The 216400-nt window shown below is 40.4% G+C and overlaps 30 protein-coding genes, 3 long non-coding RNA genes and 2 pseudogenes across 59 annotated transcripts; 15 read left to right on the forward strand and 20 right to left on the reverse strand.

Annotated features, from left to right (window-relative positions):
- The first annotated feature begins 4350 nt into the window (after nucleotides 1-4350).
- Nucleotides 4351-6806, forward strand: LOC135613108 (laccase-4-like). The gene is made up of 6 exons (XM_065110114.1): nucleotides 4351-4563; nucleotides 4657-4808; nucleotides 4905-5149; nucleotides 5228-5356; nucleotides 5445-6413; nucleotides 6485-6806. Exons 1-6 carry the CDS (start codon nucleotides 4432-4434, stop codon nucleotides 6613-6615), a joined length of 1758 nt encoding a protein of 585 aa, XP_064966186.1. The 5' UTR covers nucleotides 4351-4431; the 3' UTR covers nucleotides 6616-6806.
- Nucleotides 6807-7217: 411 nt separating this feature from the next.
- Nucleotides 7218-8962, reverse strand: LOC135613113 (probable WRKY transcription factor 49). Its single transcript, XM_065110121.1, has 3 exons — nucleotides 8522-8962; nucleotides 8285-8428; nucleotides 7218-7937 (listed from the first exon to the last, which is right to left on the reverse strand). Exons 1-3 carry the CDS (start codon nucleotides 8770-8772, stop codon nucleotides 7343-7345), a joined length of 990 nt encoding a protein of 329 aa, XP_064966193.1. The 5' UTR covers nucleotides 8773-8962; the 3' UTR covers nucleotides 7218-7342.
- A 6016-nt stretch (nucleotides 8963-14978) lies between these two features.
- Nucleotides 14979-16686, reverse strand: LOC135607701 (aspartic proteinase PCS1-like). The gene has a single exon (XM_065099710.1). It carries the CDS (start codon nucleotides 16547-16549, stop codon nucleotides 15215-15217), a length of 1335 nt encoding a protein of 444 aa, XP_064955782.1. The 5' UTR covers nucleotides 16550-16686; the 3' UTR covers nucleotides 14979-15214.
- A 2749-nt stretch (nucleotides 16687-19435) lies between these two features.
- Nucleotides 19436-21519, reverse strand: LOC135607707 (glycerol-3-phosphate acyltransferase 5-like). Its single transcript, XM_065099720.1, has 2 exons — nucleotides 20798-21519; nucleotides 19436-20468 (listed from the first exon to the last, which is right to left on the reverse strand). The coding sequence occupies exons 1-2, from the start codon at nucleotides 21374-21376 to the stop codon at nucleotides 19545-19547; spliced, it is 1503 nt and encodes a 500-aa protein (XP_064955792.1). The 5' UTR covers nucleotides 21377-21519; the 3' UTR covers nucleotides 19436-19544.
- Nucleotides 21520-22515: 996 nt separating this feature from the next.
- On the forward strand, nucleotides 22516-27096 carry LOC135607724 (uncharacterized). The gene is made up of 3 exons (XR_010485236.1): nucleotides 22516-22634; nucleotides 22729-23097; nucleotides 26446-27096. It is a non-coding gene; the product is annotated as an uncharacterized LOC135607724 (long non-coding RNA).
- Nucleotides 24944-27974, reverse strand: LOC103975379 (ribulose bisphosphate carboxylase/oxygenase activase, chloroplastic). Its single transcript, XM_009390334.3, has 7 exons — nucleotides 27815-27974; nucleotides 27387-27706; nucleotides 27183-27288; nucleotides 27024-27109; nucleotides 25675-26147; nucleotides 25297-25578; nucleotides 24944-25202 (listed from the first exon to the last, which is right to left on the reverse strand). Exons 1-7 carry the CDS (start codon nucleotides 27857-27859, stop codon nucleotides 25087-25089), a joined length of 1428 nt encoding a protein of 475 aa, XP_009388609.2. The 5' UTR covers nucleotides 27860-27974; the 3' UTR covers nucleotides 24944-25086.
- A 503-nt stretch (nucleotides 27975-28477) lies between these two features.
- Nucleotides 28478-30375, reverse strand: LOC103975378 (AT-hook motif nuclear-localized protein 23-like). The gene has a single exon (XM_009390333.3). It carries the CDS (start codon nucleotides 29556-29558, stop codon nucleotides 28605-28607), a length of 954 nt encoding a protein of 317 aa, XP_009388608.2. The 5' UTR covers nucleotides 29559-30375; the 3' UTR covers nucleotides 28478-28604.
- A 6011-nt stretch (nucleotides 30376-36386) lies between these two features.
- Nucleotides 36387-37429, reverse strand: LOC135613120 (transcriptional regulator SUPERMAN-like). Its single transcript, XM_065110132.1, has one exon. The coding sequence runs from the start codon at nucleotides 37219-37221 to the stop codon at nucleotides 36523-36525; it is 699 nt and encodes a 232-aa protein (XP_064966204.1). The 5' UTR covers nucleotides 37222-37429; the 3' UTR covers nucleotides 36387-36522.
- Nucleotides 37430-42412: 4983 nt separating this feature from the next.
- LOC135607726 (transcription factor bHLH155-like) lies at nucleotides 42413-49613 on the reverse strand. 2 transcript variants are annotated; one of them, XM_065099744.1, is made up of 10 exons: nucleotides 48641-49612; nucleotides 47616-47822; nucleotides 46195-46273; nucleotides 46056-46097; nucleotides 45889-45948; nucleotides 43976-45181; nucleotides 43772-43873; nucleotides 42987-43127; nucleotides 42789-42914; nucleotides 42413-42699 (listed from the first exon to the last, which is right to left on the reverse strand). In XM_065099744.1, the coding sequence occupies exons 1-10, from the start codon at nucleotides 48739-48741 to the stop codon at nucleotides 42610-42612; spliced, it is 2154 nt and encodes a 717-aa protein (XP_064955816.1). In that variant the 5' UTR covers nucleotides 48742-49612; the 3' UTR covers nucleotides 42413-42609. The 2 variants fall into 2 exon arrangements, with proteins under 2 accessions (XP_064955816.1, XP_064955821.1); XM_065099749.1 differs by lacking the exon at nucleotides 42413-42699 and having other exon boundaries at nucleotides 42789-42903; nucleotides 48641-49613.
- A 6530-nt stretch (nucleotides 49614-56143) lies between these two features.
- LOC103976230 (probable LRR receptor-like serine/threonine-protein kinase At1g51860) lies at nucleotides 56144-57885 on the reverse strand. Its single transcript, XM_009391442.3, has 3 exons — nucleotides 57785-57885; nucleotides 57139-57685; nucleotides 56144-56830 (listed from the first exon to the last, which is right to left on the reverse strand). Exons 1-3 carry the CDS (start codon nucleotides 57876-57878, stop codon nucleotides 56371-56373), a joined length of 1101 nt encoding a protein of 366 aa, XP_009389717.2. The 5' UTR covers nucleotides 57879-57885; the 3' UTR covers nucleotides 56144-56370.
- Nucleotides 57886-62283: 4398 nt separating this feature from the next.
- Nucleotides 62284-62393, forward strand: LOC135613806 (U6 spliceosomal RNA; annotated as a pseudogene).
- A 1359-nt stretch (nucleotides 62394-63752) lies between these two features.
- On the reverse strand, nucleotides 63753-66470 carry LOC135607731 (putative leucine-rich repeat receptor-like protein kinase At2g19210). The gene is made up of 3 exons (XM_065099758.1): nucleotides 66379-66470; nucleotides 65733-66279; nucleotides 63753-64367 (listed from the first exon to the last, which is right to left on the reverse strand). Exons 1-3 carry the CDS (start codon nucleotides 66437-66439, stop codon nucleotides 63908-63910), a joined length of 1068 nt encoding a protein of 355 aa, XP_064955830.1. The 5' UTR covers nucleotides 66440-66470; the 3' UTR covers nucleotides 63753-63907.
- A 1090-nt stretch (nucleotides 66471-67560) lies between these two features.
- Nucleotides 67561-72980, reverse strand: LOC135607734 (senescence-induced receptor-like serine/threonine-protein kinase). The gene is made up of 13 exons (XM_065099766.1): nucleotides 72850-72980; nucleotides 71703-72249; nucleotides 70805-71289; nucleotides 70325-70463; nucleotides 70146-70217; nucleotides 69856-69927; nucleotides 69701-69781; nucleotides 69418-69608; nucleotides 68965-69260; nucleotides 68759-68885; nucleotides 68541-68603; nucleotides 68255-68447; nucleotides 67561-68168 (listed from the first exon to the last, which is right to left on the reverse strand). The coding sequence occupies exons 1-13, from the start codon at nucleotides 72950-72952 to the stop codon at nucleotides 67727-67729; spliced, it is 2811 nt and encodes a 936-aa protein (XP_064955838.1). The 5' UTR covers nucleotides 72953-72980; the 3' UTR covers nucleotides 67561-67726.
- A 4217-nt stretch (nucleotides 72981-77197) lies between these two features.
- On the reverse strand, nucleotides 77198-82684 carry LOC135607737 (probable LRR receptor-like serine/threonine-protein kinase At1g51860). Of its 2 annotated transcripts, XM_065099776.1 has the most exons (14): nucleotides 82548-82684; nucleotides 82294-82445; nucleotides 81349-81907; nucleotides 80640-81124; nucleotides 80266-80401; nucleotides 80082-80153; nucleotides 79717-79788; nucleotides 79553-79633; nucleotides 79287-79471; nucleotides 78747-79048; nucleotides 78537-78663; nucleotides 78205-78270; nucleotides 77943-78135; nucleotides 77198-77857 (listed from the first exon to the last, which is right to left on the reverse strand). In XM_065099776.1, exons 2-14 carry the CDS (start codon nucleotides 82391-82393, stop codon nucleotides 77470-77472), a joined length of 2766 nt encoding a protein of 921 aa, XP_064955848.1. In that variant the 5' UTR covers nucleotides 82394-82445; nucleotides 82548-82684; the 3' UTR covers nucleotides 77198-77469. The 2 variants fall into 2 exon arrangements, with proteins under 2 accessions (XP_064955848.1, XP_064955853.1); XM_065099781.1 differs by lacking the exon at nucleotides 82548-82684 and having other exon boundaries at nucleotides 81349-81948; nucleotides 82294-82388.
- A 2090-nt stretch (nucleotides 82685-84774) lies between these two features.
- On the forward strand, nucleotides 84775-87759 carry LOC135607746 (probable mannose-1-phosphate guanylyltransferase 1). Its single transcript, XM_065099792.1, has 5 exons — nucleotides 84775-84929; nucleotides 85883-86015; nucleotides 86393-86455; nucleotides 86541-86780; nucleotides 86850-87759. The coding sequence occupies exons 2-5, from the start codon at nucleotides 85905-85907 to the stop codon at nucleotides 87519-87521; spliced, it is 1086 nt and encodes a 361-aa protein (XP_064955864.1). The 5' UTR covers nucleotides 84775-84929; nucleotides 85883-85904; the 3' UTR covers nucleotides 87522-87759.
- Nucleotides 87760-90281: 2522 nt separating this feature from the next.
- Nucleotides 90282-93985, reverse strand: LOC135607755 (CASP-like protein 5B3). Its single transcript, XM_065099799.1, has 3 exons — nucleotides 93515-93985; nucleotides 91400-91532; nucleotides 90282-90631 (listed from the first exon to the last, which is right to left on the reverse strand). The coding sequence occupies exons 1-3, from the start codon at nucleotides 93643-93645 to the stop codon at nucleotides 90431-90433; spliced, it is 465 nt and encodes a 154-aa protein (XP_064955871.1). The 5' UTR covers nucleotides 93646-93985; the 3' UTR covers nucleotides 90282-90430.
- Nucleotides 93986-95491: 1506 nt separating this feature from the next.
- Nucleotides 95492-98305, reverse strand: LOC135607762 (transcription factor bHLH115-like). Its single transcript, XM_065099809.1, has 5 exons — nucleotides 97977-98305; nucleotides 97367-97435; nucleotides 96718-96795; nucleotides 96446-96608; nucleotides 95492-95951 (listed from the first exon to the last, which is right to left on the reverse strand). Exons 1-5 carry the CDS (start codon nucleotides 98096-98098, stop codon nucleotides 95691-95693), a joined length of 693 nt encoding a protein of 230 aa, XP_064955881.1. The 5' UTR covers nucleotides 98099-98305; the 3' UTR covers nucleotides 95492-95690.
- A 2543-nt stretch (nucleotides 98306-100848) lies between these two features.
- Nucleotides 100849-108507, forward strand: LOC135607768 (spindle pole body component 110-like). 3 transcript variants are annotated; one of them, XM_065099833.1, is made up of 16 exons: nucleotides 100849-101007; nucleotides 101097-101181; nucleotides 101276-101316; nucleotides 103149-103238; nucleotides 103311-103364; nucleotides 103468-103545; nucleotides 103636-103704; nucleotides 103773-103925; nucleotides 104019-104145; nucleotides 104330-104370; nucleotides 105297-105383; nucleotides 105499-105603; nucleotides 106627-106800; nucleotides 107467-107570; nucleotides 107653-107741; nucleotides 108280-108507. In XM_065099833.1, exons 1-15 carry the CDS (start codon nucleotides 100978-100980, stop codon nucleotides 107726-107728), a joined length of 1314 nt encoding a protein of 437 aa, XP_064955905.1. In that variant the 5' UTR covers nucleotides 100849-100977; the 3' UTR covers nucleotides 107729-107741; nucleotides 108280-108507. The 3 variants fall into 3 exon arrangements, with proteins under 3 accessions (XP_064955905.1, XP_064955897.1, XP_064955891.1); XM_065099825.1 differs by having other exon boundaries at nucleotides 100850-101007; nucleotides 107461-107570; XM_065099819.1 differs by having other exon boundaries at nucleotides 100850-101007; nucleotides 101097-101316; nucleotides 107461-107570.
- A 259-nt stretch (nucleotides 108508-108766) lies between these two features.
- Nucleotides 108767-112232, reverse strand: LOC103975365 (acid phosphatase 1). Of its 2 annotated transcripts, XM_009390315.3 has the most exons (3): nucleotides 111733-112232; nucleotides 110077-110286; nucleotides 108767-109108 (listed from the first exon to the last, which is right to left on the reverse strand). In XM_009390315.3, the coding sequence occupies exons 1-3, from the start codon at nucleotides 112113-112115 to the stop codon at nucleotides 108931-108933; spliced, it is 771 nt and encodes a 256-aa protein (XP_009388590.2). In that variant the 5' UTR covers nucleotides 112116-112232; the 3' UTR covers nucleotides 108767-108930. The 2 variants fall into 2 exon arrangements, with proteins under 2 accessions (XP_009388590.2, XP_064955916.1); XM_065099844.1 differs by lacking the exon at nucleotides 110077-110286.
- A 4332-nt stretch (nucleotides 112233-116564) lies between these two features.
- Nucleotides 116565-122226, reverse strand: LOC135607783 (NAC domain-containing protein 75-like). 5 transcript variants are annotated; one of them, XM_065099866.1, is made up of 7 exons: nucleotides 122142-122226; nucleotides 121015-121288; nucleotides 120575-120752; nucleotides 119714-120276; nucleotides 118805-119032; nucleotides 118338-118427; nucleotides 116565-117399 (listed from the first exon to the last, which is right to left on the reverse strand). In XM_065099866.1, the coding sequence occupies exons 2-7, from the start codon at nucleotides 121126-121128 to the stop codon at nucleotides 117319-117321; spliced, it is 1254 nt and encodes a 417-aa protein (XP_064955938.1). In that variant the 5' UTR covers nucleotides 121129-121288; nucleotides 122142-122226; the 3' UTR covers nucleotides 116565-117318. The 5 variants fall into 5 exon arrangements, with proteins under 5 accessions (XP_064955938.1, XP_064955948.1, XP_064955959.1 ...); XM_065099876.1 differs by lacking the exon at nucleotides 122142-122226 and adding an exon at nucleotides 121828-121949; XM_065099887.1 differs by lacking the exon at nucleotides 122142-122226 and adding an exon at nucleotides 121403-121638 and having other exon boundaries at nucleotides 118805-119029.
- A 3464-nt stretch (nucleotides 122227-125690) lies between these two features.
- Nucleotides 125691-130965, forward strand: LOC135607799 (ATP-dependent 6-phosphofructokinase 6-like). 2 transcript variants are annotated; one of them, XM_065099902.1, is made up of 15 exons: nucleotides 125691-125811; nucleotides 126030-126241; nucleotides 126681-126727; nucleotides 126817-126856; nucleotides 127012-127074; nucleotides 127150-127287; nucleotides 127676-127834; nucleotides 127969-128022; nucleotides 128151-128219; nucleotides 128324-128453; nucleotides 129365-129405; nucleotides 129531-129755; nucleotides 130035-130083; nucleotides 130165-130319; nucleotides 130478-130965. In XM_065099902.1, the coding sequence occupies exons 2-15, from the start codon at nucleotides 126137-126139 to the stop codon at nucleotides 130673-130675; spliced, it is 1473 nt and encodes a 490-aa protein (XP_064955974.1). In that variant the 5' UTR covers nucleotides 125691-125811; nucleotides 126030-126136; the 3' UTR covers nucleotides 130676-130965. The 2 variants fall into 2 exon arrangements, with proteins under 2 accessions (XP_064955974.1, XP_064955968.1); XM_065099896.1 differs by lacking the exon at nucleotides 125691-125811 and having other exon boundaries at nucleotides 125840-126241.
- Nucleotides 130966-132778: 1813 nt separating this feature from the next.
- LOC135607808 (zinc finger CCCH domain-containing protein 2-like) lies at nucleotides 132779-134414 on the reverse strand. Its single transcript, XM_065099906.1, has one exon. The coding sequence runs from the start codon at nucleotides 134340-134342 to the stop codon at nucleotides 133134-133136; it is 1209 nt and encodes a 402-aa protein (XP_064955978.1). The 5' UTR covers nucleotides 134343-134414; the 3' UTR covers nucleotides 132779-133133.
- Nucleotides 134415-138068: 3654 nt separating this feature from the next.
- Nucleotides 138069-144019, forward strand: LOC135607824 (U1 small nuclear ribonucleoprotein A-like). Of its 2 annotated transcripts, none has more exons than XM_065099954.1 (10): nucleotides 138069-138459; nucleotides 138733-138795; nucleotides 140960-141038; nucleotides 141186-141260; nucleotides 141516-141591; nucleotides 141770-141815; nucleotides 142757-142848; nucleotides 142957-143026; nucleotides 143393-143475; nucleotides 143760-144019. In XM_065099954.1, the coding sequence occupies exons 1-10, from the start codon at nucleotides 138118-138120 to the stop codon at nucleotides 143788-143790; spliced, it is 957 nt and encodes a 318-aa protein (XP_064956026.1). In that variant the 5' UTR covers nucleotides 138069-138117; the 3' UTR covers nucleotides 143791-144019. The 2 variants fall into 2 exon arrangements, with proteins under 2 accessions (XP_064956026.1, XP_064956019.1); XM_065099947.1 differs by having other exon boundaries at nucleotides 138071-138459; nucleotides 141513-141591.
- Nucleotides 144020-144602: 583 nt separating this feature from the next.
- On the forward strand, nucleotides 144603-151072 carry LOC135607814 (RGG repeats nuclear RNA binding protein A-like). Of its 3 annotated transcripts, none has more exons than XM_065099926.1 (8): nucleotides 144603-145025; nucleotides 145170-145563; nucleotides 145645-145768; nucleotides 147287-147445; nucleotides 147539-147598; nucleotides 147681-147867; nucleotides 149921-150171; nucleotides 150237-151072. In XM_065099926.1, exons 1-7 carry the CDS (start codon nucleotides 144866-144868, stop codon nucleotides 150124-150126), a joined length of 1290 nt encoding a protein of 429 aa, XP_064955998.1. In that variant the 5' UTR covers nucleotides 144603-144865; the 3' UTR covers nucleotides 150127-150171; nucleotides 150237-151072. The 3 variants fall into 3 exon arrangements, with proteins under 3 accessions (XP_064955998.1, XP_064956008.1, XP_064955989.1); XM_065099936.1 differs by having other exon boundaries at nucleotides 150253-151072; XM_065099917.1 differs by having other exon boundaries at nucleotides 149921-151072.
- On the forward strand, nucleotides 150228-151072 carry LOC135607834 (dof zinc finger protein DOF1.7-like). The gene has a single exon (XM_065099967.1). The coding sequence runs from the start codon at nucleotides 150228-150230 to the stop codon at nucleotides 150912-150914; it is 687 nt and encodes a 228-aa protein (XP_064956039.1). The 3' UTR covers nucleotides 150915-151072.
- Nucleotides 151073-155625: 4553 nt separating this feature from the next.
- On the forward strand, nucleotides 155626-156672 carry LOC135613122 (uncharacterized). Its single transcript, XM_065110152.1, has one exon. It carries the CDS (start codon nucleotides 155922-155924, stop codon nucleotides 156528-156530), a length of 609 nt encoding a protein of 202 aa, XP_064966224.1. The 5' UTR covers nucleotides 155626-155921; the 3' UTR covers nucleotides 156531-156672.
- A 2775-nt stretch (nucleotides 156673-159447) lies between these two features.
- On the reverse strand, nucleotides 159448-168790 carry LOC135607841 (cysteine synthase-like). Of its 2 annotated transcripts, none has more exons than XM_065099980.1 (7): nucleotides 168655-168790; nucleotides 166392-166519; nucleotides 164475-164677; nucleotides 163015-163140; nucleotides 161257-161415; nucleotides 159944-160137; nucleotides 159448-159861 (listed from the first exon to the last, which is right to left on the reverse strand). In XM_065099980.1, exons 1-7 carry the CDS (start codon nucleotides 168739-168741, stop codon nucleotides 159736-159738), a joined length of 1023 nt encoding a protein of 340 aa, XP_064956052.1. In that variant the 5' UTR covers nucleotides 168742-168790; the 3' UTR covers nucleotides 159448-159735. The 2 variants fall into 2 exon arrangements, with proteins under 2 accessions (XP_064956052.1, XP_064956058.1); XM_065099986.1 differs by lacking the exon at nucleotides 168655-168790 and adding an exon at nucleotides 168008-168630.
- A 2719-nt stretch (nucleotides 168791-171509) lies between these two features.
- Nucleotides 171510-173884, reverse strand: LOC135613127 (protein IQ-DOMAIN 6-like). 2 transcript variants are annotated; one of them, XM_065110164.1, is made up of 5 exons: nucleotides 173473-173884; nucleotides 173099-173359; nucleotides 172776-173003; nucleotides 172522-172644; nucleotides 171510-172392 (listed from the first exon to the last, which is right to left on the reverse strand). In XM_065110164.1, the coding sequence occupies exons 1-5, from the start codon at nucleotides 173536-173538 to the stop codon at nucleotides 171736-171738; spliced, it is 1335 nt and encodes a 444-aa protein (XP_064966236.1). In that variant the 5' UTR covers nucleotides 173539-173884; the 3' UTR covers nucleotides 171510-171735. The 2 variants fall into 2 exon arrangements, with proteins under 2 accessions (XP_064966236.1, XP_064966230.1); XM_065110158.1 differs by having other exon boundaries at nucleotides 171513-172392; nucleotides 173099-173365; nucleotides 173473-173882.
- Nucleotides 173885-176662: 2778 nt separating this feature from the next.
- Nucleotides 176663-178121, forward strand: LOC103975356 (heat shock factor protein HSF30). The gene is made up of 2 exons (XM_009390296.3): nucleotides 176663-177054; nucleotides 177252-178121. The coding sequence occupies exons 1-2, from the start codon at nucleotides 176767-176769 to the stop codon at nucleotides 177984-177986; spliced, it is 1023 nt and encodes a 340-aa protein (XP_009388571.2). The 5' UTR covers nucleotides 176663-176766; the 3' UTR covers nucleotides 177987-178121.
- A 342-nt stretch (nucleotides 178122-178463) lies between these two features.
- LOC135607850 (BTB/POZ domain and ankyrin repeat-containing protein NPR1-like) lies at nucleotides 178464-183028 on the reverse strand. Of its 2 annotated transcripts, none has more exons than XM_065100002.1 (5): nucleotides 182925-183028; nucleotides 182214-182836; nucleotides 180102-180849; nucleotides 179509-179709; nucleotides 178464-178913 (listed from the first exon to the last, which is right to left on the reverse strand). In XM_065100002.1, exons 2-5 carry the CDS (start codon nucleotides 182775-182777, stop codon nucleotides 178672-178674), a joined length of 1755 nt encoding a protein of 584 aa, XP_064956074.1. In that variant the 5' UTR covers nucleotides 182778-182836; nucleotides 182925-183028; the 3' UTR covers nucleotides 178464-178671. The 2 variants fall into 2 exon arrangements, with proteins under 2 accessions (XP_064956074.1, XP_064956064.1); XM_065099992.1 differs by having other exon boundaries at nucleotides 182913-183025.
- Nucleotides 183029-185061: 2033 nt separating this feature from the next.
- Nucleotides 185062-189782, forward strand: LOC135607856 (uncharacterized). 7 transcript variants are annotated; one of them, XR_010485288.1, is made up of 6 exons: nucleotides 185066-185866; nucleotides 186054-186664; nucleotides 186762-186835; nucleotides 187612-187747; nucleotides 187959-188871; nucleotides 189473-189782. It is a non-coding gene; the product is annotated as an uncharacterized LOC135607856 (long non-coding RNA). The 7 variants fall into 7 exon arrangements; XR_010485282.1 differs by having other exon boundaries at nucleotides 185063-185866; nucleotides 186054-187747; nucleotides 187959-188681; nucleotides 188743-188871; XR_010485281.1 differs by having other exon boundaries at nucleotides 185064-185866; nucleotides 186762-187747.
- A 1276-nt stretch (nucleotides 189783-191058) lies between these two features.
- Nucleotides 191059-193827, forward strand: LOC103975353 (protein indeterminate-domain 7-like; annotated as a pseudogene). Its single transcript, XR_670957.3, has 3 exons — nucleotides 191059-191938; nucleotides 192040-192433; nucleotides 192768-193827. The product of XR_670957.3 is annotated as a protein indeterminate-domain 7-like (transcript).
- A 2610-nt stretch (nucleotides 193828-196437) lies between these two features.
- On the forward strand, nucleotides 196438-198228 carry LOC135607886 (uncharacterized). The gene is made up of 2 exons (XR_010485293.1): nucleotides 196438-196585; nucleotides 196703-198228. It is a non-coding gene; the product is annotated as an uncharacterized LOC135607886 (long non-coding RNA).
- A 2661-nt stretch (nucleotides 198229-200889) lies between these two features.
- On the reverse strand, nucleotides 200890-206181 carry LOC135607877 (uncharacterized). Of its 2 annotated transcripts, XM_065100056.1 has the most exons (6): nucleotides 205769-206181; nucleotides 205425-205623; nucleotides 204564-204765; nucleotides 204006-204209; nucleotides 202361-202681; nucleotides 200890-202263 (listed from the first exon to the last, which is right to left on the reverse strand). In XM_065100056.1, the coding sequence occupies exons 1-6, from the start codon at nucleotides 205985-205987 to the stop codon at nucleotides 201237-201239; spliced, it is 2172 nt and encodes a 723-aa protein (XP_064956128.1). In that variant the 5' UTR covers nucleotides 205988-206181; the 3' UTR covers nucleotides 200890-201236. The 2 variants fall into 2 exon arrangements, with proteins under 2 accessions (XP_064956128.1, XP_064956135.1); XM_065100063.1 differs by lacking the exon at nucleotides 204006-204209.
- A 318-nt stretch (nucleotides 206182-206499) lies between these two features.
- On the forward strand, nucleotides 206500-214909 carry LOC135607895 (V-type proton ATPase subunit B 2-like). Of its 3 annotated transcripts, none has more exons than XM_065100093.1 (15): nucleotides 206500-206588; nucleotides 207274-207340; nucleotides 208775-208830; nucleotides 208964-209062; nucleotides 209805-209864; nucleotides 211175-211286; nucleotides 211395-211603; nucleotides 211978-212106; nucleotides 212233-212370; nucleotides 213040-213190; nucleotides 213462-213544; nucleotides 213710-213757; nucleotides 213886-213939; nucleotides 214029-214112; nucleotides 214421-214909. In XM_065100093.1, exons 2-15 carry the CDS (start codon nucleotides 207283-207285, stop codon nucleotides 214604-214606), a joined length of 1467 nt encoding a protein of 488 aa, XP_064956165.1. In that variant the 5' UTR covers nucleotides 206500-206588; nucleotides 207274-207282; the 3' UTR covers nucleotides 214607-214909. The 3 variants fall into 3 exon arrangements, with proteins under 3 accessions (XP_064956165.1, XP_064956172.1, XP_064956178.1); XM_065100100.1 differs by having other exon boundaries at nucleotides 211981-212106; XM_065100106.1 differs by having other exon boundaries at nucleotides 206553-206800.
- The last annotated feature ends 1491 nt before the right edge of the window (nucleotides 214910-216400 follow it).

Consider the following 216400-nt stretch of genomic DNA (forward strand, 5'->3'; position numbering starts at 1 on the left):
TTTGCGTCAGGAATTTGTTTCACGTAGTGAGGGTTTTATCTTTGTCCCTATTCCCCCACCTTCTCTCTCTCTCTCTCTCTCTCTCTCATCTTTACCACCTCCCTCCAACGGTACCCAACGAGCTACCTAACTGCGTTGCGATGGGACCGCAGTCCGTTCCGTGGTAATCGGCCAGACGAATAGCTCTTCCACAGCACCACTGAGGGACAGAGGTGGCGTAAATAACAGACGTGCAGCATCCTTCTGTCCCAATACAAATGTTGTGTACCTGCAGTATGATTGGCCGGGACGTTTTGAGCCCGCCGGCCGAGAGAGAGAGACAGGGTAGTCGAGAGAGTAGGAAAACGTTTCCCGACAAAAGAAAGGGAGGGGGCTTGAAGAGGGGAGGGGCGAGGTAGGTACTGGGGGTGGGTAGGCGTGACTCACCGCTGAGGCGTCGCCATCAGGTGGGACAAGTCAACGTGGCCTGAGCGGATTGGGAGGGTTGGGGGGTGGGGTCAACAAGGACGGGAGGTTGCGGAGGGAGTAGGGTAGGCGAGGTAGCACCGGTTTCGACCGCCGCACACGCCGTCGCCAACCCCGCCGCGAACGCTGCAAACGTTCGACGTGCTTCGTAGCATGGCTAATCAAACCATGCATGCATGCGCGTGGCTACGCCATCGTTGTTTGGGAACCGAATCCATCATACGTAATGAGACTGCTTGACTTCCATAGTTTACGATCATCTGCTACTTTAATGGTCTGCGAGCAAAAGCGTTATAGAGAGAGCACGATTGTGAAAGCAGGTTTGCTGCATCCAGGATCTCAGAAAGATAGTGAAGCTCATTGCTCATGGCTTGTGGATTAAGCAAGCATACATGATTGTGTAATCTGGCCATGTCTTTATGTCTACTTGTAATGCAATGTGCTCTTCGGTATCAGCTGCTCAACAAATCCATAGAGTTCACTTGGAAGAGAGAGAGAGAGAGAGAGAGAGAGAGAGTAGAGGAATGTTTGGTGGTTTAGCTAGCATGCTTATCTTGCTGGTTAGATTTATTTTCAGTTTGCATCATGTGCTCAGATTCAATGGCAACTTTTCTTAAAGTTGTTGTCTCCACATTTTAATCTTATCCCCCAACATTTGACATTGAAGACTAAGATTCTAAGATCTCACTCAACAAACCAACTCAATCAAGGATTTGACTGTGAGATCTGTTCTTCTTCCTAGAGTTCAGAGCAGGCCTAGTGTTGACCATGGGTTAAATCATATTATTCCCTGATTGCAAGTTAGACATTGGGCTTGCAGATGATTTTGCACAGCATGCATGATGATTTTGTTTGTACTTGAAACAGTTGAGAATTAATCAAAGGGAGTGTTGATCATGGAAATGAACTGAAACGCCCCACTGGAATTAATGGACATCGACAGGAAGAAGAAGAAGAAGAAGAAGAAGAAGAAGAAGAAGAAGAAGAAGCTTTACCATCTTTTAAAACGATTATAATAGATTGGTATTACACCTCCGTCACTAACCATATTTACATGAACAAAATATTTGGCATTGTCGAGATTATAATTGGCATTCAAACCCTTGGAAAATCGCAACAAAACTGATCAATAACTATAATGGCTATTTCTTATTTGTCATTATGTATGTATATTTCTACATGTATGAGCCACAAAGATTACTCATTTCTCATGCAGCTTACCATATCCTCTATGATACTTGAAGTTTGTAACCAATAATACAACTCATGAACATCCAATTGTCACGTATCCCGATTTCATTCAACGAGAGAACAGGTTGACCACCTTAACAGGTGAGCCCGATACGTATTCAATACTGAGCCATGTCGTACGGCATGTGTACATGGGGGGGCACTCATCCAATACTTGCGCGTCAGGCTTTCTCCCCTACACACAAACCTTCGCCATTTACTTTTCTCTCCATGTGGAAAGGACACCCAACTTGGATGGATGCCATGATCACTCGGCTATCTCCACACTCCACCAATCTTTCGTGTTCTTCCACTGCAATAAATACTTCTCAATCGGCCATTAATAAACTACACAAGATTGTAAGTATACGAGGCACAAAATGATTGCTACTGCCATTAGGATTGCATGTGACCGGGGGACAATGTCATGACGATTTTGATTGCTTTGCTTGGGGCTACACCTAAAAGCACTCCTCCTCGTGTGTACCGGCGACCTGATGCTCACAGTAGAGAGATCAGAAGAGAGAGGTTACTTTGGTTGACGTGTTGCACCTGTTTGCTATATTGCATGTAGTAGCTTCGGACCACAGGAAACACTCGATCGATCATGGACACTGCTGTCATCTCCCAAGCATCAGCACGCTTCGTCGTCCAAGAAAAGGGAAGCTTGAGCACGCTCTTGGTTGGCTTTATTTACTTGGAATCATCGAATGATCGTGGCCTATGGCCTTCTTTGGTGCAAGTGTTTAACGTGTTTGATGCGGCAAAGCTTGGGCTTCCAAAACTTGGGTCTAAGCCTGACATTGTTGACGAGTTGCCTCCCTATGGCGATTGGGTTGCAGAGCCTACGGCAGCGTAGCCTGTCCTGAAGTCAACAGAGCAAGCATCAGAGTCCAGGGAGATGGTGGACAGAGACTTCGAGGGAGGAAGGGATGGCTGTGTCTTGACCGAACTCCACAGCCTCCCAGGCCGATCCCTCGCAGCAGCGATCCATGCATGTTGGCCTGTAGCGTTTGGCAGTAGCAGAGGACAGCAGGTGTGATGATCCTCGGATTCCTTCTCTGTTCCTCCTCGTGTACCTTTTTCATTTTCTACTGTTTGATGCTGGTGATGAAATCATTTTTCTAGCACCTCAAATTAATTACCACCTCTATTTTCTGTCGAAGGATATCTAACCAAGTGGAGGGCAGAAACATTACAAGCTTTCATTTGGAGTATAGAGGAGAGGAATTGACTCTCACAAATGATCCTAAATATTCTACAGAATGTGGCCAAAACAGGACTCCACATTTGTTTCTATCTCACCTTGGGCAGAATATAATGTTGTGGTGTTCCTAATTAGATTTGAGTACGAAAAGGTGCTGTCATGTGGTGAATGTGTTTTGCTGATCTTGTCTTGCCAACATGAGACATCAATCCGTGGTGTTCTTGTTGGTACTGGCTTTAGGGAACCTATGATCCACAAAAGCTGATTTCAATGGCCAAGCAAAACCCACCCAGAACAGATGCCTTTTGCTTGTTTTCTGAAGGAACAAGCTGTCATACGAATCCATAGCTCCATGCCCAGTAAAAGAACAAGTCAGATTCAGATTTTGGTTCTTTAAGTCCTCTAGCTCCACTGACACAACCCTAAATACCTAAGCATACGGATATGAGACTATAAACATACGTACTAGGCAATCATGCACAAATATTCTGCACTCAGCAAGAAATTGCTTTCGGCTGCAGGTAAAGAGAGACTATTCAAAGCCCAGAAGAACCCTATTGGGAATGTTCTGCTTTGGGATCCCATATGAAGCTCTCATATTCTCCACAAGCTCAAATTTATCTTCTCATGCAGATTACGCCCCACCATCTTCCGCACCATTCTCCCTATCCCATGCTCCGTGGAATGCAAGTGTATGATTTGTGTTGGTTGTAGTATCTGGTAAGAAGCTCTGGAAAGTTGATCCCTTCTTAATACCTCAAATGAGGTTCATTGAGTGCGTACAAAGCACTCATATCTGTTCTACACTCCAAATAGAAGAGGCAACAAATGAAGGATATGTATGTAGTGCATGGACCTGAATTCGATGTAAAGTTTCTTCCGACGTTTGATTCAATGAGTAGAGTTCAAGGTTCCGATCTCCCATCATTTTCTTATTTATCCTCGTATGGATGGATGACTTGGAGAAGTGAGTTGGATTCAACTTCCCTCTCTTGCTTGGAAACACGAGAATGAATCAACAAAGAAGAAAGGAGCTTCACTACCAACACCCGCTCACCGGTAATTTTCTGATATCCCAAACTAGTGGTGAAATGAAACGACAACAAGGGATATCCTCACTGTGTTAACTGTTACGGGCGATCGATCGCTTGATGTCTAAGAATAACTTCAAGAGGCTGAAGGCATCACGAAGTAGAAAAAGCAGAATTGGACTATGCTTCTCTGACACAGAGTACCACACCAGACTCTGTTTTTGGATAATCTTCATGGAGGTAGTTTGAAGGTGGAGTTGGCAAAACAGAGTCTTTGATGGTAGCATATGTCATATACGTCTGCTTTGCCCATACTCTAAAGCTAACATGGACCAACATTCCTGTTATGGTCATCTCTTTTTCATCTCTCTTGTATATATGGCCATCTATCTCTCTCTCATGGCACACCACCATACGTTCTCCAACTATTCCAGCCATCGAGCGTAATACCTGCCTCTCTCTCTCTCTCTCTCTCTCTCTGTGAATTATCTCATCGGGATGGGTTCCTTCCCATGTCCGTCGTCTGTTCTCATCGAGGCCTTGGTTGTCTCATCCATCGTGTTGCTTGCGCTTCCAGCTGATGTTGTACAAGCCCAGCAAAATGGCATAGTTAGACACTACAAGTTTGACGTATGCTCTTTAGCAACTGCAGTCTTCTGCTTGCAAAAATTGGACTGGCTATGAGGTTCAGTGTTGCTGAAACATTGAGAATTCGATCTGCAGATACAAATGGCAGATGTGACTCGCCTGTGCTATACAAAGAGCATCATCACCGTCAACGGGCAGTACCCGGGGCCTACGATCTTCGCCAGAGATGGCGACCGGGTCATCGTCAATGTGGAGAACCATGTGCGAGACAATGTCACCATTCATTGGTATGGGAGTCTTACTCTTGTTAATGCAGACGTATAGAGAACAGCCTATCACCTGATAGATACTACACAAAACTGAGGACAACCTTTTGAGCACAGGCATGGAGTCCGGCAACTGCGCAGCGGCTGGGCGGACGGGCCGGCGTACGTGACCCAGTGCCCGATCCAGAGCGGACAAAGCTACGTTTACAACTTCACCATCGTGGGACAGAGAGGCACTCTGTTCTGGCACGCCCACATCTCATGGCTTAGAACGACCCTCCATGGCGCCATCATCATCCTCCCCGAGCTCGGTGTTCCCTATCCATTCATCGAACCCTATAAAGAAGTCCCTGTCATCTTTGGTACTCACATCAGCCTCCTGTTGTTGCTGTGTTCATTTGTCTTGGCTTCACTATGCTATCTATACGCTTGCTTTGCAGGGGAGTGGTGGAAGGCTGATACAGAGGTTGTCATTAGTCAGGCACTTGAGAATGGTGGAGAGCCAAATATTTCGGATGCCTTCACCATCAACGGACGCCCTGGTCCTCTCTACAACTGTTCGGTTAAAGGTACAAAGAAAACCCCAGCAAATGGAAGAATATATGTAGTTCGTTTGTGTGATAATATCTAAATGTTTTGATCATGGTGCAACTGCAGATACATTCAAACTCATGGTGAGGCCAGGAAAGTCGTACCTCCTTCGCTTGATCAACGCTGCACTCAACGATGAGCTTTTCTTCAGCATCGCCAACCACACCGTCACCGTTGTCGAGGTCGATGCCGGCTACGTCAAGCCCTTCGAAGCCGACACCATCCTCATATCGCCGGGCCAGACGATGAACGTTCTGCTCGACGCCAAACCTAATTACCCCAATGCCATTTTCTCCATGAGTGCCAGGCCCTACTCTACTGGATCCGGCACCTTCGACAACACCACCGTCGCAGCCATCCTCAAGTACCGCAACCCCAGCAATTCGTCTTCTGCTGGTTTTAGCAAGGAGCTCGCCCTCTATATACCAGCCCTTCCGGCGTTTAACGACACATCCTTCGCCGCAAACTTCACCGGCAAGTTACGTAGTCTGGCGACGGCTCAATATCCGGCCAACGTACCGCAGACCGTCGACCGACGCTTCTTCTTCACCGTCGGGCTCGGCACGGACCCGTGCCCGACAAACCAGACGTGCCAGGGACCAAACGGCACCAAGTTCTCTTCCACCGTCAACAACATCTCCTTCACAGAACCAACGACGGCTCTCCTCCAGGCGCACTTCTTCGGGCAGTCGGAGGGCGTGTACACGCCGGACTTCCCCGCCTTCCCACTCATGCCGTTCGACTACACCGGAACTCCGCCGAACAACACGAACGTGAGCCATGGGACCAAGCTGTTGGTGCTTCCCTTCAACACCAGCGTCGAGTTGGTGATGCAGGACACTAGCATTCTGGGGACGGAGAGCCACCCGCTGCACCTCCATGGCTACAACTTCTTCGTGGTAGGGGAAGGGTTCGGCAACTTCGATCCGGCGAGCGACCCGGCCGAGTTCAACCTGGTGGATCCGGTGGAGAGGAACACCGTCGGGGTGCCGGACGGCGGCTGGGTGGCCATTAGATTCTTGGCGGACAACCCAGGTTAGTATGCAGATATACCGCGTGCATTGCGTGCATTAGATTCAAACTGTTGAAATCTGCATCATTTGCAGGCGTGTGGTTCATGCACTGTCACATCGAGATCCACTTGAGTTGGGGTTTGACGATGGCGTGGCTGGTCTTGGACGGAGCACTTCCCAACCAGAAGTTGCCACCTCCGCCTTCGGATCTCCCGAAATGCTAGACTTTGATGGGCAGATTCAAGTCTCGACCAACTTGGATATTGATGATGCGGGTTCTAATTATCCGATTGTTGCTTGGGTTCTTTTTGTTGTCTTATTAATTTGCTTCACACAGCCATCGAGAGAGACTATATTAAGGTTTTTGTTGGCAGAAAAAGACCCGAATTGACCATGTCCAATTATTATTATATTATATCTCACGATGATCTCATCTGTCACGCAGCGTTAGATCGCTGATCACAGCGATAATTATTTTTCTTTTAGAAGCTTTTTTGTTCCTATCGATTTAACATTTCTTTAATTTATAAATAAAAAATCTAAAGTAAAATTGGTTTAATTGTCTTTTTATAATCATAAAATCTGAGATAATTCTTTAGTCAAATTCCAACATCCAAACAAGCGATCTCCACCGCCCAACTTAAAGAATAAACGTATGACAAGTCTTTTTCTTACTTCTTTCTTTCTTTCTCGAATCCATGCGAAGTGCATCTGTCGATCTGTGGTCTCAAAACAAAATCTGCGTTTGATTCTGCTGAACCCTACATTATCTCAAAATGTTGGTGATCGGATGATGAATTTTCTCGAAATAATTAATAAATATAAAAAGGAGCAAACATTTTTCTTTATAGAAATTATAGGCAAAGATGAACATTCTGTATACATATTATGGACAAGAAGCGATCGATCCGTACGTGTCATACGGTGTTGCTTTGGGAAATTTGACATCGTTCACCGATCCTTTGATTGTTTAAGATTCAGACTGTGGCGGAAATGGAGCCCTAAATCAATGTCAGATGGATTGGTAGGTGGGGAAATTGATGCAGAATAGTAGGAGGGACAAGGCGTTGGGAAGAAGTGGTAATGATGATATGATGAGACAGCAGAACCAGTACTGCATGGCTCCCTGATGAGCAAGGGCACAACATCTTGCAGCAGTCCTTGCGGATGCTGCACAGCATCACTCGGACGCATGTTTTGTTTCCCTGCGCCAGGGTTCAGTGTAGCTTCTTCCTCGAGTCCTCGATCGGGAGATCCTGGACTGCTCTCGCCACTGGTCACGGCCACCACCTCCTCCCTCAGTTCGCCTTGAATACTTTGGCTCTTGTAATCTTTGTGCAGCTGCTCCTCGCCCTGCAGCTTGGGTTTCTTGGGCACCTGAAGCTTCGTAGCAGTATGATCCTGGGGACGACGCCGGAGGACGTGAAAGTGGGGATAGTGAAGATGGAGGCCTTCGTAGGTTATGGTGAGCATGTTTGGATCTTCTTTCGACCTCTCTACTTGCCTTTTCGCACTGCACCGAGGGTTGGTGCACCTATAGTAACTCCTGCTCGACAAACCAAAGAAGAAGCTTCACACAAACTAAGACAGAACGATGACACGAGTGCCAGAAAATAGATTGACTGTATTTGATTCTGATTGTTCATTTGTTGGTGCTTGTCTCATGCTAGTGAGACAAACATGTTCTAACTCTATACCTGAGGACCGGTAACAGCGATTGGAACCGAGTCGCGGGTGATACTCGTATCATAATTTGGTAAGCGTACAGTATTCACCGAGGGAAGAAAGTACTTGTGTTCATGCCGTATGTATACGTAGTACAAATATGTTTGTGGGAACATGTTGTTAATCTTTGATCTGAATGAAATAGGCATTGGTGGCAAGAGAAAGAACCTTGGGTTTGGGTTGTTCTTTATAGTTTTCTGGCCATATTTCCTCCACTTATAGCCATCCTCTGCTACTCCACCTCCACAGCTCTTGATCATCACCGCGTACTTGGAGTCCGATTTGCCAATGCCTTTCTCTGGTACTGGAGCTCTGCAAGCACGCACGAGGACTTCCGGAATGAAGAGCGAGCGTCAAAGATACAATAGAATCACGTTGTAGAAGAAATGACATTAGCTCACTTACCTATAACGATGCGAAGTAGCGCGGACGTCAGGAACCTTGGTAGATAGAGCTCTCTCGATGTCTTCAATGGTCGGACCGGAATAAGCCGACGAGATGAGCGTGTTTGGTACGTGCCGCAGACTACCAGCTGTTCCACCATCTGCAGCCTTGGATGAGACGAAGGGAGGTGATGCAACAGCCGAAAGCTCTCCGAGAAGCTCCTTCTCTGATTCATCATGCCAATAGATCTCTGGTTCTTTTACTTGTGCCATCGGAACCAGTTCACCTTGATTTGTGGGTTCTGCAATCGCCAAGGAGAACGGAGGGAGGAGAGAGAGAGAGAGAGAGAGAGAGAGAGCCGCTGTCGGTAAGCAGCTTAAACTTGGCTTTTAATGACCCAATTTTAAGTGTCGTGAATCTCTTTGGTGAAAAGTATTCCAGACGCTGGACTGTGGCATTAACTGAAGTAATGATCAACAACGGAGTAGAAAAATGAATAGCCCAGCGATCATCTCATGCATGCATCTTCTCTTTAATTAAAACCTCAAGCAAGTAACGTATGACCTACATCCGAAGACTCCTCCCTCGAAGACCACCGAGTACACGTGATCTTATCCCTCCCCCCTCTCCTCCCGCTGTGGCATGCTGTGGATGCCTCCCAGCTATCCATTCTTCTCCTCTAAATCAGAGTCCAAGAAACGCAGCTCACGTTTCAACAAACTCACTGTGGCTGCATCAGCATCGACCCACGCTTGCTGGACTAGCATTTACTCTTGTACTTACTGTACTGTAGATACACGGTCCCGTGGTTCGTTGTCTCTTGACAAGTCCCATCCTCATCGCTCCATATGATAGTTCAAAGCGACCAGTGGCACCTGGTTCTGCCAGTTTGTACACGACACGAAGATGATAAGTCCGAATCCTCGACTGTCATTGCCATCACAAGAAGATATGATGCTGCATCCCAATGCCCGGCTGCATGCATCCTGGAGTTGAAATGATGCACACAGTCCGTGACGAGAGACGTCAGACAAGACTCTTGTACATGATAATGGATTGGATCGCAACTTCGTGCCCAAGGATACCCCTACCATCTGACGGTGTCAGTGTCACACCGCTATTCGTGAGCAGCTTATTTGAGAGCTGATGGAAGAAATAAATACTCCTGTTGCACCCAACGCAAACAGAACACAGGGTGCTATTAGCGGCCGCCCTTTGGACTTAGCTGGAGAATACATAAATGCATGCATCTTATTGATTGAATATTTGCGAATTGAAAGCCTGGGGACACCAAGCAATAATGCTGTGCGCGAGTTGGCGCAACAGTTCCTATCAAACAAGATACATGGCAGGAAGATATAACAACATCATTGCTTTGCATGATTTTTAGAATATCATATTTATGCCACGATATCACTGATGTAATGCACGCAAACTATTCGATAAGCTCGATTATTCCCAGAGATACCCACATAAATGGGCCTACGTAATTGATTTGTTTTCTGTAATGGGCTTTTTGGTCTTCTTCTTAGTTTTATTGTCCTTTTTCATTGGGATTTTTAAGGCCGTTGGATCGCAGACGGCCGGAACAAAGCTTTCCTTTCCCATCCATGGCGACGTTCGTCCTCCCCACTCGCTCGGTCCGCTCGGGTTTATGTCAGCGTCGACATCGTACCGGTACGTCTATATAACGGGCGTTACAGAACTCGTGCGACACACTTTATAACCCGGGAGAAGAGTCCGACGGCGTCCCCACACGACACCACCGACGGAGCGTGACTGCAGGTTTGCGGTGGGCCCAACACCGAAACTACAGCGACGCCCTTATCTCCTGGGCCCGCTACACGTGTCTTTGTTCACCACCACAAACGACGCCTCGAAACGCGGACACTGTGGGATTTCGTCGTATTTTTATTTCTCATTAAGAGACTACTCTTTCACGGTCGTAATAGTCTGACGTATCTTCCTCGAATCAAATGGAGGGTATGTCGTGTGGTATGAAACAAATGAAGCATGGATATTCGGTTTAGTTCTCGCTTTTGGTGCAGACCCAATTCCCGCCCAATTTGAAACGCGTTTGCCAACTCCACCGCGTTACCTTGGCTTCCACCGCACACCACTCTTCTTCTCCTCCCTATATACTCTCGGTCTTATTGGATTTGGATCCCAACACAACAATGGGAGCGGGAAGGATGGAGATGCAGAAGATAAAGATGGGGCGGCCTGTTGAGGAGGAGGAGGTGGCGGTGGGCGGATGGGAGACGCCGAAGAGGGCGGAGTTCCGGATCCCGGCTGCGGTCCGCTGCCCCTCGCCGCCTAAGAAGAAGTCCCCCTCCGTGGCGTTTGGCAAAAGGGGGGATCCGCCCAAGAACGGCTACTTCCACCCGCCCGACCTCGAGGCCCTCTTCGCCCTGTTTTCGAGGAGGGAGGCTTGTGCGTGAATTCGGCGTATATGGCGGGTTATTGTAGATAACAGATGCTATAAGGTATGGTTAGGATTCTTGATATATGTAGTGCTTGGAACCTTTTGCTGCAACGATGGTAGTGATTTTTTGTAGCCTTATTCATTGTCTGCGGCCCCTTTAATGTAGTTGGTATCATAATGATAAATGAATTGGTGTTTACTTGTTTTTCTGGAATGGGGGAAGAAAATATTGGGGTTTTGATGTTCTTGGAATTATGCAGTCTTAGCTTTGTGCTGGTTCAAGTTGTGTTGTAGTTGTAGTGCATCGACATCGAGATGACAAGCACAAGGAACTTTTACTTGATTTTGCTTGAGACTGTTGCAGATCGGACGAGAAGGATGTTTATTCGATGATACTTGTTAATTAGTTGTCGTGAAAGCAAGAATAAGAATAAGAATGAATTCAGTGTTCTAATGTCTGCAGACAAAAAAGGCATGCAGTGGTCCTCTGAAGATTCTTCATTTGGTGGAACATTCATCTAATTATCATTGTAGTGTTTTCGTAGAAGGATTTTTCTCTTGGCGAATGGAGAAAGCTCGAGATAAAGAATCCTAAACGACATTGGTTGCAGATATCTATGGGAGGCATAAAATTCAGCATATGTGGCATAGTATTGTATTAATATGAGGGCCACATGCGTTTGGCCTTCTTCCGGTCTGAAGACCTCATTGGTGATGATGAACTGAAAGAAACAAGGATTAAATAGTTCATCTTTCTTGTTTCATTCTTCCAAGGCCTTTGGTCCACTGCTTTCGGCGTATAAAGATCACATGGAGTCATGTGGAGTTCATTTCTCCGGGCATCCCTAGCGGCGCTATGTCTCGGCACCTCACATGCCTTGCAGAAGCTTTCTGCTGCCCTAACGAGGCTAAAGGATGAAGAAACAAGTGCATCCTGTGATGAGTCTTCTTCCTCCGCCTTTCATTTCTGCTGGAAAGCCAAGGACAAATGAGCTTCGATGAATAGGTCTTTCCATTTAAAATTGGAGAGTCAGAACTGAGGCCTAAACGGACGCATCTGAATCAAATCACGGATGCTCCTGCACGAGGTTGGCCGATTAGGGTTGGTATGGGTCTGCTGACACCCCAAATCTTTGACAGGTTCGTCCTGCATATGCCCTGTGGGTGTCATTTTGCTGCAATAACTAAGAAACTGAGGCTATCCCATGAACATGGCAGACAAATGGGCCCATAGATTGATTACCACCATGCATGCAGGCAAATCATAGTGTTAGCACTCTGTTTCCCTTAAATACATGCATGCTAGTACTGCTTTTAAGCAGAACCATTGGGTTCAACAACAAGACCAAGTTTTCAAGTAATAAAATAGTTGGATTTAGTGAGATAAAGTTGGTCTTCAAATCTCATATTTTATTTTCCATGGCTCGGCATTATGATTATGATGGTCTGGTCTGGTCTGAGACAAAGGAGGACATGCATGCACAACTTTGGTTCATGAATCTTCACCTATCCCGGCATTAATGACTTGCACAGAATAACCCCTTCATTTTTTTTTACCGTGAGAAATTAAGATGAAAAGCCATCGACATGAGAACGTCTGCTGGACGTTTCAATTCAGTGATGTGTGATGAATGTGCTGAGTCCGGAAGAAGAAGGGAAGGATCGACGAGGCGTCGGAACTCGAGAGGGGAGCCGACCAAGATTCGCTGGTGGAGTAGATATAGCATTTGACGAGGCAAAGGCGACCCCGTAGGTGGCCTCCGGAACAGATTCTCGTGCAACAAGATTAGATCTCACGTCTGAGAACCTCCACTCACATGAACGAGAAAAGTGGGCGGAGAGACGTGAAGAACCCAACTTCTTCCTCTTATCTTCTTCTTCCTGTATAAATCTGCGTCGGAGGTTTCCTCATGGATTCATTCTGTCAATTGCATAAACCCACTCTCTTGTTTTGTTCTTTCTTCTCGCTTCGATCGTCGCTCTAAAGCTAGTACTTCTTCCATCTGTACGAGTACCGAGTCTGAGAGGGAGAGGTCGCGGAGTAGAGGAACCAGAAAACAAAGGTTTGCATCGGCCGTGGAGCCGAGCATGGACGAGAAGTGGAAGCTGTCCAAGAAGGGGAGCAGGCGAGAAGGTGGCCCCTCGTGGAAGGGTTCCGGGAGCGTGCAGCAGGGGAGGAGGAGGAGGAGGACCAGCAGCAGCATGGCGACGGCGACGCGGTCACCGTTCGCGAGCCGGTGCGCGAGGCTGGTGAAGGAGCAGAGGGCGAGGTTCTACATCATAAGCCGCTGCGTCACCATGCTCGTCTGCTGGAGAGACTACCCTTGAATTAAGAGGACCTACAGCATGTACCGCCGCCTCCTCTTGTGGTTGCATTTGGGTTTCCTTCCTCGGTTGGAGACGGCCTTCTCTGCCGCCCGGTGAGGAAGGGAAGGGTTGGGCATAGGATGATACAGACATAGAAGCAAAGAAATTAATATGAAGAATACGATGGATTATCATTTTTTTTCTATGGCTATTGAGTATCGAGTGATCTGATCTATCAAGACTCATTCGAGGGAGAAAAATTGACCGAAAAAGAAGTCTTTGATCTGGATAAGGCCTTTCTCTTGGAGGTATTTAATATTTGTAGCAATCAAAAGAATGATGATAGATGGAAGCATTGTCTTTTCATTGTATATGCTCATATCCGTGTATATGAGACAGCCTTAACAATGAATCCAGAAGATAATTCTAAATTTAGTGAGGAGAATAATAACCCATTATACATTGTGCTTATTAGCAAAATATAAAATTGTATCAGTCAGTTAATAATTATTTATGCACTGATAATATTATTTTCACAATGCTTATTTTCAATTGTATGAAGATATTCTAAAGCATAATCTTATGAACGCCAGAGCTATCGAGTATGGAATAAGCAGAGGATTCTTGTTGACGCAAATCTGTAGAGAAAGAGGTTCTGCTGCGAGCAGTAGAAATTTGGATTTGATAAATCTCAAGTATTTAGCATTCTATTCCGATTTATAAAATGTTAATTTGTTAGATTCTTTGTTTGGCCCAATTTTATGTGTTCAAATTTATGATACTAAATCGAAGCAAGAGTTGCAACCACAATTAATTCTTTCTTTCTTTCTTTCTTTCTTTCTTTCTTTCTGGTCTTATGTAATCCCTGTAACTGAGAAACCACTGCTTGTTAAGATTATTAACAAGCATTAGTGCATTATATTTGATAGCGGCATTGGCACCAGTTTTTTCTTCTGGAAATTGCAACTCCACCCGTGCTCTGCAAAGTAGTGAGAAGCACGAAGAAGACAAGTGACTCGGTGAATCTTTGGACTGGAGCCAACATCTGTGTCGGCATCATACTCTCGTGTCTCCATACCGAGGAAGGCGACGGCATCGTCTCTCTGCTACTTCACTTTCGGTCACAGATGTGACAAATCGCTCCTCCACTCCGAGCGCGTTGATTGATGTCCGATAGCTAAAACCGCGTCGAGAACTCAGGCCGAGTACATGAATCCATGTGAAGGGAGATGGAGCACATCCCCATCCGCTCCCCTGCCAATCTCCACTTCTTTCTTTGGTAATTTCTGATGCCATACATGTTTATAAGATGGAGACGATCTTGAAATCGAAGCTTATGGAAGACGAGTTCGGATCCAAACCAATACGAGAAGCATAATAATACTCGGTCGCTTCGAGTCTTCATCAGCTCTATTCCCCACCTAATGGCGCGTGTATCTCAGAGGAGAGCGTGAAAGGCCGATGGTGACGGCGAAGTGGACGGGAACGGAATTGGTGGGAATCGCATAGGACGGTAACTCTTTTTCCAAAGTTTTCCATGCTGTTTGGGCAAAGAATAAACCTTTTGCAAAAGAGTAGGGAATATATAATTGGTTGCTAAGAGAGAGAGAGAGAGAGAGAGAGAGAGAGAGAGAGTTTTTCTTCCTTGGACGAAGTGTTAAAGATCTTTGTTCATATCATTAGGTGTGAAATGATACATGAAAAAGATTCAGAATGAAGAACACTAGTAAAAAGAAAGAGAGAAAATGGAGGAAAGAGAGCCACAGAATCCTGAGTTTAGATTCACAGTATATATACATATATATCAACAGGTGGAGTAAAACGATGTGCTCCAAACATCAGAAGCGACAGCTTATCCAACGATTAAGTTTTTTAAAGGGGAAAAAAAGGGGGAGAGACAAAAAAGGAAAGGAACACTAAGACTACAGGTCAAAAGGTTGGCGGAAGGTCCCCAAAAAGGCCGTCGATGCGGCGCTTATCTTTCACAGCACCAGACCGAGTCTTTGGCTAGCCAGGTCGCAGCGCACGGGAGCGAACCCGACGCGGCCCTTCTCCAGGTCGTACTCCACCCACAGGTTCTGCTGGTGGTGGTGCCCGATCACGTACGCCGCCATGGGCACCAAGTCCGAGTTCCCGAAGGTGAAGCACCACACCTCGTCCCGCCCCCGCCGCTCCCCAGCTACCCGGTACAGCAGCCGCTCCTCCGTCACCGCCTCCTCCGCTCCACTGAACATCAGTACCACCGCCGGCAACCCCTTCGGCGGCGCGCCGGAACCGGTTGGTAACCGGAAGCACAGGTCGAACGCCCCCTGGAAGACGAAGTCCGGTTCGTTCAGCACCGGCAGGACCCCCTTTGTCTGCCTTTGGAACTCTTGCTTCAGCGCGCTGTAGGCGTCGCCGAGGAGGAAGGTGAACTGCGTCCCCGAGTCGACCATGGTCTGCCCCGCGCCGGTGTGGTCCGGGACGAGCGCCGACTTGGGGATGGGGAGGAGCGTGCGGCCCACGCGGATGCCCTCCAGTTGGACGGAGTATGCAACCCGGTCGAAGTAAGGAAGGGGGAGAGCGATTTGGACGAAGGGGGTATATTTGAGGGGGAGGAAGGACAGGGTGTCGTGGCCGAGGAGGAGGACGCCGGCGGCGTCGCGGTCGGAGATGCAGTAGGAGAAGCGGCGGGTGGCGGTCTGGGAGACGAAGGAGAGGGCGCCCCTGTTCATGCCGAGCATGCCGGCGGCGTAGAGGTCACCGGTGGCGGAGGAGTAGGCTGAGGTCATGCAGCCAAAGACGGTGCGCAGGGGAGATGACTCGCCGACGCGGAGGAGGTCGGAGGCGAGGGTGCCCTCCGAGGAGGAAGCGTCGGCGTAGGTGAGGGCGACGTGGCAGAGGCGGGTGGAGTCCTCGCAGGTGGCCGGGATGGGAAGGTCGCGCGTCCTGTCACGACACGTCGGGGAGGAGCAGGGAACGGGGGAGTAGGTGGAGGAGGCGCGAGGACGGAAGGACGGAAATGCGGTGGTGGAGCCGCCGCAGAGGAGCCACGACAGCTCGCTGCCGGTGTCGAGCACCAGGGAGAGGTTCTGCGGCGGGCTCCCCACGGAGAGGGAGACGGTAAGGCTGACGTTGTGGTGGAACCGGAGCTTGTTGGGTGACATCGGAAGGCTGGAAGTCGACATCTTCTGGGTTCGCAGCGGAAGAAGAAGCGGCTTTGCCTTGGAATCAGGAGCCATAGTCCGTGCCGCCATCACAAAACAGAGCAAGTTCAGGTTTTGAAACATGAGAAGGCACAAAAACAGGAGAATAGAACCAGAAACAGGGGATGCCATAGTGTAGCTTCTTTCTTCTGTGCGAAACAGGCAGTCTGGGATCGTGGTAGAGACGGGGCTCTTTAAATAGCAAAAGAAGGCAAGAGGAGGAGGAGCGAGCTCGCTCGGGGAAGGTGAGTTTTGGGAGGGTGGGGTTTGGAGACGCTCGCTAAGAGCGGAGTGGTTTCGTATCCCTTTCTGCGATAACACTGACAAGGCATTCGTCGTTGTCGTTTCTCGTTTGCCTTGTATAAAGAAATAGAAGCCTCACCTCGTCATCATCCATTCGAGGAGTCCACCTGCGATTCCCGAAGAGGAAATCGGAGTCACGAAGTAACAATCTCGACGCATCGTTACGGCACATTTCGCTCGAACGCATCAATGGTGTGTCATTGTAGCTCCAGCTACGTCTACCATTGGCTTTGTTGGCTCAGAGAAAACTGGCGCTTGTTCCAATTAACTCATCCGCCATCGGCCAAAGGTGGACGACGATGTCAAAAGACGTGTGACATTTGCCTTCCCACCGCGTGGTCCACCGCCCGTGCGGGGACTCCCCCCGTGATGCTCCACTCACTGACCTCCTCTTAGATACAATAATACAGCGCTCGCTGCATGGCAATCACCAGTTAATACGTTAACGCAGCTGTTCCATGCACGGCCTCTCTCCATCTCTCGCTGTGTCCAGTATAGATGAGACTGGGTCTTACGAAGCTAGCTGTCTCTCATTATTTCTGGGAATTGAACTCAAATCACCACTGACACATTTCCCAACCCCACCAAACCCCATCGCCGAGTACAAAATAAAGAATCAAACCAAGTGCTCATACAAAAAGGAAGGATCACATATACTATTATTGGCTTTACGATGGTGTTGATGAAACCCTTCATTTTGTCGGCTATGGTTCTAGAATTTATGCAGACGAGCTACAGCACCGCAGCTTCAAGTACGTCCTACCTTGGAACATGATGACGATGTCACCATATTGGACAGCAGTAAGAACCTTTTCAGAGCACCACGAAACGACGACAGTAATGCTTGGCCCCTTCGGGGGAACAAGCGTTTGGGTTTTCCATGGAGCAGGTCTTGGGATCATTGAATGGGGACTGTCGAGGTGATCTATCGTCGATCCTGGAGAATCCCACGACCTTCATCAGCGATGAGGATAGATTAGAGACCAGCCTCCGATGGAGTGGGCACCGCAAGAGCTCATCTTTCAATGAGAGAGAGGCGAAGACGACAACATAGGAGACCTCACCGTGGACCTATGTTGAAATTTCAATGGCTTGTGTGCTCCTGCAAGGATAAGCTTTGGCCCGTCAACTCTTGCACTGCTGCTGTGTTGGCCTTGTCCGGCTAAATAATTTAGTGTTCAGTGTGCACTACAAGTCAAACTGACTCCGGAAAAGATGGTACTTTTAGTTTTTTTCTCTTTTTTTTTACGATTGTTCAGAGTGTTCCTTTTTCTTTTCTTTGAATGTTTATGATTTTGGATTACGAAGAAAGTTTTCCTATATACTTCTCTCAAATTAACATGATTTATACCATCATCATGTCAGCAATTATTTCCATTTGACATGGTATTCACATCATTGATAATATTCCGTTTGGATGATAACAATGTTGGCAACCGTACACCAATGAGTGCCATCCACAACGTTGTCTTGCGTGATTTTTATGCCGTCATCATGTCAGCATCGAGTACCATTCTGATGGTGATGCGATAGCATATACCAATGGTGTGGGATGCCATTGCCGACTGCCTCCTTACATATTGCCACCACATCAAGATCAGGTGACTGATACGCTGGTAGCCATTAAACCACAGTCTCATGCCACGTTTTTATTCGATACAAATGCGACCAAGAAATTAGAAGTCTCCCATCATGTACTGTGAACACAGTGCATCAATCATTGTACTGCAATGACTTGAGAAATATCAAGAGTTAGTCCGAATGATTCAAAATCCAAATGCCTCGGTGAATATGTTGGAGCGACTAGTGCATGATTGGAAGATGAGATCGTGGAGATAGTCCAAGAAACACGTACATTCAATGAACAGGTAATTGGATAGGGATTATTATGATGCTGTGGTTGAACATCAACTTCGTGGAGTATGGGCTGGCAGTGAGCCGTCCACTTCGACATTGATGGGGCTGATTAATCACGTCATCTTTCACTAACGATGGCAATGCATCCGGTGATCACAACCTATCGAGTCTAATCTGGTGATTCATATTGCAGGGCCGTATGATTTGCTTAGGTGAGAAGGCGACCATTAGTTGCCATGATTGAAGAGAGAGGAAGGCGTGGAGGCTCAAACGCCCGCGGCTTCCCAAACTCTCTTGCTCCAATCATTCATTCATTACCTGTTGCTGTTACTATGAGGATATGTTTGGAGATTTCTGCGGTAATGTTGTAGTAGAATACGTACATAGTTTCTTTGTTTTGTTGATTCAAAGGGACGAAATTATATGCACTTTCTTATTCGAGTGTCACTCCACCGGAAGGCAGTGGTCCGGTGACTACTGATTCGGATTCTTATGTCTGGTCTCTCGGATATCTTCGGATAGGATTCAGCTGGCTACGCATACCGAGAGTGTGGATCCTATAAATGCCGATGACCTCACTTGTGGTATCCATAGGTAATGTTAGTCTCCATATGGTTGGTTGCCTCACCTAAGATGTCTCTGTTACGGACGTGGGTGAAGTGGTGGAACGAACGATAACTTTAGAGAGAGCAAGCATATCCAACGCAGGCAATGGTACGTACAGTCATACAAAGACCTGATGGTATAATGATTCATATAATGACATACATAATACAAATATTCTTTTTCGTCAAAATTAGATGGACATTTTCAGGTTTTTATTTTGTTCCAAGGAATATGTTATTTTTATCATTCAAATTTGATTCAAAGACAATTGAAATGTATATATCGGTATGTATAAGAGTCCATCATAACATCTACCCCAAAGATACACGACATGGCAAGCAGCAGAAACGTCGGGAAACCCTCACGTAGTCCAGCGCAGAAACCGCAGCACCTCCTTCGCTCGCTCCACCAATGGCGAGGCCAAATTGAAGTTGACAGTCCCGTCGTTGCCGGCGAGCATCCGGTACTTGTCCTTCCTCGTGTAGTTGGTGCATTCGAAGCCAAGCGAGGCCGCCAGGATCCTCTGCACGTAGTTGGCAACGTCATGCGGGCTCTTCCCGGCAGAGCACGTCGCCTCCCACGGCAGCTGGTTGAGGAACGTGACCTCGTAGATTGGCCGGGGGTTCATGAAGAAGAAGATGGGGTCCATCGCCTTCCACCCCCTCGCCGTGGTCGCATGGAAGAAGCCGACGCGATAGTTCATGGCCACCGGCACGATCCGGTCCGTCAGCTCGGCGAAGAGGGCGCTGAACCGCAGCAGAAAGGGCTCCCTGCATGTGGTGCCCTCGGGGCACACCACCAGGTCGCCTTTGGCAAGCTCGCTCCTGATGCGCTCCGCGTCCACCTGCCGGTCCCTGCTCAACCGGACGGTGCGGATCGGTGACAGGATCTCCGACAGCCAGGATATGGAGTACGTGACGGCCGGGACCTTGCGACCGAGGACCGTCGACAGGACCACCGGATCCATGAGGGTGCGGTGGGTGCACACGAAGAGGACGCCGGTGGTAGAGCCGGAGACGGGTGGCGGCGGCCGGCCTCTCACGATGAGCGCTCCGCCGAACGGGCGTGCGATGTAAGGGATGACCCATATGGGGATGGTCAGACCCACCGCGATGCGGACGAAGGCGAGCACTATACCAAATGGTATCCACAAAATGGTGAGGAGTGCTGTGAATGGCGTGGGACGGCGCACGAGGCGGCCGTCATGGAAGATCACCGGCGGCGGTCGTCTTTGTTCTTCCTCGTTGTGCACCGGGTCAGCGGAGACTGGCATGCGATGTAGTTCCTGCTCACGTACCAAATGTTGTTATTTGCTCTGTTTAAGGATAGTTATCTACTCTGTTTATACTTGAAGAAGTGTAGTTAACATCTGTTTACCTCCCTACTTACGTCGTCAACAAGTTACATCGGTTTTGTACTCAAATATAATTCTCATGGTCTCTACAGAGGGTTTGATCTCGAAAATAAAAATTTTCTATCAAACTATTGCGAAGCAACAATTTTTTTGGACTTATATGATCTTAGGAGAATCCTGCTCTTAGAAAGATAAGAATTTTAGATCAGAATCATGTGAATCGTTCCGATACATCCGCAAAATGAACTGTTCCAACTTACCTTGCACAGAAATGAGAATGACTGTGCCGAGGCCGATGTGCACAAACCTACATCAGCCTTCTCCTTCCCACAGACGGCCATCACCTGCTCGGCCAAGGACTTCTCTACTTTCTTGAGGAACCCGGTGGCGTACCCGGATCGACTGACCTCGAGCTCACATCCCACTACCTCGACGGCACCGAGGTGGTCCTTCGCGAACCTCTCCACCATCACCGTCGGGCACCGCGTCACCACCGCCCGCCGCTCGAACGCGCTGAAGGCGTTCCACGCCGCCACGTCCACGTCCTCCACGTAGAACTTGGGCAGCACGGCCCTCGCCACCGCCTCGATCTCCGACTCCCGCACTCCCGCGACGGCCACGAAGACCATGAGCCTGAGCCCGAGCTGGCCGAGGCGGAACAGGTCGAGCAGGCGGAGCAGGGGCCACAGGAGCAGCAGCACCACGAATCGGACCAAGCCCGACGTCTCGAACGCGACGAGCATGAAGTAAGGGAAGGGGTCGACGTCTTTAAGAAGCGTACCCTCGAGCTCCGACACGATGGAGCCGGATGCCGGCCGGCCCGAGCGGCGATCCTCCATGCTCGTTCGACTCCTCTACGACGTGAATGTATTGTTGGAGTTCGCCAATAGGATTAAAGGAATGAGGTGTTGAGGGAAGCTTTTGGCAACAGTAGATGGAGGCGTGAGAAAGATAATAAGGCATGAAAAGGTGGCGTGGGTTAGACCGGCAGCGGAACTTAGGGAAGGAATCGGGCAGTTAAACTGTCCTCAACTACCAATGGAAGTCTTGAGTGGGATGGTGGATTTACAGACCTAATTCGCAACAAACGACATCTACCTGTATCTTCTACTCTACCATTTGGCCATTTCTTTATCTTCGTCTGCTTTCTTCCCTAAGCTGATGCCTAACGTTGACCCAATCATTTCTAATCTCGCCCATGACTTCACAAAAACTTGCACTTGAGAGGACATGCAATGCATGGGTGGAGTTGTGGTAATTTAGAGAGAGAAGGATAATTTTATCGTCGTAGATGGTTTGGATAAAGTTTTTAGCTTGTGAGATTGTCTTTGTTTTAGTTTCATTTTATTTTATTTTTGGTTGAATGAATGTGATTGTCGTAGTTTTTAGGTGAGAAGAGATCTGCTACAATGAAGATGAAGTTAAGATACTTATCTTGAGCAAAAGCAAGAAAGTAGAACCCATGTTGAAGTAGAAAGTAGACATATGGATCTTCTTTTGAACTAAAGATATCAACATGAGATACATCTAAAGATGACATGTACATCGACGATGGAATTTGACCATTTCTATCATGCTTCCTGAAGCTACATCTACAAGGGGGCAATAGTATAACATCTTAACAAGTGTTCGACGAAGTGAATGTACGAGACATATTTAGACTGCTCGTTTCTGTTGTATCCAACTCTTACTTCGTTCAACTTCATTTCACAATTTAATTTGGAGTCAATCGATGGGTGAATGTTAATGCATCAGATAAAGCCGAAATCTTGATGAACTCGACGTAGTAATCGAGTCAATTTGTTCATCCGATTCACAATCAGATCGGACAAGATTCCAGGTGGATCTAATTTGACGACTATCTGGTCAATTCCTTCTCTATTATTATATTCGATATTGGGGTTTTAGCTCGTCGAAACAGACGGTTAAAGAGGATCTTTATTTCCGAATTGGTTCACCTAATAATTTGGGTCAGCACGAATCTAAACGAACATAGGCAAATCTTGGATGTCGGCATGCCGCCTTTGTAGATTTGTCCAAAGCCTCCGATGCCGAGTAGATTCTGTAGGTACAGATGGTTGTAGGAGAACCTATGAGGTCCGTATTCCACCTCCCAATCTTAGTTTCTTCCTTCTTCTCAGGATGAAAAGAACAATGGTTATGTTGATTAACAAGAGGATGATTGCTGCAGCTCCGTCCTAGAAATCAAAGCAAGATTTGGTAGCTTAGAGAGATGGATCGACGACACCTTTTCTTCTGTTCCATTTTACCCCATACCTTTCAAAAATTAAAGCGATATTTGGGAATTGTCTGCATGCCAATCACAACAAATCAAATACAGGTAGCCTTAAACTAGACCTTCTCTCCCTCTTCCCTCCTCTCTCGGATGATGAGGGAAACCCCATCGTCCCCTGCTCTCTTCCTTCCTCTTCGGGTTGCTTCCCCTATGCATCCTTCGGTTCCGGCTGTGGTTTCATCGTTGGTCGCTCCTACCGCTCGAGGAAAGGCTCCAGAGAAGCGTGTCCCGGCTCCGGCCGCTGGCGCCCTTTCATGGTCGCAGGTACTCTCTTCCTCCCTCCCTAGCCCTTTTGGGGAAAGTAACTTTGGCATTTGATTTTTATTCCCAAGTATTAAAGATTTTCATCAAATTTTTTTATGCAATGTTAATAATCATATTTTAGTTAAGATCGTTAAAAGTTATCTTTTATTTTTTATTTTTTATTTTTGGAGTAATTTAAGTTCTTGTTACTTAAGAGCTTGTGCATTCTTATATGATTTTAAAAGAGAAAACCTTGTATTATGGTAAAAATTAATCTTGAGAAGGCTTATGATGAGTTTCTTGGGAGGCTATTCTAAAAACCCTTGATTTCATGCATTTTGCTCCTCTTTTTAATAAATGGATTCTTAGTTGTGTTACTTCATTGTCATTCATTTGTGTTATTAATGATATTATCTCTAATTCTTTTAAAAAGAGTAGGAGAACTTTTTATCTTTTCATTCACATAACTATTTATTTAAATTGATTAAAAAAGTTTGTGACAAGAAGTTGATCTCACCAATGTTTACTAGGGCTCTTATAAGATTTATCATCTCCTTTTTGTGATGATCTTCTCTTGTTCTTTAGGACCTTTGAGTAGCTCACCAATCTCAAGAGCTTTCATTGTGATTGCTTTATGGCTCATTTGGAGGGCTATGAATGCTGCTATATTTTCGAATAAAAATATCGCACTTAATAATATTGTAGACACTGCTATAGCTTTCTTGTGGGATTATGTTGATAACAAAGATTTTGAGATGTAGTAGAGAATGCCCTTATGAGTTCAATAGAATCCACCAAAGCAAACATGGCATAAGTTCAATACCGATGACTCGGGTATAGGTTTTCTCATTAGGGATAGTAATGCAATTCTTTTATTTATAGGTTACAAATATACTACTTGGAGGTTGATAATTTTCAATAAAGCAATTGCTTTCAAAGAGGTTAACATTGGGTGCGAAAGATTTTGATAGAGTTAGATTCATTAGCTATTTATTGTGCAACATATCAACCATCCTTTGGAGCTACCATAGCATTTAAGGAATGTTATTGAGAATATTTTAGATTTTCCAAGTATATATGAGGAGGAGTTTAAGATACATATATTTAGGGAGAGAAATCACTTAGTAAATTGGCTAGCCAATTTATTTTTGGAGGGAGGATTTCCCTCCTGATCTCATATGATTGCTGCTTTGATTACCTCATATGGTTTTTTATGAGGGCAATAAATGGCAACAAGACTCGGACTGACGTCAGCTGACCCACACGAAGCTCACGCCTTGATCAACCCGACAGAGTCGGGTCAAACGAACCAGAACACAGGCCGAGGCCCATTAACGATCGCTCAAGCTCGATCCCTCACGCCACGCCAACAACGATGTCAGACGCCATCAGAGGTACGATCTTGCTCCCTACGGGCAGGCACATCAGGTAATACTAAACTTCCCTATAAATACCCTCGTGTTCTAAACGCCCGGGGGGAGGAAAAAAGGGGAAAAGAGACAGAGGAAAATACCGCACCAATCCACATCATTGATTTGATCGTCGGAGGGGTCGGGCCGAGCTTCCGACCCGACCTGTGTGCAGGTACGAAGACGAAGCTGTTTCTTCCCAATGCCGCAGAATGGAACCCTTCCCCGCAGGACGCCCCCACGAGCTTCCACATAACTTGATCTCTGCAACCGACCGTATCGGTAACCCCCGAGGGACTCCGAGCAAGACCCCCGCCATTCGGACCTGAACCGAGCCGCGTCGGCCCTGAGGCCACGGCTCAAAAGTTGTTCACACCAATAGTTTTCACTTTCTTTAAAAAAAGAAAAAAAAAGAAAAATAAAAGTGGAGTCTTTATTTCTTGAGGCTTACCAAATCATAAGAATAAAAGCCGTTAATGGATTTAAAAGAGTCACATAGGTATGTTTACAACACAGCGACTGCTGCTACTGCTATTCCACCCCATGCATAGACAAAGGCCTCGTCTCCGATATGTTTCCATCAATCACAAAAACCACACACTCAGACGGGGTACAAGCAGCTCCCATCGTCGCTCCTGGCCGTCGGATCAAAGTTTGTGGCAATCGGATCAGTGCACCCTTCTGGAACTGGGACGCCCACCTGTTGAGCTGCTTTCCCTGCATACGGGTAGTAAGCTTAACGCATCAGCTATGGCCACAACGCACCATATCTTTTGTTCGTAAGAGACAGGATGACATAGAGAGTGCGAACCGTAGAACTGTCCCGTGTTAATGGCGTCCTCATTGGCGTCTCCCAGCGCGGCCTCGCTCAGGTACTTGTCGGCCAGCTGCACCCTCTTCACGTTCTCTTGCTCCTTCACCAGCATGTTACCGTACTCCATTAGCTTCTCGAGGCTCATCTTGGGCTGGTCGAACGTCGGCGGCCCTTCCAGTGAGTTGACTAACTTCTTGTTCACGCTTTCAACCCCGATCTCTGCAACCCATTTCCTCACCTCATCATCATACACCCTGGCTCGGACGGCGCCAAAGAAGTCTGCATTACACAAGCAACATCAGCTAAGTTCGATGCTAAAGATCGAGTCTGATGAACACCCAGCTTCATGTTCGTTTTGGGTTTCGGGAAGCTTACCGATGGACTGGCCGGGGAACGAATCGACGAGCTTGACAATGTCCTCCTTGGCGACATTGTCGGTCCTAAATATTCCGGCGCAGACGCCGATGCGGTCCTCTCTGGTTGGCGCCCAGTAGAACTTCTCCATACGACCATCACGAATGAGCGGAGCATAGAGGGTGGAGAAGTCGTTTCCGGTGACGATGATGGGAACGCGGGGGTTCTCCTGCTTGTTGTACATTCCCGGGAGCTGCACGTTGGTTGGGTTATCGGCGATGTTCATGAGGGTGGCGTTCACCATCTGGTTGTTGACGGTGTACTGGGTGGTGCCGCCGAGCCGCCCAGCTCCGGCGTCGAGATCGTTGATGAAGAGGCAGCACATCTTCCCCTTCTTGATGATTTCGGCTGCCTCCCGGTACCTTTGCCTGATCAATTTTGCAGGCTCTCCTGCATTCCCACTTTCCAGTTCTCCGGCACTCATCATTATAGGGCTGCAAACAGGACAGTTAAATCGATCATGAGCCTCCGACGAATTCACAATGCCTTCAAAGTAGCTACCAAGAGTCTAATCATACGACACAAGTATTTGATCCTTCTACAAGGTGGGGAAACACAGAAATTGACTCAGATATCAGATCAGGGTGTTCATAGAATCAGAGTGCCTCACATGAATATGTTCAAAATGTGCAATGATTCATTACAGGTGCAACAATTGAGATTGTAAAAATGAATGATCGATTGCTTAGAATCCAATCTTTCTCATGCTGACAGATTTATAATTAATCGCAGGCATTGTCTTCACATCTTTAAGGGCAAATGCCAAAAGGGAGAAAAGATGATGGACAACGATGATTTTACAAAGTCAGGTCTGATGTCATAGAACTCAGATTAAAATACAACAGGACATATTGATGGTGAAACTTCCATGCAGAGAAACAGCATACAAGTATGAATCTTGTCAATGGCACCATATCAAGCATAGGTTAGCAGTTGCAGAACAGAGACGCAGCGGCAGCTAAGTTGTTAATTTACTTAAATATGTAAATTAAGGGTCTTTTAACACTACAGTGATGAAATTTACTTGTTAGCAAACTCTCTGTTCTATGGGTTTGTATGAACAATTTGTTCTGGTTCAAAGGAACAAAAACTGAGTCGTAAAGATTATAGTGTCAAAGATTCATTGGTAGTAGCATGTGTGGATCGTATATTGATGGATCAGAGGTATGTGGAAAAAGTTGTGATATCTCAATTCTCTAAGATTTGCAGTATGTTCGATGCTTACAGGATTGAAGAACAAAGAAATATCAGCTTCTTTAAGCAGTTCATCATGCTCAAATCAATGATTCAACCACATGATACGAGCTTACTTGATTCCCATCTTGGCGAACACGAGCTCACACTGGAAGGATTTCCCCTGCCCTTTGCCTCCCCAGATACCCAAAATCAATGGAACCTGTCAACAAATCTTCGCAGTGAGATTCACATCGAACATGTATCAGTGCACCACCAACGAGAACAATGATCACCTTGATGTTGGGCAAGTTCATGAAGTTCTTGGAGATGTGAACAACAAGTTTGTCCATGAAAGCGGGAGCGATGTAGAATCCATCCATGGTGTTGTCGAGGTTGTACCTAAAATCACAACAGTAGTCAAGGCCCTGTCTCTACGAAGCAGACACAGAGAAATGCCATGGAGCTGCATAGAGAAGAGGTTGTTGCAGTTGTCTTACTGACGGAGGCCCTGGCTGATGTATTCGTAGGAGCTCAAGACGGCCTCATGAGTCCCATCGCCCGTGGGTGCTTGGAAGAGGGAATCGGCCAGCCCCTTCCCTCTGGTGATGTCCTGCTGATCATCCGATACATCGTAAGCGAGCCCCGCCCACCGGTCTTTCTCGGTCTGCTTCGACTCATCGAGGTCTGCAGCCAAGACCTTGAAGGTGCGAGTGGGGACCCTCCCGTGGCTGGGAACCGAGTTCGCCTTCTTCAAGCTGCTCCCCAAGAACACTGAGCTAGGGATCGAAGCTCCCGAGCTGGAGCCATGCAGGCTCAGCTACACACCAACACAAACGCAACTCAACTCAGAGCCAGAGCAGAAAAGACGCTATATACAGTACAATCAAACAGTAGAAGAACGTGATGTGCGAACGCAGCACGGTACCGGGACTCGGTTGACAGCTCCGATGGTGGAGACGGCGGCGGCCATGCCGGAGGAAGCCTGCAACCAATGGATCGCGGATGGGGATTGGAAGACGGCGAAGAAATATTAATAGCAATGGGCATGGCAGGGGTGTGGTGGTGGTGAAGCCGATGGGGTTTGCCTGAGCTCGGGATCGCTGTGTGGCTGTGGCTGGCGACTTCCTGATGGCCACACGCTTGTGATCCGGTTGGCGACGCGTGGCACAACCGTAGGCGACGGCTGAGTTTAGATAAAGTTGTACAGAAAAGAAGAGCATTTTTGCAGTGAGAGTTTAAACTTTGGGGATAACCAAAAGTCTGTAGGAAGAAGAGTTGAGAACTCACTCCAGACAACGCATGGGTGGGGCTCGGGTTGGCCTCTCCATTGATATTTCTGGCATGTCATGGACTCGTAGTTTACACGCTATTTTTATACGAAATGTGGTGTCAAAGAGAAACCCAAAGCACCTCCGAGAACAAACTTATGGTTGAGCAACCGATCTAATTCCAGTATCAGAACCGTAGAACTGCAGCAAGACGAGGTATATATGAGCTAAGGATCCTTGAACTTTCGGATGCTAAGGCAACTGGGATTCTACGAGGCATATATGTAGCTGTATTTTCGACATTTTCTTGAGATTGGAAGTATGCGAATAGAATTAAATAAAATCACAAGAAAAATATAGCAACTAGTAAATGTGTTTACAGAGGAAAGAGAGCATGCAACGACATTAACATGAAGATGATGGAGGAGCAGGACACTGCGATGAGACTCAGTAGGATGGAGGCGGCCGAGGAGCTGCAGCGGAAGCCCAAGCGCCCAAAACCTCGTGGGGAATCTGACCATCAGGTAATAGATTTGGTGGCAGATTCAACAGCGACATCGACGCCGGATCCAATCGCCCATGCGCCAGCTGCGATGACCATCTGCCGCCGCCTTCATTGCTTCTCGGTCTCTGCGGCAATCCTTCTGTGACCAATCGAGCCACCACAGCCGCTGGCTCTTCATCCTCATGCAGTAACCGTTCGTATGTGGTGTTCAAGAATGTGGCTGCGATCATCATCACCGGGCCCGAGGCGACCAATTTTCCCACAACATTCCCTCCCACCACCTGCCCCTCGCCGCCAGCTAGGTAGACTGCAAGCCCGGTGGCGCCGGGCGGCGATGGCGTCGGCAGGAAAGACCCGGAAAGAAAAAGGATCTCGAAGCAGCCTGGAAGCGTGATTACCCCGGCCGGCGCTCCAGGCTGGCGAAGCGTGACACCGGTGACGACCCCGCTTCCGCTCAAAATACAGACCCCTCGCTGCCTCCGGCGGGCGAAGGTGGCAACGGCGTCCATGATGTTGGTTCCGCTGGCGACTTCGAGGACATGGGCGTGGAGCGCGTTGGGGTTCTCCCGCGTGATGATGACGGGCGGCCTCGGCTTGTTCTTGGAACCTGGCGGTCGGCCTCGAGGGCGGCGGCCCGCGGCGCCGCCAGCTCGGCTGCCAGGGCCACCGTCGACCACCTCGAGGCCACCGGTAGACTGGTCGTCGGCATTTCCTTCGTCTTCGTTGGGGTGGTTGTTGCTGCCGTTGCTGTTGGTGGTCATGGTGGTTTTGGTGTTCGGCTTTCGGTCTCTTCGATTAAAGTGGTGGTTGCGGTGGTCGATGGTGCTGATGGGGTTTCGGAGATGAAGGAGAAAGGCGGAGATTGCTGAGGTGACCCTGGGATCGACCGCTCCCATCGCCTCATCTCCGTTCCTCCACCGGTACGCCAGCTCTTCAGACAAGTAGGAGCACGATTGCGAGAAGACGAACAAGAAAGACTGAGATCAGAGACGGGTCTCTTATAGGTTCTGTATGTCGTTCTGATAGCCATCACTTCTCTCTGCAACTTTTTACCCTTTGAAGTTTTACTCCCTTTCATGCGGATCAATGAGCACTTTGTCATCTTTACTTCCATCCTTCCTTTTTTGGTTGCTTCTCTCAGACGTGATGATGACATTAGGTCATACGAGACACTTGGAAGAAAAGAACGAGAAGGAAGAAGACCGAAACGCATGAATCTCCTAACAAACAACTACGCTAAAGGCTTCATCAGTTGCATTGCTAAAGGGTCCGACGAGGAGTGATGATGAACAAAATGATCAAGAAGAGGTGCTCCCCTTCTTGTTAAAGGGCCCTTGCAGAGTGTACAGGATTCAACCCACATCAGAAAGCGACTCCTCGTGGTGGTGGTGATGATGACGGTGGCGCTGCTGCTGCCGCTTATCAAAAGCTATCCTCTTCTCTATCCGCATCCCCTTTCATCATTGCAGCATAAGGGAGAGGACCATCTCAGTTGTTAGAGCTGTTCCATACATTTCTTCGTCGGTCTCCGTTGATATTTTGACTGCACGACGTCTTCGATGCACTGCGGTCTTCCTTAGAATTCAATGGTTGGGTGCTGGTTTCGGTCGCCCACTGTCTCTGCATTCCCAACTCTTCCTATCGTAACGAGTCACTTTTAGGAAAAATCATGTCGACGATTCGAGACTACTTCTTTGGAGACTACAGCTGAAGCCTTTGACCATAATTTATGTAATATGGAGAATTTTGATTCTTCAATTTTGCAATAATTCTTAATTTGGCAAGAATGTTTTCTGAGAAACATCTCGATCGATGATTGATCTATTGATTGTTGAATTTAAAACTATTGAATCAAAAGGTTTAAGTCTAAATTAACAGAAATATAATTGAGTTATATATATATATATATATATATATATATATATATATATATATATATATATATATATATATATATATATATAAATGTTTGAAGCGAATGAGTTAAATACAGTGACTGTGCGTTGGTTTCATGTTTACCCACCCAATCCTCACCCAACTTGCCAACTCTTGCTACATGGACGGTGGGCCCGTTCTAACCTCCACGATTGGCTGGTCGAGTTGACAGCTCGAACTGACACCTCATCCACTACTTTGATTCGCCAACTTGGGGTGGCGTCATGCTGCACTTGGTATTGCAGACGTACGATTAGCTTCCTTCACAATGATAGGACTTCCTTTGTGTGCGTTACTCTCTTTCCTACCTGCCCTGTTACTGGACGTCTTCGTGGCCCTACATGTGCTTCGGCGCTTTCTCCAATCACAAGATCAACAGGTGAGACGTTTGGGCCGTGAACGGAGAGACAACCATTGGTGTTGCAGAGGCTGGAGAGATGAGCCGCTTAACATGGGACACACAGACTTATTGTGGTTAGTGGACGTCTCGTCCAATTGATTTGATAGTGCACTTTGTCTCAATTCTCCGAAGAGGATCCATTATTGTAGAGAGAGAGAGAGAGAGAGAGAGAGAGAGAGAGAGAGAGAGAGAGAGACCAACAAGGAGTGGTCACTACTGAAAACTTTACTGAGTGATATCACCTGCCACAAAATCTAGTGGCAATCATTTAATTTTAATTACATTAATTCACATAATAGAGGAAAAAGCCCTTAAGGGAGAGTTTGAAGCTCAATCATTAGACAGCCATGTCTGTGAAAACCATTTTATGATGGTAAGAAGAATTTATAAAATTCTATTTTTTAAACTCAAATTAATTAATGCTAATCACATTAATCCACTGTTAATTTAAAATCTTTGAGTGAAGATAGAAGCGAAGGATGTTGAATGAGCATATATCTTATGCTTAAATCGGAAGAACAAAAACTTATAATTGATTGCAATGCAACTTGATGAATTCGGCAAATGAATGCGAGAGCTTTCAGCTTTACAGTTCCTTTTCTTCTCGCTCCGGCTGAAGAGTAGAAGTAAAGGCAAAGGTCGTGTGCATGGCAGTGTTCGCCAGCCGACAGAGACGAGAGTTCTGAGGCTTTCACTTCATCTCGCTTCACCCTTCTCCACTCAACTCAGCACAGCAACGGCGGTGTCTGACACCCCGATGCTACGTGCATGAGTTTGATCTTCCCATCCGCCACGCGACTCCCAGTGCACGAGCACGAATTCCGACGCCAACCTTCTCTCTCCTCCCCCCTCTCTCTCTCTCTTTCTCTTCTTTCAATGTGATGGTCATCGCAATCATAAAATATGTTACTGCATTAAGTTTCTTATTAGACAATCAAATAACAAATATATCTGATTGAATCAAAGTACATCTGATGCATCCGTCGAAGAAATTTTATTAAAATTTTAAAAAAATAAAAGAAAAAAAGAAATTAAATAAATAAAATAAAAATATTTAAAAATACACACAAATAGTATTTACCAGTATCTCACCCTCTCTGTCTTTAAAAATACACACAATAGATAAACATCATCTTGTTTATTAGGCCTTGTAAAATATTTATCAATAACATCTTAAACATATTGATATTTAAAAAAATACATTCATCCGGATGCTCCGATTATTATAATTCTTGTCAGTGAATCGACGAATTTGAGACTGAATTTTATTATTGAAAGAATCCATGTGGATGAGCATTGTTTTAAGAATTTTTCTCTCCATTATATCTCTCTCCTTAGATTTTTTTTCTTGTAGTTTCTCTCTCTTTTAATTTTTTCTCTCTAGACTCTTTTTTTTTACTTTTAAATAAATTTTGTAGAAGACAAAGTTTGAGGAGATAGAAGAGAGAAAGATTAAAATAAATTTTAGAAAAATTCTATTTATTGAAGATTTACGGAATAGCACTTAACAGCACCTCACGCTCGCCTTTTGCACCAACGCTTTACCTCTCTCTTGACTTTTGGGTGTGGTGAATGAGACAATTTATTTACAGACCCTAAACCACAAAGTCAATGAAATAAGAACTCGTACTTAAACTAAACTCTTAATTTAATTTTAATCAAATTTAACTACTACCTTTAACGTTAACGAAGTTCACCTGTAAGTGCTGCTTCTATTCATCAAATCTGGATTCAGATCTATACACGAAAGCATGCATACAGAACTGAGATGAGCCCTTTCAGACTTAAATCTGTTTTAAGTGTCCCAGCAGATGAGCCAAATCAATTATATGAGAAGTTTCAACGCGGCATTACAGCCATCTCTTTTCGGTTTGTCATTTCAAGTGTGTAAGACACAGCATTAGCAGGTTGGTGATGACAAGTGAGGACTAATTAATGAGACAGACAAGACATGTTAGGATTGGGACGTGCGGTTCGCCAAACGAAGTAGAGAGGATTCGTACGCAACAAAATGAGTGAATTAGATATCACGTCCCTTCTTGATTGGCTCATTTATGGCATGTGAGTAGGGAGGAGAGATTTGAATTCTTTGTTCCTGCCAAAACTGATGTTAAACGATGAGGCTGATGTTATAGTAGGAGATGATGCTCTACTATATGGATTTGTCTTCCAAATCATATGGTTTGGACTGATTAAGACTAATAGACATGGTGGTTGGGCACCAAAGTAACCTGACTATTTAACTCGATTCTTTTTCATCTCTTAAACAGCAAATTTCAATTCATCTTAACGCATCAATTCTTTGATGTAGCCTACAAGTGCACATATCGTAAGAGGTAGCAGAAGAAACTTTGTTTGACAGGAAGAGGAGTTGATCCCACGTTCTATAGTATGGAGTCGAGGAGCACTCATGCACGCACGCATGCATGCATGCGAATGCACCAATATATACTCCGAAGTGTTTTTTTTATGCTTCACATGATTTCATATACTGTAATAAATTTGCTCGTTATGTGTCCATGTGACATGCAATATGATGATCCACATATGTACTTTTGTAGATTTGCTCTACCAAGTCGTATACGAGCTAATGGTTTTGCACATATCTGATATAGAATCAATTCTTTTAAACTATCATAAATTTATCTCTTTTCAGATCTAAGTAGTCTTTGTCGTACGAAACAGATGATATATTTTGACTCAATGCATTTGTAATTTTCTTTTATCTTCGTAATTTTTTTCTCATATTTGAAAAAAGTAAAAAAGATTGGAACAGTATAATGGATCAATAAATTAAATTCTTTTGCCGGAATGATATGAGACGATAATTATTTTTTAAAATAATTTAACTCTTATTTATTTATTTATTTATTATGAAAATATATTATTCATCCTACGTGAACATTGATAGAAAATCATGGTACAAGCTTCAATAAATGGTCGAATAAGATCATATGTTTTTTTTTTTTTTGGATTTTTGATTGAATATAGCTAGTTCCGTCTTTTTTTATTTTAAATATATTTCTTAATTAATTAATTTATCATATAATTTTTCAAATAACATTGATGAATCACGTGCTCAAATTATCATTGTCGTCAGTTTCTTGTATTAGTCTCTTATGGTAATGGTCACCTATAGTGGGAGTAAGGGCAATTGCTTATGATGAGATGATGAGTCATTCAAAGGAAAGAGGTTGGCCGATGTGAGATTGTGATAGAACCAACTTTATAGTGTACATGCTACATGTATGTTACGTGAGTGGAATTCGCCGACGTCGAGGAAAAGATGTATCTGCTAGTGCCTTGACCGATAGTGAGGAGCAAAGTATCGATCATGAAGAACTATCAGGATGGCTTCTTCACGAGTTGGGATACGTAGCAGACCAAGAGACAGACATATGTGGAGATACAAAGAACAAGATAATCTAAAGGAAGCAATGTCGATGAGATGAACAGCGACAATTGGTGTTCGCATTTGGCTGTTTGACATGTGAGGAAGATCGCCAAGTAGAATGCATCTAGGAGAGACGATGGAATACCACAAGTGGGATAATCGCTATGGTATATCAACAGAGAGGGATTACTATCGTTAAATAACGAAGAAGGATAAATTTTACTTGAGATAAAAGAACCTCTGATACCATAAAAATATTGATATGCAAGGGGAGGATTTTGTTCATTGGGGTAATGCATATTTAAAGTAAAAATTTCTCTCAATCATACACATATAGATTATTATAATTGATTCTCAAATCATAAATTAATTAAAATTATAAATCTATATATTTTTATCTAAGAAAAACTGATGTGGCATCCTCTTATTGGCTTGCTGCAACCCTCCCAGGACGAGGCCCAGAGAATTGCATCGTCTTCTTCATACAAGTCCCCAGGCAGTCTCCTGTTGCTGTTGCTGGATTCTGTTTCTCTTGCACCCATGTGATCGTCATCGGCCTGCACCTGTATCGCTCTCTTCCCAAACTCATTAAGATTTGTCTACGCCCCCACAAACTTGTCCTTAACTCAACTCCAGACCATGCCATTCCAAATCTTTGACGCCCATCTTTTACGCTAAAATCTAGTTGTTCTTTGGCCTAATTAACGCACTTGTTTTCAGCTCCAGTGCTTCACCACATAGAGCTGCCTTACAAAAGACTCGAGGAAGGCTCACTAATAAAACAAATCCATTTTTTGTTCTTTAATTCGAGTAGACCATGCAACTCCAACTTGGCATGTCAAGCTCGTTAAAACCTAGATTTCTTCTGATGCTTGTTAAGTTTCAAGCACTTTCTTGAGCTATGGCTAAGAATTATTAGGGTTTTTTGTCATCATATTGAAGTTAGAGTGTTCTCAAAATGTGATACAGACATAGAGATCTTTATTGGAAAAGAAGGCAATAATACATGCAAGAGAAGAGACAGAAGCAGCTGGGTTTATTCCTTTAGGATTCGCAATTGGGATGTCGTGATGCCCAGGAAAATGAATAAGTTAAAGAATGCCAACAGATGCAATTTGTTCAGAGAGATCTGCAGGTTTAATTATGCTGGAGATATCAGAGAAAGGGGAATCTAATCCCTGTTTCACCAGACTCTATATAGTTTAAAGTAGACTTATAAGCATGTGATCTTGTTCTTACTACTGATATGTCAGTTTGTGAACTCTGTGGTGACCAGTGAAAAGGACAACCACACCACCTCCCATGCAATTCTGTGTGTGAATAATATGACTGTCACACACACACACACACACACACTCTCTCTCTCTCTCTCTGAAAAACACATATTTATAGCTTTTGTAGATTAAATTGTAATCAGATGAACTTCCTAGTTTCTTCTCTAATCCATCAAGTAGAGGGTATAGTGAGACATTGTTGCTTGCTAGTGACCATGTTCCTTGCTGGGTTAAAAACATAGTTGTATACATTGTTTGTTTTTTGTCTAAGAAGGAAAGCTTCTCTGTTTGTCATGCTTTGTGCATGCAGATGATTGGTAATGAAGAGTTTTTTGTTCTTGTTTCCTTTTCGTTGATAATAGTTGGCCAGTTAAGTTGCTTCCTTATGCTTGTTTCCGTATAACATGAGTATTGCCCTAACATCGAAGAAAAATGAGGAATCATGTTCCGGTAAGCTAGCTTAAGAAGACAGGAGGACATGCACTATTTTTGATGTAAAGATGGAAGAAAATATTGTGGTTATGCACTACTTTTGACTTCCTATGTTACTGAATCAAGCTTTTGAAGTATCCAAAGAAAATGAAGGAAGAAAGAAGAATAAATCAAATCATCATTAGAAATCACAGCTCTCCTTAGCTTCAATTGTTTCAAGATGATCAAAATGATTATTAGGCTATCATCTTTTACGGGTGCTCATGAAACCGAAATTTCACTCGTACAGTGTCGGATCAAAATTGCAAAAGCTTTCGACCAAAGTATGAAACGAAAGACATCAACAAACGAGAAAGGTCACGATGAGACAAAGAATAAAAGAGTAGATGCAGAGTTGCAACAACAAGGATCAAAATACAATTACATCATTCGACCATAACCGGTTTGCGTTTCTGTCCCAGCCTAAGCTCAAGATCTAATTCTTCGACAGGGCAAGGCAGTTTTTGCTGGACGGCCATAGAGCTTCTCATGGAGATAGAGGAGCACTTCAGGTCGGTTCGTCTTTTCTTGACGGTCAGGTGTTCCTCGTCATCTTTACTTGGATCTCTTAGGTTCAAAGTCTCACTGCCGAGCTTCAAATCCGGATCCAAGCAGGAGTCCTGTTCGTTCTCCTGAACGATCGAGGAAGAATAGGAAGGAGAAAGCAAGGCATATGTACTCACTTCTGGGGTGGATGCCGCTGAAACCCTAGGACTGAGAGGAGATGCTGAGGGCATATATGGTCTTTGGGAGGAATGATGGGGGCGGTCATGATCGCTATCATCGCCGGTCGGGCTCAAAGATTGTTTAAGCCTTGCTCGGTCTCGCCGGTGCACGTTCATGTGGCCGCCCAGCGCTTGCGCGGATCGGAATTCTCGTCTGCAAAAGCTGCAAGAATAAGACCTCGGCGGCCATATGTAACCCCCTATGTGGCCTGCGGAGTCCTCGGCGAAGGCTCTTTCTTCCCACGTCGCATGATGGACATACGAGGAGGTGGCCGCAGGGACCGCTTCACGGATCTGAGAACCAATCGAGGGTTTCTCGCTCAAATCTCTACTCCACATCCAATATTTGCTCCGCTCCATAGCACTGCGTATTACCGAAGAACAACAGGATCAAAGAGCTTAAAATAGGAGATCCCTACACGGTTGCCTCCTCCGCGCCGGCGATCAACGGGGGAAACATGGAGGAAGGATTGCTACCCTATGAAAGATGTAGGCAGAGAAAGCCTGAGGTAGTTGTACGCGGTAGGTGGTGGTGATTTCTGATTCCTTGGCTTAGAGTGGCTACTATTAGCTTTTCTTTAATACACCACCAGCAGTAGAGTTTGGCCCCTCTCACACTGCACCATTTGTCATAGAAACCTACTTTGTCAACTACGTAATTCTAATGCAGCAATTTGATGTGCTAAACGAGGATAAAACCTTATCATTAGGAATTATCTGATCGATGGATCTCAAGTAGCACTTAATTTATTGGGCCATCGCCGAATACAAGGACCTCTCATGGACACAGCTCTATGCTTTCGACATGGCTTACATCTTCCACGACTACCATTCCTTCAATCACCTGAGAAGGCTATACGTTAATTCTTCATCCTGAAAGAAGAAAGAATATGTATGGTAAACAAAAGAGTTGCTTGTTTGACTCAACCATCATTTCTGGGGATTGTCTTGTCTTGCACAGGGAATGCTGTTCGGAATCTTGATGTCACGTATTCAAGATTGGGTCATGGATTAGGTCTGCCGCAGTTACCGTGTCCTGTCCGACCAGTGTCTTCCTCTCTGTCCTTGTTAATCTGCTAGAATTCTCGTCTTTCTTCCATCTGTTATCGGGAAGCAAATGTTCTTGGTCCGCAGGGTTGACATTGTTGATGCCACACAATGATGAAGAGAGATCTTTTGCCACAAACGAAAGCAACCCCATAACCGAGGCCTTGGGTAATTAATCAACCACTTGTTAGATGAATTTTCCTCGAAGAAAAGTGTCACTGACGCATACAGATTTATGATCACTGACTGCACTTCTTGTTCTTCTTCGGGAATGAATCCAGCGTGACATATCAAGTTGCACCATTTCGATCACTGGCATAGAACCCCTCTCGATCGGAACTCAAATAATAGACTCTCTGATCCTAATTAATGTCCATCACAAATGATTCTATGCCATTCGGTCACAGCGTCGACTCTTCATTTAGTCTGGTCGAAACATGACGATGAACGGTAGTAAGTAGCGTGTTTGGTTTTGTTCGCTGGTACAAACATTGCACGGGAAACTTTGACAGTGCATTTGACTCTTCCTTTCTACGTATGCCTTTGCACCCAACGACGTGACTCATGCTCGAGTAAATTTTCTCTTTTATCTCGTTCTGTACTGCAATTATGATCAGGATGAGATGCTAATGAAAGTTGCCAACTTTGTAGTCTGGCTTCTGGATAAGTTTGCAAAGCTACAGTTGGAATAAAGAAACAGAGGGAGGAGCAATAAACTAAGATTTCCAGCAGGCTCACAAGTGTCGGTTGGAATTTTGTGTTCATTCTTCCTGAGCAAGTTGGATCGAAGCCGAGTACAGTTCACCCATGACTGTGTGTCTTCGCGAATGGTACCTCAACTCCATGAGCTGAATTATAAGTCATTTATTCCCGTTCTCCTAATGTCTTCCTTCGAGCCTTTTCGAAGCAGCCAAGTCCGTAACCTGTTGCCAGCGGAATATTTTAGCCCCAATAAAGTGACATGATAGTTTTCTATTGTATAGGACTAAGAGCGCGACAGGGTATCTGCCCCGAGCAGTCTAATAAAATGCGTGCCGAAGACTAGAGGCTACGAATGTGAGTACTTTCTTTTGATCGGCCAGTGGTTTTGGCATCGTCTGAACTTTTTGTTTGTCGTGTTAACTGTTGCCGAGTGATCCTATCAACTAAAGCAAGGAATGATTAGGTGCGATAAGCCATTCATTTTGTACAGAAATTAGTATGTGGATTCCCTGCTTGCTTGCCGGAAAAGGATCGCCCAAAGGTTGTCGTCTGTAGTGTCTCAAGTAAAAGAGTCATATGAGCACTGATAAATTTCACTGTGTTATTAGTATGTCTTTAGTTATTATATTACCACTCATGCAATGGATTCAGCATGAAGTATGCAACTACTACTATCAATAATTATTCTCTTTGATCAGATTTCCATCCAAAAATACAAGAGCATAAAATTTTCTCTCCTTTTTCCGAAGCTTTGGGAAGCAACTACGAGTGAAGCTTAGACACAGTTTCTGCTCGAAACTGGAGACTGGTTTGCAGCAACAAGCACAGTGAGGTTTTGATCTCGAGGATTACATATTTATTTCATGGCTGTACTTTTTGCACGAGCTCTGCCTCTAGGGAAGAACTGTATGTATAGGAACGAGACTGCCAAAGAGACGAGATTTGGTCTATGGAGAAACTAGATATGTGTGATTGATGGACATAGCCAGGAAGGTGCAGCGAACAGGTAGGTGTAAGAACAAACTAGTTTTCTCAAGGACAAGACAGGGTGGGACATGAACAATGCCTGCCGTATCTCCATTTCCAACGATGACTTCTAGTTCTGCGGCACCGAATTAGGGAGCTCAAGTATTCGATCACTTTAACTTTTACGTGATAGAGAATCAAGCTTCAACATTGATCGATTTATGTCACGATGCTTAATCATTTCATGTTTCAAGGACAATCATCTTGATTCACGAGTATGGTTAAAGGACAATCAACATGAATAACACTATTCATCAAGCAATACACAGTCCTTTACACCATAATTCTTCGTTATGAAGCTTATCTACTCCTCTCTTATGTGTGATATTTACTGATGAATTCCTATTGTAATTTATATTCTGATATCAACCACGAAATCCTAAACAAGTCCATAACCTGCCTGGAAGAGAAAGACTCTGAGGACTAGAATTAATTGCAAACCCATCATCTGATGGAAAAGCAAAAATTAAATCGATCGTGATTCTGACTGCTATTCTACCCAAGAAAAATTACATTCTGGGGTTAATTGTTCATGAATATTTTTTACTATACATTTCTCTTCCAGCTTAATCATCATGATGGGGAGACTTGATCACCCAGAGCACATGTGTGTGGTCTGTGCATCATTTGGTTGACAAACACCCATATAATTCAATGACAATATTCTTGCAGTATGATCCTCATCAAGATTCTGAAGTAAAATAATTCGATCTTTCCAACATGTTGTCCATGCAAGTTGCCGAAGAAATCAAGTGAGATTTTGGTGCAATGTTGAATTGAAATGTTTCTACTATATAAACTTATCTGAAATCCTACATATATATATATATCTTAATGTCAGTCACCCTCAAAATCTAGAAACTTTCAAATCAATCTAGGCAAGTTCTCTTTTTTCTTCCTTTTTTTTTGAACTTGGAGAGATATTTTCAATGACAGCATCATGCAAACCTTGGACAGGTCTAAGTTTTGACAAAAGTCATGCAACAACAGATGAGGAGTCTCATTTAAACCATAAACTGATGTCTCTGCTTACTCAGGTTCAATGGAAGAACAGGACCATTAACTTGACCTTGCAATGGTTGCGGAAGACTTCAAATCACATCAGCTTGTGTTGGAACACCTCATTATTAATATATGTTTTTATTCATCAATATAAAGTTTTCAATACTCATTATGAATTTTGATATTTCTTTCTGATACTCTGCATGTATAAGTAATGAGTTATCCATCCAAAGCATTCCAAGGACTATACATGGCATTTTAATTTTGCATTAAGGCGAAAAAAGGGCATAAGTTTGATCTCCTTAAAAAGAAAAGATATGAATAGGTTTGATTTTTAATTATATATTCTAATATTATTTCCAGGAATCTCACATTTAGATTTGATTCAAGATATTAAACGTGGATATACTCTGATCTCAGTTTGGAAATCCTTAGTGCATAATTTCCTCAGTTTTGTCAACTCTCTGGCCCCCACCCAAAGAAGTTTAAGTTGGTTTTCTTGAGAGTAGGTCAACTCCTTGCCCCAGTTAGCTAGATCACTCAGAGTCAAGATTCTGATGAGATCTTTCTATTGCTAAACTAGATTATGGCAATATATTATGGTAAACATGTAGGTTAGAACCTAGTATAGATTAGAACCTATGTCATTAATGCTGTCATCAATACAGAACCTTGATATATGCTGCCTTTGACATATACACCATGCAAGGATTCATAGAAGACAGCTGATAGTTTTCGACAACTGCAGGGTCAAGAAGGACTGAGATGAACACCGCATGGAGATAGAGTGGTTTTACTGGTACAACTCTGGGTTTATCAAACTTGGAGCTGTCAAAGGTTGACTCAAGGTTAGAGAAGGTGGCCATTTGGTTTAGGTCAAATTTGGCATCCCACTTCTAGTTGTAATATTAATCGTTTGCATTGTCTATCTATATCCCTTAGCTACTCATACCTTGGGGAAGAAAAAAACACAAGGAAAACAGATAAAAGAATACATTGGCAAGAAATTATAGTGTTGAAGAGTGATACAGCCATGAGATGCCAGATCTTATGCAAATCATTCTCAGTGGTATCAGAGAATGAATGTGTTTATCTATTACAGGACCATGAAATGGGTCAACCTACAGTTGTGTTCATGAAATTTTTTTTAGATATGTGGATCCCAAAAATCTCTCAATCAGACTGTCCTATTCAACTCTTACTAAATGCATTTCTCCAGACAACCTACAGTTAAGTCAATCTGACAGGGACTAGGTGTTGGGAGGAAGTTTCTACCATGTTGCCATGTCTCTTCATTTCCACATTGGGTGTATAAATATATTGTGTAGGTGATGTTGAGATCAATCCCACAAGTTTCAAAGTCAATATAATCTACCTATTGGTTGACTTATGCCCAGGGTCACTGCCACACATGGGTAGGAAAGGATCAATCTTTTCTAGAATTTATTGGCTATCTTTATGTTTCCTCGGATGCCCAACATCATAAGACAAATGCAAGGAGAGAATTCGTGTATAGGGTTGTATTATGCCCATTGTACCTTCTAAGACGACAAGCTTCTTCAAATACATGTGTTGATTTGGAATTCGATCACAGGACTTTACGATCAGTAGGTAATAATTAACTGATATCTTCATTGCTTAATAAACATAACTAGTGTATTATGATTATAAATATCTAGCATCATAGTAGGTTTTGAAGGAGAGATAAAAGCCAATAACACAGAAGAACCTACACACATGACTTGCTTTGAGTTGGTTCAATCAACAAAACACATTCACAAAACAAGTCATAAATGATCTGCGTTTACTGTCAACGATTCAGAGTGATGATTTAGATGGCTGAGTAATCACTTTTGTACATAAATTGTTTAAGCACACATCCACCGTTTTGATTTTAAAGCAGTCTTTACAAATATAAGCACAGGTTTCTGTAATCCAAACAACCATAATTAGTATGCACGACACAAGTGATCAGAACTTGGTGGGCTTGGATGCACGATTTCGCTGCAAAAGTTGCATCAATGGCCATAGAATATGCATCCTGTGGAAGCCTCTGGAAACCTGTTGAAAAGAAAAGCCATGTCATCGTTTTTAATCTCATTCATCAATGTTGAATGATTACCAAGTTGAAAACCTTAATATCTGCTAACCTCGATTATGAAATGAGCCCAAAGCTTGTCAGATCGACTTTCCAGAATTCCCTTCAGGATCGTCAGCTGTAGGCGCCTAATGACATGCGCAATTTCCAGAAAGAGCCCGTAGTCACTGCACAGAACCTGATCAGATACATCTCTTAGTAAGGAGGTCGAAAATAATTATTTATTTGATATTTCGTTATAATGTATTACCTCTACAAGAATTTGCCCAGGTTGGTCAAGGTATTCGACTACTATGGGCCAAACTTCTGGTTGGCTGCCCTGTTCACAGGTTGAGTTGGCTCCATTAGCTTGAGTATGAGGTTTCACAGAATTGTCAACCTCAGTTTTAACCTGCAATAATTTCCACATATCAGAAAGAATATGATCTACATGTGGTATTCATAAGATTTTCGGCAGGAATTGTCATCCAATTTTTACTAGGGTATTTCTTAAACAAAATAATTTCCTTGCAAGGTAGTCATGATTGCAGCAAAATCGAGGTAGTTCTCTAATAGAACAAACAATGTTTAGGGCTCATATTCTATATATCAAGTTGAGCCCAGGAACCTATGATCAACATTATGTTGCCTTCCTTTGTTACAAGGCTACTAGACATACTCTATATCATCACATGGGTGCCATCTCGAAGCTCAGATAAGTGCATGAGCATTAATCATGTGCTTTGAGTGAGCCACATTTTCAGTCATCCATACCATGATATGGATCACCACATTCAGAGTCATGTACACACACAAAACAATCCTATAACTGACGAATTTAGGTTGAGAAATGAGATAACCAATGACAATTTGGAAACACCAAGAATCCGCAAGCAAAATAATAGCAAAAAAATTTAGGTAGATAAGGGACAAATGTTAAATTATAGATAACCAGGTAGAGCGATTAAATGGTGCACAGAAAGTATTACTAATGATTTTAAACAGTGTTACTAGAAGTGCTTATGATAATCAGGAACTCCATGATGGTTCATATACCTTTGTATGCGCAGTTTGTTTCAGTTTTTCAGCCTGAGAGGAGATGCTTTGGAGGAATAACATATGGCTTACAGTTCTATCCAACAACGTGTCAATGCTGCACTGTATAGCACAAGAAAATGACATTAGAACAGATGATTCCAAGTTCAGAAGATATGATATAGTAATAGCACTTCTTAATCAATGAGCTCTGGAATGGTTTACCTTTGATCCATTAGGAATAAGCTCCCGCAACTCCTTAACTCGGTCTTGAATCAACTGTCTGTCTCTTGGCCTTGGTTTGTGGCTGTTGCCTTTTCTACCTCCTCTTTTGTTTATCATGGACAACTTTCTACTGTTGTGTCCTTTAGCCATGCGATTGTTGTTATCTCCACTAGTTGACCCACAGACACTTATGCAAGAAGAAATTGTTGGAGAGTTCATGTATTCTTCATCTTTTGATATGGATGTAGACCTTGGATGAGTAGTTGTCAACAAACTTCCCATGTGCAAAACACTAGATTCACTCTCTCTGACGGAAGATTCAATGAGCTTCTCTGAAGAATTATTTCTGAATGATCTCAAAGATTTCCCCTCAAATGCATCATCATTTGAGTCACAAAGTAAACTGCTTACCATTGTGTCCAACAGATATTCTGTGTCATTTTCTTCAATTAACCATGAACCTAACTCATTAAATGTGCGATCATAATACTCAGATCCCACAGTTTGGAAGTTGGTAATTGAACTAATGGGTCCATGTCCATCATCCACTGGTAAAGTGGTGTTCAAGAAACAGCCATCATATTCTTCTACAGAAGCCATTCCAAGTACCTTGTGTAGCTCTGATTCAATTGGAAAGCTAGGAAATCTGCTAATATAATTCTTATCTGATTCCTTATATGTAATATCTTCAACACTTGTAGTGTAGCCATGGTGCTTTTGACCGGAAATTGATTTACAATCTAAAGGATCTGGTTGAAAAGTTATTTTTGTCTCACTCTCATTGAAGGAAAAATCGGACATATTGCCTTCAGACAAGTTATTTGGGTGGCCAAAGCATTGCGGTTCTTCAGTGGATGCAAACCACAAATAATTGGACCTTTCCTTGGTCAAATTTTTATCTGCATCTATTGCATGTATGTCAAGTTTTTTTTCCATAACATTTTGTGGTGTTGGAGAATTATGGTTGACCATGAAAAAGGACAATGCATTAGGATCAATAGTCAAAAGCTGTTGTGATTGAGCTGAACTAAATGAACTGAGAATTGATGTTGAACTGTTGGCCAACAGTGGCTTATTAATTGGTGATGATATGCTTGGACAATGAACGCTTAAATCTGAAGTACCACTATCACGAGCCGCCAAGTGATGGTAAAGAGTAGAGAATGAGTCTTTAATGTGAAAAACCAATGCTAAATCTTCCACAACCTGAATTTTACAGGGAAAAGAAAATTTCTCAAGATGGAACATGGCAAATGATATAAATGGACACACCATGGCAAATGATAAACAACGGAAAATCTCAAAATGATTAACATAAGTTGCACAGCTTGAAGACTTAATGCACTCGACTGGAACCAAGAATGTTATATCAAAGATAAAATGAGGAATAATCATAACTTTTAAGCAGGTTCCCTAGGCTGCAGTATAGGCTGCAATAAGGTGAAATTACTTGCCCTAATCTGAAAACTACCTGGGTTCTCATAACAGGAAAACCTGAAAACAATAAGATGAAAATGAAGAATACAAGATAATGGGAGCTATCTATTAGTTGTTCAAGAGAAAGTTCTCTGTTGATAATCATTTATAAGAAATGGCCTCAGTAAAAGTGCTATAATATTTGTCTAATTGCATTTACTTCAATACAAGTGTTTCTCTCTCCAAGAGGGATACATACTGAAAACAGATCGGGATCATGATCCTTCATTCATATTAGATTGTGCTACAGACTGTCTAATGGATGAAGTACTCTGTTGTTTGTAATTGAAATTTGAAAGATAGAGCAAGGGGATCATTCAACCAAAAGTATTTTTCCTCTTTCTATAGAGACGTATATTAATAAAAAAAAACTGGTCAGAGGAACCAAATATTTAATGGCACACATAAACTAATATTACTAGATCAGTGGAACAAACCATTTCTAATGAACCGAGCTGCACAACTCCATAATGGGCAACAGGTACAAGCAGAATAGTCTGCAAAACCACTAAATTGCTTAAGTGCATTTATTAGCAAAATCCATAGACAAAAGGCAAGAGAGCAAAATCTTTGTAAAACTCTTGATGAAATGGATGCCCACTACCTTAATGTCTGCTGCCAACAGCAGTTGCCAATCCTTGCATGACTGCAAAGAAAAAAATTCCCTCAATTTTCATTTTCATTGGATGCACAAAATAATAGTAGCCAATTTTGAGATAGCAGTGACCCAACTAACAACTCACATCTGATTGGACTTTAGATTTCAATTCACAAGCAAAGATCCAGTAATGCCCCTGAGTAAGTGCCACTTTGCCGACAAACCTGTAAGACGAGCATGCAAGCTTCTAAATCAAGATATCCTTGTTGAGAAAAAAAACTGATGCTACAAGATTCCAGATGCAGGATTCTGAAGATCAACTTGCACAACAGGTATTTTGCTCAACAGAACTTGTAATTTAAGATAGACAATCAGCTTGATAAGACAATGAATTTCAGGCAGCAAAAATAATGTTGATTATGGATGGTTTAATTTTCCATTAGCATCAGTGTGTTTCCTGTTCAAACTTTCTGACAAGACGAGTATTTTGCTCAGTGTGTTCCAGTTAATTCTGAAGATCGACTTGCATGCCAAGTATTTTGCTCAACACAACATGTAATTTAAGTCGGACAATCAACTTGGTCAGACAATGAATTCAGGCAGCAAAATTTAATTTGGTTATGGATGGTTAGTTTGCCATCAACATCACAGTGTTCCAGTTCAAAGTTTTCTGTTTCTTTCTGACCACTACTAGGCACCACATTTTTTGTTTAGATTCAGATATTTTCTTACTTTAGAACCTAGTGCTTGGTCAGGCCTTGGTTGCTTATTCCGTTTAACCTCATCTTTCCTTGAAAGAATTACTCAGACATCAGGAGCATGTCTCCCTGTTTTAACTGAAGACATAAGAGGGAAAGTCCTATCATTGTTATGATCAACTATTCCCATTACTGTAACTTTTGGACAGAGTGGAACATGATCAAGAATCTATCTGATAAATAGTAAGATATTCATAAAGGAGCCTTTTTTCATACGGGTGTGTATCACACTACATAATAACACAACAGTAAGCCTTTTCCATCTATTTGAGAAGGTCCAAATATATACATCCAATTCTAGAATTCTTGGCTTTATTAGCATTAAATCGGCATAAGAAAGAAGATTTTCAAAGACAGATTTTTTTACATTTGACACCATTTTAGTTAGATATTCTTCTTAGAAGTACTTAAAGGTCACAGATTGCTAGGGAACACCAAATTATTTGAACCTAAGATTTATAACAAGGCTTCATGAGCTGACATATCCATACAAGGAATGAAAAAATACAGAAGGATGTCGATGATACACAAATACCAAAAAAATTTAGTTTAATTAACTTGTTAATTGATTTAAAGCAGCCTTTCTGTCATGTCTACGTAAGTTATTATGAACGAAACAGAAAAAAGTGACAAAGTATAAAGAGTGACTGACTGTTCAAAAAGTTTAAGATGATAAAACTCTTGAGATAAGAAACTGAGACAGTAGCATAACCTGTCTAGAGTCATGGATGGTAATGTGATAGTCAAAAAATATAAAGAGGACAGAAGGAAAACGGGAAAAGCATAACAAATGGATCAGTCTGCATACCCTTCTCCAAGTGAGTAATGATGATATTTCAAATTTGCCAGTGCCACCTTGATTGGATGAGTGGCACAACTTTGATGTTGAGCATCCTTAGAATCAGCAAAAGATATCATCCCAGGGTTGATATGAAGAGGTCCATCATATAGAGTATCTTCCAATATAACTCTTGCTTTTGTATCATCAAAATAAGAATCCTCCCATGACAATATGCTGAAACAACAATACATGACAGAGCAGTAAACAAAAATAATGGTGCAGAAATAGCATTAACGATGCTGTAACCTAGCTGAATCTCACATTTAAAGCAAAGATCTTTGCTGATGTTTGTGACTAAGAAAAAAGTAATTGTTCAAACTGTCTATAAATCAGATATCTCTAGAGAAAAAGCACCATAAACAGAAGCATCAGCCAGCGTAGTCTAATAGTTGCATAAGTAGAGCATAATCAAGTCAAAAGATGCCACTAATCCAGGTAATATAGAAGTTATATAATAGAAGAAAAAAGAAATATGCAAAAGTTTTCATAGCCAGTGATTCTTCATGACAGTTTTATCCTTAGTAATGTCTTCTTATTAGTGTTGCTCTGCTGCTCCTTGACATTAATAAACATAAAAAATAAAAATGGAATCTAGAATGGCACTCTCGAAGTTTGTCTCAGCTTGGCTTGAATTAGAAGTTAATAACAACTATTCATGGATTGAAGGTAAAAGATAACAATCAAAGTTCCCCAACATTTACATAACTATATATGATTACTTGAATGAAACAGGTTGACCCAGTAAACCAGCTGTTTCAGAGTCAACTTCTGCCTACAGCAGCATCAAAAATTCAACATAATAACTCTAAGTGAACATTTAAGTTAAACATACCCTGATGCAGTTTAAGAACTAAGACTTGGTGTGCGTTTGATTAAGCCAAGGCATAAGTTATATAGGCATTCAGAAGTCAAGTGAAAACAGCATTAATCAAGAACAACTAAATGGATATCCTTCTATCACCAAGTAATGGCTATAAAGGAAGAAATCTTACATCTCCGACCCTTGATTAAGCTTCCAAAAAACAGCATAATCCCATTGTGTATTGTGGCACAGACTCCTAAGTAACTGCCTCAACGCAATGGTGTCTTTCATTTAGAAACTTGATATACGAACTCTGAAATCGTAAAAATCCCAAGAAATCATACACCCTTCTCAGCTGCCTCGGTAGGAGCCCCGTCCTGCCTGCTTCCTCCGCAAACCAGCTCGTCGTTTGATCGGTGGCTCAGCAGAACTAAGTAGCAATAAGCGCATCGTTTGTCTCCGCCTACTGGTTTCTAGGTAGGCTATAGCCGTGTTGGCAGTCGGGTACCCGCTGTCCGACACAAAAAGAACCGGTGACGAAGCACTCAAGAAGTTATTCGGCCCCGTTGTTTTCCTCGAGTAAGATGAAACCTAAAAAGTTCAATCTCCTAACTGATACAGAGACGAACGATTAAAGCTTAAGATCTATCTACTCAAGACCGCTCTCGCTCATGATCGATCCCAGCGACATCAATAAATTTCTTGCTTGTTAACAGCTAACATAGATTTCTATCGTACTTTCATGTGGCACCATCTTATCAACCGCAGCGTCACACGACGATTCCAGGGAACACAAACGTAGATAGAGAAGCACCACAAAAAGCACCTTTGTGCGCACTTGTTCTTGCAGAGAGACAAGCAATCTCCTGATGTCTTTGGAAAAATCAAGATCTTTCCCCAAGATCCAAACTTTTTAGTATCTATTCAGGAAGTATGTTGAGAACTTCAGAAAAAAGAGCAAATTAGCAAACAAAAACCAGAAGCATCACCAATTTCGGAATGCGAAGCTATTTCCGACGGGTGCGAGGGTCACGGTATGGATGTGAACCCCGTTCCTAAGAGACTTTTTACCTAAGGAAACAGCGAAAGAGACAATTCTAGCGAAACAGGAAGCGGGAGGACAGAGACAGGGGTGGGATTCCAATTTGTTGCGTTGCTCCCGCAGCTCTTCGAGGTTTGCCTTTTAACGAGCCTTATGCCGGACGTGAAAAGAGCCACTAAACTGCATTAAAGACTTTGACCAAAACTTTACGTGTCCTACCCGTTTTCGATACCCTCTTTCTCTGCGTTGTCCCACACGTGGAGCGGAGGCTACCGCAGCCGAGGGACAGGTACAGAATGGGTAGATTTCAACTTAGCCCGACCTATGTCCGCGATCGGCGTCGGCATGAGAAAGCAGTGATTCCTACCCAGATGCGTACCAGTGTCAACGTCCTATCCCGTGATTCGTAGCTCGAGAGGTCCCACAAAGTAGGTGAGTGCCGGAGGATTACGTCGGCATGATGTGTAACGACGTTGGGATAAGAATGATTGGTCCCTAAAATATGTTATCGCTATGAAAAATCGAATTTTTAATGTGCGTTTCAATTTCTAAACATACAAATAACAGCAATCCGACTTGCAGCTGGCAAGCATCAACTAGCAAAAATAATAGGTATCTTGAGATAGTGGTGAAAGAGAAAGTGGCCTCTAATTGTTGTCGTCTAGTTTGTTATTCCATCTTAATCATCTATTTATTAATCATCTCAATTGACAGTTGTCAATTGTGTTTTTCCAAAATATAATAATAAGATAACTTTATTTTTATTTTTAAATAATCACTAATTTATTTTTGCAAGATGATTCACCTCTTTTGATAATTTTATCATTCTTCTATAATCTTTTTTTTTAAGTGGTTCATATGAATAAATTTATTTTAATTAATTTGGTTCAAGTCAACCACTCAAGGGATATCATCCTCCTCCGCCTTTACTCGGTCTCATAAGGGAAAAAGAATAAGGGGTACAGGGAAGATCATAAAATTATATAATAAATTTAAAATATTAAAAATATATATTTTAAAAAGATATGTTTAGGTAAAATTTTCAATAGATGAGTGTCATCCTAAAACTATCTAATATAATATTTAATACATTATCCAATATATCAATTTTTATTATCAAAGGTTAAAGATTCAAAATATCATTTGATATATTTTTAAAAATATTAACTAGTTTAGGTGAAAAAGAATTTGACAATATATCACAAAGGACCTGAATTCGAATCTAGCTTTTGTCACTTATATTTTTAAATATAATATGTATATATATATATATATATTCTTTCTATATTCATTAGGTTTTTTATCAATAAATCATTTATTGGTTTACACCATATTTGAATTATATAGCGATTGTATTGGATTTATATAATATTTTATCAATATCCAAACTTGAGTGGATTTATTTTTCATTCATGATGTGATTGATTCATTTTTCGTATTTGGTAAAGTAAAAACATAACGATAAAAACCTTTTTTTTTTACACACCTTATTGGTTTTATTTTAATATCGTATCTCTATCAGCTTCACGACAGCATTTTATAAGAAATATAATTCCTTTTAAAATCGGGTCACTGGTGATGTCTGTTCCCATCTTAAAAATAAATAAATAATTTAATTTTTTTTATTTTAGTAGCTACAGTTGCACAAAATCCTTTTTTAATGTGATGTATTATTCGTGTTATTTTAAGGGCGATTGACTCTCACCAACACGATTAATATACTAATGGGCGGCATAAGGCACGTCAGTCTCACACTCCAATTGGAAACCCATCACCATCAATCCATTTCCCCGTGGTGGTTGATCAACACCTCCACTCCCATATCGACGGCCATGATTGGGTCGTGCCACAGAGAAAGAGACGCCCTTCCAAAGAGGAGCACTCGCTTGCGTCAGCTTGTGCGCGTCTCGATGTGAACTCGGCTCATCCGTCTCGCACGGGCCGCCAACCAGGAAAGAGCTGATTGCCATTGGTTGTACACCACGTGTCCCACTTGTCGACCAATAGAAAGACCAAATTTGCTGTTCGCTACGGAAGCGAACACAGGAACCGTAGCATCTCGGAGGGAATGTTGTGGAGGTCAGTTTCACGTTGTCACCTTCTAAGAATAGAAAATTCGGGATGAGATCACGATACCAACAGGCACTGGACCACGGCACCCCACCCCGCCGAACAGAGTTCAGAGTCAGATCTCAGTAGATAAGGGGAAGACGACAAGGTCATTTGGTAGTGTTGAAGTGGAATAGCACTATGACGGAAGTTGCATCTCGTCCTCAGCAACATCTCTACTCATTAAGAGAAGAACAAGGGCTTTAATCTAAACAGTGATGCTCTAGTTCTGTAATAAACTTGATGAAGGATGTCACAGCAGCCACACCCTGTTCAAAGAGATTGGCTTGTTGAGCGTGTAGAAATAACTCCAGGAAACCCATATTAGTTGCTAGCAGTAGGATATTTAGCAACATCCTTAAACAAGGCCTAAGATCATCACATATGCTCCAGAATTCACCTTACATGACAAAACATCTCCCCCATCTTTTTCAGGGGCCAAACTAATACTTTGAGACCAATGATCACAACACAATAATCTATCTACCAGGTTATTAACCTGCAATGGCTTTTTATACCCTACAGGGGCCAACCTCACTGCAGGCCCATTATGACCTGCTGACATATTACCAATGCAGCCCATCATCAACCTCACATCAATTCCAGTGGTTGGTTTAGATATCAAGGCTTTGGATCTGAATTCCATTAGGTGGTGTTTAAATATTTATATTTAAATAACACATTACAAGCTTGCAGTCACAGAATAATAGATATTTTGGGTGACTAAAGACTTGGCAGCAAAAGAAATTTACAGCATGGCCTTTAGTCACCACTAATTTGATGCAAGTTACACATCAAGTTTTTACCCCTCATTCAGTTCTTATTTTATATAGTTGATGGGCATTGATTTGTCAGTAAATATTAACAAGTAGGAATGCTGATCAATGTTCCCTTTGTAAATAATTCACTGATGTAGATTGTATCATGAATATATGTTGAATTAGATTGAAACACCTTGTTATCCAACCAACAGGCAAGGGAAAAATAAAAGAAAGAGCTCAAGTACATGATTGCTGGGCCTAACACTTGTCTCCATATAATTATTATAAGCAACATTATGACATCACAATCCTGCATTGTTGATACTTTATTAAAAGAAGGTATGGACTAAGATATCCATGTACATGTTTAAAGTGGCATGTCTTTTTTGACTCTTCTCTGGATGAGCTCTGATGTAGATGGAATCCTTTAGATATGACAAAACATGGAGGAGAAATTGATTAAAGATTGTGGCATTGCAAGTCAACCTTCTATAGCCATTGTCTTGTAGGGAATAAAAAGCTGTCTTCTCCGATGCAATGATATGTAAAATTACTCATATAAAGCTTAACTAATATAAACTTAACATTGGGTAGGTGTATTTATATCTTTTGAACACAGAAGCACACTATATATGTATGTAAAGTTAAAATATCCGCAATGCTCTTCTTGATGCTTCTACTGTGTGTTATATATAGTCCAGCCCTGTTGCAGATTTACAAGGATATTCCATTGGTTTTCTTCCCCTCCTTCTACATAAACACTTCAGTTACTCCACTTGTAGGAATCCAGCTCCTTTTAGCTTGAAGTTGGTGCTTCACAATCTACCTTATTTTTAGATCCTGGCATTCAATCTCCACTGTTTGATCAAATTTCTATACCAAATGATGCACAGAAAGAGGTGAACTTGTAGTCTTCCAAGATTCATAGCCTTTCTCAATCAGAAAGGTGGCATGTCTTTATCCTAAACTACTCTATTCCATAAGATGACTCGTAATTGTCAATGTGTTCCACTGAAATTATAGTAACGAAAAAAAGTCCTGCTTGTTGTTATTATTTCTTAGTGGTCGTAACATCATACTCAATATATGTGAACTTTTGATATCAGTCTTCAGAGACCAATTGCTTGCTTGGTTCTAGATGTAGCTACTGTCATTGACCATGCCATCCCAGGGTTCATCTGAAAAGTATATTCTGAAAAGAAAAAAGCTTTCATGCTCCAATGATCGTCCCAAGGAGTTTTCAGATATTGGCACTGAAAAGAACACCTCACCAAACTGTGGAACTTTGAGAATTTGATATCAAGCTACTGATGGGAGGTAGTGAGCTATGAACAAGAACGAGTTTGAAGCTGGATGGGTGCCCCAACTAATCTGCCATCGCAAGGGTTGAATACTTAGCAAACTCATGCAGTAGTCATCATTGGATTTGGTAGGATGTTGACAGACAAAATGCTACTATTGGCCAGCACAAGGTTTTACTGATCAGCCTTCTTTTACCACCTTAGGAGTCTCCTTTCCTGACCTCACCAGTTGCTTAGCTGCTTCTGAGCAGCTGCAGGCAACGCACCACCTCATCTAGCCTGAGTCCCTCCTCTCTTTATAAGCCAACCCTCCCAAACTCCCAAGGCTAGTAGTAGACAAGGAAGCATCAATGGAGGGTCTCATCCCAATCATCTACAAAGCTATAAGCCAGTATGCAAATGGAGGACAAGATCATCTACAGGCCTCATGGTTCCATGAATCACCTTCTGCTTACTACATCCAACTGCCCGGCGACCCCAGCAGATTCAGGTCATCAGATGCCCAATCCTTCTCTTCCTCGGCCTTACCTCTGCCTGCTTCGACTTCAACGAAGTCTCCCCTCCGGCGAACCACCTCGCGTCGGCTGGCCTGATGATCACAAAGGTGATCGACGCCAACCTGGCTTTCTTGGTGCAAACAAGAGTCCGCGTCGGTGATCACGGGCCTCTGTTTTCTTCCTGCAATAAGGCACAAACATGCTAAGTCAGCATACGTGTGGATGTTCCGGCGATAGAAATATAAGTGTGATATATGGCAGTCTGTAATTACTGAATTTTACAGAGTAAGTATGATCTGCTGCTACTATTTTTCATGTGTTAGAATTAAGACTTGCAGTTTCAATCCGTAGGATTAGGAATAATCAGCTTTTCAGGTAAGACAGATTTTGGCAAGGAGGAGAATTCTGTCTACCATCCTTCTCTCAATCGTCGGATTCGATCATTAACGATAAATAAGCAAGCATATTGTAGGATTAGAGACGAATTCATATGATCAAGATTCAGAACTCTGCCCAGGTTCCAAATTGCCAAGTGTTTTATGGCTAATACAAGGTCGAGAACTCCATATTGCATTCGTTACTCTCCTCTTGCGAGATCAGACTGTAGAGCAACCAATATGGTGGTCTGGTCCTCGTTCAGAATAAAGACCTCCATTAATTAGCAGAACCTGTAGATTTAGCTACTCTGTTTCACCATTGAAGATCCAAGAAATGATCATCATGCATCCTCGGTGCAAGAAAGTCACGATATGCAGGGTATACCAACTTCTCCAAGAATTCCGTGCTCGTTTCAGATGCATTAGGCCATCTAGTTTGCTAGGAACGAAATCCCTCCGTGTTCGAAGCTCTAACTCTTGTCATCAGTGTGTCGATCTCCGCTCCGATAGACCATACGGTGGTATGCCGAAACTGTCTGTGAACAGAACACATAGATGCCGCAAGAATCCTTCTTTTGTAGGCAGGAGATACAGAATGCAGTGGATTCAAATGCCAGGTAAATTGGAAGACTATCTATCTGCCGACCAAAGCGCCCATAGACCATGAAAGGCCTCCTTCTAATGGTCAGATCAACACTACCAAGAAAGAAGGCTACATTTTGTGAACGGGAAACTAATGAAAAGCACATAGGGGCAGTGATGACTGCTAGTTAGCTTCATTTCAGAAAAGAAAGAAAAAATACGCTGATCGATTACCTGTGCAATTTGTGGTAAGTTCATAGCTTAAATGATTGACACGCAACGGGGACAAGAGCTCATAGCTTAATCACGCAGCGAGCCCAGACAGATCCTGCAACATCATGCACCACCGCACGGAATGCACAACCAGAGTGCAGGAATTACAACGCCATTACCTTGCCATTGGGACCATAGTCTTAGTGGTGGTCTTGGGTTTGTTGCAAGGGATGGTAATGCCATTATAATTTTTCTTGATAGTAGTAGGTATGTGGCCAAAAGGAATAACTTTATTGTAAGTTTGCTACGATTTTTGGTGCAATACAAAATGTAATGCAACGTGGGGTCCTTTATTCATAAATGTTAGAGTTAAATTAAGTATTAATTTATGAGATGATTGTGTAGAATTAAGGATCATTTTTCAATCATAAGGATGTACATTAAACATTCGAACATCATGATTATAGAACGAATTTGTTGTTACGATGGTTGCTCGATTGATACATCAGATTGATTGGGTGTCCAGGGTGATATTGAGTGACACTAATATATAAAAGTGATTCGATGAATATATCGAGCTGATAAAATGCTCGGCATGAGATGACATCTCATTGGGTCATTCCCATATCAGATTTTTTTTAAACTATATTATAATATAAGTTTTGGGATTCATACTTTTCTGATATATTATTTTCTTGAAAAAAAAAAAAACTTTCTCATTCGCTATGGTATAACGACAAAAAAAGAAGAATCATATAAAATAAGATTTATGTTTTTTGCCCCATTGTTGCAGATAAGGAAGCTTGGGAAGTCCTGAGAAGAGCCAATCAGAGCTGATATGCTAGTAAAGAATGACAACTTTTGGGAAAGTACATGGAAAGTTGACTTGGTTCAAGCCTTATTTAACGAAAGAGGATTACTTATTCTTTCATCAAACGTACAGAACTATTAACCACCACACAACATTAAACGTAACGCGTAAGCGCCAAGATGAACTACCATCATGTCTGTACGTAGGTTGTTGTGCCCTGTAGATCCCTATTGCAGTGGAAGGACACTGTAGACCTCTATCGCATTGAGGATGGGAGGAAAGCTCGAGCCACTAGTGCTGTTTAAGGTAAAATTGTAGGTGACCTCCGTCCCGAGGGCAGACGTGACGCTCAGGCTTATATGAGTTGACAGGAGATACTCCGGTTTGAAGCTGCTCACTTTGAGTTCGTCGTTCACGAGCACATCAAACGTTCTATTCTCGGTCTGGCTGAGGGCGTCAAACTCCGCGAAGTGCATGTAGACGTAGTAGACGACTCCGGTGTCCGCTCGGACGTAGAACTTCAAATAAGTGTCATCTGCCGGCGTCACGGCGGTGGCCATTACAACAGCAGGCACTTGGAAGGCATCGCCTGGGCTCGTCTGAATCGGCAGCGAGGAATTTATGTCGGCCCATACAGTTGGTGTAATGTAGAGCTGCCAGATGCGATCATAGGCATCATCGGGATACCTATATGTTTGCAAACACAAACAGTTCACTAAGAACATAAATAATATATATACATCTGACTCGAGCAATCCAACGATACACGCCTTGAGAGAGATAGAGAGGGATAAGTCAGCTAACAGAGAGAGCTACGGCTAATTCTGAAGAACGAGGAGGACCAAAGGAGAGACGAGGCAAAATAACCTTAGAGACTCTTTATTAGAAAGGACTTGAAGATCAAGCGCCCAAATAACTAAGGTCATAGTTTCTTATAAGATTTCATTGCCTTAATTTAATTATATATGTTCCTCATAGAACAATCAGGAGCTTACCTTATGTCTTGAGCAGCATCTCCCGTATTAACCCTAGCGTATAGCACCAGGGAGTTGGTCTGATTTACATCTTTGTAAACATCTGTGCTACCAATATGTCTCAACTCAAGCGCAGAAATAAAAGGAGTACCAGAATTAATGTTGACCAAACACACCGAGAAAGAAATGTCCTGAGCAACAGTGATAATCTCCCTCCATATTGGATCCGATGGCTCAGTAATATTCACTAGTTGCCAAAAGTTCATTCCAAGATGGAGTTCGAATGCAACCGAGGTCAGTCCATCATAATTGCCATGAAAGAACAAACCTCGGATCAGGTATTTATCTCCTTGGATTATTCCGTCGATGGTGTAGCAATTGCGATCTCCATCTGGGAAGGCTCGAAGCGTCTCGGCCTGCACTGGAATAGCTGTTTCTAAGGACGTCTTGTTGATTTTGTAGTTTACCCCCGAGTCGATATATTCCGCGTCTGGTTCGTATGTGATTCCCGTGACGGTATCATTGTAACTCGTAGATCCATCCATGCCACAGTCTATGCTCACAAAACCTGTAGAAAGAATAATACAGAAATATTAAGATGATTTACCTATAAAAGTCTACTGTGCTTTGATGTAAAGTTGGGAGGATGGGAACACTTGCTGCTCACCTTGTTGGGCATTAACCTGCAGAGCTACCGCCAAGAAACCTAGAAAAATAAGAGACCTCATCTTGTGTACTGGCTTGCAGGAGTAACCAGCCATGGTTCGAGCTGTGTCTACTTATAGATAGGGTGACTCACTTGCTGCGAAACTTCTGATGTATAAACATCAGAATGCGACTGCCACAAAAACATGAGAGTGCAAGCACAGGCTACCGTTCAAAGAAAGAGAACCCGTCAACAGTCTCTCCAACCACCCCCACCCATGATTAAGAAACGTCCTTCTTTCCACCTGAAGAGCTTGATGATATCTTGCTTTTGTAGCGCCCTGTAACAGTGCGTTAAATGGCACCAAATGAGTGCTTTCGAGTGGCGTACTTCTCTATACTTCTCATTGTTTGTTCCGACTTAAAACTTCGATCATACTGATATAAGCATCCTTGTTTCTCTTCCAAGTTGGAAGATCCATCGACCGGAGACACCATGTGATTGATAGAATGTAGGAATTAGGACATCTTTCCTTTTTTTCAAGAACCAAGAGGATATCTCAGCATAGAGAATTTACTGTATTCATGAGCTATACATTATATCAGTGCAAGAGTAACCAAAATCCAGAACCATGGAATTGATCAACAACTTTGATTCAGTATGCTATATTTCTTTTATTGGAATTTAATTCCAAAGCTTGAATATACTGCCGTTTCAAGCTTTCAACTACACATGACTATTGGCTTTATAATTTACTTTTAACTTTTTTAATCTGACTTTTGTCAGAAAATATTTTCTCTGGTAGAGACTAATAATACTTATTTGATTCAGTAAATGAATTGAGGATGGCTTATAGAAATCAATATTTTTGTTAGTCGTTGTAGTTATTAGACGATCTTGTATACCATTCGCCTCTCACTAGGGATTCGCGTATATAATTTCCTCTTAATTTGGGTGTATGATGACAAGATCATTAAGATGAGAAGGATGGAGGAAGAAGACATTTCATGTGATCATACAGAAAAGATGTTTGATAATTATGTGCAAAAAAAAAAAATTATTTAATAATATCTTCAAAAGAGTCATATATATATATATATATATATATATATATATATATATATATATATATATATATATATATATATATATATATATATATATATATATATATATATATATATATACCATTACTGGTGGACGATAGATACCATTACTGGGCTGCTAGTTTAGTCCACGGTGAAAACTATTCAACACTAATTTGGAAATTGGGTGTCGTAGAGAGATCGGGGCTTTTCCACCACATTTACACGATCAAAATCTAAATTTGGAGTCTCCTAGTTGACTCATATGATATTCCAAGATTTATGAATAGATCGTGTTAGGACATTATAAAATATCATCCTCAGAAGAGATATGATTTCAAAAAAGATGAGAAAGACACTCCGTCATTTTATTTAGAAGATATGTATTCACTGAAAAACCAACAAAGAAAAATACTACTCTAAATCATTATCATTTACCTGATCTTTGAAACAGTGGCTTTTTCCACAGCTTTATATCCATGTCAATCTTTATGGGAGGATATAGAGATTTAATCGGGGCTTTCAAATATTTGTAATAATACTTTTAGAAAAAAAATAAATCTAAAAATTTAATGATCTAATGCGGAGCAAGCCCAATAAATTTATGCAGTTATAACAATTCCTATTATTATTTTTAGTATAATTATCAGACATTAAATGCATCATCAATCAATGACTCATCGTTCCAAGGGACTAATTTCATCACTGTAAAACGAAAAAACTTGTGGGGGTTTATTGACTATAAAAGAATATAAATAGAAATATACTCAAAATCACTATCATTGACTTGACCCACTTACTTTGACTATTCTATGAAAAAATAATCAAAGAAAAAAAAACCACTTAAATCACTATCATGTACTTAATGTTTGAAAGAAGTCAAGAAATTTATCAACAAAAGACATCACTTTAATGAATTTTGATAAATATTTAAAATATCACACATATTGCTAGAAATGATATATGGAGTGGTTGTTTCCATAGCTTACATCCACATCAATCATTAACCAAAGGATGTAAAGATTTAGATAGAATTTGAAATAGTCATAGCGTGTTCGTGTAAAAGGGGAAAATTTATGAAGGTTCATTGACTATAGAAAAATATAAAGAGAAATATACTCAAAATCACTATCATTAACTTGACCCACTTACTTTGTCTATTCTACGAAAGAATATACTTAATGTTCGAAAGAAGTCAAGAAATTTACCAACAAAAACATCACTTTAATGATTTTTGATAAATATTTAAAATATCACACGTTGTTTTCATAGCTTACATCCACATCAATCATTAACCAAAGGATGTAGAGATTTAGATAGAGTTTGAAATATTCATAGCATATGTTGTATCACAAACCAAACCGTGTCATGAATCATTAACAGAAGGATTAATTTCGCCGTGTAAAATGGGAAAACTTGTGGACGTGTAGAAAAATTTAAAAAGAAATATCATTGACTCGACCCACTTTCTTTGTCTATTCTATAAAAGAATAACCAAAGAAAAAAATCCACTTAAATCACTTTCATTTCACTTTCGTTTACTTGATCAAACGAATGTACACAATGTTCCAAAGAAATTTATCAGATGTCACTTTTATGATTTTTGATAAATATTTGAAATGTCACACACGTTGTTGGAAGATGTACATGCAGTGGTTGTTTTCATAGCTTACATCCACATCAATTATTAACCAAAAGATGTAAAGATTTAAAGAGAGTTTGAAATAGTCGTAACCATGCCAAAAGTTCATCCTTAGGTATGAAGTTTGCATATGCTCACCATCACATGGATTGAATTATTGGACTCAATATTCCAACCTACTAATTAACTTTATTTTTTGAGATTGTAAGACCAACGACCTACGTATGCTAAAAGAAATAACGCAAATGTAATTGTAATGATTATATTATGTATATATTATTATTATTAATTTAGATTTAAGTATATTGGATCAATCAAGGAGATATATTGACCCATCAACTTGGATCGATCTAGAAGGGATCATGTATTTCTTAGAACTTTTAACTAATATTTACGTGATTGAATTACGCTATAATTTGGGTTGTGAAAATGTGACAATATTTGTATTATGATATTGTTATTTAGGACGTTCGCGGAGGGCAGAATAGAGTGAAATCTTTTACATAAAAAAGAAGAGTTTATTATAGAAAAGCAATGACGAGTGCCTCGACAACCGAAAGCTTGGCAAAGCAATTCTGCATGGAAGATTGGCAGCAAAAGAACACCATACATGTTTGTCGAAAAATACTCGTCCCTTATGTACTACTTTATAAGCAGAGAACACATATCTCGATGAACTAAGCTTTTGAGGTAAGAGAAGGAAGGTAGCATCGAAGAGGAATCCATATAAGTCCTACAAAAACTAGAATCATGTGACCTGCGTCTCATGAAAAGAAAATATACGCAATCATGTGTTTCTATTGAAAGTTGCATGATGTTGTTGTATTTGAGTTCACTTCCTTTTATGAAGAGCCACAAGTGATCTTCGAGGAGTAATGCATCAAAATAAATACCTGGTTCCTGAAAGATGATTATTCGAGAGATCCACTGTCCGAAGAGATCTAAGATGAGATAATTGAGGAATGCTACCAGTAAAGACAGTCGAGTGTAGGTTGAGAGTTCTCGAGTATGGCAGGCTTTCTCCGATCCAATGTGGTATACTGTCGACAAAGGCGAAATCAAGAGTAACCAATTCGATAAAATTTCTAGAGGGATTTGCCCCATAAAATTATTATAGTTCAGATGTAGTGGCTTTAGACTTTGTAAATTGTTGAGGGAGTCGAGAATTCCTCCTTGTAATTTGTTGCTTGATAAAACTAACATAACAAAAAGAGAAGGGGATGCCACCACTCGTATTATTCATAGACATATCAAACCATTGGAAGCTTGATGTGATTAGGACTTCAAAATCAAGAATTTTGCATGATCACTGAACCAGTGAGGAACCAGGGAGTTGGTCTGATTCACATCCCTGAAAACATCTGTGCTACTAATTTGTCTCACCTCAAATGCAGAAACGAAAGGTGTACCAGAATTAGTGTTAACCAGACAAACCGAGAAATAATCCACCTGAGCGACAGTGATGATCTCGGCCTCAAGTAGATCTGAAGCACCAGTAATATTCACTGATTGCCAAAAGTTCACCCCAAGACGAAGGTCAAATACAACCGGAGGCAGTCCATCGTAACTGCCATGTAACAACAAAGCTCGTATGAGGTTCTTTTCTCCCTGCTTTATTCCGCAGATGGTGTAACAATTGCGAGATCGATTCGGGAAGCTTCGTAGTGTCTCGGCCTGCGCTGAAGCAGTAGTAGCTTCCATGCAAGTCTTTGAAATTTTGTGATTCGCTCCCGAGTCAGATGTATTTGGCGTCCGGTACGTATATGATGGCGGTGGCGGTGTCGTTGTAACTCGTATCTCCCTCCATGCCACAGTCTATGAAGTTTGTGGAATGATACATAGAAGATTAGGATGACCCTTCTGCAAGATGACACGCACAAATCGAGAAATGATCCTAATTTTTTTTAAAGCAAAAGCTAGAAAACAATTACAAAATTTGATCTTCTATTCATATAGAGAAGTTAAAAGGTTTTGACTTTTTCAATCACACAAATATCTCATTTTGTTTTGAGTTGTTATCAGTGCATATTCTTTTTTAATGTCCAAAATACTCTCAAAAGTTGCCAAATAGAGAGAGAGAGAGAGAGAGAGAGAGAGAGAGAGAGGTTAAATACATATATGCTTGCCTGCAACGTGATTGTATAAACTTGTGCCTGAGATCATAATTACGTGGTCTTCCTCAGTTAAGCAAAAGCAAACTGTTTTGTTAATTGGATTTCTCAGCAAAACAAAATGGAGGTAGACTAAGTCTACCTCTATTGACTTCGATAATAAACTTCATAGAAGAATTGGTTTGTGTTCTCCTCTCATATGTATTTCCAACAATAAAATTTTCTTCGAGAGTATCAATGTTTTCGGAGAAACATTTCTGAAGTCCTTTTATACCCATACAAATCTATCACTTTCCTCTTCATTTGGGTGTAAGGTAGGGGGGATACTATAGTACTTCCTCTTAATTTATGGACCTAATTGTAAATGTAAAACTTAAAGAGGACTAATATGCAAAAGAGATAAAAAGGTTATTTTTGAATTGCCCTTCAAATTGATAAAGAAATTGTGCATCCGTTGATTTGGTAGTGATAACCATTTGTATTAGCACCATTTAAATTTAATTTATTTTGAATATATGTTAATTGGATTGGAATGTATATCATTAAATTTATTAAACATATTATATATACTTCATGAGCCAATTGATTGTAAGTTTTGATAAAGGGTCTCACACGTAGACAATCCAATTACATGTCATATCTAATCGGATGCCTAGTCAGTCCACCATACTTGACCAACCAATTAGTCATCTCGTTACTCTCCCTATATAAATGAGAAAGACTACATACATCAAAATAATCTTACAAGGCTCAAATATATAAAATAATATTTTTAATGAATCATGGAGCAAGCAAAATATGTTTTAAAATATTGATAATGATCAACCAATCAGATTTCACATCCACTCAATCAGATTCCACAATCGTTTGCAATCCAGCTAAGACTATCATAGCCTTACAGTATAATACATCTCCTTTATCGAAAAACCTATATCCAGCAAAAATAAATTTAATACTCAATTTAATTTATTCCAACAAGGGGACCTTCTCCTACGAAATATCATTGTAGATAAGGAAGAATCATATCAAATAAGATTTATGTTTTTTGCCCCCACTGTTGCAGATAAAGAAGCTTGGGAAGTCCTGAGAAGAGCCAGTCGAAGCTGATATGATAGTAGAGACCGACAACTTTTGGGAAAATACAAGGAAAGTTGACTTGGTTCAAGCCTTATTTTAATGAAATACGATTACTTATTCTGTCATCAAAAGTACACACGGATTAACCACACAGCATTAACCTTAATGCTTTAGCCACAAGATCAACTTCCATCATCTCTGTACGTAGGTTGCTGTGCCCTGTAAATCTCTATTGCAGTGGGATGACGCCGTAGACCTCTATCGCATTGAGGATGGGAGGAAAGCTCGAGCCACTTGTGCTGGTCAAGGTAAACTTGTCGGCGACCTCCGTCCCGGGGGCGGACGTGACGCTTAGGCTTATATGAGTTGACTGGAGATACTCCGGTTTGAAGCTGCTCACTTTGAGTTCGTCGTTCACGAACACATCAAACATTCTATTCTCGGTCTGGCTGAGGGCGTTAAAATCCGCGAAGTGCATGTAGACGTAGTAGACGACCCCGGTGCCCACTCCGACGTAGAAGGTCAAAGAAGTGTCATTTGCCGGCGTCACGGCGGTGGCCATGACAGCAGCAGGCACTTGGAAGGCATCTCCTGGGCTCGTCTGAATCGGCTGCGAGGAATTTATGTCAGCCCATACAGTTGGTGTCACGAGCGGCTGCCAGATCCGATCATAGGCATCATCTGGATACCTTATATGTTTGCAAACATAAACAGTTTACTCATAACATGAATAATATTGGGTTAAGATTTATTTTAGTTCCTTGACTATAGACTTCTTAAGTTTTTATGATTTATTTATATTTAAAATAATTTATATATTTTTAAAAACATAACATATAAATCCCTCCGGTGGTGGCATACACCTTAGAGCTGATGAGTGACATCCGGTAGATCCAGCTCGCCAGCTCTAGGGCGTATGCCACCATGTCGCCTACCACAGCGTTGCCCACTACTGTAAACAATACCCGCTTCGATCCTACTGGATATCACCATACCTTACAAGGCACCTTTCCCACGAAGCACAACATTACGAAGATGGAGAGCAAGTGGAATGAGCTATTGAGCTGCTCCATATAGTTCTCCCCGACTAGCTTATTGAGGAAGAGAAAGCGACGGAGATTATAACGATCGACGAAGGCAGAGAGATAGAGGTAGGATAGATCAAAGGCGGAGGTGAGGGAGAGTTGGACCACCATAGGCCTGGTAGGTAAGGGTGCAAGAAAGAATAAAGTGGGAGGCGATGAGGAGGAAGACGTCTAGGAGAAGAAAGAGGGATCAGGAGACCATTGTGTGCCTAGCGTTAGTCTTGTTAACGCACATCCACTTGAGGTAGGATCGAAAACTCTTAAGCTCGTCATCAATATGAGAGAAGCTATGTGCATATGATGCTCTACTAGGTAACAATAGCTCAGTGCTACTGTTGCTGGTCACTTCCACGACGATGCCTCCTTCCATCATTATTGGATGTATCAATTTTTTTAAAAACTTCAATTATATATGTTATTATATTAATAGTTTATTATGGATCAGCACATAAGTAAACTCTAACGTCTATTAACTCAAACTTAAAGGAAAAGGCTTATATATATATATATATATTTTTTTTTTAATATTTAAATTATTTTATCGATGAGTGAACCATAAAGATTTAAAAAGATCCATGGGTAAAATCACAAGGGCTAAAATAAATCTTAATTATAAATTACATATGTCATTATATTAATAATTTATTATGAATCAATATATCATATAAGCAGACTTTAATTGTCTGTTAACTCTAACTTTGATAAGAGATGCTTATATATTATTTTTTTTATAAATATAAAAAATCCAACACTACATGTCTTGAGAAAGATAGATAGGGATAAGTCAGCTAAAGCTACGGCTAATTCTAAAAAACTACGAGGAAGAGAGGAGTCAAAACAATCTTAGAGACCCTTCTTAGAAAGGACTTAAGATCTCGGTGCCCAAATAACTAAGGTCATAGTTTCTTATAAGATTTCATTCCCTTAATTTAATTATATATGTTCCTCATAGAACAATCAGGAGCTTACCTTATGTCTTGAGCAGCATCTCCCGTATTAGCCCTAGCATATAGCAGCAGTGAGTTGGTCTGAGTCACATCTTTGTAAACGTCTTTGCTACCAATATGTCGCAACTCAAGCGCAGAAATAAAAGGAGTACCAGAATTAATATTGACCAAACACACCGAGAAAGAATTGTCCCGAGCAACAGTGATAATCTCCCCCCATATTAGATCCGACGGATCAGTAATATTCACTAGTCGCGAAAAGTTCATCCCAAGATGGATTTCGAATGCAACCGGGGTCCGTCCATCATAATTTCCATGAAAGAACAAACCTCGGATTAGGTATTTATCTCCTTGGATTATTCCGTTGATCGTGTAGCAATTGCGAGATCCATTAGGGAAGCTTCGCAGCGTCTCGGCCTGCACTGGAATGCCTGTTTCTAAGAACGTCTTGTTGATTTTGTAGTTTACCCCCGAGTTGATATATTTCGCGTCTGGATCGTATGTGATTCCCGTGACGGTATCATTGTAACTCGTAGATCCATCCATGCCACAGTCTATGCTCACAAAACCTGTAGAAAGGATAATACAGAAATATTAAGATGATTTACCTATAAAAGTCTACTGTGCTTTGATGTAAAGTTGGGAGGATGGGAACACTTGCTACGCACCTTGTTGGGCATTAACCTGCAGAGCTACCGCCAAGAAACCTAGAAAAATAAGAGACCTCATCTTGTGTACTGGCTTGCAGGAGTAACCAGCCATGGTTCAAGCTGTGTCTATTTATAGATAGGGTGACTCACTTGCTACGAAATTTCTGATGGATAAACATCAGAATGCAAGCAACATGCTTGTGTAAACTTATCCATGAGATCATATCTCAGTTAAACAAATGCAATCTGCACCAGAGTCAACTTAAGCAACAGGCTGCTGCTCAAAGAAAGAGAACCCGTCAAGAGTCTCTCCAACCACCCCCTCCCCACCATGATTAAGAAACGTCCTTCTTTCCACATAAACAGCTTGATGTTATCTTGATTTTGTAGTCCCCTGTAACAGTGCGTTAAATGGCACCAAATGAGTGCTTTCGAGTGGCGAACTTTTCTGATACAAGCATCCTTGTTTCTCTTTCAAATTACAAGATCCATCGACCGGAGACACCTTGTGATTGATAGAATGTAGGAACAAAAAACAACTAGAATTTAGGACATCTTTCCTTTTTTTTTAGAACCAAGAGGATATCTCAGCATAGAGAATTTAATGTATTCATGAGCTATACATTATATTAGTGCAAGCGTCACCAAAATCCAGAACTTGATTCAGCATGCTATATTTTTTATTGGGACTTAATTCCGAAGCTTGAATATACTGCTGTTTCAAGTTCTCAACCACACGTAACAATTGACTTTATAATTTAAACGTGGCGACCGAGTCCAAGTAAACCGTTTAGACTCAAATTTTAACTTGACTTTTGTCAAAATATATTTTCTCCAGTAGAGACTAACGCTCATTTGATTTGGTAAATGAATCGAGGATGGCCTACAGAAATTAATTTTTTTGTTAGTCGTTGTAGTTATCAGACGATCTTGAACACTATTCGTCCTTGATTGGGGATCCGCGTTTATAATTTCCTCTTCATTTGAGTGTATGATAATAGGATCATTGAGATGAGAAGAATGGAGGAAGAAAACATTTCATGTGATCACACAGAAACATGGACGATGTTAAAAAAAATGATGATAACATATTATTTAACAGCATATGGATTGCATCCGAACATTGATACATCTATGTGCAGATGAACCACGACATGGCTGAGTGTGATATGAGCATGAACTCAACTTCAGTGGATCTGATAAACTGTGTAACGCATATATATCCAAAAATATTGTGTTGTCAAGAATTCCTATCTTATTACACAGCAAAGCAAGCCAACAGAACACTTGAGTTGCAACATCTTGCACCACCACACCACTTGTTCACAGAATGCACATCTACAACGCAATCACTAAGATCATTTCACTATCTTGCCATTGGACCAATCATGATATTTGTCACGTCTAAACGTGCCATCTCAACTGAGTCGTTCGAACTCTTGCAAACTCCTCCCTCCACCAAATCGCTATCGCTATTACCTCTCACCTGACTCGCCTCTGCTTGCAGACTCTCCTTCAACTGCATCACCACTTCAGACATTGTCGGCCTCTTACTTCCGTCTGTGTTGATACAACTCATAGCTATATCTATGACCTTTACGATAGAGTTGATATCATATTGTCCTTCCAGTCTTGAATCCACAACTTCACTGATGTCTGCATTGGTTAGCCTCTGCCGCACCCATTGCACTATGTGACCGCTTTCTGGGGACCTCAACACAGGGGGTTGCCCTGTCACGAGTTCCAAAAGAACAATTCCGAAGCTATATACATCACTTTTCTCGTTCAGCTGGAACGTGTTATGGTACCTGAAACGAAGCATACATTAGAATTTAATATGATCGATCGACACTAGTCAAACTGACAAAGCTCAATATTGGAAAGGAGAACTTACTCTGGATCTACGTATCCTGGTGTGCCTACAACCACATCGGTAGAGACATGAGTGCTGGCATCAGTTTGGAAAGCTTTGGATAGCCCGAAGTCTGCTATTTTGGCTTCCAGGTTGTGGTCTAAGAGAATGTTGTTGGTCTTCACATCTCGATGAATGATAGGCGGTCTGCATCCCTTGTGCAGATACTCCAACCCTGTTTGTAACTTGATCATTAGCTATATAGTTCAAGAGTTGTGGCAATAGTACTGTGAGAAGTCAAAGAGGAAGGTTGCGAATGTGGATAAACCTAGCGCGGTTTCAATCGCAATATGAAGACGTTGTCTCCAATTTAAACCTCCGCCAGCTTTATCTGAAACAAAAGTAACATTTGCACCATAATTCATCCCCTTCGTGTGCAGTGTTACGCAAGTAAGGATTTTGCGAAACCAGAATGAACAATATCACTGAAAAAAGTGAAGGTGAAAAGATTTTCTTGAAGCAACTCAGGTTTGAAAGTCTTGCTACCTGAAAGATGATCCTTGAGAGTTCCTTCGGCTACATATTCATAAACAAGACCAAGAACACTGTTGTCCATGCAGCATCCGATCAAACTGACCAAGTTTCTGTGATGAATTCTTGATAAAAGCGATACCTGCAACCTCAAAAATATAAATATCATTAAGTTGAAAATCGTCATCGCATTCTACTCTAGTATTTATCGAATGACATGCCTCGGCCAGAAACTCCTTGGTGCCGGCCATTGCAGAATCAGATGTTTGGGACATAGGCGACCAAGCCATCGCCTCTGCGGTGGTGTATCGAGAACTAATTTTGACTGCCACTTCCGTGCCATTCAGTAATCGGCCGTAATAAACAGTCCCAAATCCCCCTTTTCCCAAAACCCTCCCGAAGTTATTAGTGATGTTCTTCAATTCCTCGTACGTGAACCGGCGACCGTCAACTCCAACTGGTTTTTCTTCCATGGCCTTTAGTTCTTCCAACTTTAGTGGGCTAGCGGGCGTTTGCGCTGCAGGATACAAAGAACGAAACGTAAGTAACCGATGACAATGCACAATGCACTTTGGTCTGTCACTCGTTGAGCAGGTAGCACCCAAGAATATAGTGCAGTCGAGTTTGGTGAAGCTACTACCGTTCTTGTAGAAGATTATTAGGTTGTAACTTACATCGTGGAGCGTTAGGTCGTCTTCTCTTTGCCAAGTACACCAAAAATAGGATCAGTAATGCTACAAGAACTGCTCCGATCACCGCAATAGCCACAATAACAGGCGTGGCAATCTTCTTGCTCTTTTTCTCATCGTCCACACGAACATTACATGTAGCCCCATGCTGGCACAGTTGAGGGTTGTTGTCCGTTCTTGCATAAGAATAGAATCCATTGGGAATAAGCATCATCGTTACTCACAATGCACTTGAAAATGAGTTTGGGTCTGAATTGATGAGACTTACTTTAAAAGAAATAAGCCATTCTTTTGTCTGTCATAGAGATCATCAGGTATAGATCCATTGAGTTGGTTGTGTGACAAATTTCTGCATGAAAAAAAGATGATTCTGAACTATACAAATAGAATGTTCAAGTTTCCAAGAGACTTCTAAATGCTTACAGCATGCTAAGTGACTCCAAATTGGCTAGAAAACTTGGTATTGGACCTGTGAAGTTATTATACGATAAGTCCCTGAAACAAAAACAGAGAAAATAAGCCCGATAGTACACTTGTGACTGTTTCTCATCTGCAAGATGTTACTCGGTGTAGCAGAAAGAAGGTAGCAAATAGAAATTCTAATTAACTAGCTGACTCTAAGTCCTGTTCATGCTCGATCAACCACCGGCAGTATTTCCCTAGTTCAGCGATAGCTGACAAAACTCAAAATCGTCAATGATGGCCAAACTCACAAGGATTTGATGGCAGTGAGCTTTGCTAGATCACTTGGTATCGTGCCATTCAGCCCAAGAGAGGATAGGTTTCTGCAAAAGAAGATGAATTAGTGCAAGCAACAAAATCTAACCTTTTCTCTGGTTATCAAAAATTGGATAAGAAGAGGATTGGGTCTTCCACAAACAGGGGAACTTACAAGGATGTGATCCTTTGGCGTTGTTCGGAGCTAGAGAGGGAACAGGTTATCCCACTCCATGTAAACTTCTCCGGCGAGCATGGATCCCCTTGCCATTTGGTCATTTTATACATGTTCTTCAGATTCATCATAGCATCCACTGACACATTCACAAGAGAAGCATGATGCTGGGCAAGTCCGAATTCATAAAAATAATGGAAAACTTGTATCTCATTAATTGACGAGATATTAAATTCGGACAGCGCTCACCAACAGTTTATCATGGATATCATATACTCTAAACCTCATTCTATAAATGTATCATTTAAGATCAAAGAGTCCGAAATCACGTCTTACGAGTTTTGAAGGTTGTGCATCAAGTCTCACCGTCAGAAAAAAAACAGAGAGAAAGAGCAACTCGGCGAAGAAAAAGACTGGAAGCCTTAGCTGAAACAGGAACTACACGACATTAAACTAAATGCGTAAGCCAAGATAAACTACCATCATTTTCGTAGGTTGCTGTGTCCGGAAGTGAAAGGAGGGTGTAGACCTCTATCGCGTTGAGGATGGGGGGAAGGGTCGAGCTACCCGAATGGTTCAAGTCAATGTCGTACTCGACCGCCGTCCCGAGGTCATACGTGAGACTTATATGAGTTGACAGGAGATATTTCGGTTGGAAATTGCTCGCTTTGAGTTCGTTGTTCACGTACACGTCCAACATTCTAGTCTGGTTGGGGCTGGGGGCGTCGAAGTCCGCGAAGTGCATGTAGACGTAGTACTCTGGACGGACGGGTCCCGGTTTGGCGGACATCAAAAGCAGCAACGAAGTGTTATCACTTGGCGTGACGGCGGTGGCCATGACGGCACCAGGCACTTGGAATTCATCTCCTGGGTTTCTCTGAATCGTCTCCGAGGAACTTATGTTGAACCAGTACGGAAAATTGGAGAAGGGCGTCCAGAAGCGATCATAAGCATCATCCGGGTACCTATATATATATGTACGACCACAAACAAACAGTTCATCAGGTGATCCTACAACCAAGGAAAAAAGAAATGAAAACTCCTTTGTGCACAGCGTGAGTCTTCTCAAGAACACTCTGATTGCGGATCATTCATTCTATATATGGCGTGCTCATGAGAGACGGTGGTCAACTGAAAGAAGTGTGGCTAATTGAGAAGAACGTTCGAGCAAGAGGAGAAAGAAAAATAAATAACAAAACAAAGAACTCCTATCTCGATCCGGTAGTCTTAGAGTACACTGTATCAAAAAATTGATCGAAGTGTAGGTTGATATTTTACGAGAACAAGAAAAAGGTCTTGATTTTTTTGCTTCATATGATTAGGACTTCAAAATCAAGAATCTTGCATGATCACTGAACCAGTGAGGAACAACACTCACCTTATGATGTTCGGAGCGTCCCCCATGTTCAGTCTAGTGCCAAGCACCAGGGAGTTGGTCTGATTCACATCCCTGTAAACATCTGTGCTACTAATTTGTCTCACCTCAAGCGCAGAAACGAAAGGGGTACCAGAATTAGTGTTAACCAGACAAACCGAGAAATAATCCTCCTGAGCGACAGTGATGATCTCGGCCTCAAGTAGAACTGAAGCATCAGTAATATTCACTGATCGCCAAAAGTTCACCCCAAGATGAAGGTCAAATACAACCGAAGCCAGTCCATCGTAACTGCCATGTAACAACAAAGCTCGTACGAGGTACTTTTCTCCCTGCTTTATTCCGCCGATGGTGTAACAATTGCGAGATCCATTCGGGAAGCTTCGTAGTGTCTCGGCCTGTGCTGGAGTAGTAGCATCCATGTAAGTCTTGGAAATTTTGTGGTTCACTCCCGAGTCGATGTATTTGGCGTCCGGTACGTATACGATGCCGGTGGCGGTGTCGTTGTAGCTGGAATCTCCTTCCATGCCACAGTCTATGCTCAAGAAGCCTACGAAATCATACAGACAAATACAAATTGAGATATGGTTCAAATTTTCTTAAAGCAAATTATTAGGAGGATTTACGTGGAGAAGTCAGTACGATTTGATCTTCTATGCATATAGAGAAGCTAAAGGTTTTGACTTTTTCAATCACACAAATATCTCCTTTTGTTTTGAGTTTTTATTCAGAGTGTGTTCTTTTTTAATGTCCAAAATATTCCCAAAAGTTGCCAAATAGAAAGAGAACATAATAGAAGTAAAATATGGAGCATATAATAGGTCATAAACAAGATCTAAGATCATCAAGTTCACAGCCAACAAAGGGATCTAACGTGCACAAAACCGAGACAGCCCATTGCATTATTTAAGCATCTTAAAATCTTGGCCATCAACATAGTAAAAGATACAAAATTATTATCGATCAATCATACACGAAATAATTGTCAAAGCTAATTAGTACGTAAAAAGAGATGCAAAACTCCAAACCCTCCTCCGACTGGGGCAGAGAGATGATCTACCATATTGCAAGACATGAAGAGACGGCAATAACAGCACTATAATTGCTCTAAAAAAAAAAAGAAAACCACCGAGTTTGATTATATGTTTACCTTGCTGGGCATCAACCTGAATCGCTGCTGCCAAGAACCCTAGAAAGATAAGAGATCTCATTTTTGTGTCTGGGTGAGCAGAATCAAAGAGACACGGCATCATGGTTGAAGACCCGCCCTTTTTATATGTAGCGTCACCCAATTGCTACCAAACTTCATTAGAGAGAGAGAGAGAGAGAGAGGGGGGGCGGGGGTTAAATACATACATACATGCCTGCAACATGATTGTATAAACTTATGCATGAGATCATGAATACGTGGTCTTTCTCAGATAAACAAATGCAAACTGCACCAAATTCAACTTATGCAAGCAGTCTGCTGACCCAAGAAAGAGAAACAGCAACAACCTCCGGCTTTTTTATAGTTCTCATCGTTTGATCTTACTTCCAATTTTTTATCTCGTATATGTCACCATCCTTCGTTGTTTTTTTAACTGCGAAGATCCATTTACTTGAGACGACTTTGCGGTTTACAAAATGGACCTTTTGGCCATCTTCCCTGTTTTACGAATTAACAAAATGAGTTTGGCCATCTTTACCAAGTCAAAGTGGAGCCCCATATTAAAATATTAGTCCACTATGATTATGACCTATTTTGACAAAGGCATACGGACATAGTTAAGAGACTTCACGGATGGAGCACTCACCATAATGTGTTTTACTTGGTTATATATAGAGAGAGAGACTGATCAAGTGGCATATTTAATAACATAGAGGATTAGTCAATCTTGAACTAAGTCTACCTCCATTGACTTGGATAATAAACTTGGTAGAAGAATTGGTTTGTGTTCTCCTCTCATATGTATTTTCAACAATAAAAATCTATGCTCTTGGAGAAAAGTTTCTCGAGTCCTTTTATACTAATACAAATCTATCACTTTCCTTTTCATTTGGGTGTAAGATAGTGGGGATACTAATTAACTTTCTCTTAATTTATGGTTCTAATTGTAATTGTAAAACTTAAAGAGGACTAATGTGAAAAAGAGACAATAAAGGTTATTTTTGAATTGCCCATCAAATTGATAAAGAAATTGTACATCCTTACTTTGACTTCTTCTATTTTGTGTCTCTAGTGCTTTTTAAATTTAATTCGTTTTGTATATAGGTTAATTGGATTGGGATGTATGTCACAATCTAATTTTTTATAACTTCTAATTTAATGCATTACTCAACTCTTTCGTCTAATTCACATGAGTGATAATCAATTAAGTAATATCTAACGATTTCATATAACTATTTTGTTTAGATTAATTCATCCCTTAATTTCAATGCACCTGTAAAAAGGTCTTAGATGTATTTCTAAAAATTTTCTCAAATAATTTAAGAACACATAATTTTACCTAGATTCCTCTTGGATTACTAATTTAAGCACCTAAGGAGCAATTGTTAAGCATACCCTTCACATAGTTCTACAAGATGTTAGCTTCCAACCGATTACGTATTAGATAATTATATAATAATTTTAAATTTATGATTAATATATCTTATGATACACATATATTCAAATTTTAAACTTAGATTCATATAAAGATAACTTGAAAATTACAAAGGTATCAATTAGATTATCTAATAAAGATTAATGATTTATCATTACTATGTGTCTTCCATTAACAAAGCAATAATACAACTTAAATATATCAATGTCGTCGAGATCCAATTTGTTGAGATAATTAACTTATTAATTTTGTGAAATTTAAAATATTAATCTAAAATATTTAAGTCTTGTTTGTCATTAGAATTTTTTAAGTCAATAGGATGATCCATCATATTGTCTAGGAGAAATCCATTCACCGAAAAGACAAGAAAAAAATTACTTAAAAATGCAATTATTTACTTGACCCAATTATTATTATTATTATTATTATTATTATTATTATTATTATTATTATTATTATTATTATTATTTCAGAAGATAAATACAATTATAAGCTCCAATTAATTTGTCTAATCTTTTAAAGGAGTTGCAAGCTTCCCATTAGTATATTAGAAATCGCAAGCTTCTTCTTATTGGTATTAACTCCAAATCGTTTATCAAATGGATTATTAAATCGCTTATCCTTTTTATCAACTATCACATCTTTTTATGTGACATGAAATTTATAGTAAAAATTGTGTGTCGTGTCAAATAATTCATTCATAAAAGGGAATCAAGGAAAGCTATTATGAATCACAATCGTTTACTTGACCAATGAATTATCTAATTCTTGAATGAAGAAAATAAAAAAAAATCACTTATATCATTGTTATATACTTAACTGTGTTGAATGATTCAATCGATTGTGATCTTGATTTGGAAGCTCCTAATAGACTCATATGATCATATTATAAGATTAGTTATGTGGCATGACATTATAAAATTTCTGGATGTGATTCGAAAAAAATGAGAGAGACACTCCGTCGTGTTGCGTAGAATATATGTATTCACTGAATAGACATCAAAGAAAAATGCTACTTTAAATCACTGTCATTTGCTCTTTGAAACAGTAGCTATTTCCACACCTTATATCGACATCAATCTTTATATGAGGATGTAGAGATTTAATCGGGAGTTTCAAATATTTGTAACAAGACTTCTAGGAAAAGCAAATATAAAAATTTAATGATCTAATGCAGAGCAAGCCCAATAAATTTGTACAGTTATAATAATTCCTATTATTATTTTTAGTAAAATTATCAAACATTAAATACATCATCAATCATCTACTCGTCTTTCCAAGAGGCTAATTTCGTCATTATAAAGCGGGAAAACTTATTGAGGTTCATTGACTTTTTAAAAATATAAAGAGAAATATACTCAATCACTATCATTGAATTGACCCGACTACTTTGTCTATTCTATAAAAGAATAATAAAAAAAAAAAAAATATCAACAAAGGACATCACTTTAATGATTTTTTTTATAAATATTTAAAATATTCACTGTTTACATTCACATCAATCATTAACCAAAGGATGTAGAGTTTTAAATAGAGTTTGAAATAGTGCATATCATAAATTGTGTCATAATCATTAAAAAAAGGATTAATTGACTTGACCCACTTTCATTGTCTATTCTTTGAAAGAATAATCAAAGAAAAAAAAATCCACTTAAATCACTCACATTTACTTACTTAATGTTCCAAAAAAAAATTATCAATCAAGGATGTCACTTTTATGAGTTTTTATAAATATTTGAAATGTCACACGTATTGTTGAAAATTATACGTGCAGTGGTTGTTTCCACAGTTTACCTTCACATCAATCATAAATCAAAATATTTAAAGATTTAAAGAGAGTTTAAAATAGTCATAGCACATGTTCTATCATAAACTATGCCATGAATCAAAAGTTCACCGTCAAGTCAATATGCGACGAAGTTTGCGGATGCTCACCATCTTGTGGATTGAATTATTGGGCTCGATTTTTCAACCCAGTAATTAACTTGATTGTTTGGGATTCTAAGACCAATGGCCTACATATGCTAAAAGAAATAGCACAAATATAATTGTAATGATTATATTTAATTTAGACTTAAGTATGTTGGATCAATTTCTTAGAAGTTGCAACTATAATTCACGTGATTGAGATATCAAAACGAGATGTTTTTGTTAGTGATCAAATTACGCTATAATTTGGGTTGTGAAAATGTGACAATATTTGTATTATGATATTGTTATTTAGGACGTTCGCGGAGGGCAGAATAGAGTGAAATCTTTTACACAAAAAGAAGAGTTTATTATAGAAAAGCAATGACGAGTGCCTCGACAACCGAAAGCTTGGCAAAGCATTTCTGCATCGTAGTTCGGCAGCGAAAGAACACCATACATGTTTGTCGAAAAATACTCGTACCTTGTGTACTATTTTATAAGCAGAGAACACGTATAAATATAAATCTATAAAAGTCAAGATTGAACCTACAAAACAGACTCATCAAATATAAATCTTTAATATCTAAGCCACCTTTATGCTTGAAAAGGATAATCTTATCCCAAGCAACCAAACGAAGACCCCTAAGAGCTGCAATCCGTGATCCTCTTAAGACTATCACTAGCCAACCAAGTAAACCGACTCAAGGAATGTAAAGGGATGAGATTGAACATACGATTAATCAAATATACGGTGACGGTGACAACCTCCCCTTCCTCCTCCGACCGGGCATGCTCGATAGTGGCAGGTTGCACAGCGGACATCAGAGGGGTGACCTCGCTGCTGAGGGCAACTGACCTCTCGACGCCCAACCTCCGCCTCTTAGCCACTTGAACAAGGCACTCCAAGAGCTTGTGGCTGAAGGCAGATTGAAGGGTGGTTTTCGTACGAGCAATTCTAAAACTACCAATTGATGGGAGTGGAGAAAGATAAATCAATCTCAACACAAATCCGGACAAAACGATCGCATTCCAATTTCAAAGAAGGATCATTAATCTTGATCCATCGACCCAAAGCCTTCACAACACCAAATAAACAATCTCGTTTTCCCATGTCCACATTCAGGGCACTGAGACTAGCAAAATGAATTATAAATAATGCAGACATCATGAACCACCATATAGTCTTCTTCCACAAAATGGCCATCCATGCATTTCGATGCCACTATCTTGCCATTGGACCGCTTATGGTATTTTCCATGTCTAAACGTCCCATCTCAACTTGAGACACTCGGACTCTTGTAAACTCCCTCCACGAAATTGCCATTGCTATTACCTCTCTCCTGACTCGCCTCCACTTGCAGACTCTCCTTCAACTGCATCACCACTTCAGACATAGTCGGCCTCTTACTTCCATCCGTGTTGATACAACTCATAGCTATATCTATCACCTTTACGATAGAGTTGATATCATATTGCCCTTCCAGTCTTGAATCCACAACTTCACTGATGTCCGCTTTGGTTAGCCTCTGCCGCACCCATTGCACTATGTGACCGCTTTCTGGGTACCTCAACACGGGGGGCAGCCCTGTCACGAGTTCCAGAAGAACAACTCCAAAGCTGTATACATCACTTTTCTCGTTCAGTTGGTATGTGTTATGGTACCTGAAACGAAGCATACATTAGAATTTAATATGATCGATCGACATTAGTCGAGCTGATAAAGCTCAATATCGAAAGCAGAACTTACTCTGGATCTACGTATCCTGGTGTGCCTACGACCACGTCAGTAGAGACATGAGTGTTGGCATCAGTTTGGAAAGTTTTGGATAGCCCAAAGTCTGCGATTTTGGCTTCCAGGTTGTGGTCTAAGAGAATGTTGCTGGTCTTCACATCTCGATGAATGATAGGTGGTCTGCATCCCTTGTGCAAATACTCCAACCCTGTTTGTAGCTTGATCATTAGCTACATAGTTCAAGAGTTGTGGCGATAGTACTTACTGTGAGATTAACCTGACGCAGTTTCAATTGCAATCCGTAGACGTTGTCTCCAATTTAAGCCTCCTCCGCCAGCTTTCTCTGAAACAAAAATAAATGAACTCTGTAATGTATAAGATTACATAAGACTTTCATATATACAAGAAAATACTAATCTATGTTGCGACCTGAAAAATAGTTCATCTGCTTCATGTTCCAACAAGAAATCTATTACACCGATGCAAAATTAGTGAACAACATGATCAAGCTTGGCAATTCCATTATTTGACAATATATTCCCTGGAAAGATCTGCCTTAAACAACTCCAACTTGAAATGATTCTTTTTTCATTTTCAGTATCTTGGTACCTGAAAGATTGTCCCTGAGGCTTCCTTGGGCTACGTACTCATAAACAACTCCAAGAACTTTGTTGTCCTTGCAGAATCCAACCAAACCCACCAAGTTTCTGTGATGAATTCTTGATAGAACCGATGCCTGCAAAAAACCTCAACCAAAACCAGAATAAAAGAATCACTACGTTAAAAATCGCCATCGCATACTAGTATTGAATGACATGCCTCGGCCAAAAATTCCTTGGTGCCGTCCATCATAGAATCAGATGTCTGGGACGTAGACGACCAAGTCATCGCTTCTGTGGCGGCGGCGTATCGGGAACTAATTTTGACTGCCACTTCCGTTCCATCGTCCGGTAATCGACCGTAGTAAACGGTCCCGAATCCCCCTTTGCCCAAAACCCTCACAAAGTTATTGGTGATGTTCTTCAACTCCTCGTACGTGAACTGATGACTGTCAACTCCGACTGGTTTATCTTCCATGGCCTTTAATTCATCCAACTTTAGCGGGCTCTTGGGCGCTTGCGCTGCATGATACATACAACGAAATGTAAGCAACCGACGGCAATGCACAACGTACCAATGTAAGGTGCACCGAGCACGAACGCATCGATATATTAAAACCTGAAAAGGTAAGATAAACAATATAGAACTTATATAGAAGAAATGTACTTGTGGGGGAGCAGGTAGCACCAAGAATCTAATGCAGTTAGGTATGGTGATGCTACTACCTTATTTGTAGAAGATTATTAGATTATAACTTACATCGTCGAGTGCTCTGTTGTCTTCTCTTTGCCAAGTACACCGATAATACTATCAGTAACACTACGAGGACTGCTCCAATAATTGCAATCACCACAATTACAGGCGTTGCAAACTTCTTGCTCTTCTTCTCCTCCACAAAATTGCACGTAGCCCCATATGGGCACAGACGAGGATTACCGTCCGTTCTTGCAGAAGAATAAAACTCATATTAGATGCAAAGGTACCATCACTGCTCAAGAACTGGTGCTTAAATTGTTGAAGCATACTCTAAATCAAGTGAGCCATTTTGTTTTCTATCATGGAGAGCAGCAGATATGGACCCACTGAGCTGGTTGTGTGACAAATTTCTGCATGAAAAAGAAAACTCTGAACCATCAAAGAAATCCCAGCAAAATGCTCGAGTTTGTCCAAGAGACTACCAAACGCTTACAGCATGCTAAGCGACAGCATAGAAGCCAGGAAATTTGGTATCGACCCTGTGAACTCATTGTAAGATAAGTCCCTGGAACAAAAAGGAAGTGACAAGCCATATAGTATATGAAATACGATGCATTTCGTTGCTCAAGAGAACATTTCCAGCAACACACTATTCTTGCTGTTGGTGTCATGTTCTATTACGACTCTGGTGAATTGTTTCTGACCTGCAAGATGTTCATAAGACTAACAGATGGAAACTAAACAAAGATGGCTTAAAGTCCTGTTCTTTCTGGATCAACCACATGACAGCATTTCCCTACCACAGTATAAGCTCATAAAATTCAAATTGGCCACTGATGAAAGGAAATTTGAACTCACAAGGACTTCATGGCGGTGAGTTTTCCTAGAACAGTCGGTATCGAACCACTCAGCCGATGAGAAGAAAGATTTCTGCATAGAGAGAGAGATGAACTATTTGGTACAAGTAACAAAAATCTATCTTTTCTTTTAGATTATCAACAAGAAGAGGCTTTCTGGGTGTCACGTAAATCAGGGAACTTACAAGGATGAGATCCTCGGGGGTTCAGAGGCTGAGATGGTACAACTTACTTCACTCCATCTATACTTTTCCGGAGAGCATGGATCTCCTTGCCATGTGGTCATTTTATACATATCCTTCAGCTTCATCATAGCATCCACTGTCATTTTCACAAGGGAAACATGCAAAAAAATAATTGGCTCATTTATTTCATGCTTTAAAATATAGGATCACTCTAACTATTTATGGACCAAATAGTTTCACAGACAATATGACGAGCATAGATGCCTGTGATCCAAGTTTCGGAGTCCATAGTTTTCTCACATATTATTTCGATAAGAACGACAAAGATTAATAGGTACAACATTAAATCTAAAATGGAAGCCAAGATTAAGTACCGTCATCTTTGTCGGTTGCTGTGTCGGGAAGTGTTAGAGTGGTGTGGACCTCTACCGCATTGAGGATGGGGGGAAGGGTCGAGCCGCTCGTACTGTTCAAGCTAAAATCGTACCGGATCGCCGTTCCGAGCTCAGACGTGATGTTTAAATGAGTCGACAGGAGGTACTCTGGTTTGACGCTGCTCCCTTTTAGCTGGCCGTTCACATACACATCAAACCTTCTCGTCTCCGTCTGGCTGAGGGGGTCGAAGTCCGCGAAGTGCATGTATATGTAGTACACTGGACGGATGGCTCCGGCTTCCGAGGGTAGGTAGAACTGCAAAGAAGTGTTATCTTTTGGCGTCACGGCGGTGGCCATCACAGCAGCAGGCACTTGGAAGGCATCTCCTGGGCTCCTCTGAATCGGCTGCGAGGAATTTATCTCTGACCATTGAGGTGGAGAGGAAAAGCTCTCCCACTTGCGATCGTAGGCGTCATCTGGATACCTGTACACATGTGTACGCAACCACAAACATTCACGAGATCGGACAAGAGCATTCAGATTGCAGGAAGGAATTCTTAGTGCGAATTCGGGGAGCTAACAGAGTTGTGCTTAATTGATTCACGAGAGCATAGGACAGAGGAGGAAGAAATAGCTCGTCCTGCTTTTACTTTTCTTTTGCTGTTTCATATACTTGATAAGGACTTGGAGATCGAGTCTAACACTAACCTTATGATTTTTTTAGCAGCAGCAGCAGCCCCCATATTCAGCCTACCAACGAGAACAAGAGAGTCGGACTGATTCACATCGTCCTTGTAAACATCTGCGACATCGATACGCCTCACCTCAAGCGCAGAAATGAATGGAGTACCAGAACCAATGTTCACCAGACAAACTGAGAAATAATCCTGCTGAGCGACAGTCAAGATCTCGACCCGAGGTGACACCGTTGGTTCAGTAATATTCACTCGTTGCCAAGTGTTCACCCCGAGATGAAGGTCAAATGCAACCGGAGTCACTCCATCGTAATTGCCATGGAAGAAGAGAGCTCGTATGAGGTACTTCTCTCCTTGGTTTATTCCGTCGATGGTGTAGCAATTGCGATCTCCATCTGGGAAGCTTCGCAGCGTCTCGGCCTGTGCTGGAGTAGTGGCGTCCATGTAAGTCTTGGAAATTTTGTGGTTCGATCCCGAGTCAATGTATTTGGCGTCCGGTACGTATACGATGCCGGTGGCGGTGTCGTTGTAACTGGAATCTCCCTCTATGCCACAGTCTATGCTCAAGAAGCCTGCGGAATTATACAGAGAAAATTACCATAAAGCAAAAAGCCTGTAGAAAAAAATCACAAAATTATTAGGAGGATTTATCTAGAGAAGTCGTAGGATTTGATCTTCTATTCATATAGAGAAGTTAAAGGTTTTGACATTTTCAATCAATCATACACGAAATAATTATCAAAGCTAATTAGTATGGAAAAAGAGACGGAAAACTCCAACCCTCTGGCTGGGGCAGAGAGATGATCTACCATATTGCAAGACATGATGAGACGGCAATAACAACACTGTAATTGCTCTAAAAGGAAAAAAAAAAACACTATGATATAGCATAATTATTTTTTGGATACGAAAAAGAAAACCAAGTTTAAGAAAAACACAATTTTGATTATATACTTACCTTGCTGGGCGTTGACCTGAATAGCTGCTGCCAAGAAGCCTAGAAAGATAAGAGATCTCATTTTTGTGTGTCGACGAGCAGAAGCAGAGAGGCATGGCATCCTGGCTGAAGACTTGCCTTTTTATCTGTAGCGTGATCCAATTGCTACCAAACTAATCATCAAGAGTTATAAAAAGGTGACTGCCAAAGAAGATAGAAAGAGAGAGAGAGAGAGAGGGATGAGCATATAAACTTAAGCATGAGATCATGAATACCTGCTCTTTCCCGGGTAAACAAACGCAGCTTGTACCAGCTGATTCTTCGACTCATGCGACGGTCCACCGACCGAAGAAAGAGAAGCAGCAGCAACCTCCAACGACTGCTTCTCACAATCCCAACAAGACCATCATTCCTCCCATATTTTTATTACCCTCGTTTGTTCTAACTCCAAGCTTTTTATGTCCTTTCACTTCCAACTTGATAGATATGCTGACCAAAAAGAAATTAAACTGACGAATCATTATTAAGAACACGTCAATGGTGGGCTTGTTATGTATTCTAACCCACCCTTATTCCGTGTGATCGGACGACCTTTACGTAGTCAAAGTGGAGCCCCATTTTGATGAAGCCATGCGCACATATATAATTACGATTAAGGACCGCTGTGGATTAGTCAATCTTGGAATAAGTCTACCTCGGTTGACTCCAACATTAAGCTTTGCAGAAGAACTGTGGTTTGGAATAAGTTGGCATGAATGTGGAGATAAATCTATAAGAACAGTGTGCGTAGCTTACTGGGCGGCCCAATTCGACCGGGTCTGATTCAGGCCTAATCATGGTCACTTTCGATGGCTTCGATTGAGTATCATAATGTGCAGGACGATGGTTCGTGTGAATTGAGCTCAAATGTTGTCGGTTCAGACTTATTAATCCAGAATCCAGGCCTAATTGGGTTTATTTATGGTCGATTCAGGCCAATTGAGCCCCAACTCAAATTGGTTCAGAGCAATTGAGCTTTGGTTTAGATTGGTTATTGAGATTTTGTGACCGGTCGAGTTTGCTAACAGATCAGTTCAAGCCGGTTCAGTGTGATTTTGACCTACTCAGCATCAAGTGGGTCCAAATCGTGGATGGTTTAATTGAAATTGAGGTCAAGCATGAATAGTGAATCATTCTTAGCGAATGGATATAAGACTCGATTCACTGATTAACTCGTAGATTCTACTATGTGGAGATTTTGGAACTAAAAACCAGTTTATCTTATTATCACTCGTATCATGACATGTATGAAATGACATCAACAGTATCATACCTAACTCATCATGTTATATCATAAATTTCATATAAAATATCTCATTAAAATAAAATTAATCCAACTGATTGCATATCTTAGCTTTATTTCATGATCGAGTAGTAGCTACTCAAGGTCGTACATATCTTAGCTTTTAATTTAGCATGACAATCTGATCGAGACACATGATCCCGTGAAGTGATATGATAATCTAACTTCTCAGATCTATTAGGTTATATGAATCCGCACGTATACACATTGCTATTGCCTCGAGATTACATACACTATCAAGACCACATGATAATTGTGTTGGATCGAACCCGTAGCCCAATCTGCATCTAATCTAATTTAAAGGGCACGAATCCAATAAATGAAACGCTCGAGTTACATGGAGACCCACCGCCACGTACGAATGATTTCACAATCATTATATTGGTAGGGCATAGACAAGATTGGCCTCGATGTTAGTCTTTCACAAGTCCAGCCAGATCGACCAACCCATCCATGAATCGGTCGGTGGGTGTAAGAAGAAGAAGAAGAAGAAGACCAGAGACGATTGCTTTCGCCATCGTCGACACACACGAGCAATTACATGCCGCGAGTTAATGCGTGATTTAGTGCACACAAGTAGACGATTTGGTTGACGAACGAAGTTGGGACGATGCATGTGGCACTTTATTTTATTTAATTAAAGATTAAAATTCACATTTATGTTCCTCCTAAGTAAACGTTTTTTTAATCTAAATTTGAATTATATATCCTCCGAAAATTATAAAGTAATAATTAAAACATTTTGTTTTATAGTAATCAAATCAAAATAATTTTTTGGTTCGATTTAAATAAACGAGCGGAATCCTAGGATCAATCATCGGCGGTGTCTCGTGTGTCTCGATCGAGCCACCGACCACAATAAGGACGTGATCGCTCCGCTAGGAGCCTCGAGCATGACGTTAGCAAGATGTCATTATCATGGCGGACCCCGACGCTGGCACCAATGAGAGGCACCAGAAAAGGACGCGTCTGGGTCCACTGAGATCTATCGATCGAGCTCTCCCATGGCGCCCCAATAATGGGGTCCAGATCTATCAACCAATGAGAAGCCTGAATCTGAGTTGGACGAAAAAATATTGAATATTCTCTTAAAATATAAGGAAAAATATTTTACTGCCGGGCTGAGACTATAAAATGAAGCGCGTCGGCTCCTCCTCGACGCCAGCTAAGCTGTAATATAATTGGATTAAACAATAATAATTATAAGCTCCCTTTTTCCTCTCCTCTTCTTCCTCCTCTTCCCCTCGTCAAGCAACAATAAAAGAAGTGGGCGGACAAGAGATCGGATCTCGCCTGAATTCACGTCTCTGTCGCTGTAAGAATCCCGGCATTTCCTCCGCTTTAATCGCATTTTGCTCACTTTTGCTTCAATTACGCGCTGGATTTAGCTTCTAATCTTGTTCCTCTGCGTTCCCTTTGATCTCTCGAGGAGATTTGGTTGCTGCAGCCGTTCTCCCCTGTGGATCCGTAAGGAAGCGGTTAATCGGATGAATCGCCGTGTTGATTGTATAAGTCTTGATTTAGAATTAGAGGTTCTTCAGCTTTCATTTGTTTGGTGGTTTTTCGGTTGTTTTCTGAGTTCAAGATGTCATTTTCAACGCAACAGAGTCCTTTTCTTCGACGATTTTGCTGGATCTGTCGAACCCATTCTCTGATCTCTGCCCTTTTTCTGTGGAGAAATCCTGTTTTCCTTGTAAACTTCTTCTCGGATGTGGCAAACGATTGCGAGCTTAATGAGAATCGCATGACCGCTACAAATCAATGTAAAAATCCCACTTTTAATGGATAGAAGTTACTGCATAATGCTGGGAACAACACCAGGAAACAATAAGGAAGATTACAGCTTTGGTTCTTTAGTTGTTGGATTCATATGCGTATCAGATGGAATCAGCTGTTGTTGACCTGATAGTGTGATAGCAGCAATTGTATCCTCAAAAACACTGAGGTTTACACTTCAATTGACACCTGCATTGTGCTTCCGTGCCCACTCTGCAAAAAATTGATCACAGCTCTCATTTTGTAGTGTGTGTTTTTTTGGGAGGGTGGGGGTCAAGATAGATATTTGGATCCTTTTCTCCACAGTTCATTGCTCTGAGTCTTAATGGACACGAGTCTGCAACTTTCAGTAGCCTTGTGGGTCCCCTGTGGACAAGCTACCTATCACTCTCACACGTCAGAATAGAGTTGCATAGATGTGCTCCTGCCTGCATTATTTTGCCCTTTAAGTAGTTCTCTCTGCTATTCTAATTTCTGTCATTTGATCGACAGAGGAAAGGGGAAGCTCTCCACCATGAAAGCGCTCATTCTCGTTGGAGGATTTGGCACCCGTCTCCGTCCTTTGACGCTCAGTGTTCCAAAGCCACTGGTTGACTTCGCTAATAAACCAATGATCCTGCATCAGGTATATCCTTTGTGCACACAAATTCCTCTATGCACGAGAAGAAAAGGACCCAACACTATGGTACTACAAGTCTAATTTTCTCTCTGGATCGATCGATAACATAAGCTCACCGTCCTAGTCATGGAGTGTTCTCATTCCCTGTGTGGAAACTAAGATTCAATTTTCAGCAACATGAATATAAATCTTCAAATTGGTGAATGCCATGTGAAGAATGGAATTATAGCTTATTTTCATGGCCAATTTTTTCTTTCGATTACTTTGATTCCTTTGTTGGTTTATGCCAAATTTAAGTTGCGTAGCCTTCATAAAGCAAACTGTGCAAGACAGATTCGATCGAAGCTATCTCTTCTAACCAATTCTGCCACGCCTGTGGTTAGATCGAAGCTTTGAAGGATGTAGGAGTGACCGAAGTCGTTCTGGCCATCAATTATCAACCAGAGGTACCCCCACCTTTCTTTCTCATGCTTCATCGGATCATCTTCCGTTTCTGTGCTCCCACTTGCTCCAGCCCATCTCTCCCTGCAGGTGATGCTCAACTTCTTGAAGGATTTTGAAAGCAAGCTTGGCATCAAGATCACCTGCTCCCAAGAAACCGAGCCACTGGGAACAGCTGGTCCCCTGGCTCTAGCCAGGGACAAGCTAATAGATGGTTCTGGTGAGCCCTTCTTCGTCCTCAACAGCGATGTCATCAGCGAGTACCCATTTGCTGAACTGATCCGGTTCCATAAATCCCGTGGCAGCGAGGCAACGATCATGGTGACCAAGGTACAGTTCTCCTGGCTACGGTACCTTATGTTACCGGCTTCCCTGCAAGAATCTCATCTTTTCTGACAGGTTGAGGAGCCATCCAAGTATGGTGTAGTTGTCATGGAGGAGGAATCCGGAAAGGTTGATAGATTCGTGGAAAAGCCACAAACATTCGTGGGAAACAAGATCAATGCTGGAATTTACTTGTTGAACCCATCTGTGTTGGACCGCATCGAACTCAAGCCGACCTCAATCGAGAAGGAGGTGTTCCCGAAGATCGCAGCGGATCAAAAGCTCCACGCCATGGTCCTCCCAGGTTTCTGGATGGATATCGGGCAGCCGAAGGACTACATCACAGGCTTGAGGCTCTACTTGGAGGCCATACGGAGGAGAAAACCATACAAGCTAGCCGTCGGCCCACACATCGTGGGGAATGTGTTGGTGCACGAGAGTGCTGTAATCGGAGAAGGGTGCCTCATCGGTCCGGATGTTGCCATCGGCCCGGGATGCGTGGTGGAGGACGGAGTGAGGCTGTCGAGGTGCACGGTGATGAGGGCCGCCCGCATCAAGAAGCACTCGTGCATCTCCAGCAGCATCATCGGGTGGCACTCGACGGTGGGGCAGTGGGCGAGGGTCGAGAATATGACCATTCTCGGTGAGGATGTGCATGTGTGCGATGAGGTTTACAGTAACGGAGGTGTTGTGCTCCCACACAAGGAGATAAAATCCAGCATTCTGAAGCCTGCCATTGTCATGTAGAGTCGTCATGAATGTTTCGTGTGCCTGTTTCCTTCTCCTGCCCCCACTCTTGCAAGCATACCCCACTAGTTTGCTCCGGTCATTGTATGTCTGCTTTTGTATTGGATTGCAAGTGTAAGTCCTGCTTTGTGTAAAGAATGTTTGTGTGTGATTCTGTATTTTTCTTTCTCTTGCATCTTTTTGAAGTGTAATAAGTTGCGTAAGCTTAATGAGAACATTTTTCTACTATTCAGTTCGAGTATGTTTTTGTAGGGACGAAATCTGAGAGAGTAATAAGTGGCTAACTTGACATCTAACTTCAAAGTTGAGTCGAGACATTGTCACTGGTTAAACTCCATCCTTGAATCAATTCGTCTTTACAATTCTCGAGGGTCCCCAATTTTTTGTCAGCATTTTTCTAAGAACATTTCAGTCTCAATCTTTGTGGTCTCGAGTATTACATTTGCTGGACTTGTCTCTGTCAGGACAAGCAAAAGAGAGGCATATTATGGCCCGCAGAGTGGAGAAAACGACTCTGAACTCCTCTCCTGCCACCGACAGTTATCTTTATAATTAGTTATCTTTAATATTTTGATGATCTTTGTACTTTAAAATTTTATATTGATATCCTTATAGTTATGAAAGCAAAATATCTATATCTATTTACACTAATGTTACTGATTTTACTAATAAAAATATAAAAATAAAATATAAAAAATAATTTTAACATTTCAGTTAACAGTGACGAATGACGACATTGCTAGGATCGTAGATGACTGTTATGGATAATAAGAGCGACGAGAGAGATGAGGGCCACTCTATATTTACATGGACATCGACATAATTGTCGAGCAATGTCACTTTACATCTATATCGACGTCGATACAATTGTTTGAGTGATCCTCATATTTCATTCGTATCGTTCGTCACAATATTAAAATTATCTTTTTATTTTATATTTTTATTAATAAAACTGTTAATAATGTTAGGATAAATATAAGCATATATGTTTTATTTTCATAATTATAAATATATCAATATAACTCTTTAAAATATAGGGATTGAAATGCTATGAATAGTTAAAAATAAATACTTAATTAGCTCGAACCAATGCACCGTGGAGAAGAACGACTTGAACTCCTATCCCGCCACCGACCGACATGGTTCCTCCAACTCCGGCGGCTGCCTACTAAAGCGAGAGATTTAGTGAGAGAAATACAGCTTTCTCTCCTCCAGATTAGCGATTTCTATTTCCTGTAAGTCTACTGCTGCAAATGATGGTAAGTTGTTCTTACTACCAACTTCAAAGATTTAGGTGATTCGAGCTTGATCATCGAAAGAACTTCCAGCATCTCCGTCGATGATGCAAAGGTTTTTACTCCCATCTCCGGAAAGAGCCAAATGACTCTCCGATCATGAAATGGATACGACTAGGCTCGTCGGAAGAAACCAGCCAAGTGGCAGCAGTACACACGTGAAGCATGCTGACCCATGACGTGATTGGCTTTGAACCGTGTTATAATTGCTAAAATAAAGTGAAGAATCTTTAGACGAAGGGACAAGTGGTACAGAATGGTGACTTCTTACTGGGTTCTAAGGACCCCCACAAATAGGACCTGTCGGGAACCTTTCGTCCTCCATTTGCCTTTTCTTTGTCCGAAGAGATGAAAAATGAAAGAAATAGTATTCCTGGAGAAGGAAAATAAAATGAAATCTATGATGCCTCATCTTTTTTATCATTTGATTCACGTGAATTGTATTTGATTCACGTGAATTGTATCTGTATATTCCTGTGGCGACTAAATTGGAAAAAAAAAATATGATGGATCATCATTATCTACTAGAAGGATTTATTATATTATAACAAATGATATAAGAGCATAAGCGAACAAAAAAAGTAAGAGATGATTATTGATGAATAGAATTGGAGGCATATCCCATCCTCCTTAAGCACATCTTCTCCTAAAAGATAAAAGTCAACATCATAATTTAATATCAGAGTAGAAACAAAAAAAATAAGAAATGACTTTATGGAAAAAATTGAAGGCATATCCCATCCTACTTGAAGGCATATTTTGCTCTAATAGATATAGTCAACACCATAATTTGATATTAGAGTAGAGACAAAAACTAAAAAATGACTATTTGTGAATAAAATTGAAAGCATATCTCATCCTTCTTGAAGATATATCTTGTCCTAATAGACAAAGTCATCATCATAATTTGATATCATAGTAGAAATGCAAAATAGGAAATGACTATTCATGAATAAAATTAGGCATATTTCATCCTAAAAGATAGAATAACACTATAAAAAGAAAAATAAAAAATAAAAAATAAAAAATGATTATTCAAGAATTAAATTGAAAGCATATATCATCCATACATCTTGTCTTAATAGGTGGAGAATTGAAAGCATATTATGAAATTACAATTATGGTGTAACGCGACAATGTCCATCTATTACCGCCACGATCATTAAGCTAGGCCTTAGTTATGGGTACTTAAATTATTTAGCTGTACTAGTCTTTATATCTAACATCTTTGGACTAACTACAATAATTCTCCAGTGTTCATGGATACCCTAAATCTAGTCATTGTCATGCTAATATATCCTTACAGTGATGTTTAATCACCTCTGCTTCTAAGGGCATTCATATAACCTATATTCCCTAAATCTTAAGATAATGTCCATACTGCCAATTTTATTCATTCCATGGTCAATTTTATCATTCCATTGGTAAAGAAAGAGGATAAATCAACAATGGTAAACTGCTATGGTAGAGCTCATCAAATCATTATAATTTGAGAAATGCATTACAGATTTAACACCATCTCCCCTGGGAAACAAAAATGAGAACAAACATTGTACCGAGTGCCATTTGTTTTACAGAAACTTCAGTCACCAAGGAAAGCGTAAACAGTTTATGTCAACCAGATGCCAGGATCCAAAACATTACCAGGGAAGATGTGGCAACCAACAACCATGTGATGAAAGCCATTGCAATGGAGATTTGGTACATGCCACATGAGAGTTGAGGATACTTTTTGCAGAAATGCACATCCCTCACGAACAGAACAACCACACCAGCTGAAGAGCACGCGGCTGCAAGTGTGAGTGTCGCTGTTACCTGCATCAAATTAGGATACCTGTTTAAATCTATGAGTAGTTCTAATTTGTACTCTCTGTGATAAGTAGGAGAACAAAAGACCTTATAATAATCAACAACATTTTCAAGGGACAGCACAGATTAAGGAGAGTTGAAAATGAATGCGATGAAGATGTGCTTCGACTAACAAGCGATGCACATGGAGACATTTAGCATATTTCAAAAAGGATAACTTTCAGATTAAGTCAACCAGCTTTGATACTTATAATAACTTGGAACTTTTCTGCACTTCTGATCCGAGCTTCTGAGCTTGGATGACTCAGGTACACAACCCCACCAACTAATTCTAGTCATTAAAACAATTGAAGAAAATATATTAACCCACAACAAAAGGGAAACAACATGGATGAATGAAACTGTAAAATGATCCGTTGATTTCAGGAACCATTCGGGGAAATTGATGGTTCTTAATGTTCTTCACATTGTACAGGTTCTGGTTTCCAGACTTGTCTAAACTGGATGTAACAAAAAAAAAAGAAATTGGAAAAAGGTGAGGCAATTAGAACTTTTAAATGCCATAAACCAAGCAGAACGCTCACAGTTCAGCTTCTTTAAATGGTAGTAAATAAAGAAAAGAAAAGAAAAGATTCTCTATATTCTACAGAATGTGGCACTAAAGTTCTTCTGTCATTACTGTTGATGCATTGCACTTGAGTTTCAGGCATAATGATGACAAATAGAGAAGAAAAAAAAGAAGACAAATAGAGCAAAAGGATGAAAAGAACTTACCCAGTCACCAACTACAAACAAGCTTACTAGCAAAGGATTATGCAAATCTCTTTTGAACTTCAGAGCATGTAAATCAAGACATAGGAGCCCAAAGCTCCACAAAATTTGTAGTGCCATAGAAGCAACCAAATAGCTGCATGCAAAAGCTGCTGTCAGAATTTTATTCAACATGAGGTTCAGAAACATCATAGGGTATTTTGAGCACCAATCGAACTTTTCAACAAATAAATTGCGATAATTTTAATTATCTCTAACGTATAATACACTACCTGGCACAGTTTCGATGATGAAGAAGCCTTTTATAGCTGAGCTTACAACTATTGGCAAATGTTGTCAAGATCAGGACAAATCTCAAAGGGCTGTATTCTAGATAAAGTCATAGATCAAGTCATGGATTGTGGGTTCTTTTTATTTCTATTGTTTTCTTGCCTGGATTTAGAAGAGAGCCCCCTATTCTTGACAAACTCTTAAAAGATAAACTATAGAATTCTTGAAATCACATTTTCGAGGTGAAACATTAATAGAGCACTTATAGGCATGATATCAACAAATAAACACTAACTAATGTTATGAACACAACATGATAATTGGCTATTAAACATTTTGCAGATAGGGGATACAAAGCCTAACATAAGCAGGTATTACACACATAGTAAATTGTGCTCGTATCAATAAATGGATAAAATTGTGGCCCCTACAGGCTACATAAGGTAAGAACTCCTGAGTAGTTCTTAAACCTAATATATCAAGCATAAAATTTCAGTTAACCAGAGCATGCATGTAAGTGTAATGACGTATACATGGCTCAAAATTAAGTAGATAATGGTAGCCAGTGACATCATACTTATCTTTTATCTAAAATTCTAAATATACACACTAGTCCATATCATGTCAAGATTGTTTATTCATTCATTCTAGCGACATTGTAGTTTAAGTTGCGACCAAATTGGTCCCTCTAAAATGCCTATGAGAACTATTGTTTCAATCCATAAGCATGTATTCATTTGAAATGTGAAAATCAAGATACTGGCACCAAATATGTTATCCTTCAACTAAATTAAGAAATGAGAAGGATGGAGCTTTTATGGGTACCCACTAATATTGCGTTATCAAATATCCCACTTGCAAATAAAAAAGATATCTGACATCTTATAGGAAAAGGTGGGTTTCACCAAAGCCATTGACCATGTTATCCATGTATATACTAATACTCTCTTGTGCTGTATCATCCTGCCTGATTTGACCATTAATAATAATTAAAAAATATCAGAAAACGACGGTAGGGAATAATTTTTTCAACAAAATCAGGCACAAACGTTTGGTCTCTGACACTGTATTTATGTGGTTATTTGAACAATTAATGCATTTTCATTTTGCTTATTTATCCATTCTCTGTTCCAGCCTTGATCGAAGAAGTAACATCCAAAGACAACAATATTCTCGAGTTATCCTATCTCTGCAAACCACTACAAATTCCAGATATTACTTGTTTTAACAGAAGAGGATACACACCTACTACCAGAGTGCCAGCACTTAATGGAAGCTCAATTTGTTTCCACCTGAATCATTTAGTAACAATCTTCTAGACATCTATACATACACTATCAGCTGTGACAAAATTCAATTGTCAGGTACCACAAAACATGCAGGGAACGAAACAGGCAAATCACAGTCAAAAAAATTCTCCAACAAGGTAGGCGGTACCTTCCAAGCTTGCCCCAAAAGGAGGAAAAAAGAAGAAAGAAAGAGTCTTTCGGTAATAAGAAGCATTAAGATATATTATGAAAAATATTCTGTATGCATATCTAGATTAATCCCATGAGGCCATCAAATTTTCTAGTTCGTTGTTCGACTCTAATAAAACATCTCCACTGTTGACAAGAACAACCTGCACATATAGGTTTCTTGTAGTAAATGCTATATTACAGCCTATTAACTTCTACCGCAAACCAAAATACTAGAAATATAGAACAGCAGAACAAGTAACGAATGCAGAACACAAACAAAGGTTATGTAAATTAATCATAAATGTCCCAAGAAGACATCAATTCTGAGAAACTGAACAATGCACGAACGATATCAGATCAATAAAGCATGGGATTCGAGGGTTGCTACCAGAAAGCGGTGTAGCTGGAGAATCCAAAAGCGGAGAGCATCACCCCGATGGAAGCCCCGGCAAACGCGCACTGCCCGACCCGCAGAAGGAGCCCGCTCCAAGTCCCAGGGCTGCCCACCGCGACCTTCATCTCCTCTTCCTCCTCCAAAGGGACCTTCAGAAGTACCCTAAATCTCTTCAAATCGTTTCCAGCGGTGAATCCCGGATCAAATTTCCACCTTAATCCCCGAATCCGGTAGCCGATTCCAGCCTCAAACCCTCGATCACCGATTCGAAGCCGAATTGAAAGCGATCGATCTCGAATTTTTCCAAGACGGGAAACGATGAAGGCGAAATCTAGGACGGCAAAATTAACGAGACCACCGCACGGTTGGCGGCATTTGGTCGGAAGCCCATCACCAGGTGTTTGCGAGTTTGCATGGATCTCTGCATAGAAGATTTCGAGTCTTCTCCGTCACCAGTGGGATTCTTATCGTTTTTTTTTTTCCTATAATTAATCACATTTAATTTTACATTAAAAACAAATTAAAAAAGGGCATTTGAGTGGACCCCAAAGGCAATGTTGCGTCCGAGACTCGCTTTGTCGGAATTATAAGGAAAACTCATAATATTAAAAGGTTCTCATGGTTATTATATAAGATATTTAATCAAATACTAATTTTTTTTAATCATTTTCAACGCTTCATTTGTTATAATATTTTATTTAATTTTTATGAACTAATTATCATCATCATCATCATCATCATCATCATCATCATCATCATCATTATGATTTTTTTATTATTTTCATAATAAATAAATATATGATTAATCTCATTAAGGGTTTCATAGTAAATATTTCTAATCTTAAAATGACATAGGATAGGAACGTTGGCACTATCGAGAATGCTGAACCTTTGTAACCACATTTAATGGTGCGGGTGCTCATTCTCAAATTCGGTGCTAGTGAAATTTGAGCCTCCTTAAACATAATAGTATGTATCGGCCTTGGCCTTTATTTTCTTTTCAAATGGTGAATTTTTTTAAAAAATACTTCTTTATTTTTTATTTTTCAGAATGCTCTTATTTTAAAAAAAATAAAATAATATATTTTTCAAATAATCATTTTATCCCTTTTTGATCATCGCCCTTCATCTATTGTTTAGTTGGGCCTTCGCCCCATTGGTCGTCACTTGTGACCCTTGCACAAGGGTTCGTCGCCCACAACCCTTGTCATTGATGCTTGTAAACTTGTCTCTTTCCCTTCTTGTTTGTTATTCTCACTGCTAGTTGCAGTCCCGATTCCTTCCCTCCTCCGTAGCTTTCATCGTCGGCTGTAGGAAAGGAAGGGGGCGTGCCATTAATTATGAGCGAAAAAGGAGAAGGGAGTGATCGTATGCCCTCATCGTCAATCGCAAGAGAGTAGGGGAGGAATACGCGAGGAAGGAGAGGAGGCAGCCTACACGTTCTCATTATCGAATGCAGGGGAGGAAGGAGGAGGGGGGTGCACGTCTTAATTGTTGCCACCTAGTGTGAGGGTCATGAGCGAGACAGTGTAGTGATTGAGCCAATAGGGTCAACAAAAACGGCCTCTGTACGTTATGAGCAATGACAGATCCAACGAAAGAAGAGATAAATTAATTTTTTCATAAGGGCCGAAGGCACTATGTCGGAAATTCCAAAAAATAAAAAAGTTTTGTTAGAAAATTCGCCTAACAATAAAATAAAAGGAAATGACCCGTTCTCTACTAATAAAGGCAGATGTACTCATCATTCTGCGTCCAGATTTGCGGTCTCTTCGGCTATAGTTGCAGGGTGGACAATCAGATTCGTCGATTGTTACAGTATGCATCACCCTAATCGAGCAAAATAAACTTTCTGGGGATAATACTCGCAGAAGAAAGTTCAACGCATGAATCTTACAAGTAAAGAGAAGAGGCAAAAGCTGGAACTACATTAGCCAAAATTCCAAAGTCATGACTATGACACGTTCCAAATTCATGAACTTAATCTTTGTTACAATTTCGCAAGATCCCAATGTTTGACTGGGACTCTGAAATTTTCAAAGTTTTGACTGGGACTCGAAATTTTCAAACAACCAATAAATTTTCAGAAGCTTTCTACGTTGATGCTAACAACAACCTACACAAACTTGATTGATGTTGATTTTTGACGCAAAATCATCGAAGATAATGACTATGCAACAGGTGGCCTTAGCACATGATCCTGAGAAGTATCAATAGCTGCTGGAGCTGTCCATTGCCACATGCCCATCGGTAGGTAGTTTGGATACGGAATGGTTTTGCTGTGAGCTGCAGCTGATGTCTCATGGAATGTTGCAGCAGCAGGTTGAGTGATGAACTGGGGTGTGGTGCTAATGACTTTGAGCATCTCTTCGATCCGTGCTTTCTCAGCCTTTAGCCTCGTCCTCTCATCCCTTAGCTCCACTTTCTCTGCCTACAAGTCATGCCAACCAATCAAAGAGTAAGAACGTTTTTATGATGTCACTGACACAACATTTATATAAGTGTGTGCATTGATACTCGATAGGATTTTTATTTTTATTTTTTGTTGATCACTGAATCCTAGTTGTTAAGGAGTTCCTTGGAAGTTGACTGTATTGACAGAATAAGACGAATGAGAATTGTCCATATGTTGTTCATGACTTGTTTGATCATTCCGATTGAAGCCTGAAGAATAGTTTGCAATTTGTAGGAGGTGACAGAGGATCCAAGACACATGTCCTTGTTGATCTTGACCCAAATGCTGAACTAGCGTAATTTAAAGTGCTATTGAAAATTTTAGATGCCCTGTTTTGAGATGACCATTATGAGTATAACTTTATCCCAGGAACAAATGCAATCTTAAATTTGCATATCAAAACTCAGTTTAACTGGCTAGAACTGAAAAATTATTTGTAGAGCTGGAAATGATAATAGATCATCCCTCACCTTCATATTCTTTATAGCATCATGAAGTGCTTCATTTGACTCTTCAATCTTCTTTGCTTCATTACGTAAGTGGTTCAACAGACGAGTGGCATCACCCAGAATGGCAAATTTATCTGTCTTAGGAGGCTTCCCAGGATCCAAGATAGAACAAAGCTCTGTAAATCTGAGCATGTAACAAACACCCTTAATCAGTACAAACATATGCATAACAAGATACCCATAAACAGGCTATTTTTCCTGTGTGTCACCAAATGCACATGAGCTACACATACCGACAGTTAAGTCTATCCCTTCGTATTTTCTCCCGGCAAGCTTTTGTCCCTGGTACAGCACAGGACTCGGCACGAGGTCTGCAGAACAGTAACACAGGAAGAATTCACATCAAAGTGTAAAAAAAAGATAGAAAGAAAATGAGAAAAATATTGGCAAAGTATGCAATCATCTGGGCTACATAATAAACTGAGTTAAATCATCGAGGTACTTAGCTTTTGCTTCAAAGTAGCACAAAATAAAATGGCTAAACTAATTCATTTATGTCATATTTAATACTATGCATATTTCCTCACATATTTTACAACTCATTCAAAATCAAGTCATGTGGGGAACATACTCTATTAACATTGGAAAAATCATGAAAATAGCATAATCAGAAAATAGATGCAAAACTGGTGAAGTACTTCTGCTTTACCAAGATTTGAGTGTCTTCTATATGTGGTTATAAAGAACATGATTATGAAGGCAAGTCTTTTAAAAGAAAACAGAAATGCAAGTCAAGCTGAAACAACAAACATATAGAGTTTTTGCTATATAGTAGTTGTTTATCATGAAACAATCACAAAAAAGACTTAACCTATCCTTACAATTTTATGATCTTCTCACCTTTAATGGAACACTCAATTAGAAAACAAAGTTGCTTCATACCGTTTTCTCAGGTTACCATTATTTGGACGGTTGTCCTCCTTGCGCAAGGCATCAAACCCAAGCATTGCGCTGCACATGACACGCTAGAGTAAGGAACATCATACTGATGAACTATAGATTTATTTGATTAAGGAAACACTATCAAGAATCATGGAAATGTAAACTATAAAATCTCGAGCATCCTGATACATCAACTGAGTCACTAATTTGTGGAGGCATGGATTAAGGAGCATAACTACAGAGGTTAAGGGGGATCATACAAAGTAGCCCTTTTGTCAAATCTTTTCTCTTTCTGTTCAATGGAATGCTATTAATTAAGCCAACACAAAGAACCTAATACATCAAGTTGATCATAGAACATGATATCCATTCTGCTCGAGAGATACTAGCAATATATATGCTTGATCCAAACACCGATGCCTTTGTTTCCACTTGCAAAGCAACCAGAGCTGGAAACTAGCTAAAATGGTGCTTCGTTTTCAGTATAGAACGAATCCAAGAATATTGTTCAACGCATTAGAACAAAATATGTGAACTCTCAACAACGACCGGTTTCAGAAGCTATTACATAAATCAAGAAAACACCGGGTGGAACACACGAAAAAATCACCTTGAAGCCGAAGGATCGTCGACGACCTGGGGCGCCCAGATGAAATCCGAGGCGTGCACATCCTCCATGAACCCTCCGTAGTTTATAATCCACCCCCCGCCGGCGTTCGGATTGGAGCCCATATCTTCCAATAAATCACCGTCAAAAAAATTCCCCCAAAACACAACAAAAACAGCTAAAATATTGAATCCTGAACTCCAAGTTCAAAGATGAAGCTGAAGCATCCGGGAGCGCTGGGGATCGGCTACAAATCCAAAGAATAATCCGGTGCCTAGTAGAGGAAGGAGGAGTTCGGTGTGCTTGCTTCTTTGGTTTGTTTTCTCCATCTTTTCAAATGAGGATTTATTGGCTTCAATTATCATTACGGAGGAGGGTAAATTGTCCCTGGGGCTCATGATAGTTAGCCTTCTCCAAAACCACGCTGTGCGATGGTAGGGCGTATCAACCATCGCCACCCGTCGCCATGAGTGCGGCACACTTCATGCGTAATGCTAGTAAAGTGTACCATTTGTTATTGCACACTTAAACGGGCATACGTTCTGCCACGCCACCGCGGCTAAAAGAGATCGAAGATAGGGTGACACATTCGACATCGAGAAACGTTGTTCCGCCGGTACACATGAATGACTGGTTTACTGTTAGTTGATTCGAGTCTCCAACCAAGCAACCCTTCTTCCCCAACGAGGCTGCGGGTCTCATTTGGGGTTACGAAGGGGCACCGTTACTAGCGCCGTCCGCGGAAGAAGAGATCGAATGCACGTACAACTGTACGCGTAAGAGATAAGGATAACGACGCCAACCCCGACTCAGTCGAGGAGACGAGTCTCCGGTCGTATGGGCATGACGAGCATAAAGAATGCATAGTAACCTCTGGTTATGGTAGAAGTCAATGCTGGGATGCGGCGTCATCGAAGGAAGAAACTGTTTTTTATTCGAACTTTATGCGTTCGAATTATATAAATAGACATCATTTTCGCCCACTTGTGAAATATTTTTACTAAGATATTATTTTTTTATATATGAATATGGGTACATCATAGGATATATAATTGTGTTGGTGGTGCTTCCTAGAAAGATACCTACTACGTTCGAGCTGTTGTTGGAACTTGTGAACCCCTTATGCCCACCCTCCCTGAAGGCCTTGACTCAACCAGTCCAACTACGAGAGACCTTGCGATTGACATTGTTCCAGTCAATTGTGACTTCGATCGTAATATTACTGGTGGGGGGCCACTGTTTGACCGGGGAAGCCCGTCCCCGGTGTCGAGCCTCTGACCTCTCGTTCTATGGGCCCCACCATGTGTTGGGTTCGGCTGAGGCGCGTGGCCGGCTGTGGCGTGTGCCTCGCACGTTATGAGCGTGAAATCCAATGAATGTCGCCGTAGAACAGGCTCGAACAGCTCATGAATCCGACCACATCAAGAGATCGCATCATTCTTCTTCGCTTGCTTTTCGCGAACAGGCTAGCGGCATCTTTTACCACATCAAGACCGAATCTCAAAGCATGATGAACGTAGATCTGACGCTGGCTTGCCAAACATCCACCGGGTTCATTCTCGGAACCTGTTAAACTGATGCGTCATATTAATTATCCGTATCTTCACGGAAACAATCATTAGACTTGAAGAGATAATGTGACATTAAAACGCGTCAAATTTCACTATTTTTCCATCGTTTTAATCAATTGCAAGTAAACGTAAGAGACATCGACTAATTAACTGTCTTTTGACAGTAAGATTCGAAAGTTCTCTCAAAATTAACCAGTTGGTTGTTTCCCCTTTGTCATAATTAAAAAAAAAAATCTTTCACAAAAATAATAGAACACATTTTTAAAAAATCTAAATTTTTATTTTTTTTTTCTTATAGATCTTTTTTTTTACTTTATTTATGTAGAATAATATTTATTTTTTTAAATATGATATTATTGCTATAGCTGTTTGTCACTATTGTGAGATCCTCGTCGTCGTCCTCATAACCTCGACCCCATTACCTTCGCATGGTCACTTCCACCCCTTCGTATAGCTATTATCTTTGTCCGTTATGCCTCTTCACATATCGACTAATCTTCTTATCGTTTCTCTCATCACCCTCTTCTCCAAGAAGGGGAGATAAGGAACAAGAGGATAACGTGACCACTAACTGTTTAAGAATGGGTGAGGGATAGTGCTGATAGTCTTACCCTTTGCTTATCCCTTACTTCCTTCGTACACTTTCATCTCGCTCGTTCCCATGTTGTTAGCACCATCTATCCCTCATTGTCCTTGGAGATAGGGGTAACAATGAGAGAGTAATAAGCAAAAAGGATGAAGGCTTCACAAAAGTGAGGCTAAGGCTCTATGTATAGTAATCTTGTAGATAATGATAGTGGCCATGATAAAAAAGACATGCTCAAATAATATGACGAATATAATGAGTTGATGATGAAAACCTTACAATGTGAAAGGCAACTCACAATGGAGCATGAGTAGCGTAGAGAGATGACTACGATGGGGCAACGAGGCGAAGGGGGTCATCACAGAGAATGACCAAAGGAATTGGAAACGTGAAACTTTTGTCAGAAAAAAATAAAAAAATAGAAAAAAATAAAAAGAAAAACGTTTTGTCAGAAAAAATTGGAAACGTGAAAGTTTTTAAAGGAATTTGTCTAAAATAATAATATTTGAATATATGACTGACAACATTTTGGTCGTATGAGGCGGCGTAACAATTTAGGCTGTGGAAAATTTTCGAAGATGACGAATGCGTTTTCAAATTTTGAAAACAGAAACAACGTTAAGTTTCTACGAATCGTGTTTCCGTCGAATTCTGTTTTCATGGAAAACAAAGATAAGAAACAACAAACAGAAATAGAAAGAAACACGCAACAAAATCTAAGTCGGGTTGGCTGCGGTCGCATCAGAGGAGAAAGAGAAAAAAAAAAACCAAAAACAGGAGGAGAACTCGGTCGACGAGATCGAGCCCAATCTCGCCGCTCCTCTCTCCGCTGGCCCCTCGCCTCGCCATGGATGCTCAATCCCGCGGTCGACGAACGGTACTGAATCTCTTAAGCCTCCACCCTCCCCATCTCGTTTCTCTTCTTTCTCCCTCCAGATCTGCAACGGTTCCTTGTTCCCATTCCAGTTGGAAGAAATCCGTCAGAAGCGAGCGGCCGAGCGATTGCACAAGGTCCCCTCTGGCTCGGATCTCGAATCTGCCAATCCATATGGTGTGCTTCGCTCTCCCTCGTCTTTCCCTTTCCCTAATCGTTCGTTACCTTCTCTATTTCTGGAGAGTTGCTGTTTCGCTTTCGCGTTTTGTAGGCATGCAGAGATCAGAAGGCGGCGTCCGATCGACAGCCGAGGTTACTCTTCTTTGTGGTCTTTTACTTGATACCTAACGATGCCATCTTATTCTATCAGTTTTGTACAAGTTCTACATTGTATTTTGTTACATCTTCTCTTGATCGATGCCTCTAGAGGTTTATATAATTTTTCTCCTAATTTTCCTTGATTCAGTGGATTCTGGGCTTATTTTCACAATGATCTCAGTGTCCGCCGAGTTCTTCTTTTTTTGTTTGTTTGTTTGTTTCTTTTTTATGTTGCGGTTGTGTTTAATTTAGAGCACGCACACAGGGATAAAGAATGATGATTAAAATAAATTGAGGTGACTATTTTTGCTGTGACAAAATTTTAGAGAGAGAGAGAGAGAGGGAAAAATGGAAAATGAACTAGAAGGATTACACTTGAAAAGAAAGCGTTAAATCCCATAATTCCTGACCAGTATGTTCAGTAGTTGGTCTTCATCACTTTTTTGATTAAGACTAGTTTGTCGAAAGATTATTTTATTATCAAGTAAATGGAAAAGTTCATAGATATGAAGAGTGATCCACATCGTTCTTGTGGACCGAGAAAGAAAATGCAATTATAGTTCTTAAGAGTCATGGCTGATTTTCAATCACTGTGTTTCTTTCCTATCTTTCTGAGTCTTAAGTTTTCACCAACTTGGTGAGGTCATTTTGGGTTGTATAATTGATGGTTGCTTTTGATTTATTCTGTTGATTATTTTATTCTTTTCCTCTATTACGTTAGATGAGATTTTTTACCATCACTTGCCCATTTAATGGTTCCATCTTCCACTTGAAAATATCGTAGGTCGAAAAACTATATAGCGCTGTAGATCAATTTGTTAATTTGTATTATAACTTGTGTTCAGCCAATTAGTTGCTCCATCTTCATGGTAACAAAAGGCGCTAATGTTGCTAGACCATTGTTTGTTTCAATGTCGGGTTCTAGTTTTCATTTAACATATGACCGTGACTTAAATGTGAATGGTTTTATATTACTAGTGGCATGTCAATTCAAAAAATGACATGCAAGCCTCTGAACCGTCCAGAACTTATTTTCCACTACAAATTCACCATAAGTTCTGAATAGAAATAAATGGTGTCAAACTTGACATGACTTCAGAACTATAAACTGGCATGAGCAACAATTAATGAAATTGAGTCATCCATGATATCAACTTATTTAGGGCTTATATGTTTTTTCTGCTGTGTATGATTATCAATTTTTTATTTTTTACATTTGGGGTTCCTTTAACTTTATGAGTTAATTTTGAAATTTGGAAACCCTAAACTGCTGATACAGTGATATTTCTTAACCTACAATCATTGTACATGGAGATCTTCATAATAATCATAGTTTGAGGTTATGAATTATCAGAATCAGCTGATTTTTAACTCATTAGGGCTTATATGTTTTTTCTGCTGTGTATGATTATCAATTTTTTATTTTTTACATTTGGGGTTCCTTTAACTTTATGAGTTAATTTTGAAATTTGGAAACCCTAAACTGCTGATACAGTGATATTTCTTAACCTACAATCATTGTACATGGAGATCTTCATAATAATCATAGTTTGAGGTTATGAATTATCAGAATCAGCTGATTTTTAACTCATTGTCTGTATAACAATATACATATCTCAATATGACTGTGCAGGACTCTTAAAAATTACTTTCCTTTGTATAGGATACCACCTTTTGTGTTGAATAATTATATTATACCAAAGTAAGCATGCTTTCATATCATTCTAGAAATGAGATAATGCAGATAGTTTTTTAAGTTCTAGTCGTATCTATTCATAGTCAAATGATTTTAAAGTTGACTAGATGTTTCTCTGTTTCATATGCAGAGAGATTCTTTTGCAGTGGCATCTCGAATCAAGGAGTTTGAGAATAAGAATTCAGAACTCGAGAGTGAAAATCAGAAATTGTTAGCGACGGTATTCTGCTAAAATAACTTTTCCTTTATGATAGGCATCAAGAAAGTTCATGCAAAAAATTTATGTTCACAGCTTGATGAAAAGGAAGTTCAAATTGATTCATTGAGGAAGCACTTAAGTGATCTGGTAAAACAACTCTGGGTTACATATTATATTGTAGATCATGTATCCTAATAACATGTCAAAATTGTGTTAACCTTTTAGTTTCCCTTTGGTTCATCTATTACAGGAACAAAATAGCTTGCCCTCCTTGAGAAAGTCTCTGAAGGATGCTTCCATTGAAAAAGATGCAGCAATTGTTGCCAGGGTATTCAATATTGAATTTTAGGCTAGAAATAACTACTTTACTATAATGATTAATATTGATTATTCAATTAGCACTTGAATATTTATGTAGGAAGATGCTTTGTCCCAACTTCGGACCATTAAGAAACGATTAAAGGAGGCAGAAGAGGAGCAATACCGAGTATGTAATTTATGATTGTTGAGTTGGAATCAAAATGTTTCAACTACTGATACTGCTTTTGTCAGTAGGCTGAACAGGATGCTGCAGCTCTAAGAGCAGAATTAAATTCACTGCAACAACAAGGTCTAGGGACTTCGTTTAGCAGTGTCCCATTAGGTAACTCACCAGATCATGTTCTTTCCCTGGAAAAGGAAATAATGGAATTGAAAACCGAGTTACAGGTAAGTATGTATGTATTTCTTTCTTTAACAATTTTATTTTTAATCGATAGTTTAATCTTTTAAACCCATATGTTGTTTTGTTGCTTAATACAGCACATCTCACTGTTGAGACAACAAGAGCAGCAGAAACTATCTGAAGAACAGTTCCGCAGTTCTTCCCTAATGGCTGAAAAGAAAGAGCTGGAAGATAAAATTGCATCTTTCACCAAGAAGATTTCAGGTACCCCCAAGTAAATGATGTTTTCTTATAATCCACGAGAAGACCAAGTGTGTTTTTAAATTTTAATCACTTTATTTTAGAACCACTAGTCAAACACATGAGTGTGAAGTATTCTTTTGGTGTTATAGAATGGTGCTTTTTATTTGGCAATATTTTTCACCATGTTTATCTTCTTTGGGTGCAGAAAATGCTTCAGATTTAGCTGTGCGCAAGGCAATTTCAGTGGTAAATCACAAATTCTGAGGATCCCTATATAGTTTGTTTCATGCTATAATTAATTGAAGAAGAGAACAATTTTATGTTCACGTATTCTTTTGTGTCACATGATTCAATGTTTGTTTTCTTTTGGCCTCTTCTGACAATTAAGTGAAAGCCAGTTGTTGGCTAATACATGTTCATTTGTTTCACTTTTATTATCTTGTACCAAGGCTATTTTTGTATGTGTTTCTGTTTAATTAATGCATGTTCAGATAGTTTTTAACGCTAGTATTATTAGTGTATAAATTGTTTTTCAAGGTTTTTATATTCCACATTGGATGGTAGTCTTTCATGAGTGTTTTTCTTTAAGATAATTATCAAGTCAATATGCTTTTCCATAATTTTCAAGTCAGTATGCTTTCCACATTGGATGGTTGTCTTTCACGAGAGTTTTTCTTTAATATTATACTTATTTGCAAAAAATTTTCTTTAGACATTAAGGTCAAATCTTCCTTATGTATCATCTGATCTATCATTTCACTTAATTTGTATAACATTTTCTTTTCACTGTCGGTCTATTATACTTTCCCATCTCAGTTTATTTTTAACCTGGGATTGGCTTTTATGGGCTGATTTTCATGCCAAAATTTGTTTTGGTGTAATACTTATGCATGAAACTGTTAGTTGTTAGTAAGTTCCTAATTTGCTGGCTGCTTCTCTCATTTCACTTGCTTTGCTGTATTCTCGTCGTTTCACTAGAATAAATCTTTTATATTATGCCATCAAATAAATGAAAACATAAATGTTGCATGAATTCTGATTTATTCCTTTATATAACCACCACAGCCATTAATTAGATGCTTTATTGTTCTTCCTAGTCCTTGTATGTTACTTCCCAGTATTCTTTACCTATTTTAGTATGGCATCTACTATGTCAATGTCTTTGGCATCAGGACAAGGAGAAACTTGAAAAGCAGTTGCATGATATGGCAGTTATGGTTGAGAGACTTGAAAGCAGTCGACAAAAACTGCTGATGGAGGTATTTCTTCTTCTTATCCATTAGCGTAGACAGAAACGACTGATGGAGGTATTTCTTCTTCTTATGCATTAGCATAGACTTCCTTTTTTTGACTATGTCCATCTTGTCTCGGCAGATTGATTCTCAGTCTACAGAGATAGAGAGGTTGTTTGAGGAGAACTCCAATTTGTCAACTTCATATCAGGAAGCAATGGGGCTAGCAGTGCAGTGGGAGAACCAGGTACACTGCATTGCTCAAATGAGTGGACAGTAACTTTTTAATTGAGTATATCACAATTATCTTTGTTTAAATGGTGCATAATAATAAAAGAAGTATAATACATGATCCTATCTATCTGGGACTTTAGGATGTATTTGTTAAACATTTATCAAGGGCTACATTTCCTATTTTCAATTGGGATTTATCAACTTTCCACTTCTTTTGTCTGTGGTATTGTACATCTTATTCTCCTTTCCTGGATAAGTTTTATTTCTCCTATTATGACAAAGGCTGCTTATATTTGGTTACTCTTAAGTAATCCATCAATTTCTCCAAATCACTGTCAATATTGTCATTGTAAATAAGGAGCAGAGTCTTCATCATTCCTCTTATTCTATTTGGTTTAGTCATCTCGTTTGCCTACATTCATTCATAACACAAAGTTGTTGACTTGCATATGTTGACACAAACATCATACATTGGTCCTTTTGCTGTATGTGATTTTGAGTAACTTGGCTTAGGGGTGTCTTATTACCTCAAGGATGTTGTCATATCAGTTAAAGCATGTAAAAGCCATGTCCATTCATTTAATTTATTAATGCATACATTTTGCCAAAGCATATGTGTTTTGCAAAATATTTATATGTTATTACCAACCTTTCTGCAGGGTTATCATTCATGAAAACGAGAACATTGTTTTTCACCTTAAGGGACATTAATATCATATTCTTTAGATCTACTTTTAGTGTCATCTTTTTCAGATTGAACTTTATTACTTTTCACAGAGATTGTTTTATTGTATTTAGGATGGTTCAGTCCATTTGCCTGTCATTATCTGAGACGTATCAAGATGTAGCTTTGGCTACGTTGCAAAGATAATTAAGATTTTCACTTTTCATGAAAACAATAACGTTACTGAGCAAGTAAAGCTTCCTTCGTGATATTCATTTCTTATACTTTGACAGCTTATCGTGCTTAGAATATGGATGAAACTGGTAGGTGATTCATGTGCATGGGTCAGTGTCCTAATCATGTAGCTCACAGGTGAAGGACTGTCTGAAACAAAATGAACAGCTTCGATACCTGCTTGACAAACTCAGGTCTGAACAAGCCAGCCCATCGCAAACAAGTGATAGCAATATTCAATCAGATGTTGAAGGTGACAAAGGGAGAACATCTGACCCATCAGAAGTTGCTTCTGAAAATTTGTCACTTAAGGTTAGTTGTTGGAGTAAGATTGAGAATGTCATTATTGGAAACTTGAGTTTCTAGGAAAACCAAAATATGCTCTATATTTTCCACTATGAAATCTTATATAGTGCATCAGTTTTTACCAAGAAAATGTATTATAGTCTACACAATTTAAATATTAGTTTTTCATATCTTTATTTGCAAATTTATTGAAATAATAAATATAATGGTAGTGTAATATGTGCTCTTAATTATTTATAGTATGATAGTTGGATCTTAAAATATTCTAGACTTCTTTCCCGCTTTTCGCATGAGCGAGGTGCTAAATTCTGATAATCTAAAACTCATATAAACATTCTTTTTCATGAAGTCTTTTGAACTCAAGTAGCACTTGGTAGTTTGTACTGAGCTGTGTGGGTCAGTGATGTAACTCGTCACAGGATGGTTCTGATAGGATGTGCTCTGTAGGATATTGGCACAGTTAAAGATATTTATTAGAATGTTCATATTGATTTTTTTAGCACAAAAAATGTTGTAAATGACCTGCTAAAATACCTAAAATATCATTGATTACCTGTGCTAATTCAACAGTAAGTTATATTAGTGACATACAGATTGATATGTCATCATGGACATATTAGTTGGAATCCACTAATACTCATTTTTTTCTTGGTTCATTTGCTCTAGGATCAGTTGGCAAAAGAACAGAGCAGAGGTGACGCATTGGCTGCAGAGGTTATGAACCTCACTGCTGAGCACAGACGTGCTGCCCAAGCATATAACACACTCATACGCCTGTAGTGCTTTATTCTTTACCCTCTCCAGTTTTGTTTCATCCTTTTTTTTTTCATAGTAAATTGTTTCCGTTGTTTTGTGCAGGTATAGACCTGTACTGCGAGACATAGAGAACAACCTAATGAAAATGAAGCAAGAGAGCTATGCTGTGGCTTTGTGATGATATAATTGAGGTATGAATGACATCCTTCTGCCTTTCTGCTTCACCATTGTATGGATTTAAACTATAAATGGTGTTGTAACAGAAGCTACTGCTTTGCAAATAAAACAAATTAGATCAATTTTCTATCTGCGCCTGTGAAACGTGGCCAGTTCAAGAGCATTGCAATTCAGATATGGCTTAAGATGCTCTCTTATATATCAAGGAAAGATTGGGCAGCACTGTTTCCCATCATCAAAACTTATAACGCTATTGAATTTAGGAAGTAATAGTTTTGCTAAATGCTTTAGTTTATGAGAGCTTTCTGCCGACCTGTGAATCCCCGACTTGTCTCTCTTCAGATTGATGCAGTATTTGGTCAGCGTTACATGTTACCATGGTAGTATCTCTTGTTGTAGGAGAATTTGACGATCCTATCAAATTTTTGTAAACATTATCAGATTCTTGCACTGTTCCTTAAGAACATTATCTTTAAAGCTACTTACATCATTGAAACTTTCTCCCACCTGTTACTTATATTTTCCCATTGATTGGTGATCCTCCATGAGCAGGACTTGGCCACAGCAAATATGATGTACGCATCCTTAAGAAAGTTTGAACGCCATCAATGTTGCGGTGCAATTCAATCAGAAGAGTTCTCGGGTAACAAAAAAATCCCCATCATTATGCTTTCATTTGGAAAGCAAAATGTTAGATTTGCTAATTTTGTTGTGTTCTCTTTGTCGAATTATTCATTGGATCTCAAACACCCACAGTTTCTAAATCATGTTATTGTGAAATCGAATGGCCTTTTGACTGTCGGACATAATGTCCGTCTTCGTAAACTGGACTCGGGTTAACATCAATTTAACTATGAGCAATGCAACTTTACCAACATGTACATTTCTGAGCCCTGTTAAAAAGTGGAATCTATTTAGCCGACGGCAATTAGAAAATAGCCAATATGTGCGTAATTAATTTCACTTCTTATTACGACACCTGTGGTCATATTAGAGCAAATAATACAATTTCACTTGCACCTTTGTTCGGTCTGCAGGATACTAAGAACAATTTTGACTTGCTCATGATTTAGATCCAATAGAGCATTAATACAATTTGCGAACATACTTGTATCCATAGAAGATTCTATCATGGAAAGCATTTTACATTTGAGGGTGAGATGTCCAATCAATCAAGCAGTCGGTCAATCAGAGATCATTAGATCAACCGATATAATACATGGGATTTGGGTGTTTAAAAGATCGTTGGGCCATCGGAAACCCCAGCAAGTCACTCCATTGATCCCCTGAGGAGGCCAGAATCCTGAATCCTTGACCTTCCAACTCTGCCCGCCTTCCTGATTTGAAGACCACCGCAGGCTTGCCCATATCAGAGTCCTCCCTGTCGCACCACAATTTCAATAGATATTTGCAGGTGCAGAATCCATAAGCATCGGAGCACAAAATTATTTCAGATGCCCACTCTAACAGAAAATTTGATCACGGCATCCTACAAGATTATGAGAAGCCATACCAATATGCAAAATGTGAAAACAACTAGGCGCCGATTATTTAGGGTGTCAATTTTTGTAGAAAATTCAAACAAATCCAAGAGAAATCAAGCATACAACAAGATTATTAGAATCCTTACCAACATGTCAAATCTATGAACATCTATCTAGGCACCCACCAATTATTTAACATGTCAACTTTTATAGAAAATTCACACAAATCGAAGAGAAACCAAGCACGCAACACGATTATAAGCAGCAAACTTTTGCATACATATACACCACCCACTAGGATTTTTGCACAATTAGAAAAAAGTAGCAACCTCGATCCAAAAGACTCAATAGAACTGGGAATATCTCTGCTATGTTGAAAGACTTATTTCCTAAGTTATTAGTAAACATACACTTTACAGCTTCTATTTAGCTCAGTTCTAAACTACGATGACACTGAAATATCATATTTTACTTATACAGTGCTTGTTAACGTATCAACTCATTGGAGCAAAAGTCGGATGCCACAAAAACAAAATCTATTCACCAATAAAACCTATCTGACACAGTATTTATTGCTTCAACCATACTAAAAAACAAAGAGAAGTTGCTTCAAGCATAGTTCAAAAGCCAATCTTATGCGCTAATAAAAAGGTGCTAATAAAGTTGATTTTTTTCCTATATTCATAAAGCTAATTACATCATTATCAATAAGAACCAAAATAATTTTCTAGTTTTTGCTGTTCCGTTTAAACTGATTATTCTTCAGATTGCATGCCCTTTGAAGCTTTTAAAATTATCTGGTGCTACAATGATTGTAAGAGATGAAACAGAACCATTTAAACGGAAGACCATTAAATTAACGAACCTAAATATGAGACTTCTCCAAGAATGGTACCCAGCGTGCAATAGATTCTCCACAGTGGCCTTCCTTTGAGCTTCATTTCGGCCAGTAAGCAGAATAAGCTGAAAACCACTAACCAAGAGCTCTTCATACAGCCTTAGACTTGCTGCTAAAGCTGGTGCTCTTGCCTTATCTACCCATTCATTGAATGAAGTCTCATTGAAGACCTTTGTTCTATGAAATTGTAAAGCAAACAGAATTGAACACATACTTAGTTTTGATTCTAGATAATGCAAAGAACAAAATACAACTTAATGATAATGATAGTAATTACAATAATAATAATGATAATAACAGTGTGATGTTCAAGTAGTAATACAATAATGGAGAGGCATAGTAATCCACCTATACTTTGGTGCAACAAATTAATGCAATATAGAATAAATGTAACAAAAACTTATATCATTAGAGTGAAAAGGTGGGGGGGTATAAGCTGTGAATAGATTCATAAATTTAGATAAACTAATGAGAAATAGAGGTAAAGATAGTCAAGACCATTAGGCCTAAGAAAGGATAATTTTTTTCCATAAAGAATTCATCATGTCTTACTCAAAACAAACCATATACAAAATATGTAAAAGTTGACACATATGAAAGGAAAAGTAAACAAAACATATATTTTTTAAGCCTATCATATGTTTGCTTTTCTATTCTTTCTGTTTACATCATTTGATATTATAATTTGATTTACTTTCTCTTTAAGGCACCAAATTCAATAAATTTATACATATCCCAATTACTTGACAACACCTTCCTAACCAACATAAACTTCAACCCAATCAATCTTTCCTCTAATAAAAAAATAAACATTCAGGTGAAAATTTAAAAAGAGCGTGGAGACCTAACCGGTTTTAAATCTAGAAAAGCTAGAGAACTGACACAGAATTCTTATTTGATCCCTTCGAATCAGATTGCAACAGGTAGCTCAATAAGGCCACCACAATTCCATATAACAAAAGTACTATTAACATAGCCAACCATTGCCAATGGCCATCAAGCAAAGAATTTTAATGGCAACAATCATCAACTGTATTCAAGAATAATGATCAAACTCAAATATGGTTATTCCACTTCATTGGGATATATGAGTTCCAATATTCCCATTGATGCTAAACTGATAACTATAGAAGAGGCTTCCAGATAACATAATCTCAATGTTCTTGGTGTTGATCATAATGCTATTTAATTATCCTTAAGTTCCACAAATAATCTACATTGTCTGATTAAAATTGACTCCCATTGACAAAATCTACTACCCCTTTCATGTCCAGGAAAATATTGAGATACTCTGTTTTATGAGCTTGATTGTTACTGAGATTGTTTTTTAATACGATCCTCAGTTCATAGATTCGTAACGGCCGGAAATTTGGTTCCAACATGCAAGAGGATTCACATGAATTTATCGGATAAATTAAACATCTTATATTCTGTTCTCGATGGAGTCTTCTCAACATATTATATTCTTCTCCACAGCTGATCACATAAAACATGTGTCGATCAATTCGAATTGAACTCTACACAAATATATCTTCAAATCACCGTGATTTTCTCCGATCAATGTTCTACTAAACACTAACAAAAAAAAGATATGACGAAAGGAAGGGAAATACAAAGATATACCCGAATCCGTTGATGGCATAATAGGGTACATTCGAGAGCAGCGTCTCATCGACGTCAAAGATCCAGGCGTCGTTCCCGTCATTGGCGATCTGGACGCTTCGTGCAAAGGCCAGCGACTCATCCACGACGATGTCGGTGTCCGACGCGTACCGCGCGCCGCTCATGTACTCCTGCACGAATTCGCTGCACCGGAACGGGACCGTCCGCCAGAACCTGGCGTTGTTGGTCTCCACCGAGAGCCTCCAGCTGTCGCAGTAGAGGTGGTCGTAGGCGAAGGCGGAGGCGGCGACGGCTTGGGTCGTGGTCCGGAGTATGGTTTGGGGTGACTCGGCGGCCACGACCCCGAGGAAGAAGAAGAGTAGAAGGAATCCGAAGGGCCCCATTGGATCAGAACCCTAACCCTAACCCTGTATTCGTGGTTCTTGTTCTCGCTTTCGTTCTCTGTTTCGTGCGCGCTACGGTTTCCTTCGATGAAGAGAGACGAAGATTCACTTCGAGGGGAAGGTAATGGCAGCCTTGTTGTTATTTATAGAGGAGTGGGCAATTCGTAGGAGGCGATGGTGGCGTCGTGGTCGAGGAAAACTTGGTCGGCGCACTTAAATGACGTGACGTGACGTGACGTGGTTGTAGTTGATTGGTATACGGCACTGGGAGAAGAATGCTGGAGTTTATTCGGTCTCCGACGCTTAATCGTTGACGAGCCACGTGGGCTTAATTTTGACTTATTCCCAATTAGTAGGACACCCCGTCGGGTTCACCCGCCGTAGACGGGCTGCAACGGGCGTCCCATGGATCAGCCTAAGTGGGTCCCATTCGTCATCTCGCCGTCGTACAAGTCGAGTCGGTGAGAGGGACAAGTCAAGAACGAGCGGCAGGAATCCGACACGGTTCAGAAATCCCGCACAACTGTAGGAATGCGCCCACCGCCACTGTGAGCGAGGCGAGAAACGTGGCCGACATTATTTTTAAAGCGACCCACAAACCAACGTTGTAAAGTATTTATATCTTATCACAATAGTAAAGCGTTTATCTCATAATATAATCCATAATCGGAATAGAAGAAGAAGTCGTCCAGTCCGAAAGAGATAGATAAAATGTTCACACTAATCAAAAACCATTTCACTTGAGGATGAAAAATGCATATACTCTTACTACCATCTCATTCCCATCCCCACTACTACAAAATAAATATAATCTTTTACTATGCATGACGACTGTGGGGTGAAACAATCTATTATTGTGGTTGAGTTACCGCAATAATATGTAGATATTTATCTTTTCACGATGGTAATTGATAAGGTACGTTTGCCTCGCGGATACGTTACAACTGATGTCACACGTCACGTCAAAACTCATACCCCTATGACACTGTTCGAAACGCCTGGTCCCAATGATCCCGAGATGGCAACGCTCCGCACACCAAGCCAGAATCCGTACTAATGTGGTACTGTGTCCACCACGTCAATCCACGTACGATCGACCCTCTCACGCTAGTATAAAGACATCAAAAAAGGGAAGAAAAAAAGGGGAAACAACTGACTTGTTCGTCGGAGGGGCCAAAGTCAGGAATCACTCGACGAAGGTCATTTTTGCACAAAGGCAGCCCAACCTCGAGAGTCGCGGACCGGTGCCCCCGTGGTGAGCCATCGACCAACCCACCCCCCCCGACTAAAGAATCTAGTCAACTCCGACAACCAGCTCAACCGATAGGAAGCTCCCGACATCGATTCGTGAACCAAGCTGTGCTAACTCATCAGCCACGACACATTCGTTCCCCAACGGTAACTATTGCCATTATTCTTGATTAGAAAAATATATCTTACTGCAGTTAAATGTAAAATTATATTTTTGTTATAGTGTCGACTACAGAAAACGTATATATCTCACATCTCTTCTTAGTCGTGTGGTAGAAAATATATGTCTCACTTGTTTCATTCTTATAAAAGATTGGAATGGGGTGCGTCCCACAAACACATAAAGCGGTTTACGAGCTTAGGCTTAGTTGACTGTGTTAGGAAGAACACAAACTTGGAGGGGGTGCTTATATTTTATTAGTTTTTTGTAACCATCATTTTAATAAGGAACCTTTAACATTTAGGTGTAATGCTGATGTAACATATCAGCTACGTGTTAATTGAACTCCATGTATTGAATCTCGGGTCATATTTGTTTGCCTTCTCACCGATTGTAATTTGGGGATGTGAGCTTGTCCGTCCAAAAGAACAATATCCCTTTTGCAATCATGATTATTGTTATCTACGTTAAAAAAATAGTTAAACGATACTTTTGATTATTTTTTTTGTCACTAGAGGATGCATCAATTGGAAGGAAGGGGATGTTTGGATAGCATTGATCACACTAGATGTCTTGTTGTTTTTTAGTAAATTTATTGTACATAAATATGATGTTCTAATTACATTACATATTTTTGTCTTTGATGGATGTACCATATGTTTAAGGAGATATTTTATTTGCATTAGATGATTTGTTAGATGTTTTGATTATTTATTTTAGATAAATTCATTGTGCATAAATAGAATATCTTGATCATAATATTAAGTACTTGAAATGTTTTTATCCCGAAAACCAAATACATCATGTACAAAAGAGATTTTTTGGTTATATCAAACACTTAAAGCTATCTTATTCCGAATGAATGAATTACAATCCAATTTTTTTGGTAAAGAGAGATTGACACCTTCATCTTTATAAGTTGATGAATTACTTGGAAAATTATCAAAATGGGCCTCTGTTGGCCTGCCCACAAAGTCAGGCTAAATCCAATCCTTATTCGGCTTTTGTGCCATTGCCCTTTGGCTTGGCTTGTATCATTATTTTTATTTTTGGATCAACATGACAATTCTATGAATCATTTGCTACTATAGTTTAAGACTTTTAGGAATAATCCTTTTGCCAAATAACAAGAACATGATTGTTTCTACTGATTACCAAATGATGCAGCACCAAAAAAATGTTACATGATTCTCCATTTATGTTTTCTTGATCAACGTTACTCATAGTCTTTCATTTTATTTTTTTTGTCTTCAAGACAGATCTGAGATTATGATGCCTAACTCTGAAATCATATATGAACATGGTGTTATGGAGCAATCGAGGTGATAACTAAAGAATCATTCTAAAAGGAAGAGAATCCAAAAAGGAAGGCCATGTTCTATTATTCTCTCCCTCCACCGCACAGTTCCTCCTGCAACTTCTTTTTGGGACCGAATGCTCACATGAGAGCGGTAAGATGGCCTCACCGCACCTTTCGAAGAGCATCCAGAATCGCCCATGAAGAGAAAGAGATGAAGGTTAGCTTTTCGGAGGGAGTGAAGAAGACATGGCCTTCTTTTCTGCCTCCTCCGCAGGTGGTGGGCACACAGATGCTCCGCTGGATCTTATTCCCCTTACGTCCACCGAGCGGTTTCCTTTATCTGGCCAAGGATCCTGGAACTCAAGTGTAGGGATTCTCAGCATGATTGACCTTACATGATCCGGTATTGGTCCTGGTCACGCATAAGCTGATGAGCAGCTCTTTGATGCAGGAATTGCATGAACCATTGCAATATATTGACGGTCAAATGATGCGACTCCCTCTTTTTGTAGTGGGAGGGAGCGAAAGATCTATCTTTAGCATCTGATGAAGCAAATTTGAATGCCAGTGGGAGGGAGAGAGGTGATGTATTGAAGAAGAAGAAGAAGAAGAAGAAGAAGAAGAAGAAGAAGAAGAAGAAGAAGAAGCAGGAGGAGGCTGGTTGTGTAATTTTATGTGATGACCACTTTATTCCTTCTGCTGTGAAACTTCACAGAAGGTTCCATGAGGCAACTTTCTTTCTTTCATGTCCAAAGCAAAGAGTCGGAAAGAGAACAGTGTGCGCTCCAACACTCAAGTGGGAAAGCTGTACCAACGGGTGCAGCAGAGAAGAGAGTTCTTTACTTGTAAGCAGTCATAGGACGACTGCTGCTTTTTCTTGGTGGTTTTTAGAGGGAGTAGACTGCTTTGTTAAAGCCACTCAAGAAGAAGACATTGATTGATACATAGAGACGCAAATATTTCACATGATGTGATTAAAATGTTTTCAAATCATTGGTCTAACACTCCAATAAACTCCTCTTTTTTCCTTAGGGAATGGACGGACTAACACCGCTAATGCCGATCCCAAGTCGAGATGAAAAACATAAAGTTATCGTATTATTTTGAGATGATGCAACTAATGAACTTCAAATATAAGAACACTTACAATAAGCTGTGATGATTTATAGTTAGTGTTAGAAAAAGAAATATCAAATACTATAATCTGAATAAGACAAAAAAAAAAAGTACTGTAAATTTAAAAAAAATCCAACTGAAAAATTATCATTTGAATGGCCATAGAAAGAGAGAAAATACATAGAATTTCAAGAAAGCATGAGAGTTTCAAATAGATTTCAAGGGAAAAAATGACATAATTCTATGTTTTCATTTAATATCCTTTTCAAGAAAGGAGATAAACATTGAATTATTTATAATGATGCACCTAAAGAAAGAACTTTACTAATCAGCAAATGAATTGTTGATATTATAAATTATAGAAGAAAATAATAAGTAGATTTACGAGTCGTCGGACATGATATTGCTATAAATTTCGATTTATTGATATTACTGTAAGATCACAAAAAGAGCAGTGACTTATACAAATAACTCTAAGACTAAGCAAAAAAACACTTCCCTAAGATCCTAACAACGACCAAAGTTTTTAAGGTTAATCACATGTTTTACCAAATGCAAATAACATAACTCTTATTTTATTTCTATCTCTAATATCAGCAAAGTCACTCCACTTGGGATCCTATCAGCAAAGACTCACCTCAAATTTCATTATAAAATATGTAGACTACACAATTGCTGATGGAAGAAAAAGAAAAAGGACTATTATTCTTCACTCTTACCCCTTAAAAATCACAAGTTAATTTCCAAACAATAACAAACGCTACAACATTAATTTGAAAGCTTTCCCTTCCCTTCTGGCTTTTCTTTTCTAACATGTAAGCCAAAGAACCACAAATGAAGAACAAAGTGAGAACAAAAGTGTGTCAACGTAGTTATTTGCTATACTTTGAACACCAAATGAAAGTTGATGATGGGTGATATTAGCAATGATGAGAGTGCTGATTTTGATGTGTGTTCTCTAGGCATTTTGGCATTCCCTTCTAATGTCAGCAAACAGCAGCAGCTGTCTTTTTCTTTTGCTTCCCTTGTCTTCTGTCTCTTTTACTTTCCCTCTTCTCTCTCTTCTCTCTCTTTCTTTCCACCAACACTCTTTGTCACTTTGTTTCCCTCCAACTTGGCTTATTGGACAATGAGTTATTATTAGTCGTATGCGCCTTCAGCGACCTATGAGAACCTCCTCCTCGGGTGAAGAGGAGAGGGGGGGGGGAGGGGAGGCGGGGGAGGGGGACACGTTTGCTTTTCTTTCTTTTCTCAGTTCTTTTTTTCCCACACCAGTTTCTGCTCCTTGGAGTAACTTCGTCATAAGTATATGTACTGATGATAATGATGATGATGTTCTGTTACCTTTCTTTCTTGGTTTTTCCTCCCCTTTGTTATTACCCATGATGATCTCGGTTGTCAGGTGACCAGTATGAGTACTGCCATTCTGTCTCTTGGGTCTGTGGAATTAGTGCTTCCTGCCAAGAAGAGTAAGAATTGAAGGGGTAAATCCTGGCTGATCAATCTATATCGATGCATCGAAAACAAAGACAATAGCATTTGATTGTGCTAGAACAAGAAATGCTTTGTCTATTCAGGTGTTGCATGTTGGAACACTTGAAAGTTAATCTTCATTCTACATTGGTTAATAGACATCAGCAGAGGTTACCAAGGAAGCATAAATTTCTCCAGCACAGATTGCCATTTCATCTGGGAGTCTTCTGTAGCTACTAAAAAAGAAAAAGGGAAAGTGTTGCTTGTTTCTTTTCCATCCTCTCAAAATAAATGCAAGGAATAACTTTTAGGTCAAGGCAGAATTATACTGCTCCAAGTGGAGTAATTTGCAAGTTGCTGCTATCAGGAAGTTTTGGAACGAGTCTATAGATAGTAAGTCCTACAGTAGAAGACAAATCTTACAAATGAAATGTCTATTCTTTCTTTAAACTTGTTTCCTTTACTTCAGTAGAAGAAACTTGTTCTCTGGTTTAACATTCAAGAAAGACAACAAAGCTGATCTTTTGGGGTTCTCTACCTCCTTGGGTAGATTCCATTTTTTGTTTCTAGATTCTCTGAATTAAGCCATTCAAGTGCAAGAAGAAGATTACAATGTGTTTGTCTAGATTCACATATTAGACTGGTACAGGAGCCACATGGCACCAACTATCTTATGTTGCTCGATAAAGCTGTAGCATGCCCTCTCAACAATTACTAATTGCTTGCTGAAGAATATGTTGTTATCTCGATTGCTAAGACAAGATTGTCCATGTTCTAATAGGCATAGTATTGTCATGTCACGTAGCTGGGCATGGCTAGCAAAATCCAATAATGAATATTTTGTGTCTAGAGAGAGACGAAAGTTTGATGATGCTAATTGTCAACGCATGAAGGGGATATATTTAGGGTTTTGAACACTCACTCCTTTTGTGCCTGATGAAGTGCAACCCATTATCAATTCTTCCAGGCCAGAAGTAGATCTGTGATCCAGCTTCTGTTGTTGTTGCTGCTGCTGCCATTTGCCAAGTTCCACAAAAAAGAAGAGAAAAAACATCAGAACTTTCGTTGTTCATCCAACCAGTAAACTATCAGGTCCAAGTCAGAACACAAAAATACATAAAAAAAGATATTATTTTCCTGTAAAAGGTGAATTATGTATTGCTGATCATCAGTTGTTTGAACAAAACATTGTGTTGTGAGGATGGGATGATTAACCCATAAACTTAATATTGAAGACTCAAATTTTTGTTTCCTTGAGAAAACAACTCGAGTCCAATTTCGTATGTAAGGTGAATTCTCCATTTTCCATTCTACAGCTCTACTGAATGTAAAATCACATTGTGTCACAGTTAATACAAAATGGAATATAAATTTGTCATGCAAAAGTACCTGATACTTGTCAGCCTGAAGAACAGAGACGTGATAGGGGTCATCAAGAACGATCGACGTCTGCTGGATCGGAGGAGGAGAGACAAAGGTAGACATGAGGTTTGTAGGCCTCGTAATGTGCAAGGCCATGCTCCTGTCGCCATGGCTTTGCTGCTGCTGCTGTTCCTGGATTATCTGATGGTGCTCATGCTCTCCTCTCTTGGCTGCAGCTTCTCCCAAGCTGGCCTGCTGCCATAACACACACATTTGCAACTCAATTGAATTTTCTTTTTCTTTCTCTGTAATTACTTCGATTCATTTATTATTATCAGTCATTTTTCCTCACCTTCTTTATCATCCTCTTTAAGGGATGGTGAGCAAGATGAAGAAAAGGTCGATGCCTACTACTATCATGATCAGTATACATGATTTCTTAGAGTTGCTTCTGATTTGAGTAAGCTTTGATGTGACAGTTTAGCTAACATATAGTGAAAGCTAGCTTCAACAACCGGCACATACTAGAGCATGAAGAGCATATCAAGGTACACAGACTAACTCTTTCCTGTGCAAATCATATGCATTGATTTAAGAAGATAAAGAGAATTTAGGAATTTGAAGCATTGATCAAATGAAAGTTTGAATATTACTTTGTTTCTTTTCTTTTATCATAAATAAATAAATACTGGTTGGAGTTTTTGGCTGAGCCCTTCCTTGGAAGCACTAACTTGACACAGAGACACTTTAGATGAGATCAGCAAAGATCCAAGTGAAGTCTTCCTTTTTTCTTTTTTTGTCTTTTCATTTTGTGAATAAACTAGAAAAGCCTTATCATATAACTATTCCTCTCAGCATGCTTAGATTCTTAATGTTCATAGAAGTTTTCTTTTTCTTACAGCGGGAATTCATGTAGCAAGTGCATCTAAAACTCACCTCCTCAAAGCTTTTCCTGAAGGGAGAAAAGCTGAAGTTATCGGGCTTGAGATGGTGGTGGTGGCGCATCTCCATGCCGCCGTACCCTGAGATGACAGGCCCAGAAGAGATCTCGTCTCTCTGGCCGATGACCTCCTTGGAGGAGCAGCTCCCGCTCCCGCTGTCCCTCCTCTGGTCCATCCCTTCCACGGTCGCTGCAGCTGCTGCATTCTTATCCGACCAATGGCACTGCCTTGGCTGTGTCTGGTAGAATATTTTGGACACCACAAGCTCACCTTCCTTCTCTTCCTCCAACTCCCCCAGGTGGTACTGGTGCATCACCCAGTTGGTCTTCTCCGGCTTCCTGTTCTTCCCGAAGTTTGTGTACAGGACCAGTATCTTCTTGCACCCCTTCTGCTTCCCGTTCACCATCACCGGCCTCGTCTTGCCTGTCTTGTGCCACCTGGTCTCGCCCCTTTGGAGGTCGCACTCCGTCTGTATCTTCCTTCTCTTCCTCGTGCCGGTGGTGTAAGCCTTGGATGGCCTGTGGAAGAAGTGCTTGCTGAGGCCATCCTTCGTCACACCTGAGGCAAAATGCACGGAGAGCAGTGAAGCTAACTCTGACCCTGTCGGATCACAAGCCTAGTTTTTCTTGTCAGATGCAACTACTTCTTAGACGTTGGCGTAACTTAGCAGCATCATAGATTTCAAGACAAAGGAGAAAGATTTGAACCCACAAAAGAAAACAACATATGACATTCGACAGAAAAGATTTCTTTCGAAAGTAGAGAGAGAGAGAGTGTGTGTGTGTGTGTGTGTTGGGGCAAACGAAGGAAGGAAGGAAGCATAAAATAATATAGTTAATGTGACTTGATCTCTAACCTGGAAGTTTCTCAGGATGAGTGTAGCAGATGCCATCTTCGCCTTCAATTGTGGGTATGAACTCATCTATCAGAGGGTGGGACTTCAGTCCTGCTGCTTCGACCTTGGCTTCCAGATGCTCTATCAATTCCTGGTCAGTTGGATCGAACTTGACTCCTGCTGGTAGCCCAACCCAGTCCTACAATTCTCAACCATACATGCCACAACTGTTTCAACTTCATTTTGCTTATCTCAAAAGCTCTTATTAAATGCAGAAACAAGTAATGCAAGTAGATGAAGAACTACAACTGAAGCTATGCGTTCTTAGCTTCATTGAGTATCAGTTACTGCTGTCTTTAGTGAGTTAGAGAGAGATATATATATATATATATATATATATATATATATATATATATATATATATATATCGCGGTGGCATCCATTCTTGTACATTACCGTACCGGCTTGCGATCTAATCTGTGGCCACAGCTTGGACACTGGCTGGCTCCACACATCCGGTGCTCTTCGAGCTTGGCGTCGATGAGATTGGAGCTGCTGATATGACTCAAATCCATGACTGCTTCATCAGCGTCGATGTTCTCCGAGTTGTAGAAACTTCAAGAAAAGGTGCTAATCACCATGACTGGCATCCAATTCCAGCGAAAACATGGCTTTGAATCAGCTTCTCAGAACTCAGCAGCAGGTTTCTACTTCCGCAGCTCGATTTGAGAAATCCTGGATAGAGATCCACAGAGACCACCGATTAAATTCATTACAAAAAGAGGTAAAGAAGAAAAGATGAAGAACTGAGGAGGGAAAAAAAAGAAAGAAAACTACGACTATGCTAACCATCAAAAGAACGAGCTCATAGAAAAGGAACAATTAAAGGCATGGCTTTCCAGAATCAAAATCAGATCGAAAGCCGGAGATCTGAGCGGAAGAAGCGAGTATGGAAGGAAGGAGAACGAAAGGCGGAAGTAAGTGGAGATGCTAGAATAAGAAAGAAGAGAAGAGAAGAGAAGAAAAAGGAGAAGCCCGGCCAGACTAGGGTTATGATCTACAAGAATAATCTTCTTAAAAGAGAGAGAGAGAGAGAGAGAGAGAGAGAGAGAGAGAGAGAGACACACACACACACACAAAAACTCAGAATTCCTTATGCTTTAACTGAAACCCATGAGCAAAAGGAAAAGACTCTTAGCAACAAGCATGTAGATAAACACAACATCTTCGATACTATGCTAAATCAAGGGGTTAAAGACACAGGGTCTGTCTACCTTTGAGGTCTTCTTTAGGGTTCAGCTAGTAAAGCAAAAGCAGGAAACGGCTGTTACAGCACATTCCAAAGAACCCAAACTGAACACTGTTACCAAAAAAACGTAAACGTAAGCTTAGTACATGGGATTTACAGATATAAAGAGAAAGCCAACTCTGATTTGTCCCCCTAATCAAAGTTCCCCACCAAAACATGTATATTTCTTCAGTAAACTTAAAGATTTTGGATCAATAGCCTTCTTTTCTTGCAAGAACTAATGGAAAACAAGATGACTAAGTCGGGGATTGAATTGGCAAGAGGGAGATAGGAGCTCACATGGGTACTGGGAAGTGCTGACATGATGATCCTTTTTGGCATGAGGAAGGATGTTTGCAGGGAAAAAGAGGTCTGGGTGTGGATGCATATGTTGCTTCATTCTCAAGGCACATCAGCAGTCGGACAATCGATGGACCCCAAATTTAATATGCTAAATTAAATGATACATCACATGCCCAAGCAAGCTTCAAGTACAAGCAGTCCCCCTTATCAAATTATATATAATATATATATTCCTGGAAAGTGTATAGGGTACTGAGAAAACATTAATATGAACCAGAGAACAGGAGCTGCACCAGTTGTGCCCTATCCTGTTATGCTTTGTTTCTGCCTGTTTCTTTCGCACCGAGCCTGTTATGGAATCTTCACCCGTAGCAGCATTGAGATTTATTTGCGATCCACAGGGAGAGTGTCCCATAGGAAGAAGTGAGAGAAGATTGCCAGTGGTATTGCTTCTCCGATACTTCATCATGTACTCTTTTTCTTCTGAGCTTGCTTGATGTGTTGGTCCTTTTCAATTCATGTCTTTCCTCCCTGGAACAGCTTACATCTGCTGTTACGGTCTGGGTGTGCATGCATGCATGCATGTTAGCTGACCTTCTCGGCCATGAGAAGGTTAGAGAGAGTCGGTTAACTGCGCCGAGAGGACCACAGGATGCACTACACATAGGAGTTTGTGGCCTGTTTTGACGTAGTTTCGTCAAGTACTTGGATGCACACGAAACCCTGACGTGGTCCACAATCATCATCGAAACCATTATTATAAGGGACGTCTTAGGGATGGATAGCAACTCGTATACCGATCAAATCATAAGTCACATCCGATGTGTGGCTAAACGCAAATACTTCTAAATTCCCATATGGCCTCCCAATCTTCTTCTGCCTCATTCTCTATGCACCATTCAATCACAAGCACTCTATGCTTCCCATCCAAGTCTCGTCATAGGAAAAGTGGGTACGTATGCCCCACCAGAACTATACATTGCTCGACACACGTAATGGTCATTAGATATCAATACAGCTACCAGAACAGGGAGGAGGCTGAGCTCATGAGGATCTCACTAAAGCATGGCATCACCAGGAAACCGCATGCAGGCTGATGTCACTTCCATTAGCTTGGCATCGTTTTTGGATCAAAAATACGTTGAAAACTCCTAAACAGTCAGTTCATCTTTTGTGTGCTTTTCTCGGTGACTGCAATGATTGTTTGAAGCGTTACATGATAATGAAAGATCTCCACCCAAGAATACTAAGAACTCTAGCAGAGTTGTCTGGAACAAACTGTTAGGAAGAGACACAGTTGCAAGGTTCCATTTCCACCAGCCCATGGGCTACTCTGATCCACTTAGCCAATTGTCTGCATTTTAGTGTGCAAAAATCGTCTCTTTTCCTGCATCAATTACCAGCACTATTTAGGCTGGAACTTTGATTTTGATGGGAAGCAAAAAAGCACTCTCTGTATTCTTCCTTGTGTTGCTTTGCCCTGACCGGCATGAGAATAAGTAGATCCATGAACTTTATTCGTATGGAAATAATTGGTGATTCTACTGCTTCCTGGTTCATTCCAATTCCAGTCCTCTTATCTGTCTAGCATTGATGCTCGATTTTACTATGTTGTCGACTGAGCCCTTACATTTCGATGTAATGTTTGAACTTTATATGAATCAACGACCCAAGTCATGAATGTGTTTCTTGATGGAAATTTAATGATGCCAACCAAAAGGATTAATAAATGAAAATGGCTGTATCATGATCTATCTGGTACTTTGAACAGTAAGCTGTATATAATATTCCGATTCCCGTTCTGATGATGAACCAAATGCAGTTTTGATTTCTCACTACAGAGTGAGAAATTCAACTCTCTAAGAGTTGCTTGCATGACCTAATGTTTTCTTTCATGAGTTATGATAAGAGTTGATGCTCGAGTTTAAGTTAATATATCAGTTTGCTGCATGTCTCTAATACAATGAAAGATTATAATTGACAGTCCTAGATTGGTTTGATTGCCGAACGGAACGTGACGATGTTGTCATGTTCATGCAGCGCCGACGGTCGATCCACAGCACGGAAAGCATTAAAAGCTCAATAGCAAATTAGATCTTTGCATCCATAAAATACAACAACATGAAGGATGACACCGATCTCCTTTTGGTGTCGAGGGATGTGGATGTTTAACCATTAATCTTCAGTTGCTTTCTGAAACAAAACTCCTCTAAGAAATTTGGAAGATCCAAAGCTCATCTCATTCATCTAGCTGTAGAATTAATTCATAAATGTTGATCATGTCGAAATCTGTTGATGCTTGTAATCAACCTATCCCTACAAAGAATCTTGTGTGCGTCTTCTTATTCTATTTCTTCAGCAATCAAACTCTCCGTATCCTCCTCCACTGCTCTTGTCCATTCGAGATGGATGCTGGAAGCCATGGTCGAACATGTCATGGCTTCTCGGAGACTTTCTCGAAAGCGATGCAGCTTCCTTGGAAACCAGTTCCTGATCTCGCTGCGTCCTGCGTTCAAGCACCCGGTTTTGCTGTTGCATCACATGATGATACAGTGCAAGAGCGGCATCTTTTTGACGCTGCAGCGCCGACCTAGCACGATTCCGACGCCTGGGTTTTACAGAGGCCGCCGTGGTTTTAGCCTCGGCCTCTGCTCTTCAACCAGAGTACACTATTCGAGTACTCTGAATGAGATTATATTATTGTTAAATAGGAAGTAAAAAAAAAAAACTCAGATTAAATTATTGTCGAAGGTTATTGAATTCATCAACTAATTTATAGGAAAATAATTATGTGCACTTATAGATTTTGTAATTACATTTTCCTTTTCGGTTATGTTTTTGGCTGGGAAGCTTTCACGAGGCCGAAGAAAGAGATGCTATTTCTCTGGAACGTCAAAGCAGGGAGAAGCCATCGACCGCTGTTTTTGAAGCAGCGGTCAAAACGAGGCCGCTTGCCGAACCACGCGTTGACCATATGTTGACCAAAACACATTTCGTCGACTCCCGTGTTGGCACGTGCAGACTCTGGAAGCTCGGGGCTCTCGTGCTTGACATGGACCAGCTTGGCACGTGCATGTATGATGAATCGATGGCAGTTACGTGGTTTCAGTCAAATATGACGGCTAGTTTCAGTATACCTCCCGTTCTACAGGAGTCCAAAACCCGCCAACTTCGCAAACTGTCCAAGGATCATATAAAGGGTGGCTTGTAAATTCACTTTAAAATGGTCCACGTGTCTCGGTCAGCTATAAATGTTGGAAGTAATTTAAATTATGTTTTTTTTAAAAAAATTTAATCATCTTTTAAATAATTCACTTCCAAAATATTATTGTTCCTGAAAAAATAAGTAGTGACTTGGGAGGGATCTTTTACTAGGGTTCATATTCTTTTATTTTTGTTTAGGAAAAGATTACAAGAAAAAGAAAACAAAATTTCACATTTAAACTTCCCATTAAAACAGTAGAACATCACAGTGGCATTATCGTTATATGATCCGAATCCAAGACCTAATTCCACCGCCTTGTTGTGCTCCGCTTGTGCCACTTCTTTCGTGTGTTCTTCCCCATCGCAATCGAACGAGCGTCAAAATCTTAACCCACAGAAAGGGAAATAAAATGGAAGAAGGGAAGAGAAGAAGCGCACAAAGAGAGGCAAACAAGAGAGAGAGGTAATTGACTTCCCCTATCGATCTCTTCCTCCTTCCTTATAAATATGACGCCTCCCGTAAGATATCTCCCCAAACACGAACAACATCAGCACCTTTTCCTACTATCATTCGTACTCGATCTATTTCTTCTTCTTCTTTTTTTGACCTCATTCTCGCTCCATTCATTTCGATCTGCATGGGGTCGTTGCCTGATGTTCCGATCGTGCACAACATTCCAGTTGAATCGAGCGGCGGGCACCGGAAACCCAACCACCTCAATCTCCGCACGTCGTTCTCGTCGGCGAGCAACGGGAGAGTCCCGAGGGTGCGGTCGGACCGCCGGAGGATGGGCTCGGAGGGGAAGACGGCGCCGCCCAAGGTCGTCTGCGGGGACGCGGGCTACGTTCTCGAGGACGTTCCCCACCTCGCCGATTACTTGCGCCATCTGCCTGTGAGTTCCCTTTCGCTTTGCTTCCTTCGTGGTATTGTTTGATCTATTTTCCCCCCTTCTTCTTTGGATTGGAGAATTTTTTGGAAGTTGGTGTCTTTTTCTCTGTTTTTGCGCCTTTATCTGGCTTTGTTACTCATTTGTTGCTCGATGAGCCTGCTGCAAATCGATTTCTGGTTTTCTGGCTCAAAGTTCATATCTTAAGCGCTCTTTATTGTTCCTACTGGCTTTTCTTTGTCGGATACTATTCGGTTTTGATGTGGTCATGCCATAGTATCAGTGTTTCAGCTGCTACTTTAGTGCCTGCATTGTCTTATATTAAAAGGCTTTGTGCATTTTCCGCGCTTTATATCTCAGAGACTATTCTATTTCTGCAAGAGATAACGAATCTTTTCTTTCGTCCATCGACTTTAAGGCTGATACTTGTAATTTATTTTCGTAGACTTATCCAAATCCGCTGCAGAATAATCCGGCATACTCAGTCGTCAAGTAATTTCCTTTTCGTTTCCTTTTAGTCTGCCTTCTGCCCTCATTGGCACATTCCAAAGTCACCACACTGCTGCTATTTGTGGTTGCAGGCAGTATTTTGTGAATGCAGACGATACGGTGGCACAGAAGGTGATATGTCAGATTAGTAGCTGTAATCTTTGAATTTGAAAATTGTGATTTTCAGATATCTCGTGCTGCATTAAAGAGAATTTTGGCACTGATTATAGTTTGATTCTTGAGATTTAGTTACCTAATTTCCCTCTCCCTCTCTTTTCTAAATATAGATTGTGGTTCACAAGGACAGCCCAAGAGGGACACATTTTCGACGTGCTGGGCCTCGTCAAAGGGTAGGGTCTCCTGCATGTTATCTTTTAGCAATTGTCAAAAATCATCTAAACTGATTTTTATTTTTATTTTTCCAGGTGTACTTCGAATCAGATGAGGTGCATGCTTGCATTGTAACATGTGGAGGTTTGTGCCCTGGGCTTAACACGGTGATCAGAGAAATAGTCTGTGGCTTATATGACATGTATGGTGTCCGCAAAATTATTGGGATAGACGTGAGTGTTTCCCTATTGAATTCTATTACTGAATGGTTTCATTTTGTTGACTAGGACTTGGTGTAATTTGTGGGTTCTAGCTTATGTAGCTTTTGTTCTTTTAATGAATCACAAATTACTAACCCATACCATTTCTGAAATCATGTCATGTTAGATACTTAATACTTGGAAACTGAAATTGTCTAAACTCTAGGATGACTGGGGTTGCATGACTACCAAGATCCATTTTGAATAGTTAACTATCTGACACAAGAACATTAGGTTCAGTCAATGGTCATTTTGGTTAGATATTGATCTTTACATTAAATCTTCTCCTCTTAATCATAACTCTTTAACCTTGATAAATGTTTTTCTTTCTGTCAACTAATTTAGTTGGTGGCATCTATAGGGTGGATATAGAGGCTTTTATTCCTGCAACACCATTGACTTGACACCCAAGAGTGTCAATGATATTCACAAACGAGGAGGTACGATTCTTGGCACATCAAGAGGTGGTCATGACACTTCAAAGATAGTTGACAGTATCGAGGATCGTGGTGTTAATCAGGTTAGCAAGATAACATGTACAATCTTTATGTTTTCTTTTTTTTTTTAAATCACAAACCAATATCCATAGATTAGGAAGTTACTTCTTTTACAACAGTATCAACTGATTATAACTCTTATTTTTTATTATGCTAGGTCTACATAATTGGAGGTGATGGAACACAAAAGGGTGCATCTGTAATATTTGAGGTAATTATGAGAGTACATTTACTTCGAATCCTTCAGTTCCTAAAGGTCTTTAAAATTTCATCTATTATTATTGTGAAAAATAAAGAGTTGTTTTTATTTTGGCTCATTCTCTCATATTCCATTTTCAGGAAATTCAAAGACGTGGCCTCAAGGTTGCTGTTGCTGGGATCCCAAAAACCATAGACAATGACATTGTGGTACTTTCCTCTCCCTATTTTCTTCACATTCATTTTTCATGTCAACTTTTGCTTTATTGATATTTATGTATTAACCATTTTTCCCGTTGTGACCACTTAATCAGGTAATCGACAAATCCTTTGGTTTTGACACTGCTGTTGAAGAGGCCCAACGGGCAATAAATGCTGCACATGTCGAAGCAGAAAGTGTTGAGAATGGTATAGGTGTTGTGAAGCTAATGGGTCGCAATAGCGGTTAGTTGTAGCCCTTAACTATCCTTGTGAAATCATGCAAGCATGTGTAGATTAGATTCAAAAGAGCTAATGACTATATATACATAAAATTGATTTCAAGCATTAGTAAGAATTACAATATCTGACTTTGCATGTTGCATGTTCCTATGCAACTAAATAAATTTTTGGGTAACATTATCAGACTAATTTGCTGGTTTTGAATCTCTTTTAAGTTGTTGAGGCATTACCAATTGTGTGTACCTTGATTCTGACTCACTTTTGCTTCAAAATCTTAATCGATGCTTGTAAGAGACGAGACTGGTCCCATGAATGAGTTAAAAGTAGTAAGACATGATTGTTGTCGTGGTACAGACGTTCGAGTTGCCTCACTTTAGGCTGAGTGGGATCTACATGGTGTTTTAATCTCTTTGCGTGTAACTTTCTTCAGGTCTTGTACTCTCTTTTGTTTTATCTATATTTTTTGGCTTTTATGTATTCTGCTTATTGTTATGTCAATTGTTCAAACATTTACTAATGTGTTGTATGATCTAATAATCTATGATGTATTAGCAGAAAATGTTCACCTTGATGTGAAATTTTAGTAGTTAATTTAGCACAATGATCTGGTAGCTTGTATACATATCTAGGTTTAGTGCATGTGATGTATATGGAATTTGTTGGAAGGTTTCATAATACTTGCTTACAAAGATGTGTAAGCCTCTGATCAATTCTTAGAACAGTCATATCATTGTTAAATTTCTCAATTGCAAGGAAGCTGCATCTAATTATTACTGTTGGAGCACTATCTTTTATAGTTGCTGATTCTGAACTATGATTGAGAGGCAATTATGGAACTAATAGTTGCATTACTAAATACATCTCTGTAGACTATCATCTCCACTAATGATCATTCAACTAATTTGATGATGCAGGATTCATTTCTATGTATGCTACTCTTGCAAGCAGAGATGTGGTATGAACTTTAATCTGTTTGTCAACTGCGCAACAATTGTCTGAGATGTTTCATTTTTCCTTGTGTATCAAGGTTAACATCTTCTTTTTCCTAAGAAGGTGTATAATTCTACTTTTTGTCCCCAGGATTGTTGCTTGATTCCTGAGTCACCTTTCCATATGGAAGGGAAGGGTGGACTTTTGGCATTCATTGAAAGGCGACTTAAAGAGAATGGCCATATGGTAATCGTTGTCGCTGAGGGTGCAGGACAAGAGTTGATCACTGAAAGTATGCGATCCGTGGAGCATCAAGATGCTTCTGGAAATAAGCTACTTCTTGATGTTGGGCTGTGGCTGTCACATAAGATAAAGGTATCTTTTCTTATTCTGACTTCTAATAACAAGATCTCCTTAATAGTAGAGGAGTAGTATGTCTAAGGGAACGTAATTGACACTGCCGGCCACTTTAGCATAGGGTTATCACAATTTGCAAAGTCATTAATCAATGTCTTTTCTACATGAGAAGGCTATCTTCATGCTCACAATCCATTTCAACGATAAATAAGTGAATAGTTCTTTGAGAACTCTTTTTGAGCTGGAAATAATTGAATAGTCCTCCGACTACTCATTTTGACCTTGTGTGTACTGCAGGATCACTTTGCAAGAAACCAAAAGATGTCTATAAATCTCAAATATATAGGTATGTAGCATAGCAGAATTCTTTCACTGGATCTGACTCGCTTCAAGTATGATTCAATGTGAATTCATGTTTATATTGCAGACCCTACGTACATGATTCGTGCAGTTCCCAGCAATGCATCTGACAACGTCTACTGCACTTTGTTGGCCCATAGCGCATTGCATGGCACCATGGCAGGATATACTGGTTTCACTGTTGGTCCTGTTAATGGTAGACATGCTTATATACCATTTCACGTGAGTAGCATCTTTTCTTTTGCTTTTTTTTTTTGTGTGTAGATGTTCTACGTAATTGGCATTAATTGGGTCGACTTCGATTTCAATGTTGGGAATGCTGAAGCTCTTTTCTGATTATAGCACTTTGTCCCACAATTTTCTGTTTCTTGGTTATGCAGAGGATTACAGAGAAACAGAATAAGGTTGTGATAACTGATAGGATGTGGGCAAGGCTTCTTTCTTCGACTAACCAACCCAGTTTTATTAGCCAAAAGGACATTGAGGATGCCAAGAAGGAAGATGAACCACCAACACAGTTATTGGACAAAGAGAATAATCATGGAGTAGGGGTTGATTTCGACACCTCGGCTAATTAAGAACACCAGCTGAGACTAGTGCTCTTAAAATCTTCAGGCTATATTTGTCTAAATTGAGGATTAGATGCTTCTTGAAAGCATGCTTGTGCTTGAGCTATGTATATTGGTGGATCTGATCGGATATGGACTACCCGTTAATTTTCCGGGAATCAATTTGGCTGTAATTTTTCTGTTTCGTAAGTTAAAGTATCAATTGTTTTGAACAAAAGAAAATAAGTTACTGTTGTGAAAGATGAAGTTTACGAGCATTTCAGTATTCAAATAAGATGAAGTTTACAAGCATTTATTTACTCGTTATGGGAATATACATTTCAAAGTTGGAGGGCCTTTCAATTCGAAGCATCTTTGAACTTTATCCCATAACTTAAAAGAAATTATATTTCTTTCCTGATTCCTTACCTCCACCAATTAGAATCGCGAAACCATCTTGGAATTGAAGTGATTGGCTTTTAAGACATGGCATAAGTAATTTTATTGTTTGATTCGATCCCTACTCTAAACCATAATATGCATTCTTATTAAAATCGATCTAACTAAACTGAAATCACAATCGATTGTTGAAGTTTTCAATTTCGGGCATTTATTTTTCTATTCATATTAAACCTAAATCAATTTAATAGATGTCTCAATTAAAGCTAGGGTAATTTTTCCAAATATAAACCTTTTATTTTTAATTTTTCCTAGTTGCCACCCTCATTTTTTATTTATTTTGATAGAGTATCCCTTATTTCTAAAAAAAAATAAAATTATCCTTAGCCTCCATACTATTGCACTTAGTCATGAGTCCCTACATACTCTCTACCCGTTCAATTACTTATTGCTCGCGTGTTTTTATTATCGTCCTCACTTGCAATCGTCCACTTAGTGCTAGAGTTCAATCAAGTTCACCGCCCTTATCATTGTTCGCTTAACGAAGCGAAGGCTCTTGGGGGCCTATTACGTGATAAATCACATTTGGTCTAATTATGTATATATTTGTCAGGCATTGTACAATGACAAAGTGATAATGAGGGTTGGGCATGGGGAGTGGACCAAAGGCCAAGGCCGAAGCCGACTCCCTCTACAACCAATAGTTTCACTGGTGTTCGCCATGGCGTCAACGACAACAATCATAAGAACTTGTGTCGAACCCACGAGGATGACAATGAAGGTGAGGGTGTATGGGTGACAACAACGATGATGACATGCAGATGAGAACGACAACGAGGATAGAGGCGCGCAAGGAGATAGAGGAGGAGGAGAAGATGATCGACAAGGGTGATGGAGGAAGAGGAGAGAGGAGTGACAAGATGGAGGTCACAAGGCAAAGGTTAAGGGTAATTTCATCTTTTTAGGAGATAAAAAAATACTATATGAAAATAAATATTTATATATATAAATAAGAATTTGCCATTAAAATTAAGTGAGTCGAACTATAATGGGAGAAAAAAGAACCGCAGCTATTCATCTGTTGTTGGGTTAGATTGGAGGGAAGAAGAGATACGGCCCACTCGTACCTGTTTCAGTACTGGGGTTCATGTAAACCGAGACAAAAGTGACTATAACAGGACCAACAACGCCATCACCCTCCTCTCCCGTTGGGCCCCGCACTAAACGCTACATGGAGCCCGCTGTCGTTAGGCCCTAACTCTCGGGTGACGACCACATCCCCACCGTTGATGTGGACGATAACGACTCCACGACGGACGGCCACAGATTTATTAGAGCCGGTAACAAAGAATTAGGACGCTCTTAATTCTTCTTCCTTACCTTAAAAAGACCGGTGGGTGCGACGTCAGGGACGCCGGTCCCACGCTTTAACCACGTGAAAAGACGCGAGACTTGAGTCGCACTGCTGCTGCTGCTTCTGCCGCATCATGAAAAGGGCGTAGCAGAAGTTAATGCACGGCTTCCTTCTCTCTTGCGTTTGCGGAAGACAGCAAAGCGAGCAAAGGGCTTTGCGGGTCCCCCAACTCTGTTGCCCTCCTCCGAGGGTGCTGCTGGACTACGACCAAGAAAAATTCGAATATCTTCATTAAATGATTTTTCTATTTGATTACCCAATTATTATTATAAATTCCAACAACTTAACAATGCCAACCACCTGCAACCACTCCTGACATATACTTCAACAAACATATATATATATATATATGTACAACAGTGAGATTGACGGGAGATGACATCGATAATTACAGGTTCAACATTGAAATAACAAGACGGAATAAGATTAGAAGAAGAAAGGTAGTAGCATAGACTCAGTGATAACGAAGCTTGAAATCAATCGGAGCTACAAATTTCCACAGCCGCTCTAATCCATCTTCAGGTGTGTTTACCGATCACTTCACCTTCACCTTGTTTTCCTCCATCAGAATCCCCAAAACAGGCCACCGTTTTCTATGTACAAAGACACCACATCTCTCCGCCTTCGTTGTTTCTTCTGACGTCACTATTTATGGCCGTCCATGAAATCCACAGATTACTTCACCAACTCCGACACCCACCCGACGTCGGGCGCCGGCATCGGCGGAGCCGCCTCCGCCCTCTTCGCCACGCAGCACTCTTTGCTCAGCTTCTCAAAGATCTTCGCCCTCAGGGCCCTCCCGGACTCCACTCTCTCCACTGGCTCTTCCCCCTCCGCCGAACCACCGCCCATGTCATCTAACCACGCGAGTCCGCCAACGCACGTCCCCGGCGTCGTTGGGATCGATGGCAGACCGCACAGATCGGCCCTGAACCCGGTTCCGGTTCCTCTTGGCGATCCGAACAGGGTGCTACCGAGTTGGAAGCCCCAAGAACTCGGCGCGGACTTCGCCTTGCTGAGCTGCAGCTGCCGCATCGAGGCCACGATCTCGTTGGGGGATGTTCCCAACGACCACGACGCCCGCCCGAGCGCCGCGGTGCTCGGCGACATCGGTGGGGAGTTCGAGGGCGAGGATATCGGCGGAGACATCAATGTGGAGGTTGGCGAGGAGGACATCAGGTGCTTTGAAATGTAAGACTCCATCGCCTGCTGGAGCAGCGGCGAGCCATCGTACGACTCCACCGTAGCCGATGCGTTGGTTGGCGTCTGCTGCTGCTGCGGGAGGACACGGAGCTGGTCAGGTGTGTGGGCGAAGAAGCAGACGCGGCGGCGGCAGGCGGTGCCATCCTTGCATGGCTGCGTCCGGTAGCGCGCGGGATGGAGCCAGCACTCGAACACCCCGTGGGCGAACTCGCAGGCGTCGCCGCGCTTGCAGCCGCCCTTGCGGAAGTCCGGACAGGCCGCGCCGGAGTAGTGGTACTTCCTGGGATCCCGGCGCCGAGCCTTCTCGCCGGGGTGAGCGAAGGGGCACTCTGTCCAGTCGTGGGAGCGCCCGCGCGCGCATCGGCGCACCTTGAACTCGTACATCCGGAACTCGTCCGACGAGTACACATCCACGGCGGAGGCCGGCTCCTCCACGTCCTCTTCCTCCGCTCCCGTCTCCTCGCCCTTGCACGAAAGCTGCCTCTGCAACGCTGTGAAGGTGGATTCCTCGAAAGGAAACTCTTGGCCACCAACACCCCCGCCGCCAGCAGCGGCGGTGAGGTGATAGTCAGTCCCCGCCGCCATATTCTCGAAGGGCAATGACCACGGCGGGACGTGGACCGTGGGATAGCGAAGCTGCCCTCCGTCTCCGCCCGTCGTCGTCGTCATCATCATCATCATCGTCTCTCTCTCTCTCACACTACCAACCGTCTCTTTTGCCTACCTATTTGGGCGCAGGGCGAGATATCGGTGAGGGGGGAGGCGGTGATTATAAACTACTAGGGTGACCCTGGTTAAGGATCCATAACTGTGGTTCAGTTAAGCTACGTAACCGTGACCCACGACGCCAAAAGTAACGGCGTTCGAAGGACGAAGGCGGTGCAGAGCAAGGTATAAAGCTCCGAGTGGTTCCGGACGCAAACGGCGGGAGAGTGAGCGGTTAGCGGAGAAGCGGTTTAATGGTGGTGGTGGGACACGTGGAGGCAGCAGGAGGCTGTGTCAGGCCCGTACCAGTCTTTGGGCCCCAATCCCTTCGAACTCACCAGATTTATTTTCTAGTGTCATTATTATTACTGTTTTACTTCGACTCGTAGGTTCACACTTGGTGCGGACTTCCGACCCCAACGAAGGCGCCACATCGATCGAGTCATGTCGAGTCGTTGCTTCGCTGTAGTGTCGTCGTTAATGTCGGTGCTCGCTGATATCGCCTAAGGAGCACGGTTAAAGAAGGTGGAGCCATTAATACGCTGTACGATTTAGGTAACGACGGTGGTGCCCCGGGTGCCTATTAGCCAAATCCCGTCACCGCGAGCTGCAGAATATTTTTATGTCTCCATACGGATGTGGCCAAGTCATTTACTCCAGCAGCACCCATGACTCGATACCACGAGTGACGAGACCGGTGCTGTGGGCCCAGTAGTTCCTGATACAGTATTTTACCCTCCTGTAGGTGACGAAATGTTTGTTTATTTCATGGCGAAACATGATGCGATCGACGGCATTCATGCACGCAGATTATGATGGACCATGGTAAGGAGCGCGCTGCCCGAATATAGAACAAGCAGCGAAACAAAACACTGCCACGAGACACTTCGCTTTAAAGCGAGGTGGAGGAGGAATCAATGCGGGACGTACGGCGTCGTGCCACGCGGCACGCCCATCACGAGGGATCAAAGGACAGGCAGCCGGAAGCGACGCGCAGGGCCACGCCGTGCCGCCACGTGGTCGACGATGCCACGCCTACCGGCCTCGCGATCCCCGTCCAAGGCTGCATCCTCTCATTATCGTGCCCCCACCCACGGGCTCGTCGATGAGGTTCTCTCTCTCTCTCTCTCTCTCTCTCTCTCTCTCCGAGTCGAGTTTGGAGGTTACCCGGAACACGAAGGATGGCGTTTTAGGCGTGCCAGCTTTTTACGTACGCCGCACACTTTGCTTCGCCTAGGATGCGACCTTTATCCCTTCCGTAGGCCGGTAGACCGCAAGTCATTTCGCTTTTGGTGGGTCAGCCGTGGGTCCCGTCGCGTTGTCTCCAATCGCAAGGTAGGAAGGCCAGATGGGTGAACCACGGGCGGGGTGGAGAAAACGGCGGTGAGGGTTGCTGTAGAGTAACCGAAGAGTGACGGCACTCGTTAGGAAGGATCCGCGGGCGCTGTCAGCCGTTGGTGACGCGGTCGGGTCACCGTAGTCAATGTCGTTGACTAACCCTGTAGCATTTGCGGTGCCGAGAACCGTAGGCTAACGTATCAGAGATCAGGAATAATATGAGGTCCCACTTGATATAATTAACATGCAGAAGAAGAGTTGAAGTATCTGGGACTAGCTTAGTCCAGCCACATAAAGAAGAATGTAGGCTATTCTAGCAAGACATTTATTCCAAGGTTTATAAACTTTATAGGGTGAATACATGTATGGATGTGATTTGGGTAAGCACCAAGACATGTAATGTCAAGCCTACCTTCCAACTAATGGAAACTTTGCTGAAGATACTACAAATATAATGTCGAGCCTCGTATCTTCTGCTACAATCTACGTAAACAGTTTCCTGTTGTCCTGTGTACTGGTAGCTGGCACACAGGCCCAACCTTCCTTTCTGACGACCGAAGAACATGCCATATTATCGTGTGATGAGGGGAGAGAGATGGACAAGGGAAGGTGGCGAACTGTGTACTGGGATAAGACATGGAGACTTGTCCTCCCACGAGTTGATGCATCGAGATAATGTATTGTATGATGTATATAAACAATCTTTTCTCTGATGGCTACAGTACCTGTAACGTAATATAGTGTTGTGTGGAATGGAAGGTGGCAGTAAAAAAACATTATACAAGTAAAAAACAAATAGCACTTGTAGTGCAACTTTATGCTGTGCTCGATGGGGTTTGATTTTGTCCCGAAAGTATAAGATTATCCATGTGAATTCTTAAGAAGAGGAGTCTGAGGGATTGAGGTCAGTCATGGGTCGGATCTCAAGGTTCCGTTGTGTCTTCATGGTCGACCCGATGTGAGACTCGATCGATCTTGTATGTGGTGTGCTTCTATAAGATCAATCTCATATGTCGAGAGAAAAAAATTTTGACTTGATGAGTGAATTGTAATGATATTAAAATTTTGATCTCAATGAAAGTTTGACATTTATACCTACATAAGCAATCCGAAGGTATGTGAGTCATTAATATTCATCATTATCTTGTTTAGCATGACCATGCGAGCAACCAACTCGTATGTTCCCAATGGTGTTGATTGACTCGTCTAGACCTCTATTGTGTAACGTCGATCGATCGGTATGGTCTCAAGTGATACGGAGTCGATCATGTGTAATTTGCTAAGTCAGCGTCACTCCTTACGAGACACATGTCGAGTCATTTCACGTCGATTCTTTGGTAACCGTCAATTGTCACTTTGACTGGTGCATAAATATTCCTTATATGTTAAAAAAAAATTGATTGGAGAATGTATAGTAGGATAATTTAATCTATTGTATTGTATATGTTTGGATTATATATTGGGATATAATCGGGAATTCATATGATCAAATATTATTTTTTATATATGTATGATCATAGAAAAATTTATAAAACTAGCAAAATAAAAAAAATAAAAAGTTTATGGAAACAAAAAAGGGAATGAGAAAAATCTCATCTTAGCAAAGAATAAACATTAAATTTCTCTTACAATTCCGACAGTGTTTTTCCTCAAATGGTGGTATTTTCTTGTTGCTCTTGTTAGTGAATTCCTGTCCATTTCATCTTAGTTTGTTTTGCAGGTAGAGTTCTATGAGAAGCCGACTGTTGTTAATGAGCAACCTCAGGTTGGTGAGCTCGAAGAAATCTACATAGGCTGTTCTTCATGCTCAGTAGCATTCAAGTGGTAGATTGCATTAATTTGACGGTGCTCTTTTCTTGCTGCAGGAGACTCAATGACCTGTGTTAAGATAGTTTCTCAGGAAGTCAACCTATCGAAGTTACTTCATGCGAGCGATTTTGCAAGGTTGTGATATGCTTGCTATTCGATAAGAAATCATCGGAAACGTTGGACATTGTAATAACTATACTCGGATAAAAGAAATAATTATTTGAAATAGTAACTACACTCCCTCAATGTGGCACTTCTAATATAACATGTCCAGCAAGAATAAGTTTGAATAAACGTAGAGGTGGTGGATGTAATACTACTTTATCGCTCATAAAAAAAGTTAGAATATCTATCTTAGATTTCCATTAACCTTATATTTTCTTTTCTTTCTTTCTTTCTTTTTGTGTCTGTTTGTTGCTGTTAACGTGTGGCATTCCCAGTGCAGCTGAGAAGCCGACAGAGAGCTATCTTCGGAAAGATTTCCGGTAAGTACAACACACAAAACATTACCAATTCTTTGTGGGCCGGCCCAATTTATTCTTCTCCTGCGCGGCCACAATCTCTCTCTCTCTCTCTCTCTCTCTCTCTCTCTTGTCGGTGGGAGATGAAACCCTCCTACGCCTCCCACGCGCCGCCCAACAACTCTTCGGCTGCGGTCGCGATGCACCCGCCGCCACCGGCCGCCGCAGGAGCGGTCGTCGAGGCCCCCGGCTTCCCCCAGCCCTACTACCTTCACCCTCACTCCCACCACCACCACCAGCAGCCACACCCGGCGCATCCGCCTGCTCCGCCGGTGGTCTACTCCAAGCCAGAGCAGCAACGGATCAAGACTCTCTTCGTCTCCGGCCTCCCGGACGACGTCAAACCCCGCGAGATTCACAACCTCTTCCGCCGCCGCCCTGGGTTCGACTCTTGCCAGCTCGAGTACACCGGTCGCGGAGATCAGGTCGCTGCTTTCGCCCCTTTTTTTGTCTGGGGTTTTGATGCTTCCAGGGTTTTTGGTGTTCGATCTCCGTATTTTGTTGTTTGAAGAGTCCAATCTAGTGAAGTTTGTTCGGCTAACAGTGAGTATCCTTGATTTTTGTATATTGAACAATGACACGCACCTTTTTGGGCTGACACAGACAAAACTCCGTAGATGTTGCTTGTGTTATAGTTACTCTTTCGCGATCTTTTGTCCTATGTTGATCTGATATAATTATTATTTTTTCAATTACAGGTTGTTGCCTTCGCCACTTTTTTCAATCATCAATCAGCAATAGCGGCAATGAGCTCCTTAGATGTGAGATTTTGCTTCATTTATTCATTTCCGAAATATTATAACTTATTCCTTTTACTGTCAAATTTCCTTTAGATGTGGAAATGCTTCAATGCACTTTGAGTGCGAATTCAATATTGTTTCTCCTTCTTTGATATTTAGCTCTTAGAATTTTTTTTTTTAAATTGGGATATGTAATTGTTGACGTACTTGTAGATTTTGGTTTCAAAAGTGCTTTTCTGACCAACTCAATAGTAGTAGAGCAACTTCTTGACAAATTTTAACAATAAAACCAATGACAATGGTTGTGGTAGTGAAGGATGTGGTGGTGGCAGCTATAGTGGAGATTGAAACAGTAAAGGTGGCTAGTGATAGTGGTAATAGCATTGGTGGTGATGAAGATGGTGAGATAATGGTAATTGTTGGAGTAGCAGTAATAATATTGGTTGTTAATAGTGGTAGTGGTGGTGGTAATTTCGATGTCAGTGGATCACAATAACTGATGGTGGTGGTGGTGTCAAATGGAAGCAATGGCAGCAGCGATAATGGTTGAGGCTGTTGACAATGATGGTAGCAGAGGTGGCGATCATGGTGATGACAGCCATGGTGGCCACAGTAGTAGCTATCATGACAATGGTGGTAATACAATGATGACAATAACATTAGTTTCTATGCTAATGGCAGTAGTGATGGTTGTAATAGTGGTGTTGGCGGTGACGATGCCGGTAATAATGATGATAATTGATTGTTATTAGTGGAAGTGACGGTACTGGTAGTAGCGATGACAAGGGTAGTTTTGACCATAAATAGTGGTGGTAGTGGTAGATGACAATGACAGTACTAACTGTGATGTTGGTGGTGGCAGCATTGTCGTGATGGTGACTGAAGCAGTGGCCGTGGTGATGGTGTTGCTGCTGCTGATGAGACGATAGTGGTGACAGTGATAATTTCTACAGTGGGAAGTTCAATAATCAAATGAGAGGGTGTTTATATTTATATAAAACATGGGCAAACTCTGTTCTGCTTGGAAATTGTAATTAGCAGGTGCTAACAGCTTAAAACTCCTTTTTTGCAAGATTTTTTGCTGAAATATTTATTTTTTTATCTCTGGCTTGGATGGTGCATCTGCTCTCTGATATGAGGTACAACACACTGATACTGATAACCTTGGTCCGCATCATTTTCTATACCCTGAATGAATCAGAAACAAAAAATCATGAGAAATTGAAAAGCTAAAATTAAATAATCTAAAGTAGATTGATGACACTTAAATCTGTCCTATGTGAGTCTTGATTCATCTAATCCTAGTAACTAGCAACTACAAAATATCGGGGAAAATAAATCTTCTTTTATTTTTCTTGTTTTCCTTCAATGTCACATGAGTTGGTGTGCCAAGGCGATAAAGTGTTAATCACCTGATTTCACTGAGCCCCACAAAGAAGCATATGACAAGGAGGGATAATAGCAGTGCCAACTGGACTTAGCCAACCCTCAAAATTAAATAAGGATAATGCACTATTATGTTAACAATGGCCAATAGTACTTCAGACAATTGCATACATGTTTTTGGAATGATCTTTGATCAGTTTTAGGTGCTCAATCTAATCTATAGTAATTTAAAAGCCACCTAAAAGAATCTTAGATTCCATACACACACAAAGGCATAGTTATATTTGTAATTTTCCTTTTCTTGATGAAGTATATCTGATAAACTTATGGAATGTGTTCGACAGACAACTAAACATGTACTTATTTACTTCGGATATTTTGGCCATCCATTTCTGGATGGTGGGGCCTTATCAGTGGAGAAAAATGTCTCTGTAACTATTCAAATATTGAAAAATCTAATGAATAACTTGATAATCTCTAACAGATAACAGCTGTTTATGTACACAACTTGATGGCATTTTGGAACTTTATTAGTTTATCCTTGTGTCTCTGGATCCTAATCTCCTAACAGGCAACAACTTTAATGTCTATGTGTCAGTGCATATCTTGATGAAACTCTCCAACAGGCTGTAATTGCACTTTGCATATAAGTTGGCCTATCCGAAGTCTGAACTTAAATATATAGTACTTGTTAAATTAGAGCAAACAAACAGCTACAACTGTGGCTATGTTACTCCCATCTATTGCATTTATCATCTTAGGGTCTTTATTCTGATTCTTTATGATGTATCTTTTTTAGGGGGTTGTTTTTGATCCTGAAATTGGAGCTACCCTGCATATCGAGTTGGCCAGATCAAATTCTCGAAAGCGCTCACGGGGTATGTAGAATTATTCTTTATTAATGCAAATGAGAAATGTTGTCAGTAGAAAATGATTTTGTTATTAGTTCAGGCATTGACTATTTGTGAATAGTATATATCCTGAGCAGATTGTTCATCAGATAATATGGTTGTTTGTTGATATAGGAGTTGGTGCCTACACGGTAATTGACAAACGGGTTAAAGTTACAAATGATGATCAGGAGTTATTTAGTGATGATGGTAATGAAATGTTTAATTGCTTGAAGTCAGGATTATGTCTCCTTTGATCCATTAATGAAATACTATATTGTTGTCATAGATCTCTTTCTCTGTTCCCATTTTATAAGTTTACTGTTATTTTTGTTCTCATCACTTCAGCTTCCACATAAATTTTACTGAGGATTTGCATGCTACATTTCACCATAAGACACTAACACCATGTGTTGATTCTCCAACTCACTTGCACATGTTTTTGACACATTTGCACGTCAGGAGATGGTGGATCTGATGAACCATCAGGCACAGATAATGATAATCCCAGCAACAAGGATGCTTTAGCTGCAGTAAAGAGGTCAAAATGCACTTCAAATGCACATGGTTACTTATGTTAGAATGTATTTACTATTATCGTGATTTTTTTTTGGTTTAGATCATCCCAGATATATGACTGCTTTAATATAAACTAGCAGATTGTTAGGTTTGGTTTAATTTTCTATTAGTTTAACTTTGTTTATTTCTATTGAAAGCAGTGAGGGGACCATTGTTATACCTGATGGTGCTGATGGTACATTCAATGTAAGTTATCACACTAAGCTTAGATCTTATTTCAATATTCGTTTCAAGTACATCTTTTGGTACCAGGTCTATTCCCAATATTATCAGTCTGGTAATAGCAGACCGGAAGTCCTTTTTGTACACTTGTATAATGTGAGTTTCTTACTAGAATGGTATCAGATCAAGAAAAGATTTATGGTTATTTTTGGGTTCTCTTACATTGAAAATTTCCATATGATCTGGTATGTGTCATATTTCTATATTTCCATATTGTCCCTGGATTTCCAGTACAATAACTCTTATCTTTCTTTGTCATCTTTTAGTGAAGATAGAACTTATAGATTTAGCACATTGTTAGTGTCTGGAGAAAATCACTGGCTGTTGGTTAGGATGATTAATTTTGCTTATTCTTTTTCTTCCAAAAGAAAAACACTATGTTAAGAAAGAAAACTATTACATCCTAAGCCCTGCTCATCAGAGCTCAAAAAGGAGGATAGAGAAGGGGGCCAGTTGTCCCTTCACAAAACCTCTATCCTATTAGATTTGGCATGATTATTTAACCAATGAGCACACCGATTAGCTTCTCTACGAATGTGAATCACCTTCCAAGCCTGAAGCTTGCTTAAAAAAACAAAAAGGTTACTAATTAGGTTGGTAAAGCTCCATGGTGGTTTGTCCTCTTGATCAAGGACTTGTACAATTTGGAGAGCGTCAGTTTCAATCTCCACAGACAAGAATCCCTCATCGATTAATTTTGCTTGTCAATCCAGAATAGTAATGAAGTGATTTCATATCTGTCACCTCATTTGGAAAGATCACTTTGGCTGATAGACAAAGAACTTATTCATGTTATCTTGCTATCTGGTGTGTCATGCTTTTTATTCCTGCAATTAACTGTTACATGTGTGTATTCATTTTGGGCATTCTGAAAGTTGACATACATGGTCATTCTCATGCTGCAGGATCACTCAGATATTCCACCCTGTTCTACGTTGTTCATTGCAAATCTGGGTCCTACTTGCACTGAAGAAGAACTAAAGCAAGTCTTGTCTAAGTAAGTTTTGATGCTTCCTACAGCTTCTGAGTGAACAATTGCTTTGTTTTTCTCTTTGTTTGACTGGATTGCATCAATAGTTTGTCTTAATTTTGGTTATCTGTCTAGATACTCTGGCTTCCATATGCTTAAGATGCGGGGAAGAGGTGGAATGCCTGTTGCTTTTGCTGATTTTAAGGTACCTATGCTGTTTGTTATATTGCATCTGTTTGACTTGTAGAATGTGTTGCTTCTTTTAAATTGTCATGTTTCAAGTTAATGGTTCACTTGGACCATTTGTTTTCAGACCTTTGTGGGAACTCCCATTGTGTTCTTAATAAGAATTATTCTAGTTTTGCTTGGAAAGAGATATTCTAACTAGATAATGACAGTCAGTATTGTATATTTGCTTGAAGCATTAGGGGGTTGCTGATGTATATATTTGCTTTAATTGTTAGTGTCAAACCACATCCAAATGACTATAAAATAGTTTCTCTCAAGCTTTGATACTTTTGAATATATCTTACCATAAGTCTCCTCTGACAAAGAGAAAGCTTTGTTGCAGGACACTGAATCATCAACCGCTGCGATGAATGGTCTTCAGGGCATTTTGCTGGAATCATCGGACCGTGGTGGTGTGCATGTAGAGTATCCTCTGTTCTTAAATATCGCATCTGTAGTAGTATAAATCCTTCATATGCTCACAACGTTTCCTGAATCCATGTTTTGAGTTCTCTCTCACAGAGAGTTTGCTTCTCCATGAATCCCTTGGCTGACAACCAGCATAATCTAGGTTTTTCCAAGGTTCTTACACTTGCCATCGCAAGCTCCTAAGTATCTTAATCTGTAGCATTTCTCATCTTGGTTTGCTTCTCTCGGATGAAGCTTTCACCATTGTTTGTACTTGCTAAGAATTTCCTTAAGTTTTTCAGATATGCGAGGTCGAAAATGAGAAAAAGTTAGTAGTGCCATTGAAGAGCCAACTTTCATCTCTGCACTGAGCTGGTTTTATTGTCAAGATTCGAGTAAACTGGTGTGCCTTGCAGTACATACATGGCTTATTCCCTGATGATCTCAATGTTTTAGGTAAACATTTAGCTTATAATTGTGTGTTCTAACTTGTAAACTATCCGCCGGCCTTACTGTATCCAAATAACGAAGACGATCATTCAATATTAGCCGAATTATTCCACTGGTTTCTGCCTGCTACCTTTTGATATTTCCTCTTTCCATTCTTGCACAACTCTAAAATAGTCCTGAATTATGATGTTGTGCTGGTGAAATTTCTTAGGTTAATGAATGATGATATGGAAGCTTATTGGTCAGTCTTTCCTCGTCCTACTTGCAAGATGCAGTAAATATCGTCTGGATTCACTGCAGAAAATTCAATTGTTTAACGTATATGCTGAAACTTAAAACGACAAGCAAATGCCTCATCTTCCACGTCCAGACGTCCATCTACATCAATTTCTGATGTCTTCGCTATATCCTGACCATGTCATTATTACTAATTCAGTATAATTGATGACATATTTTTGTAGAATTCGTGCATAAAGCTGAGGTGGCAATTTCAGCGGGCCCATGTGTCAATACCATGAATAAAAGGTGTTCATATATAGAGTATTTGTACTAAGCTCATCAAGTACATCAAAAAAGAATCTCGTTGAACCTCGTGCTGGTGATCTCAATACAACCGTCTGATGCAGATTCTAAGACTAAATCACAGGAATGCCCTTCCCTTGCTATTTTCGTAATAACTAACTCCGCAGGAGAATACAATGCCGTCATTTCGTGACAATTAACTTGCATTAACGTAATTAATCGAATCGGCTTGAGGACAGGACGAGCCGCTAGGGTTTTCCTTCTCGAGCTCGCTCTCGCTGTCCCTGCCGACGCAGTAGAATTCCAAGCTTTACCCTAACTCTTGGGGCTTCCTATCCATACTGGCACGTTGGGTTCTTCCATGGCGATCGAATCGTTCTAGTCGTTGATCCATTGCTGGGGTTTGGGGCGGTGTTTCCTCGGTCCTCCGACGCCGATGGCTAGCCTCAACCCCTTTGATCTGCTGGCGGACGACGATAACGATGATCCTTCTCATCTTATCGCTATTCAGCAACAAAAAGTCGTCGCCAAGAAGCCACCCGCTTCTGCTGCGGCGCCGGCGTTTCCGTCGAAGCCTGTCCCTCCTACCCAAGCAGGTATTTGTCGCTCTTCTTTTTCCTTGCCGGTTACTTGATGTTAGAACCGTTTACGATCGGAAGTTGGTATATTCATTTTATCCTTGATCTAGTTTTGCTCTATACAACCATGAAATTCATCTTTTTGTGTGCTTGGATTCTCAGTGAGGGAGGCTAGGAGCAATGCTGCACCACCTTCTCGTGGTGGCGCTGGCTGGGGTGGGACAGGGCGTGGTAAGGGTGGGAGAGGAGGTAGGGATTTAGGATATGGGGAGGTGAATGGATTTTCGAGGGGTTACGGTGGCGTTGTTTCTGAAGAAGGGGATGCTGATAAGCCTTCTGAAAGGAGACGTGGCGGATATGGGTCACAACGACAGTTATTTCGTGGTGGTCGACGGGGTGGATATGGTAATGTGAATGGAGAAGGTGGGATTGACTCCGAACGACCCCCACGGAGGATCTATGAGAGACACAGTGGATCTGGTCGTGGTTATGAGATGAAGCGTGAGGGCGCAGGGCGTGGGAACTGGGGCACGACTTATGATGATTTGATTGCAAAGTTAAGATTTGTCTTTTATTATAATGCCACTCACAGTAGATTGTTTGTTTATTCGTGCTGATTTGAGTAGCGTCCAATTAGGGTGAGTGAAAAAGACTCAAAAATGGATGAGAAGCTTGCAATTCCTTATAAGCAGGCAGAAGAGGATGATAGACTGCCAATGGAGGTGAATAAGGAGGCCTCAGCAAATGAGAACGAGGAAAAGGTACCTGAACTTAAGTTATTGTCATCTAATTTGTTGCACCTGTTTGTCCTCCTTTCTTCTAGAAGAAAGAAAGGTTGGATAGCTTTTTATGATGATTTTATAAATAAATCGCATCAATGTCTTTTCTTTGTTTCTGATAATGGCAGTTTTTCCACATACTTTTTTATTGATATAAATGACATGAGAACCATTACCTTAAAACAAATTAGGAGGACATTATTTAGAGTCCAATACTGAACATACTTAGGGGGTGGAACATGTTGACCGATTGCCTTATTGAACACTTTGCACTATGTTACACTAGGCAAGGGTTGATCTCCTCTAGATCACTATTGCTTTTGAGAGAACTAAATGGCTTGCTTTAAAGTTCTTGAATATGCCACTTTGGTTCCGTTGCAGGTATATACTAAAGTCTACTTACAGCCCTATCTTTGAAATTTTCTTTCAACAGCAAAATGTTTCTTGCAAGAAGGGCTTTGGAAATTTTATGCTTTCAGCTTTCTTTATTTGTTTCAGAGTAAGATTCTTGAGTTTTTATTTATCAAGCCCATATAATTTACCAAATTGAAAGACGAGGAAGATTCTTTTGTAACGTAGTTTGGGTTCCTAGAACATGGTGCTATCTTTTGATGAATTAAATTTCTGGAATGCTCTGACTCATGCCTATGGCCGATCCAAAAGGTCTTGCATGGTGTAAACCAAAAGCATATGCAAGTGTTCTTAGTCACTCGGCCAGGTTTAGGCATGTTTCTTTTGGTCATGTACAATTCAGATAGGTGCCGCATATTGCACCATCCTATTGGTATATGGTAATTAGAAGTTTCCAATTAGTGTCTTATGCTTGGGCTTCTTAGAAGTTTGTTGCCAGCACATCCTAGGTTTTCCAATATGTTAACTTTTAGAGAAGTCTGCTTCTTCTATGAGCCATTATTTACACCTATACTCTGACTACTTTTTGCTTCAGAATTCTAGGTACTGATATATCAGCAATATTGATGGTTTATGGTAGAAAGACATGATATTAATTTTTTTTTGCATGAATTTGATTATGAATCATATTTTCTATGTTTTGAAAAGTGGCCACGGTATGTTAACTGTCAAAAGTCCAGAAAAATATCTAGTCAACTGCAAAAAGAAAAGAGTCAAAAAAATAATTTGATAAACATTGTTACAGACAGATTATCGTATTTGTACACGTTAAGAAGCTAACATGTTACAAGAAACATACAAGTTCTGTACATATAAATTTATATGATCTGTATACAAAAGTTTTTGTCATAGATGCATATCTACTATGTGTTGACTTGAAGTGAATGTCTGAAATTATGATTTGAATATAAAAGAATCTAGTTAAACCAGTTAGCTTAGATTTATTTTATATTTGTTGAGGTTTTCTTTCAGAACCTCTTTGAGTAGTGGACTCGTGCAATTTTCTTTTGGGTTGGAAATACGTGCTGCCATTTTTTCCGTTTGATGGCATGGTTGGGCCTTATTTAGCTGTTGGACTGGTTGATGTAGGAAATGACTCTGGAAGAATACGAGAAAATAAAGGAGGAAAAACGGAAAGCACTACTTGCAATGAAGCCTGAAGGGAGGAAGGTGGAAATTGACAAGGATTTTGAGTCCATGCAGCAGCTGTCTATTAAGAAAGGAAATGATGATGTATTTGTTAAATTGGTAAGCTTAGTCACCTGCACCTTTTGTAGACTCCATCCATCCAATGCATTGTAAATTATATTTATTGTTCTATGTTATTAATAATTTTAATAGGGTTCTGATAAGGATACGGGAAGAAGGAAAGATAATGATCATGAGGAGCGGGGAAAAAAGGTATTTTTTGTTTTACTAATTATGTTTGACTTGAATAAACCAAACCTGTTCTACAATTGAGTAATTTATTTTCCTTTTTTAGCATGTGCCTATTCCTGAGTTTCTGAAGCCAGCTGAAGGGGAAAGATATTACAGCCCTGGTGGTCATGGCTTTGGTCGTGGGAGAGGCCGAGGTGATCGTGGATCAATCTGGAGCGAGTTTGCTGGTGAGACAGTGATCTCCGTTTCATCTCCTTCACTCGAGGATCCTGGACAGTTCCCTGCCCTTGGTAGGAAGTAGAATTTTAGTATGACAAGCCTCTTACTATCCTTGCAGCTTTAATTCTATCTGTTATCTATTGAGTTCAACCGTCAGGGTTTGCTTTATCTGCATAAAACATATCCCGTTTGATTGTTCTCTGCTATGTGGTATTATGAGGGCCATGTATTTTATTGTGCTTGCATTCATGTCGAGATTATCTTGCATGGCATTCATGTTTGTGGTGGACCAGCATATGGATTGGGCCAGAGAACACATTAGTCCTGAAATTTCTTGTTTTTTCGGTGGACCTATATAGGATCGAGATTGTGAGGATATGTAGATTTTACCCGATCTGATGCTACCCAATTTAGACCTGATCTGTGGTTAATTGAGTTGAATTGGCTGCTAAGCCAGGTTTTGCTTTTATAGAGCCCAAATCAGATTAGAGATTTTTGGGGAGTAACTAATTGTCAAGTCAATGTTGATGTACTTGAATCTTCCTGCTGCTCATTTTTGCATTCTGTAGCCCATTTCCCTGAAATAAGGAAGTATATAAACTGTTTCCAAAATATTATGTTCTGGTTTCTGCCTGACTAGTTATCTTTTACATTGTAGATAATTAACAATAACCAAACACTATACTAGTCACTCTTATAAACTATATGGCATGCTTCCCCAAGCACTTTAGCTTTGCATTAATTCCACTAGATGTCAAGAGTGAGTTCAGAAATAGAATCCAAATGCTTCTTTAGACCAGTAGAAATAAGTTGAAGTTGCCACATTCCCAGTTGTTATCAACCTATTCTAGAAACTTTTAGAGCAATCTAGGACTGACAGATAATGTGTATTTGATCATACTGAGTGTCTCTTGGAGAAGTAAAGGGCTGCTGCTATAAGAATTCATAACACAGAGTCAGGCATGTATTGAATTCTTGACAGCAAATGTTGGCTACAATTGCGCAGATCAGCAAAGCATCACAAAACTGAGTGATTGTTTACAGCAGTAGGACTCGAACTGTTTACATGAATTAATAGCAGCAAGTGATTGTAGCAACACTAGGAATGATTTCAGGGGTAACACTAATATTTGTCCATCCTTGATTAAATATATGTTAGGAAAATAAAATAAATCTTCACCAAGATGTGCTAAAGTAAAAACAGAGAAAGAGTAATATGGATGAGGTGCCTATTTCCCCATGTTAACATGCTCCTGGACTAAGAAGTGATTTGAGAATCAAGTGGCCCTTGATCATGATTAATAAGTCACTAGAGAGAACTTTATGGGGTTGAGAACATTGTTTGTGGCGTGAATGGTATCAACTAGTAGAAATGATCGTCTCGTCGCCTCCAGCGATGTATGATTAGACGCAGAACATGTTAATCGTGGCCTCATGACAAGTATTCGCAGAACACGCCCACGTCCCGTGCAGACCCCACTCTGATAATGCTTCGCGGTTCGGTTCATCGTGTCTTTAGTACGCAGCCCACGCGTGGCGGGTCGCCGATTGACTTCCCAAGTCAACGAACGGGGAACGGTGTGCGATGGTGCTGCCCACGCGTCGCGGGTCGCCGCTTGGCCTTCTCTTCGTGTTTCGCGGCGTAGTTCAGGAACGGGGTCTGAGGCGCCGATCACGGAGCGGAGCTGCGGCCCTCCTGTGGGGATCAAGGTCTGTGACTCGAGCCGGGCGTGGCCGTCGGACGCGCTATCCGTGATCAAATCACCGGTCCTCGAGCCGAAATTTCTCGGGACGCTGCGCAGCTGTCAGCGACAGGCGTAGGCCGTAGGATGGGCGGCCTACGAGCTGCTGCCGCTGCTACAGTGCCCCAAACATCACAGGGCATCACCTCGACGCGCCGCCGTACCAGGGGCGCGACGCACAGCCGACACCACCGACCCCCTCGATCTCTCTTTATCCCCGACTTTTGTTCTTGATCTCTCTTGCCCTCTGTTGCTGATATTAAGGTTTCTCTGCTCCAAGAGTGACCACGATTCATCTTCTTTCTGTTATTTCTGCTGGTTAGACAATAATACATACATCTTTAGTGACTGACCTTTGTTTCCTTGTTCATGCCTTCGTCAGCTTGTCTTCGTCTCTCCTCTCATTCGGCGAAGTCTCCCGAAAGCAACCTTACCCGTGGAGTGGAGCATATTTCTTTGAGGAACTCCGTCTACACGGTTCAACTACCCTTCATAAGTCTTTTCGTCCGATCAATTTCAATCCACGCGCTGCAGGAGCAATCCGGGGCCAACAATCGACACCATAGAACAGCGTGTCATGATCAATGAAGCACAGAAAAAGAAGCTAACACGGATTCAAATTCTAACTAAAAGGTTCTAGCTTTACTGCAGAATACCACTTTATATCTCGTCCTCCGTCTCCGCCTCCAATGATGCAGGACTCGGCGGCCGCAGCCCCATTCCAAGCGGCGGCCACGAAGTCTCAGATTCCGGAACCTGAGGAGAAGCTGCGATGCCCAAGGTGCGACTCCACCAACACCAAGTTCTGCTACTACAACAACTACAACCTCTCCCAGCCGCGCCACTTCTGCAAGAGCTGCCGCCGCTACTGGACCAAAGGCGGCGCCCTTCGGAACGTTCCCATCGGCGGTGGCACCCGCAAGAGCTCCAAGCGCTCCAAAACCTCCTCCTCCTCCTCTTCTGCTTCCAGTTCCAAGAGCTCCAGTCCCCCTAAACCCGGCCTTTCCCCGTCTGGACACGCACAACCTGAGGCCATCTCCGTTATGCTCCCACCCCTCGACGCGGACTACCGATTGCTCGATACCAGTGGAAGTTTCATCTCGCTTTTGGCATCGAGTGGACACTTCGGAGGCCTCTTGAATAGCTTCCTTCCGGGGGATGGCGCCTCTGCTGCGGTGCGGAATCCCAGTACTGTGAGCAGTTCAGGCGTCGATGGCCATGAATGGGAATTACAGAACTTCACTGGCAGCAGTGGCTATGAGAGCATAGCTGCGACATTGTCAACTGAGAACTTGAGCTTGCAAGTTGATTCTGAATGCTGGGCTGGAGCATGGCCTGATCTCTCCATCTACAATCCAGGCTCAAATTTCCTCTGAAAAGATCACCTTAAAGCCTTGTAGCAATGTATTATTAATAGGAAGGTGGAACTGAAAAAGATCACCTTTTTATTCTTCTTCTTCCTTGTCACAGGTAACTGAACTGCTTATGATACATATCATGCTTAATGGTATAGTTAGCATATAGTTTTTTAGAATGCTGTGATGCAGAGATGGATTAGAATAATCTCCAGCCCACCTTCTTCTGGTTTTCTAGGCTCAAATTCTCATGTTTTATGTAGTTGTTGAGCTTAGAAGTTTTGTTGAGGTTGATGTGGGTGTACTCGGCACATTTTGGTGGTATAGTGTAGATGAATGCAGATTGGTCTCATTGGGCTTGTGTTGTTCTGTTTCTCTATTTTGTACTTGTTACTGTGATTTCGTTTTCGTAGCTAATGGTTGACTGAGCTACATGGAAACTTAAATGGAGTCTGCGTCTCTGCATTTGTTATATGGATCTTTCAGTGGATGAACACAGTAGCTCATCTTCTATTGTCATTGACCACCATCAAGGACTGCAGGTAGCATAGGGCAATCTTTCTGATGATGCTGAAGAGGTCAGTTTGGCGGGTAGTAATTAAATATTACAATGTAAATGGCAATTAAACATCTAACATTTAGAAATTGTGGCTTTGAACGTTCCTATATACTTTGTGAGCTTTTCATGTCTATGAAATCCAAAATAGATTTCATATTTTATCCTCTTGATGGGGGCAGTATTTACTGTTGATGAACCTTATACCATGGTTGAGGAGTATTTACGGCTTGATCCAATTGGCGATGTCTAGGGTCGTCCCGGGGATGAGGTCCTCTCTTGATCGGGTCAAGCTTGGGAACGTTTAAGATGCGCCTCTTTATCGAGCTCGTCTGCTTTTGTCATCGTTGCACATTGGCCTAGGTTGGGATGGGGAGGGGATTTCTGACTTAGGCCCCTCTGAAGATTAAGTTAGTAGAATTCTGTTTTGTCAAAGATCATTTCCATTATTAGATGTTGGCAAGGGGCTTTTATTAGTACCTGAGGGTTAGTCGTAAATTTATTTTTTTTAAGATACATTGAATAGTGGATGATCCTTCTCTGAGACCTAGGTGTCAAGTGTTGACATGGAAATAGGTTCTCCACTTGCAAAGTTAGAGTTTCATACTTTCACCCTCAGGGAGCCTATATTGCTGGGAGGTTTGTCCAGTAGATGCCTCTTTTACGTTGTATTGAATTGAACTCAGACTGAATGATATGTTTAAGAGCGCTGATGCACAATCAAGGAAATGTGTTTCTTCTATTGACAAGCAATGCAAGAGAGGTCATTGATTATGTGCATTATCCTAGTCCATGATCTATTGGTTAGAATCTGTCCCGGACATGTTCGGGTTTCAGTTTGCCTTCCGGATTTGAAATCAATTGTATGATTCTATCAAATACACTTCTACGCTTGTATATTACTAAGCCCGACACCTTACTACACATGTATGGGTTCTCCTGAATTGCCCCTCTTGCTGTCCAATTTTAGTTTGTCATAAAAAATACTTGGTTCGACCTGTAACTACGAAGGAGACTAACAATAGCAGCTTATGTAAGGGTTAGGGGAGCTTTATGTTCTAATGATTTGCTCAATCCTCTGTTACCTTCATCTTGTCAAACTCACCACATATGTTCGTTCGGGTGCACTGATGTTAACATTTCATACTTCATAGTCTTGTCTATATATTCTAAGGCCTCTCCTTGATAAATAACTCCATAGGTTTCGTAATAGATTTATTTCAATAGTTACGAACTCGATTTTCTTTCAAGATTGTCGTAACAGATACGTACATAAGTAGTTACAGTTAGAAAATACCATCATTTGGATTTACCTTTTACATGACAACAAGATTAAGCCATAAAATTATAAAAATACATATGTTAATTCATTTATGGTAATATATGGTAGCTCACATTGTCTATTTTATTTATTCATAGATATGGTAGTTGCTTATGCCTCTGGCTTAATGTTACATTTCTTACTAGTTATGATGTAATATCTCACAACACAACAAAATATCCTCTTTCAATATAACACAATGTAATTTTTTCTCCATTAGGAACTAGTAGGAAATGTAACATTAGGCCAGAGGTACAAGCAAGGGGAGATATACATGGAGAACGTAGAGGAGGGTAAACTAGAGGGCTTCCCGCATTTTGCGTATGAGGGAGATCCACAAGAGGTTGTCGAGGCCACTAATTACAGTAAAAAATCATCTTTGCTTTCCTTTGTTCCCGTGATGTTCTTATGGTTGTTCTTTTCCAATTTTAGACAATCAGTACATTTCCTATGTGTCTTCCCTCTCGGCTTTGAGAGGGGAAGGGGAATGGAGGGGAAGGCGAGATCTTCCTCTTTTGCATCTCTTTATTATTAATTATGCTGAACCATGCTCCCTTCGAGGTAAATTGCGTAGCCCTCGAGAGCGCTTTGTCTTTTGATTGATAAGATTAGGTCAAGATGTGCTTTTCGCTACCATCCAATGATGCTCTCATTTCTCTTAGCATCAGACATGATTCTCAATAGTTACTGCTCTTAGTAAATCTCAGAGTTATAGTCTTGTGGATCCTAATTTCTTTTGAACTTACTGAGATTTTATCTAATATTGACCTTTTTGTAGGATCTTTTTTCTTAACTTGTTTTTTTAAAGATACATTGAATAGTGGATGATCCTTTGGATGACAACGAGGTTGCTTCTCTGAGACCTGGGTGTCAAGTGTTGACATGGAAATAGGTTCTCCATTTGCAAAGCTAGAGTTTCATACTTTCACCCTCAGGGAGCCTGAATTGGTGGGAGGTTTGTCCAATAGATGTCCCTTTTAAGTTGTATTGAACTGAACTCAGACCAAATGATATGTTTAAGAGCGCTGAAGCACAATCAAGGAAATGTGTTTCTTCTATTGATAAGTGATGCAAGAGAGAAGTCATTGATTATGTGCATTATCCTAGTCCATGGTCCATTGGTTAGAATATGTCCCGGACATATTCGGGTTTCAGTTTGTCTTCCGGATTTGAAATAAGTTGTATGATTCTATCAAATACACTTCTATGCTTGTATATTACTAAGCCCGACACCTTACTACACATGTATGGGTTCCCCTGAATTGCCCTCTTGCTGTCCAATTTTAGCTTGTCATAAAAAATACTTGGTTCTGCTCGTAACTATGAAGGAGACTAACAATAGCAGTTTATGTAAGGGTTAGGGTAGCTTTATGTTCTAATGATCTGCTCAATCCTGTGTTACCTTCATCTTGTCAAACTCATCACATATGTTCTTTCGGGTGCACTGATGTTAACATTTCATTCTTCATAGTCTTGCCTATGTATTCTAAGGCTTCTCCTTGATAAATAACTCCATAGGTTTTGTAATAGATTTATTTCAATAGTTATGAACTCGGTCTTCTTTCAATATTGTCATAACAAACACATACATAAGTAGTTACAGTTAGAAAATACCATCATTTGGATCTGCCTTTTACAATGACAACAAGATTAAGCCATAAAATTATAAAAATCTATCTGTTAATTCATTTATGGTAATATACGGTAGCTCACATTATCTATTTTACCTCTTCGTAGATATGGTAGTTGCTTATGCCTCTGCCTAATGTTACATTTCTTACTAGTTATGATGTAATATCTTACAATACAACAAAATATCCTCTTTTAATTTTTTTCTGCATTAGGAACTAGTAGGAAATGCAACATGAGGCCAGAGGTATAAGCAACTATCAAATCTATGTATAGGTAAAATAGACAATGTGAGCTACCTTATATTACCATAAATGAACTAACAAATGGATTGTTATTATTTTATGATTTAATTTTGTTGTCATGTAAAAGGCATATCCCAATGATGGTAGTTTCTAACTGTAACTACTTACGTTTATGTCTGTTATGACAATCTTAAAATAAGACTGAGTTCATAACTATTGAAATAAATCTATTACAAAACTTATAGAGTTATTTATCAAGGAGAGACCGTAGAATACATAGACCAGGAAGTATGAAATGTTGACATCAATGCACTCGAAGAAACATATTTGGTGAGTTTGACAAGATGAAGGGATTTAGCAAATCATTAGAACATAAAGCTACCCTAACCCTTACATAAGCCGCTACTGTTGGTCTCTTTTGTGGTTACAGGCAGAACCAAGTATTTCAGAACATAAAACTATATTTTCTATTTTACTATTTTAGCAAGAAAAAGACAGGGCTTTATGTGCAGACTGTGGACATCATGCAAGGATTTTTCTTATGGTTAGTTGGTTTATAAAATGCTTTCTGGAGCTGCTGGTAAAATTTCTATCTCTGACAGAAGGATTTACATTACCCATAGGATACTCGCACCACAACATGGTCGTAAAATTGCAAGTGGATTAATCTGGCACTATATTCACAAGCCCATTCAACACTTTTTAAGACATGATCATAAAATGGCAAGTGATCTTAATTTCTCTTTGTTATCTGTATCACTGCATGCATGCTTTTAAGCAACCCATCTATCTGTTCCTCTTGTTTTACACCCTGTATTATGCTTTTTTATCATGTTAACATAGTTTGCACTGAGGATTTTACAATTAATTCATTCTGTTTTTTTGTAGGTTTCAATTGACAGACAAACTATTAGAATCCATTACATATTATGTAGTTTAAGAGTTTGAGACCTGATCCAGACATCACTTATGGCCTTTGAACATATGAGAGCAAGTTCCAAATCGAGCAACACAAGTCCAGAGAATGAAAAGGAACACACTCATGCAGCCATCATCGTCGATGACCATGATGTGACCGAGTCAGAAATTGTGCCTAAAATTGTGGAAGGATCCTTGTCGACTTCCCCTTCTTCAAGCACTTTATCAGATGAAGATTTCTTCCAGATAGACACAGGTAAGCACAGCAATTTGCAGTCTCCTTCTCATGTGGTGTTATATACAACCGGAATCAGGTCTTGAATTCGCCAGTAAACATGAGATGAAAAATGTGACACGAGATGAATGAATATATGACTGTTGAACCCATTTTGTCAGGTAAAGTGCCGATTGGAACACCATTCTCTCCCTATGCTTCTGGTGATAGTCTTGGATCTGATAATTTTGTCATGGTCGGGGCGAAGCAGTCTCCATCAATTCAGTTAATGGGAAGAGCAGATGTCCCTGATCCAAACAGGATACCTTCTTCGGTATTCGATAGGACCAAGTCCAACACACCGATGGAATGGAGTGTGGCTTCTAATGAATCATTGTTCAGTATCCACGCGGGGAAGTCCGGAGATCTGACTAGCTTGTACGGCAACCATTCGGATGGATTTCCTCCACCACTTAGCGGCTCTTCTCCAGCACGGAGTGTCGGAGTAGGATCTAGTTTACGGCAACCGGTTGAATCTGAAGTAACAAGTGCCCAACCCAAGAAGGATGTTTTGAAGGCGATCACAGAGGAGCATGCTGAAAAAGATAGACCTTCTACGCTTGGCAATATTCCCCATTCCGATAGCACACCTCGATATTCTGATTGCGGCAGCGTGAACAGCTATCGTTCTTTTGCATTTCCGATGTATGTACTCGTTCTAACCCTCTGTCATTTAACTGGTACGTACACATGAATACACTGAGATTGACATACATGCTTGTGATGTCCATTCTTATTATCCTCGAATCTATTCGAAGCAAAACATGAGATGCTTGAAGCCAGATAGATACAATTCAAGTTTGGCTATATGGTGCAACTACTGTTTTATATTAAGATAAAATTTTAATGATGCTGTGGGGATGTCAGATGTCTTGGCAATGAAATTTAAATCTGTAAAAATGTTTTTTTTTCTCCTCTTCTAAGTTAATCTGTTTCAGATTGACAGTGGAAGGAAGAAATGGATCTTTTAAAGGTGAATCTGTGCAACCATTTGAAAAGGAGCAGACGCAGCAGCCTCAACCACAATCGGAAGAGCATCCTGAAGCAGACACTCCAAAAACAAAACAAGTTGCAGCACGAAGGACATGGCTCAGATGGCCTTCATGCTTTTCTTGTTGCTCGTTCTGTTGTTGAGTTAGTGAGTTACGATGCAACTCGATTACTCCTTTTAGTTTTGTTTGTTGACATCCATTTCTTGCCATGTCGACTGATACATCACTACAAGTTGATTGCTCTCGGATCTCATTTGGCTAATCCCACCATACGTGGAAAAATGTATTTATATATTTCTATGAGATGATGGTAATTCCAAATTTATCACCCTTTTCATTATAGGCAATGAGTATCTAAGTATACTTGACAATCATTTTCCCTCTATTACAGAAGCAAATGGGGGGGAAGGCCAGTGTTCTGAGTGCTGCCCTGGAGATGCTCCAGTCATCTAGCATTTTTTTCACTCTTTCATGGCCTTGGCTTACAGCTCTATTGCTTATCTTGGATTCATGCACAATGGTAAAAGATTTAAGTGACCTTAAATTATGTTGGTGATGACCAGCAGAATGTGCTCATTATTTCTGTTGATATGCTTTAAGGAAATGCATACAAGGTGGCCTCCAATGAAGCAAAAGGGTGATGAAAGTTCTTACAAAGACCAGAACCAGAACCAGAACCAATTATATGGATACCAATTCCAATAATGTTGTGATCCTTGCTTCATGTGTAAACAGTGTGTAAACTTGCAATTATATGGATACCAGTTCCAATAATGTTGTGATCCTTGCTTCTGTGCAAACAGTGTGTAAACTTGCAATTATATGGATACCAGTTCCAATAATGTTGTGATCCTTGCTTCATGTGCAAAACAGTGTGTAGACTTGTGTTCTGAACCATTAAAATAGTTAACCTCAGTTGACTATGAAAAATGATCCCTGAACTTACTACTGCAGTCAGTCTACTGCAGGAATTCTAGCATATTATGGCTACCTTCCTACTAACTCTTACAGGTGATGAGCCATGTTTTTGCAAGATTTGCTAGTAACTGTTTACTGTGGGTTCATTCTGGCAGCGACAGTCATACTCTCCATAACATTCTGCTAAAAAGTCAGGCATGCAAAACTTGATGAAGGAATCAATCAAGGGGTTGCTCGAGTTTCTGTTTCTGAAAAGGAATTCTAATTCTTGAAGATACATTTTGAGTAAGAAAAATTACTAACCACCCAATAGGGCTAGTTGGAAGTCATGGGTTTTCAGCTGAGAACATCAAATGTTTTTGTCACACTTAGATACGCAATTCATAAATAATTTATAAAGATACTATTCAAGCAGGGATGGGAGCTGGAAATTATAAGAGACAAGAAAGTATCATCCACTTGACCCAAGGTTTGCTGAGTTTGCAAATATGCAAGATAAATGGAATATTGGGCAAGTTTATACTTAATCTTTATTTATGCTCTTCTATAGTAGGATTAATTATAGATTATTTCCTGTAGTTAACGACCTTTAACATTTTGATCCCTATACCTTAAAAGATTATATTGATATCTCTATAGTTATAAAAGTGAAACATCTAGATCCATTTATCCTAACGATATTGATTTTTATCAATAGAAACACGAAAACAAAAGATAAAATGATAATTTTAACATTTTAGTTGGAGGTGACGGATGATGATATCGCTAGAGGCCACGGGTGATTGTTGTGGATGAGGAGAGTGATAGTGAAAAGTAAGGATTGCTCTGCATCTATGTCGGCATCGACGTAGTTATCAAATAATAAAAGGGCCACTGATGCAAATGCCGAGCAGTGTCGCTCGGCAACTGCATTGACGCTAAAGCAAATGCAAAGTGGCATCACTCGACATCTACATCAACGGTACTTTCGTTGCTCGGCAACTACGTTGAAGCTATTGCAGATGCCAAGCGATCCTTTCGCCACTCTGCATTTGCGTCAATGATGATGCAGATGTTGAGTGGCCCTTTCGCCACTCAACAACTCCATCGACATCGACATAGTCACCAAGCAATGAAAGGGCCAACGATACAAATGTCAAGTGGCCTTTCGCTACTTGGCAATTGCATTGACATCAACACAGATGTAGAGCAATACAAATGCAGAGCAGCCCTCACCTCTCACCGTCGCTCTCCTCATCCACAACAGCTACCCGCGACCCTAACGACGCCACCGTTCACCACTACCGATGTCGTCCGTCACCACCAACTAAAATGTTAAAATTATCTTTTTATCTTTTGTTTTCATATTTTCGTTGATAAAACCAATGACATTAGGATAAATGAACATATTCATTTTACTTTCATAACTATAGGGATGTCATGTAACTTTTTAAAGTATAAGGACCGGAATGTTAAAGGTAACTATCTACATGGGATAATATGTTATTAACCCCCTACTGCACTTTACAACTTCTTTATGAAATGAACAAAACTTTGAATAGGATATAAAGTAGAAGAGAAACATGTATCCATGATCTTCTATGAGCTTATGATAATGTCTTCATATTATGAAATAAAAAGAACAAGTTAGCGCCAAAACCCAATTAATGGCATAATAGTAAATGCATAACAGTGAGAACATCACAGAACCATACTTGAATGTGACAAACTACAACATATTCTTTCATAATCAGATTCTTAGAGACTTACATTGATATGATGTATGCTGGGAGTTGGTTTGAGGACATCATCTGACACTTGTTACCTGTTGCCAATCATATATGTAATATCGAATCCTAGGTACAACCATGGAAACACACAATACAGAGATTAGGGGAAGTATGAACTTACTACTGGAGTTGTATATCAGTATCATGCTTCAAACAAAAACTGGTGTAGGATACAACATATCTGTAGATGTCTTTACAATTTACTGAAAGAATCCATCCTTCAGTAAGTCATATTCATGCATTCTTCTCTCACTTTGTCGAATAGGTCTGTGCTCATATATCTTTCCCCACCACTAGGGAATATTGTGACAATCATCTTGCCCTCATTCTCTGCTCTACGAGCGATCTATATCCAGTAAATCATTAGAAACAGAAAGAAGAAAACAAAATTGTATGCAAAAAAAATTTCAAAATTCAACAAAATCAACCTTTAGGCATGCTGCTAAATTGGCTCCTGAAGATATACCAACAAGTAATCCTTCTTCAATTGCCAGTCTTCTTGCCTGTGTCATTGCCTCTTCAGTGGACACAGTGATAACCTCGTCGATGTAAGATGTATCCAGGTTCTTTGGAATAAAACCTGCTCCTATCCCCTGAATATTATGTGAGCCTGGATTTCCACCTACATGACACAAACAGACTTTAACTTACTATATCTCCTCTTGTAGAAATCAATGACATCCAAAATTCTCAGAACAAAAGACACTGGTGCATGCTTTCTTTTTTCTCCATGCTTTCTATCACCGAGGCAAGTGTGCAAGTTAATTATATATGGTCAACATTTATCTCCATGACTGATGGAGAAGTTATTTCACTGACATGATGAGGCGATTAAGCACCTATTATGATTAAGAAAAATCACAATGGGGAGTAAATGCAAAAGATTTGACATCTTAGGCATAATATCATGACAGGATCAATACGACTAAAAGGTGGTTGCTGTAAATTTTAGTTCAAAAAATATCACCCATGATAATAATTGTTTCTTGATGAAGAATAAAACCCAAGCTGCTACCTGGTCATGTTGGGTTACTGATTAAAACGTATATATGTTAAAGCATACATTAGGCTCTTTCCTACTGACCTAAACTTTGGGATTTTCTTTGTGATTTGTAGTTTTCTAATCAAAATCTTTAAATTATATCATTAAAATCCTGCATCTGTCCCTCATAATAGTATCATTCTTATCTGGGTTTGCACCATATATTTAGTATGTACAATATTTGAACTTGGCAGCCTTTTCTGATATCATCCTAAATTTTTTATCAATGTCATTACATACAATAGTTCAAATCAATAGATGAAACATGATGTATATGTTACCTTAAGTTAAATATATTCTTAACAATATAAGCCAAAAAAGCATCAATAGTGAGAAATTTACTCGTTGTAGCCTGCAGATATTCATAGGAGGCTAAATTTATTTAAAAGTGTCACAACACAATGTGGGATCAAAATAAGGCTACCAACCTAAAGACCATGCAGAAATACACTAAGGTATGACCAGAGTTGGCCTATTAATCTTACCACATGATCTGATTGCATATGACAAAGTGATAAATTTACCTTCTATTGTAAGTAATTCATTCTTCTCAAATGTTCATACTGACTTTTGATTCTAAGGTTCCTTGAAATAAAGGAAAATCATTCACAAAATTGAAATGGAATTTACAAAATCCACATAAACACACTACTTTGACTAGATACAATCTGGTACTCCAGAACACAAATCAAGTTGTACCTGAAATAACTGCACTCTCTGTAGGTTCAACACAAATGATTTTCAAATCTTTATTTTTCATCTTGAGATACTTGGCAACACCAGTGATAGTACCACCCGAGCCAGGACCAGATACAAAAATATCTACCTTGCCCGCTGTATCTTTCCATATTTCCGGTCCTGAGTCAAGTACAAACAAATTGTTAGCATATACTATTCTAACGCATGCCTTTTCATTTACTGGATAGTGTTGTATAGCAGGCCAAATAGGATATTTTAAAAATCACTTAAAGAAAGAAATAGAGACAGCAACAGAAGTATCTTATGACATGCAAATTGCATATCACCTATTACAATCAATTGCAATAGATTATTAATCAAATTTTACACATTTTCTATATGATGTTTCATAAGTCAAAACATGTTGACCTATCTAGTCAGGTTCCTCCTTGAGATTGGGTGAAGACAATGGATAGAATGGTGAAGGATGGAGGCAACATAGTGAGGCAGCTTTTAAGAAGATCAAAGCAGAGAGTGGTGAGAAAAATGGAAATAGGCAAGAATCAAATTTTTGGAGATCTTGGGCAACAAAGCTTAAAATGGTAGTGAGAACCAGAGGGCCTTGAACTATAGAGATGGTTCACAATTTGCCTTTCAGATAAGGACGGATCGGTCATATCATTAGAGTTTAAAATTATCTTGAAACTAATGAGATAATTAAAAATCATTCCAGATATCATAAGCAACAACCACAAAGGGAGTAATTAAGCTACTGGGGTATTTTGGCAGTTGGATCATAGAGAGGCAGAGATTTGAGCTTTGACACACTGATGGTCTTAGAGTTTTATACAAATTCTGTTCAACGACAATGGATGGGCCAAGGTAAACACATTTTTATAAAAAAATGTAAGTAATAAGTACATGTACCATGAACTAGATAAACAAAAAGAAGAGTGCTATTGGAAGTATTCACTTAGTAGAAGAGTTTATCTTCTATTCCCAAGACATTTTGTGTTAAATATTGACAATGTAATCCTCAAATTTCCTCCTGCAACTGAAATAATAAATTGTATTTCTCATGTTAACGGATGCACTATTTTTTATTTTTCAACATGTTAAGCATTTACAATTTTGCATTACATAATTGGCATCATTTAATTGTTCTACAAGACAGAATTTGATACCATTGAAGAACATTTGGTGGTTTTCAGTCAGATAGCATCCAAGTCACACTATCAGAAGCAACAATGTCAATTTAAACCGATTCATTTTGCTTATAAGGTTGCAACTGAGTAATTGTTCTTTATTACATATAAAGGACAAGCATGGGAATGCCATGTTACAGATCAATAAGAGTTCTATAAATTTGGTCATGGACATGGAAGATTCAGAAATGCAGTTGCAAGTTCTAGAGGCATAGGTGGGGACCATACCCTACAACACTTGTTCAAGTCACACCATTGAACATGTATAAGTTCTTCATTACACCTTCCTAGGCATTAAGCTGCAGATAAAAGATAAGTAATGCAAGGATAAACAACAACCACCAAAGCAAGGCCATGACATACAGCCACCAAAGTAATAAAGAAAAGATGAAGCTGTTAAATCTCCAAATAAGATGAAAATTTTATTGTACATATTATTGGCAAGGCAGAATTTGAGTTGTTCATAATTAACCTATTTCAAGAGAAATACTATGAATTAGAAGCTGGCAGTATGTATCACAGTGTTACTTAATGACACCAAAGTGTACAAGAAATTATATGTAAGAAGTAATACCAGTTCCAGTGAAATGTGCCTCGGGATTCGCTGGATTGGTGAACTGATCAAGCACATGCACATTTGGTATTTTCTCCTTCAGTTGCTCTATTCTGTCAACCAATCCCTGAAAGCCTAATTTCGGATCTGTAAAAGAATTGAACTATGAATTTACTCTCAAAAACTGGATTCATTGAAGAAACCAAGTTAAGCGCATAGACTCATCAATTGAAGAGTAGTCTATGATACAAATGATGATGGATGGCTATGACACAGGATGAGCAACCACTACTTGCAACTGATGAAAGCAACATTTGCCAAATGTGTCTACTAACAGTACTCAGAAGTTTTCTACGCTTTTTATTGCAACAGACATGATGGTCACTAATGCTATACACACACACACAAGCATTATGGACTTCCTCACATGACTAAAATGTGGCCATATCAAGGTTAAGGATAGTCACACTCTTCTTAATAATAGGACAGAACCATTCTAATGCAGACCTTATAGAAACCTCAACATTCATTCAGGTCACTGTATATATGAAAGCATGTTCCTAATATACTCATAAGTTGGATAAGATTTCTTCTAGGTAATGGGCATTATGATGTTCCTGCAGAAATAATAGATTGTAGGCCTTTTAGAAGATATATGACAAAATTTTATTATTGTAAAGAAAGAGAGAAGTACATCAACAAAGACATCCTACATGGTCTTGGGAACTAACTAATATACCTGAACATCAAGGAATCTATAAAGCATTATTCAGGAGATAATGTCGGTCAGAATTTTGTTGAATCATCGTCTAGACATGGGCTATATCCCTCTGCCTGTGGTCTCAGTTTGCAAATCAGTTGCAGCGATAGCAGGTGGTCTGAGTTGATAGAGCCAAGAAGAATCATAAAGACATAAACCAGCATTAGTCACCATATCTATGCCATCATATGCATTTGCTAGAAATTAAACCTGATAAATATTACCGAGAGATGTCAGCTAGAAGCCTACTTCGACTGTACATGCTTTGACCAGAAATTTGATGCCAGTTATAGAGGGCTAACAACAGTTTCATGGTTGCTCACAAAATTTTGTAGATACCCTTCTATTTTGAGCTGTGTTTTCTAGCCAATCTCTTTGTCTGGACGAGCTGGATAACGATGAGAAGTAGATACAAGCATTTTAATAAAATCACATAGTGACCAGAGACTTCCAGACCATTATGCGAGACAAGGAATTGACCGTACTTTGGAAACCCTTATTTGTTATATTTTCTCCATCATTGTTAATGGGATGACCGCATATTATTACCAAGCCCATTAAAACAGGAAATAACATACTGAAAATACAGTTATCTAAAAGGGAAACACTTCAAGTAGAAATTTAAAAGGCTACAGAAATTGTAAGAAAAACATCTGACATGTAAGAATGCTGCAAGAAAGAGAAATTATTACTATCAAGAACTAAACAAATTATGAATTACCAGTCAGTGACACTTCAGCACCCAAATATCTCAATAGGATCCTTTTGTCCATTGAATAATGACCTGGCATAACTGCAATGAACTTGTAACCTTTCCGAAGAGCTATGTACACCAAACCAATTCCAAGATTTCCACTTGTGGGCTCCACCAACGTTGTAATTCCAGGTGTTATCAGGCCCTTCTCCTCTGCATCTTCTATCATTCTAACATATAATAGACAATAAGAAACACTAAGACATAAATTTCTAGCACTGATAGTGTACACTAGGATGAAAGAGATGATCTTCCATGATATCTAATTGTCCATTCATGTGACATCAAGTACATCTGTCATTTTAATATACTACCAAGGCTCTATAAGAAGGATGATTTTAGATTTGTGCAACTTTTTAGAGTCAAAACTTCCTATTCATCAAGAATTTAGCAATATTGAACATATTTTCTAGTTTCTACAAACTGGTAAATCTGGAAATGGCAATTTGCTGCCCCATAGTGGCATATTTCCTTATGTTTTCAGTATTGTTTGTTATACTCGTATGGTTCAAGATAGTTACTTAGTTTTACCTTGTCAAAGTATGTGGTTGTGAAACAGAACAACCAAAATTTCAGTCATAATAAATATTTGCTCATTCTTAGCTTCAAATGTATACAATGGCAATTTTACCAGGCAAGTACTGTCAAGTTCTGACTAAGGAAATGTATGAGGATTCATCTTGTGCATAGAACACCAAATGAAATTGCAGAGGAAATTATGTGATTGATCACTGAATTATACTATTATTCTTCCTGGACTTCTAATTTGTCAGAACTGCTGGATAATATTTTTGGTTACTGACCAGTTTCAATCCCTCAATTTTGATGACTCAACTTTATTGTTTTATATATATTCATTTTCTGAAATTCAAAAACAAAAATGATTGCAAAAATGAGCTTGACGATACCATGTGGAATTAGCATAAAAAAGTATGCGAGTGCCACCCTGCTTTACAATTCTGTTGCAAGAAAAACACAGATTCTACTGCATAATCTTAGCACCTAATGAACTTCTATGTATTGCAGAAAAATGGAACTAAATCATAAAATAACTTGAAATCTGAAAACCTTGTCAATGTATTTCCAAAAAAATACTGTTCTATGGCTCTATGTGTGTCCTATAAATCCAATGGTGCTGACTCAGGGCCAAGTAAACACAAAAAAGAAAGCATCTACAATTCATTGTATAAAATTTCACAAAAAAATGCTTTTCCCCTTTTTCCTCTTCACAGTATAGACCTCATCCAGACTTTTCCTAAATGTTTAAGCCAATAAAACACACACTGAATTTTGTATTCACATAATTTAATTTAAGGGAGTAAATTATTAGAGCTAATGTTAATGTAGTAACCATGATTAGATATGTATATTCATGTATATGACTGTATAACTTACCATGATGCATCCAGCAAAGTTTAGAAGATTATTTTATCAATATAACTAGAAGTGGAAGCAAGAGATAATTAAGGTCATACTGAAAAGAATTTTGTATCTTCCAAAGAGCATATGAATAGTAAATGTGAATTACACTTGTGGTATTAATTGCAAGAGTAAAGTAATTATCTCATTGGTAACAATTATGTGGTATTTCTACATTACAACATGTAAAGTAATTGAAAACACATTGCTATTATTCTTGATGAAGTTTAGTATATTAGTCAAAGTTTGTATAACAAGAAAATTTGCAGTTATAAAGCTTCAAGGTAGTTCATAACTTAAAGTCATCCATATAATTGCTAGGTGGAATCTACAAGACATAAGAATAAAGTTAGTATGAAGAAGCTGGACCTTAAGAATGACAATTTGGTCCAATTTGACCTTTAGTGTGATAATAAAGGATAAAGACTGTCTCATGGAAATGTAGCAGATTGTCCAGTGACAAACCTGAGAGCACTTCGGTCTTTCACAGAGGAAAGGGGTTGGTATGCTTCCATCTTGGCAATCAATCTTACATTTATTTCCTCTTTTTCCACAATTATTTTCAATTCTATAAGTGGCGTCCAACCTATAAGCTGAATAAATTTACTAACATGATTTAGTTTGCACACTTGAATAGAATAATTTAAATGTTTCTTTGGCTAATGATAACAACAATATGAATTTGGAGAATTAAAACAGTAAATTATCATGAACATCAGAAAAATCAGCAGAAAAACCACACAGTCTCTCCAATCAACTGTAGAATATATGTCACACAAAGTACAGTGTCATGTAAAATGTGTTATAAGCTTATAAGTGCACAACAGAGACAAATACTCTATGTTGAATGATTCCACATCTTCAAGACATATAAACAGACTATAATTTCTTGTCAGAGTATCATTTGTACATTTGCAACTGCTATAAAAGAAAAATGTAGAAGGATGTAGCAACATAGAATTCCAAAAACATCATAGCTCATCATCCTGCTGTCATTGTCCAAGTATCATCAGTACATAGTAGGTGACGGCCTGACTCACGGACACTAATAGTTTATTCTCTGATGGCATATTTGCTATAACTTGGGTCCCAAACAAGCCCCTTAAAATGAATATCAAGTTCAAGAAGATCATGGATTTGGCTTTAAGATTGATATTAGATTTTAGAACCAGGGTCTATCAAATATAATATAAACAGAAGGGGTAGCACAGCCACAGAAACACAAAAGAAACTGGAAAGTAAAGAAGAATAAAATAACTAAAAAATACATATATTTACATGTATAAAGACCAATCTGAAAAAAAAAAGGTTTAAAAATTTACTAAGATATAGTGCTTTTCTTCTTTCTTCTCAAACTTTAGGGTGTATTTCTAGGGCATGTGATATACAGCATGCTATTATCTATACAATATAAAGATATACTATGTGGTCATTTTGATGTTTGCTTATACTCAACTTCAAGAATTTTTGAGTTTGTTCTCCAATTTTCCCCCATTTCTTCTTCTTTCTTCCTTCTTCCCCTGAACCTTTTGTGTCATTGGATAAATTTGAGTTTATCCATACAAATGCAAGAGCCTTGGATTAATCAGTCCCAGGCAGTTGTGGGTTTCTGGTGTTACATCAATCAACTCCAATGATGATCACCAATAGTTTAAACACCATTCTATTGCATTTGTAACATCTGAAGCTAGGTGGAAAATGACCAAGTAATCAAGAGAAAATATAGTGACACAATAGACATCCATGAGAGCCTAGGCCTTCACAAAGAACATACCTCACATGGAATTTTAACAATGTTGGTAGACGCATCGGTGTTACTGGATGTGTTTATTTTGATAAAAAATGAAGTAGACATAAGCAACCAAAGTTGCCAAAATTGGTCAATGTTGTAATGTAAAAAACTCAAATCAGATACGAACCTTCAGACTTAATATTCTGGAAGGCATCTTTAATACTAAAACTGCAAGGTTCAAGATATTGATCCGGTCCAAACACAAAATGAGTCATTTTAGGAGTTGCAGTAGATAATATCTGAGACGTATTATTACAACATTTAACTTCAGATAGGAAGAAAGTTATACCTTGTGAGGCACCAAGCAAGCAGTTTTTCTTTCTTAAACCAACCTCGATATCAGAAATGCCATATTGCATATACCCTTGTATTAACTGAAAAGTGGAAACTTCTCAAAGTCCAACCTGATTCATTGTGTCATCTTTTTTTCTTTTTGCTGGAGAAAATTGAAGTCAAGAAAATAACCTTCTTTTTCACAAATATTATCCAAGGCCACAAGTAATTATGCCAGGATCTTTAAGTAATTAGTCAAGAAAAGTATATTTAAGTCCAATCTTTTTTTTTTCTTTTTGCTGGAGAAAATCGAAGTCAAGAAAAGAACCTTCTTTTACACAAACGTGATTCATTGTGTCGACTTCACTAGCGAATAATAGTTTCCAAGATCCTATTGGAGAACCCCATGCGTTAGGGTTGATGGTGAGAAGGGTTGGGATCGAACCCACCGACCGTCGCGATTGAATCTTTGGGACCAAATTTGTGCTTCACATAAAGCAACCAACTTTGGAGAGCAAAAGGCATCTAAAAATCAGGAAAAGGGCAGCAAAAGGAGCTCAAAGCTCCCAGTGAAGCCCAGAACCGAACAGAGGAAGACGAGTCGGAGCAAGAAACGGTGACGGAGAGGAGAGGGAAGTGGAAGACGGGCGACAACAACAGCACCTGAGTGATATCAGAGGCGATGTTCTCCCTCTCGCCTTCCGCTTCCTGCGAAGAGATCAGTGAAGGAAGCCCTCTCCTCGCCTCCATCTCGAAGATGAGCTCCAAGCAACGGACTGCTGACTTCAAGACACATCTATCCATGCATCCATCTACAATATATATATATATATATATATATATATATATATATATATATATATATATATATAAGCAAGATTTATCTACATTGTAGATCTTGTATTTTTTTTTAGATTAATTATTGGTTAACTATAATCTTATGAGAAAAATCATCCAGTGCACAAGGTTTCTCAAAAGGATCAATATCATTGATTATTTGATTAAGGAAAAGTATTTTTCTTCAAGTAGAAATTCTGACTCTAAAAAAATGATGTCTTTGAAAAAGATCCAATGAGTTTTCGGCTATAAATTTAATCATCAAAATCACACCAGAACATAAACATTCACTTGTCAATCTTACCCGTTCCAACAAAGAGACTATTCTCCTCATATTACTTGTATCTTATTCGATTAAATCGCAGAGACAGAATATTAACATGACATCAAGATTTATTTCCTTTATATTATTTTTTGACTAATGTTTTAAAAGTACTAATAATCTTAGTTGATAAAGACTTTGATAAATTATCATAATATTATCATGACAGAATATTATGATAAATGACTTTTTCATCGATGCCCAAAGAGGTATTAGGTAAGGGTTCAAAATATAATATTTTGACTAATGTTTTAAAAGTACTAATTATCTTAGTTGATAAAGACTTTAATAAATTATCATAATATTATCATGACAGAATATTATGATAAATGACTTTTTCATCGATGCCCAAAGAGGTATTAGGTAAGGGTTCAAAATATAATATTTTGACTAATGTTTTAAAAGTACTAATTATCTTAGTTGATAAAGACTTTAATAAATTATCATAATATTATCATGACAGAATATTATGATAAATGACTTTTTTGTCGATGCCCAAAGAGGTATTAGGTAAGGGTTCAAAATATAATATTTTGACTAAGTTTTAAAAGTACTAATTATCTTAGTTGATAAAGACTTTAATAAATTATCATAATATTATCACAGAATATTATGATAAATGACTTTTTCGTCGATGCCCAAAGAGGTATTAGGTAAGGGTTCAAAATATAATACTGAACAATAATAATAATATTTTTGGCTATAAGATCTATTAGTTAGGTAGGGGATCAGAACATAATACTAAAAAATAATAGCATCATGACAAATTTGGAGTGCTTTGTGCTCCACTGGAAAATTTGATCACATTTTGTATCCTTCAAATGTTCTTATAGAGTCAATTCTGCTCTCTTTAATTTATAGGCTTAAAGAAATGCAAAATTACAGATTTCACATTGAGTTTGTGATAGCATTGGTTGCAGATTTCAGATTTCTCTTAGCATTGGTTACAGAAAAATGTTTATTTTCTTTCCTGTTGATTCACTTTTGTGTTGCTGTAGCATATGCTTTCATCTGAGTTTTATGATCTAAATAAGACAAATATGTCTAGTTCACAAACAGAATTAACTAATAGATTCATCATTGATTCATGCATCATTCTAACTCTGTCTGTGTGATATATTTCATCAGGTTTGTTCAGGCTGTCATGCCAGTTGAGAAGGCCCGGACTGATACTTACTGTCCTCCATCAGTTGGATGAATTCAGGAGCATGCATTTCTTATTCATTGATCATGTAATGTTAGATTAATCCCAAGTACATGGATTTGAAGTGCTCATTTGAATTTTTCTTTTTATTTATTCTTATATACTGTTATTTGTTCCCTAATAACATAAGATGACATAATTCAGAAAGAGACAGCATTTATTGCCCATTTGCTTCCTTCCTGGAAGTGTCCAAATGGAATATATGTTGAGGGCAACATGAACTAGTAAGAGTTGATGTAAGCAGCAAATCCATTGTGCACGAGGTGTCATTTTATTCATAGTTGGTGGGAACAGCACATACCATAATGGACTGTCATGTCAGATGTAGTGTTCATCAGCCTCCTCATCACAGTTTCTAAACATGGAAATGGGAAGAGCTGAGAACAGGAAGTCACAGTCACATTCAATAATGAGTAGAGGATAAAGGCAAAGGAACTCATCTCACATTCAGTTGCATTTCTTTGCTAAGCATCAGTCATCTTTAAACCTAAAGTTATCATCCACCCACAATTATCAGAATCAGCTCAAAGATTTAAAGAGACAGACAAAAGAAAAAAGGAATTGCTACTTTCCATCGACATCCCTCTGCAGTATCGGATCAGTCAGATTGATAACCGAGTCCAGTGAGTTATCCATTCATCTTTTCTAAGTCAAAGCCAACAATGCCATCAAGATTTCAAATGTAACACTGTCCAAACAGCTTAGTGCAAGATGGTCAGAAAAGTCTGCGAGTTGTAATTGCTCTAAATTTGTGAAGCTCTTTCACAGAAATCTTAACCAAATAGAAGAATTCTTTCTCCCTTGGAAAGGACATTTCTCAGTGCCATACTCAGGCAATCACAAGTGGAAGTGGAAGTGGAAGTGATATTATAATATATCACATGAAAATGCATTATGATGGCAGATGGATCTCTCCTTTTCTGATTCCTTTCCTGTGTCAGATGGTTTATTTAATATATCTCATGTTTTGAGGCATACAATATGTGCAAAGATCTCTTGCTAAAGGCTGAAGGCTTTTGATTGTGCATGCTTACAAGGATCTTTTGTCTGCTTGTCATAAATTCAAAAAAATCTTGGATTAGAACTAATCTGAAGCAGGCAGGTCTTGGTAAAATATTGAGAGGTTATAAAGAGGTAAGACTACATATTTTGATCCTACCCAGCCAACAACTGTGAAGGAAAAAGACAAATTGGAAATGATGGTAGCAAGCAAGCAATGCAGATAGATATCTCTCTGAGGTAGGAACACAAACGAATTTGTTCAACAGACTCATACAACACAACAAGATGTTGAACCCTGAAAGCAGATACAAAGAACTCATGCACACCAAACATAAATGCTGTAAGAGGACAAGGTGCCAAAGAGAAGGGGAAAAAAGGGCTAATTCACATAGTTATGTTGCTCATCACAACTGTAGTTCTCCTTGGCCATGCTTCTCTTGTCCCTTGCAGTCACCATCTTGGAAGAAAAAGCTGAGTGATTCGAGCAGAGGTTACTCCTTGTGTTGATGTGAGATAAAGCCTTCCTCTGAAGCTGAATTGTTGTTTGTGTGCTGCAAGTTTTCTGCTTTGCCTTGATTGATTCAGTCAAATTCATGTAGCTTGGCCTGCTTCTGTGGCTGCCCTCGGAGTTCTCTGCTGCTGATACAATGGAGCTGGGCAGCGGCGTCGATGTGCAGATCGAAGAAGATGATGCAGAACTCTCATTGAAGTGCAGTTCAGTGGGTGGAGATGAAGTCGATTGAGTTCTGCAGGATGGGTTGAAGGGTGTGGTCGGAGGTTTGGCTGAAATCCTAGTGCTCATATTGTTCTTTTTGATCTTTACAGAACCAGGTTCTGAACAGATGCCATGCATGTCTTCGCAGCTTTTGGATTGAGCCTGAGAATGATCATTCTGGGCCTTTTCTTCCATTAACCTGTTCTCCCAGGGTTTGGCAGCCATCCATCTTTCTAACCAGCTCCAGTTCCCGATGTTCTTGTCCAAATCATACAGCTTTAGGGAGCTGCTTGTTTGATTTAGCCTTTCTTTCACTGTCAACTTGAATTGCCGAATAAGGCAAAGAAAAAGCCTCAATTAGCCCAAGGAAGGAGAAGCAAATGCTGTTCAAGGACAGAGCAATCATCTGTAACCTTAAGACTCAGAAAAAGATCACCATGTAATGCATACCATATGGACCTGCTGAGACATGGCGTAAGCAATGGCCCTCTCTCTCTTTAGAGCTCCCTCCTGCCTCATCTGCAACCGTGTTCTTATCTTTTCCAACGTGCCCTGACTGTCACACCATCCTTCCTAAATGAGCATCAAATTGCAGCAAAAACAGATGAAAAGATATTAAAATGGATGATATAATCGGTACAAGAAGACTGGAAATTACCGAGTAGCAGATGACTTCATATATGATTTTGAAGAAACATGCATACCTCGGCGTCCTTCAGCAGGTCCTGTTTGCTTCGATGAGCTTCGAGCATTCTCTGCACGGCTTGGCCCTCGGTGGACATGCGTACGCGACGAGCTCGTATGCGGGCTTGTACTCGGACGAGCGCCTGCATGCACCTCAGCGTCACCGCCGCCTGCTTCCTCACCTGGCGGCCTCGGACTATAGCCTGAAGCCTCACTATTCCTTTCAATGCCTTCAGAGCTCTTCTGGCCTACGCTTCCACAGCATGAACACGGTCGAATCCACTTCAAATCTGAAGGCTTGCAACCTCAAAATAACACGAAAAAAGAACGATCTTTATGTTACCAGGAAGGCGCGGAAGGCAGTCTGAATCCGGATAGCAGCCCACTCTTGGCTGACCACCTTGAAATCCTTGGGCGGCGCACGAACCACGGTCGCCACCGCTGCGGTGAACGCGTCGGTCAGTGATGAGACATCGGACGCCTCCGACGCCACCGACCGGTGGCTGCCGCCCTTGGAGCTCCTCCACAGAGATAGGTGCTCCCCTGAGGAGCTCCTCCACAGCTTCTTCCACTTCCTGCTCTTGCCATTATCACTGCCACCACTCTTTTCCTTCAAGCACACACACACACAACAAAAAAGGCCAGCTTTAGCAAATAAAAACCAAGAAAAGAACAGCACAAAGCAACAAAGGGAAACGAATGGGTCGGAGCAATCACATTGTCTTCCTTCTCTTGTTTCTTGAGTCCTATGAAGGATTTCAACCACTTCCCTGAGCCGCCCATGTCCTGAGACAAGCCCTCTTCGGTGGAAGAATCTCAGCTTCGGGGAAAGAGATGATGTTGTACAGTTTCGTGAGGCCTGGTGTAGGATGGAAAAGGATTCAATGAGCTGAAGCACTGTGGGCTGCTGGGGACAGTCAATCCAGCGGTTTGTTTGGTGTCTCGCAACTTTCAAATTCAAAAGAGAGGGAGAGAGATGCAGATCAAGTGCAACTGTGCGTGAAGACAGAGCATTATCCTAAACCTTGAAATCCCATTGCTACTGTTAAAGGCTCCTTAACTTGGGGAAGCTAACAAGGACACTGCACCCAAAGCTTGTTGCTTTCTTTGTTGTCACCCTCGTGACATGGAGTAAGCGCGCGCCCTCTTGTCGTTCTTGGTCTTAGCCTTGTCTTTTTGGGGAGAAATGAAATGATCTTTCAAATCTCCACTTTCGGGAGGAGGCAAAGGCCTCAAAGGGCCACAGTTCATCAGGTCTGCAGCTCAGTCACACCATGACTGGTACCCAAACCTGGAAAAAGGGTGAGATTTCGCTCATGATTTGAAACAAGATCCACAGCAATCCGAACAGGTGACTACTGTACATCCCCACTCTCTCTCTTCTTTAAAGATGGATCTCATTCACACGTGACAACACTCTCAGACCATGCAATAAGAAGAACATAGTTCCTGTTTTCCAGCGTGCTGTTTCCTGGAGATGATGGTATATATTACCTCAATAGAAAACATTGTTTCTTAAACAAATCATGCATTCGTACAGCAGTAAAGTAAAGGACAGCTTCTCCTCCTCCTCATCAAAGCATGAGGACAGGATTGTGCACATGTGACCCTCCTCAAAACCAAGCAATAACAAGAACATAGCACATCCTGATCCAATTCCTGTTTTCCCGGGATGCTGCTTCCTGCTTTGAAACGTCGCCTGGATGCAAAGTATTGGATCTTTAATGCTGTGGGGTTTCCCCAAGCATTGGGTTGTGGCTCATCATTAAACCATAAAGCACCCAGAGCAGCCACCAGAGTCTTCATAGCCTGGTCTCCGGTCCTCCTTAGATGATAGAACATATCAGTGCGTCCGGAACAGAATCTGATGGAAGACATGGGATTAAACAATCATGCGTCTGGTAAACAGCACCAACCGGGAGTAGATTCTTCAGATCATCGGTTCTCATTTACCATCTAATGATTTCAAGCTCTCAGACATGCAAAAGCATGAGATTTGCAGATTTGAAATTAAGAAGGCCTGTAGTAGAGTGACAGGACGATCATAATCTCTTCTGCCTGAAAAGTGGCAGGAAATTTATCAGCATGTTCTAAAGGCTGTGCGAGCAGACTGTCACCGCCTGCTACAAACTGCAATGACAATGCTGTTAGCACATAAACCGAGATCAAATAAATTATAATTAAAATACCAACAAAAATTTCAATAAAAAAAAAAAAAAAAACAGAGAAGTTCACAATAAAATCGAGTATTTATCGAGATTTCTATCCCAACATAAAACAAAAGTCTCTTTCAACTTTCGAACGACACCACAAAATTTCATCTCTTAATTCTAACAAATCCTCCTCCCTACAAAGGTACATTTTTCTAATGCAGATACGGTGGACATTAACCAAGAGAAGAAAATGCAGAGATTTCACCAGAACAAAGTCTGTAAGCATAATACAAGCACAAGCGACTATCGTAGAGATTTCACCATAGCAAGATCCTATTTTTTCCCCCAACCAAACAGAAATCTATTGGATGAAAACAGAGTTCTTCCTCTCTATCAGGTATCTTAAAGTGACTAAATCCAGCCCACCTACAATTGGATTCTACAGCGGATGGGGCCCAATCTCACTCTCAAAGCCCAAACCTTTTTGAATGATTGAACATGAATTCCTTCAAACCATAAAAAGTTGCAAAATTAATTATATCATCACCATTTTAAAATTAGTTTCTGTTAATAAAGAAATAAAAAAATTAAAAATTACTTGGATCTTAGCTTTTATTATTTATCGACAATTCTACTCAGCAAAATCCAATTAACATCACTAGAAACCATTGATTCACAATTATCTTCAAATGAAAATACATTTAAAAGCATCACAAAAGTAATATATATATTTCATATTTCATGCATGTAAATAGAGCCAAGGGACAAAACATCACAACTTCATGTCACCTGGGCTCATGGTTATTTCGTATATGTTACAATTGCATCAAGTCTTTGCTATTTTTCTTTTATTTTTCAAGTTTGCTCGTATTTAAATAATAATAATAATAATAATAATAATAATAATAATAATAATAATAATAATAATAATAATAATAATAAATATTAGTATTCTAATAAAAGCTAAAGGACTCGTAGTGTTTGTTTAATGGCTGGCATATGTATTCTTTATATTAATTTGAGAGATTAATGGAGAAACTACAACTCTAGTTAAGATGAAAACCTAGAAACATGGTATTTGAAGGTTCTAGAGCTTTCTGGAGTTGTTTCTGAGGGTTTAGAGAATCTTCCGGACTTTCCAGATCACGTATGACTACGCATCCAGATAAGATTTGGATACAATGCATTTTTAATTCCAAGTGTGCAGCTCGCTGCCTCTGTAGTCACAATCTCCAATTACATTCCTTGGATTGATTTGATGCGACGAAGATTAGAAGTATCCGTCGCATATCTACTCGACATCCACAGAGCACAGGCAGAGAGGTCCCACATGTTCTGGACACGCGTCGTCATCCGAACCCGTTACTCGACGCGTTGGCCCCGATGCCAACCACGCACGTCATCCGAACCCGTTACTCGACGCGTTGGCCCCAGCCACTACGCCCTGTCGCAGCCGTACGATGCGTCGGCTCGATGGAATGGACGGCTGAGATCACCCAAGTGCTTCCGGCGGTTGTTCGGGGCTGCCGAGGCTTCTGGAAGCAGCGCATCGATGGGAGACGGGTGTCGTCTTCGTGGCCCCCACCCGGCCGCGACACGGAACACGGACCTCTTTTGGTCGACGTGGCGCATGAGGAGCGTGTTCGCTGCGCTGGCCCGGACGGGTGAGTTTTCGACCTGCCGAAGCACCGCCCTAGTCACCCGTTCCAGAAACTTCCATCCTCCTTCCTTTAAGTAACCCCCGCCCTTTCCTCACTCTCGCTCCTCGCTCGCGAGGAGGAAGCGGAGGAGCAAGGCACACCAACCGACGGCAGTCCAATTCTTGGCGCTGAGTTCTGATCCACCAATTTGGCGAACCATGGAGAACGCGGCGGCGGTGGTGAAGGAGGAGGAAGGGGAGGAGGAGGAAGAGGAGGTTTTGGCGGCGCCGCAGCCAATGGAGGGGCTCCATGAGGTCGGCCCCCCGCCGTTCCTGACGAAGACGTTCGAGATGGTAGAGGACGCCGAGACGGACGCGGTGGTGTCGTGGAGTGGCGCCCGGAACAGCTTCATCGTCTGGGACTCCCACCGGTTCGCCACCGCCCTCTTGCCCAAATTCTTCAAGCACAGCAACTTCTCCAGCTTCATTCGACAGCTCAATACCTATGTAAGTATCTGTGTTCTGTCTCTATGTTTAATTGATTCCCAAGTGTCGCGGACCAAGCCAAGATTTGGGTAAAGATCGTGTCTTGATGGAAATAGTCGTCAGGAAAAGGAAATTTTGGTTGAAATCGAGACTCGACAAATTGAGCTTAAAATCTTCATCGTCACTTAGCGAAGTGTTCATGGTGGTGGTGGATGCAGGGTTTTAGGAAGGTCGATCCGAACAGATGGGAGTTCGCAAACGCGGACTTCTTGGCCGGCCAGAGGCACCTCTTGAAGAACATCAAGCGGCGGCGCAATGTTCCCCAGAGCCCGCACCAGCACCACTGTGACGATGCTAGGGACCAATCGGGCATGTTTGGGCTGGAGACCGAGGTGGACAGGATGAGAAGGGACCGCAACGTGCTGATGCTGGAGATCGTGAAGCTGCGGCAGCGGCAGCAGAGCTCCCGAGCGCAGCTCCTCGAGATGCAGCGGCGGATGCAGGTCACCGAGAGGAGGCAACAGCAGACGATGTCCTTCTTGGGGCGAGCGCTCAGGAACCCCGCCTTCGTCCGGCAGCTAGCGCTGCGTGGCGAGCAGCAGAGGCAGCTCAACGGCGCGGGCAAGAAGAGGAGATTGCCAGCGAATCCGAGCTCGGAGGACCTCCCGGCGATAGAGGACCTATTGCTGTCTACAATGGACGACGACGAAGGCAGCTCGAGCGACATTGGCCAGAGGGATGAATCGACAGTCGAGCAGGGCGCGTCCGTCACCAACGATTTGACATGGGAAGAACTACTGAACGAAAGCAAACTTATGGGGGGCGAGACAGAGGACGATGAGCAATCTGAGGTGGAAGTCGAGGTGGAGGCATTGGCCGCAGAGCAACTCGAGTGGGGTGAGGACATGAAGGATTTGGTGAAGCAGATGGGTTACATGAAATCAAAACCTTGAGACTGGTAAGCCAATGCATCACTTGCGTGTAATGGTGGATGTGTACAAAGGCTTTATGGAATACTGTTGCAAATCCAAAACATATGTAGTTGATGATAATGGAATCAAGACTTGTTAGACTTGTTCTTCACTGCATCCAACTCTGTTCTCTGTTAAGTCAATGTAGAATGCATCCCATGGAACTAAAGATGGATTGGCAATTTCTCAGCAATTAAGTACATAGAAAACATGAATTCCCCAAAAACATGTCATTTTAGTCCTGTTCTTGCCAAGGGCTATAAAAACTTGCATGGAACTTAAGAAGCAATACATGAAAGCCACAGATGCAAATACTGAAACACCATTGTCTATCTAAGCTGACTATATGTAAATACTGAAACACCATTGCCTATCTAAGCTGCTACTATATGCAAATACTGAAACACCATTGCCTATCTAAGCTGCAACTATACTGTAAACACCGACAAGCTCTTTAAATTGATCAGCCAAAGTCAACTGTTATAATACCTTTTATAAATAAGACAAAAATAGAATGTCTAGCATCTGCAAAGAACTATACATCACCAATATTACATGTTACGACATGATCAAGTGGTGTATCGTGCCACCATGAGATCGAAGAGCTGACACAGAAACCTAATAGTTTGTACAAGATACAAAATTAATTAGGTGATTATCATCTCAATCATCTTCTGGTACGAATAACCCCTACAGACGTCGATGATGACGAGGAAGATAAGGAAGACCTGTCGAATTCCTCCTTGTCCTCGCTGAATGCTTTCGACAGGACATCTTGCAATTCCAAAAATCTCCTCCTTTTCTCTTCTGAACTGTTGTGTCCGAAACCAGTGATCTCGGTTATATCATCATCCATGATTTTATTGATAACCTCTGAGCATCGAGGAAAAAAACGCTTCCCAAGTTCCACTGTCAAAGTGCCATAATTAACTTTTATCAGCTGAATGATAAAGGGTAGTTGGATTCCAGGAAATGACTTGCATACAATGAAACATAACGAACTGCAAATAGCTTATCAATAGAGCAGTTGGCTAAACTGAGCTCACAAAAATAACCACAACCATGTCATTTGAATGTTCCTTGAATCCTTGTGGAGGTAGTGATCAGGTGTTTGACCTCGGTTATTGATTATGTTTTATAAACTGAAAAACCAGTGTTGATCCAAATTGAATACACATCTTTCAAATAATTATAATGAGGTAAGTAACTCTGGCAGAGGACAGAGGAATCATTAAACTAAAATGATAGCTTAACTTTTTCAAAGATTACAACAAGCTCTCTTATGAAAATTGTCACAGAACATGTCTAAAAAACTTCATTTAGCAGTTAGGATTCACTCTGCATCTATATGTTTCAGCTCCTCTACCAGATTAACTATGCATACAGAGTGAAAAAATTCTCTCTTTTATGGACTATAATAATATCCTATTACAAATACATTTTTTGCACTGATTATCGAGCATTAAAGGGCATTGAACAGGGAATAAAATGCTTAAAGAAGTACCTGTTCTAGAAAGTGCTCTCATGCGTGCTAGATGCTCTTCCTTGATCTTGAACGGCGCTTCATTTAGGTCCATTGCAGTCCTTTGATTTCCAGTAGAATGGTTGGCAGCAGACCCTAAGGTAAATTCCAGTGTGCCATCAACTTGAGCGATGTCCATCGCAACTCTTGCCTCCATGGGGAACAATAGTCTTGCCAAAGCAACTGCACAGTAATGCAGAACACAAAAGATATTACAAATATAATACGTATAAAAGTAACAAAGACTAAAATTTTTGTATGCTACTTCATGTAGGGTCATGAGTTATGCTTTATGAAGTAGTTAGGATTTATATCACTATTCAACATACTAAAAATCTTTCAAACTCAACATTTTCAGGCTTTAGAATTTCTTGAAAACTTTCGAGAAAATCAGTTGAAATATAAAAAAATTGTATTAGCCATTTAGAAGTTACCAGAAGACCACACAAGATAAATTTGCAAATATAAAAAAAATAACAATCGATCATAGATGATCAATCTACCAAAATACCGCAGAAAAGATGTGCAATTTTATCAAAGTGAAAAAGGATTAGCTAGGAGCCAAATGGAATCACCTCGATTCTCAAGGTATAACAATCTACCCCGCAAGTCATCTCCAGCTATTGCAAGGGATACAGAAGCTTCGCCTACTTGTGGATCACTTCTTTCAGCTTGCTCTAATATCTCAATGCACAAACGACTCTTGGGCGATGCTTCTCCTTCTTCGGTTGACCTGAGGTACTCCATGGAATTGGTAAGTCTCTTTGATATCTGAAGTGCTTTCCTTCCGTCCACTGTAAGATCAGATGGTCTAGCTCCCTTTGTTAGAAGTGATACAATAATCTTAGGTTCTTTACGCATTGCAGCTATGTGAAGCACAGTATAACCTCTAAGGTTTCGGTGGTTAACATCTGCGAGTGCAAGATCTAATAGTTCTGTCGTAATTTTTGAATCACAATATGCTACTGCATAATGCAATGCACATGCATCGTCTAGGGTTGTATTCCCCTCCTTTAACAGCATTCTTACTAATTCAACATCATCACAATCGAGAGCTCTATGTATTCTTCTAACATGTTTATCAGGGAAGCTGCTGCCTTCAGGTCCTACTAGCCCCAAGTTCAAGCGTGAATCCATAATGTGCTTGACAATATCAGGAGGCATTGTCTTCTCAAGGGTAATAACATCGAGGTCTGACCTGATGACGATCTCAATGCACTTGTTGAGCAAACTGGCACATGACTTGTCACACAATTTAGCTACAGATAGAACCATTGGTATGTCATCGGCTGCCACCTTGTCCAAAATATCAAGGAGGTGTCGCTGCAAAGAAACAATTGGTGTTTATCCATTATTTCGAGGAAATCATAACAAAAAGCATACAGACCTATGAATGACAATAAGAGAAAAAGGAAAGAATATAAACAAAGTCAACTATTGTTATGAAATATATCAAGAAAAATGTGGTTAAGACCACATGAGGAGGCCCGAAAACATGCTTTGCAAATCCTGGAAATGTGGTATTGATGAATAACCAACTGATTATGAAAATTTCTCTTATCAAGATAAACACTATTTCAACTCTATAACAATAGTTCCTCTTATTTGATGATATACAAAAAAAATCGACCCAAAAAGATGTACAACAATGACATAAAAATCATGTTTGCCTCTGAAAAGGTAATTATATGAAGGCATAAGTAAACTAGAAGATGCCAAACAAAGGAGTCTTCACATGTTACACAATTATATATGTTTCAAAAAAAATACGAATACGTGTTTCCCCTTTCTTGACTATCTGCTTGTGGGGGCAAACTTACGTATTGTACATTGACCCTCTTTGGTACCCACATGTATCAAAGCCCCATACGCTGGACAGTAATATTTCCAGCTTCACTGTTAATGGTAAGCAAATATTAAAGACAACATCCTACTTTTACTTTCAGCTGCCATGTATGAAGTTCTCTTCATCCCAGAATATAAGAAATCTTAAAGGTTGCTGTCCCCCCAATTAGCTGTTTCAGTGAGCCCAATACAAGACCTCAGATTATTTATGATGGATTCTCAAACTAAATTCTTCCATAGATTTGATACTACATTCATTATAAAATTTCCCTGGATCTTGTTTCTGGTTCCCTTCACCCATGTTTTTACATGGGCAAGCTCATTCTAGTTTCCTAAGCTGACTTTGTAACCTATAATAATACTATGGTGTGGCCTAACAGTAACTACGTCTTTTGAGTCCAAATGAAGACTTGCTACTACGATAAAAACAACAATAACTTTCAATCCTTTCAAAAAGGTTCCTAAATTCATATTGAAATAAAACTAGAACAGATTGGAAGGTGAAAGATCTACCTAAGGTATTACTATTATACAGAAAAGCAAAGGCTATGTGGCTGATCTATCTTACTAGATTTAGTTAGTGCTCATACAACTAAGAAGCAATCCTTAAAAGAAATGAGAAGACAGGTACAAAGAGATGATTTAACATAAGACCTTAAAACTTTATATAGCTAGTAGAAAGATCTAAATTGCTTGTATATAAGCTTAAAGATCACTTGGTAGCAGGATCCATCTTCTCAGTTGTAGTTTATGCTCATATGCCCACACAAAAGCTGAAGAGGTTGGAGAAAGAACAGAACGAGGGTAAAACAGATCGAGATCCAAGCACACCATCAACTCACCTGGAAGAGACTGACCAGCTCGGAGATTTGGAAGATGAAGGAGGCGTAGAGCACTTCGGCCATGAAATCGACTGCCGGTCGGCACGCCTCGTGCGGGCACACCTCGTCGACGCACATGCACACCGCCCTCGGAAGCGGCGCCACCCTCCCGGTGTAGAGGTACCCCAGCACCGCCACCAAGGCGTCGTACCCGACCTCGAACTCCCTCACCAGCTCCTTCAGCTCCACCCTCACCGGCATCGCCGCTCCCTTCCCCCGCTTCGCGAACACCTCGCGGAAGAAGGGGCTCCGGGCGGAGAGCACGCAGCGGTGGACCCCGACCTCGAGCGGCGGCGCCCGGCCGTCCCCAGTGTGCCCAACGGCGATGCGGGCGTCGGCAAGGAACTCGAAGTCCGGTGACTGGAAGGCGGAGCCGAGGTTGTCGGAGAGGCGACGGAGGGCCTCGACCTCGGCGGCGGGCGCGGCCGAGTCGGGCGCCCCAGCGGCCTCGCCGGAGAAGTGGACGCAGCTGCAGTTGTCGGAGTCGGACAACGCGGTGACGGCCGTGAGGTGGCTGTACTCCATGTCCACTCCTTATACCGCTTTCCGTTGAACGGTGTGCCGGTATATACTTCCGATACAGCCTACACCAAAAGAGGGAGATCTACGTGAAGATGGACACGACAGGGGTAGCAAGAGATGCGGGATTCGGGTCTTAACAGAGACGCCAACCGAGAGCGGAAGCGAGAAGAGGGAAGAAAGCAGAAATAGATGGCCTTCTTGCTTCCCGTGGGCGTATGTCTTCTTTGACTTTTGTGAGCGATCAAGTCGGCACGACGACGACCCTTCTTCGGGGGAAAAGTATTTGCTCTTTAGCAAGCACGAAATTTGATGTCCCACTGGCCCTCGGATGAAGTCAATCAGTCCTGTGGCCGGTTCAGGTTTTGCCATGACATGGAGGACTCCGTATTCCGGTTCATTATCCGTATCTCTTGTCGGAGAGGCTTATAATATACTTCCAAATAACGAGTCAAACGTTGAGGATTGACCACGCATGGATGAGGCTGTATATACTTGATTCACTATCAACCATAAAAACCCATTAAATTGAATTCTGACCTTTATTATTATTATTATTATATTTTATTTTATTTGTATCAAAATATATCAACCCACAGGGAGTTCATCCTACATTTTGGGTCATGAACATGTACCATTTGTTGTTTGCTTGATTCAGTAGTCGTCTTGGCCCCTCGTAGATCGGAGAACACATGAGGAGTTCACATATTTAATTGTATGCAGATTACACTCAGATGGTCCACACAATGTTTCTGAGATTTTCTATTGAACCTTCACAGCATAATGCTTTAAGAAGAGAAGAAGCACCTCCAAAGGGAAATTTTATGATTGGGGTCAACTGGCAATACTTCGTCTGCTTCATCAGCTTAATAGAAGACGACAAGATGGCTCAAAAATACTAAGGAGGTGAGTAGGAACAGCTTGATAAGCAAACTATTGATGTAAAGAAAAGGTTTGGCAGCTCTTATACATACATATTACTTAGCCTTCCATCTCCATATATATTGTAGTGCAAGCAGTCCTAACGTGTAATTATTCATCACAGTGAAGCCTGGTCATTCTTCTCGACCTTCTTCGTATGGCATCAGAGAGAGAGAGAGAGAGAGAGAGAGAGAGAGAGAGAGAGAGAGAGAGAGAGAGAGAGAGAGAGAGTATATAATATATATCTTTTCAAAAGTGTAGCTTGAAATCTACCCCGAGATGCAGGTCTTCACTTCATAGGGAGTTTTAATGCGTTAAATAATTGCAGGAAGAAGAAGAAACAACGGCGCAAAACATGCCTCGTTCAGCTCTTTGAATCATATAATATATGTCTTGAAGAGCACTTAGCATTGATGGTCTTATGCGCATGTCGAGGTCTATTGTCTTAGTGGGCAATAATAAACTCTATCGAGAGGAAACTTCAGAAGTGGCAGACATAAGTTTACGATAACTATTGACCATAAATACGTTTACTGCATGCGCCCATTTTAACTGCTTGGAAGAAGATGCAAATCTTGAGATGATGACATTTATCTACCTTGATAAGGACTTCATGTTCATGGTAGAATCCCGTCAATTCAAGCTTGGGTTCCAAAGTTGCATGACGTGAGTATTCATGGAAGACTCTTGATCAAGAAACAGTACAGTGACCAATTCACAGAAGGTGACAGGAATAAGCATGATAAGCTGCACACCACTGCCGACTTGATGAGCATGACGACCTCATACTATTCCTGAGGTCACAGGTGACTTCCAAAGTTGGATGGCTTGTGACAATGGATAGCAATGGAACTCGACCACAAGTCTAGAGAACACCAAAAAGTAGATAGAAGGTGACAAGGAAACAAGCTTGTTAAGTTGCACTCTACCTCGGACTTGATGAGCATGGCCGGAGGCCAAGGGTAACTTCCAAGGTTGCATGACATGGAGGACACTGGAGTTGACTACAAGTCAAGGGACCAGTACAACAAGACTCGGTAGAAAGTGACAGGAATAAGCTTGATGCGCTGCACTGTACTTCAAGAGAGTTATGGACAATTATTTGACGAGTAAATACTGCAATAAATTGGTCTCTGGAGCAAGTCAACTTCTCTGCTACTTATCGAAGAAGACAAAGAGTATCCAAATCTGACAATCATAGCGAGTACAAATGTCAAGTTTCTTGTATTGATCTCTAATCACAAAATTAAATTGATCATAGAAATAAACAACAATAAATTTTATGCTATCTTCATCATGTAAACTTCATCAGTTAATTCGTCAAGTATTTTGCTTTTAATGTCGATATCAGTAATATTTTGTTTCAATTTTAAACCCATTAGGCCTCGTCGAGCTCGACCAACTAGCCGCTGCCATCCGTCCCGACACCGCCCTCGTCTCTGTCATGGCCGTCAACAATGAGATTGGCGTCGTCCATCCCCTGGAGGAGATCGATCGCATCTGCCACGAGAAGGGCGTTGTCTTCCACGCCGACGCCGACGCCGCCCAAGCCCTTGGGAAAATCCCCATCGATGTCGAGAAGATGGGATCGGGCTCATGTCGCTTAGCGGGCACAGAATCTACGGCCCTAGGGGCGTAGGCGCCCTCTACATTCGCCGACGTCCCCGCGTTCGGGGTGAGCCTCGGATGAGCGACGGCGGGCAGGAGAGAGGCATCCGGTGCGGGACCGTCCCCACCCCTCAAACCGTCGGGATGGGTGCCGCATGCGAGATCACGAAGAAGGAGATGCAATACGATAGCCGTCGCATCTCGTCGCTGATGTGAATGGGAGCCGTTCACGTCACTTCGGCGCGTGATATCATCTGGAAGAAGACGCACTCATTGCGCTCGTTCGTGCCAAAACTACCCTCGTGTTGATTCGATGAATGGTGGTGCCCGCTCTGTGCGGCACCCGTATAGTTGCTTCTCGGTGGGCAAGCGGCTCATACTGCAAGCGTGCTCAGGGCAAGCCTCTTGCGCTCCAGGTCACGGTTGCGTGATTAGTTTCCGTTGATCTCGTTTTGAAGGGCTTATGATATCACTCCCGTCTCCTCTCCTGCAATCTCCGAGACGATCGGACGGTGCAGTCTCTGTAAAGATGCCATTTTGGAGTGGGCTTAGGCATCGATTTTGAGGTGCGTCTAATCTTTTTATTTTTGTGTGATTTACTTTGTCCTCGAGCTGAACGTTTGTTCTTGGCTCCCTCTTTCTTGATCTGCTCTCTTTTTTTTTTTGGCGGATTGTCTCCTTTTTTTCGGATTTTGAATGGTTGTAGGACATGAGCGAAGATATCCTAGCGCGTGTTCTTCGTCTAATTTGCAGATCACATAACAATGCCGTCATCGATTTTGTGTTCCATTTACTTCCCTTCCAGCGGCAAATTTTGCTCTTTGTTCTCTTTGTCCCTGGTTACTGAATCTGAGTTAGCATTGGGGAGAAACAAATCCCTAATGCTTCCGTGTTTTTAATATGGCGTACATGCCAGTGAAGTGGAAATCGCTGCCGCCAGCAGATGGTATCAGACGCTTCCGGTGCTCCTGAGCAGCAAAACGGCACTCCACACCTTTAGGCGGATAATGTGGGTGCTTATGGATCATCGGCAACTGAGTCGGAAAATGGGATTTACTTGCATGGCCGACAAGTGACAAAAGCCTTCCACGACCACCTAATGCATGGAAACTGGACAAAAGGCTCCACTCTTAGTACCATTCTTATGTTCTTCAGGATACTCGCTTTGTGTCACACACCAATTCCTGATCTAAACGAGGAAACAGGTGGTTTCGCCAGTGAAGCTGTCACCAGATGAAGGAGCATTTCTTGTCGCAGCCAGGAAATCTGTAAGAGGGCCCAATCTGGCATATACATTAGGCAGAAGTATTTTTCTTCTGCGAACACTGTGGAGAGGTCATAACTCAATCTATATATTGAAGTCAGTAAGTTATCATTTATCTCTGTTGTAGACTCCTGGTGTCTTAATCATTTCGTGCGTTACGGGGAATTCAAGATTCTTAATCTATTGGCATTCGACAGCAAAAGGAAGAGAATTCTGTAATCGTGCATGATGAGAGTGAGCAGGTTATTCTTCTTTGCAATGGTGATGACAGGTATGTCTGACTAACCCTGTCCGGGTGATACTGTTTTGATTGTTGATGCATCTGTATCATGCAATGAAACACATTTATTGATGTTCTCAAATCATTTAACGTAAGTGGATTGAATATGGATTTAATTATTTTGCATCTTAAATGCTTCAGCCTATTTTTTTCTTGAGTATTGTCATCTTTGGTAGACTGTCAAAAATGTGGATGATCGTATGAGAGTGGTACAAGCAAGCATCTAAATGAATATGGGGAAGCAGGCTTGCAGATATTAGCAGTCAATACAGAGTATGCCTCTTTGGTCTTTCACATAACTCATAATGTATCATTACTGATGTGTGGAATATCGATTATGATTACACATGAATGTTGTATAGAGCACCATTTTCTTTCCAGATGTGATTGCAGTTTACTTAGCAAGGTATGAAACAAATATGTTTTAACCATTGTCTGAGAGTGACAAAGTTGGATGCTTGTGGAAACTCGAGTATTACTCAAGTTCCAACATTTTTGAGATGTTAGGGCCATACTTAGCTTGGCCTGGATGGCTAGTGATTTCTCCATTTCCGCCAATTCAGATTCCTTGAACAACTTATTGTTGTACAGGTCCACTGGTGCTATAAGAGGATAGCACTTACGGTGAGAACTAAGGAATAATCAACATGTGCTTTTGCAGTTATGATGTTCTACCCTTTTTTCTATCTAGATATTTTGGATCATTTTTAGATTTGCTACTTTTTTTTATGAAAAAGCATTTGAGCTGACAACATTCTACTTTGAAGCATATGCTGGCTTCTCAGGGCAGTCGGCATATGATGACTAGCACATTCTCCTATTAACATCGTTCTAGCATAGTTGTCGATTGACATGGCAATGGGAGTCTTCGAGCAAGATGTTTCTCCTGAAGTATGCTTGCAGGTATGCATGTTAAACTTCTTTCATGTTTTCCCTCATGCTTGTAACGTTTTACTGTCGGTTGACATGGCTCAGATTTTTTTTCTTTGTTCTTTCTGATTACTATGAACCAAATGTGGACATGTTTAATGTCTTTATTTAATGATCGATTTGCTTTGTACAGCAATTATGCTCTTGGTTATGTCTGATACAATAACAGCCACTTCTTCTGTAGCTCCCAGGAAGGGCCAAGGAATCTGTTTACTGGTTGGTATAGGATCATCAGTTGGGTGTTCAATGGTCTTTGTGCATCCATTGTCATATATTTTGTCAACATCAGGATTTTCTACAATAGGGCATTCCGCATAGGCAGCCAGACTGCGGATTTGATTGCCCCTGGAACCTCCATGTTCACTTGCATTTTACATGGATTCAGCATCTCTTTGTGTGGGGCAGTATTGCTAAATTGTACCTCTTCTTCATTGGCTGAGGAATGTCTTCACCAACAATATCCAAGAAAGACTAGCAGTTACTAGTAACTGGAAGTCCTTGGACCAGCACTTATTTATTGGGCTGTAACATTTTTGGTTGTTGCAATCTGCAATGCTTAATATCTGGTCCACATGACCTTCCAGAGGGCCTTCAATCCACTGGTCAACCATGTGATCCAAGAAATCAAATACTACAAGAAGGATGTGGAGGGCCAGCATATGTGGAAGAGAGGGAAGTCTAAAGCAAGGCAGAAGATTATGATTGGTTTTACCGCAAGGATGGATGGCAACATCAGACAGCTAAGAAGGAAGTCTCATAGGAAAGTCAAGGACAAACCCAGTAGACGGGCTCCCACCAATGAGGGGCCTGGGAAGAGTCAATAGCAACCTTACCAATATATTTAGGAAGTATCACATGAAAGTCTCATACTATATCATTAAGCGGCAGCTTCATGGAAATAGTTGAGGTATGTGTACATCGAGCAGTAGATTTATACCCTGTCATTTATTTCAGAGCACTTTTTGCAGGCTTAATATGGTGCTACATCATCCATATTCATATAATGCGGAGGAAATCAAGCAGAATTCTGTAGATTATGCAGGAGAAAGCTTGTTTCAAGATGACCATTTTTTATTAAAAGAATATTATGGATCAAGGTACCCTCTGTTTCAGTGAGCTAATTATCTGACAATTTCAATGTGCTTGTTGATCAAATATTCCGATTTCTAATTATAAATTTCAACATGAACATCTTAGTCTCCTAGAAGTGGCCAAAGCTCTGGCTATTTAGGCATTCTTCTTCCCTTTTGAGAATGAAGCGTTCTATTTTTGGATCACATCTGCTGGATTTTGACATCATACTTTCCCCTTTTTTTTTCCCTTTACCTTCAGTATGTAAGCTGCTAACTCATCTTCATCAAAAGTAATTCATAAGAATTTGCACAAGCTGCTAAAATCCTGAAGAAATGCATGTTGCTCAACTGACACAAACAAACATTCTTGACCTTCGATTCAACCTGGGATTACTCAAATGGCATCGACACCCCAAGACATGAAACCTTCATGGATCTGAGATCAATAAATTAGTGCTATCATATAAATCTCTTGTCATTTCATAGCTGTTACATATGAATTTATCTCTTATAAGCTAATGTTAGTCCGACTTGTCTGATCAATGATACTGAAGCTTGTGCTGATCCGTTTCAATTGTTTGACATTGTTTATAGTGCAATCATCTGACATACTGAATGTTAATAGGTCATGAAGTAAATGCCTCCAACATGTGACCCCAGCGGCCTGCTAACCTCAACTGCAGGTAACCAAACATGCCCCAATATCTCCTCTTGCTGCATTATTGTTATGCATGCATGCATGCAAGCTCGACCAGCATGGCTGATCGGTATCGTAGACGACGAAAATTCACGTTCAGAGAGAATTTTTTGCTTGTACTAATATGTTCCTCAAACAGTACTCAGGATGCCCTTATATAAGTTCTAAAGGCATTCTTTTGGGAACATAACATGTACCAATCTTTGGATTCCAACAAGTCACCTCCAAATTTCTTGTACTCTTCTCTTTTTTTTTTTCTTCCTGTATCGTCTGGACCAGTCTGCAAAAGCTGTAGAATCTCATAAGACATTGCTATCTGAAGCGTCGAAAGCCGAACTACTTTGGATGCATCACACGTTGTCATTCAAATAGATGATGAATATGAAAGCATGTAAAATTTCTGTTTATGATCCATTTTAGCTTACAATTCTAACCCCAGAAATCCATATCATCGTAGATCGACTCGACTAAGCTTCTTATGATGAATCGAGTAATGATGCATCAGAAGAATAAGAGAGAATTTTTGTTGATCTTCTGAGGTTGAAGGAACAGTTTATGAGTTTGCAAAACCGTCATGTAAAAAAAAAATCAAAGTTTTAGTAAGACTATAACAGTGTTTAGCGCGAGTTAAGAAATAATGACAAACGAAGGCTTGCAATAATTGATCGATCGTGCAACAGAGTTGTGAAACACCACACGAGATATCTGCTGAGCGTTGCTGTTTCTGAGCCTCATCTTGTGGCTACAACAAAGTTCGATGGAGTAAATTCCAATTCGAAATCATGATGATCATGAAAACGACTCAATCTAATAATGTAGCCATGTCGAGGATTGCCCAAATTATTTCTTAAAAATTATATTTATAAATATAGGAAAAATTCATCATATTTCCTTTCCCTGATCAGATGGCTGCTGTAATTAGTCATAGATAGTAACAACAAGAATACGAGACTGAATTAAAGGTGAGATTTAGAAGGAGCCAAGAAAATGTTGGAAGAACATGTCGAGGAGTTCCAGATTGGCTTTCACTGGATAATATGAATTAACTTTCTTTCTCCGTTGAAGTACACCAATTTGCATCGATCTAAATAGACACAGACGCCTAATAGCTAGTACAGCATCAAACATACACCTAAAAGCTGGTACCACAGCATGCAAAGGCAAGCTGCAGAGGAAGTTAGGCCATCGGAATCCTAGGGTTTGCGAAGGTCAATATATCTGGAGTTCGGTCCCTGTGGACAAACACTGCATGATTGCATGCAATTAAATGGAGTCGGTAGCCACTCGAACTCTCCACTGTACCAGGGTACTGTTCTTCCGATTTGTACCATGATTACAGTGATGTTGGCCGGTGTAAGATGGTAAAAGCTGAGGTGTTTTACGGCGAGTAAAGGAATTTCTAGATATGCGTTGGGAACAAAGGAAAGGACAGAAAGTGCTACGTCAGGGTAGGCTGTAGGGTTAGGGTATTCAATGAATGGAGGATTCCACATTTTCTTGCTTCCCTCATCCATTTAGATCCTCTCTCTCTCTCTCTCTCTTTTTCTCTCTCCTGTTCTTCTTCTTCCTCCCTCCCTCGGCTTTGGTTTCTCCTCCTTATATTATATGTTTTAGATTCTGGCAATAATGAGCTCTTCCTTTTGCCGGTTTCCGAGTTAGAATTCGAGTACTTTGGATACTGGATTTGATGGATTTTTCCTGAAAGAAATTGACACTCGTAGCACCTCGTACCAAATTTTACAGGCATCTCAATCTGTTTGTTCTTTTCCACCTCTTATTTGATGTGTTCATGGAGGAGGTATTGGTGTAGTTCTTCTATATATCTGTTGACGAAAAGGCTTCGACTTTTCATGTTTCTGTTTGGTGTTTCATTTGGAACGATATAGTCCTTACTGCTTCGTTTCAGTTGGTGTGTTCTACTGCAAAGATTTAGTAGAAACTGGCAATTTGCAGAATCCTAAAACAAAAAGGCCATTTTATATTTCATGTCGAGTTCTGTGGAAGTTCATCGGATGAGAGGAGCATAGATCTATCTGCTTGCTTCGAGTACTCGAGCTCCTTTTTATCGCTTCCTCCAAACTGGTTGATGCAAGCCACTCATCATCCCTTTTTTGTCCTTTTTATTTATATTTCTTTTTCTGTCAGTTTTTGCCAAGCCTTTCTGATTTCTATCCCATCCATCCGAAGCTAAACCGAGAATAAGAGTTCCACGAAGGTAAGCTTAGGTGATGAAGGGGTTCATGATTCAGCAACACCACCAACTGGCGGAGGAGAACATGTCCAACCTCACCTCTCCCTCCGGGGAGGCCAGTGTCTCTTCCAACCAGTTAGTCTCCTTGGCCTCCGCAAATCCAAACCCAGTCAAGAAGAAGAGGAGCCTCCCAGGAAATCCAGGTCTCGGAATATATTTCCTTTCGTTTACTGCTTTGTGCACAGGGAAAAGATTATTGAGCATCCCGCTCTTCCTGAACTTATATCTAATCTGAAATCTTTAGACCCAGATGCTGAGGTGATAGCGCTGTCCCCCAAGACACTGATGGCGACCAACAGGTTCGTGTGTGAGATCTGCAACAAAGGGTTCCAGCGGGATCAGAACCTGCAGCTCCACAGGAGGGGCCACAATCTCCCGTGGAAGCTGAAGCAGAGACCCAAGGAGGTGAGGAAGAAGGTCTACATCTGCCCGGAGGTGACATGCGTCCACCACGACCCTTCCAGGGCGCTCGGCGACCTCACCGGGATCAAGAAGCACTTCAGCAGGAAGCATGGCGAGAAGAAGTGGAAGTGTGAGAGGTGCTCCAAGAAATACGCCGTTCAGTCCGATTGGAAAGCTCACTCCAAGATCTGTGGCACCAGGGAATACAGATGCGACTGCGGCACCCTCTTCTCCAGGTATCACCGTCACTGAACCCATGCCCTAATCACACTACATGAATGAGGAATGTTCTTTGGAGTCAAGATCTATGGTGAGCTTCCAAGTAACTGCTGGTTCCTGGACATGTCGAGAGGAAAGGTGAGATGAAGTTTGATGGCTCAAGACCGAAGGCATCTCGACGTCTACTCAGCTTTAGTGTTTCATAGCTTTCGGCTTGCTTAGCCCTTGTTTCTTTTTGGAGCTTAGTTCTTCTGCTTTTCGTGAATGATGTGTGGCTTTGTTGAAGCTTGTTCTCTTGCGTTTTCTTGTTTGCTTTCGCTTGTTGTTACGTGGTACTGCTGCTGATTGCAGGAGGGACAGCTTTATCACTCACCGAGCCTTCTGTGATGCACTGGCAGAAGAGAGTTCAAGGGGCATCCCGGCAAACCCTATGGCTAGTCATCACCCGCTCCAGTTCTCCCATCCCTCAACGTCCCTTGACACCTTCCCTCTCCAGCAGACTGTGATGCTACAGACCCAGTTTCCTCACTTGATGCGCGCCACAGAGGTCAGCCATGAGCTGAAAAGAGAGCAGCAGCAGCATTTCGACGTTAGGTCGGAGACCTCGCCGTGGTTTCAGGCAGCCACTTCCCTCGACCACTTAGCCCACTCGTCCTCTGTTTACTCCTCTAGGCTAGAGCAGGAGTACTCTCATGATAACCCGGCGGACGCCCCTCCTCCACCTCCTCTTCCTCCTACCTACCAAGTCCCAGCTTCCTCTCCCCACATGTCAGCCACTGCATTGCTCCAGAAGGCAGCTCAGATGGGTGCAACCGCAAGTAGACCTCCACGCATCGGTCAGATGGCAACTCACACTACCCATTCCTCTTTCAGGGCTCTTCCTGCTTCTGGCTTTGGTCTTGGCTTATCCTCGCAGCAAGACACGAGTGGTGCTGGAGGTGGAGGAGGAGGAGGAGGAAGTTTTGAACAAGCGTCAGCAGCTTCTCCTCTCCTTCAAGACATGATGATGAACCCTCGCCCTTCGACTCCAGGGTTTGATGGGTCCTTTGCGGATGCGTTTGGAGGAATGCTGGGATCAAAAAGAGAAGGGAACGACTTCATGGATGGTGCTGTTAGAAGCCAAGCGAGGACTGACGTCGGAGGTGGTGGTGGTGGGAATGATGGGATGACAAGAGATTTCTTAGGCTTAAGGGCTTTCTTCCCACAGGGATATCCTTAACCAAAGATGAAGCAGCGGCACACTATGTAGTCATCTCCGCTTGTCTTTGCCTTAAAGGGAGGAAACTTTGCATTGTAGGGCTCACAGTCATAAACTTGATTGCTGTAGCACTCTAGTTTGATCTTCTGAATGTTCTTAAATGACTGTCACAATAATTTCTAGCCGAATAATGGAACATTTGTTTGAAAGGCATGTTTTGGTGGTCATCATCATTCTTCCTTCTTTAAAAGTCAATTTCAGTGTTCTTCGAAACAATGCATCTACTTCTAAAAGACAAAAGATTACAGTATGTTGTTCTTCTCCTAAATAAAGCAAGAATTTAGGCTGATAATTCCAATATTTCCCGTAGCTTCTTAGACGAATGTTTAGTCGTATCCATCCTTTGAAGGACTATACATTATCTTGCTCATCCAAGTTCCATACCATGCTTGAGATTAAGCTTCAACAATGGAATTATATATATCATGGCATTTGTCGAATGCACCATCTTATGATGTTTTGCTTCATGATCTTGACTTCGCAAGTGGCTTAAACTAAGAAGACAGATGTCTAAGGCGTGATCATCGAGATTACATGTAAAGATTTCACTTTCAATGATTTGGTAGGCGAATCCTATAGCCTTTGTCAGGAATTGACCCGTGACAGATCTAAAATGAGTGCCGGCCTCACAGAATAGTTCGACTCTTTGGATCGTAGTAGGACTAAATTACCACATTGATCTCTTTTCTTTCCCAACATTTTAATCGGTAGGAAGTAAGATCGATGTTTTTGGACTGAGCAAACGAGAAATTTCAGCTTGAAATTTGGGTCGATTTCCACATGCCACCTCAAGAATGTTCTTCCAACATTCAAACTAAGGCGGCGGCGATTGCTAGGAGTCGAGAATATTGTAGGACGATGATAAGATTCCTAAGAATATATGACTAGATCACTTGGCCTACAGGACAATCATGCGATAAAGTATATGAAGGTTTGGCAGCGTCTTATCTAAATGGCTTTCTGATCATATGAGGTTCTCCAGCATTCGAGTAGTGATTTCGTGTTTTACTTCCTGATGCTACAAATAATCGATCAAAAAACATTTATCGTAGTGTTCTTCCGACTTGCATGCGAGAGGAGGTATCGTTAGAGTTTATTATTGATTCGATTATCGGTAATTGATCTGCTCATAATCTTTGTCACCAGACACCCAATCTTATTAACCTCGCAGGAATCTATGCAGTAAGTGTAAGGACTCGCTCGGAGAAGAAAATGACATGAGGTTATCCTGCTGCATTATAGTAGCGTGAAGTGTGCAAATTTTGTGATGTTCTTCTGCACGCAAGAGTGTGTTACTGCCAAGGCGAAGAGCAGCAGCTATCTCCTTCAGAGTGTCTTTTGTCTTCGTTTATGTCAACGGCTCGTTGATGGAACAACAGCGCCTCGTTGTCAAGCTTATCAGAGACGCACTTGCCACAACACACGGGCATGCGACATGTAGATAGATAGAGAGAGCGATAGAGAGAGAGAGAGAGAGAGAAGAGAGTAGGGAAAAGAATGCAGGAATCTCTTACAATCTTGAGGACTTGTCTTCTGAACATTTTAGCCTTTGTCGGATGAGCACCTCGTGGCGAAACATTTCTGAGATGTACTTGCCACGGATACAGAGACATGCACATGAAGAGAGAGAGAGAGAGAGAGAGAGAGAGAGAGAGAGAGAGAGAGAGAGAGCAGGGAAAGGAAAACAGGAATCTCTCACTCTTGAGGACCTGTCTTCTATCCTTTTTAGCCTTTGTCTCGTCGATCTATGTGTGCGTGTGACTCTGGCTGTAAGGTTTTGTTGTCTAGGACGACATCATCATCATCATCAGCAGCAGCAGCAGAAGCCATCACGAGATCTGCTGAAGCAGTATCGCAGGCCACCTCACTCTCTTCTTTCTCGTGAACTCTCTCTCTCTCTCTCTCTCTCTCTCTCTCTCTCTCTCTCTCTCTCTCTCTCTCTCTCTGTGTATATTCTTTACTCTTAGAGAACACCATCTGAAACAGCTTCAGGTTGAGATAAGAAGACTAGAGGTGGATGAAGTTATATACCCATATCCTAAAACCTGTGCAGTCTTTGACATGAGACTGTTCTTCCTGAGAGAGAATAGGGCAGAAAGGCTGAAGAAATCATATTGAGCTCGGACTCGCAAACATCGAGTGTTGTAGTTGACACGTAACAATCTCTCCTAGGGAATTGTGGTTGAACGAGACCCGGAACAGTCTGCTACCAGTCAAACTATACATCCAGTCCATATAGAGTGTGGTTGGCATGCATGTATCACAATGTAGAGGTTGACAACTCACATAGTCAAAGATAGTGTTTGACTTCTCGTTTGTCGCAATGTCCCTTGTGTTTTTCACCCATTGCCGACTCCTCGTTTCTTAAATTTAAATTTTATTTAGAGGCAAATAAAAAAGTTATTCTCGTCTACTGTACTTAATTTTACGTAAATAAATAAGATAATTACTAAATAAAAAGGATATAACTATATATGTCTTGTAGGGCTGAAGATTAGTTATAATGGTATATATATACATATATATATGTTTTTGATGATAATTAGATTTGACCAATTTTGACTGATAACGAATTTAGATTAAGATATAATTGATTAAAGAATCAAGTCACTCTTCGAGGCTATAACGTAGCGTTATTCCGTTACATGAGGCGGCCAGAATGCAACGTCTCGGGCGTTACGAAGTCAAGTTTCCTAACGGAAGCCACTGTCTCATCCGCTATAAATCCGCTGCTTCCCTCGCGCGAGGCGAGGCGGTGTTCGGACATGTCGTTCCGCAAAGGGGCCGGGAAGACACAAGCTGAGAAGAATGGTGGCGAAAGGGCGGAGGAAGAAGGTGGAAGGCACCGATCGTGCCGCTCTATCAACCGGTTCACCGACCATAACCTCTCTTGGCGTCCCCTCTCTTGCCGGTTTGCTCTCTTCTCCTCACCAGCCTCCTCTCTTTGATCCGTCTTAGGGTTGCGATCGTAAGGTTGTCTTGTTGTTTGCGATTCTGGTCTTCATTCTGTTGTTCTTGTACGATTTAGGGCTTTTCGAACGACTCTTGGCTCTTAAATTTGTGATTTCAGAGATTCGGTTGTGATTGCGGTGATGGGGAAGCCGATCTTGGTCACGTTAACTTTCTTGTGGTGAAGTAGGCTTTCGTTTCTGGGTTCTTGGTTTGAGTGGGAGATGATTTCAACAAAGAATGCCGGGTGCCGTGATAAAGGATGATGGAGGAAGCGGATCTTGAGCGGCCTTGGCCTGATTGAGTTTCTCGCGATGTAGCCTTGAAATGGGATTTCGATTCTTGGATCTTGGTTCTCATTGAAGATGATTCCAGGAAATGAATATTCATGCTGTGTTTCTTGATGATCGGGACGAAGTATAGAGAGGGCGGAGAGGCTCTTCTTGATGACGCTGGCGTGGAGAAGTTTCTTTCCTTTGTGATGATATAAAGTGGTGGAGGATTTGTAGAAATTTGCAAACAATTTATCTCGTAAAGTTGTGATCCCCATGAAACGATTGCGCGGTGCGGAGTTCTTCTCGTGATCTGTTTTTACGATCTGATAGGGGAAGCGGATCTTGGTCACATTGGCCTGATCGAGTGATTCGTGGTGAGGTCAGGAAGTAGTGTTTTGCTTCTGTGTTGCTGATTTATGTCGCAAGTGAGTTCAACGAAGAACGTTTGCATTCTATGTTAAAGGATGATGTAGGAAGTGGAACTTGGCGACGGAGTCCTGATTCTTGATTCTTGGTTTTACTTGAAGATGATGAATCCTCATTGCTGTGTTGCTATAATCGGGCGGAGAGGGTTTTGGTGACATTGGCCGGATCGTGTTCTTGGTGGTGAAGTAAATCGTGGAAGATTTGTGCAAGATTTCTTTGTCAAATATAACAAGGATAACCTAAAAGCTTGAAAAAAGAAATTGTTGATTGCTCCTTTTTTATGTTCACCAAGTCATGTGTTCAGTTAGACGGACTTTTCCTCGTCTGTGTAGAAAAGCGATTCGGTTTCAAATGTGGGAATATGGTTTTCGACGCAACCTTAGCAGTGACTCGAAGTAACAAATAGATTCTGAATTAAGTGCTGAAGATAGAGATAGTCATTCTAGAATCTGCAAAGACAAGTATTGCATGAGTTCAGACGTAAAACTTGCTACTGTTGCATCAACTGACATCGATATAGACCCTAAATTCTTTGCGTTCACGATGTTACAGTTTGAAGGGTTGCAGAGTGGCTATCGTAACTCTTTGTAGACGGAGAATGTTGAGAACTTTAGCATTCCTCACTGTTGATGGAATGAGGTCTTTATTGTGGACTTTAAGAGGCGGTGGATAGGCATACGATTCTCCACCGTGCTTGTTGTGACTTGTGATGGGCTCAAAGTTGCTGCACTTGAAGTCGCTGGTGTGCATTAGCTTGTGTTGTGGGCACATGTTGAATCAGAGATACATGGAGTTGGATGATCTGCTAGAGTAGGTAACATAACAATAGGTGTAACTTGCATAAATTTATCATGTCAACCCAAGGAGCAGTAACTTTTTATAATGAATATCTTCTATCATCTTACATTGTTCAATTATGGTTGTTTGGTTGGTTATACGAGTGGACTGTGATGTTGCTTGGTTGTTATACAAGATAACTCTGGATGAGAGACAAACGTAAATGAGTAGATAGAGATAAGTCAGCAGAAGTTGTTTGCTGATCATTATGCTTGCCTGCTAGTTATACAAATTTCTTTTCCAGATTATGTTTGGCCTAATTAGTTGGCAGTCCAGATGGATGAAGTTATGCACACTGAGACTGTTGTTAATTTAGTAGCAATATCCTCCTCTCCAAAGCCAGCCCATGATATTGGCAACTCATAGTACACATGACTATTCAGCAAACTCTTGAAGGCAGCCAGCTTCACTTCAATGGTCCAGAAAGACAGACACCTGGAAACGATCATGACGTAAGCCAGAGAAAGCAGCAGAGGACACTTCAATGGCCCGAGGGTCAAAGCCCCACAAGTAACAAATCAACAAAAACCAACCCACTAGCAAATCCGGAAGCTGTCTCCTGGACTGGATCCAACATGCACACCCGATGGGTAATCTTAAATTCATCTGAGTTGAGTTGACATTGTCAATTCGGGTCAAGAATGTCAACCTAAAGATGGGGGGTTATGACTCAAGCACAGTAGTCAAAGATTTCATCCTCAAAAGACAATATAAGGAACGTAAGAAAACATTCTAAGGGATTTGAAACAACAATATTCTTATCCATGTAGGGAACAAACCCAGAAGAGCACGGAAAGCCAGAGATCTAATCCAAATAGTCATCTAAGGAACACTCCAGCAAACTTATCCTCTAAGATGTCTAAAAGACTCATGCTGATATCTGAAACCCCAAAATAAAAGAACAAACCTTCACCAAGGTCACGACAACATCAGAGGGTCGATATGGAAGGCAAATAAGGGGAAACAAAACAAAAGGGGAGACGAGACATTAGTTTCAAGCATGTAAACTATTACTTTCGTATAATATCTGGAAGTAAAGAAATTGCCATATTTTACACAAGTGGTAACTTCTTGAACATTCAGCACCCAAAGAATGCACGTCTGATCGGAACAAGATTCTTCCCTCTTTCCACAAGTTCCTGAGACGGAACTGGTGGATCTTGAACTCCAGCATTCGATTTGCCAGTAAACAACCCTTTCATCTTGTGCCCAAGATCTTTCACCAAGACCGGGACAAGAAGCCGATCTAGTGCCCACATCTTGCATCAGGGATCCATACACCTTTTTCCTCTTATCGTACACGGATCACAGAGGAGATAAAAAGCAGATGAAAAAGAGAGACAAGAAAGAGGGTCGGCGGCGCACCTCGGCCGGCCACAGAGGGAGGATACCAGAACTCACGTGCGGTGGAGTAATAGGACCCTCGTTGCCGCCGCCGCCACCTCGATTGCTTCGGAGACAGCGGGCAGAGAGAGAGAGGTCGGAGAAGTTACGGGAAGTGGGAATGCATCACAAGTGATGTACCCTGGGTAAACCGAGTTGCGTTGAGTTGGATGCCGACATACATCGAACCCCTCGTGCCGGTCCAACTCGTCACCGGGTTGGTTTACAGTTGAGCCGGCTGAGATGTCCGAGCCTAGTTAATCTCTATTTACCCTGATCTATATATTTTAAAAATTATATTAATATTTTTATAATTATAAGAGTGAAATATCTAGATCTATTTATCATAACATCATCGATTTTATCAATAAAAATAAAAAAAATAAAATATACTTTTAACGTTCGATGGTGACGAATACTGATACAATTGGAGGCCGCGGATGGTTGTTGTGGATAAGGAGCACGACGATGAGAGATGAGAATCGCTTTGCATCCGTGTCGATGTAATTATCGAACGGTCCTTTTGTCGCTTGACATTTGCATCGTCACCGATGCAGATGTAGAACAATGTCACTTGACAACTACATCAACGTTAATGCAAATATCTAGCGACTTTTTCATTGTTTGATAATTATGTCGACGTTGATGCAAAATAGTGAAGGAATCGCTTGACAATTGTGTCGATGTCGACGTAGACATAAAACGATTCTTACATATCATCATCATTTTTCTCATCCATAAAAGTCACCCGTGTCTCCTAGCGATGCCATTATCCATCACCACCGAAGTTTCCATCATCACAAACTAAAACATTAAAATTATCTTTTTACTTTTTATTTTCATATTTCTATTAATAAAATTGATGACATTAGAGTAAATAGATCTAGATATTTTATTTTCATAAGTAGCAAAGGGGTGACTCACTTGCTAAAGGATTATACATACATCATAGGATTAACATAACAAGTTTTACTCACAAATAAGAGACTAAATTCATGACAAGAAATATAAAGACATTGCCATGGGGAAACATAAGTTGGTCAAGCTTAGGATTTACCAAATGAAGCTATAACTTGTGGGACGCAAAGATCAACATTCATCTTCATCATTCTCCACATTTCTGAATCTTTGGGAATGAGACCTGTAGTTTCGTCTCGTACGACTACCAATGCATATGGGATATGAAATGCCGAAGTTAGTGCAAAAGAATGGACAGTCCTTGAAGCAATGTATCAAGTAAAATCTACCTTCAAATGTGATCAGTCAAAGTTCAGAAGGCACCGTGAAATAAGATTCAACAAGAATAGAAGCAACACAGCAGGGCATAAAATATGATCAACCTGGATTTGCAAATATAAGTTCTTAGATAAAACACTAAATAGTATGTACAAGTTAGATCTTCTTCATCTGATCACTAGTTGAAGTACATTCTGGTTGACAGTCATGGAGAAGCCTATTTACATGTAACTGGAGCACATGCATGTATTTGCTGCTCCAACAAAAGCCAATAAGTATGGCTTCAACTATCAGGAGATTTCAACTTTTGCTAGAAAAAAGTTTATATAAACACTGTCTGATTTGATTGATTGAATTGCTTCCAATTCTTAAAAGACTTCTATCCATTGGAACCCACACATTTCTGATCATCGCCTCACCAGTATGCCATGATAGCCTCATCAGTTCTTCATAGCATCATTCAGAAAGTTGACATCTTTTGGAGAGCTCACCAACAAAATCATCAAATTCCTTGTATCCCTCAAACATTCCTAGTCCTAGTTTATTCCACTTCAGCAGTCTATGATGAGCATCCAACATCATGTCTCCTACTGCAACTCCATCGATCTGGATCTCCTGGTGGTTAAGCAACATTCTGAGGCACCGGATTAAAAACCGACCAGCCTTGCCTTTCATCTGGTTAACAAAACCAATCCGATTATCTTCACTGTCAAACAACATTATTGACATGTCCTCTATTACGTCTAACAAATTAAATACCAGACAGGCACCTTTCAGTGCCCATTTGCTTGGATCACTATGGAACAAGACTCCTAAATCACTATAACCATAGTGATCTTTTAATTTCCGTATCTCCTTTACTAGCATAGTTTCACCGGTGGCAGCATAATGTAGCAGTATCTCACATCCCAATTCATCTAGATAACTAGGGGACACAAGAAGTATGCCTAGAGGAACTCTTGCCAATAATAAATTAGGCATCATGTTGGCATCTTGTTCTGATGTTACTGCAGACTGAACATTGCTGGCAGTGTTTTCATTGCACGCTTCAATATGAATAGCATTAAAATTTTCGAGCCATACTCCTATATTCAGGCTGCTCACTTCTTGGGGAGTCATTCGATGCTTCTCAAAGCTATTGGCCTTTGGAATCTTAAGTTTCTTACTGCGGCTAAGCACATTTTTAGGATGCATATCTGAGAATGATCTTTCTTCATAGATAGATTTTGCTTTATGTTGCGTCATAAAAGACCTTGATAATTCATCTATATTTTCAGCCAGCATATCACGATGAGCTTCACCAATCGGACATAAAACCCAGGAAATATAGTAAAGAGCAGCTTGATGCAGTTCCAAATCATTCACTGGCTCAGTTCTCAATCTACCACATAGAGCTTCGGACAAGTAATCTTGAGAGCTATTTCTGTAGAAGATTAGTGCATTTGCAAAATAGAACCAAGCTGGAAAGTCTATCAAAACCGACCTACAGTGCAGCAAATCAAATTGGCATGGATGATCAGTTCACATAAGAACTGAGAAAAGCTACCACTCAATCTAAAGTAGAATTCAGATGTGCTTACCAGGCAGAATTACTACCTATCATATTAGCTAAGCCCTCATGATTGTAATTTGTAACTGAAGGATGAGAAGCACTTTGGCATATATTTGATAAGATAGCGACTTCTGTTTTTATGTACTGAACTAGATGCAGTAGGTTTTTGCATGATAGTTGTCCAGTTAGTATGGTCAGAAGATCATGATGTCTGATGGAGAAATAGGCATAAGAAGATGGAAATCTCAATCCCAATTCAACTGGCACACCCCACCACATAGGCCTCGAAAGTATATCTAACACTGATAAAACTATGCCAATCTTAAGATCCAAAATAGATGTCAAACCCCTGTCCAGATAATCCACTAGTAAGAACACAAGCAAGATAAAAGATGATGTGCAAGTTCCATTATGTTATATAACATCCAATCAAAAGTAAGAACAACTAACCTTGGTCATGAAAGAGAAATATGAGATAACAAATGTGACAGATAAATTAAAAAACTGCCCAAACAAGCTTTTGAATATTGTTCAAAGTTCACATTTTCATTCATTTCCCATAGAGATGAATTAATGTTCCTGATACTCCAGTACCAGAATAAATTCTCATATTGGTCTCAAAAACATTTCAATAGTAAATTAAAACTCACATTCAAGGCAACTCTAGAACTACTCAAGACATCTAAAAAAGGGAAAGAAAATGTCCTTGACAGTTAAGTCTGGCTTGAGCATACTTAATAGTATGTTACATACATATAGCAAAACAACCAATCTATGCAAATGTCTGGCCTTTCAAAAGCACCTCCAACTATGTGGTGATACATGATGGACGAAACCCAGCACATTTGAAATTTTGAAGTATAAAATCTAAATCAAAGTTTCTGACTGATGCGTTTCCCTGACATCCTTAACCAGAGAACAATGACTAACATTTGATATGCTTTGCTACATCAACATACATAGAAGAGCACTTCAAAAAGAGCATAAAATGGCTTGAATATTGTACTATACCAATAGACATAATTAAGTACATGTAAAGAGTACATCACTTGGTCGTACTTCTATGTCCTATATTTTAGCAGTTCCAAGAATATAGCAAATATCAGAAATTTCTCATACTAGTACAACTGCGAGAGCAACATATGTACACGGAGTTAAATATAGAGCTCCAAAATAAAGCATAACACTATTCATTTCACAACATTCCACCTAGCTCTATCAGTCCATGTTGCTATGCCCCTTTCAAATAACCCCTTAAGCTTTGTAGATGGGCTTTGAAAATCTTACGGTCAATAATCAAAATCTTAAAATATTGGATGCAGCAACCACCTAAAACAGGAAGTCTGTCACTAGAACTAATGGAAAGATAGTGGAACAGAATCAGTCAGCAAAAATGGTAAGTGCATATGGAAATATTTAAGGAACTAATATACAAAAGATGCATCAGCAAGTAAGTGAATTTGGCCAGTGCACTTGGGTATTAGGCACATATATGACCATTTGATAAAGCATAATACAAGAAAACAAATAAAAAAGGAACCAAAATTTCAGGGTTTAACCAATTTCATGAAGTAAAAACCTTAAGCAGAACAAAGAAAAAACTGATCATCCATGGAAAGCATATAAATATGCATGTCATATATGTGAGATGGTTTCCTGAAGATGGAACTTACGTGAATAGAAACCATCTATGCAATGTGGCCTTTGTTTCTATGAAGAAAGTTGGAGAGGTTACCAAACAAGTTATTATGTTGCGCCAACTCATTCGATCATGCAATTCTTTCCTCAAACAAAGGAAAGGTCTTTGAATTACTTCCTTTAATATTTCCGATATGTCATGCTTTAAAATCAACGGATCAAGATACCAAAATTGTAACCTACCACAAAAAGTACAAAGAAATAATACAATAATGAGAAGAGTCCTACTCTTTAAGCTGTCAGTAGTAAAGAATTCCAGACAGTAGTAAGAATTATCAACTAGTCTAAGGTAAATGCAACATTCATAAAGAAAAACATTTAAAAGTCCACCTAAAGAAAAATCTCTACAAAAGCATGAAGAGATGATTGTCCAACAATTGAATACATAGGACTAATCAGGACACCTAGAAAAAATACAGGGTTTCCGTTTGAAGTCAATAATGCAAGTTATTTTAAAGCTTAATTAATTTGACAATTACACATTTAGGGGTAACCAAATACATGTCACCTAGAAATGTGTTCCTCAAGCGTACCTCAATGGAAATTCATGTCCAGTGCAAGATGTCTGATCAGATAAAGAGTATGCTAGCTTTGATATTTCAGTTTGGACACCACAATCTGTGTCTTCATTTCTCAAGTAGCCTATCGGCAATGAAGGAAGTAAACCTTGATATGTAGATGATGATATCACTGCTTTCACCACAGCATGCAGAAGAGCATGCGAATCTCCTGCACCTGAAGGAGACTAATGTGTAACACAAGAAAGAAAAAGAACAAAACCATAACATTTTAAACAAACAACGCATTGAAAACAACATATCAATTTAGAATCAAAACATTATGCTTGTCATATTCATATCTTAATGTTCTCAGAGAGAAGACAATCGTAGTCATCACAATGCAGGACACTAAAAAGCTACCACAACAGAAGGACATCAAGATATCTTAATTTTCTTCACATGAGATCTATTGATTGTTTCAAGGATTTAACATATACTACAACTAATGAGAGCAAGAACAAGTCTTCACTCCTCAAGAGAATATTTGACAGCTTAGTAAGTAAAAAGTTTGTGCTTTGATTCTACCCTTTGGTTAGTATTTGTCACATTTTCCAAGTGGTCGTCAGCTACATACAATAAGTTTTTGCAATATGACTTTGAAACTACTCTAGTATTAATTTATCTCTCTGCTCCTGCCACAGAATGCCCATTGCAAGACAGTGAATTACATAGACCAAACAGAAAGCCTGACATCATGCACAAGAGCCGTAATCATATCTAGAAAGATGCTAAGGATCTACCACAGACTATCAAGAGAAATCCAAGAAACTACATAAGAATCTAACAATTTATGGAATTATAACAGGGGAAGAAAAGATATGCCGAGCACTTAACCACAATGGCCCTTCAAACTAGCCAAAACATCCACACAGACTCGTATCAACTGTACGCAATCTTCAGAAGAGAACGAGGTCCCGATCCTCAGGAATCCTTCATCCCTTTTATCTGGAAGACGCAAGACCCTGCAAGAAACGGAGGAGGAGAGCATCGCGACGATGGTCCCAACGAGGCACTCAATCCTAGCTCTGTGCACCTGGAAGCAGCACAACAACTATTCAAAGAAAGCAACACATAACATCTCAGGAGAGAGAGAGAGAGAGAGAGAGAGAGAGAGAGAGAGAGAGAGAGAGAGAGAGAGAGAGAGAGAGAGAGAGAGAGAGAGAGAAGAATGGGAAGACCTCCGAGGCTCTGAAGCACATGAGTGAGAGCGCCGCGTTCAAAACCCCAACCCTAGGTGCGTCGCCGAAACTGAGTGAGGCGGCGAGGGAAGAGATGGCCGAGGCCAATTCCCCCCCAGGGCCAACGCCATCGCCACCATCAGTGTCATCTTGGGGGCTCTGGATACGGGAGGCGAGCTCCGCAAACAGGCGGGCGATTTCGGCAGGCGATGTAGCCATATCAGTGAATGCGGGGGCGGGCGGGAGAAGGGCAGAGCAATCGAACGCATTCGAGGAGAAGATTTGCCATTGAAGAACACGCTAAGCGAGCCGACGTCTCGAGGCTCAGCAGATCGCGAGCGCGCCGTAGTACACGTGGCAACGCCAAAGAGTGATCGTTCGAGATTGCATTCGAACGCGAATTCGACTCGAGCTCTCCGATAATACTATTCAACAAGCAGCCTTTCACGGGATATATTGCTGTTCCTTTTTAAATATAATAAGTGATAAATTAGTTATGTGTTAATACCACATTCCGTTAGAATATTGTTTTCCTCGGGCAATGAGTTGGATCGATCAGCTGTCCGTCCCTCCGTCCCCGTAAGAGGATTCACGTGGACCACGTTGGCCAATCAGACGGTATCGATCATCCAATCGACAGTGCATCACCGATCCGACGGTCACCATGTGCCGTTTGGGCGGGCCCCTGTTCTCGCCCCGATCGTTGCTCGCCAGAGCGGCGTAGAAGCCATTATAAACGCCCGTTTTCTTATCTCATTTATAATTATTTCTTCCTCCCCCTTCCATCGCTTTCTCCTTCCCCCTGTCGATCCAATCTGAGGTCTGCTTCTCTTCCGATCTGTTTTCTCGATGTAATCGGTATCGGTTTCTGCTGTGGCTTGTGATTTTTTGGATTTTCGATCGTGATATGACTCCGATAATTTGGCATCTGCTGCTCTGGTAGATCGTATTATTTATGGTTTTCGTCTGCTCCTCTCGATCAATTGCGCCATTGACGCATTCTTTATGTAGGATCTTCGATGGGTTCTTAAGGTACTATATTCGATCCAAATTTTGTCGTTTTATTGATAGAGCCTGAGATCTTGTTCGAGGCAAAAGGGGAGAAATTTGAGTTTGATAGCCAACTTAGAAATCCTGGTGCTGTAGGTTTTAACTGCAATGGGTATACCATCGATTATATCTCGATTATTAGGCTGTAGCATTTTTTGGTTGGCACCTTTATAATTTGACTTCGAATCAGATCATCCCTTTGGTTTTTCCGTTTGCTGCTCTACCTATAAGGGTTTTGAAAAATCCTTCATGTTGGGGTTTTGCCAATAGTAATGCGGAAAGTCTTGTTTGATCTGTGTGAAAAGTTGACAACTTTGTCTTTATTGGCATCATGACTTAACAGCCTGAGCCAACGGGTGGTTTGATTTCTCTCGTTTTCTTGACTTAGGTGATTGGAAAATTGTTTATTCTAGTTTATGGTTGGATTGCAAACTGTTGCTTCTTGCTTTCTTCAGGTTGTTAGCATGGGCGAGGCAAAGAAGCTCGTAGACATGGAGGAGGGATCCCTGGAAATTGGCATGGGTATATAAGATCTCATCGTCTGGCTGTTCTTGTTCCAGCTGATATTTTCATAAAAGAATTGTTTGATCTATGTTTTTGTGGTTCACTGTTAACAATCCATATCAAGAAACTTGATGTATTTTTAGTTCTCCTTGAATACAAGGCTATGCAGTATATGGAATAAGCTAGGAATGTTTGACTTGTATACTGTTAGAAATTTATCCAAGTCCAATACATTTTTTATTTTAAGAACGTCAACATATCTAAGTCTTGGAAGAATAAGCTATGCATTGTTTTAGATTGGTAGGATGCACTTAGAAATTCAGTGGTGAAACTCACGATCGTTTTGCCAGGAGATTAGACCTTTTGAAAAAAAGTTGCAGATATATTTGAATAAGGGCTTAGCTGCATTATGAGAATAACAATAAAGGGTGAACCAAGTAAAATATCCAACTTAATATACAGTTATAATATCTATTATGTGTATGCTTTCTTTAGAAACCAAGATGGTGTCTATTGCTTACAATGCTAGAGTGACTGTCAGAACAAGTAATTTTCTTGGAGATATTACCCATTATCCCTTTTCCGTATATTAAAGTTCTATAGTTGCTATTATGAAATTTAGTGATCCACATCCTTTAAATTTTAGGTAAAATGATAGTATAACGTGACTGCTCATATTACAATGAATGATGCTTTCGAAGGGAACCATATCTGGATTTCATGTTTTAATTTTTGTAACCATTTCTCCATTATCAAGGAACTGGAAGCAAGTTTTATTATTATTATTATTATTTAAAAGTCAGCATGATTTGAAGCCCTTCGTTCTTGTCCATGAACCCTTGAAAAATATAAGAGGTGAGGATTCAATGACATAGAACATTGATTTAGAATGAAAAGTTTGAGTATGATGAAGCAGTACCTTACATTCTTTGTCAGGTGCAATGAGTGAACTGTTGTTCTTTATGAATGCTAAAATAAAAAGCCATGTTTCATGTGCATCTCCTTTGTCTATAATATCTGGTCATATGCAGAAGCAGCAACCCATACAGCTTTTTTGAAGATGATTCATTTTGCAAGTTAATTTTGGGAAAGGAAATAAGAGCAAATCCTGGTATTTTTTCATGAGACAGTGTAATTTTGATTCAGTGCTTGCATTAAGTGGTACACTATTCCAATTGAAATCACATAAAGGGATCACCATGTTGGCTGATATAGTAGATATGATAATCCAATCCTATACATGTTGGATGAGTTAATATTACCTCAAATGGACTATCTCATTTTCTTCCATTCTCAAAGACACAGGGTATTGAAAGGGCAATTATTTTGAAACATTTCTCCAGTTCCATTGTGGCATTTTTTTATAGCCCATGATGCATTTTGGGCTTCTGTGGCCTTTCTGTGGTTCAGTTATATGACAAAAGTAGCTATAATTTTACATTTTTGTGACAGAGTACAGGACTGTTTCTGGAGTTGCAGGACCTCTAGTCATCTTGGAGAAAGTGAAGGTATCATTTTACCTTATCTCCTGTCTAACTTTCTCCCCAATGTCTTCTTATTTTAATGAATGTGTTCTAATGAATTTTGGAGTTGTCTGAGTTTCTTGGGCATTTGTTGCTCAATGTCACCAATTCCTTTCAGGGCCCCAAGTACCAGGAGATTGTTAATATACGATTAGGAGATGGCACCATACGACGCGGTCAGGTCCTGGAAGTCGATGGTGAAAAAGCTGTTGTACAGGTGCTAATATATTAAATGACTTTTCTGTTTTTAAATACTTCTTTTTTCACTAGAATCCTACTTAGGCCACTTTGAATCTTCGTATAGCTTATAGCCTGTGACACCTTAAAGTAGTCAAAATTTTATTCCCTATTTAGAGCTCCGCTGTGTTGATACGAACTGACCCTGGAAAACCAAATATGAAGTTCTTGTCTTAGATTCACATATGCAAGCCAGTTTGTTTGGTCTACAGGTGCAGAGGGTTGTGAAGACATTTTTCTATCTCTCCAGTTCATTATACATATGTCTTTTCTTCTTTCGGTAGTCTAGGTATTCATTGTCCAGTTCATGTCCTCTTGTGTTAAAAGGATGGACCTACATGCTTAATAGCTAGTGATGCAACTGGGCAAGACAAGGCAAATGTTGTGTCAAAGTTTTATAGTTGAACTTTTAAGAGATTTACTGTATGAATATTTGAGCTAAAACACATTATATCTGAATAAACTTGAACTGAAAGACTGACAATAACAATATTCATTATGGAACTGAGCAAAACATGTATCAAGCCAAATTGAATGGCATTATTTTGACAAAAATTATAGGAACAAAAACAGTAACATTGTACATCATCCTAAAAGCCACACCGAAGATAGATTTTGGAAACCACTAATAGATCATTATTTTAAACCTTGTCATGAAGTACTGCTTTTTGCTTCTGAAAGCTAATTTTGTGCGTATCTTAGCATTGTTTTATTCTGGTTAGGTTTTTGAAGGAACTTCGGGTATCGACAACAAATACACCACTGTCCAATTCACTGGCGAGGTAAGATTCTCTTTCTTTGGTTTTTCTGATAATATATACCTCAATTCACTTTACCTTGATTTTGTTAAATTTCGACATGTATTAGACTTAGTTCTGAACTTAATACAGCATGACATGTTGCAAATGACATATGCAGTTAATTATTGTTGTTTAGTAACATGTCTTGATCTGTGGATGTTGGACATTTCAAACTACATACAACTGTTTTTTCACAACCACATGAGCAAGATTCCTTATTGTCCATCAAGTAATCAGAGCATGATAATTCTATGTCCCTTAATATGATACAACAAGTCTCTCACATTGTGTTCAGGTCACAAGGTGTTCACAAACCTTTAATATAGATTGACAACCCATTTGAGCTAGACTAGTGTTTCATTCAGCATTGTTATATATTAGTATCAGAAATGCTATTAATCATCTCTGTCTATATAGTTAATAATATTTTCCAAAGAGATTGTTATAAAAATGATGAACACAATGTAGACAATATATCATAATGATCCACCTGTTATATATATGTGTGCTGGTGTACTAAAATGGAGCGAACCTTCAAGTAGAATCCTAACCCTACACATGCATATAGGTGATATTTGCCACCATTATATCTTCATAAACCAAACAATACTGTGCTATTTCCATTGCTTTTAGTTTTATTACTTATTCTGTTTGTTGAATCAGTAAAATTCACTTTGATCAAAAAGTAGCTGATCCTTTGATGGATTATCCAAATGTTTAACTACCTCAACACACTGTTTTGCATCCAAATTTGAGTTTTTATTTTATTTTATTTTTCACAAATGCAATCTTTTGGTTTGTGCTGCCGAGCCTGAGCCATCATTGATTTGAAACAGAGGTCCTGTCCGTAAAAAATCATTGCACTGTGAACCAACCAATTGAAAGAGAAACAATAGATCATTTTTTGAGAGCAATTTATTTTTCTCTATCACAGCACACAATGCTCCATTGTGCTGCACTCCTCAAGCATGCTTGTTTTCACAATGTGGTTCTTAGAAGGTTTGTCCTGCCTGAATTTGTTACCTCACTTTTTGTTAGTAGGTCAGTCTGTTCTGCACATAACTGGCTATCTACAAGTGATACTGGGGGTGTGTATGCAAATTTTCCTACACATTTTTGCACAGCATTATTCAACTTTCAATCATGTTTTGTAGCTAATGATCTGAATAGACAGCATCTTCATTCTTCTTGCTAGGGATTTTCTTTTGTAATTTTGTGATACTAGGTGCGTGCTTTTCTGTTAAGACTTTTGCTGCAGAACCCTACTAACTTCTAATCTTTTCCTGATGCAGGTTTTGAAAACACCTGTATCTCTTGATATGCTTGGAAGAATTTTCAATGGTTCTGGAAAGCCTATTGATAATGGCCCTCCAATTTTACCTGAGGCTTATTTGGATATATCTGGTGAGTTGATAAAGGGAAGTGGACTAATATTATAAACTGTATAATATACTGTCTTTTCTTTTTTCCTGCAAAAGGAGTTGCTCTTAATCTCTAGCAATCCCATTGCAGGAAGTTCTATCAATCCCAGTGAACGAACCTATCCTGAAGAAATGATCCAAACTGGAATATCTACCATTGATGTTATGAATTCCATTGCTCGAGGACAGAAGATCCCCCTTTTTTCTGCTGCCGGTCTCCCTCACAATGAAATAGCTGCTCAGATTTGTCGTCAGGCTGGTCTTGTGAAGCGTCTTGAAAAATCTGACAATCTTTTAGAGGTACTTCCAGCTCATTGATTTCATGTAGTTAATAAAAAAGGGCAAATTGTGGTAAGTAAATTAGCTTTGTGTGCCTTGAAATAAGTTCCTTTAGAGCATGGATTCATGTTAATGTTAATTTGTGGCATAGCACATGCAGATGCCTTTTGACACAGTATGTATCATGCTGTGCTGGTCGGTTCACCCCCTGTATTTGTTTGCACTTGTAAAAATATGTACCGATTTAGATCTACCATTCTAAATAGTTGTCTTGCTTAAAATAATTTACAACTATAGGTTATAACCAGTTGCAATGATTATTGAACTCTAGTTCTTTCCACATCACAACTATAAATTATTTGTTGCAATTTTTATATCTGTTTCTCATTTATCAGCAGGATAAAGAGGACAACTTTGCTATCGTATTTGCTGCTATGGGAGTAAATATGGAAACCGCACAATTCTTTAAACGTGATTTTGAAGAAAATGGTTCAATGGAGAGAGTGACTCTTTTTCTAAATTTGGTAGGCTCTTATCTATTTCCATTATGGGAAACCATGCTGCTCCTCTATTCTTCGTTCCTTCATTGTTTAACAAGTAATAATATAGTCAAGCATTCATATCTTTTTTTCTCATACTTGATTGGACAGGCAAATGACCCCACAATTGAGCGCATTATTACTCCACGAATTGCACTCACAACAGCAGAATATTTAGCTTATGAATGTGGAAAACATGTCCTTGTCATCCTAACTGACATGAGCTCGTATGCAGATGCACTTCGTGAGGTAATGACCATCTCTTTCATATTAATATCTACTACATTCTTTGTCAAATGAGACATAATTCTATATGTATATATGGCTAGAATACACACAATGTGTACATGAAGATGCACATATACTATCTACCTTTATAAACTGTAAATAGTATGATGAATTTCTTGTGCCATCTGAACAATTCTGTTCAACAATGGTTTATACTTTTAATTCCTGAAAATGTGTTTATGGCCTTGCAGTCTTCTTGTATATCATATGGTTGTCTCCTTAAAAGTGCATTGAGCTGCCTGTTCTAGACAAAGGCTCCTGCATTGCAAGTTTTCATTTATCTTCTGGTGTATCCCATACTTTCAACTGCATATAATTTATGTATCGCACCATTTGTCTTGAAATTCCGTTCACCAATAGGGAGGTTATAACTATTTAAATGCCTTTAGTTATTAATTTCATCTTCTCCGACTATAAGTCACTTTTTAATTTCTAATCAACAAATTGCATAGAAATTTCTTCAACTATAAGGCAGTTTTTAATTTCTAATCAACAAATTGCATAAGAAATTTTATGGATTTTCAGTGGCTTTTGCTTCATGCTATTCCAAGTACTATATTCTAACTACTAGACCGATGAGCTAATCAATTTTCTTCTTTTTTTTTCAAATAATTACCTGTATGCTTTTAGGTATCAGCAGCTCGAGAGGAAGTGCCCGGTAGACGTGGTTATCCAGGATATATGTACACTGATCTGGCAACAATATATGAGCGTGCTGGCCGTATAGAGGGAAGAAAAGGCTCTATCACACAGATACCCATATTAACCATGCCAAATGATGGTATTGTTAGATATAATGTTTTTGTACTTAGCTGATCATTCTCTGTTTTTTTTTTAGATTAAAGTGACTATGGATCAGGAACTTTCATGCGACTGTTCCAAAACAGTAGTCACAAAAGAACATCTCTGTTGGCTCTTATGTTTTGATGTTGTTTTGTATACCATACTGCTATGAAAAGTTACGAGTGCTTCTGCCATATTTTCTCCACTCGCAGAATTCTAGGAAAAGAAATTATACTCTTCTTTTGGTTGAAGGTTTCTGTTTTTTACAGATATTACCCACCCCACCCCTGATCTTACTGGTTACATCACTGAAGGCCAAATTTATATTGATAGGCAACTCCATAATCGGCAGGTAATATATACATCCGCACATATTGGTATCACAAAGGACTTATTTTGTTCCAACAAGTGTATATGTGACGGTATTCTCTACTATTTCTTCTTTTGTTACTAGGTAATATGGAACTAATGTTACTTATCTTGCAAGTTTGACTTGTTTTCTTTGCAATGTTGGCAGATATATCCTCCAATCAATGTCCTTCCTTCTCTTTCTCGATTGATGAAGGTTAGTTTCTTTCCCTGATGGTTATTGTGGATTTGATATTCTTTGTTCATTTTTCTGGCAATTGTGAAGGTTGTCAGGTAATGTAAAGATACCACATTTCTTCTTATAATTAATCACTGTCTTTGCAGAGTGCTATTGGTGAGGGCATGACCCGCCGTGATCATGCTGATGTCTCTAACCAGGTTGTTATAATGATATATGTGTTTTCTACCAAAATGAAATCCATTTTTTCATTTAAATCTTTACTTGTTTGACTGTCTTCATTTTTTAGCTCTATGCCAATTATGCCATCGGAAAGGATGTTCAAGCAATGAAAGCAGTTGTGGGAGAGGAGGCACTATCGTCTGAGGATTTGGTCTCTCTCTCTCTCTCTCTCTCTCTCTCTCTCTCTATATATATATATATATATATGTATATATATATGTATACATGTATATATACATGTATATATATATATGTATACATGTATATATACATGTATATATATATGTATACATGTATACATATATGTATACATGTATACATATATGTATACATATATATATACATGTATACATACATGTATATATATATATATACACACACACGCACACCTGTGTTTTTTTATGGTGGGGTAACGCAACATCAATATGCTAACCATGTTGTGATCTTTATGATGCACAGCTCTACCTTGAGTTCCTAGACAAGTTTGAAAGAAAATTTGTCGCTCAAGGGGCCTATGACACTCGTAACATCTTCCAGTCGCTTGATCTTGCATGGACTCTCCTGCGTATCTTCCCTCGCGAACTTCTCCACCGCATACCTGCAAAGACGTTAGATCAGTACTACAGCAGAGATGCCGCCCACTGATTTTGTCCGGACGACTCCAAAGTTTCATCTGCTGTGCCACGAGGAAGCTGCTGGCTATACTAAAAGCTCAGAAACTCGACTCTTTTCTGCTTGATTGTTCAGATTCATTTCTTCTCCCTTTGCTATTGAATACTAGAGCTGAACCTCTATTGTAATATTAAGATCTTGTACACCAATTAATTATGGTTTTATATTGGTATTTGTTATTTGTTGAAAAACCAAAATTCGTTATTATTATTGTAACTCTACACTCGCTGCTTTTTAATGATAATGAAGACCACTATGCAGGAATTTTGTGCTGAATTTTGATGAATACCTGTAGCTTTAGAAGTATAATTAGACTTAAATAGCATCAAATTGGTATCAGGTTTGCCTTTGGGCAAATTACATTACAAGCGCTTTATGCTGCTTAACTTTTTCTCTCATTATTTGCCTTTGATAAAGGAATGGTTGCTTTGGTGGAGCAAAATCCAAGAGCTTATTGTTAAATAGCTTATAGTTTCATCTTAACAAAACATCTTCTAATTATTTTCTTAATATTTGATTCAAAATTTTCAAGATCGGATTATGACAAAAAGTTATACTACAAAATCTTATTATGATTAATATCAATTTACAGAACTGTGTGCTATCAGATATGACTCCATAATTGACTTGGATTCACTGAATTGAAGCTATCAATTATTTCATCTTAAATCGATAGTCATCCATCAAGAAGATTGGATTGAAGCCATCAATCATGTCGTTACAAATCTACATACAGCTATCAATTTAGAGAGTGGGCTTCTTAATTCCACAGTCGAAGCCCTCAACTACGTCTCTTTTGCAATTAAGAGATTGGGCTCCACCATCCCTTCACCCTCCAATGTCGGTTTGACTGGGAAACCAATCAACCATATTTGCTCCTCTGTTATTCTTTTCGAGGTCTATTCGCATTAAATTCCTCCTGTCATCACATCGTTATATCGTCAATGTTTAAATTAGATGAATAATTTATATACAGTATTTGACCTTCTAAATTCAAGTTTAGTATATATATATATATATATATATATATATACATTACATTCAAATTACAGTGACTCATTCCACCTAAATATAATTTTTATTTCTCGAATTAACAAAAATACTACCACTCATACCATTTGACGTTGCTTTACGGTTCACAAATCTTAAGATTGGAAAATCTGGACCGTTTGATCTTTGCGTCTGCTCGAGCATCATCAATTCTCCATCCTCTTTAAACGGTGTGGAATTGGAGGGATCAACTCGACCTAATTAAGTCGAATGCTGTCATCTTTGATCAAGAAATTAATATGGACAATGCCATTCAGCTAAATTTACTTACTACCTTGTAAATATAATTCAAATTATCGATCAACGATGTTGTATGTATCTGCATAGGAAGAATACTCACATCGTGTGATTTCTCCCGTGTTTTGCATGGCCAACATAATAACATTACGTTCACGGAGAGCAATACTTCATTGTTTTATCAGGCACTGTATGGGTCACTTGCACCGTCTGTAGTAATCATGCGGAGCCCACCTGTCTTGCATTTATTGTCCCCAGTCGCAAGGGGTGCGGGAGCGGGTAAGGTTTCACCGGTGAACTGGCGCCGACTTTTAATACGGGCCACTAAATGAGTACCACGTCAGTATTCAGGGTCCAGCGAAGTGTATGCAAAAAAGATGCAGACGTGGCTTAGTTTCATTGGTTGCACAAAAATAAAAAGAGAAAAAAAGAGGGGGTAAATAGAAAGAATTCTATTGGCTCTCCGAGTCGACGGTGTCT

The sequence above is a fragment of the Musa acuminata genome, chromosome BXJ1-2 (genome assembly GCF_036884655.1).
Source record: "Musa acuminata AAA Group cultivar baxijiao chromosome BXJ1-2, Cavendish_Baxijiao_AAA, whole genome shotgun sequence".
NCBI classification, from domain to species: domain Eukaryota; kingdom Viridiplantae; phylum Streptophyta; class Magnoliopsida; order Zingiberales; family Musaceae; genus Musa; species Musa acuminata.

Bases quoted from the DNA above. Each gene is read 5' to 3' on its own strand.
- LOC135613108 (XM_065110114.1), top strand. From the start codon at position 4,432: ATGGGTTCCTTCCCATGTCCGTCGTCTGTTCTCATCGAGGCCTTGGTT. The intron at 5,150-5,227 runs GTACTCACATCA...CTTGCTTTGCAG, and splicing joins AGAAGTCCCTGTCATCTTTG to GGGAGTGGTGGAAGGCTGAT. The intron at 6,414-6,484 runs GTTAGTATGCAG...CATCATTTGCAG, and splicing joins ATTCTTGGCGGACAACCCAG to GCGTGTGGTTCATGCACTGT.
- LOC135613113 (XM_065110121.1), bottom strand. From the start codon at position 8,772: ATGGCACAAGTAAAAGAACCAGAGATCTATTGGCATGATGAATCAGAG. The intron at 8,429-8,521 runs GTAAGTGAGCTA...GCGTGCTTGCAG, and splicing joins GCTACTTCGCATCGTTATAG to AGCTCCAGTACCAGAGAAAG. The intron at 7,938-8,284 runs GTTCTTTCTCTT...TTTGTCGAGCAG, and splicing joins AAGAACAACCCAAACCCAAG to GAGTTACTATAGGTGCACCA.
- LOC135607701 (XM_065099710.1), bottom strand. From the start codon at position 16,549: ATGGCATCCCCTGTTTCTGGTTCTATTCTCCTGTTTTTGTGCCTTCTC.
- LOC135607707 (XM_065099720.1), bottom strand. From the start codon at position 21,376: ATGGAGGATCGCCGCTCGGGCCGGCCGGCATCCGGCTCCATCGTGTCG. The intron at 20,469-20,797 runs GTAAGTTGGAAC...GTACGTGAGCAG, and splicing joins CATTCTCATTTCTGTGCAAG to GAACTACATCGCATGCCAGT.
- LOC103975379 (XM_009390334.3), bottom strand. From the start codon at position 27,859: ATGGCCGCCGCCGTCTCCACCATCGGAGCTGTCAACCGAGTCCCG. The intron at 26,148-27,023 runs GTAAGCTCGTAT...TCCTGTTTGCAG, and splicing joins TTCGCCAAGATGGGAATCAA to CCCTATAATGATGAGTGCCG. The intron at 25,203-25,296 runs GTTCGCACTCTC...ACCCGTATGCAG, and splicing joins TAACACGGGACAGTTCTACG to GGAAAGCAGCTCAACAGGTG.
- LOC103975378 (XM_009390333.3), bottom strand. From the start codon at position 29,558: ATGGGAGCGGTCGATCCCAGGGTCACCTCAGCAATCTCCGCCTTTCTC.
- LOC135613120 (XM_065110132.1), bottom strand. From the start codon at position 37,221: ATGGAGCGGAGCAAATATTGGATGTGGAGTAGAGATTTGAGCGAGAAA.
- LOC135607726 (XM_065099744.1), bottom strand. From the start codon at position 48,741: ATGAAAGACACCATTGCGTTGAGGCAGTTACTTAGGAGTCTGTGCCAC. The intron at 46,274-47,615 runs GTATGCAGACTG...CTCGTCTTACAG, and splicing joins CATTACTCACTTGGAGAAGG to GTTTGTCGGCAAAGTGGCAC. The intron at 42,700-42,788 runs GTTAGCAGATAT...TCTTTTCAACAG, and splicing joins GGGCTCATTTCATAATCGAG to GTTTCCAGAGGCTTCCACAG.
- LOC103976230 (XM_009391442.3), bottom strand. From the start codon at position 57,878: ATGGCTGGTTACTCCTGCAAGCCAGTACACAAGATGAGGTCTCTTATT. The intron at 57,686-57,784 runs GTGAGCAGCAAG...TTCTTTCTACAG, and splicing joins GCAGGTTAATGCCCAACAAG to GTTTTGTGAGCATAGACTGT. The intron at 56,831-57,138 runs GTAAGCTCCTGA...GCAAACATATAG, and splicing joins GATGCTGCTCAAGACATAAG to GTATCCCGATGATGCCTATG.
- LOC135607731 (XM_065099758.1), bottom strand. From the start codon at position 66,439: ATGAGGTCTCTTATTTTTCTAGGTTTCTTGGCGGTAGCTCTGCAGGTT. The intron at 66,280-66,378 runs GTGCGTAGCAAG...TCCTTTCTACAG, and splicing joins GCAGGTTAATGCCCAACAAG to GTTTTGTGAGCATAGACTGT. The intron at 64,368-65,732 runs GTAAGCTCCTGA...CAAACATATAAG, and splicing joins GATGCTGCTCAAGACATAAG to GTATCCAGATGATGCCTATG.
- LOC135607734 (XM_065099766.1), bottom strand. From the start codon at position 72,952: ATGATGCCGTGTCTCTTTGATTCTGCTCACCCAGACACAAAAATGAGA. The intron at 71,290-71,702 runs GTGAGTGTTGTT...ATATATATATAG, and splicing joins GACGCTCCGAACATCATAAG to GTACCCGGATGATGCTTATG. The intron at 69,782-69,855 runs GTAAGCATTTAG...TTTTTCATGCAG, and splicing joins TTGGAGTCACTTAGCATGCT to AAATTTGTCACACAACCAAC.
- LOC135607737 (XM_065099776.1), bottom strand. From the start codon at position 82,393: ATGCCATGCCTCTCTGCTTCTGCTCGTCGACACACAAAAATGAGATCT. The intron at 80,154-80,265 runs GTAAGTTCCCTG...CTCTCTATGCAG, and splicing joins CCCCCGAGGATCTCATCCTT to AAATCTTTCTTCTCATCGGC. The intron at 77,858-77,942 runs GTAAGTTCTGCT...GCTTCGTTTCAG, and splicing joins CCAGGATACGTAGATCCAGA to GTACCATAACACATACCAAC.
- LOC135607746 (XM_065099792.1), top strand. From the start codon at position 85,905: ATGAAAGCGCTCATTCTCGTTGGAGGATTTGGCACCCGTCTCCGTCCT. The intron at 86,456-86,540 runs GTACCCCCACCT...CTCTCCCTGCAG, and splicing joins CCATCAATTATCAACCAGAG to GTGATGCTCAACTTCTTGAA. The intron at 86,781-86,849 runs GTACAGTTCTCC...CTTTTCTGACAG, and splicing joins CAACGATCATGGTGACCAAG to GTTGAGGAGCCATCCAAGTA.
- LOC135607755 (XM_065099799.1), bottom strand. From the start codon at position 93,645: ATGAAGGTCGCGGTGGGCAGCCCTGGGACTTGGAGCGGGCTCCTTCTG. The intron at 91,533-93,514 runs GTAGCAACCCTC...TTTTGCATGCAG, and splicing joins TCCAGCTACACCGCTTTCTG to CTATTTGGTTGCTTCTATGG. The intron at 90,632-91,399 runs GTAAGTTCTTTT...AATTTGATGCAG, and splicing joins TGTTTGTAGTTGGTGACTGG to GTAACAGCGACACTCACACT.
- LOC135607762 (XM_065099809.1), bottom strand. From the start codon at position 98,098: ATGGGCTCCAATCCGAACGCCGGCGGGGGGTGGATTATAAACTACGGA. The intron at 96,796-97,366 runs GTATGAAGCAAC...ACTGTTCTGCAG, and splicing joins AATGGTAACCTGAGAAAACG to ACCTCGTGCCGAGTCCTGTG. The intron at 95,952-96,445 runs GTGAGGGATGAT...CATGACTTGTAG, and splicing joins ATGCTATAAAGAATATGAAG to GCAGAGAAAGTGGAGCTAAG.
- LOC135607768 (XM_065099819.1), top strand. From the start codon at position 100,982: ATGCTCAATCCCGCGGTCGACGAACG. The intron at 105,604-106,626 runs GTACACTGCATT...TGTAGCTCACAG, and splicing joins CAGTGCAGTGGGAGAACCAG to GTGAAGGACTGTCTGAAACA. The intron at 106,801-107,460 runs GTTAGTTGTTGG...CATTTGCTCTAG, and splicing joins CTGAAAATTTGTCACTTAAG to GATCAGTTGGCAAAAGAACA.
- LOC103975365 (XM_009390315.3), bottom strand. From the start codon at position 112,115: ATGGGGCCCTTCGGATTCCTTCTACTCTTCTTCTTCCTCGGGGTCGTG. The intron at 110,287-111,732 runs GTATATCTTTGT...ACAATTTCATAG, and splicing joins TATGCCATCAACGGATTCGG to AACAAAGGTCTTCAATGAGA. The intron at 109,109-110,076 runs GTTCGTTAATTT...GTGGTGCGACAG, and splicing joins TGGAGAAGTCTCATATTTAG to GGAGGACTCTGATATGGGCA.
- LOC135607783 (XM_065099866.1), bottom strand. From the start codon at position 121,128: ATGGATTTGAGTCATATCAGCAGCTCCAATCTCATCGACGCCAAGCTC. The intron at 119,033-119,713 runs GTGAGTTTTAGA...GTGTTATGGCAG, and splicing joins TCAGGAAAAGCTTTGAGGAG to CAGGCCAGCTTGGGAGAAGC. The intron at 117,400-118,337 runs GTGAGTGTTCAA...TCTTCTTGGCAG, and splicing joins CTTCATCAGGCACAAAAGGA to GAAGCACTAATTCCACAGAC.
- LOC135607799 (XM_065099896.1), top strand. From the start codon at position 125,987: ATGGGGTCGTTGCCTGATGTTCCGATCGTGCACAACATTCCAGTTGAA. The intron at 126,857-127,011 runs GTGATATGTCAG...TTCTAAATATAG, and splicing joins ACGATACGGTGGCACAGAAG to ATTGTGGTTCACAAGGACAG. The intron at 128,220-128,323 runs GTACTTTCCTCT...CCACTTAATCAG, and splicing joins CCATAGACAATGACATTGTG to GTAATCGACAAATCCTTTGG.
- LOC135607808 (XM_065099906.1), bottom strand. From the start codon at position 134,342: ATGATGATGATGATGACGACGACGACGGGCGGAGACGGAGGGCAGCTT.
- LOC135607824 (XM_065099947.1), top strand. From the start codon at position 138,118: ATGAAACCCTCCTACGCCTCCCACGCGCCGCCCAACAACTCTTCGGCT. The intron at 141,039-141,185 runs GTATGTAGAATT...TTGTTGATATAG, and splicing joins TTCTCGAAAGCGCTCACGGG to GAGTTGGTGCCTACACGGTA. The intron at 141,592-141,769 runs GTCAAAATGCAC...TATTGAAAGCAG, and splicing joins GCTTTAGCTGCAGTAAAGAG to TGAGGGGACCATTGTTATAC.
- LOC135607814 (XM_065099917.1), top strand. From the start codon at position 144,866: ATGGCTAGCCTCAACCCCTTTGATCTGCTGGCGGACGACGATAACGAT. The intron at 147,446-147,538 runs GTAAGCTTAGTC...TAATTTTAATAG, and splicing joins ATGATGTATTTGTTAAATTG to GGTTCTGATAAGGATACGGG. The intron at 147,868-149,920 runs GTAGGAAGTAGA...TGCCTTCGTCAG, and splicing joins TGGACAGTTCCCTGCCCTTG to CTTGTCTTCGTCTCTCCTCT.
- LOC135607834 (XM_065099967.1), top strand. From the start codon at position 150,228: ATGATGCAGGACTCGGCGGCCGCAGCCCCATTCCAAGCGGCGGCCACG.
- LOC135613122 (XM_065110152.1), top strand. From the start codon at position 155,922: ATGAATGAATATATGACTGTTGAACCCATTTTGTCAGGTAAAGTGCCG.
- LOC135607841 (XM_065099980.1), bottom strand. From the start codon at position 168,741: ATGGAGGCGAGGAGAGGGCTTCCTTCACTGATCTCTTCGCAGGAAGCG. The intron at 161,416-163,014 runs GTATTACTTCTT...TACTTGACTCAG, and splicing joins GGCACATTTCACTGGAACTG to GACCGGAAATATGGAAAGAT. The intron at 159,862-159,943 runs GTTGATTTTGTT...TACTGGATATAG, and splicing joins ATTTAGCAGCATGCCTAAAG to ATCGCTCGTAGAGCAGAGAA.
- LOC135613127 (XM_065110158.1), bottom strand. From the start codon at position 173,538: ATGGGCGGCTCAGGGAAGTGGTTGAAATCCTTCATAGGACTCAAGAAA. The intron at 173,366-173,472 runs GTGATTGCTCCG...GTGTGCTTGAAG, and splicing joins AACAAGAGAAGGAAGACAAT to GAAAAGAGTGGTGGCAGTGA. The intron at 172,645-172,775 runs GTATGCATGTTT...ATGCTCATTTAG, and splicing joins ACCTGCTGAAGGACGCCGAG to GAAGGATGGTGTGACAGTCA.
- LOC103975356 (XM_009390296.3), top strand. From the start codon at position 176,767: ATGGAGAACGCGGCGGCGGTGGTGAAGGAGGAGGAAGGGGAGGAGGAG. The intron at 177,055-177,251 runs GTAAGTATCTGT...TGGTGGATGCAG, and splicing joins TTCGACAGCTCAATACCTAT to GGTTTTAGGAAGGTCGATCC.
- LOC135607850 (XM_065100002.1), bottom strand. From the start codon at position 182,777: ATGGAGTACAGCCACCTCACGGCCGTCACCGCGTTGTCCGACTCCGAC. The intron at 179,710-180,101 runs GTGATTCCATTT...ATTACTGTGCAG, and splicing joins GTTATACCTTGAGAATCGAG to TTGCTTTGGCAAGACTATTG. The intron at 178,914-179,508 runs GTACTTCTTTAA...GCACTTTGACAG, and splicing joins GAGAGCACTTTCTAGAACAG to TGGAACTTGGGAAGCGTTTT.
- LOC135607877 (XM_065100056.1), bottom strand. From the start codon at position 205,987: ATGGCTACATCGCCTGCCGAAATCGCCCGCCTGTTTGCGGAGCTCGCC. The intron at 204,766-205,424 runs GTTAAGTGCTCG...AGTCTCCTTCAG, and splicing joins TAGTTTGAAGGGCCATTGTG to GTGCAGGAGATTCGCATGCT. The intron at 204,210-204,563 runs GTACGCTTGAGG...TTTTTGTGGTAG, and splicing joins GGACATGAATTTCCATTGAG to GTTACAATTTTGGTATCTTG.
- LOC135607895 (XM_065100093.1), top strand. From the start codon at position 207,283: ATGGGCGAGGCAAAGAAGCTCGTAGACATGGAGGAGGGATCCCTGGAA. The intron at 212,371-213,039 runs GTAATGACCATC...GTATGCTTTTAG, and splicing joins ATGCAGATGCACTTCGTGAG to GTATCAGCAGCTCGAGAGGA. The intron at 213,545-213,709 runs GTAATATATACA...CAATGTTGGCAG, and splicing joins GGCAACTCCATAATCGGCAG to ATATATCCTCCAATCAATGT.